Source organism: Eptesicus fuscus, chromosome 19 (genome assembly GCF_027574615.1).
Source record: "Eptesicus fuscus isolate TK198812 chromosome 19, DD_ASM_mEF_20220401, whole genome shotgun sequence".
NCBI classification, from domain to species: domain Eukaryota; kingdom Metazoa; phylum Chordata; class Mammalia; order Chiroptera; family Vespertilionidae; genus Eptesicus; species Eptesicus fuscus.
In genome coordinates this window covers 54,162,136-54,449,441 of record NC_072491.1, presented here as the reverse complement: position 1 = coordinate 54,449,441, position 287,306 = coordinate 54,162,136, and the positions used below count along the sequence as shown (strand labels likewise).

General features: G+C 51.9%; 1 protein-coding gene and 1 long non-coding RNA gene across 3 annotated transcripts; one reads left to right on the top strand and one right to left on the bottom strand.

The window, feature by feature from the left end:
- Positions 1-11,448: 11,448 nt before the first annotated feature.
- Positions 11,449-22,227, bottom strand: LOC129147242 (uncharacterized). 2 transcript variants are annotated; one of them, XR_008554607.1, is made up of 4 exons: positions 22,064-22,227; positions 19,166-19,314; positions 18,503-18,690; positions 11,449-11,839 (listed from the first exon to the last, which is right to left on the bottom strand). It is a non-coding gene; the product is annotated as an uncharacterized LOC129147242 (long non-coding RNA). The 2 variants fall into 2 exon arrangements; XR_008554608.1 differs by lacking the exon at positions 22,064-22,227 and adding an exon at positions 20,990-21,056.
- Positions 22,228-101,761: 79,534 nt separating this feature from the next.
- MMP16 (matrix metallopeptidase 16) lies at positions 101,762-265,896 on the top strand. Its single transcript, XM_008158863.3, has 10 exons — positions 101,762-102,124; positions 195,885-196,033; positions 202,272-202,394; positions 206,041-206,345; positions 226,113-226,274; positions 239,456-239,667; positions 250,498-250,636; positions 257,349-257,499; positions 260,285-260,400; positions 265,542-265,896. Exons 1-10 carry the CDS (start codon positions 101,993-101,995, stop codon positions 265,874-265,876), a joined length of 1,824 nt encoding a protein of 607 aa, XP_008157085.1. The 5' UTR covers positions 101,762-101,992; the 3' UTR covers positions 265,877-265,896.
- The last annotated feature ends 21,410 nt before the right edge of the window (positions 265,897-287,306 follow it).

The following is a 287,306-nucleotide window of genomic DNA, read 5'->3' as shown; positions in this document are numbered from 1 at the left end:
AACAAAATCACAACAGGACTTCCCTATAATAATTACTTTAAATGTAAACGGGTTAAAAACCCCAATAAAAAACCATTGAGCAGAATGGTTAATGCAAGAAGGACCACTATGTGCTGTGTCCACAGAGACTCACTGTGACACATGCAGGTGCAAGTGGCTTTACTCAGACACAATAGATTTTAAGTCAAAAACTGCCACATCGGATAAAGAATAAAACTGGATAAAGATTAAAAGATCAATTCATAAGGAATAAATAACAATTATAAACATATAGACCCAACATCAGAGCACCTAGATATATACAGCAATTATTAACAGAACTGAAAGTAGGGAAAAAAACAGCAATACAATAATGATAGGAAACTTCAATGACCCACTTCAAACATGGATGGAACATATAGAGTGAAAATCAGTAAGGAATCAGGACCTAAATAATACAATAGACAAAATGAATATAACAAATAAATACAAATTATTTCACCCAACAACAAAATATATATTTTTCACAACCACACACAGAACATTCTCCAGAATAGATCAGATGTTAGGTCATAAAACAAGTCTTAAGAAATTTAAGAGGATTGGAATCATACCAAGTACTTTTTTCTATCATAATGTTATGAGACTAGAAATCTAGAACAGAGTGAAAATTAGAAAATACACAAAGATGTGAAAATTTAACTTCTAGACAAAAGATGGGTCAAATGAAAATGACTACACATACCAAAAATTATGGGCTGCAGCAAAAGCAGTACCAAGAAGGGAATTTATACTAATAAATGTCAATATTAAAATAAAGAGAGATCCCAAATAAATAATATAATTTTACTAGTAAACATTAAAGAACTGAAAAAAACACACTCACATATACCAAATAAGCTGAAAGTAATCAGAAGAAAGGAATAATAAAAATTAGAGCAGTAATAAATGAAATAGAGACCAGGAAAAAATTAAGGAGAAAACCACAAATAAAACCAAGATTTGCTAGTTTTGAAAAGGTAAGTAAATTGATAAACATTTAGCTGGACTAAGAAAAAGAGGGATACAACTGAATAACATCCTATATAATAAAAGAGTAATATGCAAATTGACCATACCTCTGCTACACCACAAGCCACGCCCACCAGCCAATCAGGAGTGAGTATGCAAATTAACCCAACCAAGATGGCTGCAGCCATGGAGAGAGCAGGAAGCTTGGGTTTCCCCAGCAATGCAGGAAGCCAAGCTTTCTGCCTGCCCTGGCCTGCCTGGCCTCCACTTAAGGCTACAAAGTTTCAATTATAGAAGATAAATAAATCCCAACAAAAATGGCAGCAGCCACGGAGCTGGAGAGAGCAGGAGGCTTGAGTTGCCCCTGGTGATGGAGGAAGCCAAGTTTCCCCAGCCCTGGCAGGCCCAGGCCTCTGCTTAAGGCTACAAAGTTTTAATGATAGAAGATAAATAAATCCCAACAAAAATGGCTGTGGCCACAGAGCAAGCAGGAGGCTTGGCTCCGCTCCAGGCAACAAAATTTCAATTACAGAAGATAAATAAATCCCAGATACCAGGGCCTCTGCTTGGGCCGCCAGGGGGCATGGCCAGCCTACAAACCACCACAGGCCCCTCTCCCAGGCTGCCCCACACCCCAAGGGAACCCCCACCCTGATCTGGGACACCCTTCAGGGCAAACCAGCCGGCCCCCACCCTTGCACCAGGCCTCTATCCTATCTAATAAAAGAATAATATGCAAATTGACCATCACTCCAACACACAAGATGGCTGCCCCCATGTGGTCAAAGATGACTGCCCCCATGTGCACACAAGATGGCTGCCACAAGATGGCCAGCAGGGGAGGGCAGTTGTGGGTGATCAGGCCAGCAGTGGAGGGCAGTTGGGAGGGACCAGGCCTCCAAGGGAGGGCAGTTGGGGGCGATCAAGCCTGCAGGGGAGGTCAGTTAGGGGTGACCAGGCCAGCAGAGGAAGGAAGTCGGGGGTGACTGTCCCTGCAGGGAAGGGGAGTTGAGGGGGACCAGGCCTGCAGGGGAGGGCAGTTAGGGGCAAACAAGCTTTCAGGGGAGGGCAGTTAGGGGTGACCAGGCCTGCAGGGGAGGGCAGTTAGGGGCAAACAGGCTGGCAGGGGAGCAGTTAGGCATCAATCAGGCTGGCAGGGGCGTGGTTAGGGGGTGATCAGGCTGGCAGGCAGAAGTGGTTAGGGGCAATCAGGAAGGCAGGCAGACAAGCAGTTGGGAGCCATCAGTCCTGGATTGTGAGAGGGATGTCCGACTGCCTGTTTAGGCCCAATCCTACCTGAATCAGGCCTAAACAGGCAGTCAGACATCCCTCGAGGGGTCCCAGATTGGAGAGGGTGCAGGCTGGGCTGAGGGTCACCACCCCATGCATGAATTTTGTGCACTGGGCCTCTAGTCAGAAATAAAAGACCTGGCATTGCAACTGATGCCACAGGAGTAAACAGCATTACACGAGACTGTTAGGAAAATTGCACACCAACAACTTGGGGCCAACACTCAACCCAGGACACACCGGCTTTCACCTCATGGAGACACTGCTTCTGCTCCCTCTGCTGGAACTTCATCCCCAAGACTGTTAAGAGCTCATTCCTTCACCTGGTGCAGGTCAACTTGAGACAGGAAACGTTTGGCAGATGGGGGCGGGACCATGGGGGAAGGAAGTGAGACCAGGAACCCAGCTGGGCGGAGGTACTAAGACACCCTGACTGGGAGGGGAAGAGGGGTGCGTGCCAGAGCCATGAACTTGGAAATATATGGGTACTGCTAAGACAGACAGTGTGCAGATAACCAATCCTAAGGCATACAGACCAATCCCGAGGATGTTGCTAAGGCAGAATTCTTTGAAAAGACCAATCAGAAGCCAGCAAAGCTGCCTCCACTCCTAAATTAAAAGGTGTGCGCTTCCTTTCACTATCTCCTCCCCAGGACGCAATGGGCTCCTGACATTTGTTCCTGGGGCAGCCTGTCCCTGCGCCCCGTGGCTTATGGCCGTGCGGCCCCACACATGGACTAATAGGCTCTGATTAGCTGGGACACGAAGTGCTCGGACTGTCACAGGAAAGGGGGCTCCGGACTGCTGCTCCCGGCCCAGCCGCACCTTCTCCCAGTGAACGGTGGTTCCTGAATCGTTTTTGTCCGCGACTTCATTCTGTGATTTCACAAGACAGGAACTCAGACACCAACACCCACATTTTGGTTTCAAGCTCCCACGTGACCTCCCCTGGGGAAGGTCCCACAACGTCCTACTTAGTGCAACATCCTCCCAGCTCACTGACAGAGGAGCCCCACCCCACCCCACCCCACCCCCCGTGTGGTTTTTCTGCCCAACACTGATTGTCATGGGACGTATTATACTTTCATTTTTCTGTCTTTATTCACAGAAATATAAGTTCTCCGGGGCAGGGATTGTTATCTGTTGTTCAACATTTCATTTCTAGCACCTAGAAAAGAAACTAGACTGCACATAGGTGTTGTTTGATAATTAATTTTGTGTGGATTAAGAAATAGAAGCATTGGAAATCTTTTGTCAGATCAAGATGCTGATGTCCATGAAACTGGGTTTTCACCCCATTTGCAGTGAGTGATGGTGCTGGTTGTGCGGATGGCTCAATGATAATGAGTGTGCTTGATTTATAAGGGCTTCTAGCCCAGAAATCATGACTCAAGTGAAAGCCAGAATCCAGGAAAAATAATCATACAAGGTCTGAGTCACTTCTGTTGATTCAGAAATCAGTGATGAGAGGAGAGAGATGAGTCTGTGCTGGAAGCTGAGACCCAGGGCACAGCCTGGAGTGTAAGAGAGGTGCAGCTGTGCCCGAGTCATCGCAGGACAGCGCGTTGCCCTCACTGAGGGGATGAGGAGGGGTGCGAAGCTGCTGGAAGGGCGGGTGCCTCTGGCTGAGCAGGCGAGGCGCTGTGCCTGTGGGCAGCCTGCAGTGTGCCCCCGCAGCGCTGTGGCCAGGGCAGGAGCCTGGAGCCCTGCATTGCAGGAAGAAGACCTGCCAAGTACTTTGAGGTGCAGCGGGGATGGTGGGGTCAGGAGCAAAAACAAACCCTCTCACGAGCGCCGAAGACCTGGACGAGCCTGCTGTCCTCCCCTCACGGTCCCCGCAGCGGGTCCCCATGGGTCTCATTGGAAGCTGGCTCATTCGTCCAGGCCTCACAGCTTGTAGGGTCAGGACGCTGAGCTTCGGAGCCCAGGCCACGCAGGAGAAGGCTGAGCTCGGTGCCGGACAGCCACACCCACCATTTAGCACGCGGTCCCGCCTTGGGCTCCTTGCATTGACGTGACCGTGGACCTGGTGCCCACGGGACAGTGACTGCTCCAAGCGACTCCCGGGGCCTGTGCAGGAGAGAGGGTCCGGATCGCGCTCCGAGGCTGCAGGCGCGGTGCCCTCAGCACGTGCGGTTGCGTTAGGCTTCATCAGGGCGTTCACCCTGGGCTGCCCGGTGAGGAGCCGGGCGGGTGTTGGCGCAGAACTGCTGTCTGGGCGGTTCTCAGTGGGGGCCTCAGCGAAGGACAGGCAGCTGGCACTGTGGTTCCTGAACACTGTTCACGTGTATCATGCATCTCTCACACGCACATGCACATGCACACACACTGAAACGCACACGCACACGGAGTGCAGGCCCACACTTGAATGTCGCAGCAAAGACAGTCTAGGGCGCCACCCGTCAGAGCACAGGGACCCCACCCCACCCCCAGTGGATCGGACAGCACTCAGTCAGCATCACTGTGCCTGGGGCACAGGCCAGAGGGGATCAGAGGGGGCCGGAACCCAGCTGGGGCTTTCCTCCCAAAGTGGCGGGGGCCAGGGATTCAGTGAATTTCCTGTAGAGCGTGCCATGCTTTTGAAAGGCATTAAATTCTAATAATTACAATCAGGATAATTAACAAAAATTGTAAGTGACATAAAATCTCCTTGTGACAAATAGTATCATCATGTCTGCTTTCAAATGATAAGGTCATGTTTTAACTGAAAGCCATAGCACCTCCTAGCGCCTCTGTCCGAGAGGCTCGCCGCAGAGGCGGGCGTGACGGCGTGGCGGTGCCTGTTTTACAGCTGCCCTTGATCAACACGGGTCTGAACGGCACAGCCACTTGGACTGGCATTTTTTCAACAAACACTGTGAACGTACTTCTCTTGCTTGAAGCTAATCCCCCCTGCCTTCCTCGAGTGCTCCGGGGCTTGTGAAAGGACGATCTTATTATTTAACCCACATCCCCAGGTGGCTTGGACTGTCTGGTCCAACGTCTCAGGAACCATTGCTGGCCCTGCTGTCACGGCCGGCGGCGGGCAGGGTCCCAGGCGGGGTCCGCAGTGTCCACAGAGGCCGGGCTGGTGCCGAGGCTGCGTCTGAGCCAGCAAAGGTTTGGGTCTTCCCAGGACAGTGCTTGCCCGTGGCTTTGAGCATCGTTTATGACTAAGAACCCAGGTCCCCTGGAGATTGGGACCCACCCCACGTGGTTGGTCCATTCCTGTGCTGTTCAAACCCACCAGAGTCTGTGTCCAGGATCTCCCACTAAGAACCCAACGATACAAGCACCAGTTGGCACCTGTTGTGATTTTCCTCAGTTCTGCTCCAGGCATGGAAAAGGCTACCTTGTCCTTGGGTTGATGAGGGTTAGGAACAGAAAAAATCAGAAGAGCGGTCAGACGAGGAGGAAACTGAGGAAGGTGGAGAGACGGGAGGCCCAGCAGGAAAGTGGAACAAGTTCCGAGGGAGCCGAGGTGCGCGGTTCCCCGAGATAAGGAACCCCGAGAGGCAGAGCTGAGGCAATGCTGATGGCATCGGGACCAGGAAAGGGAAGGGCAGGCCCCGGCCAGGCAGCGCTAACCCGGCGGCCAGGGAGCCCGGAGGGCGCGGTGCGGGGCCCAGTAGGACGGGCAGGTGCGGGTTTCAGGCCTGGAAGGGAGCCGCGGGAGTCGGTGGTGCTGAGGAGGGAGAGGCGGCCGTGCTGAAAGGGCTGGGCATCCACGTGAAATACACGTTTACCCTGCGATGGAGGAGCACAGGCCTGGGAGCAGCAGCAAGGAGGACACTGCCCCTCCCTGGACAGCGCAGCCAGGTCCCCACTCACCCTCCCCTGCGCCCCGGGTTACACTCGTCCAGGCACCGCTGTCCAGGGCAGCGCAGGAAGCATCGCCGTGGGGACCAGAAGAGCCAGAGCAATTCAGAACGAAGCAGACCGTGACAGCCAGAGGCTGGGGTGGGGCGCGTTTCTGGAGGTTCATAAAAATAGCATTTGCCTAATTTTTATTTTGACAAAAATTTGGGGGAGACAGTTACCCATTTAAAAGTCTTGCGTCTGTCCTGGTAGGATAGTAAAGGTTAGCCCTGTGATTGTAGAATGTTTAGGGGCTCGGTGGTCATTTAGGGAAATGATGCCGGGTCACGGGGGCGTTAGCATCCTGGCAGATGAGTGCGGGGCCCTGGGGGCCTGGTGAGTGCCAGTGAGTGAGTCAGAGGGACGCCCTGGGGTCCAGGGGAGCCCGGAGCCGGGAGGGAGCCATCTCCGCCGCCCGCCCAGGAGCCTCACAGGCACAGAAAGTGCCGGCGCTGTGGCAGGTGCGAAGCTTTGCTATGGCAGACGCGTTTCTTTGATTTCTAAGGAGGATGAACAGTATTTCTTTAGAAAATCAATTGCCCGTTTGTGTCCTCTGATTATTTTTCGTATGTTTAGGAGAGTTAACCCTTTACCTTCACATATAGTCTAGTTGTTTTTTTCCAAGTTTATTTTCTTCATTTATGCAACTTGGTAAGTGATAGTAGCATTAAGTTTCCCTGTAATGCTTCCTGTTTTTAAATTTTTTATTGTGTTATTTCATAGGCTTTGTCTACTCTGAGATCAAACAATCATTGGTATTCCTGTTGTCTTAAGGTATGATTTGTTACAAGCATTTCAAAATCTAGAAATGATGCTGGTACGTGGCGTGAGGTACTGTTTAAACTTATTTATGTGTTTATTTCATCGCTTCCAAGCATCTGCAGGACACTGCCCCCCAGGCCTCCCCTGCGCTGAGAGGATGGGTCTCCGGCTGCTTCCCACGCGCCGGGGCCTGTCCCTCCTGCATCAGCGCCCAGTGCTTCCTTCTCTCAGCTCGATGTTAATTTTGATATTTGGAGGAGCATGTTTAGGATTTAGTTATTCTCATTTTTACTTTATTCTAGAAAAACATTTAAAAATCACTTTGCTAATTAAAATGTAGTTTTATTTTTATTGCAATTGCATTCAAAATTAAAACTAGATAGAAGATGACTTCTTAGAGTTATTAAATCTTCTCTTTGAGAAATGTAAATAAATGCAGAAATATACCAAGTCCCCATTAATTCCAGTCAACTCAATTTTTAAATCTCTGTAGACACGCGGCATTCCTTACCTGATATCAAGTGCCATCTTGCCTGTCTGTCAGATCGTCTAAACTGTTCTGGGTAGCATCAGGAGGAAGCCGTCGGTGTCCCTTTCACCCAATGCTTGTAGCAGTCCGCGTATTTCCCAGTGATTCTCTACTTAAACACATGATTTTCTCTACTCAAACTTACATAATTTTAATTTTTGTTGATAACCTCCCAGCCCCTCGTGTGCCTGTTACCTCAGGTGCCTTAGTCGCCGTGCAGAAGGCTCGGCCCGACGGGCTTCCTCAGTGCCCTCTCCTGGCGCGAGGCCCAGCTGGTGTGGGGGAGAATCACGTCCTCCGCAGCCTTCTTAGGTCTCCCAGGGCCTGCGTGTCAGACGAGCCAAGGAGATTAACCCGAGAAACACAAACCCGAGCCTAGCAGCCGGTGGCCGCTGCACACGGGGGAGCTCCCGGGATGAGGAATGCAGTGGGGTGAGAACTTGGGCTGAGAGAGCGTCTTAGACTAAAAGAAAAGGGGTTTGGATGCCTCTGGGTGGGGCGGTGGCTGTGGGGAGGGGACCTGAGACCTGGAAAGGTGGGGGGCAGGGGCTGTTCAGGAAGGCTGGCCATAGATTTACAGTAAGCCATGCCTCCCCACTGGGAACAGTGGTCCTGGAGGGGGAGACACCTGTGCTGACGTAAAGGTTGAGTAAGTTTCCTTCACAAACGGGAAACTGGGTCCTTTTCAGACCCTTTCCTGCTGGTTCTCATGGCCTTCTGCTCAAAATACTCCACAAGCCAGAGGCATACTTTGGGGTGTCATATTCTAGTACCCCTCACTAGCTATTGTTTTGAAATAAATATTTCTAATTGAATGGACTTTTCAGTTTTACTGGTGCCTTTTTCCTGTTTTGCTCGGGAATTTTGCTCTAGCTCAGAGAAGTGTTGAGTTGATCACCTGCCTTCTTGGCGTCTGGTGAGGGCCTCTGGTGTTCTATCCCATCTCTGACCACATCATCATGTTCTTACTGCTCACGTTCACAGCGTATTTAGGAATTACACGTCTAAAGATAGCCCTCTGAATGTCTTGCACGTATTTAGGTCAAAACCTACATGAAGACCTGTGTTCCCATCAGGAATTTCCTTGGTCCCTGTCTAATTAGTCACCAGGTAGCTCAAGGTTTCCTACCCAGCAATGTAGCCACCAGCTTGGATTCTGAAAGGCACAACTCCAGGTAGGAGTGTTCCCACCCAGAGCTGCCTTCAGACGAGAGGTGCCCAAGGGGCAGGACGGAGGTGCTTTTGAAAGGGCTGTTTTCTCCCGTGCAGACACCAGACACGTTTGCCAGCTGTGTGCATTTCTCAGTTCAGAACAATGTCGACATCCATTTAAAAATGTTCTCTTTGTTCTGTACTGCAGGTAACAAAGCACAGCTAAGGAAAATGTATTTTACTCAAATGCTATGAAACATACTGATATCTCTTCTTAAAAAGTCCCTCTACATTTATCAGGGTGTTTTTTTCTGAAATATTCTTACTATGAAATATCATAGATCATTTATCCTTAAAATTCTAACCACACTTGTGTTCTCACTCTTCCTTTTTAATTGGAGACCCAAGCCTACCTTAAACATCATTCACTGCTGGTGAGAGTTAAAATGGTGCAAGGATTCTGGGATGCACTGATAAGGCATACTACAAAAGCCATAAAAATTCTACATTCTTTTAAACCCTATAATTCCAGTCTAAGAAAACTATCTTAATATAATATTGTAAACTTATATAAAATAGATGTGTATCAAAGTAATATTTATAATAGTAAAGCAATGGGAGCAATCTGAACTTCAAATGAGATTAAATAAATAAATAAATAAATAAATAAAGGTATCCATACAATGGAAGTTAATGTTGTCAGTAAAAATTATGTACTAAATAAAAATTGATTGACGCAGATATACTGAAAGAAAAGTATGCCTTAAAGAGACATGCTGACATTTTTATTTAGTGGTGATGGCATTTTTATTTTAAATAAACTATAGTGGTGATGGCATTTTTATTTTAAATAAACTATCTTCACTGCCCTGGCATTGTCTTTGCAAAAGTCACGCCAGGAATTCTCCTTCCTCAACTCTCTAAAGTCTGTTTCTACAGCACAGACCACTGCTGGTGATTCTGCCCCTCACAGCCTGTTTCCAGCATGAAGTTTATGGTTTTCATAAACAGACCATCTCTGACTCCTGTGTGCTAAGCTGATTAAGAAATAAAACTCCGCAGAGGCTTCGGAATTGCCCAAACTGCCTCGCACGTGGGGCAAGCACCCTCTCAGCGCTCAGCAGGCCCTTCTCAGCCCTGCCCACCCCAACGCCCAAACCGCTGCCACTCAGGAGCCTGCGCAGGGCTTTCCTCACAACAAAATATGTGACAGGATTGACCTGACTTGCAAAATACAGGGCCCGATAAGTGATTAACTTGGAAATGTTCACAAAGCACTTAATACCGGCCGATCGGCAAGCCGGCCAGGGCCTGATAGCTTGGATGACCCTGTGATCCCAGGCCTCGCAGCTTCTGTGGCTGTCAGAGCTGAGCACAGAACCTCAGAGCGGCTCTCACAGGACACAGCACGCTTCCCTCCACTGAAACGGGTGCTGTTAAAATCAAAGGAACAAATGCGTGTTCCGCTAGTCACGATGCTAAACGAGAACCATTGTTATCAGACACTCAGTCCGATAATAAGTGACATGATGTGTCCGTGAAGGGTAAGTGTGCCGTGGGTGCGAATGGAAGAGTAAAAGCCATTCACATGGTCATTCTTTCCTTCCCGTCTTCGGACTTCTGTTTGTTCAGCCGAGGCGATGGCTGCGTGTGCAGGACCCCGGGTGGGGAAGACAGGCTGAGAGCGCCGGCGACGGCGCGATGCTGTGGCACCCGTGACCGCCATCCTGCACCAGGTCCCGCTCTGTGCTCACATCGGGCCCGTGGCTCCTTCACATTGTCATTTCCCTGGTTTCTCCAGTCATCCAACCCCTCAGTCCCGCGCCCCTGAGACCTTCCTGGTAAGATTGGGAGGAGGCCCATTGCCAAGTTCAGTCCATGTCCAGGGACCCACATCAGGGGGTCTCGGCCGCTCTTCACCATTGAACTGCCTCCCTGGTTTCCTCCCATTTCCAGGCCCTTCATCTCAGTGGTGATGAGAACACCCCTCCATTAGCTAGTGCCTCTCCCCTCCCCCCCAGGATTCTTTCTCCGCCTTCTTTCCTCCCTCATGTCACCCCTGGGAAATCCCCACCTACTATGCCAACCACAGACCAGTAAGTTCCAAATCCTTGTCTGTCCTTCTCTCAGCCCCAGAATCCCAAATCTGACTAGATTTGCGCATGTTGTGAATGCTCACAGCAAAGACACAAAGGCAACTTTTCAATATTAACTTAGACCATTAGAAATATACATATTATCTATGTTTGAGAAGTTAGCAGTCAGATATGCAGTAAGAAGAAGTTAAAAGTAGACATGAGGAGAAGACATGAAGCACTGTGATTTAACAGATGACGCCCACGAGGCTGCACCCAGTTCCTAGAATCTCCTTAAGCTCCTTGCAGCTTTCTGAAGTTTCCGTAAGGACATTGCTATTTCAAAGGCTGGTTTGATATCAGTTTTGTTTATTGAATAACATGCAACATTAGCATAAAAGCAGGAAATTTATAAAGAGTGGATTTAAGACTGATGATTAAGCTTAAGAACCCCCATGATAGCCAAGAAGAGAGATTCGCCCGAGGCCTGATATTCTCCATCCATTCTGACAGCCTATTCTGTCTCAGGTTTGTTTGTTCGTTTGTTAATCCTCACCAGAAGATACTTTTTCCAGTGCTTTTAGGAGAGGGATGAAGGGAGAGAGGGAGAGCGGGAGGGAGGGAGGGAGGGAGGGAGGGAGGGAGGGAGGGAGGGAGGGAGAGAAACAGACACATCCACTGGTTGCCTCCAGCACACACCCGACTGGGGGTGGGGAGCGAACCCAAGACTCTTCAGTGCATGGGACCACACTCTAACCACTGAGACACCGGCCAGGGCTCAGTTTCTTTTGTCAGCATTTTAAAGCATTCCTTTTTTTTTTTTTTTTACAATATTTACATATTCTATCTACTACTCCCCAGAGATATGACCTTGATCTATCTCTCAGCCTTTTTCTGCCTGTTACCTCATTGGTAAGTGAGGACAATAATGTCAACTGTGTCATATGGTTATGCTGAATAGCAAATGAATTATTTGCTACACAAATTATTTCTAGCCTAATTATTACCATTATTATATCTCAGCAGATGCACCAACTACACTTTGTAATCTGTTATCTGCAAGCCCAGCCGCGGTTTGTTCCCGTCGTCCATCTCCCCCTGCGCGTGCACCGAAGCCCCATCAGCACAGGGGCGCAGGCCGCCCCCCAGAGGAGGGCGCAGCAGGAAGATGGCTGAGCAAATAGAGTGCCAGGAGGAGGAGAATCTGGAAAATACAAAATAAATAATGAAGAGAGACATTAAAAAGGATTCTGGGAAGAAGTGAGGAATGTTAAAAAAGTGGCTAAGAATTTTGAACATATGAATATTTAGAGTCCCTAGGCAAAAAAAAAAAAAAAAGGCTTATTAAACACTCCTGTGGTGTCAGCTGGAGGGAGGACCTCTGTGTTCAGAAGTTTTAATTCCAGGAGCTCCACCTGGTACTGAGGGTGAGGTTGGGATAACCCCTCCTACTTACTGCGGGGGTGGGGGAGAGGAGTGGGGGAGGCAGGGGAGGGGGGAGGAAGAGTGGGAGGACGGGGGTGGGGGGGTGGGCAGGGGATCATTTAAATACACCCCAGTGTTCTCTGCAGTGATGAAGACTGCCCCCAAGGGTGAGAGGAGCCTGAGAGACCTTGGATTTCTTAGCCTCCCCACCCTGCCCCAGCCCCTGGGGCCTCCCCATCCCCCTGGAGGAGACGCTGGTACTGGTGAAGATCAGGGCCTGGGATTACCAGACAGGTAGGAAATAGAACATCCCCCACCCAGCCTCACCACCATCTCCCCAGGCTCCTGTGTGGTAACAGGGGATTAAAGCTAAAAGAAAATGCAAGACCCAGACAAAAGCCACAGGACAACAGAAATGAGGACAAGGGAGGACGTTTTAGCCTCTGTGGCTACAGCTGCAGCACATGGTCAGCACAGCCCGGCTCCTGGGCAGATAAACGCAAATCCTCGCGCTGAACCCCCGCTCACTCAGCCTCTGCGTCCTGTTCCACCCGAGGCCACCAGCCCGGTTCTCCCTCCCTGGAAACCAGGGCCCTGCCAGGGGCACTGGGGTTCATCTACACCCAGCACATCAAGCTCACAGGCTACCACGGGCCAAACAAACAAGGTGTAAGTTTATGTGGGCTGCCAGCAAACAAAAGCTCAATTTTCATAGAAACGTAGGTTTGTTTCGATAGAGACATGCTGAACACAAAGGGCTGAAATAAGTGAGTAACCGTTAACATAAAATAATAGAACATTTCAATAAAAATTAATATTTTTCTTGAATATTAACTTACCAGACATGGAATAACTGCACAAATTAATAAGCATAACCCAAATAAACCTATTTTTCTTGTTCTCCGAAAGCAAAGTATTTCCTGTTGTGCACACCAAACAAGTCAGTCCAAGACTAATGATGTGGCCATCAGCTGCTAAAATATTCACTGCTGGTGTTAGTGGAGAGAAATGGTGCGCCTGCGTGTAAGGCGCATAAGGGAAATGAATGCAACACGATGATAGTAATCAGTCATTAGTGAATGTTGTAGCTCGTTATTAATAACTAGAGGCCCAGTGCACGGATTAGTGCACAGGTTGGGTCCCTTGGCCTGGCCTTCGATCAAGGCCTATGGGGGCGGGGGCTGGCCAGCTGGGAGGTTGGCTGGCCAGGGGAGGGGCCTCGGGAGGTTGACTGTGGAGTGCACCTACCACCAGGGGGCAGCTCCTGCATTGAATATCTGCCCCCTGGTGGTCAGTGCGCATCATAGCAACTGGTCGACCGGTTGTTCGGGTGGTTCAGTCTTAATGGTCAATTAGACTTTTATATATTTATATATAACAGGATATTGTAAAAATTAAGTATAAATTTTTTATTAAAACATTTCTTACATACGTTATATTGGCTGCGCTGCAAAAGTATTCATTGTGGGCTGCATGCGGCCTGTGGGCCGCAAGTTTGACATGCTTGATCTACACTGTCCCCGTGCATCCTGCTGCTTCCAGGTTTAGTGATTAAGGATAAAGCTACTGAAAACATTCAGGTGCAGTTTTTGGACGTAAGCTGTCCACTCAGGTATGTAAATGACTGAGCTGTGGGTAAAACTGTATCTTCTTTATGAGAAATGGCCAGGCTGCCTCCCAGAGCAGCGACCAGCGTGAGTCCACCCGTGAGGGTCCTGGGCCCCAGCCCCATGGGCACTCCTGGGGAGCTGAGTCTGAGTGCAGCCATTCTGACAGGTGTGTGAGGGATCGCGTCTGCTTACACCTGTAACTCCCTGATGACTGAGATGCTGAGCTTGCCCCATGCTCTTGGCCACCTGCATAGCCTATGCGTAAGCTTTCTCTCCCATCTTTTGCCCATTTTCTAGTCAGGCTGTTTGCTCACTGTGGAGTTTTAACAATTCTTTGAATGTGTTGAATCCATGTCACACGTATGTTTTGTATTTTTCCCCCCAGTCTGTGGTTTGTCTTTTTCATTTTCTTACAGTGTCTTTTATGAGCAGAAATTTTAAATTTTAATGAAACCTAAATTTCTTTCCTTCATTAGTTTTACTTGGGATATTATGCCTAAAAAGTCAATGCCAAGTGTAAGACTACCTACATTTTCTCCTAGACTTTCTCCTAGACCAGTGGTCGGCAAACTGCGGCTCACAAGCCACATGCGGCTCTTTGGCCCCTTGAGTGTTCTAAAGCCACTTCTTCAAAATAGACTCGCCCAGGCAGAAAACTGACTTCTGCGCATGGGCCACGAAGTTTCAATTGCACTGTACGTGCGCGCCAGCATGTGGTATTTTGTGGAAGAGCCAAACTCAAGGGGCCAAAGAGCCACATGTGGCTCGCGAGCCGCGGTTTGCCGACCATTGTCCTAGATTTATAGTTTTATCTTTAACATGTAGGTCTATGATCCATCCTGACTTGTTTGTGTAAGGTACAATTTCTACTAGGTACATTTTTTTATATGGACATTCATTTGTCCAACACCATTTCTTGGAAAGACTATCTTTTTACTATACTTTTGCTCTGTCAAAAACCTATATATTTTGACTATACTTGAGTGGTTCTATTTCTGGACTCTCTATTCTGTCTACTCTTGCACCAATACCACACTGACGGGATATGGTAGACTTCTAGTAAGTCTTGAAGTTGGATGTGTATGTCTACCTTGCTCCAAATTTTCTGGGAAAGTATGTGTGAACCTCGTATAGATGTGAAAATTTTTAATTATTTGAACTCAATTATATTGATAGAAACACAAGAAACGATTCAATTTTGTCTCAATAATCAAACTTAGTAATGAACCAATTTGAACTGTATTATAGTAATCAACAAAAGCTTTCTATTCTCAGAATTGCCCTTTTATTTTCAGAAAGGAAAGGGATAGGCCTGGCCCCAGCCCAGCTGGGTCAACATGGACCCCATTCGACTTCCTCGCCAGAACAAACTCCGGAGTATCACAGGCGGAACAGCCGAGCTGGTTCCGATGGTAAGACCACGGGCCCGCCTTCCAGTACAGTCTGCGTTTCAGCGTTGGGTATTCAGAACGTGATACTGAACTTAACTGTGAAGAGGAGCATCCTTTATGCCGAGTTAGTAGAGGGAGTCCCCTGTTTACTAAACGTCTTGCTAATCGGGCACTGGTGAAATGCAGATATGGCGCTCATTTTTGGTAACTTAACCATTTAGAACTTTTTACAACTTGTGTTAAGCAAAACCTACCTTTTTGAAAGGTGTTTTCTAGTTTACCTAATCAAGTTAGGCTATGAAATAACGTTTATTTTATACAGTGACTAAATGTGCCCTAATAATAAAGGGAGAACTTGGTTGTATAACTTTGATGTGTTACATTCATTACATAAAATAAATCTTCTCCCAGCATGTCACCATAACCCAGCGTAAGTAACATAAAAGTAGTATCTAAAAGTACTTATCTTTACTATTTGGATTCTTTCTTCATAAATAACATTATCTGACCTAATACAACTGCTTGTCCACAACTAGCCATGCACAAAATCCATGCTAAACAGTGTGTGAATTAAATTTCACTCCACAACCAAACTCATTTTCTGCTAAGGTACAAATGGACTTCACAATCCAGAAAACTAGAAATAGTGTTTAAATTATGTATAATCAGCTTTAGAATTCTCACAAGACTCTACTTTCAGAACCGAGCAATGACAGAAAGTTACCTTTCTAAAACAGCACTTTGTGCTTGTAAAGCTCCGCCTGGACAGGGGCTTCCTGGTTTTCAGGTTGCTGTGCCGTGTTATGGGTGGAAGTGGGGGTCCTGGGGCGCCACGGGGGAAATAATTCCTGAGGCCCCCGGGAGAAGGAGGTTTCGTGGAAAGCTTTATCGATGATGGAAAAGTAGGGGTTCCCCTCTAGGTCCCAGCTCCGCCCACCCTGCCATGGAAGCGTCCAGCTTGCCTTCAGAGCTTGCGCTCCGTGTGACAGCCCGGCCCGGCATCTGCCCGCTGGCCGTGCCCAGCTGCAGCCATCGCCGGTGGGCCCGAGGGGCCTGGGCCAGGTGGTTGTGCAGGGCACCGGCTGTGGAGAGGGACCACAGGAGCGCATGGCAAACGGGCAGGACTTTGTGAGCTCTCAGGGTGCCACCTCCTAGCCACCCCATTGTTCCCCTGGCTGGGCTGCAGGCAAGCACTTTCCACACATCACCCCGACTTCACTGCGCAGGCGCCCATCTCCCCATCCCCAGCGTCCGCCTGGAGTGGACAGGTGGTTCTGGGGGCACGAAGCTGTCACTTCCTGGTGACGCTGCCAGGGGACCGTGGCTTCCCCTCGCTCTCCGTCCTTACTGATGTTATAAACTGGCTGACGATGAGGGTAACAGTCACACCTGAGTTTCTTCCTGGGGCCCTTCTCTGAAACATCGTACGATCGTCCTGCTTACTTCCTTACGGCATGTGTGATGATGTATCATTGAAAAGTTGAACTCACGTCATAAATCTCAGGTAACGTCAGCCTCACAGTTACTTGGTTTTGCTGCAGTTGTAAAGGGTTGTAAAGGTGGTACTCGCCCGGCAGCTCCAGCACCCCTCGTCAGGGAGCCTGCACTCGCACCCTTCACCCTCCTCTGTGTTTCATGCTCTCTTCATCCCAAAAAAGGAATCCTGTCGCTGATGAATGAGCTCAGCTAGCTGCCTGCATCCAATTGTGTTCAGTTTCTCCCTCGTGAGTACATGGAGGCTTTGAGTTGATTTTGTGAGTCGCTTTTTCAGAGGTTCCTTTCTGATCTCGGTCTTGTCTGGGTCCACGTGGAGCTAATTATCTGTCCTCCAGCCACAGCTGTAAACACCTTCACACGCTGTGTCACCGATGGAAACTAAGTCTCAAGTTCTTCCATTAGCTATTTTTCTTCCTAAATTAAACATGTATAGTGTGTCCCAACAGTAGTTATTAAAACCTAGGCACATTTTAAAAATAATATAATGAATTCAAAAGCACTGACACACTTCAGCTAAATAAAAACACATTTCAATGATGGGAAATCTATCACAATAAGGACAGCAGCCCCTGGTAGCATCCGTAGACCTCAGTATCTTCCCCTCATGTCTTCCTACGCACGCACGTCCAAAAGTACTTGGATGGTAGTAATTTATTACATTATTTCGTCTCCATGATGCATAGTTAAGTATTACACATGAATTTCTTCTCAGTATTATATCCCAAACAGAATAACCCTTCATAGGTCACCCTGTGGTTAAACCACCATGAGTGTCACAAGCCACTGCCACAGGTTTGTTGTTTTGGGGGCTGGGGAAGGGCAGAGGTAGCCCGAGTGTCCTGTGCCCCAACGTCTCAGTCGTGAGGAAATAAAGCTGCACGGCTTCCTGGAGACCATCGGAAAGGAGGACTTTAAAACAGGTGTACAGAGTGACAGTTCTTATTTCTCCTCACTACACAATGCAATCCAGTTTTTTGCCCAATTAATGGCATCTAGATTTGGACTCTCAGTTGCAGAGTTTGAAATGCAGGGAGGTCATATTGATGAGGCGGCCTAGGAACCACCCCAACACCAGCAGGGCTCGTGACCAATCATGTCTGATGTAAGCCTAAGGAGACTTGAAAACATGAGCATCCCTGTTCTTCCTCACACACATACACACACACATGCACACACACACACACATGCACACATGCACACACATGCACACACATGCACACACATACACACATGCATACACACATACATATACACATAAACACATACACACACACAGAAACCAGACTACATCACAAGAGTATTGTTAAATTATTGGTCTCCTCCTACTCTATGTCTTTCTCTTCCCTTCTAAGTCTCCAAAACCAATAAAGTTAGATTCTGGTCAATACTGCTCCAGTATTGACTCATCCGTAGCATGCTTATTGAGCAATTATAAATGCCAACTATGTCTGCTGTTGGCAATTTTAAGTCTGTTTCAGGCACTGAACTTGTTTCTAAGCATATACATGGGCTTAACCGGAATTTCATCCTGAGGGGATCTGTGGTCTCTAATGGGTAAGATGAGCATTTACACTAACTGTAAGAGGAACATAAATACTGTCCCACCGGGAGAGGTCTGTGCGGAACTAAACACCTTGGGAAACAGGAATAGACTTTCAGAGGACTCACACCCACTCTGGGCCTGGAAGAAGGACGAGGGACCTTCAGGTAGACAAGGACGGGGACGGAGAGGCTGGCAGGGGTGGATGCTGGGGAAGGAGGAAGCGCCAGTGGGTGTGCAGAAGCCCCGTGGCCGGACCACGACAAGGCCAGCAGGGCTAACGCGCTGCTCCCCACGGGGACACGTCCTTCTTCGTCGTGTTCCTACATTTGTTAACCGGATCCTATAAAGAAGCACTTCCATTCTCTGCAGGTGTTTATGACACAGTCACTCCTGGCATTTACTTTATTCTGTGCTTAACCCACTCCGGCCTCAGATGTGGCCATCGCAGCCTCTTCTCAGGCTTGTCCCTCTGCCGTCTCTTCTCTGTGTTTTCCGCTCCTCTTCTCTTTCTGGCCCGTGAGATGGCCCAGCCTCATGCTCTTCCTGCTCCCCAACAACGAGCCAGCCATCTCTGCAGGAACGCTGGTGCCTGTCCCGGGGAGAACGCTGTTCAGACCCAGGCCTTGGCACGTCCAAGGAGGGCCTTTGCTCCCAGGCCTCTCAGAGTCTGCACTTAGCACTTTCCAAACGAGACACCTTTCTCTCTTGTCTCGCTGACTGACGCATCGCCCTAGCTAGGACCTTCCGAACAATGCAGAGGAGAAGCAGTGAGCAGTGATTCTCAACCAGGGGTAGTTTAGCCCAACTCCAGCGGGTGCTTGAAAACCTAGGGATGCTTTTGGTGGACACGCACGGGGGAGTCGGGGGACAGCCACCATTTAGTGGACACGGGCTGGAGAGCCTGCTGAGCCTCCTCCTCCAGGACAGCCCTCGAGACAAGGAATGATCTAACCCCAAACGCCAGGGCCTGCTGAGCCTGAGGGACCTGTCCTATAGGAAAAACATTTTCTCAAAACCCAGGGACAGCCACAAACCAAAGCTCACCCCAAAGCCTCCAGACTTACCCCAAAGTAGATCCTACTTTATCAAGGTGATCATGCCCCAGCTCGGGTCTGCTGGGACTCTCTCAGCCTTCTGAGATGGAAGAAAGCGATAGCGTGTCTTACACCCACACCTCACATCCAGCCCAGCGAGGCAGGCGCCGGCAAGGAATCTGATAACCAAGAAGAAAAGTGAGCAGATTAGAGGAAAACCCACAGGTGTTCAAAGCAGGGCGGAAGGATACAAGAAATTTAAAAGAGAAACAATTGATATGTTTAAAAAAAACCGGAAAAGATAGGTCATGATGGACAACCAATAGATTTGGAATCCAATGGAATTTTTGAAAAAGAACAATAGAAAATTTAAAATTAGGAGCCCAGTGGATAGATTTAGCAGCATATTGGAAAAAACAAAACATAAGACCATTTATAACCTTGAAACACAGGCCAAGAGGAATTATCCAAAGCACAGAATTGGGAAAAAAAACAAACAAGAAATAACATGAACGACACGTGGGACACAGTCAAAGAAGAAACATGGACTGAAGAGCCCAGGGAGAGTGAAGAGGGAAATGTGACCAGAAACCTGTGAGGAGACAATGGCCATTTTACGTCGAATAAGAGCAAAGTCTTAACTCTCAGGGCTCACCCAGCAGCCGTGGGGGGGCCAGCGACTGGCCCTGCACGAAGGGGACCCGCCAGGCCACCTGTGCGCCAGGAACATGCCCCCGCTGGACTCTGACACGAGAGTGAACATGAGGGAAAGTCAGACAAACACTGCTCTGTTTTATCTGCATAATTCAGGAGGCAAACGGCGGGGAATGCGTCAGAACCGGGGAGAACAGAATTCAGCCGCACGTGCATGAGGATGATTACAGTGAGGGCGGGAGTCAGCTCACTGCGGAACCACAGACGCTTCCGTCTTTCTGGTCCTGAGAGGACCTCAGGCTTGTTTTCTCCGTCAGAAAACCCGCCTCTGCATCAACACCGAAGCCTCGGGGACTATATTAGTCCAACATCACGACTCCCCCAGGCGCTCTGAGGGCCCCCAGCCCCCATGGCGCTGCCTCCCGGGCCGGAGGGACACGCATTTCCAGCTGAAGAGGAGCAGCTGCGGGTCCGGGACCAGCGAGGTGGCGCTGAGTCCTGGGTCGGAGGGAAGAGGGCCCCGGGAGAGGCCAGGCGCCCGGCCTCGCATTCCCTGGGTTTTAGTGAAAACCCCTCAGAGCCAGCCGCCGGCAGAAGGGCAGCCCAGGTGTGTGGGTGCCTGAAGCGGCGGGACCTGCGGAGGGGTGAGGCACAGGGCCTCCCCATGCTCTCACCAAGCCATCAGGCGGGGTTCCTAGAGGCCTTCAAGCTCAGGGCCAGCCCTCCGCGGGGTGGGGGCGCAGGGAAGGGCTGTCCGGACGGCGCGGGTGCTGCTCCCTCCCAGGTCTCCGCTGCTCCCCTCCCGTCGGTGTGGGTTTCACATGGGGTCCCTCCGTGTTCTAACATCAAAGGGCAGCCACGGGTCGTTATTTTTACCCCCAGCTTCGCTGGCCTTGACCAGGGCCCCAAGTTCAGGCTGCCTCGGCCGCATCCAGGGCGAGCAGCTGGCAGCAGGTGGTGCAGGTGCAGGCGGCGTGCTGGTGCGGGAGCTCAGGAGGGACAGGGAATCCGAGCCCCGCGACCCCCTCCCCCCCTCCCCCTCTTCCCCGCCCCCACCCCGGGCAGCTTTCAGGGTAGCCCCACCCTGAGCGCGTTCCTGGGCAGGTGCCTGGGCGGGAAGTTCGGGGAGGAGACAAGGCTGCTGACTCCCCTGACGCCCCTCCGCGGCGCCTGCGCAGGATCAGCGGCTCATCACCGCACCCTGACGCGGGCCAGGGAGGACGCTGTCAGCGCAGGTCAAGTCCAAGGAAAGCAGGCCCTTCAGCGGCCGTGGTCTCAGGAGCGCTTCTCAGCGCTGGCGCCTGAGCTGCACCCTCACCCTGCGAGACGCTGGCACCTGGGATGTGGTGAAACGCCCCAGGACCCCCAAACAAACGTTACTCACCTGTGCACAACCATACGGTGGTCCAGGAGCTCAGAGCTTGGAGGGGGCTCAGGGGACACTGTGCCCACCTCTGCCCAATGGGCCTGTCCCGTCCTGCCATTGCGCATTGCGGCCCGTGTTCCGGGGCACAAAGTGCCACTGGGGCAGGCACCGCAGCCTCTCCCTCTCTGTGGCCTGTGGCGTGCACGGGCAGGGACACGGGCAGGGGCACGGGCAGGGGCACAGGCAGGGGCAGGGGCAGGGACAGGGGCAGGCTCAGGGGCAGGGGCAGGGGCACGGGCAGGGGCAGGGACAGGGGCAGGGGCAGGGACAGGGGCAGGCTCAGGGGCAGGGGCACGGGCAGGGGCACGGGCAGGGGCAGGGACAGGGGCAGGGGCACAGGCAGAGGCAGGGGCAGGGGCAGGGGCATGCTCAGGGGCAGGGGCAGGGGCAGGGGCAGGGGCAGGGGCGCAGGCACAGGCAGGGGCAGGGGCAGGGGCAGGGGCAGGGGCAGGGGCAGGGGCAGGGGCACGGGCAGGGGCCAAGCGGGGAGCCCAGGCTGCGGGCGCCTGGCAGCCCTCCAGCACCCACAGAGGCTCCAGCAGACTGCCCTCCCCCACCCCCCCGGCCGGAGGGCCCTGTGGCACAGCTCCCGCCCTGGCCCCCAGGGCAGCTCAGGGGCCTGCAGGTCCTCATCCCCAGAGACGCCCTGGCCGCTGCTGAGCAAGCTGGGGTTTCAGAGGAATGATGGATGCAGCTGAGAGAAGAGAGGTGAAGGAAAACAGTTGAAGGAGTCAGAGTTTTTCCCAAGGAGGTGAGGGAGGAGCGATGGATACACGCCACGTTTAAAGAGAAATCGTCTTACTAGAGAAGCACATAAGAGGCCTAAGGAGGGGAAAGACTATACCTACCGGAGGTGCTAAAACGGAAACAGAAGCAGAAAATGCCCAGAAAGGCAGCCAGTCATCAGATAATTTTGTTAAAAAATGAGGTGACAGCAGCTGATGCTACTGAGCTGCTCCGGAGGGCGGGCGGGGGTCAGACACCAGGCTGCTGAGCGCCGGCGCCCGCTGACGGCGGCTCCGCGCCGGGCTGCTCTGGAGCTCTGGCCTCACCACCAGGAAGGAAACGGGCGTGACAGAGGCAGCATTTCCAATGGGAGGAGCCTCTGTGGGGGAGTGTGTGCTGTACTTCCTGGCCCAGGCCGGAGGCAGCTGCCTGGGTGTGAGCTCAGGGTGGGGGTGAGGCGTTCTCTCCTGCTCTCTGCCGCCCTCTGCAGGTTCCAGGGACACTTTCTGTCCTGAGGCCCCTCGCACCCTGAGCCGCGAAAAGGAAGATTTCCCCAAACAACATTTCAAAAGCAAGTCACAGCTGTGTCCCTACACCAGGACAGGGACAGGGACGCTCGCCTTGGCCCCGGAGACGGCGCGCTGCTGCTCTCTGGGCGCGCCCGCGCCTGAGGTCCTCGCCCACTGCCTCTCCCCACTGCCCGCCCCGTCCGGGGTGTGTCTGGGGCTGGGAACACTGACTCTGATTCACACTTTTTGCTTCTCAAAGTTACTTTGGTTGTAAAAATCAAAATGCTTCCTTTCTGTTTCTTTCTTTGCTTATTTCCACTGAGAACACATCTTAACACATTAAAAGTTGTTATCATTTTATTTGGAAAAATTTCAAAGATAAATAAAATCATGCATTGCTTTACTATTTAATTTTGAAAAAGTTTGCATTAATTAATTTTTTTATTGTTGGCAGTATTACAGATGTACCCCAACCCCCCCTTTCTCCCTTCCACCCAGCCTCCACCCCCCCCCCCCCCCAAGCTTCACCACACTATCGTCTGTGTCCCTGGGCTATGCATAGATGCATACTGGTTCTTTGGTTAATCTCTCCCTGAAATAATTTATAATACTCAGTGTTAAAATAGCATGGAAAAATATAAAATCTCATACACATTGGGGGAACACTGGGAGTTCAAGAATTGGAGAAATAATTGGGCACATATGTCCCGCTGAAGAATTCTTCCCTTCGATTTGAAATGCTGCCTTTCTCCTGGGCTAAATTCTGCCCACACATAAGCTTTGACTCCTTGCCATTCAAAAGGCTCCTCGATGTTACACAAATTGAGAAGAAAGCACCTGGGAGAACGGCAGCTGTGACTACACGTCCCGCACCAGGCACTGGGGGTAGACGGAACACCGACAGACCGTTGTGGCACTGTGCGCTGAAAACGTCAACAAGCAAGGCAGGCGTGGAGAGCCAAGAAAAGTGGAGGACTCGGCCTCTCTTAATTATTCGCTCAGAGTTAGCCACCTAAAGACAACCACAATTTTGCTCTCAAGAAAAAAAGGAAAATGGGATTCCTGTCCTCTTTCCTGTGAAGGGGACTGATGAGGACCAGGCGCACCTGCCCTGGGCCCTGAGCACGGACGCGGAGCAGCGGTCCTCCGGCACCGGCCAGCAGACCGCAGCCGCCCTCCAGATGAGGTGAGGCCGGGGTGTGGGGGGAAGGGACCGGGCAGGCTCTGAAAGCCCAGGAGGCCAGGGACAACAGTCTCGGGACAGAGTGTGGAGGGAAAGGCGAGCTGCAGGCCCCTGGGTGTCCAGCTGAACTCCGACCAGAGCACGTGGCCACGGCAGGGGCAGCAGAAGGAGCGCCCGGGGCAGAAACGCCTTTCCCACCAGGTGAGTGGAAACGCGCGACTGAGTGGGGTTCATGAGTGGTTGTGTAGCAGGTGAAAATCAGTCAGTGTGTTCATCACCTCAGCAAACAAAACAAGGAACATCACATGACAATCTAGATATATGTGGCGAGCCTGTTTGATAAAGTGCAGCTCCAGTCCTAATTTTTAAAAAACTCTCAGTAAATAGGGAATCAAGTGGAATTTCCTCAACGTGGTAAACAGCACCCAAAAAAGTGACATCTGCTCACACAGATGCTCTTCCACGTTGTCCTGAAGGGCCAGCCCACTGAGCGGAGCAAGAAAAGTAAAGAAGGGCGCCGCGTTGGAAATAAGGAAGTAGAAGTGCCTGTACTCACGATGACATCATCTTCCGTGCAGAGGGTCTGATGGGATGCAGTTGTCTGTCCATTTGTTTTTGTGGGAAAGACCAGCTAATTCTAACATTGGAGTTGCTCATGACCTGTAATATTCTAAAATTCCTTGGGAAATGGGAATAATTTGGGGGATCACCTCGACCTGGTTTAGATGTCTGTTACAGTCACTGTGACCACGAAGGGCGGTACTGGAAAAACAGAGAAACCGATTAATGGGAGAGAATCAAGCGTCCAGAAACAGACCCGCTCTGGTGAGGCAGCCAACTCCGCAGCATGGCCAAGGCGGGCCGAGGGGAAGGACGTCTTCAGTGAAGTCTGCACGTGCACCTGCATTGGAACAATGACAGCAAGAATATATTAAAAGAAAGTGTGGAACCCTGCCTTGCACCATAAACAAAATCCACTCAAATGAGCCGTACTCTACAAGTAAGTCTAGAACAGTGATGGGCAACCTTGTGAGCTTGGTGAGTCAAACTTCGCCAAAAAACGGAGCATAACTCGGGTAGTGTGTCCCTTTGAGGAAAAAACATTATTTCCCGATATTTATAGTTTAAATAACATAAATGTTTCATCCTCGGCATGCGGCCGCCTTAGCGGCCGCGTGTCATCAGAAATGGCACTGACACGCGTGTCAGAGGTTCGCCATCACTAGTCTAGAATTTCAAATATTTCAAAAGAAAATCCTGGAGAAAATCTCTGTGACCTCAGTCTAAGCAAAGCTTTGTTAGGAAAAATACCAAATGCATGTTCCATTAAAAACGGTAAGCTGGACTTCATCAGAATGAAAACCTACAGCTCTTCAAACAACAGAGACAAAATTCACATGACAAACTGGGAGAAAATACTTGGAAATCACATACCTGGTCAAAAACTTTTACCAGAACATACAAGGAATTATCAAAATTCGACAGTAACCAAACAACAACCCAATTTTTAAAATGGGAAAATATTTAACAGGCACCTCACCAAAGAGGACGTACAGACAGTGAGGGAGTACGCATGAAGAGATTCTCATCATTGCCAGTCACCAGGGAAATGCGACTTAAAACCACAAGGACACAGCCACCAGCTGCCAGGATTAATACCTTTAAAGAAACGGAACGTAACACTTTTCCAATGATGTGAAGAATCTAATATTCTTATTCACACCAGTAGCAATGAAAATGGTACAACCACTTTAGAAAACAGGCAATATTTTAGAAGTTAATCATACAGCTACCATATGACCTGTCCATTCTTCTCACTGGTATTTACCCAACAAAAATGAGAGATTATACGCACACAAAGACTGGACTTGAGTATTTATAACAGGCCCAAAGTGGTACGGTTGGGGTGTCCATCACCTGGTGACAGGATCCGCGTGCTACCTCCATACACTGGAATACTACCCAGCAGTGGAAAGCGGTGGTGAGGGAAATAGCATGGCTAATCTAAAATGACTGTGTGAGGCAAAGGAAGGCCAAAAGGGACACATTGTATGAATCTGGCCAAAGAAATGTCTCTGAACGCCAACTATTTCCTGTGTCAGAAAGCAGGTGGGTGGTTTCAGGAAAGAGGGCGGCCGAGGGGCGGGCTTATCCAGAGGCTCCTGGAAGCTCCCGGAAGAGGTGGCGGTGTTCACCCTTGTGGTGATGGTTTCGGGGGTGCATTCATGTCACAGTTATTCACTTGTGCTCTATAAGCATCTGAAGTCCGTAGCATGCTAATTATACATACATAAACGCTATTACAAACAACAACCTGGACTCCATATATCACACATTGCCTCTGCCCCATCCTGGCTCAGAGAAACTGTTTTTCATAGGAAGCTTCATGTTATCAAATCACATTAAATCAGTATGTTATGGTATAATTTCATAACACAAAAGGGTACCAATGATCATCATTTTGGGAGTGAGGAATAAATGAGGGTACAAAGGAAAAAACAGAAGGAAAGCTGCTATTAAAACTGGGATTTGAGTGCAGCAAGAAGAACTAAAAATGAATTTTACTATTTGAGAAATTGTGCCTTTTGGCTTTATAATCGAATATGCATAATTCTGGGAGGAAAAGACGAAATGAGGCGTGGGAGATAAGGAAACCAGATTCCAGCCTGGAGGTGACAACAATTAATTGCTCAACATTAAGCCCATTAACTTTATCCCCCCATAAATCAAATTAAATCTTGTGTTCAGAGAACTTTGTTTGGGGTGGGGTTCCTATTCTAAGACTCCGTGACCTTGTGGCTTGAATAGAATTGGTGGTGGCTGGGAGTTCAAGAATAGTTCCGAGGCCCTCCACACGGCATTGCGCCCCGCCAACGTAACTGCATGACTTTATGACCAGGGTGCTGACAGAACGTGCTGGCTCACTATAATGAAGAGTGGTTTCTCTTAGCACGCCCAACTAGGAAGGAAATACACGCTGTGAAAGACGATCCATTCCAGTTGCTCTAACTTGTGACTAGGAACTCGTTCATTGAGCATCACACTCCTAATTCATCAGCTCAACTTGGTCGTAATAAATGTGTATTCACATGTGTGAAAGGAAAATAACCATTTCCACTTGTGATAAATATTGTGAAACATGCATTTACCTTGAAGCAGATCTCTATCATGTTTGTAATTCTGGAATGCTGCTATGAAATGGAATGAAGCATGGATTCTGTGCTTTGAAAAGAACACATGGAACGCTAACAGAAGCTTCCCAGGTTCTTCTGTCTGAGCCAGGTTAACCAGAGGAAGTGGCCATGTGTACCTGCACCTGTGCACAGAGGCGCCCTCCGCCGGAGCGGTGCTGAGGCGGCAGGGAGCTGAGGGATGTGGGACTTTGGGAGCTGAGGGTGAGGCCAGGAGCCGGCTGCGTTCCTGAGGTGAGGAAGCAGGTGTGGCCTGCCCTGTAGGGAGCCATGAAGAGTTCTGTCTGGTGACAACTCTCATGATCGACAAGGCCCCAGTTTAACTGCGTTAGGGGAGTGGTACAGGCTTCTCAGGAGCCCACAGGGTCTCGATTGCCTTTGGCTCCAAATAGCCCACACCCACACGGAGAGGCGGTCTGGGAGCCCGCTCGGACCCTTCGTGTTGTTTCTTTCGCCAGGAATGACTGTTGCGAAAGCAGGTGTCAACCCATGGAAGCTTCTCTTTACTGAGCTTCTCTCAGCATTGTGTGGATCATGCTGAAACACCTAAGTCTGATGTAGGAGACGATTCCTTTTTATGAGCCTCAAAAAGAAAAAGTCTTCAGAATGAGACCACATTTCAGCAGTTCAAAGGTAACCACTGCAGCCCTGGCAATGGTTAGAGCATCAGCTCCCGGAACAAGGGGTCTTGGGTTCGAATCCCGGTCAAGGGCACTTACCTGGGTTGCAGGTTCAATCCCAAGCCCCGGTCTGGATGCATGTGGGAGGCAACCAATCGATGTGTCTCTCTCACATCAATGTTTCTCTCTCCTTCCCTCCCTTCCTCTCCCTCTCCCTCCCTTTCACTCTTAAAAAAAGAAGTGAAAAAATACCCTCCTGTGAGGATACAACAGAAAAAGTAACCATGCAGGTGGGCTGTGCACCGCGTGCACTCTGACAGGCCTGCAGACCAAATGCTGGACATTCAAGTACCTTCACAGTCTGCGGGCGGCAGGGGGGCGGGCACGCCTGTGTGGGCTGCAGGAGCCAACGAAGGAAGCCCCCGCCCGTTCCCTAGGGGCTCCCTCAGAGCTGCCCTGAAAGGGAAGGCATCCAAAGCGCTTCGCTGAGCCGGCACCAGCAGCCCACCCCTCCCCCAGCCTCACAGGCGCTGGCCACACAGCAGAAATAAAGGGGACCTGAGGGGAAGGGGGAGCCCAGGAGGGACAGCAGGAAGGAAGACCAAAGGGAACAGGAAGGAAGAGGGGTCCCGGCGTTAAAGGACGTCATCTCCTGCTGCAGACAAACATTTTTGAAATGTGATTCAATAATGATCATTTCATTTTACAATATCCAGCTCTGTTTTCCTACTGATAATTATGCTAATTTTATAGATAAGACAGCCCCTAAGGTTTTCATAGCAAGAAACCTAAATGAAATATTTTATATAAGCATTGCCAAATGCAGTTGGAGAATTGTGGGAACCACGCCAGGTCCCTGGATAGTCAAGGCCGGTGGGAGCACAGAGACCTTATTATCAATTCACCAAAATGACCAAAGGCCGCCCTGGGCATGCGCCTAAACGGGATGTTCAGGACTCTGAGCCTGGGAATCCTCATCAGGCCAAGATACCATGAGCGGGTGCCAGGGCACACGGCACACTGTGCCCTCCTGGAGCCAGTGTGATGGACGTCACTGTGGGCACGAAGCCTTCTTCGTCTAAATGGTGTAAGCGTAGGTACTGACCACCGGGTTGGCTGGAGTCAGCTGGAGTGAGAGAAGCCTGCGGAGAGAGCAGCTGGGCAGGAGAGACAGGAGACGCTGCTGAGCCGAGCTGAGGCACTGATTCTGGGGCAGCGAGCGGCTGCTCAGCGGAAGCTGTGGTGCAGGGGCGGATGCTGCTTTATGGGGAAGAGGTCTGCTCGCCAGCCGGTGTCCACTGCCCGCCTGTGCGGACTTTGCTGTGAGGACTGTCTTGTCTGATGGCCATGTGCCCACTGGCCTCGGCAATGAAGACTCATTCTGACTAGCGTGCACCCACAGCCTCTCCGTCCCCCCTCCGCCTGCCAGGCCCTCGCCAGCCCTGCCCAGCCCCGCGCCCGGCAGCCAGCAGGTCGGTGCGGGCCTGCTGCTGGCTCCAACGAGCTTCCCGGGAACGGGCTCAGGCAGCGCTGACCGTAACCGCCTGGCCAGCGCCTGGCCACTCCGCCCGCCTCGCTGCGGCTGTCCCGAGCCTCGCAGACGCTTGCAGCTGTGGGAGCAGAAGGAGCTGCCCAGTTAGTCACCGCGTTCACTTAGCCGCTCTGGCCAACGGCTTAGAAGATGGGGGAGATGATGGGTTAGAATTTAACTTTAACTTTTTCTGGATTTTTAGTATCAGACCACCTTTTCCTTCGGAGCTAAAGATACTGTGTCCCTCAACTGTCTCAGCAGCATCGTTCCACACGCATGTGCCGTGTTACCTACGTACTGAAAGCGGGTAACATACAAACAAGACCGTGGGCGTCACACCCGCGGAGCAGTCATTGCCATAAACTCGAAGACGGCCGACTCGTCCCTGGGAGCGTGTTCTATAACCTCCATGAGCCTAGACGAGGGCCCAGAGGAAGCGACGCCCACCGGTTCTTCATGCCCACGCGAGGGCCTGCCGCCCGGCGCCAGCGCTGTGCCCCGCACACTTCGGTGACACGACCGTCCCGCAGGGCGCTGCAGGGTCCTCCCGCCGTGCAGCCCCAGCAGCTCCTGCCCGAGCAGCTCCAGAGCGTGGCTGTCACGCGTGCAGTGGGTCTGCGTGGGGTCCAAGGCGTCCCCCGCCCCGCGGGGACTTAGTGAAAGGAGGATGCGCAGTGGCAGCCCGAGCCTCGCTCTCCTGGGGCACCCCCTCCTGGACCCCACGGGAGGGCGTGTAAAGCGGACCTTGTGGCGTGGTTCTCCATTCCACTCGTGGCATGTTTCCTGGACTTTGGAGGAGGCCTGTGGCGGCTGGTCCCACCCCAAGAAAGGGTGCCTCCTCCTGCGCAGCTCCCCTCCCTCTGCTGAGCATCGGGTGAGACCGGACGCCCGTGGTCTGCGCGGGGCTCCGGTGGCCTGCGGAGCGGAAACCACTTCTCAGGCGTGAAGCCCGCCTCCCGCAAGCAGGGGCCTCCCAGGCCACTCGGGACAGGACGGGGCGCCGCCTCCCAGGCTGCCGGCCGCACAGATACACACAGCCAGACCCAGGTTAATTAACTCATTCACACTTTATCTGATCCTCTCCTAACTCACCAATCGCAGTGGAACCACTTCTTCCAGGAGAAAACCCCACGCTTTCCGTTTATAAATAATGTTAGCAGACAGCTGTGGCCGGCACGCATGCTGACACATGATGCCTTTCATAGCCACCAACGGGGCAGGGAGGGCCAGGCCGCTCAGCCTCCTTGTGCCTGGGAGTCCTTCCTGACCCGACCCTGACCCTGACCTGACCCTGACCTGACCCTGACCTCACCAAGGACACCACCTCCTCAGAGCAAGAAAGACCGGCTGTTTCAGAAGACGCATGGTCGCCTCTCTGACCCAGCGGCTGTAGAGTCTCGCTGCACCTGAGACAGCAGGTGCCTGGGGCTGCCGACAGCAGGAAGCAGCTGCAGCGCGCACACCGGGCCGTCAGGGGCTTTGCTCATTTACACCACTGGAACAATGAACTGGAAGAGAGAGCTAAAGGCAGGAGGTATCGCCACAGAATTCATTTAACGTCTAGTAATGACCCCAACAGCAACAATAAGAACACTTAGCAATGACGCGGTGCTCCGTGCATGCCAGCAGCTGTTTATTCCAAGAGCCTCATAAATGCTTACTTCATCGCAGCAATGTCTGGCGGCAGCTGCTCTGTCTGCTGCAGATAGAGACCCTGGTCCAGGGGGTGAGGCCCCACGCCTCACAGGAGCTGCGCTGGGACCAACTCCGCCCGGCCGACCCCGTCCTGGGCCTGTATCACCGGCATTGCCCGCACCAGGCGGCCAGTGAGGGCAGTGCCATCCACACACCACCTCAGCCCCCACACCCAGGCAAGTAACCAAAACTAAGAATGAGGAAGATGCTTGGACCAAACCACGAACCACGACAAGTGTCCTTCATGCTCTGTGCACTTTGGGTCAGACAAGGACAACAGAGAAGTCTCGGACACTATAGACGTGGACTTGGGACACTGCGGTCTCCCCACGATCCCCGCACCCCACTGCAGGGCAGGGTTCATGGTACTCTGCTGTGGGCTGGGGACCTGGGCAGCACAGGGCGCCCCCGGGAGACCGCCCCGTGGGGACCAGCAGAGGCAGAGGCTGCCGGCCAGAGGCTGCACCCCGCAGCCCCAGCTCCTCCCCGAAGCCAGTGAGAGGCAGGAGCACCGCGGGATAAAGCCCGGGTGCGAGGCAGCTTTGGGGAGGGACAGAACCCAGGTGGGCCTCGTGCAGGGGGAGAGGGTGGAGATCCCTGCGAACCCTGATCCGGTTGGAGCGTCAGGGGTCAGGGACACCCTCATTAGGAGGAGGGGCCTCTGGGCGGGGTGGGGGAAGGAGGACACAGGAGCTGTGCTTTGACTTGAGCACGAAGCCTGAGTGGACGTGGTGAGCAGGTGTTTTATGTTTTAGTTTACAGGCGATGAGGCCTGAGCACTGGAGTTATTCGCTCGGAAACCATGTGAAGATGAGCGGAATAAAGGTGCTCAGGGGGGAAGGACGCGGAAGGCGGCTGAGCAGTAAGTCAGCCCAGCGGGAGCTGCCCCCACGGCCAGCACCAGGGAAGCCACCCTTTACTGTTTAAGCTCAGGTCACTGGACAGAGACGAGGGGCAGTGGCTGATGTGGGTATGCACCCTGGCCGGGCCTCCACCGCCAGAAGCAGCCGCGCTGTGCCCCAATAATCTCATTGATGACACTGACATTTGAATTGCATATTATTTTCATACCATACTGTCCTTTCAATTACCCCCCAACCATACAAATACAAAAAAAACTTAATTCACAGACATGTGGAATCAGCTGCTGGGCCCGACTGCCTGTGGGCCACCGTTTGCCAGCCTTCTCTGAATAACGGCTCTAGGCCGCCCTTCAGGGCCTCCTTACCCTGCCCCCGGACCGAGTCCCAGCCACACCACTTCCTGCTGTGTTAGCCCTCCAGTCTTCTCTACACCCAGACTCCCTGCCTCGTTCTTACTGAGGCTGAGAATCCCCTCCCTCCGAGCTTGCCTTTATCCCTCTACAATATGACCTCTTTGTAACCGTGTTTCTTATTTTCCCTCTAAAGTAGCTTTTAACTCACCCCAACATCCTTTCTTCATGGCACTAGCACTGCAAGAAATGTCCAGGCACACAGCAGTGTGTCAATAAAAGAATGACAGCCGTTCTCCCTGTCCCACGTAAAACAATGGGAACATGGGATCTTAGAAATCCAAGTGGCACAGCTTGCTACATATAAGTGCTATGGCATGATCGTCCTTCACACATTGGTAATGTTAATGTAGTTTAAGGAAAAGAAAGTAATTTACAAGCATCCGGGTGAAGGGGAAAGCCACATACAACAGAGAATGTAACCATTCCAAGTTGGTCTCAATCACTGCAACTTTCAGGATGAGAATAGCCGTGCAGTGATGTTAGATGCTGAGAGGGGATGTGAGAACCAAGATGGCAGCCTAGGTGAACACGGTACTCACTTCCTCCCACAACCACATCAAAATTTCAACCAAAACACAGAACAACCACCATCCAGAACCACCTGAAAGCTGGCTGAAGGGAGTCCTACAACTACAGAAGTAAATAAGAAAGCACATTGAGGCTGGTAGGAGGGGTGGAGGCACAGATAGGGCTGAATCGGCACCCCATGTGCTGTTGTGTGTTTTTTTAATCAGGAGGGAGGCAATCTCTATGGAGACCACCTGTGAGGAGTTAGCAGTCCCAGCCCCACACCAGACCCCCAGCCCAGGGTTCCAGAGCTGGAAAGTTAAGTCCCCATAACTTTGGGCTGTAAAAACCAGTGGGGATTGTGGCTAAGGGACACAGAGGCAGCCGGAGAGAGAGCAAGATACTGAAAACCTATTTGAAGAAATAATGACAGAAAACTTTCCCTACCTGGTGAAAGAAATAGACTTTCAAGTCCAGGAGGCACAGAGAGTCCCAAACAAGAGAAACCCAAAGAGGCCCACACTAAGACACATCATAATTAAAATGCAAAGGGTAAAGACAGAGAGAGAATCTTAAAAGCAGCAAGAGAAAAGCAGTTAGTTACCTACAAGGGAGTGCCCATACAACTGTCAGCTGATTTCTCAACAGAAACTTTGCAGGCGAGAAGGAAGTGGCAAGAAATAGTCAAAGTGATGAATAGCAAGAACCTACAACCAAGATTACTCTACCAAGCAAAGCTATCATTTAGAATTGAAGGTCAGATAAAGAGCTTCACAGACAAGAAAAAGCTAAAGGAGTTCATCACCACCAAACCAGTATTATATGAAATGCTGAAGGGTTTTCTTTAAGAAGAGGAAGAGGAGGATGAGGAAGAGGAAGAAGAGGAGAAGGAGAAGGGGGAGGAGGAGGAACAAAAAATATGTACAATAAAATGGCAATAAATACATAGCTATTGATAATTGAATCTAAAAATCAAAATAAAGGAACAAGAAATCTAATGAACAAAATAAACTGGTGAGTAAAATAGAATCAGAGGCATGGAAACAGAACAGACTGACAAATCTCAGAGGGATGAGGGTGGGGCAGGAAGAGATTAAAAACAGAGCTTACCTATAGACACAGACAGTAGGTAGTGAAGGGGCAGGGCAGGAACTGACTAGAGTGGGCAAGAGGGAAGAGGGAACATCTGTAATACTCAACAATAAAGATTTAAAATTGAAAATTAAAAAAAAAAAGATTCGGAGAGGCAGGAAGCTGATCTCGAGGGGTTGTTCAGGAGCAAGGAGCCTTCAGGGAGAAGACGAGGCTCCTGTTGCGTCCACTCATCATGGCGGATTTTGCTGAGGACTGGCGACCCCACCCAGCGCCTGCCTCACAAAGCAGCACAGTCACTTCAAGACAAGAGGGCAACAGAGCCTCATTTTAAACTCTGCCCTTACAAATCAAAGGTGCAGCTATGAATTTATCACCCTTGAATCATATTTCCAAAGATGTATAACTGGGAAAATGTATCTGGTTTCACTCCAAGTCTTCTGTGGAAAGAGGAAAATCTCTTCAGAAAAGTGGCCCCTTCCCAGTCACTTCCGTGTGCACCGCAGACACCTCCGATATCGGTGCACTTCTAGAGGAGTCCACTTCTGTGGGTAAAATGAATGCCAATCTCAGGTCAGGAGGGAAGACTAGGCCTCCTGGAGTTCAACATGCACGGATTTCCAGGTGGCCGAGGCTCCGGGCTGCTGGGTTGGGTGTGCCTGGTGGAGTGCCTCTAGCCAGGTGATTCCCTCCACAGCCTCCCCTCTGGCAGTTGCTGCATTGTAATCCTAAGGACTTTTGGGTCTTGACACCAGCCTAGCATTTTCTGTGTTTTTGTCAGGTTTGGCATCAGGTATGTGACTTCCCAAACACACTGGGAAATGATCACTCCTCTCTATTTTCTGGGAGAGTTTGTGTGCATTTGGAATTATTTTTTCCTTAAAGGTTTGAAGGAATTTAAACTTGTCAACTTGACTGTTGACAAGTTTAACTACTTTGATGGATACATGCCTGGTTGTTATCCTGCATCTACTAGGGTTCAGGAATCTGAAGAAGGGGCTGCGAGTAAATTAATAAAGAGACTAGACACAAAATATGAATTTGGAAGGCATTTTGGGGGGGAGCCAGGGGAGGTTTAGCTTTAGTAACTAAGTTCTCTGAATCTCTGGACCTCTAGCTTTTTATTCACACATTTTGCCCTTTAGCAAAGCAGATATACATATCAAAGGTAAGGTTTGGTAAACAGTAAGATGATCAGGTTGGGGAACTGCCTTCAGCTGTCTGGCAGCAGGCAATAATACATGCAGATTTTCAGCCCAGCTAAAAGAGCCCATTCAACCTTTTCAGGACTTCTCGCATTTATTATGACCCTGCTGGAATTAGCCTCCAGCGGATACAGGGCTATTCTGATTTTTTATTTCTTGTATGGCCTTTAGAGTAAGTTATGTATGTTAAATAATTTGTCCATTTCATCCAAGTTATTGGGTTTGCTGTCATATTACTGTTACCAGTTATTATTTTGATGTCTATAGTAGCTGTGGCAATAGCTGGTCCGTTATTTCACATATTGGTAATTAGCAAACTCTCTCTTACCTCTCTCCTCCCCTCTCTTTCTCCCTCCCTCAATCTCTCTCTCTCTCTCTCTCTCTCTCTCTCTCTCTCTCTGTCTCTCTCTCTCTCTTCATCTTGGAATATCCTGGTGATTGCCAGAAGAAAGGGGGTGGGGGAAGTAGAAGAGGATAAAAGGGGATAAATGGTGATGGAAATAGACTGAACTTGGGTGGTGAACACACAATCTAATATGCAGATGATGTAATGTAGAATTGTACACCTGAAACCTATATAATTTTATTAACCAATGTCACCCCAATACATTCAACAAAAATCTATGATGATAAAAGTATAATATGCTAATTAGACCAGACAGCCGAATGACCTTCTGGATGTCCTTCTGGATGAAGCCACCACGATGGGGGCCAAGGCAGAGGCAGTTAGGGGAGATCAGGCAGGCTGGCAGACAAGCGGTTAAGAGCCAGTGGTCCCGGATTAGAAGAGGGATGTCCGACTGCCGGTTTAGGCCCAAACTGGCAGTTGGACATCTCCCGAGGGGTACGAGATTGCCAGAGGGTGCAGGCTGGGCTGAGGGACCCCCCCCCCATCTCCTGTGCACAAATTTTATGCACCGGGCCTCTAGTATACTATAAAACATCACCTGATAAAATTTTGAACTATTTTCTAGAATTCTAAGTATTTGTGTCCCAGACTTCTCTATACTGCACACATTTTTCATTCTTACATCTAGACTTTAATTTGTGGAGTGACTAGTCTCAGCCAGCAGTTTTCTTAAACATATTGAGGACCCCCACAAGCTTGTGTTTCTTTGAGCTGCACTGGTTGACACCATAGTAATAAAACTAAAATTGTGGGATTTTTAAAGCCCAGTTGAATGCAAGGCCGCATACTGTTAGCAGAATAGCTGTGGACACGGGGCCTCCAGAGGAGCCCATGGGCACACCTGAGAGGAGGACAGGAAGTAGAACATTGGGTTTTGGTGGAAACATTAATTGCATTTAGTGAAAGTCATCTTCCTCCGGTGGATCTGAGGGGTCAGAGGTCCCAGCGGGCACCGGGAGCCCGGCCAGGCCACAGGTTCTGAGGGCCCCCTGGGCAGCAGCCTGTCTGCTTCCTGCACGTGGACGGCCGTCCTCGCTCGTCCTGTGTGTCCGTGTGTCAGCCCCGGGCGGTCTGGAGGGCTGGACGCCGGCCCGGTCGGGAGGCAGCCGGGCACTGCGCACCCGCTCCTGGGGGCACCGCGCCCGGCCTCTCAGCGGAACGCGAGGACCGCACCCACCGCGGGTCTCCGGGACGGAGAGCGCTGCGCCGCACGGCTCACCGCCAGGGACGGACTGCGGGGCGGGCCGGCAGGGGGTTCTGCTCCGTGTGGGCTCGGAAGGAGCCGGTTCCGGCGGGAAGAGCGGCTCCGGCTGCAGGTGGAGGCCCGGGTGAGGCTGGAGCGTCGCGCAGCGCCTGACCGGGAGGGGGCGCTCACACACACACGCAGTCACACATGGTATCACATGCACACCACACGCGACACACGTAACACACATACACACATAGCTCACACGGACATACTATCCACCACACATACAGCACGGCACACACACACCCGCAGACACACCACACACACTCATACCACATACATACTCACATCACATACACATCACAAATACAGCCCTCACACACACACACACACACACACACATACACACACCACACACACACACACCACACACGTAGCATACATACTCACATCACATAGACATCACAAATACAGCCCTCTCTCACACACATGCACACACACACACCACACATTCATACCACATACATACTCACATCACATACACATCACAAATACAGCCCTCACACACACACACACACACACACACACATACACACACCACACACACACACCACACACATGCACACCACACACGTAGCATACATACTCACATCACATACACATCACAAATACAGCCCTCTCTCACACACATGCACACACACACACCACACATTCATACCACATACATACTCACATCACATACACATCACAAATACAGCCCTCACACACACACACACACACACACACACATACACACACCACACACACACACCACACACATGCACACCACACACGTAGCATACATACTCACATCACATACACATCACAAATACAGCCCTCTCTCACACACATACACACACACACACATACACACACACACACACATACACCACACACCACACACGTAGCATACATACTCACATCACAAACACACACACACACACACACTCATACCACATACATACTCACATCACAAATACAGCCCTCACACACACACACCCTCACACACACACGTGCACACCATACACACCCACACACGTCTCCCGCCCCCCGCACCCCACCCCACCCCACTCCTGCGGAAGGAGGAACCCGGAGCCACAGTCCTGGAAGCAGACAGCCCCAGGTCAGGTCAGGGCAGCCTGAGAGCGCCCGTCCCAGGGGCCTCGGGGCCATGACCGTGTGCACGGGGGCTGCTCGGTGGAGCAGAGGCAGAAAGGACATCGGAATGGAGGGCGGCTTTCCTCAACGCCGTGTCCCAGTCCTGGTCCTGACCCGGGCACTCAGGTCACACCCACAGGGCGCCGCCACAGAACCGGGTGGGCACGGACCGGCCACGGCCACCGTTCTGAGACGCACTCGGCCCGGAGCGTGCCGTTCTCCGATGGGCGGCTTGGTGATGTTTGCCTGCTGACAGGGGGGAATCTCAGGCAATCTGAGGAAAAGCCCAAGTGCGGTGCTGTTCCTGGGAGAGAAGTTCCATGGAGGGCGCCTTGCAAGGCCAGTGAGGGAGAGAGGACTTCATTCCCCTCTTGGATCTGAGTTTCCTTCCTGTGGCCCCAGGGCCTCCCTTCCTGAGCACAGAGCCCCCTGCAGGCCCTGTGGGGGGGGGGGGGGGGGGGGAGGGGGGGAGGGGATGGTGTCTGTGAGGGGGAGGGAGGCGTCTGGTCTGTGAGGGGGAGGGAGGCGTCTGTGAGGGGGAGGGAGGCGTGTGTGAGGGGGAGGGAGGCATCTGGTCTGTGAGGGGGAGGGAGGCGTCTGTGAGGGGGAGGGAGGAGTCTGTGAGGGGGAGGCAGGTGTCCTTTGCCATCTTATCTGTCCTGCATCAGAGACCAGGGCCAGTTCATGCTAAATGACTAAGTGATAGGTAAATGTTTGGACTTGGAAGTATTTCAGTGGAGACGGAAGTTAATATGTCCGGGGGATAACAAAAATGCATGCTGCGTGTTTGTAGAATGTGTTAGGTCTTACAGATCTTTGGACTGAGTCTAGATATAATATGGAATCTAACAGGCATCATTAAAGAGTTTTAAGAAAGAATTCCCCAGCCCTAACCGGTTTGGCTCAGTGGATGGAGCGTCGGCCTGCAGACTCAAAGGTCCCAGGTTGATTCCGGTCAAGGGCATGTACCTTGGTTGCAGGCACATCCCCAGTAGGAGGTGTGCAGGAGGCAGCTGATCGATGTTTCTCTCTCATCGATGTTTCTAACTCTCTATCTCTCTCCCTTCCTCTCTGTAAAAAATCAATATAATATATTTTAAAAAATAAGGAAGGAAGGAAGGAAGGAAGGAAGAAATCCCTGAGCACAGGGACCCCGGGCCTTACTCCGGGTTGGCTCAGGCATGCCTATGGCTTCAGGCCTCGCTCTGCCCTGCCTCCTGGCCTGCAGGGTGCACTGCAGGGAAGAGCCCTCTGGGCTGGGTTTCACCCAACCTGTGTGTCCCCTCAGCCAGAGCCGGGCCTCAGGCGGAGAGCTGCTGGCTAAGGCGTCCCCACGGTGGCCAATTTGGCTCCAGCTAAATTCTGCTAAAACCAGTTGCCAGAAGCCAGTGTCCCAAATGCACAACACTCCCAACCACCAGTAAGCCGGGGGAGGGAGGAGCTGAGTAGACCTCACAGCGTCTGGGAACTGCAGCAGCTTCTTTCTTCTGTGTCCCCGCGTGTGCATTTGTGCTTAGGACAGTGCCAGCCATGGGAACAGAGTCAAATGGAATAGCTAATAACACACATGTTCTTCGTGTGGTAAATGAAATCTGAGCAGGTTCGGGTTTCTGAAATTGGCATGAGGAAGCATGAAATCTTGACGCGTCTCAATCTGAATTTCAACAAAACGAGAGCCCTCACCTCTTGCCTTGTGTGTCCACGTCCCCCACTCAACATAATTTTAGGAGAGACCTAATCGGGCACGTTGTGACGCAGTGTTAAATACTCTAAGTTCCCTGGCCGGTGCTCAGTTGGTTGGAGTGTGGTCCCATACAGCAAAGGGTGCAGGTTCGATTCCCAGTCAGGGCACATACCTAAGTTGTGGGTTTGATCCCCAGTTGGGGTACAATCAATGTTTCTCTCTCTCTCTCCCCATTATTCTCTCTCTAAAAAATACCATAATGTGCTAAATCTCAAACTAATAATTATGCAGAAAAGTAGTAAGAAAGCTTACCGTATTTTCCGGCGTATAAGACGACTTTTTAACCCAGGAAAATCTTATACGCCCAGTTGTCTTATACGCCGGAAAATATGGGTAATAAACATGTCCTCAGTTGAGGATTAAAAAAATAAAAGATAAAAATGTTTAAAAGCTTTCTGCAATGTCTTTGGCACATACAAGGGCAATGTTTCCCCTATGACACAGGAGAGTGCACTCTTTTAGCTGCAGTCTCATTCTAATTTAGCACAGGAGGCCTAGACGTGCCAACAATTTTGGGAAGAGCGGGGAGTGTGGAAGTGGGTGGGCTGAGGCCATAAAACCAATTGGGAGTTTAATGTCGTCTTCTGAGAAGCAGCAAGGGCTGAGAAGGTGGTAGCAGTGACTGTGGAGGAGGGCATGGCAGGAGTGGAGTGAAGGGGCGTCTGGATTCCTGGACTGTTTCTTGGAGGGTGTGGCTACATTCTTAGAATAAAGGAGGAGGACGAGCATGTGTGAGGAATGCATGGCGCGACTTTGATTGCTGAGTGAGATATCCATCTCTTCCGAAGCTACGCATTGGTCCCCTGCTCTCTGTCAGGCACTGGGGTGGAGCAAGGGGAGAGTCTGTGAAAAACACGGGTCCCTGCGCTCTGAAGTGCGTGGGCTGCCTCCATGTCAATGCCCAGCCTACAGCTGTATGAAGAAGGCTGGGCCCTGGGGCACAGGACACAGATTAGGTTGGAAAAGTTATTCAGAGGTATTTTTGTATAGATGAGAGCAAGCAGAGGGAATACGTGCTAAAAGATCAAACCCTGGGCACACCAGTATACGGAAGACTAGGGAAAATAACAACACATGGAAATGACACATAGCCAGTTATTTAAAGTCATAAGTTAAATTTCCTTTCTGAGACAATCCACTACAATAGAGGTTTTGAATAAGTACCTGTGGTTCATTTTCCTCGGTGACTGAGAGGCACTGAATCGAATAAAACCCGGTCCTCGATTTGTGGTGCTCTCACGATTGGCCCGGGGCAGCTTCTGACACGTATTTGTTTGTTGGCTGGTTTTAAGGAAAATCTAATGACAAAACTGAGAACATGGTGATCTCTCTGTCGTTATGTCATCCCTCCACTCTCTGTGCCCTCCTACTTCTGACAAGCATGACTTCGGATTCTGTGTTCATAGTTTTATCTATGTATTCCTGGAGAGTATAGATGTAATGTAAAAATTTTAAAACGTATTATTTTAATCACTTCTAAATTTAGAAATGTAAATGTGTACATCATTTTAGCTGTTCTCAATGTTTAAAAGGGATATTTTTATGTAATCTTCTAGCGACCTTTTATTGTTGTTTGGGGCCATGTTTTCAATTGCTCTTGGACAGATACCTCAGGTAGATGTACTGGGTCACAGAGTAGATACATGTCTAACTATGAGAGGTTGCCAGAGGGTGGAAATATTTAGAATGAGCTTGTAAATTTTTACAAATAAGCCAACAAAGACTTTGACTGGGATTACATTGAGATTAACAATGTGGAGAGATTTGACATCTTAATACTATTGACTCATCTAATCCATGAATATGGTATAGCTCTCTATTTATAAGAGATCTTTAATACCTCCAATAATGTTTCATGTTTTCCAGGGTAAGGTTTTGCACAAGTCTTTAAAAATTATTTATAAATATTTGGTTTTAAATATTATTGTAAATAGTAATTTTTGAAACATATTTTCTAATTATTTTTAACTAATATAGGAAAATATACTGATTTTTGTATGCTGATCTGGTATACTGATATTACAATACATTCACTTATCAGTTGTAGTGATTTTTGCAGGGAAGATTCACGGAGATTTTCTCTTTACACAACCATATAATTTGTAAATAAAGCTTTAATTTTTTCTTTCCAAACTTTATGATGCATCTGGCTTGCCTTTGTGCACTAGCTAAACCCTCCAGAACAATGTAGAATAGAAATACAGATGTTTTTCACCTTGTTTCCAATCATAGAGGGAAAACATGAAATATTTCACCATTAATTATAAAATCACACTCAGATTTGGATATCATAGCTGTGCTGGCCATATAAAATGAATCGAGAAGTCTTTTTTTACCCTATTTTCTGAAAATGTAAGGTCAGTATAATTTCTTAAATGTTTAATAGAGTTTCTATAAAGTTATGTAGGCTTAGATATTTCTTTGTGAAAATTTTTAAGTTGCTTTCAATTTTTTAAATCAGTGGTGGTTTACTACTATTTTCTACTTCTTGTTCTAAATCACATATTTCAACTAGTATTGGGGTGAACAAAAGTAGGTTTCCAGTTGTTCTTATGGGAAAATATATAAGAATAAATAATAACATAAGGATAAACTCTATTTCACGTTCTCATAACTGTAAACCCACTTTTGTCCCACCCTGTATATATTTTTTTCAGTTCCATATTTCAGATTGGAAATTTCTTCCCTTAGTTTTTAGTATGTTTTGCAGCTGATTCTAAATTCTTGTTTTATGCTTTAATATTTACACTTCTGATATGATCTATAACACTTTTCTCTGTTGACAGAATGATCTCCATTCAATGTTTGCTGTTGTTGTCTGACATTCTTGTTTGTTTTGGCTCAGGGGCTCATCGCTCCCCTGGCGTGTCAGCCACTCCACTAGGGCTGCAGAGCAGCCAAGGTTGGCCTGACTGGACCCCGAACAGTCCGTGATGGACCCTGGGGGTGTCACATGCTCAATGTACTTGGCTCTGGGAAGCCAGTCAGAGTTATGACTGGTCAGAGGAGTGCCTGGGCTAAGGCGTCATGCTTTCTGCCATCGCTGCTGTACCTCCTCTGCCCCAGAATTAGCAGACACAACCCTGGCGCTTGGGGGGCCAGGGGCCAAGGGAAGCGCCCACGTGAGTTAACACAGAATCACTGTTTCCTCATGGCCTCTCAGCACTGTCCTGCCGCTGCCCCCAGGCCCCCAGGCAGGAGCGGGGTGCTGCCCCCGGGCCCCCAGGCAGGAGCGGGGTGCTGCCCCCGGGCCCCCAGGCAGGAGCGGGGTGCTGCCCCGGCAGCGGCTGCTGAGAACAGGACGGACATCCACGCGTCCGCGCCGGGGGTCTCCTGCCTCTGCCCAGGCCTCTGTCCACAAACAAAGTCCCAGGCCGCCAGCCAAGCCTTTCTGGATTTTCTGTCCTGATTTTCAAGATAAAACTTTGGCCGAGGAGCCAGTCTGGGCACCATTTTATAAAGTGGAATCTCTGATTGGAATTTGGATATGGAACACATAAAGAAAATTCTTATCTTGGGTCATGTGTACTTGACCTTACACACTGGAAACATTCAGACACCACTGATAGATGAACACCGATGAAGTAAGTGACCTGTTAAAAAGATTAATTTTTGTCAGCAGAAACTGCCAGAATAATCTGGCAATAAAAATGATTTTGTGCGTTCTGATAGGTCACTGGCTCTAAATCATCGTTTACAGAGAGAGCTTCCTCCGAGCTGGAGTGGAAGAGAGTCGGGCTCTCCTCTGAAACGTGAGTTCCAGGAGCAGGCTTCGGAGCAGCTCAGGGCGGGCGGAGGCCCGGGCGGCTCCTCGGTGAGCTGCCGCCTGAGCGGAGAAGAAAGTGAGCGGGCAGCTGTCCTGACACGACAGGTAAAATGCCAATCCCACGGGCACCGACGCCACTGCCAACCCGTGCCTGAGGTAGCGTGTGTCTCCCGGACTTGCCGGACAGAGTGTGGGAACCCACGGACCTCACGCCTCGCAGCCGAGTCATGCCTTCACACGTGTCCAGCCCTTCCTGCTGGGCCCCAAGTGCAAGCCCTTGGCATCCCTCCTGCAAAGCCCTGGACCTGGAATTCTAGATTTTCACATTTGCAAATCATACTTTCCAAGGAAAAATGTTTCCCTGATTCCTTTGAGATTTTCATGGTTTCAAATGGTCCAATGCTCTGCTCATTCCTCTTGACCCTCCTCCGGCTGCTCCCGGGGCCCTGGGGTGCTGTCACTCCCTACCGCTGTCCCTTCCGCATCACCAGGAGCCAGTCTGCGTGGCAGTGGTCACAGCCTCTGGCGGTCTTGCAGATTCCCGCCAGCTCGGTCTGTAGGCGATGAGCGAGGGAACCGCCAAGCCGCAGGTGGGGTGTCCGTACCTAGGGTGGTCCTTTCCGGCTTCATGCATCAGGGACACTTCTCTCCAAGCAGTGTCCGCACAGCTGCAGAAATCCCCGGGGCTGCAGTGGGAGAAACCACCCACCGTAGCAGCCAGCTGCATCCGTTCCCCCCCACACTTCCTCCATCATCCGAGGACCCAGGGCAGGGTGCTTCCCCCAAACCCCAGGCTCGCAGATGGCTGTGTGGGTATCCAGTGCACAGCAGGCGCCCCTCTGGTGGAGGGATTTGGGAGAAAGGCGCAGTAACTCATGACCCATTGCCGTCCTCCCAGGACACCCCTTCTGAGCCACACATGGTTCCAAGTAGCTAAGGCTGGATGATCAGTTTCTGTGTCACATCTGTAACAACCACCTTCAGGAGTGAAGAATTATTCTAACCAACCTGTTACTTATGCATCTATCGACAAACGTGATTTCATTAGGCTCTACAATGATGGTTACAGAACAGGACTAAAAAATCTTAAGTGGTATTTATGAATTCACCAAATTCTCAACATATGAGCACCTGATATCACATTTTTGTAGATTACTGGCAGGAAAGGCAAAATGGCATCAAGCAAAGATAAGAACTTGGTATTTGAAATGCTATTGCTATCCCTGAGTCTGAAAGGAGAATTGTAGGGGAGCTTGTACAAGACCCTGCCTCGCGCGGCCTGGGTCCGCCATGGCTAAAAGGACAGTCGTCGGTCAGTGTTAGGGTCGAAGTGCCACCATTATGTTGAGACCTGTGTTATGATATGTCTATCCCGGGTTATTCACATCAAATCTCTGATTACAGGGGCCCATATAGTAGGTAGTTGGGGGAGCTGAGACTCTTAAAATCATACCATCCACTTAGTCACTTTCTCCCCCAGGGAATAAATTATAAACAAAATTCTGTAGAACTAAATAATATTCTTTTTCTTATAAAACATGACAGTGAAACATGAAAACAGGGAGAGATACCTGCATTGGACAGATCTGTGTTTGTCATATGCATGCGAATCCTTTTTAACGGCTGCTTCAACTCGGAGAAATCCCTTAATCAGGCTAAGCCTCAGTTTCCTCATCTGTACAATGGAGGTGACACCACAGATGTCACACTACCTGAGAATCACAGGGTGGGGCCCTGCATCCCGCAGACGTGCGCAGGCCACCTTCACGCACTTCCCCTAGGTTACAGGAGGGAAAGCTTCTGCTGCTTTCAGACATGCGCTTTACCCAGCTTAGTGTCCAGGAGTGCTATTTCCCAGGATTCCCCATTTTCACCTGAAGGGGCAGCCTATCAGGGAAACTATTATCTCATCCCAGCAGCCTGTTTCCGGCTGCCATGCTGCTCCCCACGGGCCGGCTCTCCACCTTGGCCTGTGACAGTGCTGCTGGCTGCAGGCCGCTGCACCACCGGCCCGGCGGCGGCAGGCAGGCAATTCTGCAGACGCCGAGCTGTCGCCAGGTGGGCTCACTCAGCAGCAGTACCAATTGCTTTTACATAAAATTGAATTTGCATGATGAGTGCTTGGCAGTTGAGAACAGCCAAGGTTGGCCTGACTGAACCCCAAATAGTTCCGGGATGGACACTGGGCGTGTCACATGTTCCAATGTACTTGGCTCTGGGAAGCCACAGTCAGCCGCTATGACTGGTCAGAGGAGTCCCTGGGCTAAGGCTTCATGCTTCAGTCATGTCATTCCCACCACACCCGGAGCTTCCAAGAAGGAATTTCAGAGGCAGGAACTCAACAGGAAGCATTTGGATGTGACTGGGCGGCAGCCATGTGCCCGAGAGGCTGTGGCAGTGAGTATGTTAGAGGTCCTTCTCCCTCATGTTTGTCCTTTTAAACTACGTTCTTCCTCTAATGTGACAAGAGACACTCTGATCCTGAAAGCACAGGAATGCAGACAAACACACCAAGTTCACAGGCTAATTCAACACCAAGTCTACGAATAAGGCTGAGTCGTCTTCACAGGAAACACAGCGCTGCTTCCTCGAGGCCGTGGAGGCTGTGGCTGCCGTGGGAAACCTCAGGGCAGCCTGGAGAGCGGAGGAAAAGAGGAATCATTACCCCCTGTTGTTTGACGGAAGGAGGGCGAACAAGTGATGGACAGTGATAGTCCCTGACCTGACAGGGCCACTTCCAGGTCAGGGACTAATTTCAGATGGGTCGTTCACAAGACCCATGGTTGGTTTTGGCAGTCAAGCCTGTCAAATGTACTTTTTATGTTTTATTATTATTTTTTTAATTTCTTTATTGTTACAAGCGCCACCTTTTACCCCTATCGATCACTCCCCAGCTGCTCCCACCTCCCAGCACATGCCCTCACCCTCCTACTGTCTGTGTCGATTGGTTATGCTCATATGCATGCATACAAGTCCTCTGGTTGATCTCTCACCCCCATCCCCCACCTTTCCTCATAGGTCGGACAGTCTGTTCCATGCTTCTATGACTCTGGTTCTATTTTTGTTCACAAGTTTATGTTGTTCATTATATTCCACAAATGAGTGAGATCATGTGATATTTATCTTTCTTCAACTGGCTTATTTCACTCATCATAATGCTCTCCAGTTCCATCCATGCTGTTGCAAATGGTAAGAGTTCCTTCTTTTTTATAGCAGCATAGTATTCCATTGTGTAGATGTACCATGGTTTTCTAATCCACCCATCTGCTGATGGGCACTTAGGCTGTTTCCAAATCTTAGCTATTGTAAATTGTACCGCTATGAACATAGGGGTGCATATATCCTTTCTGATTGGTGTTTCTGTTTTCTTGGGATATATTCCTAGAAGTGGGACTACTGGGTCAAATGGGAGTTCCATTTTTTTTTTTTTTTTTTAGGAAGCTCCATACTGTTTTTCACAGTGGCTGCACCAGTCTGCATTCCCACCAGCAGTGCACGAGGGTTCCTTTTTCTCTGCATCCTCGCCAGCACTTGTTTGTTGGTTTGTTGATGATAGCCATTCTGACAGGTGTGAGATGGTACCTCATTGTCATTTTGATTTGCATATCTCTGATGATTAGTGACTTTGGGCATCTATATATATAAAGAGCCAGGGTTGTAACATCCACAACAACCGGAAGCTCTACCAAACGCCAAGCTGCACATGCAGCAGGCAAACGGGCTGAACTGCTGACCTCTCGGAGAGTGGCAGCGGTGGCAGCGGAAACTGGAGAGGCCTGGATAGAGAAGCAGTGTGATCAGATCCTGTTTCTCTCTCCTAGCCTCAGCAGCAGCCAAGCCTCTCCCTCTCTCCCAGAGGTCAGCAGTTCAGCCCACTTGCCAGCAGCCTGGACTGAACACCAGGCTGTGTGCACAGCAGGCAAGTGAGCTGATCAGCAGTGGCAGTGGCTGCTGGCGAGGCTGGGAGAGAGAAGCAGGGTGATCAGAGAAGCAGGGTGATCAGACCCTGCTTCTCTCTCCCAGCCTCACCAGCAGCCAAGCCTCTCTCTCTCCCAGAGGTCAGCAGTTCAGCCCACTCACCAGCAGCCTGGGATGGCTGCTGATGATCCCCGCCTCTACGATCAGGCCCAGAGATAGGCCCAGAGATGCTGACTGGCATAGAAACTGACCAATCAGAACCAAATCTGGGTGAACTGTGAGGAGCTAATGGCTGCCTAGCAAATGGAGCTACAAAGATATTGCTAAGACATATGTCTGATATTTTGCTGCCCATGGATTCTTCTAAGATTTTTATGGTTTCCTATCTTACGTTTAAGTTCTTTATCCATTTTGAGTTTATTTTTGTGTATGGTATAAGTTGGTGGTCTAGTTTTTATGCATCTATCTGTCCAGTTTTCCCAACACCATTTTTTGAAGAGACTGTCTTGACTCCATGGTATGCTCTTGCCTCCTTTGTCAAATATTAATTGAGCATAATGGATTGGTTTGATTTCTGGGTTCTCTTTTCTGTTCCATTGGTCTATATGTCTGTTCTTGTGCCAGTACCAGGAAGTTTTGAGAACAGTGGCTTTGTAATATAGCTTGATATCTGGTATTGAGATCCGTCCTACGTTTCTCTTCTTTCTCAGGATTGCTGCAGCTATTTGAGGTCTTTTTTTATTCCAGATGAATTTTGGAGAGTTCATTCTAGGTCTGTGAAATGTGCTGTTGGTATTTTAATGGGGATTGCATTGAATATATAGATTGCTTTGGGTAGTATGGACATTTTAATGATGTTGATTCTTCCAATTCAGGACACGGTATATTCTTCCATTTGTATATGTCTTCCTCTATCTCTTTTTTTTAAGTCCTGTAACTTTCTGAGTATAGATTCTTTACCTCCTTGGTTAAGTTTATTCCTAGGTATCTTAATTTTTTTGTTGCAATGATAACAGGGTTTTTTTTTTTTTTTTTAGTTTATCTCTCTGTGAGTTCATTATTGGTGTATAAAAAAGCCATAGATTTCTGGGTGTTAATTTTGTATCCTGGTACATTGCCGAATTCATTTATTAAGTCTAGTAGTTTTTTTGATGGAGTCTTTAGGTTTTTCTATGTACAATATCATGTCATATGTGAATAATTACAGTTTTAATTCTTTACCAATTTGGATGCATTTTATTTCTTCTTTTCTAATCACTGTGGCTAGCCCTTCCAGTACTATGTCGAAAAGGAGTGGTGACAGTGAGCATCTCTTTCTTGTTCCTGTTCTTAGGGGAAATGGTTTTAGTTTTTGCCCATTGAGTATGATGTTGGCTGTGGGTTTGTCATATATGGCTTTTATTATGGTGTGGTATCATCTTTCCATTCCCACTTTGCTGAGAGTTTTTATCAGGAAAGGGTGTTGGACTTTATCAAATGACTTTTCTGCATCAATTTATATGATTATGTGATTTTTGTCTCTCAATTTGTTTATGTGATGTATCACATTTATTGCTTTGTGGATATTGTACCAGCCTTGCATCCCTGAAATAAGTGCCACTTGGTCATGGTGTATGATCTTTCTGATGTACTGCTGGATCAGATTTGCTAGAATTTTGTTGAGGATTTTAGCATCCATGTTCATTAGGAATATTCACCTGTAATTCTCTTTCTTTGTAGTATATTTATCTGGTTTTGGGATTAGGGTAATCCTGGCTTCATTGAAAGAGCTCAGAAGTGTTCCTTCCTCTTGGAATTTTTGGAATAGTCTAAAAATGAATGATAGGTTTTAGTTCTTTGAATGTTTGGTAAAACTCCCCTGTGAAGCCATCAGGACCAGGGCTTTTGTTTGCTGAAAGTTTTTTTATTACTGTTTCAATTTCATCAGTAGTTATCGGCCTATTCAGGTTTTTTATTCTTCCTGATTGAGTTTTGGAAGGTCGTGTTTTTCTAGGAATATGTCCATTTCTTCGAGGTTGACCAAATTGTTGGAATAGAGTTGCTCATAGTATTTTTTATTTTTTTTTACAATCCTTTGTATATCTGTGGGGTCAGTTGTAACTTCAACTCTTTCATTTCTGGTTTTGTTTATTTGGTGAGCCTGGCTAGAGGTTCATCAATCTTTTTTATACTTTCAAAGAACCAGCTCTTGGTTTCATTGATCTTTTGTATTGCTATTTTGGTCTCTATGTCATTTATTTCCACTCTGATATTCATTATTTCCTTCCTTCTGCTTACTCTGGGCTTTTCTTGTTGCTCTCTTTCTAATTCTTTAAGTTGCAGGGTTAGATAATTTATTACCGATTTTTCTTGTTTTTTTGAGGTAAGCCTGTAGAGCTATGAACTTCCCTCTCAGGACTGCTTTCACTGTGTCCCATAGATTTTGGGTTGTTGTGTTTTATTGTCATTTGCTTCCAGGATGCTCTTTATTTCTTCTTTGATCTCATTGGTAACCCAATCATCTACACTAATAAAAGAGAAAGATGCACATTGACTGTACCTTCGTGACACCCACCAGCCAATCAGGAGTTATTATGCAAATTAACCCAACAAATATGGTGGGCTAATTTGCATACACAGGCACCAAGCGGCCGGGGGCAGGGTGGGATGCTTGTGTTGTCACCAGGGCGATGATGCTGGCGTTCCACATTGCCCCAGCCGCTCTGGGCCTCTGGACAGCATGGGAAGGCAGAAAGGCAGTTCTGGGCTGGAGTGAAGGCAGAAAGGCGACTCTGGGCCTAGAGCAAAGGCAGAAAGATGGCTCTGGCCAGAGCAACGGCAATGCCAGAAGCCAGGGGAAGGAAGGCCCATTCTTGCATGAATCTTCATGCATCGGGCATCTAGTTGTTTAATAGCATGCTATTTAGCCTCCAAGTGTTTGATTTTTTATCATTGTTTTTATTGTAGTTGATTTCTAATTTTATGCCATTGTGATCTGAGAAGGTGCTTGATATGGCTTCTATCTTCTTGAATTTGAAGAGACTTTGCCTGTGTCCTAATATGTGGTCTATCTTTGAAAATGCCTCATGGGCACTTGAGAAGAATGTATATTCTGTAGCTTCAGGGTGAAATGTTCTAAAGATGTTAATTAAGTCCATCTAATCTAGTGAGTCATTTAGGATTGCTGTTTCTTTGCTCATTTTTTGTCTAGAGGGTTTATCCAGAGGCGTCAATGGGGTATTAAGTCCTCTCAGTCTCTCCTTTGATATCTTCCAGAAGGTTTTTGTGTATTTGGGTGCTCCTATATTGTGTGCATATTTTTTTTTTTTACCAGAGTTATATCCTCTTGTTGAATTGCTCTCTTTAGTATTATGAATTGTCCCATTTTATCTCTTGTTATGGCCTTCACTTTGAGGTCTATTTGTCAGATATAAGTATTGCTACCCCAGCTTTTTTCTCATTTCCATTTGCCTAAAAAATATTTTTTTTCTAGTCCTTCACTATCAGTCTGTGTGAGTTGATAGTTCTGAGGTGGGTCTCTTGTAGACAACAAATATATGGGTCATATTTTCTTATCCATTCAGCTACTCTATGTCTTTTGATTGGAGTATTTAATCCATTTACATTTAAAGTTATTATTGATAGGTACTTGTTTGTCGCCATATTTATTCTTTATGTGTGTATTCCTTCTTCCCTTTCTATTTCTTCTTTTTACAGCAGTCCCTTTAGCATTTCTTGCATTGCTGACTTGGTGTTAACCCTTAGCCCTTTTTTGTCTTTGAAGCTCCTGATTTCACCTTCAATTTTGAATGATAGCTTTCATGGTATAGTATTCTTGGATTCAGTCCCTTGCTTTAATTTGTATATTTCCTTCCATTCCCTTCTGGCCCAATGTGTTTCTGTTGAGAAATCAGTTGATATTCTAATGGGAGATCTCTTGTAGATAACTTTCTGTCTCTCTCTGGCATCCTTTAAGATTCTTTGTCATTAATGTTTGCCAATTTAATTATGATGTGTCTTGGTGTCGGTCTTTTTGGGTTTATCTTGTTTGGGACTCCATGTGCTTCTTGGACTTGTATGGCTCTTTTCTTCCCAACATCAGGGAAGTTTTCTGTGATTCTTTCTTCAAACAGGTTTTCTATTCCTTGTTCCACTTCCTCTCCTTCTGGCACCCCTATTATGTGGATGTTTTATTTCATGTTATCCCAAAGCTCCCTTAGGCTCTCCTCCTGCTTTTTAAGTTTTCTTTCCAGTTGCTGCTATGCTTGGGTGGTTTTTTTCTACCTTGTCTTCTAACTCACTGATGCGGTCCTCAGCTTCTTCTAGTCTACTGTTGAAACTTTCCATTGTGTTCTTTATTGTGGCTATGTCATTCATCATTTCCTCTTGATTCTTCATTTCCCCCTTGATCTTACATATGTTGTTGAATTTGCTTTCCATCCTTTTCAGTGTCCTTATAACCATTGCTCTGAATCCTTTCTCTGACAAATTGCTTGCCTCCATTTCATTTATTTCCTTTTCTGGTGATTCCTCCATTTCTTTCAAATAGGGGTTGTTTCTTTGTCTCCCCATTTTTGCTGTTCTTTTGTGATTATTTCTATGTATTAGAGCAAACTGCTATGCCACCCAGGTTTTTTGAGATTGTCTTATGTAGTAGATGTTTTGTGAGACCTAGTGGTGCAATCGCTCTGGTCTTCTGGGCTAGATAATCTAGGTATGCCCCTTACTTGGGATATTTGGGTTCTTTTGGTGTAGTTGTATCTTGAGTGTTATTGTCCCATTCATGGATGGAGTCTCCTCTCAAGGTATCTAATTATGTGGCTCGCTCTCTATGACATTGACCAAACAGCACAAAATATAATTTGATAAGACATGACACAAAACACAAATATATTCATGATACTGATAACCCCAGTATAAGTGACCACCAGATAAACAAGAATTAGGGGAGAAAAAAAGAGAGCAAAAATGATATTAAGGAATGAAAAAATGGTAAGAGAGAAAAGAAAAAGAATAAAAAGAAGAAAAAGAAATGAAATATATATATATACACATATATATGGAGAAAACACCACAGAACAAACAGATAAACCAAAAAGTGCAAACAACAAACACCCAGAAAAGAGGGTGGGGGCAGAATCTGTAAAGTCAGAGCTGTTGTACAGAAAGCAAGGTAGTAATTGAATGAATATGGGGAGGACCTCGGTTCAGTATAGAGGAGGTAGAAAGTGGATGAGTGGATAAGAAGAAAAGAAAGAGAAGGGGAAAAATAAAAGATAAAATAAAAAAATAAGATAAAATAACATTTAAAAAATAGAAAGAAAAAATAATGCAAAAAAAAAAAAAACAAACAGAAACACAAAGAAAATAAAGAGACAAAATTTTTAATAAAAATAAAAAAGTGAAGTGTCATTGGTTTCAGCCAAGTTTTAATGCCCTATGGGGGCTGGTTTAAGCTCCCACTCTTCCGTACTATATACCACTTCTCAGTTTCCTGTTAGGTAGTCAGCACTGTGTTGAAGTTCCAAGCTGTCCACCACTCCTCTGTTTGTGTCTGTCTCTACCTCTTTGACTGCTAGCAGGCAGGATCAATCTGCTCACTAAGCCTGTCTGCCTGCTGTCAATCTTTTTTTTTTTTTTAAATATATTTTATTGATTTTTTTACAGAGAGGAAGAGAGAGGGATAGAGAGTTAGAAACATCGATGAGAGAGAAACATCGATCAACTGCCTCTTGCACACCCCTTACTGGGGATGTTCCCGCAACCAAGGTACATGCCCTTGACCGGAATCAAACCTGGGACCCTTGAGTCCGCAGGCCGACGCTCTATCCACTGAGCCAAACCGGTTTTGGCCCTGCTGTCAATCTTAATCTCTCAAGCAGCTGTTTCTGACAGGGCTATAGTTAGGGAGGTTGCTGTATCACTGAAAGGCCTCTCTTCAACCCAGTCCCTGAGGGCTCTTAGGGGCTATTTAGATTTTTTGTGTCCTTTGTAACACTCAGGGTGTAGTCTGGGTGTGGTTGTATTGGTTGTCTGGAAACTGCTGGGAGGGGCTGGCTCTTTGGGAGAAAATGGCTGCTTAGGTCCAGAGTGTCAGGAATGTTCCAGTGCCAGACTCCTAGTCACCTCTCCCTGACCTGTTCTTCTCCACAGTCTCTCCCCAGACAGCCACAGGTGAGTGTTTGTATTTGAAAGGTCCTATGAACTGGGTTTAGCGAATAAAAGCAAATACCAAAAATGGAAACAACTGCACCACTGCTAGTTACTCTCTCCCTGGCACCCCTCTGGGCTTAGCCTCTTGAGGCTGTGGACTTAGATCTAGAATCCCCTGCCACCAGCAGCTCTGTGGACTTCCTTTCAGTTGGATGTTACACCTGTCCTCAGGGAACACGGACTTGGTGCTGTGTGGCTTCCTTCTGACCCTCACAGTTTGGAGGTCTCACAGTTCTCTCCAGCCCAGATCCCCGATCCTACCATTCTCCAGGAGTCCTCTGCCCTTCCCACCTGCGAATTGTCTCATCAGCTGTTCTACTTCACCAATTCTGGGAGATTGTTATTAGATTTAGATGCTCCTTCTATCTGCTCCAAGATAAGGCTTGGGACATGTCTATCTTATTTGGCCACTATTTTGTGTCTCCTCTGTAATTTTTATTTTAAAGTTTTTTTTTGTTTGTACAGAATTTAACCTGCATTCTAAAAGGCTGACAGCAACATCTTTATTAGAATAATATTTACCCCATTTTCCTATAACTCTTTCCAGCAAATGGAGAGCTCAAGTGTTAACATTTAGATCAGTAAATTTACATAAATTAAAATATAAGGCTTTAACTAATTTACTAAGTCACTCTTTACAACCCAAACATTTGTGTGTGTGTGTGTGTGTGTGTGTGTGTGTGTGTGTTTGTTTTTTGTTTTTTGGGGTTTTTTGTTGTTGTTTTTTCTTTTTTTGTGTTTTTTTTTTTGTTTGTTTGTTTTTTGCATCTACTACTTATATTATAAAACAGGGAATTGGTTTCATGAGACCAGAAAACATATTGCCTATATCCCATTGTTTAAAAGAGTTGAAGGTATTCTAATAAGTGTGTGTTGAACTTATTGATCTTACAATTTATTTCTGTTAGAAATGGTGGGAAATCGCATTCCTTAAATTTACATATGTCAAGAGTTATTTTATTAAATCAGGACTGTTATGTATGGTCATTGTTTAGGTTTAATGTTCAGAAAAAAATAAATGCTTTCTTTTTAAGTTAAATTTTCTAGTGTTTATTTGTGTGTGTGTGTGTTTTGTCTAAATAGATAATTGCTGTGTATTTTTTTCTTTATAAAAATCCTCATACTTTGCATACTGATTGTAGTCAATAAGGTAAAAAGCCCTAATTTTATTCATTGTGTTTTTTTAATTTGTTAATATCCATGATTTATTCTTAGCATAAGTGTCACAGCATACTTCTAAATTAATGCTGACTCTGCTTATTCTACAACATATTGCATGGGTTTTCCAAACTTCCTTAAAAATTAGTCTAATAAAATTGATTAAGTTACAATGCTACAATCTATTGAAACACCTCGCTGAAACATAATTCTTACATTAATTTCATATTATTACATTAACTCTGATTAGCTGAATAGCTGAGGGACAGAGTATCCTATCTAATAAAAGAGTAATATGCAAATTGACCATCACTCAAACACATAAGGTGGCTGCCCCCATGTGTACACAAGATGACCAGCAGGGGAGGGACCAGGCCTGCAAGGGAAGGCAGTGGGGGGGAACCAGACCTGCAGGGGAGGGCAGTTAGGGGTGACCAGGCTTGCAGGGGAGGGCAGTTAGGCATCAATCAGGCTGTTAGGGGAGTGGTTAGGGGGTGATCAGGCTGGCAGGCAGAAGCAATTAGGGGCAATCAGGAAGGCAGGCAGGTGAGCAGTAGGGAGCCAGCAGTCCTGGATGTGAGAGGGATGTCTGACTGCCCGTTTAGGTCTGATCCTACTGGGATCGGGCCTAAATGGGCAGTCGGACATCCCTTGAGGGGACCCAGAGTGGAGAGGGTGCAGGCTGGGCTGAGGGACACCCCCCCCCCATGCACGAATTTCGTGCACCGGGCCTCTAGTAGAACATAAGCCAGGAAAAACACGTACACTGATTTTAATTTGTTATTACAATTTATTCTTAAATTATAGTCTAGTTCCTGCTTTTAGGCAATACTTTTAAATGAACTAAAAATAATCCATCTCTTTATTTCTTAGTGCCTTGAATACTTTTTCCTCCCTATATGTCATTAACCATACTATAGGATAATAGTAAAATTGTAGAAGATAGGATAATTAAACTGAGTGCACATTGACACCGAGCATGTATTTTAAAGGTATGTTATTACTGATGGAGACAATTGTCTTCTTTGAAGATGAGCCCTTCAGCACAGTCTCATCATCACACAGATGGTGAAAGGTAGTGAAGTCAGACTTACAGATTCAGCAGCTGAAGGTGTGGGTCTCAGGCCATCCATGGTCCTGCCCCAGGGCAAGGAGGAGGCAGAGTGATTACACCAAAGCTGGGCAGCGAGAGGCTTTCCGGAGGAGCTGGCGCCACTGCCTGGTCTGTTCCCTAGAAGGGATGGGCGTGCCTCCTTGTTACCAGGACTCCCCCCCATCAGGCAGGAGGCGCTGGTCAGTGAATCTGACCTGGGGCCCTGCTGGGTGGAGGGACAGTGCCCTGCAGGCTTCAGCTGAGGGAAGTAGTTACCCTGCCTGGGTGCCAGGCCCTTCCTCTTGAAGTCTCCTCATGTCTGCATCCCTTCAGCAATGGCCCCCACTTGTTTGCCAGGGTCTGTCTTATTCTCCAGACTTCGCTGAGGGTGTTGGGGGCTAGCTTTGTCCGGGAGGTGTGCCCACTGCTGTGAGCGCATGTGCAATATAAACCCCTGCAGACGGAGTGGGCCATGTACATGCATGACCACAAACTCATGAGTAAGGCGTGTGGGGCTGGCACTGCGAACTCACCTGAGACTCCCACAGAGTGCCCCCCATGTGGAGGAAGCCATCCTGTGTACTGGACACACTGCAGCCTCCTCACAGAGCCCGGCCGCCCCCGCCACTGCAGCCGGGGGCCTCGGGCCACACTCACCACCTGGGCCGCTGCTCCCACTCACGCCTGGGACTCACCAAGCAGGGGCTGGGACCCCCGCCCATGTGCCCATACCAGCCCTTCCCCCATAGCAACCCCTTCCCCCGTACCAGCCCCTTCCCCCGTACCAGTCCTTCCCCTGTACCAGGCCCTCCCCCATACCAGCCCCTGCCGCATGGGTCACCCCTAGGGCAGTTCCAAGACAGCAGGCCACGGTGAGGCCCATCACTTAGTAAGTGACTCGCTAGCCTACACTGCACTCACCGGGACGGCGCGGTACACCCAGGTGTGGGCCTGCCCCAGCTGTGCTTCAGGGGGCAGGCAGCCTGTGTTTCTAAGAGCTTCCAGGTGATGCCCGGGGACCATCGCTTCATATTTGTCAACTAGAGGCCTGGTGCACGAAATTTGTGCACGGAGTGGGGGGTGTCCCTCAGCCCAGCCTGCACCCTCTCCAATCTGGGACCCTTCAAGGGATGTCTCATCCCCGCGGTGGGATTGGGCCTAAACAGGCATTCGGACATCCCTCTCACAATCCAGGACTGCTGGCTCCCAACTGCTCTGCCTGCCTGCCTTCCTGATTGCCCCTAACCGCTTCTGCCTGCCAGCCTGATCACCCCCTTACCACTCCACTGCCAGCCTGATTGATGTCTAACTGCTCCCCTGCCAGCCTGTTTGCTCCCAACTTCCCTCCTCTGCCGGCCTGGTCACCCCTAACTGCCATCCCCTGCAGGGTTGATTGCCTCCAACTGCCCTCCCTTACAGGCCTGGTGCCTCTCAACTGCCCTCCCTTGCAGGTCTGGGGCCTCCCAACTGCCCTACCCTGCTGGCCATCTTGTAGTGGCCATCTTGTGTCCACATGGGGGCAGGATCTTTGACCACATGGGCGCAGCCATATTGTGTGTTGGATTGATGGTCAATCTGCATATTACTCTTTTATTAGATAGGAGGATAGAGGCCTGGTGCATGGGTGGGGGCCAGCTGGTTTGCCCTGAAGGGTGTCCTGGATCAGGGTGGGGTTCCCTTGGGATGTGGAGTGGCCTGGGCGAGGGGCCTGTGGTGGTTTGCAGGCCAGCCATGCCCTGCAACCCAAACAGAGGCCCTGGTATCTGGAATTTATTTACCTTCTACAATTGAAACTTTGTAGCCTGGAGTGGAGCCAAGCCTCCTGCTCCATCCGTGGCTGCCTCCATTTCTGTTTGGATTTGTTTACCTTCTATAATTGAAACTTTGTATCCTTGAGTGGAGGCCTGGGCCCGCCAGAGTGAGTAGAAAGCTTGGCTTCTTCTGTTGCTGGGGAAACCCAAGCCTCCTTTCTGGTAGCCATCTTGGCTGGGGTTAATTTGCATACTCACCCTGATTGGCTTGTGGGTGTGGCTTGGCTGGTGGGCATGGATTATGTAGCGGAGTGATGGTTAATTTGCATATTACTCTTTTATTAGAGAGGATGGTGTCAATATTTTTAATTTAATGTTATAAATTTTTATGGTGTTGCTATTTTAAATTAGTTCTTATTTGAGTCGGGCTACAGTTACAAACTTGTATAAATTATGAATGATCTACACAAGCCTATTCTTCCCTAAGCTCAGATATATTTTAGTGCCTGTGTTTTCAAAATGTAAGGATTTTTTCAAGAATGTATATATTTCATTATAGTATTACTATTTGTATCAGGAGAATGATGTATTAAAGTATGTTTTAAAAAAAACAACACACAGTCTGTCTTGTGAATGATGAGTAGGCATATGGCAATGAAAGACGTAATTTTATTTCTAGCTCTGTGAGAGGAAAATGATTAATTCAGGGAATGTCAACACCAGCTACAATGATTGTAGCAGTACCTTTCGCTTGCCATTCAAAAACAAAAACTGCAACACAGCAACGCTCTCATCAAACAGAAGTAGGGTTGTGATCACTTTGAAAAACAAGGAGACTGAACAATTTTAAGGATTTCCCCCTCTTATTATTACCTTGTTTTATGTACAATGTATTTATAGTCATGGCACCATAACTGTCTTTGAAACTGTATTCTGAGAATCTAACATCGGCAGACAGAGTGAAACTAGTTCTGTGCATGTGCATGTCCTCACCTTCTCTGACGTTGGCTTTGTGGATGGGTGGCCTTCCATGGAAGCTGAATCACTGGCATGGGAACACACACTGCATTCATGTCTCAGCTCGCTTTCTTTTTTAACTTGTTGTGCAACCCTCTTTCCGTCTGCTCGGGCTGCTGTACTACAATGCCACAGACTGGGTGGCATATAAACAACAACATTTATTTCTAAAAGCTCCAAAGGCTGAAATCCAAGGCCAGAGTGCCCATACGGTGGGGCGAGGGCCTCCCTCCAGGTTGGAGACATCGCATTGTGTCCTCGCTGTGGAAGAGGAGAAGTAAATCTGGCAACCTTCTTATAAGGGCACTAATCCCACTCAGCAAGGCTCCACCCTCTAAATTACTGGAATTCACCAGGAAGTTGTGTTTTGTGAAATGAATAAAATAGTCCCTTTTGTCTTGGTTATATCATTAGCCTACAATCGGCATGGGCACATTGATCATGCAGGATTTTGTTTTCTTTTTGTGAAGGTAGTTGGACTGGGCAGTTACAAAGGGGCTGAGATGAGATCTTCATTATATCCTACTAGGGGCCCAGTGCACGAATTCGTGCACCTTGAAAGGAACTGTGGACCACAAGGCTGTGGTGGGCACAGGGGCGGGTCTCGGCCCATCCTCTGTGCCCCCGCCCAGCCCTTCCCACCATGGCCCCTAGTCCCATCTCTGCCCGCAGCCCCACTCCTGCCACCGCCACTCCCATGTGCTGATGGCGCCAGCCCTGCTCGCACCCACTGATGGCACTGAGTGATTGGGGCCAGAGCCAGCAGTGGGTGTGAGTGGGGCCGACACTGTCAGAGGGTTCGAGAGGCAGCTGCTGCCCTCACCACCCCTCAGGGGCAGGGGGAGGTAGAGAAGCCCTCAGGGGTGATCAGGGCTGGCGGCTGCCGCTCGCACCTGCTGACGGCGCTGAGTGATCAGGACTGGTGTCAGGCACTGGCAGCGGGTGTGAGCAGTGGCTCTGGCGCCAGCTGTGGGTGCAAGTGGAGCCAGTGCCAGCAGCAGGTGAGAGTGGGGCCAGCACTGGCAGCAGGTGTGAGTGCCAGGCAGGACCATGGCACACAGGAGCAAAGAATTTTTAGTAACCACCAGAGGCTCACCCTGATGACAGCAACCAGCGCCCCGCCTTGGTCTGGCACCCCTGATCACCTGCTCCACCATCCTGCCACGGCCAAGACCCACCATGTTCCCCACGCACCCCTGGTGGTCAGCGCACATCATAGTGACTGGTCATTTGGTGTTTTGCCATTCGATTTAATTGCATATTAGGGTTTTATATATATATAGACTAGAGGCCCAGTGCATGATTGAATCATGCACGTGTAGGGTCCCCTACACGCTTTCGCTTTCGATCGCAGTGGAGCTGGGTGCCTGTCAGCTGGTGCACCAGGCCTTTCAGAAGCCTCCGGCCCGGCAGAGGCTTCCGAAAGGCCTGGTGCCAGAGCAGACAGGCACCCAGCTCCCCCGCTTTTGATGGTCTGTGGCGGTATGTGAGCTCGCTGCCCCAGAGGCCCCTTCTGTTCCGCAGCACAGCCATGGTGCAGACGCTGAGCTCGCGTCGCTGACGCGAGCTCAGCATCCTGCCGGCCCAATCGGCTACCCCAGCCACCCTGAGTCCTGCCCCCTGCGCCTCCCTCTGGCCCAATCCTGGGCGTAGCGGAGTGATAGTAATTTACATATTACCATTTTATTAGGAAGGATAGAGGCCTGGTACAGGGGTGGGGGCCAGCTGGTTTGCCCTGAAGGGTGTCCCTGATCAGTGTGGGGTTCCCTTGGGGCGTGGGGCGGCCTGAGCAAGAGGCCTGTGGTGGTTTGCAGGCCGGCCACACCTCCTGGCAACCCAAGCGGAGGCCCTGGTATCTGGAATTTATTTTCCTTCTACAATTGAAACTTTGTAGCCTGGAGTGAAGCCAAGCCTGGGGCTCCCTCTGCTGTGGCAGCCATTTCTGTTGGGGTTATAATGGAAACTTTGTTGCCTTAAGCGGGTGGTCCCAGCCAGGGTGTGCGGAAAGCTTTGCTTCCCCTGTTGCCAGTGGCAACCCTGGCCTGCTCTCTCAAGCTCCATTCTGACACCATTTCTGTTTGAATTTGTTTACCTTCTATAATTGAAACTTTGTAGCTTGAGTGGAGGCTTAGGCCTGCAATGGCTGGCAGATAGCTTATTTCCCTCTGTTGCCTGGGAAACCTTGCTCTCTGTGGCTGTAGCCATCTTGGATGGGTTAATTTGCATACTCGCTCTGATTGGATGGTGGGTGTGGCTTGTGGGCGTGTCAGATGTATGGTCAATTTGCATATTTGTCTATTATTAGGTAGGATACTGATCTTATGTGTTTATCTCCTGTGAGGATGAGCTCGAAAAGTATGAAATTTCTCTTTATGTAATATTAGATAACTTAATTTTCTGAGAATTATTAGAATGAACAATTTAGAGCTTGTTTATGTGGTGCCCAGGAGGGTCAAATGCAGGATCATCTATACTAATAAAAGGGTAATATGCTAATTAGACTGGGTCAACCAGACATCTTCCGGATGTCTTCTGAGGCAGAGGCGGTTAGGGGTGATCAGGCTGGCCAGGGAGCAAGCAGTTAGGGGCATGATCAGGCCAGCGTGGGGAAGCAAGCAGTTGGGGGGTAATCAGGCCAGCAGAGGAGAGCAGTTGGGGGCGATCAGGCTGGCAAGCAGAGGCGGTTAGGAGTGATCAGGCAGAAAGGCAGGTGAGTGGTTAGGAGCCAGTGATCCCAGATTGTGAGAGGGATGGGCCTAAACCAGCAGTCAGGCATCCCCTGAGGGGTCCCAGATTGGAGAGGGTGCAGGCCAGGCTGAGGGACACTGCCCTCCATGCATGAATTTTGTGCACCAGACCTCTAGTTCTAAATAATTAAACATTTCAGAAACTTATTACATAAGAATATAAATGTGACTCTTTGTATGCACCAAATTACAAAGCTATTAATATATTTCTCTGTTTTCTTTGTTGGAGTTGCTGGACTTAGTTTTGTAATGCAGTGCAAGAATCATTTGCATGTACAACAAAAGGGAAAAATAACCCTCCAGACTTAAATGTCATTACTGTTGGCACGAAGAGATGAATCGGACAGGGCGCATCTGACAAAGCCCAAGCCTGGGACCTGTGAGCTGTATGTGTGTCACCATTCAGTCAGGTCCCAGCAATGCACCTGGGATCCAGGTGCCCTCAGCCTATTGCCATGCAGTCTCCTTGGGGCTGAAGGGGAAGTCATTGCAGCACCTGTGTCCAATCTTGAGTGTCAGATGAGATCAAAGGTACTTCAGAGTTAAATGGGAGATGAACATACTCTGAGGGTCACGTCCTTTTCAGTTACTCGGCTAGATTTCCTTTATGCAGAAATTAGTAACCACGTCAGTTTATGGAAACAGAAAAATTAATCTGTGTTTGAACAAATTAGGGATTCTCCAAAATTGAGTATCTTCTTTCTGCATCGTAAGAAACCCAGGAGCCTTGGGACTGTGCTCACAGTGAGAAGATTTTCTGTCGATGTTCTAGGTCGAGCATTATATCTAAAACTGTGCCTTCTCTGAGCAGAGGCCAGCCAGATGTCAGATGTCAGACCTGGAATTTCACCTTACAGAGAAGTGATGAAGTTGTACCATATTGTCCTTGTAGCCTGAAACAATGAATCATAACCGTTTTCCTTTTTTGACAAAGGTCACATGGGCTGAGACAAATTGCTTAGGATTGATGGTTTCATGTGACCCTAGAACACATTTGAGCACTTGAAGATGATCAAATAATGGCAATCCTCACTGTACAAATTGATTTTCACATGTTGGCACATAAACTAGTTACTCTATGATTACTCAGTTTTTATATTACTACTAGAGGCCCAGTGCATGAATTTGTGCATGGGTGTGGTCCCTCGGCTTGGTCAGCAATCAGAGCCAATTGGGGTGGCAGGACAGCCGGCCAGGGGAAGGGACTGTGGGAGGTTGGCCGGTGGGGACCCCTCCCAATTGGGGCCGATCAGAGGGGCCAGCCACCCTGGGGGAGGGAACGCAGGAGGTTAGCCAGCCGTCCCCCCCGATCGGGGTCAGCCAGCCAGCAAGGGGCGGGGGGGGGGGGCTGGCCAGCCCATAAAAGGTTGGCAGGCTGGGGGGAGGGACCACAGGAGGTTGGCCAGCCAGCCCCCCGATCGCGGCCAATGTGGGGGCCGGCTGGGGGGAGGGACCACAGGAGATTTGTCGGCCTGCCACGAGAGGTTGGCTGGCCACGGGAGGTTGGCTATGGGAGCGCACTGACTACCAGCGGGCAGCTCCTGCATTGAGTGTCTGCCCCCTGGTGGTGAGTGTGCATCATAGCAACAGGTTGATCGGTCATTTTGTCGCTTAGGCTTTTATATATATAGATTGAGTATTAGTATTGCTTACAAAAGCTTTCGGAAGATGGCAAAGATGATGGCGTCAGCTGGATCTATACATGACAAATACCCATAGACTTCAGTGATACTCCTGCACCTCTTTTGGACTCCTGGGTTTGCTGTTGCTTTTCCGTTCATAATAGCTCTTTTAAAACGTCTCACTGGAAGATCACCAAGGCTTGGTCTGTGGATATTTGCTAATCTTTCTCCAATGCTCTCCTAAGGTCTGCGTAGATGATGTGGATACTTTTATCTCAATGTCTCTCTGCTGGCATCCCATCCCACATCTAGTAAATTCCTTCTGTATCTTAGTATGTTGATACTTCCTCATTATCTCACACTCAAAATGCTTGAGGTGAACCTATTTGTGTCTCCTCACGACCTGCTGTCTCCTGTGTCTCTGTTTGTCCCAGCCCCTCGCACCTGGAACATCGCATACATTTTAGTAGTCTAATGGCCCAGCTAAGCCTTTACTTACATTTTGTTTAAAAGGTGCTTTGGGTTCTGCCAAACATGGGACTATCTCTTTATCTGGGCCAGATTATATGTCTGTTTCCTTAATGAAATGAAAAATTCAGTAGCCCACACAGCAGAGCACATGCCCTTTAATCTTTAATCCCAATCACGTCCGAGTCTATGAATGCCTGGGCCTTACCCCGCCCCTCAGCCCTCAGCCCTCAGCCTCTGCCTGAGGGGTGGTTCTGGCCGCAGAGCTAGAACAGCTTCTTCCGTGACAGAGCAGACCAGAGGAGGCCTAAGATGTCTTGCTGTGACTCTGCCTAGAGTGGAATATTACAGTGACACCCACTTCTACTTGTTTTGCTTTGTAGAGATGAAAGATGCCCTCCCCAATCTATTCTGGGGACTCACACAGCCAGAGATAAAGGCAGGCTAGCTAAACAAAGGGCTGAGGGGCCGTTGCTCATTCATCATAGAGACTCGCAGGGAAAAGCCTCAGAGATGTCTGGTTCCTTTCTTAAAGAAAAGACAATCCTTATTATCTATAAACTAGTGGCCCAGTGCACAAAATTCGTGAATGGTGGGAGGTGTCCCTCAGCCTGGCCTGCACCCTCTCTAATCTGGGACCCCTCGAAGGATGTCCTACTGCCAGTTTACAGGGATCCTGCCTAAACCGGCAGTCAGACATCCTTCTCGCAATCCGGGACTGCTGGCTCCTAATTGCTCACCTGCCTGCTTGCCTGATTGCCCCTAACCACTCTGCCTGCTGGCCTGCTCACCCCCAACTGCCCCCTGCCACCAGCCTGCTGGCTTCCAAATGCTCCCCCCGCCAGCCTGATCACCCCAACTGCCCCTTGTGCCAGTGTGCTCGCCCCCAACTGCTCCCCCTGCTGGTCTGCTCACCCCCAACTGCCCCCACTTTTCCTCCCCACTGGCCTCCTCACCCCAACTGCCCCCCTGCTGGTCTGCTTACCCCCAATGGCCCCGCCCCCCATTAGTCGGATCACCCACAACTGCCCTCCCCTCTTGGCCTCTAACCACCTCTACCTTGGCCCCGCCACCATGGCTTTGTCCAGAAGAACGTCTGGAAGGTCTCCCAGTCTAATTAGCATATTACCCTTTTATTAGTATAAATAGAGGCCTGGTGCATGGGTGGGGGCCAGCTGGTTTTCCCTGAAGGGTTTCCCGGATCAGGGTGGGGGATGCCTTGGGGCAGGGGGCAGCCTGGGCGAGGGGCCTGTTTTCAGGCCAGCCATGCCCCATGGGGTGAGGGTCCCCACTGGGGTGCCTGGCCAGCCTGGGTGAGGGGCTGAGGGCTGTTTGCAGGGTAAGGGGCTGAGAGCCATTTTCAGGCTGGCCACAGCCCCTTCATGATGGGGATCCCTGCTGGGGTGCCTGGGTGAGGGGCTGATGGCTGTTTGCAGGCTGGCCAAGCCCCCCAGTGGGGACCCTCACCCCATGAGGGTGTGGCCAGCTCGGGTAAGGGGCTGAGGGCCATTTTCAGGCTGGCCATGCTCCCCGGTGACCCAGGATCCCAGCTCCTCCCTTTTTTTTTTTTTTTCTTTTTTTTCAGCACCTCTTTGAGCAGAAGCCAGGGCCAGCTGGAAGCAGGTATCTGGGATTTATTTATCTTCTACAATTGAAACTTGGTAGCCTTGAGCGGAGGCCAGGGCCGGCTAGAAGCCTGGGTTCCTCCCTCACTGGGGGCAACCCAAGCCTCCTGCTTGCTCCAGCTCCATAGCCGCCACCATCTTTGTTGGGTTAATTTGCATGCTTGCTCCTGATTGGCTGGTGGGTGTAGAGGAGGTAAGGTCAATTTGCATCTTTCTCTAGGTATCCTTTATTCCTATGTTAAAAAAATTTTAACTGGCCAGTGTCTGAGGTTTCAGACTTCTTTAGAATATTTTTCAAAATGTCTTCTGTTAAATGTGTGGCCGTGTTTCCCCTCCTGCCCACTCTGATTGCTCCTGCGTCTGGAATCTTGCCGTCTCCAAACCTTCTCACTGCTCCCTCTACATTCACGTTTTTCAGTCGTACTTTAACGGCATCACTTCTAGCCTCAAAAGCCTTCATTACCTGCCATCTTCCTACATCTTAGACGGCTAGGCAGGGCCCTCTCCATCATGACCCCATCCTTGAAATCTTACTTGTATTTTCCTAAACTCTCAGCTAACTCTTACTAATGTAGCCAATTCTCTTTCCCTTCTAGAACGTTGCCCATGGTTTTGCTCCCCTTGGGATTTGCTGCCGCCATCCTTCACAGTAACCAGAGTCTATCTTTCAGGACTCACCCTCCATGCTGCCGCCCCACAAGGACCACACACACCCTTCCTCCCTCAAAGGCCATCGCTCTTACATCTCATTTTACCCCTTAAGTGAAGTGCTTCTACTATCCTCTAAGCTGTGGGACAACAGGAAACGTGTTTTATATTTTCTGATATGATGAACACAGCATATTTGTTTGCAGGCTAATATTCTTTATTAGTTAATCAGAATTTTTAAAAATTACAAATGGCTTTCCTCAGGAATGGAAAATAACAGCACATTTTTTCCTTCTGTGTTTACTATATATTACTTTATAATACAGTAACATGCAAATTGACCGCACCTCCGCTATGCCCATGATTGGACCTGCGAGAGGCAGGGGGCGGGACTCCGGGTGCCTATATGGCCGTTGAGAAAACCAAGATGGCGGCCGCCAAATCCTCTTAGTTCCCCGGGTCCTGGGGAGCGATGGCAACCCTAGAGGGGCGTGGTAGGGAAAAGCCAGAAGCCTCCCTGGGTCCCCGGCTGGATTGAGATGGGGGGGCGTGGCCGGGAACGGCCAGCAGCCTCCCCGGGGTCCAGGGCTGCATCGCGACCCGGGGGGCGTGGCCGGGCACGGCCAGCAGCCTCCCCGGGGTCCAGGGCTGCATCGTGACCCGGGGGGCGTGGCCGGGCACGGCCAGCAGCCTCCCGGGGGTCCCGGGACCCATCGCGACCCGGGGGGGCGTGGCCGGCACGGCCAGCAGCCTCCCCGGGGTCCATGGCTGCATCGCGACCCGGGGGGGCGTGGCCGGGAACGGCCAGCAGCCTCCCGGGGGTCCCGGGACCCATCGCGACCCGGGGGGGCGTGGCCGGGCTCGGCCAGCAGCCTCCCCGGGGTCCATGGCTGCATTGCGACCCGGGGGGGCGTGGCCAGGCACGGCCAGCAGCCTCCCGGGGCGGGGTCCCCGGCGATCGCCACCCTCGCCTAAATGGCTGGTGCTGAGAGGGATCAATGGGGCCAATGGAAGGAGCAGGTGGTAGTTGACCACGGAGGCCATCTGCAGCAGCTGGATGCAGAGTTCGGGTCCACGTTCTCCAGGTTGGCCTCCATGGGGCCCGTGTTGCACCCATTGTAGCCGAGTGGGCATGCTGGCATAGTAGCCCCAGCATGAGGCCAGCTTCCCAAGCCAGGCTGCGGAGGGAGGGAGGGCCTCTGGGCTGGGAGCACTCCCCCACCCCAGTGGACAGGGCACAGAGCAAGCAGCAGAGAGCTACTAGGGGTGGTGGGTGTGGTGGCCTGGCTTCCAAGAGGCTGGCTTCAGCTGCTGTGGCCTGCGCTGAGGTGGCTGGTGGTGGGGGCAACTGCGTGGGCGCATCCGTGGCTGGGGCACTGGGAGACATGGGACTGCAGCCCAGAAAGCGAGGCTCAGGAGGACCTGGTCACCGACCCCCGGCATTGAAGCCGCCTCCTACAAGATGGATCCTAGCCTAGGTGTGTGGGAAGCAGGTTCAGGAACCTCTCCCTTTGCGGCGCCAGAGCCCAGGCCTGCCAGCGCCCCAGAGGAGACCCCCACCAGGATCGGGGGCTTGACCGGTCTCTAAACCAGGGTGGCCATTAGCCCAGGCCTGCCAGCACCCCAGAGGAGACCCCCAACAGGATCGGGGGCGTGACCGGCCTCCAAACCGCCAGTGACCCTAACCCAGGCCTGCCAGCGCCCCAGAGGAGATCCCCACCAGGATCGGGGGCATGACCAGCCTCTAAACCGCCCTCAGCCCTAGACCAGGCCTGCCAGCACCCCAGAGGAGACCCCTGCCAGGATTGGGGTCATGGCCAGCCTTCAAACTGTGGTGGCCCCTAGCCCAAGGAGGCCTCCTGGCCGAGGACGCCTGAGTCTGTTCTTGACCTAGGGCCGGGCTCTCCCCGCAAGGGACTCAGAAGCCACCAGAGTCTAACTGCCAGTCTCTGGGAGTGCATCCACTGTCCACCAAAAAGTAGGGCCATCAAACCATTCAGTCGCAGTGCAGGCACAGGTCCATGGCTGACGGGGTGGAGGCCAGACCAAAACAAAACAGCAGAAACACCCTGCCCACCTGGGCGGGTACTGCTGTAGTCCACGTGGCCTGGGCAGTGTAGAAAGCGCTACCTTCTCCCAGGTCCTGTGCTGGCACCGCCGCCTCGCTCACCCTCAAGCCGCCCTGAGTCCTGACAGCAAAGTGTGTGGGGCATTCTGCAGGAGTTGTACCGTTCTGAGTGCTTTTGCCCAAAGACACACTTTGGGATGAATTCAGAGCCACATCTCATTTCCCATGAGATTGGAAGAACCATGTGAAAGGATTTTGACAAAAGCTTTCCACATCTCTGTTTATTCTTTTGAATCCATAAAATGACCTTAAAAAAAGCATCCGGGCCACCTAAGAAAGAATGCACTTTCTGGCCAGAGCACGCAGGATTCTTTTGCCCAACAGGTTAAAGGGAGCAGAGCTGGCCCAGTGGGAATGGCCCTGGTGCCCTATGAGGAGACCGGGGGAATGGGGTTGCCGAAATTCCATAAGCCTCTTGCCACCTTCTCCTTTGCAAACCACACCATCCAGATCCACCAGGAGTGGAGGCAACTGGGAATCACAGCCGTGATTTGGGACATGGTGAGCAAATCTTGAGGGGCCTCTGAAAACATCTGCAACTGATTATAAGACTGGTCTTTATTTAAAAAGAAATAAAAGAACAGCTTTGTTGAGATATAACCCATATACTGTACATGTCACCTAAAGTGTACAATGAACTGGTTTTTTAAAGTAAATTCAGAGTGGTACAACCATCACCATGCTCAATTTTTAAATATCTTCATGACCCATCCCCTCCAAAAAAAACTTCTACCCATTGGAATCACTTTCCTGATCATCTTCCCCAAAATAGATTGCACTTTAAAGGTGGGTAAAGGAAAGTTGAGGGAAGTTAAAACACTGCACAAAGGATATTGTAAGATGACAAAGCCCAAAGTGAAGATGATGTGTTTTCTTTAAAAAAATATATATTTTTAAAATTTCAGAAAGGGAGAGGGAGAGAGAGATAGAAACATCAATGATAAGAATCACTGATCAACCGAAACCGGTTTGGCTCAGTGGATAGAGCGTCGGTCTGTGGACTGGAAGGTCCCAGGTTCGATTCCGGTTAAGGGCATGTACATTGGTTGCTGGCACATATCCCGGTGGGGGGTGTGCAGGAAGCAGCTGGTCGATGTTTCTCTCTCATCGATGTTTCTAGCTCTCTATCCCTCTCCCTTCCTCTCTGTGAAAAATCAATAAAATATATTTAAAAAAAAAAAAGAATCACTGATCAGCTGCCGCCCCAGGCCCCCTACTGGGGATTGAGCCCGAAACCCAGGCATGTGTGCCCCTGATCAGAATCAAACCTGGACTCTTCAGTCCACAGGCCGATGCTCTCTCCATTAAGCCAAACTGACCAGGGCCATGTGTTTTCTTCAAGTTCTGCGTGGTTGTAATGGTCCCCAAATCTATACTAATAAAAGGGTAATATGCTAATTAGAGTGGTTGTCTTCCGGACATCTTTCCAGACAAAGCTGCAGTGGCTACAAAGGCCAAGGCTCAGGCAGCCATAACCAGCTGCAGTGGCAGCAGCATTGGGGTTATGGGGGTGGTGCCTCCAGAGGGAGGCCAGACGGGGGGCCAAGGCACAGGCAGTTTGGGGTGATCAGGCTGATAGGGGAGTGCAAGGTAGGGGCAATCAGGCTGGCAGGAGATCAAGGTAGGGGCGAGCAGGCAGGCAGGCAGTGAGGTTAGGGACAATCAGGCAGGCAGGCAGGTGAGTGGTTAGGAGCCAGTGGTTCCGGATTGTGAGAGGGATGTCCAACTGCTGGAAGTTGGACATCCCCTGAGGGGTCCCAGATTGAAGAGGGTGCAGATTGGGCTGAGGGGCACATCCCCTCACCCCCCCAGTGCACGAATTTCGTGCACCGGGCCTCTAGTAATTTTATAACTAACACAAAAAAACAGCAAGAGGAAAGGGAGTTATTTATAACCTGTAATAAGGTATCTTTTAAAAAAGCATTTTTATTGACTTCAGAGAGGAAGGGAGAGAGATATGGAAACATCAATGATGAGAGAGAATCATTGATCGGCTGCCTCCTGCATGCCCCACACTGGGGATCAAGCCCACAACCTGGGCCTGTGCCCTGACCGGGAATCAAACCATGACCTCCTGATTCATAGGTCAAAGCTCAACCCCTGAGCCATGCTGGCTGGGCATAAGATACCTTTTTAATGAACAGCTTATGAAGATATTTACATCCTCCCCTGTAACCCAGCTTGATTTGCTCTCTGAGTGGGTGTTCATTCGAAGACAGTCACAAACAGTACGACGGCATTGTTCTCTTCCTACGGGCCCCACCTTTGTCTCCCTCCCTCTGAAGCATATTTCACACCTTTGCTGCGAGCTGACCAGGATGGTTTGTCCTGCTTTGACCATCAATGTGGGAAGGAGGCTACCTGCATTTGACCAGGGTCCTAAATGGGCAATATTTAGAGTTCCCTTTACTGTCAACCATAAAAGATTTTGAACTTTTATTATGAACTCTTTTTTATTTTATGGAATAATCCTATATAATAAAAGCCTAATATGCTAAGTGTCCAACTGTTCATTCGACCATTCGACCAGTTGCTATGACATGTACTGACCACCAGGAGGCAGACACTCCGACCAGTAGGTTAGCTTGCTGCAGGGGTCCAGCCGATCGGGACTGGGCGAGATGGGCTGGACAGGCCCTGGAGCCTTCCTGCGGTCCCTCCCCAGCCCCGATCATGCACGGGTCGGGTCCCTCAGCCTGGCCTGTGCCCTCTCGCAATCCAGGACCCCTCTGGAAATGTCAGAGAGTCAGTTTTGGCCCGATCCCCGCAGGCCAGGCTGAGGGACCCCACAAATCCGTGCACGGGGCCTCTAGTAAAATATAAACATTGATAACTTTTTTAAAAGTAAACACCTAAAATAACAACCTCAATCTAAATCATTCCCACAGTCACTGTATCTTTATTTTATCGATCAGCCACGAGGTGTTCTAGTTGGTCAAATAAAGGCAATGACAGAAAATATGAATGTGACCAAATAAAGGGGCAATACCCATTATCCGACTGTAAAGGCACCCACACTTGCAAGATTAAGTGGGAAGACCAGCAGTGCGCTAGCCTTGAGGCTCACAGGCCATTTCTGAGCTGATGTGGTTCATAAGACTTCATGGCAACTGTTTATAAAGCAAGTGTGTGATTTTATGAGAGAAGTGATGGCTTGAAGGGTTGATGCTAGTGTTCCTGCTGCAGCTAATAGAATATCTTTGATGTCGTATGTACCATGAGGATATTTGCAAGAATGCTTGATATATTGTTTTTCATTTAAGTGACTTTATGTCAAAAGACTCCACATTTCCAGATTAGTTATTTCCTATGCGGCAAATGTTATTAAATGCCTACAATGTGTGGATTCCCAATGGGTAGTGTAAGTGATACACTGTTTGTCCAAGAGGGGTCCCCTTCGCCCCTGCCACGGAGCACTGCCTGGTGCCCATGCACAGGTGTGGCCTCCCACGGCTTCTGAAAGGAGATCTGAGATCTGAGTTAGAATTAGGAATATGCCTTTCGGGAAGATGATTCCCGTGCGCCCTGAAGTTTGAGGGTTATCGGGTCAGTGATGAAGCAGGAGTCACTAGAAGCCCACCTTCTGGACTGGAGTCCCGTTTCATCGGTAAGCATGCCACTGCTCCTGAGCGGCCCGCTCCGCGCTGCAGTCGGGGCACGATTCCTCTCGGGAAGCAGGAAACACAGCCCTGTTGTTTGTATGAGGAGAAGGGGCGGCACCGACCTCTGAACAGAGTTCCTGGGGCTTTTTGAAACAGGAGGCCCTGATGTGCGTTAATTAGTGAGAGTCTAGGGCTAAGCTCAATGTACAGTATTCTTCAGTCTGGGTTTTCAGACCTAGTGGAATTCAGTAAGTGGAAACTCTTCTCTGAATGAGGAGGGTGGCTGAGGCCTGCACAGCGGGGGCTGAAAACCAAAGGCGGGTCAGATGCTGTCGGAACAGTTTCATAAAAGAAAAAGACGGACCGGCGAGGGGGGGACTATTCCTGGGCTCCGTCCGGCTCTCTGCCTCCTGCTCGTGGGCTTCTGGCAGCCTCCTTCTCCGGATGACGTGCTTCCTTCGTGTTAGAGGCCGCTGGCCCGTCACAGTGACCCGGCAGCGATGGGTTTGGACCACGCTCATCTTTCAAAGAAACACACACACACATCCTGAGATTTTAAGTTTACCATAATCACAGAGCTACTATTTTTCTCAGAAATCATGCTCTGTCTTTCTTAGTTTATTTTCCCCCTCACAATTTCCCCTCAGTTATCTTTCTGCCAAGGTTTGCAAAGAATCAGGAGCTGTCCACCGAGTCCAGTGAGGAGTAAGTGGAGCGAGGGCTTCCCGTCCTGAGCCGCAGTTCAGAGCCCGGGGTCGGATGGTGCCGGGGGTACGGAAACACACGCAGCCATGACTCGGGAAGCCAAGGGCGCACTTCAGATAGGGACCCATGCCAGGAACAGAGCGAGGCCAGGCGGAATCCTGTGAAGTGATGGGTGAGCTTCTTTACAAGAGTCAGGAAAAGGGTCTGGGTGTCGGCACCTGCCCCGGGCACGGGTTCCTGGAAGCAGTCGGTCATGTCACAGGCGGCAGGGGAATTTCAGGCACAGTAAGCCCTCACCGGAGCAGGCTTGTCCTTTGTGAAGAAAACCAGAGCGGTGGTTCCAGGATTGGTCCCAGAGGAAGCCAGGCCACCCAATAAGGCGTTTTCTAATATTTTATCCTCACACCGTACATGCTTATTGATTTAGAGAGAGGGGGAGAAAGGGAGAAACATGGACCCACTGCCTCCCAAACTCGCCCCGACCGGGGACTGAACCCATAACCTATGGTATGTGCCCTGACCGGGAATCGAACCTGCAACCTTTTGGTGCACGGGATGATGCTCCAACCAACTGAGCCACACAGGCCAGGACAGGAGCTTTCCATTTTCATCCAAGGATAAGCCTGAGCCAGCGGAGCATGTGGGCAGTGGAGTGATGAGATCTGATTCATGCTTTTGAAAGAAGCGCCTGGCCGCTCTGTGCCTGGTGGACAAGATGAAGCAGGAATGGAGGGAAACTGCTAGGGCACAATTGCAACAGGTGAAGGGTGCTGTGTGCTGGGGCTTGGAATTTGGTTTGTCAGGGAAGTTGTTTGATCATCTAGGCCAGTGATGGGCAACCTTTTGAGCTTGGTGTGTCAAACTTCGCCAAAAAACTGAGCATAACTCGGGTAGTGTGTCACTTTGAGGAAAAAACTAACTCCAAGACTCTAGTCACACATGTTTCATCCTCAGGAGCAGCAAATGTTTCATCCTCGGCATGCTGCCGCGTGTCATCAGAAATGGCTACACGTGACAGTGCTGACACGCGTGTCATAGATTCGCCATCACTGAAAGGGTTTTGCATTTACCGAACAATTGAATTTGTCATGTGAGAGGAAGGGAGGGGTCAATGATGATCAAGATTTGGGGAATAAACAGATGGATTAGTTCGTTTATTGGATGGCACATTTACTGGGGGGAGGAAGGTTGAAAACGCAGTTTTGACCATTGTAAATCTGCAGAGTTTGTACCTCAGTGAGTTCCAGGAAAGGGTAAATTTGAGTGCCATCTGTGCATGGGTTGGAGCTAAAGCCCGGAGACCCCATGCGGTGGCCTCGCTGGACAGTGCGCTGGACAGGGAGCGAGAAGCGTGCAGCGCTGAGATGTCCAAGGTCTGGTGGGGAGGAGCCACCAAGGAGAAGAGGTGAACGAGGCAGGAAGGAGATCCAGCGTCTTGTGTTCCTAGAAAGCACTGTGCCTTCTGTCAAATGCTGCGGAAAGGCCCAGCAGCAGTGAATGGACCCCGCCCCGGGGCTGTGTGACCTGGCAAAGCGCTTTTTCATCGCAGTGGGAGAGTGGACGGGAAGTTAGGAAGGGAAGGGACGCCAACAGTCCAAACTCCCTCATGGGAGTTCTGCGTGAACCAGGAACAGGGGAAGGGGCGTGGCCAGAGGAAGGAGGCTTCCTGGTGACTTCCCATCAGCCTCCCATTAAGCCTGTCGCATGCCAAGTGGACCAATCCAGCCGAGAGAGGAAGAGCACTTGCTGGTGCAGGAGAGAAAAACATGATCACAGAAGCAATATTCTCAAGAAACATCCACGGAGGGGGACTCAGGATGCCGGCGGAGAGCCTGGCCCTGCGTGGGAGCCGGCTTCCCGGGCTGCAGCAGGCAGGTCGGAGGGGCAGCCCAGGCAGGTCGGCTGCAGAACAAGGCCGGTCAGTAACAAAGGGCAGGGGACAGGGAAGGAAGAGTTTACGATCAAAAAGCGCCCACAACAACCTCTGTTTTTGTTGCATGATATCCATGTTGACGGTATTTTAACCACAGATGCGGGCAAGGCTGCCTGCTTGCCTTGTCCGGTGAGATGTGATGCTTCGCCCCGTCCTGGTCCCGGGGGCGAGCGGCTCGCACAGACTGATACCCTGGCATTTGCTCCGACACCGCTGACATCGCAGCCACGGATTCCCCGTTTCCTAAAGCTGTGATGTCAGCGATGCCCTTCCTCACGGAGCTCCTTCTGTGTTAAGGCATGTGCTGGGTTCAGGGATGTAGGGTGTTTGTGTGTCAATACATGACAGTTACTTGTCCTGGGAGGAGACTGATCTGTTCTGGCTGAAAGCAGACCGCGCTGGGAGAGAGGGCCGGAGCGCCGGGTACATCCTGGTCTCAACACAGGCGGAGCCAGGCCGCACCCAGAGTCCCAAAGGTCCGACTGGGGAGCATTTCTGAGCCCCTGCTTCCTGTTGCTCCCCTAAAGACAGGCTGATTGCTCTGTGTCCCGAAGGCGGTGCCAGGACCAAGACCCTCGTGGAGCCGCGCAGCGCTGTGCTGTCGCCTTTCAGCTCAGGCCTGCCAAATGCTGCCTGCTTTTTACTTACCGTGCCATCATTTAACGTTTTAAATAAAAGTCCTTTAAACTCTACAAACGTATATGTGGGCTTTTCTTAAAGGAAAGAGACCAAAGAAATCACAGGTGAGAAGGGCTCCCAGCGGCCCTGGCAGAGCCGGAGCTCAGCCTGCCACACCGGGCCCTGGCTCCCCCCGCCCCGGGCTGCGCTCTGGCCTCCGTGAGAGGAGACACGCCTGGTGCCGGGCCTGTCGCTCCGGGTCCAGCTGTCACCAGGTGCCCGAGCACGGACGTCCCACACTGCCTGTCCCGCTGGCTTTTCCCATTTTGGGGGGGGGGGGGGACCTTTTCAGGGGACCTTTTCCCGGGAGCAGGGGGGCCCGCAGAAACGCGCCGAGGCCGTGGAAGTAAACGAAGGCGGACACAGGACCGGCTCTCCCAGAGCAGCCCTCGGTCTCCCGGGAAGCAGCGCCCCCTCAGGGACACACCAGGGCCTCGATTCATTGGCGGCTCATCATCTTGGCGGATGACAGGCCCTCGTGCTTCCCGAGAGGCGGCTTTACGAAGGCGTCTCTCTTCTCTTGAGCGCTGCCGTGTGAAGGGTCCCGACTGATCAGCAAGAGCCTGTCCAGAGAAAGGGGGCTGTGTCTTTCCCGTCTCCTAAGCCCCGGCAGATGCGCCCTGAGCTTCCGAACTTGCCCACGTGTGAGCCATTCCGGGGGTGGGAGCTGTCACAGGCCGGGGGCCGCAAGCCCAGAACATCGTGCCCGTCACTGTAGCGAGAGCTTGGCGTGACCTGCGGCGGGAGCTCGGGCTGACCCGCCTTGGTGTGGCTGTGCCTGCAGTGCCCCGGCTGTGACTCCGGTGTGTCCCGGCTGTGGCTCTGGTGTGTCCCGGCTGTGGCTCTGGTGTGTCCAGGCTGTGGCTCTGGTGTGTCCCGGCTGTGGCTCTGGTGTGTCCCGGCTGTGGCTCTGGTGTGTCCAGGCTGTGGCTCTGGTGTGTCCCGGCTGTGGCTCTGGTGTGTCCCGGCTGTGGCTCCGGTGTGTCCAGGCTGTGGCTCTGGTGTGTCCAGGCTGTAGCTCTGGTGTGTCCAGGCTGTAGCTCTGGTGTGTCCCGGCTGTGGCTCTGGAGTGTCCAGGCTGTGGCTGTGGTGTGTCCAGACTGTGGCTCTGGTGTGTCCCGACTGTGGCTGTGGTGTGTCCCCGCTGTGGCTCTGGTGTGTCCCAGCTGTGGCTCTGGTGTGTCCCCGCTGTGGCTCTGGTGTGTCCCGGCTGTGGCTGTGGTGTGTCCCGGCTGTGGCTCTGGTGTGTCCCGGCTGTGGCTCTGGTGTGTCCCGGCTGTGGCTCTGGTGTGTCCCGGCTGTGGCTCTGGTGTGTCCCGGCTGTGGCTCTGGTGTGTCCCGGCTGTGGCTCTGGTGTGTCCCGGCTGTGACTCCGGTGTGTCCAGACTGTGGCTCCGGTGTGTCCTGGCTGTGGCTCCGGTGTGTCCCGGCTGTGGCTCCGGTGTGTCCCGGCTGTGGCTCTGGTGTGTCCCCGGCTGTGGCTCTGGTGTGTCCAGGCTGTGGCTCTGGTGTGTCCCGGCTGTGGCTCTGGTGTGTCCTGGCTGTGGCTCCGGTGTGTCCCGGCTATGGCTCCGGTGTGTCCAGGCTGTGGCTCTGGTGTGTCCCCGCTGTGGCTCTGGTGTGTCCCCGGCTGTGGCTCTGGTGTGTCCCGGCTGTGGCTCTGGTGTGCCCCGGCTGTGGCTCTGGAGTGTCCCGGCTGTGGCTCTGGTGTGTCCCCGGCTGTGGCTCTGGTGTGTCCCGGCTGAGGCTCTGGTGTGCCCCGGCTGTGGCTCTGGTGTGTCCCGGCTGTGGCTCTGGTGTGCCCCGGCTGTGGCTCTGGTGTGTCCCGGCTGTGGCTCTGGTGTGTCCCGGCTGTGGCTGTGGTGTGCCCCGGCTGTGGCTCTGGTGTGTCCAGGCTGTGGCTCTGGTGTGTCCCGGCTGTGGCTCTGGTGTGCCCCGGCTGTGGCTCTGGTGTGTCCAGGCTGTGGCTCTGGTGTGTCCAGGCTGTGGCTCTGGTGTGTCCAGGCTGTGGCTGTGCCTCTGACCAGGTGACGCTCCAACCGCCTCTTGGCCGGGAAGCCCAGCACCTGGTGGCGGGGCACGCTCATCTGTTGAGATTTTGACCAAACTCTTGTTAGATGGTGGGTGGGTACCCAAATTAAAGAAATGCTGTTTTTAAGGTTTTCGGCTTTTTTCATACATTGTTTTTATTCTATCAATCAGCAAAAATCATTAAAAAATAGTAAAAGTTGTGAAATTCAATGAAAAATGTTGACACCATTTGGAAATGAAGTCTTTTCTGGAACTTAGCATATGAACAGGTATTTGGGGACCGGGAAAAGTCTCTTTCAGTGATTTTTTAAATCATGTGCTTTTGAAGGTCCTATTTCAGAATGTCTTTACTAATTTGACGGAAGGAAAGGAGCCCCTTGCTGCGAGCGGATGTGGTCGGACCTGCCGTCCCTGTGTGCAGAGCGGTGCGGTGGACAGGGCCCTGGATTGGCGGGGCACCCAGGCGGCTCCCCAGGATCCAGGCAGCTCCGCTTACCCAGGCCCTCCTGCGGCGTTGACACTGCGGCGTCCTCCTGGGCCTCCCCGCCTGGAGAGCAGCTGAAGGCCTCTGTCCACAGCCAGCTGGGCTGGGAAGCGCAGGGCGCCTCCTCCCAGAGCCCAGCCAGGCCTCGCCCGCTGCTGCTTCATTAGCAAGCGGCGCTCACGTTCTCTCATCTCCCAGAAGCAGGCAGCGACTGGATCCCTCCGGTTCCTGGGAGCGGACATCCCTTCCCTCGGTCTAAGGAATCTACGGGGCGGAGATGACTTTGGAGGCACAGGGAGGATCAGAACATTTCACGTCGGAAGTTCCAGCCCAGGAAGCCCCTGCGCCCAACGGTCCTCACCCTCGAAGGCTGTGCTCCAGGAGATAAACTCTGACTCTGGAAAACTGCGGGATAGCGACCCGCGTGTGCTGTCGGGGCACACCCACTGGGGCCCGCACAGCGGGGAGCACACGCAGGGCCTGGCCGTCAGCCTGAGCCGGCGCGGGGCGGCCCAGCAGCACAGCGGGCCGCGATGCCCGGGGCGGCCCATCGGTGGGCACGCGCCCCGGGGGCCGTTCGTGCATCCGCGCCGGCAGCAGCGGCTGTGCCAATGGGCACCCGCCGTCTGGGAGCAGAAGCGGAAGTGGAGTCAATCCAGGCGCCGTGGTCTGAGGGAGGGACCGGGAGGCGCTGACTCCAGCCATCTGAGGAGGCCCGTCCAGGATGGAAACATCGCTGACAGGTCGCCTGGCTCGGAGGGCCTATGATTACAACTTTAACCCGTCCTAATATTTGTCCACTTAAGTCAGCTATAGGCGTTGGGCTGAAAGCCAGCTTTTACATTAGGGAGCAGTACTTTTCAAAGGGTTTGGCTGGAAATGGTAGCCCAGTGCTTTATGTATTTGGATGAAAGAAGGAAATACAGAAGGGAAAGAGGAGAGGGTGCATGATTCGGCAGGTTAGCCTTCCCTCAAAAGGCGATGCTGCAGGCCACTGGCCATTCTCTGGATTCCATAAACCCTTCTGTGGGTGAGGCCTGTCCGGTCCTTGGTTCGTTGGTTCATTCATTGAGCAAACGTGTGTCATGAGCTCCCTGTGCACCTGTCAGGGACGGCCCCGGAGCACGGCCGCCAGGGTTCTGCTGTGGGAAGGAGTCTGTGCAGCAGGTGCAAAGAGCCACGTGGCTGCGGGCGGGTGCTGCGTCTGCTTGGGTCAGAACAGGCAGCAAAGCGGCGGCTCAGCGGCACGCAGCCGCCCCACTGAGGGGTCCTCAGTCCTGCAGGTCGCTCTGGCTCTGGCAGTGCCTCCCGCTGCCACATTACAATCTCGCCATCCAGTTTCCAGGGAGGACGGGACCCATTCCCACAGGCGCCTCTCCCAGGCCTTCTTCCCGTCACTGAACAGTGGACGTCTCTCCCGGGACGGAGGGTGCTCCTGCACACGCTGCCTCCTCTCTGGCTTTGCCTCGCTGGTTAGTTCTCTCTTCCTGCACCATTAACACCCACCCACCGTCTACTATCCATCCGTCTCGATTATCTATCTACTCATATATCTGCCATCTGTCTCTACCTCTCGTGGATGAGTTCCATACTCCATCGCCCCTGCTTCTAACAGGTGCTCTGTCGTGGCTCACACATAAAGTTACAATAGTTTGAAGTCAGACTGAGAAAAGCTAGCAACGCTGGTCAGGTACCCAGGCAAGTGGCCCCCTGTCCCCGGCCCCCTGGAACATTCAAGGCAGAAGGTTCACATAATAAGATGAAATGTCTTTCATTGTATAATCAAAGAAACAAGCAAATATACAAAACTCTCCTTTACCCCGTGCGCCCATTCAGTTCCTTTCTGGTACCCTTTATGTCAAAAATTCTTACAATAATTTTCTACAGTTGCTTTTTCTGACCACTTCCTTGTCTATCATTCACTCTTTAAAATACTCCCGTCACCTGTGCTCTCGGAGATCGCCATCGTCACAGATCAACAGGCCTCGGGCACCCTCTGCTTCTCCCTCGGAAGCTCCTTCCTTGAACCATTTCCCCGTCACTTTCATGACTGAGTTCGGAATGACTGGCTTTCCCCTGAGGTTCCTCATTTTATTATTTCTCCATCTCTGCTGCCAGCTCCATCGCCTCCATCTGACCCCAGTACAGTGCTGTCCCCTCTTCTCCTCCCTCCTCCTCCTCCTCTCTCCTCAGGCCATCTCGCCCAGCCATGTGGGTTCATATCTATACATATAAAAGCCTAAGCAACCGTTACGACTGAATGACCGGAATGACCTGAGCAACTGGTTGACCAGTCACTATGCTGCACACTGACCACCAGGGGGCAGCCTCTCAGTGCAGGAACTTCCCCTGGTGGTCAGTGCGCTCCCACAGGGGGAGCACCACTCAGCCAGAAGCCAGGCTCATGGCTGGCAAGTGCAGCTGCAGTGGCAGGAGCCTCTCCCGACTCTGCGGCAGTGCTACTGAGCAGAGACGGCAAGCGCAGTGGGCCGGATGAGTGTGAGCAGTATAGCCCCCGGCCCCCACTCGGCTCCTCCCTGGCCGCCTGCCACTTGGCACACCGCTACATCCCTTGGGGGATGTCCCACTGCTGGTTTAGGGCCAATCCCAGCAGTGGGGCATCCTCCAAGGGGTCCCGGATTATGAGAGGGCGCAGGTCAGACTGTGGGACCACCCCCCCACCCCCAGGCACAAATCCATGCACCAGGCCTTTAGTGTGCTAATAAAACAATTACATTCTCAGTGTGGCCTTCTTGTCTTGGCATTTGCATGTGAATGATTTACTGGCATGTTCAAGTTAATGAATCCAAAGCTAAATTATTTCCCATTTCATAAAAATCTCACAACACAGTTTTGTACTAAACAACTCAAGAGTCATCTGGATTCTTCTTTTTTCTTTCCTCCCATCATCGATGTATCAGTAATCTCAGTGGCTCCCTTTCACACCCAAATAGCACTGATTCTCTTTCTCTTCTGCTGCCATATCTGCTCGGGCCACAGTCTCATGCCTGAATCGTTCTTATTAGCTCCTGACATTCTTCCTTCCACCGTCTTTCCTCTCCAGCCTTTCTTTTCAAAACAGCAAAATGATATCCCTACAACATGAATCAAACTATTCCATACCCTGAATAAGGCATTTCAGAGAACATGCAATCCACACTCCCTGTGGTGACAATGCTCTGAATAACGTGGCCTCGGCCTTCCGCTCTAAACTCTGCTTAGTGACAACCTGCTCACTCGCATTCTCCTGGACTCTCTGTCATTTGTTTCTGCTGCACAAAGGCCTTTGCTGATGAGATCCTTTTGCCTATAATATTCTACCCACATCCTCTTTGTAAAATTGACTCTTGCTTACCTTTAATGCTGGACTGACCATCAAATCTAGAGTTAGTCCCTTTGGGCATTCCTTCTCAAGAGATACTGTTTTTTCTCTTTCTGTGACTTATAAAAAATTTTAATTATATTGTAACTAGTTGTATACTTACCAATTGTCATAGCTATTAGAATGTAAATATTATAAGGTTAAAGACCATTTTGTTCTGTTCATAAAAATATAGCAAAGTTCTCCACCATGGTAGGCGTTCCATACAGACATGCAGAATGCATTTCCATTCCACGGTGCAGGCTGAGCTGTGCCTCCCTTTATCTCTTCTTTCTCAAGACCCCATTGCGAACACGGAGGGATGAGAACATGAAGATATTCCCTACTGAACACATTTCAAAAGCAAATTTCTGGATTAGCAAGAGCAGAGGAAGCCGCAGTACAGAAGGTACACTAACGCACCTGCAGTCAGGAAGCCAGCCACACCCGGCGACGGGGGGGACACGCACTACAGGTGTGCGTGTGGGCCGCTGACTCACCACTCCTCCCGCTGCAGCCTGTGTGCACAAAGAAGGGCTCTCAGCCGATGCCTAAGCCGAAGTGAAGTAAACATATCAGAGCCTTATTCTCTATTGAAATGATAGAAACGATTTGTAAAACTAAAGCTGATATGCTGAATTTTATCAAACCGGATTAAAGTTTATTCTTTTTAGCATTTACTAGTAGGAGTTTTCCAAGGTGACGGATAGGACCTCATCCTATGGACTTAAAACAAAAGCTAGTTGACAAGATACCTAAGCACTTTACTGCTTTAACTTAAATAAGAATAGATAATGAAACATCACTCAACAATTAACACAAAAGGGGAAAAACAAGGCAAGAAAATGGGAATATTCCAGAGGAATAAAAAATATATCAGGAAATATTAACTAAATATTAAGCAACACCCACATTTGCATTCTTGGAGTGACTAATTATAATTATTAGTCACAGAAAGAGTTCTAAAAAATTAGAAATAGAACTGCAAATTTGAAAAATAAAAATGGAAAAAATAAAGATAATTTAAGGGACTTTCCAAACATGTAGAAAAACATCCAAAAAGCTGGGAAGTATAATTTTTAAAAGAGGATAAAATAGACATTCAGGATTGTTATAGTACCAGGAGCCCAGCGCAGGATTCGAAATCACACTGCGCCTCCCACCCTCAAGTCGCCAGTCCAGCCCTGCCTCCTTCTCCAGCCCTTGAAGCAGCCACGGCCGCTGCTGATCAGGCCGTCCCCCAGTGCAGGCGTGCAGAGGCCCCTGCCGCCCCGCCCCCGATGCTGCACGCGCAACCTCCTCCTGTCCGGTCAACCTGTTTTGGCGTCCCAGTTAATTAGCATATTTCTCTCTCTCTCTTTCTCTCTCTCTCTCTATATATCTATATATATATCTCCTATATTTGACTACTTAACAGAGAGGTAGAAATTTGCTGAGACTGGAAGCCAAAGTTGTATCATAGGAAGAACATAGAGCTGACATAAATGAAGTGGAGACTCATATCTAGATCTATGATCATGAAATGCCAATATTCAAGTTATTTCAAAGTTGTAAAATATTCCAGATTGAAAATAAATTATAATAAGATGTCCATTAATAAATGAGCACCTGAATGGATGCACATTTTTTAGTTACACTGAAAATAAGAGGTGTGGAGGAAAACCCTAAGTAACAAATAATAATAATGATAATAACAGTAAGTTTCAGTCTTGGTTTCTATACCCAGTCAAAGGTCATCAAATATGTGGACAAAACAAAGACATTTTCAGACCCATGGATGTTATCTCCCATGAACTAAGAAAAATTACAAGGTGTGATAGAACGGATATTAAAATACTTGAAAAATCCAAAAGAAAGGGTCAAAGTGCAGAATTAGAAACAAGAGAGAGAACAATCAGAACGTGCATGAAAAAATAAGATCACAGTCCAAATGAGAATAAGCTGACCTCAGTTTTTTTGGGGGGTGTGGGGGGCGTAATCTTTTGCTTAACCTTTTGCACTCGGATGTCGAGTGTGACTAGACACGGTTAGCATCGAGATTAAAATTACTCTTTGAATGTATCAATAATTTGAAATATAAAAAAATCCAAATAAATAAGTTTGTATGAAAAGAAACTCCAGTTTTTTATTCTACTGCCACGCTTCGTAAAATCTGGGGTATTTAAAAATTAAATCCCGAGTAGAATAAAGGAATCGAGAAAAAAGCAAGCAAGTGCAAAGGGTTAATGGAGGTTGAAATGTAGTGTTTAGTGCTACATATAATAATATTTAACATATTTCATCTAAAAAATGGTTTTTCACACAAATAAGTACTGTGAAATACTGGTATAAATTCACAAACTTAAAATTTATCACTTGGAAGTCATTTACAGAGTTATCTTAGATTCTTCTCTTGATGTTCACCTTTTACTATATCATTATCTATATATATAAAAGCCTAAGTGACCTTTACAACGGAACAACCAGAACGACTGGTCGACCAGTAGCTATGATGCGCACTGACCACCAGAGAGCAAATGCTCAACGCAGGAGCTGCCCCCTGGTGGTCAGTGTGCTTCCACAGGGGGAGCACGGCTCAGCCAGAAGCCGGGCTCATGGCTGTTGAGTGCAGCTGTGACAGCGGGAGCCTCCCCCAACTCCTCGGCAGCAGTACCCAGCAGCGGCAGCAGGCGCAGTGGGCTGGGATGACCCCAGTTCTGGCTCCTCCCTGGCCTCCTGCTGCTTGGCGCACTGCAGGAGGATGTCTGACTGCCGGTTTATGCCTAATCCCCACAGGCCAGCCTAAACCGGCAGTTGGACATCCCTCTCGAAATCTGGGACCCTTCGGGGCCTAAATGAGCATTTGGACATTCCCCAAGGGGTCCCAGATTGTGAGAGGGTACAGGCTGAGCTGAGGGACACCCCACCGAGTGCACAAATTTCGTGCATGCGGCCTCTAGTATTGTATATTAATCAGTCCTATTTGAAGGTTAGGTGTACAGTTAAATTGATTTTGAAATATGATTTTTTTTTTTACATTTGCATCAAGGTCCAAAAGCCACAGCTGGACCTGTGGTTTGGGCTCCGGAGACAGAACCGGTACCTGTGCCTGGGAGTGGCGAGCTCCCTTCTCGCTGTACCTCTGACAGCACGGGGGCGGCTGAAGCAGCCTGCCTGTGCTCGCGACGCCAACTGTAGTTACGGAAATGACTGTGTGGCAGCACCGGCTCCACACGCAAGCAATAGGCTACCTTCTAATGAATTCATTAGAAGTGGTATCATGTCTATAATTAAAAGTAGTTGAGGCAATTATTTTCATTCAAAAATTTGAATTGGTTTTGGTCCTGTGCTCAAAAAAATCCAGGTGAAATTTTACCCCTGCTAAGCCATTATTAAACCTGTGAATTTGGGCAGGTCTGAATTCTATCTCTATTTTTATATCTAGCTTCCATTTCTGACACGAGTTGACATGACTGACAGTAGTTAGGTCCCTAAGAGCAAACGGAGCTGGTGTTTACAAAGACACAATCATGGAGGTCAAAGGTGATCCACGAAGTCCCTGCACGGGCAGGACAATAAAGGTCCATAGGTTCTACCTGCATTACATTTCGCAGGTTTTGTAACTTGTCCTATTTTTCCTTTTTCTGCTGCGCACCTCTCATCGCCATCCTCAGATTCCACTTCCTGTTCCCTGGCCTCCTCTGAGAGGATTCTTGCCGTCCACAGAGACTTCCCCTAGGTTGACTCTAATCACTCAAACCTGGCTCCGCGTCCTCAGATGAACAGCATCCAGCAGTATCTGCATCACCTCCTGACTCATCAAACCAATGGCTGCTGTTTTTTAAAGTAACTATTGCTCTTTTCCCAGTGTTCAGGTCTTTGAGCAATTGCTCTCGCCGGGAGCCGGGAGCCTTGGCTGGGTTTATTTTGGGGGTGCCTTTGTGTGGCCGCCACAAACACCATGTAGTTAATTCACCAGTAAGTGGGTTTTGTTGGCTGGTTTACAAATGAGCCACTCAGAACCTTACTTGATGCCAGCCTCACTTTCCGTTTTTTAAAGACATTCTGCCGTTATTAGACACCCTTTCCAATGTGCTAGTTTCTCTGTCACTTGCTTATGAGTCGGGGAGAGTGGCAGTGATGCTGACGTGGGCACCAGTGCAGATGGTGTTCACCTGCGGAGTTGCAAGTGGTCGCTGTCCCCAGCTCCATCGCAAGTACCTGCTGGCCCTCCGCCTGGGAGCCACACAGGCCACGGCCACCTTGATTCTTACCTGACAGGACCAGAGTGTCCTCAATAAACAGTGACGCGCCACAGTCCCCAGACCTGCGTGGCCGGACAGGTGGTCAGGGCATCAGGGCCACTGGCAGCCACAAATAATTTGTAAAATGTTAACTCTTTAAAGATGGGATATAGGGAAAAACTAATGAGCTAACATTTGAGAAAAAAAATGTTTTTAAATATAAAATTTCTTCATTCTCTCTCTCCCTCCCTTCCTCCCTCCTTTCCTCCCTCCCTCCTTCTCTCCCTCCCTCCTTCTCTCCTTCCCTGTGTATATCTTTCTCAGGTAATTACTGTAGTTCAAAGGGACACACTGCTTTCCAACCTGATTCAATTATCATTTATAAAAGCATAATAATAGTGAATTTTAGGACATTTCACACCATTAAAGCATTTTCACTGAACAATTGCTGTTAAATTCATAAAATGTATTGATCACTTTGTTTTAAGTGTCTTAACCTGTTTTTCTTGCTTCATACTTTATTCAGAGTCAGAGATGCAGGGTGATTGCTGACATTTGGGGACCCAGAGGCCGCCCAGACTGGACAGCAATTCATTTTGCGATAATCCCTATCCCTCCCCACACACTTCCCGTGGGCGCTCGTGGGTTGCCTGTGCGGAGCTCAGCTCCTGCCCCAGGTTCCCTGACTGCAGGCCTGGCCCCCATAACCCTGACTGCACAGGGACCCGCCTTCTTCCCACCTGAGCCCCCTCCGACACCCTGACCACACCCGCGTGCCCCAGCCAAGCGCTCCGAGCCTGGGACCGAGGGGGGAGCAGCAGCCTGGGGGGAGGGCCTGGGGGGAGCAGCGGCCTGTGGGGAGCTGCGGCCTGGGGGGAGCGGCGGCCTGGGGGGAGCAGCGGCCTGGGGGGAGCAGCGGCCTGGGGGGAGCAGCGGCCTGGGGGGAGCAGCGGCCTGGGGGGAGCAGCGGCCTGTGGGGAGCAGCGGCCTGGGGGGAGGTGCGGCCTGGGGGGAGCAGCGGCCTGGGGGGAGGTGCGGCCTGGGGGGAGGTGCGGCCTGGGGGGAGCGGCGGCCTGGGGGGAGCAGCGGCCTGGGGGGAGGTGCGGCCTGGGGGGAGCAGCGGCCTGGGGGGAGGTGCGGCCTGGGGGGAGCAGCGGCCTGGCCTGGGGGGAGCAGCGGCCTGGGGGGAGGTGCGGCCTGGGGGGAGCAGCGGCCTGGGGGGAGGTGCGGCCTGTGGGGAGCAGCGGCCTGGGGGGAGCAGCGGCCTGGGGGGAGGTGCGGCCTGGCCTGGGGGGAGCAGCGGCCTGGGGGGAGCAGCGGCCTGGGGGAGCAGCGGCCTGTGGGGAGCAGCGGCCTGGGGGGAGCAGGGGCCTGGCCTGGGGGGAGCTGCGGCCTGAGGGGAGTAGCGGCCTGGCCTGGGGGGAGCAGCGGCCTGGCCTGGGGGGAGCTGCGGCCTGGGGGGAGCAGCGGCCTGGGGGGAGCAGCGGCCTGGGGGGAGGTGCGGCCTGGCCTGGGGGGAGCAGCGGCCTGGCCTGGGGGAGCAGCGGCCTGGCCTGTGGGGAGCAGCGGCCTGGCCTGGGGGAGCAGCGGCCTGGGGGGAGCAGCGGCCTGGGGGGAGCAGCGGCCTGGGGGGAGCTGCGGCCTGGGGGGAGCAGCGGCCTGGCCTGGGGGGAGCAGCAGCCTGGGGGGAGCAGCGGCCTGGCCTGGGGGGAGCAGCGGCCTGGGGGGAGCTGCGGCCTGGGGGGAGCAGCGGCCTGGGGGGAGCAGCAGCCCTGCTGGTAGTTGCCCCCCGGCTCCCCCTGTGATTTAAGGCAGAGAACGGAGCCCTTTCCTGCAGGTGGCGGACGTGCTGCTGAGGCCACGACGCCCCCAGCCCCTCAGCATCTCGCCATCCCCCCCCCCCCCCCCCCCCCCCCGGAGCCCTGCGGCGGCTAGGGCGGGGGAAAGGGGGAGCGGTTCACACCCGCAGCCGTGCGGCGGGAGCCTGGCGGCGGGGTGAAGACGGCTGGGCCGTCCCCTCGGCGTCTGGGAACTGGCTGGACGTGGCAGCGTGGGGCGCGGGCGGGGACCTGGCGGGCGGGGACCTGGCGGGCGGGGGCATCGCGGGCGGGGGCATCGCGGGGCGGGGACCAGCAGGCATGGGCTCGTCCACCGCCCCGAGGGCGCTGAGCCGGGCTGTGCCCAGGCGGAGAGCCAGCTGCGGGCGGCAGGGAGCCGCGGGTTTGTGCCGGGGCGGGTGGCCATCGCAGGGTCGGCTTCCTCCCTTTAGGTCCGGCGCCGGCTGGCGGGCTGCGTCTGGGACAGGAGTGGCTGGAGGTGACACACATCGGCCAGTGCCCCCACGCTGCTGCTCCGGCGGCCCGGGGCCTCGGGGCGGGTCCTGGGGGCCCTGCGACAGAGGCCCCTCCTGCGAGGCGGCGGGCACCCCTGGGGTGACTCGCCCGCGGGGAGGACGGCGCGGTTCACCAGGCGGCCTGCCCGCGCCGCCCGCACCCACAGCCCCACTCCTGTCCTGTCGGCAGACGCGGCTTTGCCTTTGCGCCTGTTGCACAGCCCCACGCACAGACAGCCCCACACACAGACAGCCCCACGCACAGACAGCCCCACGCACACAGCCCCACACACACAGCCCCACGCAGACAGCCCCACACACAGACAGCCCCACGCAGACAGCCCCACACACAGACAGCCCCACGCACAGACAGCCCCACACACAGACAGCCCCACGCACAGACAGCCCCACACACAGACAGCCCCACACACAGACAGCCCCACGCACAGACAGCCCCACGCACAGACAGCCCCACGCGCAGACAGCCCCACGCAGACAGCCCCACACGCAGACAGCCCCACGCGCAGACAGCCCCACGCACAGACAGCCCCACGCACAGACAGCCCCATGCACAGACAGCCCCACACACAGACAGCCCCCCACACAGACAGCCCCACACACAGACAGCCCCACGCACACAGCCCCACGCAGACAGCCCCACACACAGACAGCCCCACGCACACAGCCCCACGCAGACAGCCCCACGCAGACAGCCCCACACACAGACAGCCCCACACAGACAGCCCCACGCAGACAGCCCCACGCAGACAGCCCCACACACAGACAGCCCCACGCACACAGCCCCACGCAGACAGCCCCACGCAGACAGCCCCACACACAGACAGCCCCACTCAGACAGCCCCACTCAGACAGCCCCACGCAGACAGCCCCACGCACTGACAGCCCCACACACAGACAGCCCCACTCAGACAGCCCCACACGCAGACAGCCCCACGCACAGACAGCCCCACGCAGATAGCCCCACGCAGACAGCCCCACGCACAGACAGCCCCACGCAGACAGCCCCACACAGACAGCCCCACGCACAGACAGCCCCACGCACAGACAGCCCCACACACAGACAGCCCCACACACACACAGCCCCACGCACAGACAGCCCCACGCAGACAGCCCCACACACAGACAGCCCCACACACAGACAGCCCCACACACAGACAGCCCCACGCAGACAGCCCCACGCACACACAGCCCCACGCAGACACCCCTGGCATCAGGGTCCTAAGCCGCCGTCACAGGGCTCTAGAAGTCCTCCTCCTCGACTGTGCCATCCCGGACTCTCAGGAGGGTCCTGGGGAGATGACTCTCCAGGCAGTTCCTACAGTTCGTTCTGGTCCTCACTTCCCTTCTTCCCGTTAGTTTCCCTCTTCTTCTGTCACCCGGTCACTGTTGTTGTTATTTTAATCGGAGAACCATCTCTTGATGCTCTGGACCCCAATCCGGTCCCCGGTGCCACTCTGTGCGGTCCTGTGTGCCCGTTGCCTGTGCTTCGCACCTGCTTGGAGCTAAGCCGGTGTTTGCTGTGAGCGGGACTCCCTCCCGCACTGCGCTCAGCGCCGCTTCTGGGCAGACTGAGCCGCGGCTGCTGGGAAAGGGGTGACATTTTAGCTGATGGATTTGGAGGGTGCCTTGGACTTTGAAAGGTTAGACGTTTTAAATCAAAGCCCAGGGTTATTTTTTAACTTCATTCATTAAAGTTGCAGATATAAACAATCGGAGGTCAGATGTGATTTCTGAACTGAGCTCACGTAAAGCGTATAAAATCAACATGAAATGTAATCAGGTGGGAAGAGAGAACATTTTGCATAAATACAGACAAGACGGGCTCGGCATTGCGCCAAGACCTAGGAAAGGGTGGAGGCTCCGTGGACAGCAAGTCGGTGGCTACTGCTGTCCTTCCAGAGGAGGAAGAGGCGGCGCGGCAGGTGCGTGGCCGGGGCATGCGCACTCCTCCCAGGGTGCTCCCCGGAGAATGATAAATAACTAGCATTAAACTGAAAAAATCCAGGTAGTGTTCATAACCAATATTTGAATTATGTTTTCAATGTCAAAGCATATTTGAAAATTAGTTGAAGTGCTTGGATTGATTTTATTTGATAAATTACGTTTAATTTGTTAAATTTTAAGTGCCAGTATAAAAGTAACCCAAACTACAAGTCGTGTGATACACAGGTAATGGCTGTGTGGTCTTGGTGATGCTTACGAATTGTAGCATTAATTTGTGTGAAATGGTCAACAGTTCATCATTTTGTACATTTTGCATTCAATTCTTTCCAAATTGCCCAGAATTCCACAATTTCAGGCTCAATAGCCGTTTCCTCACCATGTAAAGCTAAATTTCCTTTGTTTTGCTAAAATTTAGTGACTGATTTGTTGTATTTCTTAAATGGAAATATTTCAATTGTGCATTCGTTTCTGTCAGCTTTATTGAGCTGTGATTGGTCACAAAGAAGTGCGCGTCACCTGCTCAGGGTTCATATCCAACCACCCAGATTTCCCTCGAATCTCTTCGTCCACCACTCACTCCTCAGAATTTCCAAACAAAACAATTCTGTGTTTCCCCTGGAAGGAGGTCAGGAGAAGGGCGTTCGCTCACCTTCCCATGAGCGGGCTCTAAAGCGAAGGCATTGGGTTGGCTCTCCATGGCTCACCTCTCATCTCCTCGGGATGCGCCCTCCGGAACAGTGAAACCCATTGTTTGACATGATCCCTGCGGGAAGTGAAGCAACGTGGGCCTCAGTTGTGAGGCCTGGAGGCGAATCCTGCCCCTGTACTTGCTGTGTGACTGTGGGAAAAGCCCACACCCTCTCTCATACCATGGAAAGTCTCAGACTTAGGACAAGGCAGGCTTGTATTTTGGGTGGTTACTTGAACTGAAAATGGTTTTGCCATCGCCTTCCTACTTCCTCCCCTGGAGGTGCTGCAGATCAGTCCGTGGCGCCGTGGCTGAAATGGCCAAGGATGCCAGGCTGGCTTCAGAGCAAGGAGGGCCGGCCCAGCTGTTCTGCCTTCACAGAGCCCAGCACGGTCCGGATGGTCCCGGTGGCGTCCGCTCCTCTCCCAGGCATTCTCAGCTGTGCAGTCGCCTGCCGCAGGGCGTGGCGCCTTTCCTCGGGCAGGAAGTCAGGCAGTGTCTGAGTGTTAAGCATGATCCTCTCCTGACACGGTGCTTGCTTACTTCAGGTGCTTGGTGGTCACAGGTCACTTTTGCAGAGCCAGAGGCATGTGTCAGTTTCCTCTCCTGTTCCTCTCACTGTCCTCCCTCCCTCCCTCCCTCCCTTTCTCCCTCCCTCCCTCTCTCCTTCCTTCCCTCCCTCCAGCCCAGTCTTTCTTCCTCCCCACCATCCTATATAATAAAACCCTAATATGCAAATCAACCAAATGGTGGAATGACCGGTCGCTATGATGCACACTGACCACCAGGGGGCAGATGTTCAATGGTGGAGCTTCCCCCTGGTGGTCAGTGTGCTCCCACAGGGGGAGCGCCGCTCAGCCAGAAGCCGGGCTCATGGCTGGCGAGCACAGCAGTGGTGGAGGGAGCCTCTCTCGCCTCCACGGCCGTGCTAAGGAGCAGCGAGCAGTAAGGAGCAGCGAGCAGGCAGGCGGTAAGGAGCTAGGGGTCCTGGACTGCGAGAGGGATGTCTACCCATGGGGAGCAGGTCTAAGCTGGCAGATGGACATCTCCTGAAGGGTGCAGGCTGGGCTGAGGGACCCCCCTGAGTGCATGAATTTCGTGCACTGGGCCTCTATTTCTCCTATAATTCTGTTTGTCTCTCTTTCTTCTTCCTGTAAGAAGGCTGAAGTTTGACTTCCAGGAACTGAGAAGAAACTATCTCATATATGTCATATATACATATACATAGTTTATTTATTTATGTATTTATTTATCTGCACCTGAAGGTATTTTTCCATTGATTTTTAGGGAGAGTGGAAGAGCGAGTCAAAGACAGAGAGAAACATCGATGTGAGAGAAACACATTGATTGGTTGCCTCCTGCACATGCCCCAACCAGGGCCCAGCCAGGAGGAGCCTGTAACTGAGGTAAGTGCCCTGGACCAGAATCAAACCCGGGACCCTTTGCCGACACTCTATCCACTGAGCCAAACGGGCTAGGGCCATACATATGGTAGTTTATATGTACGTGTAGTTTGGAGTAGTTTTAACTGACTGTGTGTACATATTTATACCCTAAGAAGAAATGCCATATAAAATGCAAGATACCCAGTCAATTTGAATTTCAGATAAACAACAGATAATTCTTTAGTGTATGTCCCAAATACTGGGATATACTTACACTAAAAATTATCTGAAATTCAAATTGAACTGAGTCCTGTATTTTATTGACTGAAACTGCAATTTTCACTGAAGTAATATTTACAGGCCTGTCTGATAAATGTGTTTTTTTTCCAGTCAAAGAATGTTAAAAATCATTTTATAATTTTGAAAGTGAAAACTTTCAGTTGTCCACCAGGAGACATGAATAACATTTACATCAAGAAAATTAGGAAGCGCCAAATTTAACTTGACAAAATTCTTGTTGATGTACATGGTACTAGTCACCAGGAAACTACCTGTTTTCACTTTTATAATAATTGAGTATTATAATAAATAGTCTAGTATTATTCATTATAACTTACCTCTAATATATTTTATTGGAATTAAAAACACAGATATTTACTAACAAATAGGTGAGTAGCCACCTTATATTAAATCAATATACTGAATTATTGTAAAACATTTAGAAATTCTGTTGATTTCCTGGAGCAACTGATAATACAAAAGAAAAACCAAATGCAAGAAGTTTGCAGTGAGAAGCAGAGGCTGAATCTGAAGCGAATGAGTGGGGAATGGGAAACAAAATGTGCTTTTTCCCCTCTTTCCATAAACGTATGTCCTATGGTAGAAGGATTTCACCGGCTGCCAACACGAAAGCCATTTACATAGACGCCGTCGTGAAGTGATGTGCGTCAGAAAGAAAAGTGGGTGTATGTGTCACTGTGTCTCCTCAATGCAAAAAACCACAAAATTCAAACCAAAAAGCATGCTCAGGCTCCAAGCCTCCTCTCCTCAGGCCCGCTACGATGACCCCTAGTGGTGAAGCCAAGCAAGGAACATGCGGCGCAGACACCCAGACAGGCAGGAGGAGCTGGGAACCCACTGGCTCAGGCATGTGGACGCTCCCTTGCGTCACTCTGGCCTCTGCAGTCAATCCCTGGGAACTGAAAATCTTTGACTTAGTACAGCCAGGACGTGAAACTTGCTAAACTAGCAAAAAAAGTTAGGTTAAATTACATTTATATCCAGTCCAATGCTTTAAACTCCGACTTCTTAGCCAGGCAGGTACTGATTATGACTTTTGAGTTAACGTGAACTTAAGCATCCACAGGTCTGAGAATGCAGGGCACTTCAGAAATGACCTGATTCAAATTCTTCACGTCAGAAGCAGAGTATTTGGAGCAAAGAAAGGTTGCCCGGCCTGGGTTTCCTGACACACGGCCATCTTGGTGCAGTTTCCAGTGTCCGCGCTGGTCCCTGCTGCGGCCACAGTGTGTGCTAGGTGAGGGCCCAGGAGGGCTCTGTGGCTGTGAGCCACGACTCCTTCCTGAGGGGAGGTGTTGGTCTTATTCTCTGCAGAATATATTCCTATCCTCTGAGGCAGGAGATAAGGTCCCGCATTCTTATTAATGTTAAGGTACAGCTAAATGCATATATCAATGACAAATAAAACTTGGATAATTTGAAAAAGTGAATTTAATAACCTTAAGGCAGTATGTTATAATAACAGAGATCAAGAAATATCACTATATAATACTCTAAAAATATAGATTTCATTTGCACAGGGAACATTTTACACTAAATTTTAGTATGGAATTTTAGCGAGAGCTCATAAATATTTAAATAATTATGATATAATAATGAGATTTTTAAGTTTAAAAACTTGATGGCATCGTAGAGAGGATTCAAAACCTGTATAGGAAACTGAACTAATATCTGCAAAACCCCAGAAACTTTGAGATTCATCATTTCATGGTGTTTATAACAATTTATGTATTATTTTGTTTAAAATAAGCAGATTTCAAATATATTTTTCTACTCCTGGTCGGTATCCCAAATCATGAACTTTTATGTTTTTAATTTCACTTTTAAATGGAAATATTTGGATGACTCTGCTGATAAGGTAATATATATATACTGGAGGCCCGATGCAAGAAATTCATGCATGGGGGGGAGCGGTCCCCTCAGCCCAGCCTGCACCCTCTCCAATCAGAACCCTCAGGGGATATTCGACTGCCATTTTAGGCCCAAATCCAGGGATCAGGCCTAAACTGGCAGTCGGACATCCCTCTCACGATCCTGGACTGCTGGCTCCTAATCGCTCACCTGCCTGCCTGCCTGGTTGCCCCCAACTGCCCCCACCCCCGCCGGCCTGGTCGCCCTTCACGGCCTCCCCACCAACCTGGTCACCCCACACAGCTTGCTGTTCAGTCTTTTGGTCGCCCCTCACTAACCCCCCTAACGGCCTGGTTGCCCCAGGCAGCCTGCCTGCTTGTTCAGTCATTTGGTTGTCCCTCACTAAACCCCCTGCTGGCCTGGTCATAGGCAGCCATCTTGTGAGGGCATGACAGTCAATTTGCATATTACCTCTTATTATATAGGATATACTAGAGGCGCAGTGCACGAAAATTCGTTCACTGGTGTGGGTCCCTCAGCCCGGCCTGCCCCCTCTCACAGTCCAGGAGCCCTCAGGGGATGTCCTACTGATGGCTTAGGCTGGCTCCCCACTAAGCCACAGTCTGGCCTCCCTCTGCGGGAGGTGACCAGGCTGATCATGGGAAGGTGCTGCCCCGATAACCCCGCTGCTGCTGCCATTGCTGAACACCATGGCTGCCGGCCCTCCTTGGCCCTCACAGCTGCTGCAGCATTATCTGGAAGGACATCCGGAAGACATCTGGTCTATCTGGTCTAATTAGCTTATTACCCTTTTATTAGTATAGATATCAGTCCTGGCCTGGCCAGGTGGCTCAGTTGGTTGGAGCAACATCCAATATACCAAAAGGTTTGGGGTTCGATTCCCAGTCAGGGCACATACCTAGGTTGCAGGTTTGATCCCCAGTCGGGTTATGTGTGGGAGGCAACTGATTGATGTTTCTCTCTCTCTCTCTCTCTCTCTCTCTCTCTCAATTAATGAAAACATATTCTCAGGTGAGGATTAAAAAACAATTCAGAAATGATTTTAGCTATGTAAACTATACAATTGGACGTTATGAGCAAGTTGGTAAAACTCTCACAGGCCATATGCCCTTGGATGCTCCACTGACTATTTCTTCGTAAGACTCCCCCTGGATGTCTTGGAAAAGTCACTGCATGGCTGCTCATTAGGAAAAGTTAGAAGGAACTTTTTCATTGGGCGGGAGCATGGGATGAGGCATCCCTGCCCTTGTCACTCAATGAGGTGCTTCTATAAATTTTGGATTAACATTTAAGAGTCCTCAGGGTTCTATGAAGTTTGCTGTCAATGTGATAAACGAAAATTAAGCAACATTCCATGTAAACAATATCCAGCTAACTTCATTATCTTATTTTCCAAAATAAAAGAGGAGTCTGAGTAATACTCTTTAAAAGTAGGAAATAAATGTTATCTTTAAAATAGCTGCACTAAGAATTTTTAAAAGTAATTAAAATGGGTGAACACAGATGTAGCTTTGATGGGGATAAATTAGTTTCAAAAGCATAATCACGTGTGGACTCCTGCTCGGGGCCTTGCTGTGGCAGCACGAGGGCCGCCCCTGGCTGGTACCTGCTCTGCCATGGAAACGGCGAGCGGTCTCGCCCAGGCCCCGCTCGGGACTGCGATGCGGCCTCACTCAGAAGCACAGGAAGCTGCCTGCGGTGAGGAAAACCGTGGAGGATTTTTCTAATTCATCTTTTAGACTCTAACTTGGATCCATTTTGATCTTACGGAGAATAGCCACATATTTTACTGAAAAGGTTAATGACGACAGCGTCCAGTTATGATTTGCTGAATTGACTTACGCTCTGATCGTCCTACTTACACCTGATGATGCAGACAGAAATCCTGTAAATCTCGGCTCATTTAACATGACCATGGCTACTTTTTTGGAAATAAATTCTTATGTCTCCAGATTTCCAGACCCTGATTGCTTTGTACTTTACAGTGAGCGGGTCCTTTATGTCTGACCTTGTGATGCCATAAACACACAGCTATCCCAGGAAGCAGAACCAGATAACTCAATGACATTGGAAAGACAGTGGCTGCCACTAACATGTTTGATAGGAAAGTGACTTTCTTGGGGATTTTATAACTGTGCGTGAATATTAAGTTCCTTAATAAGAAGAAGCAGCATAGGAACGATCCTACCTTTCCTGCATGAAGGAGATGAAAGCCACGGGAGGCTAACCCACTGCAGAACGAGGGAGCTCAAGACACTGCCTTTCTCACCCGCCATCGCTTCTCTCCTGGAATTACAGCCACAAGGACACTGAATCCGCTACATGGTTGTTCTTATATGTAGGAAAAGGGTTTTCAACTTAGACGTTCAGTTTCTCATTAGTTCAGATTCCAATTCAGTGCTTCTAATTTAATATAAAATATTCACTTCTCTATTATACACTTTATTGTGATTTCATGGCTTTTATAAGTGCTGATCTAATTTCCTCCTGTTTTCACTTCCTTTTCTTTGCCGCTGAACTGATGAGAAGCACGTTGGACATACGATGGAATTGTTCAAAGGGACTAATTGTATTTTGATCACAATGTGAGGCTGTGGCTCTTCGGCTCTTTCTTCTGCTAAGAAATGCACACCTTCTCCTTTCTGTCGATGCCGGTGTAACTCCCGGCACTTGCTGCTCTCCAACCCAGGCTGTGAGGAATGTCCGCGCAGTGTCTCCATGCTGAGCACGTTAACACTGGCCTTCCTTTTTCTTAACGTCCTTTGTTAACCAGCCTGGTGAGTCTCTGCCCGGACGTGCTGTATGTATAGCGTGCAATAGTCACACGCTTTCATAATCCCTATGTCCCTTAGTATTTAAACACTTACAGAATGTGCCCAACATAATAGCTCCTTTAATCTTCACAGCTACCTAGAGAGCATGACATCCCTTTCCCAGAGGAAGAAATGACATTTAGGGACTAGCTGACCTTCCTGCCGCTGTGCGGGGCCTCGGGGACCCAACCCCTCTTCTCCGCCCGGCCACCTGTATCCTTGCTCGTCCTAGGTTGCCTCGCGCTGACGCGCTGACCCAGAACCAGGTGACCATCTGGACCGCCCACCCAGGGACTGACATGACCTGGTCCCAGCGCAGTGAGCGGCCCCCAGTGGGCTGTTCCTGATGCCTCCGGGCGTGTCTACCCAGTCAGTTCACCGCGCACTTCTCTCATGAGACAGCCATTGGCGGCACGGCTCCTACCAAATGCCTGACTCCCTGAGCCTCCTGAGCCTCCATCCCTCCCCTGAAGTTTGAATTCCGAAGAGGAGACGGAGGCTCAATGAAGAACTCAAAGAAGAGAACTTGAGAAATTTCCGGCTTATCAATGCTAAGTCCACGCCGAGGCTGCTTTGTAGACAGTGAGAGGGCGGCTCCGGGGAGTAACTGCAGACGGAACCGTGTGCGTGCACAGCGCCCGGGAGGCCGCGGTGGCTCCTCAGGCCTTGGCCAGGGACTGCGAGGCGCTGTGCGGGAGAGGGATGCACCCAGGGGTTGGTGGAAACGTGGACCCAGATTGAAACATAGGTCCGGGTCAAAACGGAGGGCCACCCCAGCTAGAGAAAGGGGACAAGCTTGGTTGGGATACGTTGAGTTTAGGGGAGAGGGATGACATGAATTCTAGACCATGGGATTGAGTTTAAGACTAGAGATGTGGAAATTACCAAAGCAGAGCAACAGATAGAACTTACCAGAGGGTGAGGGAGCGAGAGCAGAGCAGTGAGCCTTACCTCGCAGAGCGGGGGGACCCTGGGAACAGGTCCCGAGCGCGATGCAGAGCCCTTGGAGGGCACCGACAGGGCCCCCCTACCTGACAGGGTGAGGCTGCGTGCCCACAGTCCTCCTCTCCTCTCACGCGCTGGCCTCAGGCTCCCCGGCCACCTGACCTCCGGCCCCACGATGCGGAGACTGGAGGCGCTGGAGCCACTTCTGTTCACTCACTTTGCTAAAACCTTTCTCTGTGTTTTTCCCGCCAGCTCTTCGTTTATGTTGATGGTAACTTCAAGTTGATGGCAACAAGTTTAAAGCCCAAGACTTCATTCTCTGTCTGGGACCCTAAACAAGCGGATGTGGTGGGTGGTAACCTGCTGCGCGGTCCCCATCTTCCTGCTCAGTGCTTGGCCTGTCACAGCCGGTGGGTGTCCGGGGGAGCAATGGTGGACAAGGAAATGAGCAGAAAGTCAAATATGTGAGTGACACTCAGATCTGGAGGTGCAGAGTGTCAGTCCAGGCAGGACACCAGCGTAGGCACCTTCGTCAAGGGTGGCGATGACGGCCCCCTTCCGCCTCTCACCTGTGTGTGGGGCCCGGTCCCGGGGAGCCAGGGAGTCAGCATTCCTGACCAGACCCCCCGGGAGCGCCCCTTACCCGCAGGCTGCAGGTGGCTGTCCACTGGGCGCAGCCCCTGCTCTGTGCAGGCCCGCGAGATGCCCGCGGCTCCGGCTGTTCCGCTGTGCGCCCACTGTCCAACGCCGCAAGCTCCAGTGGCGCCAGCAGGGGACGAGGCCCCAATGGACGTGGTGGAGGAAGAACGTTTATGTGGCTTCCAAGCTGTGGCCTCATTCCCAAGGTTCTGTTATTACAAAGTCTGGTCCAGTGACAACTGTAATGTTATCTCCCTCCAAAGTTAAGTCGTCACAATCCCTCCACTTCCTGACATGCCGCTCACCCGGAACTCTGCGTCACCATTCGCTTTGCAAGTTGTGAGGAGAAAGGGGGAGAGCACACCGGGCAGAGCTCAGAGCTGAGAGGAGAGAGTCCATTGGCCTCTGCAGGGAGCGTGACGTCTACCTGGTACCTGACTGTGCTGGGCCACGAGTCCTTCGCGAAGCCCACACCACTGAGACCAAGAATAGGAACTTCCCAATTCTGCCCCTAAAAGACAAGACGGACTAACCACCCAGAGCTGGATGACGAAGGCAGGGGGTGTCTGTGCACAGGTACCGGCCGAGTCCGGGGGGCGGGTTGCATCAGGCTGACTGGACTAGCCCAGATGGAAGGTCTACAAAGACAGCAGATATGACAGGAAGTGAAACACGGGAGAGCTTCTAGAAGGCGCTCTTTCCGGAGTTGGCAAATACACAACAAAGGGGGTCCCGAGTCTTTGGTCTTCTCCCGAGAATCCTTGTAGGGCCAGCACGGCACACTCACAGGCTGACACGGGCCAAACGAACAAGGTGGACGTGCGTGTGGCCGCGAACAAACAAAAGCTCCATTTTCCTAGAAACGCAGGCTTATTTCATAGAGACATGCTGAACACAAAGGGCTGAAATACATGAGTAATCATTCACATAAAATAACAGAACATTTTAATAAAAATTAATATTTTTATTGAACATTAACTTACTAGACACTGAATAACAGCACAAATTAATAAGCATATGCAAATAAACCTATTTTTCTTGTTGTCTGAAAGCGAAATATTCCCTGTTGTGCACACCAAACAAGTCAGTCCAAGACTAAGGACGTGGCCATCGGCTGCTAACATATTCGCTGCTGGTGTTAGTGGAGAGAAATGGCGTGTAAGGGAAATGAATGCAACACGATGATAGCTATCAGTCATTAGCGAATGTTGTAGTTTGTTATTAATGATTATGTATAACAGGATATTGTAAAATTTAAGTTATGAAATTTTTATTAAAACATTTCTTACATGACGTTATATTGGCTGGGCCGCAGAAATATTCATTGTGGGCCGCGTGCGGCCTGTGAGCCGCAAGTTAGACATGCGTGCTGTAGGGTGAAGTCGCAGGCCTGAAGTGGCACAGTGGACTCTGCGCAGCTGTGCACCTGTGCCCTCGTCCTGGCTGTCCACACCTTGGTCTCCAGTGCTGGCAGCGCATCTGTGTGGTCCAGGCGCAGCTGGTGTGTCTACCCCCCCATCGCGCACGGACCTGGAACCGCTGGGGGGTTTCCACTCTCTTCGACACCCCCTGAGAACGCCGCTTCCTCCCAGGACCTCGGAGCCACCACTCCCTCCTCTGACTCTTGCACACATAATTACCCGATCCTTACCACATGGCATGCGTCTCTCTCGGAATTTTATTTCTGTTAGTATTTCTAGAACCTTGAACTATTATTGACACAGTCATTGCTCACTAAATGCAGACGAGTGAATTTAATAATGTTTGTAAAAAATTACCGTTATTACTCTCCACTAATTTGAGATTATTTCTTGAACTTAGGATTCCCTACTTTCATTTCCTTCAGGGAGGCTCCTGCAAAGCACAGGCCCCCCAGGACCCCTCGGGGTGCAGGCCCTTTCACTGCTCTCACTCCCGCGTTCCCGGGCCGGGCTATGCATAATGTGGACGCTAACCTTCCTTGGACACGAGCCCTGTCTCAGGTGGTTATCAGCCCTCGTTTGCCTATTTGATCAGTGATTCCTGGCAAGCCCCTCCCGGTATCCCTCCTCCACAGCACTCCTCCAGGCCTCTGGCAGCCTCTGTTCTGGGCTGGAATGAGGGGGCTCTGACTGACAGGCTGCGCTGGGAAGCCCACACCTTGCACTCACTTCCGGTCACGTCTCCTGCCGTCGCTCACTCAGCACCAGGCTGTTCCCCGTCGGCATCGCCTGTCCATCCGGCTGCCTCCCTCCGCCCCAGCCCGCGGTTAGGAAGAGCTGAGCTCTCTGCACTCTCCGGCATTCCGCACAATGTGTACCTTCCTGTCTCTTCCCTCATTTTGCAGTGTGCGAGGTGAATGTATTTTTTTTGTATCTCTTCCCCCTCATTTCACACCTTGTAGATTCTCCATTGATTGACGAATGCTCCGCCCACACTTTACTCTATGTACACAGGGCAGCATGTATGTAACGTCTCTGTAACTGCCGTGTTTCCAGTGTTGCCCTCTAATTGTCGCTTTTCTGTGAGTTGTCTTAACCTGAGGGCTGTAAACTTCAAAGCAGAACGGGGTGTCTCGGTGGGCAGTCACTGGAGTGGAATGCACTGCCCTCGGAATGGGAAAGCGGGCCGGAGTCCTGCCCATCCGTGAAAAACGCCACCACGGAGATGAACGGAAGGTTACCGCGTGGAAGCTGAATGTACCATGCAGTGCGGGGGGAGTCAGGGCTTCTCTTGTCCACAGGACCCGCCTGCAGAGCGGACTCCCCGGAGAGGCGACCCTGGAGGCTGGGTCAAACTGGGGGGTCACAGCTCCCACAGATCTTAAAGCCTTAGCAGCAAAGTCCCATTCCTCAGCTTTCGTATTTCTTTTTAGGATATAAATTATTACCTTGCAATGCAATTTCTGGAGGTGTTTTTCAGCGTTTTCCATCTGCGTACGAGCCTGCCCTCTTGCAGTTCTAATGGGCTTCACTGCTGGCCCTGACAGGCCCAGGCCTTCTCTGTCCACCTCACCTGGTCCCTGCTGCTCCGGAGCCACTCGATTCGCCACCGCCTTCCTCCCAGCGCCCGCCTCCGCCTCCGCTCTGCCGCTGCCAAAGCGAAGCACCCTTGCGGGCCTGGCCCCAAACACGCGCCTGCCGCCTCCCCTCCACAACTCCAGCCAACCCTCACCTGCCCGGGCTGCTGAGCTGCGGGTCCCAGGCCTCTCACTGCTGCGGCTCCAGGCCTATTGGCAGCCCCTGAAGTTCCGCCCACCCTGATGGAGGACTTCCCACCCAGGACAGCCGCTCTCCCCGCCCCGCGCTGCCCGTGGCAGCCCTTCCCCCAGAACCCCTAAGGGAGGTCCCCCTCCCCCCCACCCCCCCCCCCGCAGCATCAGTCCCTCCCCACTCGGCAATGCCTCCTCCCGCGACAGCCCCGGCTGCGGTCGGCATTCAGGCCGCCCCGCCCGCCCAGCGCGCCCCGCCCCTTTCCCGAGGGGAGCACCTAGGACCACTCCTGGATCCCAGGGCGCAGGTGTGTTCTCCCCACCGGACGCGCCTCAGAAAGTGAGCATTTTCTCCCGTCTCTGTGTTCCAGCCCCTGCCCCCAGCCCTGTGCCCATCCCTGGAGTCCGGGGGCCGGGTGTGGCGATGTTGGAGGGGATTCCGGGGGACAACAGGCCACAGGCTCGATCGTTAGACCCCACAAAAGTTTGGACGCGACGACTTGCCTATCCTGCATCCCAAACTTGATCCCACCTTCTGGCCGCTGGATGGGGGACGCGGTGGCCTCCAGGACTAGGCAGGGCTGCTCCCCCTCGCGCCTGAGCTCCCAGGCAGGATGGGCGCCCGCTTCTAAGGGCTGGGCGCGCTGGGCGAGGGACCGGCCTGCCGGCGGGGTAGGGATGGAGGTCGGTTCCAGAGCACCTCCCTCCCCGCGTACCTGCCCCCCCCCCGCCCGCCCTGTCGCCTCCAAGGCGCGTGCAGTGGAGGCTGCCCCCAGCATCTCCTTAGACGCGCGTGCTCGGCCGTGGGCGTCTTACTGTGCCTGTGTGTGTGTGTGTGTGTGTGTGTGCGCGCGCGCACAGATGTGTGTGTGTGTGTGTGTGTGTGCGCGCGCGCGCGCACAGATGTGGGTGTGTGTTCAGCTGTGTGTGTGCGCGCGCGCCTGCGCCTGGCTGTGTGTGAGCCGCCGTGCAGATTTGTGTGTGTGTCGGTGTGTGAGATGTGCGTGCTCGCGTGCGTGCGGCTGTATGTGTGCCAGCGCGAGGCAGTGTGCGCGCGCGTCCCCGCCCGCCGGCGCCGCGGACCCGCGGGAAGACAGGGGGCGGAGCTATGCAGATGGGTGAACGTTCCGGGGGACGCGCGCCGCGGCGGCCCTTCCGCAGGAGCCCAGCCGGAGGCGGCGGGGCCGGGCGCACGCGGGGCAGGCGCGGGCGGGACGCGGCGCGGGGCCGGGCCGGGCAGGGCACTCGGCGGCGATGGTGACCGCGGGCCGCCGCTGACCTGCCTGCGTGGCTCGGGCTGCCGAGCGCGGCCCAGCCCGGCGGCGGCCGAGAACCTGCGGACTCTTCCCACCGGGACTTCGGACAGGAAACGGAGGGAAAGGGGCCGCGCCGGGAGCTCGCGCGTCCCTGGAGCGCGGTCCACTATGATCCTCCTCGCCCTGGGCGCTGGAAGGCGGCTGGACGTCCTGCATCCCTCGGGGGCGGTTTTCTTGCAAACCTTGCTTTGGATTTTATGTGCTGCCGTCTGCGGAGCGGAGCAGTATTTCAATGTGGAGGTAAGGACCGGGCGGCCGCCCTCCCCGGCTGGGCCGCTCCTGACACGCTGGAGTCCCTGGGTCCTGGCCGCCCAGAGCCGCCGGGTCTGCACGGCGTCCCCTCGGCCAGACAGACCTCGTTGCGCTTTTCCTTCTCGGTGATGGATTCGCGCAGACCGAGTCCGTTATCCCCGCGGCACAAAGGATGCTTTGAGCGGTGCGTCCCGCTGCCACGGGAGAGGCTGTCGCGGGCTCAGCGAGGCAGCTCAGCCCCAGCTCAGGGTGAACCAGCTGCTCAGGAGCCGGGACCCAGGAGCCAGGACTGGCGTCTGGCATCCCCGCTGCCTGGGCATTGTTCCGGGAAGGGAACCTTTCCGGGGCCAGTCTAACAAAGGAGGTTAGCACAGGCTCCGAGGGCAGGGGGACACTTGCCCTGTGTAATTGCGCTGCTTTGTGACAAAACGCTTGACCAGACAGAGGCGTTTTCCATTTAGACCCGAGTTAATGCCGGGGCCGGAGCTGAGACTCCGAGGACGTGGCACGGGCCCTTTTTGTGTGTCCTCCTCCCCTCCCCCGCCCTGAACATCGGCGCGGCCCAATGGAATAGTTCTGAGGTGTGATTTAATTTGATTTCACACTCCTCTGGCAAAACAAGGGGGTTGTCCACTGTCCTGGGCTTTGCCTGGACCGCTCTGGAAACAGACACAAAGCCGAAGGGAAGGTAGGGGCAAGGACTCTGACCTCTGCCGAGGTGGCCTGCTGGCACCATGGCACCGCCGCCCGCTGGTAGCTGGTAGCTGGTAGCTGGTGTCCGCTGGGCGCCATGGGCTCACCGTGCACAGGATGGAGAAGCAGCAAGAGGGTCTCACAGAAAATGCTCCGGTTCAGTGGGTCTCTGTCTTCTGACATCTCAGAAGAACGAGGAGTAAGTCTGAAGGATCCTGGCATGTTTGTTTTTTATGTTGTTGAGCCTTCATAGCTCACGGCCACTTTGTTGGGCGTGTGTTTGCACAATAGCAGGACCTGTTGCACAGTGTTTGAACAGCTTCCCTGAGCAGACTGACGTGCAAAGTGTCCGGGTCCAGGGGCGAGGGCGCGTGCTGCCGTTGCTTCCTCTGTTTCTGGAAAGCATGCTCAGGGCTGTGCAGTAAGTGGGTGGTAGAGAAACAGTATTTGAAAAAGTAGCAACTATTATCGAATGAGTGAAAGAAGTTTACAGATGTTAAGGATGATGATATTATGCAAAAACCCCAACTTGAAAACCAAGGAGGTTTAACCCTCTGAAAAATACCACTTTGTTTTTCTGGATCGGAAGAGAGATGGAAAGTGCTGAGTGTCAGACTGTTCGTGATGGCAAATTCGAATTTATGGGATTACAGGCCACGGATGGAGGCTCATGGCAAAATTTCAGCCAGGAGGCCATGACTGAGGAGGATGGAGTGAGTTCACAGGCTGCGGAGGAAGGTGGCAGGCTGTGAGGTGCAGTCCTGTAAACAGCTGGTGCTGGGGGGACGGTGGGACCCGGGGGTCTGTGGCCAGGGAGGCCTGCCGGCTTGGAAAAGGCTGAGATTGGTTCGCAGACATCCTTGGGGGTAGCATCAGTGTTTTCACGATGAACAATTTCCCTTTGAGGCTAACCATTCAGAGTTGGAATCCCTCAGTCAGTGCAGGTATTATCATGCAAGAAAAAGTTATGCTTTTACAAAAATATTTTAAAATTTCCATTATATCTTCTCTTTTTTCAAGATATATGGAGGAATGGTTTAATGGAAAATATAGGTATTTTCCCATTTTTAGAGCTTTTAAGTTATTCCATCCGCATTTATTGTATTATGCAAAGATTTAATTATTGAAAGGTCAGAGGCGAGTGTCTTCTGAGAACTTAAAAAGCTCTTCTAATGGCGATTGGTGATGATCTAGAGATTGTCTTCCATGATGTGTGTTTCCGAGCAGTTTTCCTGGTTTAGGATAGTGAAGGGCAACCGCGCCCTCTGCCGTCCTGAGTGTGGCTGGTCAGGTCACCCCCGGAGACTGGCAGGCGGAGGGGCTCCAGAGGGATGGTCTGCCCTCTGCCCGGGCACTTGTGGCAGGAAACCCTGATGGGACACAGGCCCTTGCGTCTTCAGAGCGGGCACAGCTGGCGGCCTCCTGCTCCAGGGCGAAGCGGGGCCAGGCTTCCTGTGGGAGACGGTCACGGGGGCTGCGTGAACAGGTGGTGTCCTCAGCGTGGAGCTCAGCACCGCGTCCTGGGGCGCCCAGGCTGCAGGTGGAGGAGCCCGGAGACGCCTCGCTGCTGGCCTCTGAGACTGCAGCGCTCTCTCCCTCGCCAGCGTCCCCAGGCGGAGCCCCGTCCTAAGTTGAGGTGTAGTCTCTGTTTTTCTCCTGGAGGTGGGTGGGTGGTGGAGGGTTCATGCTAACTCTTTCCCGTCTGATTTCTGAGAGCACAGACCCTGGAAATTGTCAGTCTCAGAGCCAGAGGCGTGTGTCACGGGCGGGAGAGAGCCTGGCGTGGAGAGGGCAGTGCACACTGTTTGGTTGTTTTTGTTTTTAAGAAGCAAAAGGGGATGCGTGCAGCTGAGGCGGGTCCGCAGGGGCCACGCAGCTTGCCCCTGGGCGTGGCGTCGGGCCAGCCCGTGCCATCTTCTCAGGGCGCGTGCTCAGAGGTTGGCCTGAGTCGGGTCCACGTCGGGTGGGCCGCTCGGAGGACTTCGCGGGGCACCGGAGGTGTCGCTGGCGTGACCAGGGCAGCGCTGCGGTCACGGGGGACGGCAGCGGCGCGCAGTCGGACGTCGGCTCCGAAAGGTCATTTTGTCGCCAGAATACCTTCCTGGTCCTCGTGGACTCCGCGATCCGGTTGCTTTGTTGTGGTTTGTACGCGGCGAACGCTCTTGTGGTGAGATTTGAAGAGTTCATGATGCTACTAACTTTCATCAGCTTGACAGTTTATCAAATGTAAAATGAATGAGCAACATTTTTATTGTTTTTAAAACAGTAGCACACATTTCTAATGAGGAAATTATTTGAAGCCAATTTAATGTAAAATCAAAACATAATTGCCTGGTGCACTTATCAAGGCATAGGAAGATGAGTATTTTATTGTGACAAAAACCTTAATAAAGGAAAAAGGACTTTGTTGTTTTTAACTAAAGAGAGAAGAGAGGTTCTGGATTTCAAAAGGGTGTTTTGTGCCCAATGCTGTGAATCGGGTGCAGCTCTCCTGCGCTTTCCCCGCAGGCGCTCCTGACCGGCCTCAGTGTCACTCCTCTGCCGTGGGCCCGCCCCGCCGGGCCGGCCTCTGCTGGGCAGCTCTGCCGCGTGGAGACAGGCAGGGAAGCAGAGAGAACTCCGTGTTGGCCACTTGTTCCGTGTCGGCTGTCTCCTCCTCATGTCAGTGGTCAGCGTTATTTGGCGTGGGAGGATGGTGTCCCCGTGGCTGGTTGGCCTCCTGGAGCAGGGACACTCACCGCGCCCCCCGTGCCTGGGCCAGGGCGGACAGCAGGGCTGGTCCATGAAGGTTCCGGCTGCTGCAGGCTCCAGCTGCACCGGCACCCCGGGCCCTCAGCATGTCAGAGGCCAGGCACGGCCAGGAGGCCCGGGCCCTCCGCCCTCCTGCTGCTCCGCGGGTCCCACTCTGCCTGCCAGGACCCCGGTGGGGACATGCAGGAGGCCCTGCAGGTCAGCCCATGCCAGCCAGGCGGGCTGCCTCCCGCCCCTGAGGAGCTCACAGCCAAGAACCAGCCCCGCCCGCCTGGCTGCGCCCGCTGGGCTCCCTCTCAGCCTCTCCCCTGTCACGGAGGTTAGGGCTGGGCTCAGTAACAGCTTTTCTCTTTTTTCTCAATCTCTGGAGTCAGGTTGAAAACAACAAATCCAAAGTTTCTACTTGTTCTTGCTCATGCTCTCTCAGGTCATTAACAAGGAAATTGTAATTCACTTACTTATTGGTGTAGGTCTTCGCTCAAGTTGGATTGATCAATTATTTTATATACATTTTTTTCACAGCCTACTCCAAGTGTTTTCAGAATATTTGATAAATGACCAATTGCAATGACTTCAGAACCAAAAAGGAGCCATTAAACATTTGAATAATTAGTTAAATTTATCCAGTGTCAGATGAGTAAAATTTCTTTTTTATGCTTCTTCAGGAATTTCTGATCCTTCAGTATGTAGATTTCAAATTGAGGAAGTAATTTTTCATGTTACTGCCCATCACAAAATGTTTAAGTGTCTGTGAATGAGTGGTAGCCATTGCATTTCTTATTGTGGGCGAGGGTGGGGATTAAGAGCACAATTTTGGCACACATTGCTGGGTTCTCCTCTCAGCCCTTCAACTTACAAGTACATTATTAAGTCAACAACGGACAATTCAAACTCTGTGGGCCTCAGTCTGCACATCTACGAAATGGATCCTCACAGTATCTACCTCCTAAGGTTGCTTTTATGATTAAATGACTATATTTATATCACATTAAATAGATGGGTGGATGGACAGAGAGATACACAGGTGCATAAAAAATAGATGATAGATAACATGCCTTCACATGATTAAACACAGTACTTTTTCATTATCATTATCATTAATAAAAAATAAATGTTGATTCAAAGGTAACTGGCATGAGAGTATTTAATTACACAAAAGTCTATCAGGTTAGGACATGCCACCTGGTTTAGGAAGATTTTCTTTTCATGCTTTTTTTATTTTTGAAAAGTGTAATCTACTGGAAGTCAACCAAGCCAGCACCAGTACATTTTCTTCCCATGGGTTTTTCTTAGACAGTCTGGATCAGCAACGTGATTTTCACATTTTGTCTTGTCATCTGCTACTATCATAGAATGTTAAGTTCAGCTCACACCTTCTTTTGCAGGATTGAGTTTGCTGAAATCTGTTCATTTTCCCTAAAACCGTGGAAGATAAATAGGCCTTTATGAGGTGAAGGCTTGTTTATTTTAACTGGCTCAAGGCCCACATGCCTCCGATCCACAGAGTAGGGTTCCATGTGTTACTTAGAGCTCTGGATTAGACCCCAAATCCAGAACATAAGAGTCTTTTTATTTTCAATCGGTAGAGGAAGGAGGCGGCTGAGCAAATAGGTATTAACGTCTTTTCTTATTGTGGAGAAGTGCAGGGGTTAAGAGCACAATTTGACAATGAATTTGTTTGAAAACACAACACACTTGACCATGTCCCCTTGGAATAGACGGTACTAAGCAGTGTGGCGTCCGGGTCGGACCCAGGACAGAGTGTGGGCCTAACCTCGGTTCTGGGCTCACATAGCTTTGATCTTGGACAGTCATTTCGTCATTGCTTCTATCTGCAAACATGAGGACTCAGCTAAGCCGTCCCGGGGGCCATTCCAAATTTGAAATTCTGTTCTATTTAGCCTCTGGGCTGTAATTTACATAGTGAAAGGGGGAAATACACCCATTTACTCTGTAAGTTTTGGGGCAACTGGATCACAGAGGTGGGTGTTGAGATGTATTTCTGAAATGCACGTAGTGACGTACAGACTGTTTGGCTTCCAGCTAAGGTTTGTCATCGTCCGTGGTGACATGTGCTTCGTGTTGGAAATAATCCTGGCCTTCTGAGGATCAAAACACTGACAGCAAATTATATGTAATTTTACAATCAGTTTTTGGCTGAGGTAGGCAACTTAAAAAATTTAATGTTAAAAACATGGTTTGATATTAGTTTGAAAAATATACACCATTTCCAAGTGGAACTTCAATCATAAAAAGGCAAATTGGAATAAGAGCAAGACCTGCTTTTGGTGGTGGGGGCACGGGATATGGAGGGTCTTGAAATTCAAATCCATCTGCCTGCCTGTCTCCATCGCCAGCGAAACGTGGCATTTCTCGGCGATGCAGCGCTTGCCCCAATGTCCCTGCTGCCCTTGTGGAGGGTGATTTTGGCACATGGCTCTTGGAGGGTTATTTCTGTTCTTTACAACACTTTTGATTTTGAATGTGAAAAATCAGATTGCATTTGTTTTATAAAATGTGCAGCTGATGTGAACAGCAGAAATACTTCATGCTACAAGGATAAAATGCTAAGTAACAATATGTGGGACGCCTACTTTTCTTTTGCCTTCCTTTGCCTTTTTCCTGGGACAGTTATTTATAGATTTTCCTGAAACCATATGTGACCGCCCCCCACCCACCCCCCGCCGGCAGTCAGCTCTGAATGGGCGCTCTCTGTCTGCGTGTTTCACCGCGACCGTTTGGCACGCGCATCCCTGGGTTTGGATCCGAGGACTGTCTCCACGAGCCACACACCGGGAGCCTAGCCAAGAGTCTGAGCCACGCCACCTTCCATGAAGTCAGCGGTGTTCAGCAGTGTGCATGGCACTCGGGTGTGCAGCAGGAAATTTAAAAATTTTAATTTATTGATTTGAGAGAGAAACATCGATCTGTTGCTCCACTCCTTTATGCATTCATTGGTTGAATCTTGTATGTGCGCTGACCAGGGATTGAACCCACACCTTGGCATATCGGGACCACAGTGCTCTAACCACCTGTGCGACCTAACCAGGGCAAGAATTTTTAAGACATGCAGTACCTGACTATTTAGTCACGGGCACTGATCTCTTTTCCCTTAGCTTGTCAGATAAAAAATGACAACAGCCAACACAACAATAGCCATAAGTGTGAATGAATCAAAATTACACCTACTTTTTTGTCTGATCGGCAAAAAATATAGTATTTGGTGTGCTGCAATATTTTAGTAATTAGCTTGTGCCCTTTTGATGAAAAAGGTTGAAAAAACCTGCAGTAAGTGACCTGAGGTGTGGAATATAAAGGAAGGCTAGGGGGCGCTCGTGAGCTGTGCACGCTGCCAGTGAAGTGGAAGGACCTGGTTTAAAGTCAAGGACATGGGGGCAATCAGAGTCTTGAAGTGAATCCTAGCCAATCACAGAGCTTAAGAAAATCAGGCACCGCTGGCTCATGATTGAAGATGTGAGCTGGGTTTCCTGAGAGCCATCAACAGCTCTGATTGCATATTTGATGAACTGGGAGGAAATTAGCATTTCTTGGGCAAGACCCTGTGAGGAAGACTGTAGCCGCCCGCCAGGCCCCCGCCTTGGGTGTGGTCAGCACCATACACGATAGTGATGAGTCTCCTGAATTCTGTTTCAGCTACAAGGATGATTCGGTCACTGGGCTTCCAGTTAATACAGGTGGGAGACACTTAATTGATCCAGCCTTTTAGATTGTGTATAGCAAAATCCCATTTCTACAGCGTTTGAGACTAAAGTTATGTCCTTCATGTTTACCATACCACTCTATTGAATAAATATTTTTTAACAAAAGCAGATTTTAAAACATAGGCTTTACCTATTTCTCTTTTTAAAATATATATAAGAAATGAGCCACAAAAACGGGGAGCAGTGTTTTTCTTCTTTAACGGGAACCTTGCTGATTGTTATGATTTGATGGAGGTCAGGGCCTGAGAAGAGGCCGTGACGATGCAGTGGGGGTGCCCGCCTTACGATACTGTCACCCCTAGCACCACCCTGTTCTGTTAGTGCTTTTAAACCTAGGTGGTTCCGGGGAGCAGGGTGAGTGAGGTGAGCCACATCCCCGCGGACACACACTCTTAGCAGAGGTGGTCTCAGAGTGAGGTTCGCTGACAGACACCCCTCGCCCTCTGCAGGGAGCGGGGTTGCAGGGCAGGTTCTTTGTGCCTCAGTTAAGGCAGCGCTGCCCCTTCTAGGGAAGCTGGGTGTGGGCTGGAACGTGATCTCCTGCCCCCGACTTCCGCACTCAGAGCCGTGAGGTGTCCGTGGGCACTTTTCCCACGGGAACTTTCCACGCTGGACTCTCCCCCACGTGTTAACAGATCCCATTGCTGGAGGGATTAGTCCTTGGGCTGGTGTGAGGCTCTGAGGTCCCTGGCTCCTTTGTCTTCACACCATTGCCTGCGGCTCCTGCTCACGGTCCCACTGCCTCTCCCTTGGGCTCAGTCCCACTGCAGACACGGCGTAGAAAGCGGGTGGCTGTCACCTGCAGCCCCCCACTTCCACTCCCTCCTTCATTGGGAATAAAGTAGAATAGACTCATTACTCCCAGAACCCAATGTGTGCGCAATGATTTCCATGAAATTGAGGTCAAAACCACGGAAATCCCCTCCGAGGTACAGAAAACACTCGTGTGGAGGATGGGGCTGTGAATATTGCAACGACTCGGTCCTAGAGCCGGGGGCAGCCCCTGCCCAGGTTCAGTGACGTCCGTGTTTGCTCCGTGGAGATCCAAACAGCTTCCTCCGCAGCCTCCGCTGGTTCTGACCTTTCACACGTGGGTTGTGACCTCTGTGGCTTGTGAGTGGCACGGGTTGAAGGGCACAGTGGGACGGTGACAGCACCTCCTGGAGGCAGACGGGAGACCTCCTCCAGGGATGACCGCTGGACAGAAACGTTACGTGCCGGCACTGTTGTCTATTAGGGTCCAAACGACCCTCGAAATGGGAGCACCTGGAATTGACCTCGACCGCCAGCTCGGTGCCAGTAGAGACCACGGTAATCAGCAGCCGCATGTGCTGCGTGCCTCAGAGAGAACCGTTTACAGCTCGCGCCGTCGGTGGGCCAGCCCTGCTGTTTCTCTGAATCTGAGGCGCAGAGACGTGAGGAATGGAGGCCTCTGGGAGCAGCTCAGCATCACCGCCGCGGGGGCTGCACAGCCCCTCCCACCCGAGTCCAGGTGAGAGTCAAATCCGGGCCCCAGAGGCAGAGCGCTCGGGCTCCCTCCTGCCGTTCCGTTGCACGTGGGAAAGGGCGGCCACTGCACGGTGGCCTTGCTGCTCTGCCCTGCCCGGCTTGCCTGGTAACAGCCGAGTAGGCGCTGTGGGGTCAGCTGTGATTCTGAATCAACTGTTGGCTGATCACGATAGTTTAGTGATGTTTCACTCACTAGAAAAATTGGTAATCCAGGTGGGATTACATAGGCTATTGAATCTTGAGTTACATAGACTGTTGAATTACATATACTATTATGTCATCTTGAATTACATGTTATTCACTCACAAGCATCACTCCTTCATTCAAAAACTGAGACACGGAAGATACTGAAAAAGACTCAAATTGAACTTTTAAGACATCAAAACTACAGTATGTGAGATTTAAGATGCACTGGAAATTTAAGCAGATTTCACATTACTAAAGGAAAAAAGAGTGGACTTGAAGTCAGCAGTGGAAGTTATTCAGAGTGAAACAGAGAAAAAGGGACATTTAAAAAGTGAACAAATCATCAGTGATGCCTGGGACGGCTTTATGTGGCCGATGATGTGTAGCTGGAGTCCCTGCCAGGAGATGCAGGGAGAGTATTTGAAGGTAAAATGAACAAAGCTTTTCCTAATTTGGTGGAAAATACATAAACTCATGTATCCAAGAAGCTCAATGGTTCTCAAGCACAAGATTCATGAATAAAATGACACCATAGTCAGATTGGTCAGCTGAAGGACAAGGAGAAAATATTGAGAGAGAGAGAGAGAGAGAGAGAGAGAGAGAGGGACTTTACATATAGAGGATTAAAAAATCCGACAGATTTCTTGTCAGAAATAATGCAAACAAGAAGACACCAGAGGAACATCTTGAAAATGCCAAAAGAAAAAAATAACTGTCAACTTGGTATTTTATACTCAGTGAAAGTATCTTTCAAAAATAAAGGAAAAGTAAAGACTTTTTCAGGCTCACAGAAGCTGAAAGCTTTCATGCCCAGTCATAGGCAGGACATGAAATGTTAAATGCAAAACCTGGAGACAGCCGAGGGCCACCACCAGCACACAGCGACCCCAGCAGCGTCAGCTTCGTCAGGGTACATGGCACAGCATGAATGAATCTCAGAATCACTGCAAGTGGGTGAGCCAGGCCACAAGGGCATGTCCTTGAGATTCCATATATATGAAACGAGAGGCCCAGTGCACGAATTCACGCACCAGTGGGGTCCCTTGGCCTGGTCTGCGGGATCGGGCCGAAATCGGCTCTCCGACATCCCCCGAGGGGGTCCCAGATTTTGAGAGGGTGCAGGCCAGGCCAAGGGACCTCATGAGTGCAGTACACGATTGGAGCCAGGGAGGGACGCGGGAGGTTGGCCAGCTGGGGAGGGACCGCAGGAGGGCTCCAGGGCTTGTCCGGCCCATCTCACTCAGTCCCCATTGGCTGGACCCCAGCAGCGAGCTAACCTACCGGTTGGAGCATCTGCCCCTGGTGGTCAGTGCATGTCATAGCGACTGGTTGACCAATCGACTGTCTGCCCCCTGGTGATCATAGCATGTTATAGTAAGTGGTTGAGTGGCCTTAGCATATCATTAGCATGTTACACTTTCATTTGTTGAACAGACAACCAGACAACTGGACACTTAGCATATTAGGCTTTTATTATATAGGACTAGAGGCCCAGTGCATGAAAATTCATGCACTGGAGGGGGCGTCCCTCAGCCCGGCCTGCCCCCTCTCACAGTCTGGGAGCCCTCAGGGGCGGGAGGTGACCTGGTGATCAGGGGAAGGTGACGCCCCATCACACCTCTGCTGCTGCCACTGCCGGCAGCACAAGCCTCGGCCGTCCCTGGTTACTTGAGCCTCGGGCAGCCCTGGGTGGCTGGGGGGGCTGAGGGCAGGTCCAACCATGTGCCTGCCACCGCTCCCTCCCTCTCCCCCCTGGCTGGTCTGAAAAGACTGGGGAGTAAAGTAGAATAGACTCATTACTCCCAGGGACTGAGGGGACTGGGTGCTGCTATCTTGTGGCTATGGGCACTGCCATCTTTATGATGGTGTGACAGTCAATTTGCATATCGCCTCTTTATTAGATAGGATGATGGTAAACCAACGCTAATCTATAGCAAGAAGAGCAGGTCAGGCTGGCCTGCGATGGAGCAGGCAGGAGTGAAGGGCGGCAGTGGCTGGAGACTGGCTGTGGGTGGGGATGGTCTCAGTGTGCCTGCTGAAGCTTATCAATAGTGCGTTGAGAATGCCTTCCTGCTCTCAGCTCAGAGTACCCGACCTGAGGAACCGCTGCGGACAAGGACTGGAGGGGGAGCTGGTGGAGGAGGGAGAGAAGTCACAACCTGCCTACTCAGTGTTGGGCGGATAGGGCGTGGCACTGCACATCTTCCTCTGGAATTCTCCTCGGGGCTGTGCTGTGGCCTGGCACCTACCACGCCTGCTGGAGACCACTGCAGCGTGTCTCTCCAGCTCCCCTCCCTTCGCGCAGCTCTCGCTGCATTCCCGCCCTCCCTGACATGTCCTTCTTGTGTATCCAGGGCCAAGCATTTCCTCCCATCCCCCAAGTGTCTGGCACTGCCCACCACTGGGTGTTCATGTTGGGAGAGTGGGCACCATGCCCCGCTTCCAGTCTCCCTTTCTGTAGGGTGCATCCGCAACGTGTCCATGCGTGTGTCCTGCGCTGCACCTCTCCCGAGCCTCGGCCTCGGCCTCCCTGTCACACCCACTGGGCTCAGACTCCTCCCCTTTCCAGCCTCTGCTCCCTGGGACGCAGCCTGGGTCTCCTCCGACTAAGGCCCCGCGCAGGCCTGAAATTCCTGGTAGTACAGAGTGTGCTCTGTGGTTTACATCCATGTCTGTGTATAGTACTATATTTAAATCTGGGGAACTCTCTAAATATTTATTTAGAAATTCATTTAAAAATAATAATAATTATCTTAATGTAGATAACATTTTTATGAAAAATAAATATTATTAAAAACATTAAGAAGAAGACATTGGCCTAGCCAGTTTTTCTCAGTGGTTAGAGCATTGGCCCTGGGGCTAAGGGTCTTGGGTTCGACTCCCGGTCAAGGGAACATGCCTCAGTTGCAGGTTTGATCCACAGCCCTTGCATGCCGGAGGCAGCTAGTCCATGTGTCTCTTACTATCAACGTTTCTCTCTTTTTCTCTCCCCCCTCCTCCCTCCCTTCTATTCTTTCAAGATCAATGGAAAAAATATCCTTGGGAGAGGATTAAAAAAAAAGACATTGTTTTACATTTTTCAAATATTTTAAATGTCAGGCTTAAAAAAGATAGCTCAATTCTCATATTTGTTTCTGCATTCACACTTGAATATCATAAACCATAGAGCCTCTGTCAGTTGCAGGCAAATGAGAGAGAGAATTCAACATTGGTATCTTATAATAGCTTTAACCTAGGCGATGCTCAGAGGGCTCTGGGATCCCTGGAGGGTCCTGGACCAAACTGTGAGAAGCAGGGTTCTAGCAGCCACACTGTTTTTGCCATTTTCTCCTGAATATACCAAGGCCCATCCCCCGAGAGTCCTCCTCCAGCTCCAGCTTTCATTTCTGCCCCCTTCTCCCTCCCTTGGGCCCAGCCAACAGCTGGCCTCAGGCCCGCCCTCACCCAGTGGGGAGCCCAGGAAGCCTCTGTAATAACCTTCTCTGCTCTCCTTCAAGGCTCCTGCACAATCCTGGTCACAGGGCACTTGCTCTGGCCTCCCAGCACATCTGGCGCTCGGGACAAGCAGCTTGCTCTTGGCCTTCCTGGGGACACCCACTAACGCCTCGTTCGCGGCCAAGACTCCACGCAGGACGCTCAGCCAGGCATCAACTTCTTTTGAGTCTCCATGCCTCTCAGTTTTTTGTTTGCTTTTAATATATTTTTATTGATTTCAGAGGAGAAGGGACAGGGCGAGAGAGATAGAAACATCAATGATGAGAGAGAATCATGGATCGGCTGCCTCCTGCACGCCCCACACTGGGGATCGAGCCCACAACACAGTATGGGAATCGATCCGTGACCTCCTGGTTCATAGGTTGATACTCAATCACTGAGCCACGCCAGCCAGGCGGCTTTAAAAAGATGTTTTTATTGATTTTGAGAGAGAGAGGACGGGAGAGAGAGATAGAAGCACCATCCATCAGCTGCTGCCTGCACCCCCTACTGGGGATCGAGCGGGAAACACTGGTGTGTGCCCCGACTGGGTCAAGCCTGTGCCTCTTGGTTCCCGGGTCTCGCTCCACTGCTGAGCTACACAGGCCGGCACGCCTCTCCCTTTTGATCTTCTGGAGCCACGGAGTCCAAAGTCGCATCAGCCGGGGAGAAATGGAAGGGATTTAATTAATGCGTGTTCTCTCTGCCTGGAGCGTACGGTTACATTTGGTATCCTGTGTTAGAGAACATTGAATGTGTGCACACATGATCTGTTGTAGAAGGTTTGTGCTATAGGCTCACACCTGTGTCTCTGTCGACCACGACGTTATGCTGGGACAGCGTCCAGGTGGCCCGGGCCCGCGGAAAGGAGCAGCCGGGGCGCGGAGAGGGCGTTACCATTGCCGTGCACAGCGGGAGTTCTGGTTTGCTCTTTGCTTCAGTTACTCTATTAAAATCATTTAACTTCTAATCATCAGAAGTTGCATTATCTTCATGATGAACGGTTAGCTAGTGAGTATCGTGGACTTGTGGGGTTTTCTAGGCCCCTTCTGCATGCTCCCTCAGTGCTTCTGTGGAAATACCCACTTTCTGTTTTCCTTCACGGAGGCAGCATCGATGTGGATACCTGGCTGGGAAGGAAGACTCTTGTACAATTGGTCACTTCCTCAGAGGCGTGTATCGGAACGCCTCGGGAAAATAGCCTTCAAGTTCAATAGCTTCACTTGAAGTTCTTACTGTTAATAAGCGGCAAGGCCCCAGTTTGCAGGAGGAAGCCAGACCACCTTCCTTGCATTTCACTGGGCCTCCTCACTCACCTCCACGCCTCTGGGGGCACGTAGATGATGAAAACGTTGAGACGCTGTCCACCTTGCACCCCGGGCGTATATAACCCTACGAGTGAATAGTCACCGAATGCTTTCGATTTCTTCTAAGTAATTTCTGTTTAAATCGGATCGTGGTGAGCGGTGGCAAGCACAGCCTGGGGGACCTGGGAGGGGCTGGCTCAGGTGTGAAGCTGGGTGGGGTCTCTGGCCCCGCCTGCTCTGCGGACCTGCAGGCGGGGACAGGGAGGACACTGGGCTTTCTGTCTGTGGCTGAAAAGGCAGGCGGCCAGCGAGGCCCTGAGAGCAGACAGCCCCCACCCCCCTGTGTTTCAGGGAAAGTGAGTCTCTATTACGCATGGCGGAACAGTGCGCCTGCGGGTGAGGGCCATCATCTGCCCAAGCGTGTAGGTTTCATTCTTTTTAAATGGTTTTCTTCTTGTTACTTGAGTTACTCCCAGAAATCTTCTAGACGGATACACGCACACACGTTCTCTCTCTCTCTCTCCTCTCTCTCTCTCTCTCTCTCTCTCTCTCATCTCTATCTCTCTCATCTCTATCTCTATCTCATCTCTATCTCTATCTCTATCTCTATCTCTTTCTCACTCAAAATTCACTTCTTCCTTCTGTGGAAACACATTACTTAAAGTGTTCTATACATTTCTTAACACTGTGTTCTGGAGAACTTTCCATGGAAAAATAGGACATGCACGACGGCCTTACACTGCCATGGCAACTTACGACTTACGTGGGGATTTATTCAACTGCAGCCTAATTGCTGAACACGAGTTGTTCCCGAGGCTGTTTCTGTGACAAACAGCAATGCCGTCCGCTTGCCTAAGCATGTGTGAGCCTGGCTGACGATGTTCCTGGAAGTGGGAGTGCTGGATTAAGGGCTGTTTTTATTTATAATTCTGGGGGAGTCTGCCAAATTACTGCCCCCCAAATATGTCAATTTAATATTTGCCCTTGGTGCTTGAGTGTGGTTGATTCCGCACCCTCCTGGTACTTTTCATTTGTTTTCTAACATGATGAGTGAAACACTAATTTTATACAAATTCCAAGTAATGTCAATATGTGGCATTCTCACAATATTTTAATACATGTCGCTTTATTGCAAGAACTTCCTTTTCCTGTCTATTTTGTTTTCTCTTTCTTCCTGACTTATAATAGTTTTATTATGTGTTAACAAAATTGACCCATTTTTTGTCATGCATAATAAAAGGACTTATTGATGTATTTTGATTTGGCTAATTCTTTTTTCTCAGATTAGTCATTTACAGTTTCAATTTTCTATTATGCTTTCAAAAATCCCCAGCATTTCAAAACTGTTTCTAAAATAATTTATTTCTCTCTTCCCTTTTTTTAACTTAAATCTTTGATTTATATAAAATGCTTCCAGTACAGCCCCTGGCATTGGAATCCACTAATTTCCCCCAAACTGACAACCAGGAGCCTCCTCGTCCATGCCCAGCACCCCTGCCTCCGCCCATGAGGCCTTGTTAGAATCAACAGTGTGAAGTGGCTCAGACAACTGACTTCCTCTGATGGACCCGAGCAGGGAAGGGCAGCTGGTGGCTCAGCTCAGCCGGGCAGCCCAGCTGACGCATCTCACGTGCCGTGGACACTCCTTGGCCTTGGCAACAGCACCGAGAGGAAAACTTGATGCATATGCTCCTCTGAGGAGACGGGAGAGGGGTGTGCACAGAGGAGGAGGGACAGGGGTGTGCACAGAGGAGGAGGGACAGGGGTGTGCACAGAGGAGGAGGGACAGGGGTGTGCACAGAGGAGAGGGGACAGGGGTGTGCACAGAGGAGGAGGGACAGGGGTGTGCACAGAGGTGAGGGGACAGGGGTGTGCACAGAGGAGGAGGGACAGGGGTGTGCACAGAGGAGAGGGGACAGGGGTGTGCACAGAGGAGGAGGGACAGGGGTGTGCACAGAGGAGGAGGGACAGGGGTGTGCACAGAGGAGGAGGGACAGGGGTGTGCACAGAGGAGGAGGGACAGGGGTGTGCACAGAGGAGGAGGGACAGGGGTGTGCACAGAGGAGGAGGGACGGGTGTGCACAGAGGAGGAGGGACAGGGGTGTGCACAGAGGAGGAGGGACAGGGGTGTGCACAGAGGAGGAGGGACAGGGGTGTGCACAGAGGAGGAGGGACAGGGGTGTGCACAGAGGTGAGGGGACAGGGGTGTGCACAGAGGAGGAGGGACAGGGGTGTGCACAGAGGAGGAGGGACAGGGGTGTGCACAGAGGAGGAGGGACGGGTGTGCACAGAGGAGGAGGGACAGGGGTGTGCACAGAGGAGGAGGGACAGGGGTGTGCACAGAGGAGGAGGGACAGGGGTGTGCACAGAGGTGAGGGGACAGGGGTGTGCACAGAGGAGGAGGGACAGGGGTGTGCACAGAGGAGGAGGGACAGGGGTGTGCACAGAGGAGGAGGGACAGGGGTGTGCACAGAGGAGGCGGGACGGGTGTGCACAGAGGAGGAGGGACAGGGGTGTGCACAGAGGAGGAGGGACAGGGGTGTGCACAGAGGAGAGGGGACAGGGGTGTGCACAGAGGTGAGTGGACAGGGGTGTGCACAGAGGAGGAGGGACAGGGGTGTGCACAGAGGAGGAGGGACAGGAGTGTGCACAGAGGTGAGGGGACAGAGGTGTGCACAGAGGAGGAGGGACAGGAGTGTGCACAGAGGAGGAGGGACAGGAGTGTGCACAGAGGAGGCGGGACGGGTGTGCACAGAGGAGGAGGGACAGTGGTGTGCACAGAGGTGAGGGGACAGGGGTGTGCACAGAGGAGGAGGGACAGGGGTGTGCACAGAGGAGAGGGGACAGGAGTGTGCACAGAGGAGGAGGGACAGGGGTGTGCACAGAGGAGGCGGGACAGGGGTGTGCACAGAGGAGGAGGGACGGGTGTGCACAGAGGAGGAGGGACAGTGGTGTGCACAGAGGAGAGGGGACAGGGGTGTGCACAGAGGTAAGGGGACAGGGGTGTGCACAGAGGAGGAGGGACAGGGGTGTGCACAGAGGAGGAGGGACAGAGGTGTGCACAGAGGTGAGGGGACAGGGGTGTTCACAGAGGAGGAGGGACAGAGGTGTGCACAGAGGAGGAGGGACAGGGGTGTGGACAGAGGAGGCGGGACGGGTGTGCACAGAGGAGGAGGGACAGGGGTGTGCACAGAGGAGGAGGGACAGGGGTGTGCACAGAGGAGGAGGGACAGGGGTGTGCACAGAGGAGAGGGGACAGGGGTGTGCACAGAGGAGAGGGGACAGAGGTGTGCACAGAGGAGGAGGGACAGGGGTGTGCACAGAGGTGAGGGGACAGGGGTGTGCACAGAGGAGGAGGGACAGGGGTGTGCACAGAGGTGAGGGGACAGGGGTGTGCACAGAGGAGGAGGGACAGGGGTGTGCATAGAGGTGAGGGGACAGGGGTGTGCACAGAGGAGGAGGGACAGGGGTGTGCACAGAGGAGGAGGGACAGGGGTGTGCACAGAGGAGGAGGGACAGGGGTGTGCACAGAGGAGAGGGGACAGGGGTGTGCACAGAGGAGAGGGGACAGGGGTGTGCACAGAGGAGGAGGGACAGGGGTGTGCACAGAGGTGAGGGGACAGGGGTGTGCACAGAGGAGGAGGGACAGGGGTGTGCACAGAGGTGAGGGGACAGGGGTGTGCACAGAGGAGGAGGGACAGGTGTGTGCATAGAGGTGAGGGGACAGGGGTGTGCACAGAGGAGGAGGGACAGGGGTGTGCACAGAGGTGAGGGGACAGGGGTGTGCACAGAGGAGGAGGGACAGGGGTGTGCACAGAGGAGGAGGGACAGGGGTGTGCACAGAGGAGGAGGGACAGAGGTGTGCACAGAGGTGAGGGGACAGGGGTGTGCACAGAGGAGGAGGGACAGGGGTGTGCACAGAGGAGAGGGGACAGGGGTGTGCACAGAGGAGGAGGGACAGGGGTGTGCACAGAAGAGGAGGGACAGGGGTGTGCACAGAGGAGGAGGGACAGGGGTGTGCACAGAGGTGAGGGGACAGGGGTGTGCACAGAGGAGGAGGGACAGGGGTGTGCACAGAGGAGGAGGGACAGGGGTGTGCACAGAGGTGAGGGGACAGGGGTGTGCACAGAGGAGGAGGGACAGGGGTGTGCACAGAGGAGGAGGGACAGGGGTGTGCACAGAGGAGGAGGGACAGGAGTGTGCACAGAGGAGGAGGGACGGGTGTGCACAGAGGAGGAGGGACAGGGGTGTGCACTGAGGAAAAGCGGAGACGGCTTTGCACAGAGGAGGAGCTGGGACAGGAGGACCAGGTGTTTTCTGAGGCAGGTTGTCACCTGCGTGCGGACTGTGTCATTAGTGGAGTCTCATGGAGAAGGGGTGAGACTCGTCTCCTAGCACAGACTCCTGGGCAGCGGCGGGCGGAGACGGGAGTAGATGGGGCGGAATCGGAGCCTGCGCTAAGACACAGCCAGGAGCTTAAGGAGGGTCCAAGCAGTCTTGGGCTGACACTCAAGGTTTGTACTCAAGAGGTGGCAAATGAGCAACTTCTTTTCCCCCGGACATTTCTTCGCCTGATTTTATTCGAGATGTTCCTGTGCCTAATTCTTCCTCCCTTCCTCTAGCTCAGTGCTCTGAGGGGAGGCGCCTGGGCCCTGGCTGGGACTTGCCTTCACATCAGGGATCACAGAAGGTTCCGGTGGCTCCACGCAGAGCCAGGCCTCGTGGTGAGAGGAGGCGGTGTGGGAACCAGGCGTCCGTGGGGTGCCCGCTCCACAGAGACTGCCCCGAGCTCCTGGTTGCCGCTGGACTCTTGCCTGCCGTTGATCAGAACGCCTTGAGAAACAGTTCCAAGTTTCAGCCATTTGATCGGAGATGCACGGATTCATTATTTATGTATTTCCTCAAAGCCATGAGTGGAGCAAAAGGACAGAGAAAATACTCGGACGTTGCCACACGCCTTCTAAAGGCAGAGGCTGACAAATTGATTTTGTCTCCGGCAGTTTCCTTGCGGATGCGGTGACGCTCCGCCCGCCCCGGCCGGCGGCCCTGCAGTGCGGCCAGCTGTCCGCAGCCACGGGCCTGCAGGTCACACCCCACACGGCCTCCGGGGCACCGGCTGCCGCAGCCCTGCGTGCAGAGCGGGCTCCCGAGGCAGGCGGGCCAGCATGTGTGTGCATGGGTTGAAAGAGAGCATTCTGAGTGATTTGGGAAATAAATCCGCTTTTCATATACATCTTCAGATTTTCATCTTATTTTTAAGCTTCGTAGCAAATAAGAGTGGCATTCAAAAGAGATTAGCGTCTTCCTGCTTCCAGAAAATGTGAACGGCAGAACCCGCCCCGGCTCCCGCTCTGCTCGCTGGTCCTTAGCGAAGTGACTGCAATCATAAAGCAGAGAGGAGGCTGGGGTGCGGGGTCACGGGCCAGCGAGGCGGAGCCAGGCCTTCCCTCAGCCCGCACGCACCCGCACCCCGGGAAGGAGCTTTGCTCTGAGTTCTTGGCTGGAGCCCAGGGAGAGGTGACCCTCGCCCTTGGTCGGCCGTGGTTTAGGAGGAAGGGTGGTGGTGTTTTTACGGCGAGGCAGCGCGAAGGGCTTGTTAAAATCAATGCCTCACACCAGGCGAAGTGAAGCGGCTGGGGGTGCCTCCTTCCACGTGACCCCTCCCGCTCCCTCTCTCCTGCCTGGAAACAGCCCTGTGTGTCTCCTTTCCCGGCAGCCCTGCTGTGAGACCTGCGCTCCGGACGGAGGCCATGTCATTGGTGGAGGAAGTCACTGCGATTTCAGGCTCATAAGAGATCAAGCCCTGCCTTGCCGGCCGCTCAGTGGTTAGAGTATCGCCCCATGTACCGAAGGGTCACAGGTTCGCTTCCCAGTCAGGGCACCTACCCAGGTCGCTGGTTCCAGCCCAGGTGGGTCACGGCACGTGTATGAGGCAACTGACTGATGTTTCTCTCTGTCTTCCGTCCTCTCTCTGGAGTCAATGAAAAGCACGTCCTTGGGTAAGGATAAAGCAGACAAATGCAAGCAGCAGCCCTTCCTCCGTCTCGGGGGTGCTGAGGGTCCTGTTCACACTCGCCCTCCCCCTCCCCTTCATCCCCCCGCCCCCGCCCGTCTCTCTGCTCTCTGATGAGAGCTGGGGCTGAATCTGTACCGAGGCCTGATGACGACTGGACACTGTGTGCCGAGAGGATGCTGACGGTAGGCTTGCAGGGACGAGCGCTGAGCAAGTGACTTCCCACCCGCGGTCGCGATGGACTGGCTCCTTGTTTCCGTGTGACGTGCGGTGGCTGCTCCGGTGGGCAGATGGGCCTCTTCTCCGGGAGCCAGGGCCACATGCTGGGCATCGGCTTCCCCGCGGCCTCCCTGGAGAAGCGCGATGCCGGGTGTGTGCCCTGCGCTGGGGTGCGCTGGGCGGCGCTGGGCAGACAGGAGGCAGCACAGGGTGGCGTGTGCCTGCTCTGAGGTTCGCAGCCTCCCTGGCGGACTCGGGGAGTCGTGAGGAGGGCTCCTGCCTGTTCCAAGAACTCTGACTGACAGTTTTGTCACATTCGAGGATACCTGGCCGTCCGTCCATATTGTCATAAATCGCCTCGGACTGACTCACTGGGCCCAGTAGTGAGCGTTCAGGTCTCAGGCTCGAGGCGGTCTCGGGTCCCCGCTGTGTTGTTCGACAGGGACTGTGGGGTGTGGGGTCCCTCGGGGCGCCCCTGGCAGCGGAGGAGGGTGGTGGTCAGGTCCCGCTCCCCGCCCTCCCTCCTGGCTTGTTCCCCAGGAGGATCCGGCCGGAGGGCGGAGGGCCGGGCAGGGGTTTGCTTTAACGGAGGGTTTGGAGTTGGCAGGACCTCCATTGTCTGCCTCTCGGGGTCACGGGGACACAAACGGATAAACACGCCTGAAGCCCGAGTCAGCCGGTTGCTTCCTGAACTGAGGCCGCGGAGCGGGCCTGACCCTGTGCAGCAGGCTGGCTGCAGACCGGCCGGTGCTGGGCCGGGGCTGGTGGCCAGGCCGGCGGTCCCCGAGGGAGCTCCCGGGGACCCCTTTTCTCCATGGAAGCTGTCCCTGCTCTACCGCCCCCAGACTCTGTGACTTCAAAAGCTTAAGCTTAAAAAGAAAAAAGCATTGTGTTTGTGTTGAGCAAATTTCAGCCTAGACACACAGTGTTAGAAATGAGCAAAGACAATTCTACCTATAAGCTGTCCATGTTTAGAAAGCCCAGAGGCCTAGATGGTGCTCAGTGGTTAGAGCATCGGCCCGTGGACTGAAGGGTCACGGGTTTGATTCCGGTCAAGGGCACGTATCTCGGTTGCAGGCTCCGTCCTGGCCCAGTTGGGGTGAGTGTGGGAGGCAACCAATCCATGTGTCTCTCTCCCCTGGATGTTTCTCTTTCTGTGTCTCTCCCTGCCCTTCCACTCTTTCTAAGAAACCAATCAATGGAAAAATGCCTTTGGGGGAGAATTAACAAAAAAAATAAAAATAAAAAAAATCCAGCAGATCCCTTTAAAATGAGTTATAACCAGGCATTGAAATTCATTTGATTTTCTAACCGTGCGCTCCCACGGTGTGTGTGAAGTGAGGTGAGCGGTGGGCCGCGCCGCTCCCTTCCTCCTCCTCCTCTCTTGCCCACAGGCCTTTGCTTCCCGCACGGCTGAGCCTGAGCGTGCTGAGGTCGCCTGCCTGCCATGGGCATGTGTGTGCGGTTGAGTATTTTTCCCAGCACACGGCACCCGGCAGGGAAGGGGGCCGCACGCCCGCCTTTGGGTCCCCATTTCTGGCTGTCACTTGCTGTGCCTGGAGCTGTGGGTCTTGGGGTGCCCACCCGCCGAGGGCTGCGGACAGTCCGAGCCCTGGACTCCTTGTGCAAGTGGGGTCCAGGCTCCTGGTACCTCAGTGCTGCCATCAGGCTGTGGGGACTTTAGGCGCAGTCTTCTGGGACTGGGACCTGGGCAGGGGAGGGACTGGGACCTGGGCAGGGACAGGGGAGGGACTGGGACCTGGGCAGGGACAGGGGAGGGACTGGGACCTGGGCAGGGACAGGGGAGGGACTGGGACCTGGGCAGGGGAGGGACTGGGACCTGGGCAGGGACAGGGGAGGGACTGAGACCTGGGCAGGGGAGGGACTGGGACCTGGGCAGGGGAGGGACTGAGACCTGGGCAGGGGAGGGACTGGGACCTGGGCAGGGACAGGGGAGGGACTGGGACCTGGGCAGGGCCTGGCCAGGTTGCGCTTCCATTTCTCCCCTAAACGGAGGTCCGGCTGATGGGCCTGAGTCTCTGCTTCACCTCTCGTCCCTGTCACCTTGGCAATCCCAGAGGCTATGTGTTCGCCTCCCAGGCTGCACCTGGCGGGGTGGGCCCTCCCTGGTGTGGGGCGGGGACAGAAAGGTGCGGCCCCAGAGCTCCCCGGATGTGTGGTGTCTGCCTGTCCTAAGGCGGAGCTCGCGCGGCCTCCCACCACCGCGTGGCCCCTGTGCCTCTGTGCGCCATCCCCTCCTCCTCCTCCTCCTTGCGCAGAGGCCTTTGCTGGCACAAGGCCTGAGGTCGCCTGCGTGCGGAGGACTGTGTGTGGTGGAGTATTTCCCCAGGTGTCTGCATGGACTCGGCCTCTCTGCTTGGGAAACAGCGGTGTTTACGGAGCAGGTCGCCGGTCGCCAGGCCAGGGCTGCGTCTGGGCAGTATCGTGTTCACTGTGAACCCTGGGGCGCAGGAGGGATCGTCCCCGCACCCTTAGACAGAGGGAAAGCAGGCGCGGAGCCGTCGGGAGACGTGCCAGCCAGCACGGGTGAGAGCGAGGACTCCGAACCACCTTCCCGTAGACTCAGCCCCTCCGGAAGCCAGAGACCCCCCACAGCCCTCGCACGGCGCCTTAAGGTGTGCGGTCTTCAGGGGAGTCTCTGAGACAGAGGCCGTTGGCTCTGAGGGCCCCAGGCGTGTGTCCCCCTCTCACCCACCTGCTCCACCCGCTTTGGCCTCAGATGGGGGTGCGGCTGCATGCCGTGTCCGCGTGGGGGTGTGGCTCAGCCGTAGTTTCCCCCTGAGCTTCGGAGAACCTGCACTCTGGGTTCAGGCACAGCAACCACGTGTTGGGTTAGTGATGAAGCACGCCTGCCAACTCCGAGGAGACACGGAAGCCAGAGCGCTGCGGGCAGCATGTGCCCTCTGGGGGTGAGTCACGCCTGTGAGCGGGCGGGGTGGCTCCCAGGTCCTTCACGCCACATCCCAACGCACGCCTGGCACCTTGTAAGATGGATGGGGGACTGCACACTGAGCCTTTGAAAGTAGGAATAGAACCTTAAGTTGACTTGCCTCCCCATCATTGCTGACAGTAAAAATATTAAATCCTGCCCAAACACATACACACACAGACACACGTACATATATGTACACATGGATGTACACACATGCATACACATGCACACACAGGGCTTATTCACCAGCTCGTGAGCCTTGCGGTGTAGATCCCTGCTCCAAACGTTGACTGCGGGAGTGTCATGCGAGCCGGGCGCACTGTGTGTAGGAGCACACGTGCGCACACGGCTGTGACTGTAAGGTTTCCGCCGTTCATGCAACGTTGGCAGTTACAGAAGCTCCAGCTTGAAGTCGGTCAAGAAAGCAGCATGTTCCTGTGTCAGGGCCGTGCGCTGCTCGGTGACTCTTGGCCTATTTCTGCCGTGTTCTAGCAGGATCTTCAGATCCTATTGGCTCCTCCTGTCTGTCTGCTTATTAGATTAGAGCGTGCCTAGGAGAGGGTCTGACAGAGCTGCCCGTCCAACATGGGCAAGTGGGGTTTGCAGTCACGCAGGTGCTTCCCGTGAAGAGCGGAGAGCTGGGCAGGGGCTGGCTGTGTCATAGACATTGGGATAGTAGTGCCTCTCTCATAAGGTTCTGAGGGTGAAGTGAGATTTGAAAAGATACAGCATACACTTAGAAGTATTTCTGGTCTACCTTTGCTATTAGTTCTTCAAGTTCAAAGGAAGTGGGTGATGGTCGCTTTTAGAAAGTAACGTATCAGAACTTACACTCGCTCTTCCGAAGGGCAGTGACTGGGTGGGTTCGCTGCAGTGATGGGTCTGACTGCCGGGTTCCCCTCCGTTCACGGCTCCTTCACACTTGCATGCCATCCCCTGCGAGTGAGAGCTGCTGTCCCTGGTGTTAAACCGATAGAGTCACATGTAGATCAAACTAACGGAGGTTTATGGGCCCTTGTTAATTGTTAATTTACAAATGCAGATTCTTAGTAAGCAAAAAGTGTTCCTGACCCTGACCCTGACCCTGACCTGACCCTGACCTGTGCACATCTGATGGTGGTGGAGAACTCGACGACCTTCCGGACTTCCCCGTCAGGCTCCCGGAGGCCAGGGAGGGAAACGTGCCTGGTTCCCGCACATGACGGCCTGTTTTGTGAAGACTGAGGCACCTTCTCTGTCATGCAGACTTACGTTTCCAATCATGCGCTTTCTGTTATGTATTTCACTTTTGCTTTTTAAACAACTGTTTCCCTAACCGACAATTGGGGACATAACAACCAGTATTATTTCAACCCGCTTTGAGGAGGGTGGTAGTTGCCCCCCGGGCGAGGGTGCCTCCCAGGTCCTGGGTGGGGAGGGGGGACACTGGCCTGCGGTGGCCTGGAGCCCGGGCGGGGTTCCTGGGTGAGCATCTTCTGGGTCTTCTGTTCAGAGCCCGAGGCTCCATCACCCCCATCAGCTAAGAGTTAAAGCTGTTCGGCCCTGGCTGGTTTGGCTCAGTGGATGGAGCGTCGGCCTGCAGACTCAAGGGTACCAGGTTTGATTCAGGAAGGGGCATGTGCCTTGGTTGTGGGCGCATCCTCAGGGGGGTGTGCAGGGGCAGCTGATCGATGTTTCTAACTCTCTATCCCTCTGCCTTCCTCTCTGTAGGAAAATCAATAAAATATATTTAAAAAGAGTTAAAGCTGTTTGCACTTGAACTGACATGAAACATGAGTAGCAGGTAAATTGAAAGAGGGTGAAGGATTTTGGCTGACTTCTAATTTACAAATTAACTCCTTATTAAATGCTGGTTTTTTAACAAAGCGGGTAACACTTCTTCCTTAATGGCTTGTTGCTCTCAAGGTTCTATTTTCAGGAGGCCGTGTACAGGGTGCAACTATTTTCTATTTTCTTGTTTTTTATAAAAAGGTATTGATTGGTTTTAGAGAGGGGGAGAAGGGGAGAGAGAAACATAGACTTGTTCCACTTATTCATGTGCCATTGGTTGCTTCTTGTATGTGTCCTGACCAGGGATCGAACCCAAAACCTTGGTGTGCTGGGATGGCGCTCTGACCACCTGAGAGCTTAGAAAGATGGAGATTGCCAAGAGGTGGTCTGTGTTCCTGGGGCCTTGGCTTTATCCTTGTCCTCCCTCTCAGATCGCCCGCTCCCTGCCCAACTGCACGGCTCTGCCCATTGCCCCCCTCCCCCCGCCCCGTCTGCAGGGCGGCCCGCCCTCTCCTCACCTACATCCGATAGTCTGCTTCCTTGTCTGCCTCTCTCCTAGACCTGAGAGGGCGGTATTTTCCCCCGGAGATGGTATCTAGTAACTAGTTGTTGAATGAAAGGAGAAGCGTGTGTGACTAAAGGAATCAGAGAATAGTGACTGAAAACCACATCTTCATGCTCATCTCAGGAATTTCCTAGAACGGAAGTCCCGGAACTGAATTCCTGGAACGTGGAGCGGCGTCGGAGGGGCATTTCCCTCATTGCTTCCCTGAGGGGTGGCGCCCAGTTCTCTCCAAAGGAGCACGTGGAAGTTTCCGCTCACCTCGCCCTCCTCGGCACCGTCCAAGTGGAGAGCATGTGTGCCCGCTCTGGGGCCGGAAACAGTGGCCTCCTGGCTTGACTGCAGCGTGGCTGCTATGAAGACGCGAGCCCTGGGGGGGACGGCCGCCGCTGGGGCCTGCGCACCCCGGGGCGCTCAGCCCGCCCTCTGTGTGCGGCTCGGTCTCGGGTGGTCCCAGCATCGCCTGCCACCTTGGTGCCGACAGCCTGCTGTCCAGGTCCAGCACCTGAGCTCGCCTCTCCACAGAGACCCCGGGCCCGGCCGGTGCGCGCCGGTTCCCACAAACAACCGCGTGGAAGCACGTGCTCCGTGGAATCGGAGACGCCCATCGCCAGGAGATGCCCATCGCCAGGAGACGCCCATCGCCAGGAGACGCCCATCGCCAGGAGACGCCCATCGCCAGGAGACGCCCATCGCCAGGAGACGCCCATCGCCAGGAGACGCCCATCGCCAGGAGACACCCATCGCCAGCAGACGCCCATCGCCTTGGCAGGCTCGCAGGGACGGGTCGCTTGCCTTCGCTCCAGCCTCTGCATGTGTGATGTTTATAACATACGTGGTCACGCGGGGTCACCGGCAGACTGTGCGGCGAGCATGCGGGCTGTGCGTGGTGCTGGTCGAGGCCGAGCTGCCTGGTCCTGCGGGAGCTCCGCACGAGACCTGTCCGTGGGGTTGAGGGCTGCACGTGTGCGCGTGGGCATGTTTGACGTGCGCATATCATCGCTCGTTCGGGGACGTAGCCAGACTGGAACTTGAGCCACCCGGGAGTTAATGATCCCCTTTCACTGACTGCTTAGATGACCTGGGAGCTCACGGGACTGCTTAGCCATAGCTTCTTTCCCTGCGAAGCAGGACTCACAGGGACCCATCTCAGACTCGTTTTGTGATAGTCACGCAGAAACGCCTGGTCCCCCACGCTGTGGGCCCCTGCCGGACACACAGACGCGCCCCACAACCTCGGCTCTGGCGTGGACACGGCGGTGAGCTGCTCAGCACATGTTCGTTGAAGATGCTGCTGTTTGTGTCCCCGCCATGGTCCTTGTTCCGCAGCGGCCTGACCCGTGTGCGGGCCGGTGGGCAACGGCCCCACGGGGTGGTCTGTCCCTGCGCTGCGTCAGGACTGGGAAGCAGGGGATACGGATGCACTTACCCGGAGAGAAACGAGGGTGCACCTCGGCAGAAGAAGCAAGGGGGCTGGGCCGGCCACAGCAGGCTTCTCCGAACACGTGGCCTGTGACCGGCTTCTAAAGATGGGCGGGAGCCGTCTGTTGAACTATGAGGAGGGTTGAGCTCCAGGCCCCTGGACTAGGCACAGTGGGTGGGAGGGGAGGGCAGGTGGGGGGACCGTGCTGGAGCTCAGGGGCCTGCAGGGGAGGGAGTGCGGCAAGTGCAGGCGGGGCAGGCTGGCTTGTCAGGCTCCCTGGCTGGGCTCTGGCTGGGCCCCGGCAGCAGAGAAAGCCCTGGGTGCCCAGGGTGCAGGGACGGGGTTTCCCTGCAGATGGAGAAAGGGGCGCAGTGAATCAGGCGGGTGTGGGTGAGCCCCGTGTCTGCTCCTGTGGGACCCCGGGCGGGGCTGGCTAAGGCCCTGGCACTGACACTGAAGAGAAGAGGGACATTCAGGATGTGAAATCCACAAGTATTTGCTGAAAGACTCACCCACAAATGCTTTCGGGCCCTGTGGTTCATTGATCCATTCACAAGCAGCCCTGCTGGCCGTGCACGGAGCCGGGCTGGGCCCCCCTGAGTCCGGCCTCGGCCCCGCGTCACAGCTGAGTGACAGTGACAGTCCCTGAGGCCAGGAGCCTTCGTAGACGAGCTCAGAGGAAACCTCAGCGGACCGAGCTGGCCTCGGACAGCGAGTGGAAGGCATTGTGGGAAGTGACGCGCACACAGCGTGGAGCACTTGGTTGCGCGTTTGTTTGAAAGCCGCTGGGAAAGCTCTGGAGGCCGCGTTGGGGGGGTGTTCGTGGCGGTGGCTACGTGTGAGGTGTACTGTGTACGGATTCACCACGTTACCAGCACGGAGAAGCCTGGGAAGGAGCCGGGTGGGGGGGGACATGGACAGTAAGGATATGACTGTAAGTTTTTATCTCCGGGTGAGACTGGAAGAGGGGGACCCCCATGGTGCGGGGTGTTGCTGACTTCCATGGAGGGAGACAGGAGGCCTTGGGGACCGCGTCTCTGGATTGCAGGGTCCGCAGCCGCGGGAAGTGAATGGAGAGGCGGAGACGGTGCTTGTGCGCTGGACTTACCGAGCCGCCGGCAGACAGGGCAGTAAGAAGCGGCCGAGACCGGCCGCAGGAGGGTGAGCCGGGGGGCGCGTGGACGGAGGGACAGGGCCGGCGCCAGGCCCGGCGGCAGAGCGAGGCGATGGCACGCAGGTGCCGCCTCCGGCTGAGCGGGAATTAGACTGGGGAGGCGGTGTTGGCAGAGAAAATAAAAACACAAAACAAGCAACAGCACAGCTGCCCCCTCAGGAGGAGGAGGGGGGAGCCCTGGTGTCCATGGCTGGTGGGTGGAGTGGCTTTCCGAGCATGGACACGAGCTGCTGGCGGGAGAGCGGCCGGGCCAGGAAGCCCTGCCCTGCGCTACGCCCGCCTCACGTGGGCGCCCTCAGATGCACCACCATCCTCCCGCACGCAGTCCATCTGCGCCGCCTTCTCCTGGGAGCGGAGGCCCTGGTGGTTGTGCGGGAAGGAGCACAGGGTGGGTCAGCACACCCGTTGGGGGCTCCCAGGCCCAGACCTTAACTTCACTCTGACGCTGGGTGTCCTCACTGCAGAGGGACGGGTCCCTGTCTGCGTCCCGGGAGGCTGCCGTCTCCGCCGCAGCGTGGCCTTTAGTACAAGGAGCAGCAGCAGCTGCGTCCCAGGACTGACCCCGGCTGCGCGGGAGCAACGTGGGGTGGGTGCTGTCAGGGGAACGCCAGGACACGTGCTCAGGAGGCCATTTCCGAAGGTGAGCAGTCATTTTCCAGGAAAATAGGGTTTCCTCTGTCGACAGAGAAGCCGGGACAGAGCTGGGCAAACACGGGTCGGGGGCGCCGGCTGCCTCCCCATGACAGGTGCGGGCGGGGCTCCTGTGTGTGTGTGTGTGTGTGTAGGGCCAGGTCTTGGGGCCCTGGGCTGGGTAAGGCACTGCTGTCCGGCCCCCGGGTCACAGCCGTGGCCCCAGGTGAGGCTGTGACCTGTGGCTCAGGCCTGCGTCCTGCTTTGGCTCTGACCGCGGCCTTGGCGTCTGGGTGCGGGTCCCAGGCAGCCACGGTCCTGTCCTCTATTACCGCCGCGCTGTGGGGCCACTTGGAGGGCGACCGCCTTCCTCTGACCGTCCAGGGCCGTTGGCTCTTCTCCGACCTGTGACGTGCGCTCTGGAACCTCGTGGGCATTTCCAAAACGCCAGTGCCAGGTGCTCCTCACATCGCTCCAGCATCCGGGTCGGAGCAGGCAGGTCCCGTGTCCAAATCCCTTCGTGCTCCCAGGGGGTCAGTCCCGAGCACCTGGAAGCATCTCAAGTTGCCCTGGAGCCTCGGCCGTTTCTGAGGTAGAACCGGGTGCACCCAGCAGCCTCTGCAGGGCTTCGGGCAGGGGGGCCCTCGGGACTTCACGCTTCGCTCAGCGGCAGCCACTGAGGTCGTCCCAGCACTGACGTGGTGAGGTGCCCGGCTCGCAGGACCTGACACATCCCTGGCGATGGGTGTGCCCCGGGCATCCTTCACAGGTGCCAGCTCAAATTTCAGGTCCTAGTCCTGGGGCCCAGGTGGCCGGGGGTCAGGTGAATGGGACAGGACAGCGGACCGTGGGCATCAGGCCCTCATCTGCTCTGGGGACGGTTGGACACTGTAATGCCGGAGGAGGAACAGTCTCCAGGGGTCAGGGGTGACCGGGCCCTTTCTGGACCTTGTTCCCTAGTGTGCTTAGCACTTGGCCTGCTCGTGCAGGGTTGGGGCGCATGTAACCTGGTGTGGCTTTGGGACGGAAGAACAGCTAGCTGCTGCCTGCTGCAGGTGCGCCCCCGTCAGCTCTTCCGCACGAAGGTGCTCAGTGCCTCTGGGATTCAGGGCCGTCTGCTGGGGCCGGGGAAGGTCACCTTCAAGGAGCGCCAGCACGCGTCGGCCGCTGTGACTGCCTGCGGCGCAGGGGAGGCACCCGCTTTGTGTCGGTTCTCCACGGACCGGAGGCCTTTCTGAGGGTGCAGGGCGGGCTGCCACCAGCCGTTCCTGCAGCTGCTGGTAGGTGTGCAGAGCTCCCTGCTCATCACGGCCCCAGCCAGCGGGCCGTCGCCAGCCACAAACCGTTCCATCCATCTCCGTCCAAGGGCCGCCGGCTGTGGAGCCTGCTCCTGGGCTACAGCGCAGCACCTGGTGGCCCTGGGGTTCGCGTGCTGAAGGGCTCCATTGTAGGCGGGTGAGCGTTGACTTTCAGGATAACCACAGCACCTGCCCCGCCCACGATTCCTTGGAGAGAAAACCACGCCCAGCCCTCTCTCTGGAAGACACTGGGAATCTAGATTAGCATCTTCCTAACCTTGAATGAATGTCAGTCCCCAGCAGGGCGGGTGGGGCGGCAGCTCCGAGGCCCTGGGGCTCCTCTGCCTGCCTGAGCAACCCAAGGACTTGAAGGAGGGACCCTAAGCACAGGGACAGGTTAACTAGGTGGGGAGATCCCCAGAGCGATGGGTGCTGAGCTACGGGCTTGTGCTCATGTGCAGAAATCCGGCTGTTTGAAATGGGAGTGAGAAGTTCAAGTGTAGGAGTTGAACATGTTTCGTTTCACTCTGGTGGCTTAAGACCAGCTGGTTGTGTGTACTGCATCTGCTCTTGGCCTGAGGCGGGGACAGTTCACTCCTCTCTGTGTGGGTCCTTCGATGGTCTCACGTTTCTGATATTCAACACACACACACATAAAATACTTCACGGGGAAACATCTTACCAAGTGAAAAAACGTTTAGCTAACAATAAAGATAACTCATCCAGCTTAGTGTTTTAGGATTGGGTGTATGAGATCTCTACATCCAGCGGAATTGTTATTTAATGTTCTTTTCTTCACACACGGGAGCAGGACGAATGAAACTTGACCTGACCTTGGATTACTTGAACAGATGGGGGCGATCCGCGGCCTCCGGGCTGTCCCATCTGTGACGTGGAGATGAAGGGCGTTGTCGTCAGTGACCTCGAACACCCGCCAGGCGCAGCCCTGGCTCCTCCTCCTTGTACTCAGAGGAGCTCCTGCCCCGGGCCGAGCGGAGCCCACAAGCCCGCGGCTGGGGCTGGGAAGAGACACTGAGTGGCCGTCCCTCCACGTCCCTCCCTCATCACAGACCTCCCGCAGGCGCTCACCCCCGGGGGTCCTGTTCCCCACGCTCCAAGCCATGTCCATTCCGCGGGCTTTTCCTGTAAAGTTGACCCTGTCCGAGGTCAACCCACCGGGAGTCTGTATGCGCACCGAAGTTAGAGGGCATCGCGTACAGAGGGGCTCGTAGGTGTCGGCAGTGTTGGTGACGCGATGATGAGGGGTCCGATGGCGACGAGGACTGTGATGCTGGTGACGCTTCGTGCCGGGCTGTCTTATTCTCACTCAGTCGTGCCCATTGGCTTGCAGACCAACATTCCCTGTATTCTCTCCTTGTCCCCACCACACCCTCCCCTCTGTCTCCCACACTCACCCCTGCCCGGGGTCCGCTCACCCCCATCTCACAGCCTCGCTTTGGGAAGAGTCCCGGCACTCACATCTCGCAGCCTCTGTATTTTTCTCACTTGATTCCTGCGTTCAAGAAGCTCCTCTGTCTGGGTCTCTGGCTCAGCCTGTCCTGGCTCCTCCCTCCTCCCTCAGGCTCCTTCTCTCTCCGTCTTGTGAGTATCAAGAACCTTGGATAATGACCCTCCTCTTCACTATGGAGTTTCTTCCTGGGAGAAAACAGCTGTGTGCCTTATGGAGTTTTATTTGCTATTAAATTATTAATGGGAGGCATCTGATTTGAAGATGCCAATTGACAGTTCCTAGTATTTGTAAGCACTCAGCAATGGGTTTATAGGGAATCTTCTATAATAAATGGCTAATATGCAAATTGTCCCCTCGGGAGTTTGACAGACCGGGAGTTCGACCACTCACTATGACTTATGCTGACCACCAGGGGGTGGCACGGAATGAAGGAAGGCCCCGCTGGGCCCTGATCGCTAGCCAGACCGAGGGACCCTACCTGTGCATGAATTTTGTGCACTGGGCCTCCAGTTTTAAATATCTGAATCAGAAAAAAGTATTTCACCGGGAAAACCTCTTAGAATTCTTAAAATGCTCACAAGAACTTATAATTGATTCAACCATTCTAATTAGGAATGTCATGTTCGTAGAGACCATTTGTGTAATTTACTCGATTGGCGTGTGGAGTGGTGCTGTCCCGCAGAATGTAAGCATCTCTCTGTGCAAGACGAGGCCGAGCAAACCCCTGCTATTCCTGTGGGTCCAGGGGCTCAGGGCCCGCCTCTCATCAGAGCTTCCTCCCGCGGAGCCCTGCCCAGCAAGCAGGTGCCTTCCACCGAGCTGAGCCCAGGAGCCTCGCTGCAGTTCCACTCCCTTTCATTTGTCTAAACCGATGGGACCCTGGGAGGTGGACGCTCAGTCTCTGGGGAAGCAATCATGAGGTTGCGCAGTCTAAGCTTCTGTCCGTGTCCCGGCAGGTTTGCTTTCAGTGACCTCAGCCCTTCCTGTGTGTCACTTCTGCTCCAGTTTCACGGGTGATCCGGGCACCCTGGCCTGAGATCCTACGTTCTCACCTGCCACCCTCTCCAACGCGGTTTCGCCATGGCTGCTTTCCTATTCCTCGTGACAACGTGGATGCCCACCACGGTCCTGTGAACACATGTCCCTGCAAATCAGTCCATTCATTATAGATCATATTACACTACATTCATCATGCTCTATCCCAGAACACAATGTGCCTGGGTTTACACATGACTGCAGTGCGTTCTGTTCTGTCTCGGGGTTCAAGTCTCTCTTAGTCACCTTGGGCTTTTCCACCAGAAACACGGCAGAATTCAAGGCATTTGCTCACGCTCATGTTTCAGCCTGAGCTTTACCCCTTCTTTTTATTTCCGTACTCTGTGGGGCTGCAAGGCACGTTCTCCTTGTCAAGGGTCAGAGATTCTGAGGGACCATGGTGAAGACCTTGATGATGAGAATGAGGACGTGATGATGCTGGTGAGAATGAGGACGTGATGATGCTGGTGAGAATGAGGACGTGATGCTGGTGAGAATGAGGATGTGATGATGCTGGTGAGAATGATGACGTGATGCTGGTGAGAACGAGGATGTGATGATGCTGGTGAGACTGAGGATGTGATGATGCTGGTGAGAATGAGGACGTGATGATGCTGGTGAGACTGAGGACGTGATGATGCTGGTGAGAATGAGGACGTGATGCTGGTGAGACTGAGGATGTGATGATGCTGGTGAGAATGAGGACGTGATGCTGGTGAGACTGAGGATGTGATGATGCTGGTGAGAATGAGGACGTGATGCTGGTGAGACTGAGGATGTGATGATGCTGGTGAGAATGAGGACGTGATGCTGGTGAGACTGAGGACGTGATGATGCTGGTGAGAATGAGGACATGATGCTGGTGAGAATGAGGATGTGATGATGCTGGTGAGAATGAGGACGTGATGCTGGTGAGACTGAGGACGTGATGATGCTGGTGAGAATGAGGATGTGATGATGCTGGTGAGAATGATGACGTGATGCTGGTGAGAACGAGGATGTGATGATGCTGGTGAGACTGAGGATGTGATGATGCTGGTGAGAATGAGGACGTGATGATGCTGGTGAGACTGAGGATGTGATGATGCTGGTGAGAATGAGGACGTGATGCTGGTGAGACTGAGGACGTGATGATGCTGGTGAGAATGAGGACGTGATGCTGGTGAGACTGAGGACGTGATGATGCTGGTGAGAATGAGGACGTGATGATGCTGGTGAGACTGAGGACGTGATGATGCTGGTGAGAATGAGGACGTGATGATGCTGGTGAGAATGAGGACGTGATGATGCTGGTGAGAATGAGGACGTGATGATGCTGGTGAGACTGAGGATGTGATGATGCTGGTGAGAATGAGGACGTGATGCTGGTGAGAATGAGGACGTGATGATGCTGGTGAGAATGAGGACGTGATGATGCTGGTGAGAATGAGGATGTGATGATGCTGGTGAGAATGAGGTGATGCTGGTGAGAATGAGGATGTGATGCTGGTGAGAATGAGGATGTGATGCTGGTGAGAATGAGGATGTGATGATGCTGGTAAGAATGAGGACGTGATGATGCTGGTGAGAATGAGGATGTGATGATGCTGGTGAGAATGAGGACGTGATGCTGGTGAGAATGATGATGATGCTCAAATATGACAACCTTGATGATGACAGTGACCATGAAACTACTCGTGTGGCACCAGCAGTGTACACACACACACACACACACACACACACACAGAGTTCAGAGTTTACTGTATGCCCTTCAATTTCCATGGGAGCTCTGTGAAGTAGGTATTGCTTCTATTCCATCGATGGACAAATGAGAGCTTAAGTGGCCCGTGGATCACAGACCAAGTGCTCCAATCCAGACCCTAATGCAACATGGAGACACAAAGTTTACATATTTATACTTATTTTTCTGTTATCTGGCTGCCCCTCTTACCACTTCACCTTTTTAAAATCCTCACCCAAGGATATGTTTATTGATTTTAGAGAGAGGGATAGATAGATAGATAGATAGATATATAGATCAATAGATAGATATAAAGATAGATAGGTAGATAGAGATGGAGAGATAAACCTCGATATGAGACAGAATGAAACCTGGACCCTGACTGGGAATCAAACCCGTAACCTTTCGGGATTCCAGACAGTGCTCCAACCAACAGCCACCGGCCAGGACACGGCTTCACTTTTAAGTAAGTTTTTTTTGTGTGTGTGTCTGGGACTCTCAATTCTGAGGTCTTTTCCGATTCAGCCATTGTATCTGCGGACACTGTGCCTACAGGGTCGTACTAACACTTTCATCAGGAACGGTGAGCATCGCTCTTCCAGAACTCTGCCCTGACTGATGATGCCTCGCGCAGAAATAATGTTCTTTCTGGATTTCTCTTGTAAGCGCTTCACCCACACATTTTTATTTTAGTCACAGTCAGATCTAGAGAAGTTCCTGTATTTTCTTCCATAATCCAGGTTATGGGAGGACATGTGAAGTACATCAAGTGTCAGGCATCATCAGTGTTCTTCCTTGGAAAACTGGCATTCTAATGGGCCGTAAGTAGCTCAGGTTTCTCGTATTTTCTCTTCTCTGTCCGTTTTTAAATCCACAATTTACTACTTATTTCTTCTCTCTGGTCTGATAGTCTTGGTACACTCCCCCATGGGAGAGTGTGCTTTTCCTCATTGGTTTTACGTTAAGCTCTCTTGGGATTTAAACTGTCCTAAGTACAAGTCCAGGATGCCTTGTTTCCTTGTGTTCACACAGATACTAAACGCCAGGGGCTGCGCCAGGTCCCGGGTGGATGGAGGTGAGCAAGGACCATGTGCCCCTGGTCATCTTTCCATAGCTGCTTGGTGTCTGGACTTGTTTGGGTTCTGATTCAAGTAAGCCAGCTCTTTGTGGATGCTCTGGGGGATGGCAATCAATTCTGCAAAAAGAACCATGTTTGATGGACGTTAGAGGAGAGACCAGCAATGCCGGAGGCACAGAATAGAGTGTCGCTTGCTCAGGGTTTAGGGAACATTTGGGAGGAGATGACAGTTGGCCCCATATCAGGGACACGATAGGAGGTTCCTCTGATGTTTTTTGTGCCAAAGACTTTTAGCAGCTTCGGCCCGACAGCTGCTCACTGCTCACTGCGGCGCTTCTCCGACGCTCCATGTGCTTACACACAGACGTGTAGTAGGTGACTCCAAGTATCCAGGGAGAGGCTGTTACTGTTTTTGTGAACTATACACGAACTCTCAATCAATGCTCTTCTTTTGCTTCCAATTTCCGTAGCTCGCTCTGTGGTTTGCAGGGGAACACGATGCCTAGGCCCGTTCTCCGAGTCCCGCCGGTCGCCAGGCCTCCCTCCTCCTGGTGTTTACGGAAGTGGTCTGACCCGTTTCGGAGGAAGTTCCAACAGGAGTTGCTCTAAACTCAGCAGCAGTGTTGAGGTTTTGACTACAAGACTTGGGCTGCTCTTCACTTTCCCGTGGGAGAGAACGGCCTGTTGACGATAGTGCAGTGCATGCGCCCAGCAGCATTGACGCCTCGCGTGGGAACACGAGCCCGTCCATTTATCCCGTAAGCACGGCGGGAGAGGTGCCTGTGCTGGATTCTAACTAGAAAAAGGAAACAGGACATAAAGACGTTTTATGCCTGCGCCTAAGACAGTTATCCTACTGTCAGTGAACGCGTGAAACAGACACGCATTTTAAAAGAATGCCATGACACGAGCCTCTCCTACGTGTGGGTTTTCTTTGAATTCCACGTAAACAGGGTTCTCTTTCAGTGGGACTGATATGGCGTTCACTGGATAGTGGGACTGGGGGGGAGGGGTCGCTCCAGGAGCTGTGTCAGGGGCCAGGGGCCATAGTAGCTGGGACGCTGACTATTCGCAGGGATTGGTTGGGACAGTGGGAGATGTGAAGTGGGTTCAGGACGTTGAGTGCTGTGACAGCCAGCTGCATGGCCCTTAAGTTACTTGTAACCTCACAGTTTGCCTTGTGGGTAAATATCATAATGTATGTACCGTTCGTCTTCCATCTGTAGATGGTTGCATGGCCCATCTATCTATGTTCATATGGTATATATGGAATATATAGTATATACATGGTGTACATATGGTATATATCATGTGTATATGAATGTGTATCTATTTCTATATATGATAATTAGAGTCCATATCTGGTATATACACTGAGTGGCCAGATTATTATGATCTCTGAACGCATAATAATCTGGCCACTCAGTGTGTATACTATGTAATAAAAGGCTAATATGCAAATTGTCCCCTCAACCAGGAGTTCGACCAGCAGACAGACCGGCTAACCACCCATGTCCCCTCCCCTGGCCAGGCTGCCTGGACCCCACCCATGCACGAATTCATGCACCGGGCCTCCATACACTGAGTGGCCAGATTATTATGCATTCAGAGATCATAATAATCTGGCCACTCAGTGTATATATGTTGTATATGGTATGTATATGAATGTGTATATGTTTTTACATATGATAGCTATAGTTCATACATGGTATTACATGGCATGTGTATGTGTCTACATCTGCATGAAACCTGACTGAGGGAAGGGCTTTGCATGCTTCTCTAGCCTTAGAGATGGCTGATGCTGGCAAGTCCCTTTGCCTGATGGCTTTCTGCCCAGTGGCCTGGAGAGTCTGAACTGAGAAGTGAGGCAAGTGGCAGGGTGGGCTGCACCCTGATGGCCAGGTGGGGCGTGTGGCTGGGCCAGGTGAGGCAGCACCCTGAGCGGCCAGGTGGGGCAGTGTGCCCTGAGCGGCCAGGTGGGGCAGTGTGCCCTGAGCGGCCAGGTGGGGCAGTGTGCCCTGAGCGGCCAGGTGGGGCAGTGTGCCCTGAGCGGCCAGGTGGGGCAGCGTGCCCTGAGCGGCCAGGTGGGGCAGCGTGCCCTGAGCGGCCAGGTGGGGCGTGTGGCTGGGCCAGGTGGGGCAGCACCCTGAGCGGCCAGGTGGGGCAGTGTGCCCTGAGCGGCCAGGTGGGGCAGCGTGCCCTGAGCGGCCAGGTGGGGCAGCACCCTGAGCGGCCAGGTGGGGCAGCGTGCCCTGAGCGGCCAGGTGGGGCGTGTGGCTGGGCCAGGTGAGGCAGCGTGCCCTGAGCGGCCAGGTGGGGCAGTGTGGCCTGAGCGGCCAGGGGGAGCAGTGTGCCCTGAGCGGCCAGGTGGGGCAGCGTGCTCTGAGCGGCCAGGTGGGGCAGTGTGCCCTGAGCGGCCAGGTGGGGCAGTGTGCCCTGAGCGGCCAGGTGAGGCAGCGTGCCCTGAGCGGCCAGGTGAGGCAGCGTGCCCTGAGCGGCCAGGTGAGGCAGTGTGCCCTGAGCGGCCAGGTGAGGCAGTGTGCCCTGAGCGGCCAGGTGGGGCAGTGTGCCCTGAGCGGCCAGGTGGGGCAGCGTGCCCTGAGCGGCCAGGTGAGGCAGCGTGCCCTGAGCGGCCAGGTGGGGCAGTGTGCCCTGAGCGGCCAGGTGGGGCAGTGTGCCCTGAGCGGCCAGGTGAGGCAGCGTGCCCTGAGCGGCCAGGTGGGGCAGTGTGCCCTGAGCGGCCAGGTGAGGCAGCGTGCCCTGAGCGGCCAGGTGGGGCAGCGTGCCCTGAGCGGCCAGGTGGGGCAGCGTGCCCTGAGCGGCCAGGTGGGGCAGCGTGCTCTGAGCGGCCAGGTGGGGCAGCGTGCCCTGAGCGGCCAGGTGGGGCAGCGTGCTCTGAGCGGCCAGGTGGGGCAGTGTGCCCTGAGCGGCCAGGTGGGGCAGCGTGCCCTGAGCGGCCAGGTGAGGCAGCGTGCCCTGAGCGGCCAGGTGGGGCAGCGTGCCCTGAGCGGCCAGGTGGGGCAGTGTGCCCTGAGTGGCCAGGTGGGGCAGTGTGCCCTGAGCGGCCAGGTGAGGCAGTGTGCCCTGAGCGGCCAGGTGGGGCAGTGTGCCCTGAGCGGCCAGGTGGGGCAGTGTGCCCTGAGCGGCCAGGTGAGGCAGCGTGCCCTGAGCGGCCAGGTGAGGCAGCGTGCCCTGAGCGGCCAGGTGAGGTAGTGTGCCCTGAGCGGCCAGGTGGGGCAGTGTGCCCTGAGCGGCCAGGTGGGGCAGTGTGCCCTGAGCGGCCAGGTGGGGCAGTGTGGCTGGGCCAGGTGTCCTCTTGGGAAACTTGGGTGAGCAAGGCAGGGCCTGCCAGGGAGCTGGTCCGGGCCAGCCTGCCCGTCAGCCTGTTCTCTCCCCCAAATTATCTCATCATAATCAGTGCCTTCATGTTGCACAGTAATAGTTCATGGAATCAACCTCCGTTGTTAACGTGGCTGAATCTGAGTGGTCGGGAACTTCCTTTTTCTGTGATAAATCCGATAAGGTGATGATCTCTGTGCAGCTCACCTTTCCGCAGTTCTGGCCCTTAGTCGGGATTGGAGGGCCTGTGTTCTACAGCTGCTCCTGCTGTAGACGGTGGCAGTGCGGCTGTCTGTCAGCATTCAGGGCCCTCGTGGCGCACGAGCTGTGCTGCTGGCAGCGGACATCGGCCCTTTGTGTCTAACCCCGTCCGCGGAGCTGGGGTACTCAGTGTGCTGTGCTCTCTTGGAGGCATTCCGATTTCTACCTGACCCTGTTTTTCCTAAAACGCTAACCTGGGCTGGGAAGACGCTGCCAGCTGTCTGTGCAGATACTCAGGTAGCATCTGCCCTCGGGTCCCTCGGGTCCTGGCTCTGGAGTTAAAGAGACAGGGTTGAGTGACAGCTCAGCTGCTAGACAAGGCCCCAGCTTCTGCGTCAGGGTCCACCTTCTGCATCTGTAACGGGATGACGGGCAGTGGGAGGGGGGGCAGGGGCCGTGTGCCTCCGCACGCAGACCCACTGGAATTCTTTAGGCTTTACGATGCTTCCACAATTAGCATGTTCTGGACGGAGGTGGAACCCCAGATCATGGCTTTGCAACTTAAGTAAGTGAAACGGAACTCAGTCAGTATTTTCATTTTTATTTCATTTCTTCCAGTGGTGGTTCTCTGTTTTTTTGCAGTATCTGTTTGTGTACCAGGCTTCCTCTCTATAAAAAGAAATGACAACATCTTTAGTTGTTGAGCCGGGAGAATAGTCAGGGAGGAAAATATTTTCAGCTATAAGCCTTTTCTCTTCCCTCTCGTGTGTAAGCACCTGTTTAGCACGGTGCCCCAGGAGCGTGGACTCGAAGGATGACATTTTGTTCAGAAGGTACCCTTTTCCCGCACAGGGCTTAGTGAGTCTTGCTCTTCTCAGTGATCCCTTTGTTTTAGGACAGAGGCCTACAGAGGCAGGCGCTTAGGAAAGGACGGGAGGCTCAGGGTGAGTGGCAGGCAGGGCCTGGTGTGGGTTAGAAGGAATGGGTACACCTCGCAGCCACTCCCTGGAAACTCACTCTGCTAAGCTATTCATCATTTTGAAATTGAAAAGCTATTTTAGCTTCTGATGTTAAGTGTAGGCTCTGCCCGAAGTAGGAGGTTCATTTTCACCGTCTTTCATCTGGAAGGCAGGCAGGGAGGGAACTCAGCTCACCTGCAGAGGTGTTAGCCTGGAGCCAGGTCTGAGCCGCCAGGCTCCTCCACAGCGGCCTTGCTCTGCACGGTGCCTCCGTTGGGGACCAGCAGAGATGGCTCGTCCGCAGGAGCTCATGTGCTAGTGGAATTCCTGGCAGCGAATTCAAAATAAAATTAGAGCAGGCTTCACAGTTCCGGAGATAAGCCCCATATATGGCAGACATAGAGAGGGTGTGTGCCCATCTAGAAAGATTCTGGGCGTGATGGGTGCAGGAAATACAGGGTGGGCAAACACATGTTTGCAGTTGTTTTTTGGAAAACGATAAGGTAATCTCTATATATAAAAGCCAAGCGACCGGAATGACCAGAATGACTGGTCGCTATGATGCCCACTGCGGCTGGCCAACTGGCCCGATGGGGGTGGGGCAGGCCGACTGGACCCCACCTGTGCATGAATTCGTGCTCCTGCACTGGGCCTCTAGTTAATAAATAATAATGCAAGAATAAACTCTCTATTTTGCATACACACAACTTTTGCCCCCTTCTCTCTATGCCTACGCCAGTCAAGAGTAGTCACCACGGACATCCGGCTTTTCACTCGTGTGTGTTTGTTTCCCTGTTAACTGTGGGTTTGCACATACGTCCCATCTCTGCTGCTTCGAGGCTGGAGGGTGCCCCTCCCTTCCTCCTGGTCACGTGTCCGGGGTCAGGCCCATGGCCTGCGCCTCAACGTGTACATGGCATCTTCCCATGGCTTAAGCAGTCCCGGAAGGCCCAGGACTATGGTGGGTGGGTGTTGAATGACTGGATTAACTGGATCAAGTGAAACAGAATCAAATTCAGCCTTAATCAGTGTTCCAAGAAGAGCTATTAAATGCAAAGTGACAACCAGTGTGAAAGTTAAGAAAGCCAAGTTATTGAATTGGAAGTCAGAGCCGAGGGAGGAGTCCCAGTGGAACCGTAAGGAACCTGTGGTTCTTATTTTGAAAGTGTTTGTGCTGTTCGCTCCGAGTGGCTGAAGCAGGTGCTGAAAGGAAGGGGCTAAGCAGCGCTGGCGATGGGACCAGCAGAGACGGCCCGTCCGCGGGAGCTCCCAGCAGGAAAAGCAGGGCCTGAAATGGTGACATTCGTGTTTCGGCTCCGGAGCTAGCACATCAGGGACCCTGAGTCGGAGTGAGCACGGCTGCCTTTCTGATGTGTGTGTGAAACATGTGTGTGCATGTGTGTATGTGCATGTGTGTGAAGAAGGCGAGATGATGGCAAGTACAGTGACATATACAGTTTGTCTTTCTTCTCAGAAAAAAACATCCAATTGGCCTTACAAGAAACTCTCCTGCTTCTCAGAGTGTGAGTTTGTCCTTAGTCCCAGACGGGATGCCGGGAGCACAGCTGCACGCGGGGAGAGCGGGCCTGGTGCAGAGGCGTGGTCTGCCCTCGGGTGCAGCACAGCCTGCCTGGGTGGGCACAGGGACCCCGGTGGTGCCCGAGGAGCCAGGAGATGCCTTCCAGGGTCCAACAAGAGCGCTCACAGCTCTTTGTGACAGGCACGTTCACACTGTGTGAGTTCCTCAGCATCCTGTCCCTGCGCCACGCTGCGCCGTCCACAGGAGGAAGCTCCTCAGCTGGCGGACCGTCACTTCCTCTGTGGCTCCGATGGTCACTTCCTCTGTGGCTCCGATGGTCACTTCCTCTGTGGCTGGGACGGTCACTTCCTCTGTGGCTCCGATGGTCACTTCCTCTGTGGCTGGGACGGTCACTTCCTCTGTGGCTAGACAGTCACTTCCTCTGTGGCTGGATGGTCACTTCCTCTGTGGCTCCAATCGTCACTTCCTCTGTGGCTAGACAGTCACTTCCTCTGTGGCTGGGACGGTCACTTCCTCTGTGGCTGGATGGTCACTTCCTCTGTGGCTCCAATCGTCACTTCCTCTGTGGCTAGACAGTCACTTCCTCTGTGGCTGGGACGGTCACTTCCTCTGTGGCTGGGATGGTCACTTCCTCTGTGGCTGGATGGTTACTTCCTCTGTGGCTGGGACGGTCACTTCCTCTGTGGCTAGATGGTCACTTCCTCTGTGGCTGGGACGGTCACTTCCTCTGTGGCTGGATGGTCACTTCCTCTGTGGCTGGGATGGTCACTTCCTCTGTGGCTGGATGGTCACTTCCTCTGTGGCTGGGACGGTCACTTCCTCTGTAGCTAGACAGTCACTTCCTCTGTGGCTCCAACGGTCACTTCCTCTGTGGCTAGACAGTCACTTCCTCTGTGGCTCCAACGGTCACTTTCTCTGTGGCTAGACAGTCACGTCCTCTGTGGCTGGATGGTCACTTCCTCTGTGGCTCCGATGGTCACTTCCTCTGTGGCTCCAATGGTCACTTCCTCTGTGGCTCCAATGGTCACTTCCTCTGTGGCTCCAATCGTCACTTCCTCTGTGGCTGGGACGGTCACTTCCTCTGTGGCTGGATGGTCACTTCCTCTGTGGCTGGATGGTCACTTCCTCTGTGGCTCCAACGGTCACTTCCTCTGTCGCTGGATGGTCACTTCCTCTGTGGCTCCAGCGGTCACTTCCTCTGTGGCTGGATGGTCACTTCCTCTGTGGCTGGATGTGATCAGACGTGGCTGCATCAGGCCTGCGCTGGTGACTGGTCTCGGGCATCTCCCCCCCAGGAAGGCCTTTGTGTGGGAACATAGTCCACAAAGAGGGTTTCATGTGGGGTGTTCATGGAGCCACCTCTGGATTTTCGGAAGAGACGCACCTGGTCCTCACGGTGCCGACATCAGCCAGGAGGGGGAGCTGCTCCTCCAGCTGCGTTCCCAGCTGCTCCTGCCTCAGGCAGGGAGGCCCGGTGGGGAGGGAGGCGGCCTGGTGGGGAGGCAGGCGGCCCGGTGGGGAGGGAGGCGGCCCGGTGGGGAGGCAGGCGGCCCGGTGGGGAGGGAGGCGGCCCGGTGGGGAGGCAGGCGGCCCAGTGGGGAGGCAGGCGGCCCGGTGGGGAGGCAGGCGGCCCGGTGGGGAGGGAGGCGGCCCGGTGGGGAGGCAGGCGGCCCGGTGGGGAGGCAGGCGGCCCGGTGGGGAGGGAGGCGGCCCGATGGTGAGGCAGGGAGGCCCGGTGGAGAGGGAGACGGCCCGGTGGGGAGGTAGGCGGCCCGGTGGAGAAGGAGGCGGCCCGGTGGGGAGGCAGGCGGCCCGGTGGGGAGGCAGGCGGCCCGGTGGGGAGGCAAGGAGGCCTGGTGGGGAGGCAGGGAGGCCCGGTGGGGAGGGAGGCGGCCCGGTGGGGAAGGGGGTGGCCCGGTGGGGAGGCAGGCGGCCCGGTGGGGAGGGAGGCGGCCCGGTGGGGAGGCGGGAGGCCCGGTGGAGAGGGAGACGGCCCGGTGGGGAGGGAGGCGGCCCGGTGGGGAGGCAGGCGGCCCGGTGGGGTGGGAGGCCGCCAGGTGGAGAGGGAGGCGGCCAGGTGGGGTGGGAGGCGGCCCGGTGGGGAAGGGGGTGGCCTGGTGGGGAGGCGGGCGGCCCGGTGGGGAGGAAGGTGGCCCGGTGGGGAGGGAGGCACCTGTGAGTCTGGTGGCTTCAGTGCCAGGCCTGATGTAGTGGATTTGAGCCGGGTTTGCTAACAGCGCGGACTCTGTCAGAGTGGACACCCCTCCAGTGCAGCCAGCACCGCCATGCCCGCACCCATGCCCGCAGGCTCTCCCAGAGGGTCCCAGCTGCTCTCACAGGCCCGTTCGAGGGTCGGACTGAATATTGTTTACTATTTAAGGGCAGACTTGGCTGATTCAGTCAGCCCCACCTCCTCTGACCTTCTCACAGCCTAACATTGTGCCGGGAAGCGGAAAGCACGTGCAGGAACCCGCCCCTTCAGAGCTGCGCCCTCAGCTTTGCTCTGTGCTGAGACCCCGCAGCCGGTCTCACGTTGTTGGCACCAGCAGGACCCGTGGGGCCTGAGCCAGACCGACTCTCAGAGCCCCACGTTCTGGCGCCTTTCACCGTTCACTGAGTTTCCGCAAACCCGGACGCTGCGCCGCCTGCCCACGCTCCACCAGCCCTGGGATGGAAGATGCTGAGCCGCGCCCGGGGGTGCCCGAGCTGGGGGCTCGCCGAAGGGGCTGTTTTTGAAGGATGGGTAAGTGACAAGGACTCCTTGCTTGACCAGACTTTAATCAGACTTCGGGCCCGTCTGTCACTTCCTCGTGAAATCCAGTTATAGCAAGAGCCCCGCTGAGTCAGGTGGGCAAAGGCCCCCTCGCTTCGTTTCTGATCAGGTCCCGCTTCCTCATTACCTGCCAGGCGATCCTTGTCCCCGGCCTGTCTGCCGTCAGAGTCCTGCTGGGTCAGCCCTGATGCCCCACGCGTGGGCTTCTCCCCTGTCCCCTGCATAGCACCTGCCTTCCCTGCTCCCCTCCGGACACGGGCCCCAGGCTGGCCCGCACTCCGCCCAGACCGCCCGCTTCTGCAGCCTTAGTGCTTTACCCCGGCCGGTGCTCTGCGCGGACCAGGCGCGCAGGCGGGTGTGAGAGGCTGGGCCCCAGCAGCGGGGGCCGGGGTGTGAGAGGCTGGGCCCCAGCACGGGGGCCGGGGTGTGAGAGGCTGGGCCCCAGCACGGGGGCCGGGGTGTGAGAGGCTGGGACCCAGCAGCGGGGGCCGGGGTGTGAGAGGCTGGGCCCCAGCAGCGGGGCCGGGGTGTGAGAGGCTGGGACCCAGCAGCGGGGCCGGGGTGTGAGAGGCTGGGCTCGGGCCGTGGCCTCTGGTGCAGTGGCCGATGTTTAGAATGTGACCAAGGGCACAGGAAGGTCGGCTTAGGCTCAGGAGCCAGTGCGTCAGGGTCTGAATGACTTCCTGGGGTGGGAAAGAGGCCACCACCCCCTCCTGACGAGACTTTATTTAAAAGAGAAAACCAAGCCCGAGGTCACATGACCACGTATTTCGACCACTTGATGTTGGAGGTTGTTATGGAAAATACATTTGACCACTTGTTTTAATTTGGAAAGAAAGAACATTAGCCCACTTACTATTTAGCTGGAAAGATAGACTTCTATCAGGCTAATTGTAAATTAATAAAATTGTTTTTACAAATACAAACATACTCTGTCTTTGTTGAAGAAAACGATGCAAGCATTTCCCCCTTATTTTTTTTTAACTATTTAGACAGTTATTTGGCTTAGAAACTGCAGGAGAGACCTGAGGAAGAACCCTGGGTGAAATATTTCCGAGGAAGTGTGCTAGCTGCCGACAGGAGACAGCCGACTTCCTGGGCCAGGGACACGGTGCGCAGATGCACGAGAAGCGGGGACCACCTGGGGGCGCAGCCAGGCGGAGAGCGGAGTGCCCTGGGGGCCAGTGAGAAGCTGGGCAGGAGAGAGGGAAGCCACCTCCCCAGCGGGCCCTGCGCCAGCGGCAGCCCAGCCGGTGCGTGAGCGGTGGCCCGGCCCGCAGGAAGGCCGCAGCGGCTCCGGCAAACCGCGGGCCTCTCCCCGCCCCGGCGGGCAGGGCCGCGGGCTCGGTGTTCGCGCCCAGGCGCACACCCCACAGCTGACGCTCCTGGTGCTCTCGTCCTTTGGCAACTAAAGATCTACTTCTGACTCCAAGATGCGTCCAGTGCGCTCACGATGCACGCTGTTCCGGGCAGCTGTCAGGTCAGGAACACGGAGCTTCAAGGCTGGACAGTCCTCGACTGGTTCACGCCTCACTTCTCCGGGGCACCAGGCAGCGAGGGCCCAGCGGAGCCCGCTCCCTGGCTGTAGCGGGGTGTGTGTGTGTGTGTGTGTGTATGTGAATTCCTCCCCCTGTTTTATAAATAAAAGCTGTGTTTGGAGTGGATTTGGGTTTACAGAAACGCTGTGATGATACCCAGCGACGTCCCTGTTGCGTGTCCTTCGCACCTAAGGCCCACGTGTCAGGACTGGGCCCGAGACTGACCGCTGTTGGCGCCGGCGCCGCAGCTCTTGCAGTTTCCTGGGCTGTGCCTGGCCCGCTTCCTGCTCGGGCACCCCCAGGACACCGAGCCCACTAGCTGTCTCCTCTCCTGGGGCTCCTCCCTGCTATGCTGACGGCGTCTCGGGCTTTTCTTGAGTTTGAGGACTGACAGCTTCGAGGCATCTCGGCAGGTGCTTTTATGGACTTTGCCTCATGTTTGTCTCAGGATGAGACTGGGTTACGGGACTGAAGAGCCACCCCCCAACTCCCCTCTCCCGAGAAGCCCCAGGTTCATCACGTTACGCAGCAGCCCTCACTGTCCACGGGGTCATCGCGGGCTGAGCTGGGTCCCACTGTGGCTCTGGGAGACCCCGCTCACACTGTGCGTGGGGAAGGAGCCGCTGAGCAGCGAGGGCCAGGCTCTGCCCCGGAAAATGCCAACTAGGCATTGTGACAACTCAATGTGTGTGGAGCTAACTGTACATAAAGGGCTTGGAAAGCCATGCAGTGCTGTTTAAACACATGTTATCAGGGATAATCATAGTAAGAAGACTGTGGGATGCAAGCTGGTGTGCATTTAACCAGCCCCTCCGCGAGTCACAGACAGTGGTGTTATAAAGTGCAGGGAGCAGATGCGAGAAAAAAAATAGACTTTTAATTAGCGAAGCAGCCGCCTTCCTGAGGCGTCCCTGTTGGAATTCCCGCTCCCGCTCTGAGCAGAATCTGAGCGGGTCCCCAGGGCTGCGCATCGGTCAGCCAGATCTGTGGCTCAGCCAACGCTGCTCTGGTCAGACGAATCAAGGGACCTAATTTGCATTATCCTTTTATAGCCAAGCTTTTACAGACACCCCTTTACCATCCATTAACTTTTCAGTGTGAACCAGGGAAAGATGGAGCTTAGATGGAGCTTAGGCAGCCCACTGGGCTGTTCTAAGTGCCCTGGATAGGAACAAAGGGTGCGGAACCAGAGGCAGCTCGCGGGCAGGGAGACGTGAGCTGGCACCGTGGCCTCCCGCCCGTGGCCCTGGAAACCATGCTCAGGTTCACGCAGCAGAAACCACACCAAACCGTATAGGAAAAGCCTCGTTGGTAATTCAATGCTATTTAAGAAAAGCGGGGAAATAAAATTGCCCAAACAGTACTGGTTCCTGATATACTTTGGGGGGAAATGTGGCGACTGGAAAACACCAATGAAAGTCAGAACTGCAGGCTGTCAACGCCTAGAAGGGGCGTTGGCTGAGGCAGCCCTTGTGCTCACAGACATCGTGGGAATGGCAAACAAGAGCAAAGCCCAGGTTTGTGCCCCTTCCTTGTTTTCCCTGGAAACACAGATGGTAAACCACCAGCACGGCAGGTACCGCCCCAGAGCCTGGCACACACAGCGACGGGCCGGGTGGGGAACGCAGCCAGTGGCACTGAGGCCGCTGAGAGCGCCTCTGTCCACAATGACATCCTGTGTGGTCCTGGGAAGGAGCAAGAGGAGGTGTGAAGACAGATGTGCTGTGTGACTTTGAACAAGTCACCTCGCCACTCTGTGCCTGTGGGCGTGTTTCTGAGTGACCAGGACAGGTGGGCGCTCAGTAGACAATCGATCATGGGCGTTTATGTTTGATTCTGACCTCTGGTTTAAAGGAGGTTTAAAATGCTTGGCTCCTATTTTGAGGAAATGAATATAAGAATGCTGGGTTTCTCAGGCCGGAGCATACAGCACGGGGAGTGTGGCTGGAGTCCCTCATCGGTTGTGTTGCTTTGACTGGGCTCGCTGTTCAGACTGGAGAGTCTGAGCAGAATTGTAAGTTCATTCACTTGTCGTTAGGCCCTTAAGATGTTTGGGAGTGCAAATTAAAAACAGAAACATCTATAATACTTTCAACAATAAAGATAGGTTAAAAATAAAGATAATTTAAAAAAAAGAATAGTGGAAGTCAGAAAAAAAATTCTGACAGACAATGTGAAGTGTGATTTACGTCCCTGCAATTCTGTTAAATTTTGTAAAATTTTCTCCTTTTCTCCTTTAAGAAGCAGAAAAAGCCCTCGCCAGTTTGGCTCAGTAGATAGAGCATCGGCCTGCTGACTGAAGGTCCCAGGGTCGATTCCAGTCAAGGGCACATGCCTAGGTTGCAAGCTCGATCCCCAGTGGGGGGCGTGCAGGAGATAGCCAATCAATGATTCTCTCTCATTGTTCATTTTCTGTCTATCTCTCTCCCTCTCCCTTCCTCTCTGAAATCAGTAAAAATATATATTTTTTAAAAAGAAGCAGAAAAACACTTGTTTCTGAAAATTTCTTAGTAAAAATGATATTAAAGTTCTTTTCTACCTAAATCTTGAAATTATATTTTGTAACTTTATTGATTCTTTTTGTTGAACACATAGAATACCTGTTTCTTTGTTGTTGTTGTTGTTGTTTTTTGAGGAGCTGGAAAAACAGTTCAAAGGGGAAGCAAGTGAAATGCATTTGTATTTGAAAGCTGAGTGTAGAAATGAAAATCTCTCTATTACCTGTCCTGAGGGGAAAGGAACATCCTGCCAGAAATAGCATGGGGGGTGGGGGGGCGGGCAGTGCACCCTGGGAGAGTCACAGCTGTCAGCATGGGGAGCAGTGCACCCTGGGAGAGTCACAGCTGTCAGCATGGGGAGCAGTGCACCCTGGGAGAGTCACAGCTGTCAGCATGGGGAGCAGTGCACCCTGGGAGAGTCACAGCTGTCAGCATGGGGAGCAGTGCACCCTGGGAGAGTCATAGCTGTCAGCATGGGGAGCAGTGCACCCTGGGAGAGTCACAGCTGTCAGCATGGGGAGCAGTGCACCCTGGGAGTGTCACAGGTGTCAGGGCCCAGGCTGGGAGACAGGTAGAGTGCTCCAGAAACCACACCCAGGTGATTTTGCAGGCTTCTTGGGAAAAATCAGGGGCCTCTGATTGGCACTCTAACATGCTTTGTGTGGATTTAAGAGGTGACATATTTCTCCATGTACCTCCCACCGTCGGGCCTCAGGGGTGGCTGGGGATCGCAGAGGCTCTGACCGTGCCACACCACAGCCGGGCACCAGCCGGGCCCTGCGAGGCCTTCCCCAGGGGCGGGAGGTTATCCCAAGGGAAAATACAGGTGCTTGTCACTGATCACGTGGTTCAGAGTGACATCAGTGGTATCACCTTTAAACGTGCATTGCTTTTAATGCAGGAAAGGAAAAGAACTTTGTATGTTCCCGATCGCAGCACTTGAATAGAAGAATTGTTTCGTGTGCCTTCCCTGGCTGGCATTGTGTCAGGTGCTGGGAGTTAAAGCTAAGAGAGACATGCACAGCCTATTTTTAAAATATATTTTTATTGATTTCAGAGAGAAAGGGAGAGGGAGAGATAGAAACATCAATGATGAGAGAGAATCACTGATCAGCTGCCTCCTGCATGCCTCCTACTGGGGATCGAGCCCGCAACCCGGACATGTGCCCTGACCGGGAATGGAACCATCACCTCCTGGTTCATAGGTCAATGCTCAGCCACACAGGCCAGAAAGTTTTAAATTTTTTTTTTTATTGGTATGAGAGAGAGAGAGGGAGAGAGAGGGAGACTCTCACTACTTTTATTATTCAGTCCATGTACACACGTGTGTCATCATGGAGGGAGCCTGTCATTGATGTGACTGCTTTAACCCCCAGTGTCTGCTGCTGTGGATCTTCAGTCCCCTCCCTCGCTCACGCCGAAGCCATGTGTGTGGCTCAGGTTTATGCACTCCCTGCGCTAGAAGTCAGCCGGGGACGGGACAGAGCACAGCCCCGGGGGCACGTCCTGTCTGTGGGGCGGGGGACGGCGTGGGCACCACTCAAAACCCAGGAGTCTGTGCTGTGGGGCGGCGGCCAGTGCGGGGGAGGCGCTGCGCGGTGGGCAGGTTGTCCTGGGAGCAGACGCGGAGGGGATTCAGTGATTTGGAGGAGCCCTCTGCAGGGCTCCCAGGAAAGCACCTCCTCCCTGCCCAGGGCGTCTCGGCACGGGAGTCACCGCCACTCCACTCCCTTGTGCTTCAGTGTCGCGTCTCCTGCCCGGCTCTGACTGGGGGAGCCTGGGGTCGTCTCCCAAACCCCACAAACCTGCCTCGCCCCTGGGCGCTGGCGGACCAGTCGGGGAGCGCTGGGCGGGCCCCGTGCGCTGGTGGTGGTTTTCCGCCGCTCGTTTGAAGTGGCCTCGTGGGCATGACCGGCCCGCAGGACGCTGCGTGAGAGGGCAGTTTGGTCGTTGCTGGTGCGTGCACTCACAGTTTCATGAATAAGTGCTGTCCCCCCCCATGCCCCCCAAAGCAGCCAGACCTGCTTCCTGCCCGATGGGTCCCCTGTGACTGAGTTTCCTATGAGCAGAGTGGTCCTGCATGCACGGCTCTGGGTCCGGCTTTTCCACTCAGCACACCATCTGGATTTGTCCGTGTGGCACGTATCAGCTCCTCCTTCCTTTTCACGACTGAGCAGGGTTCCATCAGAGAGGCGACAGAGGGTTCTCCCTGTTGGTGGGTTTACACAGGGTTTTGAGCATTTGCCACTTACCCCCCGCAGAAATGTTAGTCAGAATAGTCTGCACACATTGGGGAAGGGATCCCCAGATTAGGAGGTTGCACATACAGAAATGAGGGGGGGTACTTGTTCTCGATGTTTGCGTATTGTGACAGGTCTGGAAATCGGGGTGACACTGGCACACGTGTGGTGGCAAGGACGACGCCCGGGCGCGTGTTCCCGGTAGAGCCCCCCTCGCCGTCTTGTTTAAAGGTGGCGGTGACTGCCCTGTCCTTGCCTTCTGCGCTGGAGATCCGCTAAAGCCTCAAACCGTGGCTGACGCCTCGCGGGAGAGTGGGAAGGGACAGGATGCGTCACTGTCTCTCGTGGAAGAGCCCAGTCCGAGCAGCGTGTCCTTTTCCAGGAGAACGCAGATACAGGGCTCTGACCGGGCACCGGTGTCGTTCTGTTCATCATTTCCCCTCACCCCTTCCTGCTCTTGTCCCGTCGTAGCCAGACATGCGGCGATGGGGGATGAGGACAGGATGTACCTGGTTTCCTTCGTGTGGAGTCTCATCGCCTCAACGTGTCTGTCTGGGCAGCTGCTCTCTCGGGTGCCATGTCTGTCTCTCTGCCAGCTTCTCCCTGGGTGAGCAGAGAACCAGTGGGCAGAGGCCGAAGCAGGAGTCTCCACTGCACGTCCCCATTCGCTGCCCATTTAGAAAACACCGCTCTGCCGGGCTGTCCCAGTGCGAGGAGGAGAGGACGTCGCCTACAGAAGAACGTCAGACTTTTCATATGTGTGCTACCTATGTATCTACATACACATATTCATACACTGTGTGTGTACGTAGGCGTGCATATGTAATACATGATATACATATATAGGGTCCGTTTTTGAATGACAAGACAACTGACTTATAAAATCTTACTTTATTGCGAAGAGAATACCAGTGGCATCTCCAGCGTCGGGGCCTGCGCCTCTCTCTCCAGGCCTGTCCCCATGCCAGCTTATCCCGCTGCAGGCAAGGCCACAGCCACGGCCACACAGGGCTCACACGCCCAAGCCACGTGCTAACGTGGCTGCTGTGGGAGAGAGGCAGCCAGGCCAGCTCGGGGGACGCCTGCGCTCTCCCTGTGTTGGCCCGCTGCCCTGTGACCCGTGCTGCTGAGCTCTCGGCTGTTTCCGGGGAAGGACGTTGCTCAGTAACCACAGAGCTGACATACGTGTGGGGCCTGAGTGCTTTCTCTGCAGATGAACACACTTAGGCAACCTCGGCCTTGTCTGTGGGCCGGGCTCTGTAAGGGCCGGCCTATCCGTTGGGAACACCCTCTGTGACGCGGGCGTCTGCGACGAGGAGGGCTCACAGGCATGCGGTCTGCTCCCTGTGCAGTAAGAGGAGTGCGTGACTCTTGGGAACCTTTTGGCTAGTCCTGGGGGTCTGGGGAGGTCTCCCTCGGAGCCCGGCATCACAGGCATTTTCCCGACCTGGAGTGGCTTTCTGTGTCTGTGGCTGCGTGCGGGGATGGAGGGGTGCAGCACGGGCTCTTACACAGTCACTGTGACATCTGAGATGGAGCTTCACGGGTGTTCACTTCGGCGTTACGGCTCTGTCAAGGTAAACGTGTGGAGGTGGGAGCCCGCCCTCCTGCCCGTGTGAACCGGATGCTGAGGCAGAGCCTCCTCCCTCCCGTCCCTCTTCCATGGTTTGAGGTCCGGGCATGATCGTGGACCCAGAAGGTTAAAGTGTCCTACTCTGGAAGCAGCAGCAGCAGTTCATGGTAGAATCTTGACTGTTTTCTTAGATCTTAGATGCAGCAATGACTCCAAGTATAGCATTTTTAAGATTAAAATCTAAAAACATATATCACATTATAACATTTGGGGGAAAGATTTCTGAGTGGACACATCCTAACACAGGACGTGTTTCACTTAAACCTATCATCCATCTATCTATCTATCTATCTATCTATCTATCTATCTATCTATCATCTATCTATCTATCTATCTATCTATCTATCTATCTATCTATCTATATCTATAAAAGCCTAAGCAACCGGAATGACCAAATGACTGGAACAACCGGTCGCTATGACATGCACTGACCACCAGGAGGCAGATGCTTAATGCAGGAGCTGCCCCCTGGCGGTCAGTGTGCTCCCACAGCCAACCTCCCCCTACTGGCCAACCTCCTGTGGTCCCTCCCCCTGGCCAGCAGGCCCTGATCACCTGATCCGGGTTGGGACGGGGAACTGGGGGTGGGTGGTGGTGGACACGGTGGCGAGGGAAGGAGGAGGGGGCGAGGCGGGGAACCATGTGGTGGTGGGGTGCTGATGGTGGTGGTGGCAGCGGCGGCGTCTGGCATCCATTCCTTCCACGCCCAGCCTAGTGACCATCGCCTCCTCTCCTGACCCCACCGGGGCCTTCAGGCCCTGGGCTGGGATGGAAACCGGAGGTGGGTGGTTACAAATATTTCTCTCTTTTCTATGACCAGCATAGCTAGAGAGAGGACAGTAGTCCTGAGTAGGGGCAATGGGGGATTGAGAAAATGAAAGAGACAGACACAAAGACAGTAGGGAAAGCTGTCCTCTGATGGAGAGACAGTGACCCAGAGCCGATACAGGATGTTTATTTTATACAGTAAGATACCAGGAAGTTTTACTAAAGTTTAAGATAAAGAAAATATGTGCATTCTTGTGGCTTCTTTGTAATCATCACTTCTGGGTGGGCCCGGATAATTGTGTTTGTTCCTGGTGCCTGGCTGAATTTAGATAAAGAAATCCACCCCCTGGCGCCTGAGCTAAAGGTCAGACTGACAACATACCTGCCTCTGGCAAGGTATGTTTCCAGGGCATGGCTCTGCCAGGCGCCACTGGATTCAGATGACAATCAGCTCAGGGGCCTTTCCCAGGTGCTCTCTACAGGTTGTGGTGGATGCAGCCCCTTTTCTAGGGAGGCCGAGGGCTGGCTCCCTCCTGGGGCTGGGAGTCCATGGCCAACCTCCCTTGTCCCTTCCCCCCACCTTCCCCCCAGCTGGCAGGTCCGGATCATCCCAGCTCCAATTGACCTGGCCCCGATTGGCCCTGATCGCCGGCCAGGCTTAGGGACCCCACCCATGCACAAATTTCGTGCACTGGGCATCTAGTTTTTAAAGACGTTAGAATCACTTTGGTGACTTGGATGCGTTTAGGGATGGAGGAGAGGGAACCTGCTGGTTGTTTGCCCAGGTGATATTTCATCTGCGTGAGACTAGGGGCCCTGCTGGTCCCTGGTGGTCACAAGCCTCCATGGCTCTCCTGAGTGTTTGCTGGGAGAGAGCTTCGAGACTTAGATGTGACCTGGGTCCTGGAGGTTTGCTTTCTGCATCACTGAACATTCATTTTTTAATACCAAACTAACACCTTCCTGGGTGGACCCCATGCTTCTGCCTGCGGATGCCAGGGAAGGAGAGCAGGATAAGCTTGGGCTCTGCCTTCCGCTGGTCCAGGATTACATTTATAACCCTGGTCCAGGGCAGTGCCGCTGGGACTTGCCCACTGACGACAAAGGTGATAATTGATGCCTGGCTGGGCGAGCCCTGGCTCAGCGTGCAGGAGGACAGACCTGTTCTTTGGTGTATCTGCTCAGCCTTTCTGGTCTATTGATTCCGTTTTCTCTTCTCAAATCCATGATGGGTACAAAGAAGGACCAAAAGGGGAGTTTTATTCCTGGTTTCAAGATGACATCGTAGATGTTTCAAGCAAAATATCTAAATAATGTTTATTGAGCCCCTGACAAATATATCGCCCACCTCAATTTAGCAATATTTTGCAGGTGGAGGTGTTTTTTAAAAGTTATTTTTAATGATTTTAGAGAGAGAGGAAGGTGGAGAGAGAGATAAACATCGATGTGAGAGCAAAACATCCATCAGCAGCCTCCTGCACACGCCCTACATATTTTTTCTTGATATTTTTTTATTAACATTTAACATAGCATTTTATTATGGCTTTTATAAAAATCATTTTAATGGCTATAATGTTTTATTGACAAACTATCAGTATTTAATCAATGTAATTGATTATATTTAGTTATTTTGATATGTCTATTAAGATAATTTTTCACTATCTCTTTAATCAGCTTACTGTAGTTTTCTGAGTAAAGACTTTTACCTCCTTGGTTAAGTTTATTCCTAAGTATCTTAATTTTTTTGTTGCAATGATAAATGGGATCTTATTTTATTTCTTTTATTTATTTATTTATTTATTTAGTTTCTCTTTCTGATAACTCATTGGTGTATAAAATGACATTGATTTCTGGATGTTAACTTTGTATCCTGCTACACTGCGAAATTCATTTATTAAATCTATCAGTTTTGGGTGGAGTCTTTAGGGTTTTCTATATACAATATCAGGTCACCTGCAAATAATGACAGTTTTACGTCCCCCTTTCCAATTTCGATGCCTTTTATGTTTTCTTCTTGTCTGATCGTTGTGGCTAGGACTTCCAGTACTATGATGAATAAGAGTGATGAAAGCGGACATCCCTGTCTTGTTCCTGTTCTTAGGGGAAATGAGTTTAGTTTTGCCCATTGAGTATGATGTGGGCTGTAGGTTTGTCATATATGGCCTTTATCATGTTGAGGTATGACCCCTCTATTCCCACTTTGTTGAGAGTTTTTATCAAAAACGGGTGTTGGATTTTGTCGAATGCTTTTTCTGTGTCTATTGATATGATCATGTGATATTTGTTTTTTAATCTGTTTATGTGATGTATCATGTTTATTGATTTGCGAATATTATACCAGCCTTGCATCCATGGAATAAATCCCACTTGGTCATGATGTATGATTTTTTTAATATATTGCTGGATCCAATGTGATAATATTTTGTTGAGGATTTTAGCAACTATTACAGGGATATTAGCCTGTAATTCTCTTTCTTTGTAGTGTCTGTATCTGGTTTTGGAATTAGGATCATGCTGGCCTCATAGAAAGAGCTTGGAGCTTGGAAGTTTTCCTTCTACTTGGATTTTTTGGGAATAGTTTGAGGAGGATAGGTGTTAGTTCTTTGAATGTTTGGTAAAACTCCCCTGTGAAGCCATCTGGACCTGGGTTTTTGTTTCCTGGGGTTTTTTGTTGGTTTGTTTTTTTATTACTGCTTCTATTTCATCAGTTGTTATTGGCCTATTCAGGCTTTCTGATTCTTCCTGATTCAGTTTTGTGAGATTGTATTTTTCTAGGCATTTTTCCATTTCATCCACATTGTCCAGCTTGTTGGCATATATTTGCTCATAGTATTTTCTTATAATCCTTTGTATTTCTGTGGTGTCAGTGGTTACTTCACCGCTTTCGTTTCTGATTTTATTTATTTGGGTTCTCTGTCTTTGTTTCTGATGAGTCTGGCTTAAAATATCTATACTACCCAAAGCAATCCTTAGATTTAATGCAAAATGCAAATGGCATATTTCACAGATCTAGAATAAATACTCAAAAAATGTATATGGAACCAAAAAAGACCCTGAATAGCTACAGCAATCTTGAGAAAGAAAAACAAAGTTGGAGGGATCTCAATGCCAGATATCAAGCTGTATTACAAAGTCACTGTACTCAAAACAGCCTAGTACGGGCACAAGAACAGCATATAGGCCAGTGGAACAGGACAGAGAACCCAGAAATCGACCCAAGCCATTACGCTCAATTAATATTTGACAAAGGAGGCAAGAACATACCATGGAGTCAAGACAGTCTCTTCAATAAATGGTGTTGGGAAAATTACACAGATACATGCAAACAAAATACAACTAAACCACCAACTTACACCATACACAAGAATAAACTCAAAATGGATAAAAGACTTAAATGTAAGTCAGGAAACCGTAAAGATCCTGCAAGAAACAATAGGCAGCAAAATCGCAGACATCTTTCATAGCAATATGTTCTCCAATATATCTCCTAGGACAAAGGAAACTAAGGAGAAAATAAAAAATGGGACTATATCAAAATAAAAAGCATCTACACAGCTAAAGAGACCATCTACAAAATGAAAAGGGAGCCCGCTGTATGGGAGAACATATTTGGCAAAGATACATCTGATAAAGGCTTAATATCCAAAATGTATAAGGAACCCATACAACTTAGCAATAGGAATACAAAAAATCCAATTAAGAAGTGAAGAAAGAACCTAAATAGACACTTCTCCAAAGAGGACATACAGATGGCTAAGGGACATAAGAAAAAATGCTCAAAGTCACTGATCATCAGAGAGATGCAAATTAAAACGACAATGAGGTATCACCTCCCACCTGTCAGAATGGCTACCATCAACAACCACAAATGACCAGTGTTGGCGAGGATGTGGAGAAAAGGGAACCCTAGTACACTGCTGGTGGGAATGCAGACTGGTACAGCCATTATGAAAAACATAATTTTTTCTCAAAAAATTAAATATGGAACTGCCATTTGACCCAATGATCCTGCTTCTAGAAACATATCCTAGAAACCCAAAACACCTATCAGAAAGAATATATGTACCTTTATAGCAACACAACATACAATAGCTAAAATCTGGAAACAGCCCAAGTCCCCATCAATAGATGAGTGGATAAAAAGTCTGTGTACACTTATACCATGGAATGCTAAGCAGTTGTAAAAAAGAAGGATCTCTTACCCCTTGAGACAGCAAGGAGGGACCTGGAGAGTATCATGCTAAGTGAAATGAGCCTTCAGAACAAGACAAGCATGACATGATCTCACTCATATTTGGAATCTAATGAACAAAATAAACTGATGAACAAAATAAATCCAGAGACAAAGAAGCATGAAACAGTGTGGAATCTCAGAGGGAAGGTGGCGGGGGAGGAAGGGTAATCAACCAAAGAACTTGTATGCATATATGTATGCATGACCCATGGAGACAGACAATAGGGTGGTGAAGGCCTGGGGCGGGGGTTGGGGGTGAGCTAGAAGAGGTCAATGGGGAAAAGAGGCATATGTAATACTTTCAACAACAAAGATTTTTAAAAAGATAATTTTTCAGAAAAATGTTTGCACAAATGCATCTTCCTGGTTTCTCATTATTTATTCATAACCCTTTCCTAGAAGTGCACACAGGTCGTGACCTTGGCGCCTCCTGCAGGCCTGTTCCCGAGGGTGTGGCCGCTCATCCCTCCGCAGTGAGGAGGGGTCTGGAGCTAGTCCTCGCTGGTTAGCACCGAGGAAGCTAAGATCATTGCTAAGTTTATAAGGGAAAACAGTATTTGGTTTTAATTGCATTTATTTGATGAATCCTGTTTGAGTATTTTCATGTTCATTAGTCATTGGTATTGCTTCTAGGAATTTTCTGTTTGTAGTCTTTGCCAACTTCAGAAGTGTGGCTTAAAAAATTGGGTTTCATTTGCTGTTAAAGATTGTAAGCTGTGGCATGTGAAAGTCACGTTAAGAAACAATATGACGATTTTTGAAGTTCTCACATGTTTTAGGGAGTTTGCACTTGAAAGTAAATAAAATAGATGGTGGAACTCAGATGTGAAGGGTCTCTTTGTGAAGCAGTTGCCAGCCCTGGAGCAGTCAATTTTATTCAGTAGATATTCGTACCTGTCATACCTGTGAGCCAGGGTAGGAAATACAACCAGCTTTCAACGAAGAAAGAGCAGAGCCTGGAGAAGCCTCCTGGGGGCCAGGCTGAGGACGGGGCTGCACAGGGAGCCTCCAGGGCTGAGTGGCAGGCCCCTGAGCTGCCAGGTGTCTGCCAGGTGTGGTTACGGGGTTATCTTGGCTCTGTAAAATTTCTTTATATTTATCTTTGTAATTTTCTACACCTCTTTCTGGTTTGAGAGATTTAATTTTGATGTTGTAAAAATATATCACTACAAGAGGCCCAATGCATGAAATTCATGCATGGTGGGGGGGGGGGGTGTCCCCTTAGCCCAGCCTGCACCCTCTCCAATCTGGGACCCCACAGGGATGTCCGACTGCCAGTTTAGGCTCTATCCCCAGGACAGCCTTCTCACAACCTGGGACTGCTGGCTCCTAACTGCTCACCTGCCTGTCTGTCTGCCTGATTGCCCCTAACTGCCCCCCTCCCTGCCAGCCTGATCAACCCCAACTGCTCCCCCGTGCCAGCCTGGTCACCCCTAACTGCCCTTCTCTTGCTGGCCTGGTTGCCCCCAACTGCCCCCCTCTACCAGCCTGGTCACCCCTAACTGCCCCCTCTCCTGCTGGCCTGTTCGCCCCCAACTGCCCCCCTCTGCCAGCCTGGTCACCCCTAACTGCCCCCCACCCCCCTGCTGTCCTGGTCGCCCCCAACTGCCCCCTGTCGCCCCTGCCCCTGGTCGCTCCTCACTGCCCCCCCGCCCCGCACCAGCCCGATTGCCCTCAGTTGCACCCCCGCCGGCCTGGTTGCTGCTCGGTCATTTGGTCGTCCCTCACTAACCCTCCTGCCGGCCTGGTTGCCCCACCAGCCTGCTGTTTGGTTGTTACTGTGAGGGCGTCCTGACCAATTTGCATATTACCCTTTTATTAGTATAGATTTCTGTGGTCATTTTCTGTTTCTTTTAAGCATGAAAATTCCAGTTCCATCCCTGTTAAGATAGTAAATAACTGAAGTAACCATTACTTCACAAAAATGTGGTTTGATGTTTCGTCTATGACCTTTTAAATCTCTTGGAATTAATTATGGTATATGTGTATTGTAAGGATTTAAAATATTTCCCCCAAGAGTTAACCAATTGTCTAAAAGCAAAGATACTTAACTGCCTTTGAGAGAAAAACTGACCTGGCAGATCAAACTAACAACCATTCATTTTCATTTTCTTATCCATCCATTTTGTGGGATGTTTTACTTACAAAAGGAAGTTGACTGATTTGTTTATTCTCTCTAGATTAGCTTTGTGCATTTGTAGGTAGGAGGGAGGAACAGGTAAACTGGATATTGGATCCCTGGTTGTTTTAGTGTTCTTAAATATTTTCACCGTTTTTTAAAAATGAACTAGAAATCACAGCAGGCTGTGTCTCCCTTGCTGAGGTGCTAGTTTCCGGAAGCCGGTTTTTCTGAGGGTCCCATGGGGCCTGGGGTGGACACAGTGCCCTCAGGGCCGAGCCTACACCTGGGACGTAAGTGGAGACTTGCCGAATGGCTGGGAGCCCCAGCAAGAGGGTCACGGGGTGGGGCGGAGAGGGAGCCCAGGAGCTATGGGGAAAGGAGTTCCCGTGGAAGAGGTTGGGAGCGAGCGACTTGACCTGCGTGAGAACGGCAGGGACAGGCCATGGGACGAAGACATGGTATCAGGAAGGCAAGCACGAGCGCCCCTCGATGGAGCCACGGGGCGGAGCTCGGAGACCTGGTCGGGGAGCCTCGGAGCGAGGCTGCGGCTGGGCACAGCGGGCTCGGAAGCACGTGTACCCGGCAGGCTCTCCCCGGACTGGCTCGTAGGTACATGCTGTGAGGCAGCTGAAGGACAGACACATCAGGAACTAGTTCTAAATTATGTGGAAGAGTATTACATTTTAATGTATAAGCAAATGGGGGACACAGAAGTAGGGAGATAAACAAGAAATGGACACACGGTCCAATCTTTCTAACAACCTAGTAAATAAAACTGGAAAAATAAGAAGCGTTTTTTCCTCAGTGTTGGCAGAAACAACCGTGGCTCAGTGTCAGCAGTGTGGGAAGCGACTGATCCAAACAGGTCACGGGAGACGTGAGCGCGGGCGGCGTGGCGGGTGGCACCGACCTGACCCTGCCCAAACGCGTCGGCCCACCTGAGCATTTCCAGAACTCTCCACAGGAGAAAGCTCAGAACGCTTCTGCCTCTCCTGTTGTTTACAGTGACTAGTCTGATCCACCAGCGTCCCCAGCAGGGGTGGCGGTTTCACTGATGGGAGATCATGCCTGGAATCCAGGCCCACCATGCCCTTCACGCTTTAAAGGAGTGATGGTATAGGAAGGTGTTCATGATATAACACTGAAGGGCAGGAGCAGTTTATATGCAACATGAGCCCCATGCACAACCGTGTGTGCATGTGAGTGTGTGTGTGTAGGGGGGAGGGATGTGACGTGTGTGTTTGTATCTGCAGCGTGGCATGGATGGTGGAGGGTGTGTTTGTGGGTTGGGTAATTGCGTGATACTGAGAGTTGTGTGTGTTTGAGGTGTGCATGGGTCTGTGGATATGTGTCTGTGTTTATGGGTGTTTCCATGTGCCAACAAATGCCCATGGATGTCACCATGGGAGCCACATGGAGCTGACCCTCTGGCCACAGCTGGACAGGCAGGGTTAATGTCCTCATTTACATTTTTTCTCCAATACATGCATTTTCATGTGTTTGTGTATTCAAATATTTCATCACACTTAGAGAAAGATGGTAACAATTTTTAAAAATTATTTTCAGTAATTATAAAGAAGTATCTCTAAGGATTATACATAACTCCCAATTCCAAAAAATTAAACTTAATTTAGATGAAATGATAAACCAGATGAATTTTAAGAGCAGAAAATGGACAATTAATCATTTGTATACGTTTTTCCTGTATGAGGGAGACATTTCATGGGAAGTGTTGATTTGAATTGAATAACGTTAGTGTGAGCTATTCTGTTTTCTCTCTCGGTGCATTTTTATTCACTGTAAACAGATACAACTTGTGATGGATGTTTCCACATAAAAGCTAGTTAAGTCATAAATTATATGGGTGCAGCATGCAGTTTTGGTGTGAAAGAAATCCTTTATGCCTCCGTGTGAAATGAATGAAAGTGTTTCAGATATTTAAACAGGCTCTGCTTGTTGGTAAGTGATTTGAAGTGTTGATCGGGATTTTTTTAACACCTCGCTCAGGAAATGGCAGAAAATATCAGAGGTTCTTCTAATCCTTTAGGCCGGGGACCAGCTCACCTTGTATCCTGAGACATTAGTGGGAATTGCGGAAAAACACATAAATTAAAGATTGTATGGTCAAGTCAGGTTGGGAAACGCTCTCTTGTTGATTTTCAGTTCTTATTGGATCTCTGAGGTCCTTCAGAAAGAAACCTGCTTAGCTTTGCTTACTTCAGCATTTGCTACATAAAGCTATGGAATTATTTCTGCTTTTCATGGACGGTCCATGAGCATGTCACGAACATAGAGTTCTATAATTTGGGCAAGTATGTGCTTAATTCTCTAGTTCAAGCACGGGATTTATTTTCAGATTGAAATAGTTGTTTTCCATGGTTAATTCATTCAGACCATCCTAAAAATAAGAACAAAATAAGGTAGTCAATAGTAGTTTGGGATGAAATCATCAGAATTTACTTTTCAGCCTGGCTGCGTGGCTGACCCCATGAACCAGGTGGTCACAGTTTGATTCCTGGTCAGGGCGCATGCCAGGGTTGTGGGCTCCATCCCCAGTAGAGGATGTGCAGGAGGCAGCCAATGGATGATTCTCTCTCCTCATCATTGTTTCTGTCTCTCCCTCCTTCTCTTCCTTTCTCTGAAATCAATAAAAACATTTTAAAATTTTTATTTTTCAGCACTCGATGTACAAAGGCCATAGTTGATGATTTGCATAAATCACCTAAATAATCCTCGTGCAAACATGTGCAAACTAGGAAAAGGTAACTGTTGTTGGAGACACATTAACCAAAGAAACGTGTTTACAGTATTTGTAGCTATTTTATTGCCCTAGTTTGAGATGATGGAGAATATCCTAGTCAGAGACGTGACTCATTAGAGCGCACCCCGAATTCTCCATTGGATTCTGGGAGAACGGCCAGGCGAGAGTGACCTCAGCTCACCTAAGCCCCCGATGCCCAGGGAGGCAGACCAGTGTCCTCATGGTTAAGAGCCGCCCCTAGGGACCCGCGACAACTCCGCCATCGCCAGTTGTGAGGTTCAGTGTTCAGATCCTAACAGTGCCTCCCTCCCCCGGCTGCTGGGAGCTGGGGCGCTCACCCCGTCCTGCTGGTCCCTGGCCCCAAGAGCACGTTCTCCCAGGCCCCGGCCCCGCGCCATGCAGCTTCGGCCTGCGGCCTCTGCCCCCTCAGCCTGTGTCTCCAGGTGCACACCTCACACGGCCTTCCTGTGGAGCTGCTTCTGGTGGTCTCGGAATTAAATCCTCCGTCTCCTTTTTATGTGGAAATAAAAGATTTTTTAAAAAGTCTTTCACTAGCACTTGATTGCACACTCCTTGAAGGGACGCTCCACATCATGTCACCTGCATACGTGTTTCCTGCACCAAGTCAGGCAGGCGGGTGGGGGGGGGCAGCTTGGGGCCATCCACAGGGGGATGGGGGCGGGGGGGGGAAGGGCCTGCCCGTGTTGTGGTCACTCTGTCCTGGGAACGAAATGTTACTCAGACATGGATAATACATTCACCAACTATTTTATCACAACAAGATATTTTTTTTTAATTTTTATTTTTTAAATACATTTTTATTGACTTCAGAGAAGAAAGGAGAGGGAGAGAGATAGAAACATGTTATGAGACAGAAGCATGGATGGCTGCCTCCTGCACACCCCCTAGTGGGGATTGAGCCTGCAACCTGGGCGTGTGCCTTTGACTGGAATCGAACCCGGGACCCTTCAGTCCGCAGGCCAATGCTCTATCCACTGAGCCAAACCAGCTAGGGCAAAGCAAGATCTGTATTTAAAATGAAGCAAGAGCACGCTGTTTTCTCTAAAATAAATACAAATAAACAAGTCTTTAAACAATGGATGTCTGTAATACAACAAGCCAAAACCTCCTCCAGCCTTGATGGGAGAAATATGTAATCTGATTTGTGCTTTTTAAAATCCGGATGTGTTTCTAGGCCTCTGATTAGCTCTAAGGCAGGTCACAGTGGGTGGCCGCGTCAAAAACAGTAAGACCACCCCTTCCTCACTCTCTTCTGGGCTTTGTAACCAGTGTCAGGACACGGCCACTCCCCTCCCTTTGTTTAACGTGGTCTGTCACTCCGCACTCTCCTTTTGGGCACATCCTTTCATCTTCTGCACTGATCATACTTTATTGTACTTGACAGTCATTTTTTATTTTATTTTCCAAGGAATTTTACTTTTCTTGAGTGTGTATGTGTGAATTCTCTTCTCTTAAGGATATTAATTATGCGGGGTTTGTTTTTAACGTTTTCCTCGTGTCTGCTTTTCTGTGATTTTTTAATGTTGTGTGGTTTCCTCTGTGTGACTCTCGGTTGGGGGTTCTCTCGGGGTGCCGGCAGCCTTTACCTGCATCCCGGTGTGAGAGGGCTGCTCTGAGGCGTGCTGGATTCCTGGTCTGGCTCCCGCGGGGCCTCGTGCAGACTGTCCTGGAGCCCCTGGGCGCCCGCTCCGCTTCCCGGAGGTTCGGTTTCTACTGAGATGTGTTCCTTCCCGGAGGCCGCCTGGCTGCGGGGCCCAGGGCCCAGGGCCAGAGCGTCTGCAGTCTGTGTGCACTGCACGGGGCTCCCCGCACAGGCCACTGCGGAGGCGGGCCTAGTGCTGCACCCCAGCCTCTGCGTGTCCCCCTCCCCGCAGCCCGAGCCGCTGGGTCACATTACCAGACCTGCCCTCCGCTGGGTGCAGAGCCCCCTGGTGCACAGTGGGCTCAGTCCTCAGGGGTCACTGTCTTCTAACGTGGTCGTTCCAGGAGGCCCCACACGCGGGCATGTACCTGGACCTGCCACGTGCACCCAGAAACCTTCAAAAGCCCTTGGTACCGAGGCCACAGCATCCTCACGTCCTTGGAGAGAATTGTGCTCGAGGGCCTAGCACGTCCTGGCCTGGTCGCCTCCACCTTGTTGGACTGTGCCCAGCTCTCAGGCCGGTCTGATGCCCCCGCCACATACCCCATTCCTCACCCCAGTCCTCACCCCGACTCATCACCCCCAGTCCTCACCCCAGTCCTCACACCCAGTCCTCACTCCCACTCATCACCCCCCAGTCCTCACCCCCACTCATCACCCCCCAGTCCTCACCCCCACTCATCACCCCCCAGTCCTCACCCCCACTCATCACCCCCCAGTCCTCACCCCCACTCATCACCCCCCAGTCCTCACCCCCACTCATCACCCCCCAGTCCTCACCCCCACTCATCACCCCCAGTCCTCACCCCCACTCATCACCCCCCAGTCCTCACCCCCACTCATCACCCCCGAGTCCTCACCCCCACTCATCACCCCCCAGTCCTCCCCCCAGTCCTCCCCCCAGTCCTCACCCCAGTCCTCCCCCCAGTCCTCACCCCAGTCCTCCCCCCAGTCCTCCCCCCAGTCCTCACCCCCAGTCCTCACCCCAGTCCTCACCCCCAGTCCTCCCCCCAGTCCTCACCCCCAGTCCTCCCCCCAGTCCTCACCCCAGTCCTCACCCCAGTCCTCACCCCAGTCCTCATCCCAGTCCTCACCCCAGTCCTCACCCCCACTCATCATCCCCCAGTCCTCCCCCCAGTCCTCACCCCAGTCCTCACCCCTAGTCCTCACCCCCAGTCCTCACCCCAGTCCTCACCCCAGTCCTCACCCCAGTCCTCCCCCAGTCCTCACCCCCAGTCCTCACCCCCACTCATCATCCCCCAGTCCTCATCCCCAGTCCTCACCCCAGTCCTCCCCCCCAGTCCTCACCCCAGTCCTCACCCTCAGTCCTCACCCCAGTCCTCACCCCCAGTCCTCACCCTCAGTCCTCACCCCCAGTCCTCACCCCAGTCCTCACCCCAGTCCTCACCCCCAGTCCTCCCCCCAGTCCTCTCCCCCAGTCCTCACCCCCAGTCCTCACCCCAGTCCTCACCCCCAGTCCTCACCCCAGTCCTCACCCCAGTCCTCACCCCAGTCCTCACCCCCAGTCCTCACCACAGTCCTCACCCCAGTCCTCACCCCCAGTCCTCCCCCCAGTCCTCACCCCAGTCCTCACCCCCAGTCCTCACCCCAGTCCTCACCCCCAGTCCTCTCCCTCAGTCCTCACCCCCACTCATCATCCCCCAGTCCTCACCCCCAGTCCTCACCCCAGTCCTCCCCCCAGTCCTCACCCCCAGTCCTCCCCCCAGTCCTCACCCCAGTCCTCACCCCAGTCCTCCCCCCAGTCCTACACATGTGTCCTCTTCCTGCTGAGGCTGAGCCCCTCCCGGTCCTCACTTCCTGCCCCTCCCCCAGCTCTCATCACCGTGCAGTGCTCCACAAATTTACCTTTTTGTGGTCGCACTTGTTACTTGTGATAACCCGTCTCACTTCACAAGAGGAGAGCTCCCTCACACCCCAGGGTCCTCTCTCCAAAGCGCCCAAGGAGCTGGGCGCACTGGGCGCCCCTGGAGGGAAGGGAAACCCCGCAGAAACAGGTGGGACCTGGACCAGGGCCTGGGGCGAGATGGGGGGCCCAGCTACTTCCCCTACTGGAAGGTCTCCTGTTCGTGCAGGAAGCTGCTCTAGTTGGTCCTCTGGGTGCGCCGGGTGAGGGTTCGGATGCTGAGTCCAGTGCTCTGTGCTGTCTTCACGCGTCTGGGAGGCTTGCTCCTGAAGAGCGTCCCGCCACAGCAGCTGGGCGGTGGGTCTGGCGTGGAGCCGCGGGCTTTTCCACTTTTCAGCTTTGATCTGAGGCCGAGCTGGACAGGTGAGCTGGACAGGTGAGCTGGACAGGTGAGCTGGACAGGTGAGCTGGGCAGGTGAGGTGGGCAGGTGAGGTGGGCAGGTGAAGTGGGCAGGTGAGCTGGACAGGTGAGCTGGACAGGTGAGCTGGGCAGGTGAGCTGGACAGGTGAGCTGGGCAGGTGAGGTGGACAGATGAGGTGGGCAGGTGAGCTGGACAGGTGAGAGGGACAGATGAGGTGGACAGATGAGGTGGGCAGGTGAGCTGGACAGGTGAGCTGGACAGGTGAGGTGGACAGATGAGGTGGACAGGTGAGCTGGACAGGTGAGCTCGACAGGTGAGGTGGACAGGTGAGGTGGGCAGGTGAGATAGGTGAGGTGGACAGGTGAGGTGGGCAGGTGAGCTGGACAGGTGAGGTCGACAGGTGAGGTCGACAGGTGAGGTAGGCAGGTGAGATAGGTGAGCTGGACAGGTGAGGTGGACAGGTGAGCTGGACAGGTGAGGTGGGCAGGTGAGGTGGGCAGGTGAGGTCGACAGGTGAGGTGGGCAGGTGAGGTAGACAGGTGAGGTGGATAGGTGAGCTGGACAGGTGAGGTGGGCAGGTGAGCTGGACAGGTGAGGTGGGCAGGTGAGGTGGGCAGGTGAGGTGGGCAGGTGAGCTGGACAGGTGAGGTGGGCAGGTGAGCTGGACAGGTGAGCTGGACAGGTGAGCTGGACAGGTGAGGTGGACAGGTGAGCTGGACAGGTGAGGTGGACAGGTGAGCTGGACAGGTGAGGTGGACAGGTGAGCTGGACAGGTGAGGTGGACAGGTGAGGTGGACAGGTGAGGTGGACAGGTGAGGTGGGCAGGTGAGCTGGACAGGTGAGGTGGGCAGGTGAGCTGGACAGGTGAGCTGGACAGGTGAGGTGGACAGGTGAGGTGGACAGGTGAGGTGGACAGGTGAGCTGGACAGGTGAGGTGGACAGGTGAGCTGGGCAGGTGAGGTGGACAGGTGAGCTGGACAGGTGAGGTGGATGGGTGAGCTGGACAGGTGAGCTGGACAGGTGAGGTGGACAGCTGAGGTGGGTCCGAGGTGGGTGCAGTCAGCCAGCCGTGGGCAGGTCAAGTGGTTGAGAGAGACAGGAAGAGCGCGTGGAGAGGACCTCCGCATGTGAGTCTGGTTGATGGCGCTGGTGTTTGCTCACCTGCATGAACAGGTGGCCGCCGTCCAGTCTGCCTGCTCTGGGGCCAGAGAGCAGTGAGGAAGGCTCAGCCGAACCAGGTGCCAGGCGATGTCTGGGTGAGAGCTGGAAGGGATGCGCTCTGCAGGAGGCTCGCCTGGAGTTACCGAGGGCTTCGGCGGAGGCACCGCGTGGAGACTTCCCTGTCATCACCGTCCTTGACCCCTGGAAACCACAGCGCCAGGCACCGGGCAGCACCGAGGCTCAGCCGTGCTTCCTGCGGAAGCTCGTGGGAAAGGAGCGTCTGGGATTGGGACCAGAACACGCCCTGTCAGCAGGCCACGCTCCGTCTCCTGTGCGTGGAGGGGGTGCAGGCGCGTCGCTGCTAGGCCTCGGCCCGGGATGTTAGACTCATAATCCAGGCGCATCTGCCCTGGCGGCATCTGAGGCCCGCTCCGCTCCCCGGAGGCCAGGGCTGTCCGTTGGGTGGAATACGTTTCCGTGAGCAGCCCTGACTATTGAAAGAGGCGAATGTTGTCGAGCGCACACCAATGTCGCCATGCACGGCTCCCCAGAGCCTTCTCCCATCCCCAAGCTGGAGTCGCGGGTGCACCTTCCAGTTTCAGTTGGCAAAATAACGCGTTAGACACAGGCCCGACATGAGAGTCAGCGTGGAAGGCTGTGCCCTCGTGGGGCCCGGCTTCGTGGTCTCGTGACCTCGCTGTGGACACGGGGCTCCTTGCCTAACCGGGACCAGCCCCGTCCCCGACGTGCTCACAGGGCCTTGTTCTGGGCTGGCTTTGGGGCAACGTGGGCAGCACGTTATACCAAGGAGAATCGTGTTTAACCAGACACCCTCTGAATTCTCACATTTTTCTGGGTCTTTTTAAATCATAATCATAGCAAAGTTGAATAGTGCCCAAATGGAATCTTCCGTGTGCCCTCTACCCACAAATCCCACTCAAAAGGAGTGAACATTTTAAATGATTTCTTACGTAAACACAGCAATTTTCTGAGCATGCACAAACTGCCATGCAGGTGTGTCTGTGACTGTGTTTGTAGTGGGTGAGTGTCTGTGACTGTGTGAGTCTCTGTGTATGTGAGTGTGTGTTAATGTATGTGTGTGTGAGTGTGTGAGACTGTGTAAATATGAATGTGTGTGTGTGAATGTGTAAATATGAATGTGTGTGTGAGTGTGTGTGAGTCTCTGTGTGATTGTGTGTTAATGTGAGTCTGTGTGTGTGTTAATGTATGTGTGTGTGAGTGTTTGAATGTATGTGTGAGTGTGAGAATGTGTGTAAATATGAATGTGTGTGTGTGTATGTGAATGTGTATGAATATGTGTGTGCGTGTGTGAATGTGTGTGAGAGTGTGTGTGTGAGTGTGTGTGAATGTGTGAGAATGTGTGTAAATGTGAATGTGTGTGTGAGTGTGTGTGAATGTGTATGAATATGTGTGTGCGTGTGTGAGAGTGTGTGTGTGTGTGTGAATGTGTGAGTGTGAGAATGTGTGTAAATATGAATGTGTGTGTGAGAGTGTGTGTGTGTGAATGTGAGTGTGTGAATGTGTGTGTGTGTGTGAGTGTGTGAGTGTGTGTGAATGTGTGAGTGTGAGAATGTGTGTAAATATGAATGTGTGTGTGAGAGTGTGTGTATGTGAATGTGAGAATGTGTGTAAATATGAATGTGTGTGTGAGAGTGTGTGTATGTGTGTGTGTGTGAATGTATGTGTGTGTGTGAATGTATGTGTGTGTGTGAATGTGAGTGTGTGAATGTGTGTGTGTGTGTGAATGTGAGTGTGTGAATGTGAGTATGTGTGTGTGAATGTGTGTGAATGTGTATGTGTGTGAGTGTGAGTGTGAGTGACTGAGTGTCTTCCTAATCAGTGGTTTGCCTTCACCTTTCCTGCCTGGCTCTTGGTCACAAGGATGGCTCTCCCCCAGCGTCGCTGTCCTGCCTCTATTTCCCAGCACCTGCTCCACGCGGAGCTGCTCTGTGTGCGCGGCCCCTCCCTCGCGGTCCCTCAGGCCAGAGGGGACACAGACCCGTCGGAACCTAAGAGAGAGCAGGTTAGGAGATGGCCTTAGCGCCATCAGACGGCCGTGCAGATGCGCAGATGGGAGACGCACTTGCTGGGGGCGATGGGAGGGGAGCGCCCGGGACCAGGGGAGGAAGCAGGGACTCGGGGGCAGCGCCTCCTCCACTCGGAACCGCTTGGGGGCTGAGCACTCAGCTCCTCTGGTTCCTCCTTCTCTGGGGGAGCTGCCTGCAGGCGGATTCTTGGCTGTTAGAAAACACGGTTACCAGCATTTTTACCCAATCTCCTTTGCCTGTGTGCGAGAATTTCCTAAGGTATACTCCCTCAAATAACTCTGCAGGGCCACAGGGTGTTTCCGTCTATTTTCATATATTTCTAATTGTTTCCAACACATTGCGTAAATGTACGTTCCCGTCAGCGGTGTGCAGAGGGCCTGTTGTTGGATAGCTTGCCGATCCCTGGTGATGCCGGGTTTCAGGGTTTTTCCTCAGTGCGATCGATTGGTCTTGATGGATGTGAACAGAAATACCCCCTCAAATTCAACGAGGCTCTGGCTCCTGCGTCCTGGCGTCCGCGTCACATCTTCTGTGCGGCCTTCTTCCGGGGCCCCCTGGCTGCGGTGTGTCATTCTCTCTCTCTCTCTCTTCTCTCTCTCTCTCTCTCTCTCTCTCCCCCCCCCCCCCCGCCCCCCCGGCCTCTCCTCCCCCTCTGTCCCACCTTTGCCCTCAGAGAGCAGGGCGCTTGCCATTTTGTTCATCGTGCCGTGTGGGTATTCACGATGCCAGGAGCAGAGACAGGTGCCTGCCTGGCTCCCGTCGAGCAGGGAGGGCGACGCTGACTCAGTCCGTGTGTGTCAGCCACACTTGATCCTGCAGGAGAGCTGATCCGTGGGTTTGTGGACTTACGGAAGGTAGCAGTTTATAAAGATAAAGTAAGTGCAGCTAGGGAGAGGTTCCGAGAAGGAAAGGAAAAACAAACATCAGTGCTGGGCGGACTCTGAGCTAAGCTCCCAAGTATTCTGCTAAACCGCCAGGCGAGACGGCTGGGAGGGCCCAGAGAAGCAGGGCTCAGGCAGATATGGGTGCAGCTGTGAGGGCCCGGGCCCAGAGGGCAGCCCCAGAGGCTGGTGGGACGCCATCGAGCTCACACCCCGCCGAGGAGCAGCTCTTGTTCTGTGTGTTTCTTCTTAGAGGGTGTGGAGAGCGTAGATACTTTGAGTGTAACAAAAATGTACATTTAGTTAGATTGCCCTGGGTTCTTCAGGTGTTTGGGAATATGAGCATGTTCTGTAAATAACTCACTTCTATGAGCCGTGTTGTGTGTCCCGATGCTAGGCTCTGTGGGAGGGACATGGCATCGAATCCTCACCGCAGCCCTATAGCTGTGACACGATCACCTCTCCGCACAGGTGTGCACCGGACACCAAGGCTGTGGCTGCTTGAGCTCGTAGTGAGGGACTGAGGGACTGAGGCCGGCAAGGAGCCTGGCCCCCGCTGAGGCACAGTCCAGCAGCGTGTTCTGTGGCCGAAGACAGACGGTCCAGACCACGCCCAGGGAGCTCGCAGGTGCCTGGAGGGGAGTTTGCAGACGAGGAGGTGCCGCCATCTGGAGTTTATTAAATGCAAGGATCCGGGCTTTTAAGGCAGTTCAGGAAGGAGTGATAGCAATCAGTGCCTTGAGCAGGAAGGTTAAAAAAAAGGAAGTGATATTTTGGGATAATTAATCTCTGGTACTAAGGAGGACAAATCTAAATGGAACGAGCAGAGCCAGAAGGGAATGGGGCGGTGAGGAAAGGGATGGGATTCCAGTAGGCGTGAAGGAGCCCCTGCCCCCAGAGGTGACCTTGAGGGTGGCGAGGGGGCAGGGAGCCTTTTTATAAATGCCAGGGAGTTCACTGTTTTCAGATGCTTGTAAAGGCACATTCTTGCTCTGTGGCCATCGCCAGAGCTCTGCCAGGTGAGGCGTGGTCCCTCTCCAGGTGCCCACACAAGATACCTCTGGTTTCTCCAAGGGCTTGGCCTCAGAATCCTGGATGGCAATGCATGGCTGCTTCTGTGTCCACTGGCCGGCATTCTGCCCACAGAACAGTGGCACACGCTCCCATAGGATGGTGTTCACACGCCCCCATAGGACGGTGCTCACACGCCCCCATAGGACGGTGCTCACACGCCCCCGTAGGACGGTGCTCACACGCTCCCGTAGGACGGTGTTCACACGCCCCCATAGGACGGTGGCACACGCTCCCATAGGACGGTGCTCACACGCTCCCGTAGGACAGTGGCACACGCTCCCATAGGACGGTGCTCACACGCTCCCATAGGACGGTGCTCACACGCTCCCATAGGACAGTGGCACACGCTCCCATAGGACGGTGCTCACACGCTCCCATAGGACGGTGTTCACACGCTCACATAGGACAGTGCTCACACGCTCCCTTAGGACGGTGCTCACACGCTCCCATAGGACGGTGGCACACGCTCCCATAGGACGGTGCTCACACGCTCCCATAGGACAGTGGCACACGCTCCCATAGGACAGTGGCACACGCTCCCATAGGACAGTGCTCACACGCTCCCATAGGACAGTGGCACACGCTCCCATAGGACAGTGGCACACGCTCCCATAGGACAGTGGCACACGCTCCCATAGGACAGTGGCACACGCTCCCATAGGACGGTGTTCACACGCTCCCATAGGACGGTGCTCACACGCTCCCATAGGACGGTGCTCACACGCTCCCATAGGACAGTGGCACACGCTCCCATAGGACAGTGTTCACACGCTCCCATAGGACGGTGTTCACACGCTCCCATAGGACGGTGCTCACACGCTCCCATAGGACAGTGCTCACACGCTCCCATAGGACAGTGTTCACACGCTCCCATAGGACGGTGCTCACACGCTCCCATAGGACGGTGCTCACACGCTCCCATAGGACAGTGTTCACACGCTCACATAGGACGGTGCTCACACGCTCCCATAGGACAGTGGCACACGCTCCCGTAGGACAGTGCTCACACGCTCCCATAGGACGGTGCTCACACGCTCCCATAGGACAGTGCTCACACGCTCCCATAGGACAGTGCTCACACGCTCCCATAGGACGGTGCTCACACGCTCCCATAGGACGGTGCTCACACGCTCACTTAGGACGGTGCTCACACGCTCCCATAGGACGGTGGCACACGCTCCCATAGGACGGTGCTCACACGCTCCCGTAGGACGGTGCTCACACGCTCCCATAGGACAGTGGCACACGCTCCCGTAGGACAGTGCTCACACGCTCCCATAGGACGGTGCTCACACGCTCCCATAGGACGGTGCTCACACGCTCCCGTAGGACAGTGCTCACACGCTCCCATAGGACAGTGTTCACACGCTCCCATAGGACAGTGCTCACACGCTCCCATAGGACGGTGTTCACACGCTCCCATAGGACAGTGCTCACACGCTCCCTTAGGACGGTGCTCACACGCTCCCATAGGACGGTGGCACACGCTCCCTTAGGACGGTGCTCACACGCTCCCGTAGGACAGTGGCACACGCTCCCATAGGACAGTGGCACACGCTCCCATAGGACAGTGCTCACACGCTCCCATAGGACAGTGGCACACGCTCCCATAGGACAGTGGCACACGCTCCCATAGGACAGTGGCACACGCTCCCATAGGACAGTGGCACACGCTCCCATAGGACGGTGCTCACACGCTCCCATAGGACGGTGCTCACACGCTCCCATAGGACGGTGCTCACACGCTCCCATAGGACAGTGGCACACGCTCCCATAGGACGGTGCTCACACGCTCCCATAGGACGGTGCTCACACGCTCCCATAGGACGGTGCTCACACGCTCCCATAGGACAGTGCTCACACGCTCCCATAGGACAGTGTTCACACGCTCCCATAGGACAGTGCTCACACGCTCCCATAGGACGGTGCTCACACGCTCCCATAGGACAGTGTTCACACGCTCCCATAGGACGGTGCTCACACGCTCCCGTAGGACAGTGCTCACACGCTCCCATAGGACGGTGCTCACACGCTCCCATAGGACGGTGCTCCCACAGGACGGTGCTCACACGCTCCCATAGGACGGTGCTCACACGCTCCCACAGGACGGTGCTCACACGCTCCCATAGGACGGTGCTCACACGCTCCCATAGGACGGTGCTCACACGCTCCCATAGGACGGTGCTCACACGCTCCCATAGGACGGTGCTCACACGCTCCCATAGGACAGTGGCACACGCTCCCATAGGACGGTGCTCACACGCTCCCGTAGGACGGTGCTCACACGCTTCCATAGGACGGTGCTCACACGCTCCCATAGGACAGTGCTCACACGCTCCCATAGGACAGTGTTCACACGCTCCCATAGGACAGTGCTCACACGCTCCATAGGACGGTGCTCACACGCTCCCATAGGACGGTGCTCACACGCTCCCGTAGGACGGTGCTCACACGCTCCCGTAGGACGGTGCTCACACGCTCCCATAGGACGGTGCTCACACGCTCCCATAGGACGGTGCTCACACGCTCCCATAGGACGGTGCTCACACGCTCCCATAGGACGGTGCTCACACGCTCCCATAGGACGGTGCTCACACGCTCCCATAGGACGGTGTTCACACGCTCCCATAGGACGGTGCTCACACGCTCCCATAGGACGGTGCTCACACGCTCCCATAGGACGGTGCTCACAAGCTCCCATAGGACGGTGCTCACACGCTCCCATAGGACGGTGCTCACACGCTCCCATAGGACGGTGCTCACACGCTCCCATAGGACGGTGCTCACACGCTCCCATAGGACGGTGCTCACACGCTCCCATAGGACGGTGCTCACAAGCTCCCATAGGACGGTGCTCACACGCTCCCATAGGACGGTGTTCACACGCTCCCATAGGACAGTGTTCACACGCTCACATAGGACAGTGCTCACACGCTCCCGTAGGACGGTGCTCACACGCTCCCATAGGACGGTGCTCACACGCTCCCGTAGGACAGTGCTCACACGCTCACATAGGACAGTGTTCACACGCTCCAATAGGACGGTGCTCACACGCTCCCGTAGGACAGTGTTCACACGCTCCCATAGGACGGTGCTCACACGCTCCCATAGGACAGTGGCACACGCTCCCATAGGACGGTGGCACACGCTCCCATAGGACGGTGCTCACACGCTCCCATAGGACGGTGCTCACACGCTCCCGTAGGACGGTGCTCACACGCTCCCGTAGGACGGTGCTCACACGCTCCCGTAGGACGGTGCTCACACGCTCCCGTAGGACGGTGCTCACACGCTCCCGTAGGACGGTGCTCACACGCTCCCGTAGGACGGTGCTCACACGCTCCCGTAGGACGGTGCTCACACGCTCCCGTAGGACGGTGCTCACACGCTCCCGTAGGACGGTGTTCACACGCTCCCGTAGGACGGTGCTCACACGCTCCCGTAGGACGGTGCTCACACGCTCACATAGGACGGTGCTCACACGCTCACATAGGACAGTGGCACACGCTCCCATAGGACAGTGGCACACGCTCCCATAGGACAGTGGCACATGCTCCCATGGTCAAGCAAAGTAATAGTAATGGTAACAATACCAGCAGCCACAACATGCTGACAGCTGACAGCGCTGTGTCTGCCTCTGTTCAGTTCCTCATGAATCCCCAGGTGACTTCCGGACTGGCGTCTGTTCCCAGCTGCTCCCTGGTGTTCGTGTCCCTTCACGTCATTACGGCATCGCAGCCAGACGATACTCTCCCCACACAAACCCATCTGTCACTCAGAGGCGTTCCCGTCACTGTCACACTGCACAGGTGAGGCTCTGCCCCTTACTGCGTGAGCCTGTCACCCACCTCTTTCCTGGACTCTCACAGGAGAGCGGAGGCGAGGGGGGCTCCCCCACCTCCCCCACGGCTTCCCTGAAAGCTTAGAGCTCTTGCCTGCTGGGCCCGTTGCCTAGGAAACAGCCTGCCCCAAAGCCCAGTGGTCCACACAGCCACAGAGTTGGTTCTGCTCACAACGCTGTAACCTGGGCCTGGCTCAGCCAGGGCAGCTGTGTCCCGGCTCTGCTCAAGGCTGGGAGCCGCGGTCGCCTGAGTGCCGGTCCGTTAGCTGGGCCTTTAGTGAGACTGTCAGCGGGGACACCTGGTGTGGCCTCCCCGTGTGGCCTGGGCTCTGTGTAACACGGTGCCGGGATGGTGGCTGGCACTCTCCTCATGTAGCCTCCGCTGATGGCAGCGTCACGCTTATCATTTCTCATGACCAAAGGCAAGTCCTGGCTCAGCCGTGACCCGGGGGAGAGGCACTAGACGCCTTCATTTGACGGGGCGACGTCATGGAATTTGTCCCCGTTTTCACCTGCCCCTGCTCTGGGCCTGTGTGCCTGCCGTCGCGCTCCTGTCTACGAGATCCCGTCTTTTTTCTTTCATTTCAAATTTCAGGTTAGCTTGAAATCAGTGCCTGTGTCTTCTTATTCTCTAAATCTGCGTGAGGCCTTTGGTGAGGTGTGGCCACACTCGGGCCCTCAGCCGAGGGGACGTTTGTAAAACATTTGTCCTCCCGGCCGCCCTCAGTCCGGCTCCCGCACACTAAGCGCTTCTGTGTCCTCACATGTGACCCAGGCCTGGCCCCCACTGCACACAGTAGGTTTTCAGTCCGTCTTGGTGGCATCGCAGGAGAGGTTTCCGTTTAGGAAAGCCCTCCTTCCCTGGAGATCTGAGCTACTTCTCTAACCTGTGAGGGACTTTAGCTTCCACTCGTGAACTCTACAGCCTGTACGTTTGTAAGGCAGGTCACCGTATCCTGAGAAAAGATTTTCACTTTACGAGCATTTAATCTTTGGCACACCTTAATTATGACGACATTAAACTCTCTCATCATGCTGTTCCCCTAAAAACAGGTTCCTGTTTCCAGCTGCATTCCCTCTGGCAGAGGAGGCTCTCAGGGTCTAAAGCACATCCTGCCTGGAGAGCGCAGCTGGGCCGCAGCACGCGCGCTGAGAGCGGTTCCCTTTCCTCCGCTGCCCACTGTCCCCTCCGGAGCTCCGGCCAGAGCTTCGTCCCATCCCCCTCCTGCCTCCCTTCAGAGTTACCGCCAAGTTTAGTTCTGTGGAGCCTCCGTAGGCTCCTGTTTCTTGTCCTTTGGGGGGGATGGAGCGTCTGGGCAAGGCCTCCCTGTGTCCGGAGGCAGCGCTGCCGGAGGAGAGTGGAGCCTGTGGGCTCCAGCCCCTTCCGCGCTGCGCTGCCCACTCCTGCGGGTCCTGGTGCTTCTGGGAGAAGGGGAGATGGCCAGCCTGGCCGGTTCTGTGTGGTCATGGATCTTGTTTGTTCAGTCTGCTGGCCCTTCTGCCCGGGATGAGCTGGCGCTGTGAGCAGGACACAGATTCCTGCCTGGGATGGCTGTGCACGTGGCCCTTAACCTGGCAGAACCCGGAACCCGGGCAGGGGCTCAGAGCAGTGTCCTGGTGCCCTCAGCGTGAGGATGGGGCCCTGTTAGTCTCTGGAGACTCCTGTCCCTGGATGCCCCCTGGCTCTGCCTGAGGAGAGTGCAATCCGTACCCTTGCCCGTGAGACGAGGCCTGCACCAGCCTCCAGCCTGTTGGGAGACCCGGAGCGCACGTGCCGGAGGCTAACGGGGTGCCTGGTGATTCAGGTGAGCGCCTGGGAGTAGAACGGCACTGCTTTCCCGGAAAGTGGTTTCAAGCGGAGAGATCGAGTCCTGTGGCTTTGTCCCCAGGCGTCGGGTGGGGGGTGAATTGGCGATGGCACAGGTGCCCACGCTCTATGTGTGGTCACTCCTGGTCCTGAATGCCCCAGAGTCACCAGGGGCCTGCCTGCTACTCACCCTGCAAAGTGTGCCACGCCTGGGATTTCTCCCCCTCATGGCCGGGGCTCCCAGCAGGGGTGGGGGGAGGCTCGTGTGTGAGTGGGTGGGGCATGGGGTAAGCAGGGCGTGCTGGTGTGGTCCCACCTGGCCGGCTATGCTTCCCCCATGTCCCCACTCACCAGCCCTGGGCAGTCCATCGTCTGCTTCAGAAGCTGTGCCCACAGGGCGCTGGGGGTTGTGTCTGCCGCTGAACGAGACAGAAAGGTAGAGGCCAAACGTGGACAAATGAAGCTCCGTGGAGTGACGCGAGAGCTGCAAGGCTGCGGCACGTGCAGGCCGGGGCTTCTCAGAAGAAGTCTGACTTGAATGTGAAGGATGAGGAGGACGGTGTGTGTGTATTTCGCACCGAGGAGAAGTGAATGCAGTGCCCCCAACAGGAAAGTCTCGCTTGTTCTGCGAGAAAAGACCAGGTGCCTGCGATGTCAGGAGAGGGCACTGTGAACAGAAGTTCAGGACTCGCCAGCGACTTGCGTGGAGTGGAGGCCGCAGTGAGGAGCCTGCATTCATGAGTCAGGACGCAGATCTGGTGCACTGCATGCTGGTGAACTGCTGAAGGGATACAACCCCATGGGTGATATTCCTCCATCTACATTTTTAAAAGACAACTCAATCCACTTCACTCCCATTTGAATTTCTATTCTCAGAAGCAGAAAATAAGTGTTGGTGAGAACATGGGGAACCGGACCCCTGTGTGTTCCCGGGGAGACTGTCACATGGAGCAGCCTCTGTTCCTAAACAATTGCACATGGAGCGACCACGGAGTCTGACAGCTCCCCTTCCAGACCGGAGCCGCAGAGAATGAAGCGCAGGGATCACAGAGACAGTGTTTACGATGGACTCTTCACGAGAACTGAAAGATGGGACAGCCCACGTGTCCGTGGACAGATCCACGGTACACACAATGTGGTCAGTACATAAGAGGAACATTGTTCAGCATTAACATTACATGCTACATGCTGTAACACGGATGAACCTTGAAAATGCCCTTAATGGGATGGGCCAGACATGGGAGGATGCACGCTGTATGATTCCACGTGCATGAGGTACCTGGAGTAGCCACATTCCTAGACAGAAGGTAGAGTGGAGCTTGCCACGGGCTGGGGAGCGAGGTCACGGGATGGAATCAAAGTTTGGAAAGATGAAGAAGTTCTGGAAGTGGGTAGGGGTGTCAGATGCATAGTGTGAATGTAAAGACCATGAAGTAAACGCCAACCACTTAAAAATGGTTAAAAGTCTAGGTTTCATATACAGTAGGTCCTCGGGTTACGTTGGAGATCCGTTCCTAGGTGCGACGTAACAATTTTCGCCGTCAGTCGGAACCCACCTACATAAGCACCTTCACATGGAGCAGACACAGCAGTAATGAAGTGAAACAGTAAGAAAGATTTAAAAGGAAGATAACAATTCCTGACCTTTACTGGTGGTAAATAAATAATAAAAAACATAAAGCACTTATGTACATATGTCGAAATGACAGAACTTTTTTTTTTTTTATAAATAAATGGGAGATGGCGACATGACCATGAAACGACATGCGTACCCGAGGACTGGCTGTACAGTCAAACTTTAGCTCTTGAACACCTCAAACAATTCGATTCTCACCCAAAAAATGTCTCCGTTGTCGGACAAAACTTCAGTTCTCGATCTGACTGCCCTTCGATGCTGATCAGTCACGCGTGAGGAGGGAGAGGAGATGAGGGCCGACGCGTAGACTTTCGTGTGAACAGCAGTTAGCAGGCCGTGTGGGGCAGGTCGAGGGACGGGGTTGGTTGGCCTGTCCTTAGCAAGTCGATGGCATTTTAGGGATTAACTGTGGACGAGATGGGCAAGGGGGTGCAGGCACAGGTGATGGGCAGCATCAGAAGATTCACACCTCCTGTGCACGACTGACCTGTGCGAAGGAGGCGGGGTCTCTGGCGCGGCTGCGGCCTGTGCTAACCCACAGACGGCTGTGCCCACGCGGGAAGTCTCCTAGCGTGCAAATAAGGATGTTATAGGAGCCCAGGCAGGGGACCTGGGTTGGTTACAGTGTGGTCCCGATACACCAAGGTTCCATCCCGGGTCAGGACACATAAGGAATCAGCCAGTGGATCAGAAATAAGGGAAACAACAAATCCATGTCTCTCTCTCCTTCCCTCCCACTCTCTCTCTCTCTCTCAAGTCAATACATTCTTTAAAGAGAAAGGAAAAGCATATTATTGGAGGTGTGAGGATTTTTGCATGGGCATTTGACAAGCGCCGGAACCTGGAGTTGGTGTCACACCCGAAACATACGTGTCACCACAGCCCTGGTCCTTTCATGGCATGAAACGGAAGTCAGTTCCTGTCGGTGAGCTTCTCCCTGTGAGATGGGATCCGGGTCTCCTGGGCCTCCAGGACTCTCACGGGCAGCCCGCACCGCACAGCGAGCCGCAGGGGTCCCGAGGGCAGGAAGCCTCATTGCTCCTCCTCCACGCTGCGCCCAGAGCCCAGTGGGGAACGGCCGACCTGTGGGCCCTATGAGGCCCGAGAAATCATTGGGGCTGGCCCTGCCAAGGCAACCACAGGCAGGACTCGAAATCCAATAAATTTAGGCGCTTTCTCATAGCAACGTAAGTTTATGTAAGTGAATTAGAGTAAGCGAATGATGTCATCGATATCCACACGGCCTTGGCAGAAAGCAGGTCCCCACCCTGCCTCTCAGTCTTTCATCAACCGCTCTGGGTTCTGTTCTGCCCTTTGGGAAGCAGAGCGGGCAATGCGTCAGGAGCAGACTTGCTAAGGATTAAAGGTGACTGTGAATCCTGGTGGCGGGCAGCCAGGGCGGGCTCGGTGGCCCTGTGACCGGGAGCAGACTCCAGGCAGAGGGACAGGGATGCCCACGGAGTCGGGGACGCTCGGGAGCATTCTCGGGAATTTGTTCCCGAGGACCTGAGACGCTGCCACAGTCCCTACAGAGAGGAAGAGCGTGGTCACAGTCGGGACAGAGCAGAGAGAGTGACTGTCCGCTCGTCCCCTGGGGCCGTGCGTGGGTCCCGGGAGAGTGATGGTTTCGGGCAGCGGCTTTCTTTTTAAAAGGACAGCGGTTGCCTTCCATGAGATCAGCTACCACCACACCTGTGATATCCCACCTCCAAAACTTATTTTTAACCTCCCCCCTCTTTTCCTCGTAATTACAGTATATTCAGAAACAAATGAAATAAGCATGAACAAATGAAATAGTGTATGTTCTAAAACATGATCAAAATAGAAGTAGTAAGATGGGCTAGAAAGGACATAAAATTAGAAATGATTTCAGTATTTTACTTACTAATCATATTTATGTTTTGCTCTCATTAGAACATATCACTAATCCTGCTTTTTCTTGGCGAGTTCTATAACTGAATATGCCTCTTTATTTTGAAGATGCTGACTCAACAGCTTGAAATACAGCAATTTCAAAATCCATTTATTTCTAATCTTCTTAAAAATTGCCACAGCACAGGATACATGCCGCAAGGGGGCAAATCATGTTGCTGGCTGGCTGCACGTGTGCGCCTCAGGCAGAATCCTGTCCCTTGGTTAGGCAGGATTTTAGTAAAATTCCGATGGTAAATTTCCATCTTCCCTGATGCCTGTCAATTGGTCCTAAAGATACATCAGAAGATGTAGCATTTTCCTATTTAAAATAAAAGTTTGTATTGATTTTTAGAGAAAGAGGAAGGAAGAGGGAGAGACAGATAGAAACATCAATGAGAAAGAAACATTGATCTGCTGCCTCCTGCACGCCCCCTATTGGGGATGGAGCCCACAACCGGGAATCAAACAGTGACCTCCTGGTTCATGGGTCAACACTCAACCACTGAGCCACACCGCTGGGCACATTTCTTTCTATTTTTAACCAATGGGCTTCAAACCCACTGTAATTATTCTTTGGCCGGGTTATTTTGTAGGTGGAAAACTCTGTTACTGGGAATTTAAAATAGGAAATTATGAGAGTTTTCATAGATGATGCATTTTTATCTCTTTGAGTAGAAAGTCATGTGATAAGGGAAACATTTCCAAACATGGTCTTTACACTGTCTCGGCCTTTCTCTCCAAGCAGTGTCTTTGTCCCCTGCTCAGACACCCCTTCCCCGGGTGGACTCCGTGTCCTCTGAGACCGCGCCCCAGCAGCCGCCCGGAAGCGCAGCTCTGCAGCAGCCCGCCCCCGGCCACGGACAGCACTTTGTTTTCCTGTAACAGAAATGCAGAATTTTACTTTGTCAACTTTTAAAGCACCTTGTCATGAGAGAACTCAGAAGTATCTGTATGGTACCAAGTATGTTCTTGTCATTCCCCATCATATCACAAAGGATTGTAGCATTTCTACGGTTTCAGATCATATAACCGAGCCCAGCCAGTGTGGCTCAGGTGACTGAATGGCCCGTGCACCAAGTGGTCACGGTTCCCCTCCCAGTGGGGCGCATGCCCAGGTTGTGGGTTCAATCCCTAGCTGGGGGGCGGGGGAGAGGTGTTCAGGAGGCAGCCTATGGATGTTGGTCTCTCATTGCTATTTCTATCTCCCTCTGCTTTCCTCTCTCTCTCTCAAAAATCAGTTAAAAAACATTTTTAAAAATTTTATAAATTCATTTAATCTGTTTCGGAAACTAGCCTTACGTTGTGATGTGCTGGGGTCGGATACCTCATGCAGGTGACGCTCCAGACCCTCCATCCTGGGGACCTGCCTCCTCCCTCAGGACACGGCGGGACATGCATTCTGTCCCAGCGAGGGCGGAGGAACCACCTGCACTTGGATAAAGTGAGCCTTGCTCCCCACTTTGTGGGCGGTGCTAGTGCCAGGATGTGTGGCTGCAGAGGACGGGAACCCCGAATCCTGTGCCCACATCGCCGGATAAAGTGAGCCTCAGTGAGGGTCCCTCCTCGGTGTGGCTGTGGGTGAGGCACTCTGCCCCCACCGCAGCGCGAGTCACAGGATCCCCTCCTGACTTGGGCTCTAACTTGTGCCTTTAGAAAATCACAGGCTGGCTGTGAGGCTGTTCCTGCTTCCACGGTGAGGCGACGGGGAAACCTGGGCCGTGCGGGTGAGCCCTGTCAGAAGCCATCTGTTCGGTAGTCATTTCTGCCCACCTGAGGCCCTGCAGACGGCGGATGCTGTGCACGCTTCGCTGCTGTTTATTATTGATTGAGTTTTCTCTTTCGGGTGTTTTGGGTCTTGTTTTAAAGTGTGTGTGTGGTCCGCGGGACGCGCGCACCGCGCACCGGACGGAAGCCCGGGCGCCCTCTCCGTGCACCTCCCTGCGGCGCTAGACTTCAGTAGAGTTGACTGATTTCAAGGGATTAAGAAGTATAAATTGGGGGGACGCCGCGGCGGCGACGTCCGGAACGCGGCGATGGCGGTGCCTGGAGCTCGGCGGCCGCCCAGCGCCCGTCCCAGCCTTGTGGCCCTCGCGCGCCTGGTTCCGCGGGACGCGCGCACCGCGCACTGGATGGAGGCCCGGGCGCCCTTTGCATGCACCTCCCAGCGGCGCTAGACTTCAGTAGAGTTGACTGAAATGAAGGGATTAAGAGGTACAGATTGGGAAGTATGAAAAAGATGGCGGCGGAGGTTAGGGGCTGTTCTGTTGCCTCGCACCCAGCGAAATCGGAGGGGATGAGGTGTGGAGGTGCGTGGGTCTGGCTGGTGGCGGGGGAGAGGGGCTTTTGTTCCAAACCTAGGGGAGATTGGCTCTCCATCACCCTGAAACCCATCTTCTGGCGAACCCCGGGAGACCCAGATGCCTGCGGGGAGAGGCGGGACTCTTGCGGAGGTGCGCCCAGCAATCAGTGTTTGCTGCGCTGGAGTGCGGAACGAGGGGACTTAGATACGTGGAAGGCAGAAGGACCAGACTCACAGCCATCTTGGCTCGCCGCACCATGGCCTGTGGGCACCCTGAGACCCCGCCCCGCCCTGGGACCCGCCCCGCACGTTTTGAAGACCTGCCCCGCAAATCTTGCAGGCACACCTGCGCCCCAAGCAACGGCTTATGCATGTGGGTGGCCTGCCCTCTGGCAGCGGACCAGATGATCTGCTGTTCTAGTCGGACTGCTCCAGGGCCACTCAGACAGGAGGAAGAAACTACAGTTTTTGCTGTAACCCTTGCTGAGTGCCTAAGGCAGTAGCTGATCTACACCCCATTGGAGACCCAGAAACGAGGGCATCTGGTGGTCTGTGGGAGATGACACCAGATTTCAACCACGTGCATAAGGGACACATTCAACGGGAATATTCAGTGAGCGCCAAAGCTTTGCTGCACCAAGACCCGGCCCATAAACGTGTCTCCTACACAGCAACTCTTCCTTTATAGACAAAGAGAGCCCCCCCAGTGACACCAACAACAATCAAGACTTAACTATACAAAGGAGGACCAAGATGGAGGCATAGGGCGGAAGCCTGATTGTTGCCTACCACAACAACTTTGAGACTACGACAAGAGAGCAGAGCAGACACCATCCAAGACCACCATAGGGCTGGCTGAGTAGATGCTCTACAACTAGAATAAAAGAGGGGTATGTGGGATGATGCTGATGCCGGTGACCCAAAGACCACACTTTAAGAACTACGGCTCAGGCGACACAAAAGAACTAAGGCTAAGGCGATACAACAGCGGCCTGGAACGTGCTCGGCGCAGATCCCCCGGCGGTCTCCGGCTGAGGGGACGGCTCCACTGGCAGCCAAGCACGGACAGACGAACCCCTATGAGACATGGGGTGGGAGACTCCGCGCTTGCTGACCTCTGAGTCCGTCAAGAATCTCAACGCCCCGGAAGCGGCCAGGTGCGCATGCTCGGCGACCAGCCACCGATGCAGACCCAAGGGCCGACGCAGCGACGCCAGACTGGCCCACCGCCATGCACCGGGTGCACCGGAGCTTCGCCGAGCCGCCGCCCGACGAGTTCTGAAGCAGCCATACTGGAGCTCTGGAAGGATGGCCAGGGGAATTGCTGAGGGGGGATTGACCGGCAGGAATTGGGATCGGGAAGACGGGGCCCCGCTGAGACCCGGGTGCGGGCGGGGTTGCGCGCCTCTGGGCTCGGGTGTGGTCACACGCCTCTGGGTATAAGTGAGGCCTCACGTCCCTGGGTCTAGGTGAGGCCACATGCCCCTGGGTCCAGGTGAGGCCGGACTCCGGGTCCGGGTGAGGCCAAGTGCCCCTGGATCCGGATGACGCTGGATCCCGTGCCCGGGCGAGGCCAAGCGCCCCTGGGTCTGGGAGAGCCCACACACCCCTGGGTCCAGGCGAGACCATGTGTCCCTGGATCCGGGTGAGGCCGCGTGCACCTAGGCCCGGGTGAGCCCAAGTGGCCCTGGGTCTGGGAGAGGCTAAGCGTCCCTGGGTCCGGGTGAGACCATGTGTCCCTGGATCTGGGTGAGGCCTCGTGCACCTAGGCCCGGGTGAGCCCAAGTGGCCCTGGGTCTGGGAGTGGCCAAACGTTCCTGGGTCTGGGTGAGACCGTGTGTCCCTGGATCCGGGTGAGGCCTCGTGCACCTAGGCCCGGGTGAGCCCAAGTGGCCCTGGGTCGGGGAGAGGCCAAGCGTCCCTGGGTCCGGGTGAGACCATGCGTCCCTGGACCCGGGTGAGGCCTCGTGCACCTAGGCTCGGGTGAGCCCAAGTGGCCCTGGGTCTGGGAGAGGCCAAGCGTCCCTGGGTCCGGGTGAGACCAGGTGTCCCAGGATCCGGGTGAGGCCTCGTGCACCTAGGCCCGGGTGAGCCCAAGTGGCCCTGGGTCTGGGAGAGGCCAAGCATCCCTGGGTCCGGGTGAGACCATGCGTCCCTGGATCCGGATGAGGCCTCGTGCACCTAGGCCCGGGTGAGCCCAAGTGGCCCTGGGTCTGGGAGAGGCCAAGCGTCCCTGGGTCCGGGTGAGACCATGTGTCCCTGGATCCGGATGAGGCCTCGTGCACCTAGGCCCGGGTGAGGCCACGTGCCCCTGGGTCTGGGAGAGGCTAAGCGTCCCTGGGTCCGGGTGAGACCATGTGTCCCTGGATCTGGGTGAGGCCTCGTGCACCTAGGCCCGGGTGAGACCAAGTGGCCCTGGGTCTGGGAGTGGCCAAACGTTCCTGGGTCTGGGTGAGACCGTGTGTCCCTGGATCCGGGTGAGGCCTCGTGCACCTAGGCCCGGGTGAGCCCAAGTGGCCCTGGGTCGGGGAGAGGCCAAGCATCCCTGGGTCCGGGTGAGACCATGCGTCCCTGGATCCGGGTGAGGCCTCGTGCACCTAGGCCCGGGTGAGCCCAAGTGGCCCTGGGTCTGGGAGAGGCCAAGCATCCCTGGGTCCGGGTGAGACCATGTGTCCCAGGATCCGGGTGAGGCCTCGTGCACCTAGGCCCGGGTGAGCCCAAGTGGCCCTGGGTCTGGGAGAGGCCAAGCGTCCCTGGGTCCGGGTGAGACCATGCGTCCCTGGATCCGGATGAGGCCTCGTGCACCTAGGCCCGGGTGAGCCCAAGTGGCCCTGGGTCTGGGAGAGGCCAAGCGTCCCTGGGTCCGGGTGAGACCATGTGTCCCTGGATCCGGATGAGGCCTCGTGCACCTAGGCCCGGGTGAGGCCACGTGCCCCTGGGTCTGGGAGAGGCTAAGCGTCCCTGGGTCCGGGTGAGACCATGTGTCCCTGGATCTGGGTGAGGCCTCGTGCACCTAGGCCCGGGTGAGCCCAAGTGGCCCTGGGTCTGGGAGTGGCCAAACGTTCCTGGGTCTGGGTGAGACCGTGTGTCCCTGGATCCGGGTGAGGCCTCGTGCACCTAGGCCCGGGTGAGCCCAAGTGGCCCTGGGTCGGGGAGAGGCCAAGCGTCCCTGGGTCCGGGTGAGACCTTGCGTCCCTGGATCCGGGTGAGGCCTCGTGCACCTAGGCCCGGGTGAGCCCAAGTGGCCCTGGGTCTGGGAGAGGCCAAGCATCCCTGGGTCCGGGTGAGACCATGTGTCCCAGGATCCGGGTGAGGCCTCGTGCACCTAGGCCCGGGTGAGCCCAAGTGGCCCTGGGTCTGGGAGAGGCCAAGCGTCCCTGGGTCCGGGTGAGACCATGCGTCCCTGGATCCGGACGAGGCCTCGTGCACCTAGGCCCGGGTGAGCCCAAGTGGCCCTGGGTCTGGGAGAGGCCAAGCGTCCCTGGGTCCGGGTGAGACCATGTGTCCCTGGATCCGGATGAGGCCTCGTGCACCTAGGCCCGGGTGAGGCCACGTGCCCCTGGGTCTGGGAGAGGCTAAGCGTCCCTGGGTCCGGGTGAGACCAGGTGTCCCTGGATCTGGGTGAGGCCTCGTGCACCTAGGCCCGGGTGAGCCCAAGTGGCCCTGGGTCTGGGAGAGGCCAAGCGTCCCTGGGTACGGGTGAAGCCAGATCCTGGGTCCGGGTGAGGCCGTGCGCCCCTGGATCCATCCGGGTGAGGCTGGGTCCCAGGCCCTGGTGAGAACACGCGCCCCTTGGGTATGGGTGAGGCCACGTGCCCCTTATTCTGGGTGACGCCGTGCCCCTGGGTTCGGCCGAGACCAAACCAGAGGGAGTCGGACCTCCGTTACCACCATTTGTCCACCATCCAGAGCTGAGGGGTCAGTGCTGACATGTACACATAAGGAACTACTGGACATCGAAATTGGGTCTCAAAAGAACTGTTGGTCCAGGGGGAAGCTCACTACAGATTGATTCATTTGCCTGTCAGCATAAATATTATTGCTCGTCTCACATTCAGTTCTTATTAGTATATATCTAGTGACATATGATCTCGTTCATCTAGAGGAAATGATGAACAGCATAGACTGAGGAACAAGAACAGAACCAGAAGCAAGGAGGCATCGATCGGACTATCGGGCCTCAGAGGGAGGATAGAAGAGGGTAGGGGGAGGGAGGGGGAGGGGGAGAGTTCAACCAAAGGACCTGTATGCATGCATATAAGCCTATCCAACGGTTAAGTTCAACAGGGGATTGGGGCATGCGTGGGGAGAGGGGTGGGATGGGAATGGGGGGATGAGGACAAATATGTGACACCTTAATCAATAAAGAAATTAAAAAAAAATAAATAAATAAAGTGTGTGTGTGTACGTGCGCATGTGCTTCTGTATGCACAGCTTTGTACACGTGCATGGTTGCACATGTGTGTATGTGTTTGTGCACTGTGTGTACAAATGTGCTTGTGCATGCACATGTGTGTGTGCACGTGTGTTCACACTACATATCCATCCTGAAAGGTCTCACTCACACTTAGGATAGACCAGTGCAGACAGATCCGGAGACTGTGCCATAACCTCTGCCCGTTTCCCGCACAATGACTTACAAATGACGGGGCCCACGGGGGCTGCTGAAGTTCGTCTGTCTGTCGCTACAGCTCGGTCTTTCCAGTTCGAGGGTTTTGCTTCCCCCGCTGCTCAGTACAAAGTGCAGTTCACCCAGAGGCAGATGGACAGCCTGTGCCGGGCCGTTGTCCCCTAGCCTCTTACTTCCTGCCCAAACAGAGAACCCCGTGTGAAGGTGAGAAGCAGGGTCATTCTGATCATGCCAGCTCTTCCTTTTCTCCACATCCTGCCCGCGTGGCAGGGGCTCCACTCAGGGGCGTGTTCAGAGAGCTACTTTTTGTTTTCCCACTGTTACATGTCATTTAAGAAGCCATTTGAATACACATTAGAATTCTAATGGAATTGATCTCTACTGCAGTCATGCCCTGATTCATTCATGGTGGGGATGGGGTGGTGAGCTAGAGCCATTTACTTTTTTGAATGAACAGAAAGGCTAATTTCTGCCTCATCAGCTTAGCCTATGAATGTTCTATTTCACCCATTCTGAATGACTACTCCCACATAAGTTTAATGTTTTGGTTAATGGGTAGTTATAATTTATATTTATAGCCACTTTTAAACTGGAAAATTCAGGCCCTAAATCCTGCCATTCTTTATAATCAGTGACTATATTGTACTTCAGGGAGAAATGTCCTTAAGCTTTTGCTAACTTTGCTGGTGATACAACAAAATAGAGGGTGATTTCTTTTTAGTTGTTAATCTAAGAACAGAATTTAACAAATATGTTTAGAAATTTTATACCAAAAATGGAAAATAACTTTATGACATTGAGAACTTAGCTATTGGAATGCATTCTTTCAGTTGCATTTCATCAAGAAAGTTAGTTAATTATATCAGAATATTAGTTAATATAGATTTAAACATTTTTTTTAGTAAACATTAAAATTTCACATGAAGTTGATGATTTTAAAAAATCTTGTCCCCAAATAATAGAAAATACGTACCTATGTAAATGAAAGTAGCTGTCACTGAGTCGGTGCTACATAAAGGGATTTGCCCTTTTCCCCCACGCCGAGCCCTCTCATTGGGTCACGTGGTCACTGGGTGCATGACCTGTGCATTGGCCACGCCACGCATTCCTGGAAATGAGTTCGACCTGAGACACTGGCTCAGTCACAAAGAGGCACCGTGGTCTGCAAAGTGCTTTTCCAGATGAAATAAAATTACAAGCCCTTCCTCCCTTTTCTTTTCCTCCAATAAGTCCATCATCTCGATGGGCAAAAACTACAACCATGTCCCTTAAGATTGGGAACAAGACAGGGATGCCCACTTTCACCACTCTTACTCACCATAGCACTAGAAGCCCTGGCCACACAGAAGTAATAAAAGGCAAACACATTGGAAAGAAGTAAAACTGTCATTATTTGCAGATGACATGATACTGTATATAGTAAAACCCTAAAGATTCCACCAAGAAACTATCATTTCTAAAATGCATTCATTTCTGCCCTAATAAATTCATTACTGTAATCATATAATCTTTTCTTTTGGAACGATGTCTACACATCATTTTAGGATGTTTTCTCTCTGTGCTGCCGGGTCCTGCATTGGGACTCACCTGGTAAAGAATGGTGTGGTTTTATTTTATCTTGAGGCGTTGATAAACTCACTAGGTTCAGCTATGGGAGGAGAAGTTACCTCTCTGGCCCTTAATACTGGCCTGAGAGACTAAATAAGAACATATATCTAAACGTTCTCTGCCTGCATTTGCCATTAGTCATGGGGACTCCTTGTTTTTGTTATAAGCATCTTCCAGGACATTAACCCAATATGTGAGTGTGGATTGCTGAGTGAATTAATATAGACTTTCACAATATGGCTACATGAAATATTAGTGATATAAAGACATTCTTTCTGAATGGACTTACTGAAGCCCTGGGTGCCTACCAGTCTGCATTTACTGGTATACTATAACGGAAACCCAGTTCAGTGCCTGTCGCAGTGAGAGCCAAACTTGTGCTGCAGGTGCTGGTGAGAAGGAAAGTGGTTTATTCAAGGGCCAGCCACCTGAGAAGATTGTGTGCCGTCCTCCCAAAGCCAATCTCAGCATCTCAGTGCGGGCAGAGGTTTTTACAGGAGGGAGAGGGACAGCAGTCATCGAGGGAGGGGTCGCAAGTTCTCTGTTTGCAGACCAGCATAGTCTATTTGAAAGGGATCTTGAAACTGGTCAAGTGATGTCTGGTGTGCATCATCCTGGTCTTTGTCATCCTGCTTTTATGTCATCTTGGCTCTTCAGTTGAAGGACAGCAAATCTTCCAGAGCTGGGATGACTAAGGTTGCAGTCTGTATCTTTTGAAGTTAGTCCCTAGGATTCTTATACAAATATGTTGTTTATCTTCAAGTTACATATTAGGCAGAGTCAGCATTTACAAAAACAGTATCAAAAGAATGGCGGTGGGTTACAATCCCCAGTGTTGCAATTCTGTGATCTAATGAAGGCAGTATCTGTCAGTCCAGAATTTCATATTCGTCGTCTTTTTGTTGTGTGGAAAGTCTTCTTGCCCTGCAGAGCACAGCTCTCTCCCATTGATTCCTGTATTTGGATGATAACTGAGTGCAGGAAGTGTGTTTTGTCTACAGGGTGTCTGAATGTGTTAATGCAGGGGTGAAATTCAGGGTTAGATTTTGCTGCTGCAATTGAGGTTCTGTAGGTGGTTGTTCCAGTGAAGATGAGATAAGCTAAGTCTGGACAGTGAAAGGAGTCAAGTTGTGCCTCAAGGAAACTTGTTTTCCTCTTAGTTTGTTTTCAGCGCTCTCAAATGCACATGTCCATCCCTTGAGCAAAATACAGCAAAGCAAAGAAACCAAACCAAAACAAGTTTGCCAGATTTGTCATGCTTCCCCTTTTTCTTTTGGAACTTGGGGAATTTCCAAGAAGTAGGTGACTCTTTACCCTCCATGTTTTGTCTTTCCTCGCAACGCTGGCCACTCAGGTCTCACCTGCATTTTCAGTCTTGCCTCATTCTAAGGACAGATCTTAACTCAATCAGAAGCAACTTCAGGAACTCAGAACAGTTATGAGCACAACATATGACATACCGAGCAAGAATTATGATCATGCATTTATGTATTCTCAATCCTCCCATGAGCCCTACAAATTTGATGTCATTTTTCCCAAATTCAAATGAAAGGAAATTATTTCTCAACTATCCACTATGTTTATTTTGAGAACTTTGAAAAAATACCAAAGGGACAAACAATCTCAGGAGACAAATTTGGTATCTCCAATTGTCCCAGAGAAGCAATATTTTAAAACAATGCTGAAAACTGGGATATATTTCAAATAACCGTGTGTGTGGATGGATGTCCATGGTAGAGTCTTTAAGGGGGTGGGGGGAAGGTTACCTTCAAATATTAGTTTGTAGATTTAATTTATTTTTTTATCAATAAGATATTATAAGTTTGCAATTTAGTAGTAAAAGATGCTAGGTAGAGGGGAGAAAGTTGGGGGGATGATGGGGGACATCTATAACACTGTCAACAATAAAAACTAAATTTACAAGAGAGGGAGAAGGAAACGTCTTCCTCTTTGTAATTTCCCAGACTGCCTCTGGTTCACTGCTGCAGAGCGATGAACTGGCGGCTACCTACTGTGCTGTGCTTATGCAACCAGAGGGCTTTGTTCCACAGAAACAGAATGAGGTTCTGACCCCAAAGTCTCCTGTTCTTCTGTGGTGACTACAGACCAGTGTGTGTACCTGACCTTCATTCACTGGTAATCGGGAGTCAGTATTCATGAAGCGTGGTGCATGCAGCCGCCGTGGTTTCCTACCAGTGACAATGAGTGTACATCCAGCTTGTGTCTGGCTGGTTTTATGTCACCTTGCTGACCCACTTCGTGTTCTCAGGAGCATGAACATCTCATTATTTAGGGGTATTTGGTCCCGATCTTTTTTCTGTCAGACCAGAGATGTTCAGAGGTTCAATAACGGAGTGTAAGACGAAAGCAAACCCAAGAGAAGGGCCTCCTTGGTGAATAAAAGATCACGGAAGCAAGTGTCGGTTTCCATCTGCAGTCCGTATTGGTGTTATGTGTGCGAACAAGCACTGTGGGGCAGGTCCCACTGCACTCGCTGCAGGTGGGACTGACCTGGAGTAGGGTTGTCTGGGGAAGTTTCAGCATCAATAAGGAAGGTCATGGAGAGCTCGCTGGCTTCACACTCTCACCTGATGCCAAGGTAATCATGTAGGAGTCGCCACTGTCTTGTGGGAAGAGTTATTACATTTCCTAATGGCCGTCTTTTCAGTCCTCTCTTACCATCTATGTATTTACTTCACTTACAGTTTACATTCAGTCTGTTTTACATGAGTTTCAGGTGGACAGCGTAGTGTAAGGCGATCACATACTTTGCAGTCTTCCCCCGGTATTCCCAGTGCCCACCTGACGTACATATTATATGGTTATACTCCCCACGCTGCCCTTGACCTGTAACTGCTTCTTGTGCTTCTTAATCCCTTCGCCTTCTTGTATGCAGCCCCCAAGCCCTCCCCTCTGGCAGCCTGGAGTCTGGTGTGTCATTTCTTGATGATGTTAGAGAAGGTGTCTTGATTAACAAATAACAGTGACATTAAGAATGGTCAACTCAAGGTGACCCATAACCTTAATGACATTGACCTGTTTGTTGGCCATGAAACAAACTTTCACCATAAAATGGGTCTCATAGCTCACCTGATATTTTCCAATTAAAAAGAATTGCTCACTTCTCACTCATATGGAAAAATAGCTTTTCATGCTAAATGACATAAAAAGAGAACTTTGAGAAAATCAAAATTCTTTTTCAAAATTACTTATTTTTGAAAGTTTTACATATATCCTCTTAATCCCTCATTGTCCTCTCCCAGTCCCCCCACCTCCCAACCCAGGCCTTCAACCCCCCTATTGTCTGTGTCCATTGGTTATGCTTATATGCATACAAGTTCTTTAGTTGATCTCTTACCTGCACCTCCTTGCCCCCGCCCATCCTCCCCTGCCTTCCCTCTGAGGCTTGACAGTCTGTTGGATGCTTCTATGTCTCTGGATCTATTTTTGTTTATGCTGTTCATTATATTCCACAAATTCATTTTTTATTATTCTAATTCATTTGTTTTAAAGGCTAAGGTATAAATCTAATATTTTTTAGAACATGCTATTTGCTGATTATATACTTAAAACTTATGTATTTTATGGTCTTTCCAGTGGTATATAAATCACAGGATTTATTACTAATGGTTTTCCCTTGACTCATAAATGTTGTTGCCAGTAGCTTGGCACCCACGAGTAACCTAGCAACAAGTCAGCTCTCCAGCAAACAACGTGTTGCAAATAAGAGAGTTCAAATTCAGGGTATTAGCGCATGTGTACTACCTAATCGAGCGGGGTCTTCTGACGCGGGGAGCTGCGTGGCAGTCGCGTTGAGTGAGTTTCCTCGTAGATAGCACACTGACTGCATTCAGAAAGCAGGGCACCTGCTTCAGACCACACCTGTGACAGGTACCGGAGAGCAGGTGAGGCGTGTGCAGGTGTCACGCCCAGCGGGCGAGTTTACGGGGTGCGTTTCCGCTGTAACCCTTCTGCTTTCGGAATGAACGCTGCTCGTTTTCAAGGCGTTGTGCTTATAGTTTTGCACTTTCGGGGAACAATTTCTTGAAAATATCACAAAATATTCCTCCTCATAGTTGTTTCACATGTGAAGACGTTCACATATTTAATATCAGTTTCCTTTAGTGGAATCGGCTTCTGCGACGGCTGTTGATGTTCTCCGAGTGGGAAGCTCCCTGTCTCGGCTGCAAGGCCACATGGAAGAGGTCAGGCTCTGGGGAAGCCCTGGCTTCCTGGGGCCATCACTGAAGGACAGTGCCCTCGGGGGGTGGGCGCCGCAGCCGCAGCACCTGCTGGCTGTGCCCTGGGCTCTGGACCCACCTCTCAGGCCCACAGGCTGCTGCTGCGCTTCCAGAAATCCGAGAGTCCCGGGAAGCCTGAGATAGGGACTGCACGGGGGATCTGCCCTGAACATAGGACTGTGCACTTGAAACAAATCACAGAACGTAAAACCAGGAAGCGCCCGCTCTCTGCTGACGACCCCCCTCCCCCAGAAACGCTGGGTTTTAAAAATCTAACCTTAAGTGACTCTGACTTGCTGCTGTAGGCCCCACCGGGATGGGAGCGCAAGCTGCCATCTCCCCCCCAGGGACTCCCAGGCGGCTCTTAGCTGGCAAAGAGGAGAATAAACCCCAGGAGACCCTTAGAGGGAGGGCCATTCCCCAAGGTCATCTGATGGTCTGTACTGGGAAAGCCGCCCGCCCACGTTATTTGGATTGCAGCGACTTGCCTGAAACGTGAAAGATAACTCCCTGCGTGAGAAACAGTCACCCATCCTTGACGACAGCTCGCAGCCGTGGGGTGCACCTTTTGTCCCCAGGATGTGGGGCCGGCACCCTGTGGCCTCCCGGTGAGCATCTCAGCCGGGTGCTCAGGACGCGGCCAGCGTTGGTGCAGGTGCCCGTTCACTTCTCCTGCCAGCCGGTGCCGGGGGCATCGCGCAGCAACGTGCCACCCTGTATTGGGGAGGCTGAGTCCCAGAGGGCAGGAGTGATCTTATCTATGATTTTAGCCTTATCAACAGTCTGAATGCAACAAATGAGCCGTCTTCTTTTTTCAGTTAACGTTTGTAGGTATGTTAGAAATACCTGTAACCACCACCGAGATTACATTTCAGTACCAGACCACAGAATGTACGTTAAAAAGGCATAGACGCCCCCAAATCGCTGAAAAGAGGTAAAACCCTAAATGGCAGATGCCGTTGTAAAGGAAGTGATGCTTAGAGGTCCACGCGGACGCACTCACTGGTGGTGACGTTGATCCCAAAGGAGCTGCTTGTCTTGCAGGTGTGGCTGCAGAAGTACGGCTACCTGCCCCCGACGGAGCCGCGGCTGGCGGTGCTGCGCTCGGCCGAGGCCATGCAGTCGGCCCTCGCGGCCATGCAGCAGTTCTACGGCATCAACATGACGGGCAAGGTGGACAGGAACACCATCGAGTAAGTCACGCGCACGTTCTCGGGGCCCCTGAGCCAGACCACCTCTTCGGAGAACCTGAATGACCCCGGTGACCTCCAGTGGGGTCGCTTGTTTGGGAACTTAACTTTGGAATTGAACCCATTTAAACTCAGTCCTGTGAGATGTCCAAGTTGCTCAGCTGACGTTAGGGACACATTTTCAAAATAGGAAAGAGACTGTGACGGGGGTGGGGAGACTCAGGTGGGCCCAGTTTCAGCCACGGCAAGAGGGATGTCAGTGACCTGTTGGCGGGCGTGCGGCTGGGCGGGCATAGGGGCACATCTGCTCCCTGCTGAGCCGTGGCCCAGCGGCCACTTGAAATTGACCAAATTGGAACATTGACCCCACGGGAGAGGGGCAGCTGTCCCAATGAGGGCCCCTAGGGGAGAGGGCAGCAGAGAGCCAGTCTTCAGCCCACTAACCTCCCACAGGGACAATCGCCCCCATGTGTTAAGTCAAGGAGGGGTTTCCCTGAAAATTCTCTGGAACAATGTCTGTCATCTCACCGACTGAGGCAGCACTCATTCACACGGAGTTACTCACCGGCCGCCTCCCCCGGCGTGTCCTCCGTGAAGGGGCAGAGGCAGCTCGGGACCTCAGCTCTCTCCTCAGGCCCGGAGGGCACGGGCGCCTGGACGTTCCCAGCGTCATGAAGGCGGTGGCTTTGGAGCGCAGAGGGGAGAGACTCCTTCCTTCCTGGAGCCCCTGTGTGTTTTGAGTTCTTGGCACAAAGTAAAGCTCTCTCGTCACACACTGTGATCGTCACCCGTCCCACAGGGGGGAGACGGGCGCACTCTTCTCTCTGCTTTTTCCGATACAGAACCACCAGCGCCACAGCGGCCCCGGGCTACCCGACAGAGCGCATCCCTGCGGACTGCAGTTATAGGCCTGAAGTCACGCCTCTGTGAAATGTCTTAGGATGCACTTGCAGATGCTATAAACTTTCATTTAATTTTAGACTCTTGGCAAGATCACTTGCTTTTAAATTAAATAATCACGCCCTCCTTCGGCAGGCGGATGTTAGTCCGTTCAGTCTGTAATCCTTGGGCACTTAAAAGCAGTGATTCCCGTTGTGGTCACCTCTGTATCGTGCTGAAGAAATGAGCCATTTTCACGCCACAGAAGAAGGTGTTACCTTAAATGGCGTACTATATCGCTTTTATGTTAATCAGCATTGGTGTTTGAAAGATAGTAATAAATATATATATGAAAATGAGCTCATTGTTATATATGTCAACGGTTCTTTCAGATGATGGGTTTCTCAGCTAATTTGGGGAGAAAGCTCACTTAAGTTTCTTAATAAATGGAACCATTTATGTTATGAAGAAAAAGGATATAGTTAGCAAGGAGAGAAAGACACGGCACAGCAATAATGAACATGAGTGTAATATGTTTTTACAATGTTAATAGGAGATATTTCTGAATTTTAGTTTATTTTTTATGTGTCAGTGTTATGCATTGAAGTTTGGTGGGATATCATGTTCAAGGTGACTTCCCCCTCCCACTCCCCCTCCCACACACGTCCGCGCCCGTTTCTGTTCTTTCCTGGGCTGTTTGTCACCGTAGGGAGACCATGGGCTGTCCGGCATGCAGAGTCTGCACCCTTGTCACAGGTATCACAGGATTTATCAAAATGAGATTTTGTTGCACAATAATTTCCTGTTGACCTAGAAATGGCTGCAGCAGCCAGACTCCCCCAAGTGACCGTGACACACTTACAGGAGTAGGCACTGACCCGCGTTCATCCACGGAGCCTCCTAACCACTGGCTGTGCTCCACCGCCTTCAAGAGCTTTAAAAATGCACGAGCAACCTGCCTGGCCACGGCACGAAGAGTGTTTTAAATGTTGCAGTCCTGAAAAGCCGGGAGACCAATTTACCTCAGAGGCTACTCGCTGTCAGAATGCCCTCTGATCGTACTGTTGGGATTTACATCTTTCAGTAAACAATGCCCACTGATATCTCCGTGCCACAGCGGGTGGTGTCAATACTGGTGACGTTAAGGTGGAACATTCTCCACCTGACCAACCCTCACTAAGGCTTCTTTGCTGGAAGTTTCCAGCTGGTGTTAGATCAGGCCTGTCCCGAGCTTCATTCTTGCACGTCAGCATCTGCTGAGCTAGTCTACGTAAGCGAGGTCCGCGGGAACCTGCTGGACAGCGGGCAGGCCAGCACGTGCAGCGGCTGCCCACTGGGGTCCTGAGCCCCCGCCTCACAGCGGCGACACACGGTGGCCCTGGGCACGGGTGGCCCTGGGCCGGGCCTGCAGGCTCCCTGGCCTGATGCCCAGGCCAGACAGACACACAGGTTGGAACCCACAGAACAGCCCTGCTGTGTCAGGTGGCAGCTCCGCCTAAGGGAGCTGCCTGGTGAAGTGTGTGGGGTTCTCAGCGGGAACAGGGAGGAGACGGTGATCCCGACACGGCTGCTGCACTACACGGGGAGGCCGGGCTGCGGGCCTGTGTGGCCTGGGGAAGCGGGGGGGCACGGGGCCCAGGTAAGGAGGCCTGCGTCTGCGTCCTTCCACAGGGCGTTTCATGGCCAAACAGGAGGAGGCTGGCGTAGCGGAGAGGAGAGGCACCTGGGAGGGGGGGATGGGGGCCGGCAGCAGAGGCCGAGCTGTGGTTCCTGGATGTGGGACAGAGCAGGGCAGTGGGACCTGCAAGTCCGTCCGGTCCAGGCATTGGGGGGTGCTCTGATTTGGGGCTGAGATTAGGCATCAGAGCAGTTGGTGCAAGTTTGGGGCAGGAGAAACACCAGTGTGTTTTACTACATGTAAAATAACACAGGATGGCAGGTGTCTGGATGGAGACCGAGTCAGCGTGCTGGGAGCCTTGTTTATCGGGCCTGCCTGGCCTACGGTGTGTGAGCTCAGCGAGGGCAGCTGGCCTTGCTTCTCGTCTACCCTCACAGGAGTCACTGCCTCTCAGCGTGTTGTAGATGCTCAGAAGTACTGTAGGATGGATGGATCAGGATGAGTCAATAAGGGAACAAGCACTTGGAACATAAGACAAAATTATATGCACAAGCCGAAGAACTCTGCGGAGTCCAGCAGAGGTTCCCACCAGCCGGGGCCTGCCGGGCCGAGGCCTGCCCGAGAGGGGCTGCTCGAGGAACTGCCTCGCATGCGTGTGGCCGTAAGGAAGCGAGGGCAGTGGAGTTAAACCATTTCAGTCACTGACTCGCCTTTCAGTTTTTTGGATGATTAATGTAATTCCAGAGAATGTATTTTCATGGAACATACATTTGATTCTGATGACAACTAATTCCATCTTGTCAAATTTTATCCCACTACCCATTTCAAAATTATTTCTCCTCTTACAGCATTTTCTTAAATATGTTCCTCAGCTAGCTATGTGACCGCATGCATTCTGCTTTAAGTACATCTGTGCATGTTTAATAACTTGATATTATTTATTAATTCAGTACTTTCCATGCAGTAGGTAAGGATAAGCACTTGCCTGAGGAGGATTGTAATTTGCTGATGTGATTAACGAAACACCCGCATATAAAAGCCACTGCCCTCATCCTCTGCCCGCCACTGGTACCTGGTGTTGGCGTCTGGGTCCAGACCGTGGTCTTGCTCGTGTGACGAAGAGGAATGACTCCTCAGGCCCCTCCTCACTGGCTGTGGCTTCACGCCGGGGCTCCCACAGGCCTGCAGAGCCCGCCCAGTGCGGCACAGGCCGGAGCCCTCCGAGGCCCGGGAGGCCGGGTGACGGTAGGGTGGGGCCCCGCCTCCGCTCAGTTCAGTTCATCCAGTTTCGAGGCCCACAGCCTGCGAGGAATAAGTACTTTCAAGACATCTCCTTGGGTTTGGAGATGTGGATAAACACCCGGTGGTTCTCCGAAGCAGCTGTCCCCTCGGGGAGGGGGAGGTGCGTCAGGTCAGACAGGCCGCGGCCACGTTCCTGCCGGGCTCAGGGAAGGGGGCCGTCCGCTGCCTGGAAAAGCGAGTCCTGGTTTCGCTGCTGCAAGAGCGTGTCTGTTTGTAAAGCTGATTTTTCCACATCGCATGTAAGCTATGTCATTTGTGCCCACAGACGGCATCGCTGACAGCCTCTCCACAGGCAGCTGCGTCCCTTCCACGAGTATAGACATTGTTCAGTATTTGGTGAAATACAGCAAATGTTGATTCTTTTTATTTTTTTTCCCACCACCATTGATCCCCTCTGTGCCCTCTTCCGCCTCCACGCCCCCAGCCGCAGCCGCATGCTGCTGTCCATGCCCGGGGCTCTCTCTCTCTGATTCTTTCCCGATCTCCCCTTTCGGAAGCCTGTTGGACCATAAAGACTCTGCTCCAGCTTTGTAATCATTAAATTAAATGGGGTCATGAGCAATGGAGCCATTTTATGAGTCACTAAGGAAAAAGTTCTAAAAGTCATGAAAACCTTTCTGTTTGGAGAAGAAGCAAGAACACATAGAAAACAGCAGTAGTCAGTGAGTCTCCAGGAAAGCAACTGCCTGTACCTGTGAGATGTTCAAAGTTTATAAACCAAACACAGCATTTCATTGTTGTAGTATAAACACAATAAACCTTATTTGTGTGGTGCTAACCTCATATTCAGGAAAAACTATTATTTGAGCATTGAATGTGGTTATCATATGGCTCTTACTTGGGAATCCTACCTAATAATAGACAAATATACAAATTGACCATACCTCCGCTACACCCAAGCCACGCCTACCAGCCAATCAGGGCGAGTATGCAAATAAACTGAACCAAGATGGCTACAGCCACAGAGAGCAAGGTTTCCCAGGCAACAGAGGGAAACAAGCTTCCCGCCTGCCCTTGACAGGCCTAAGCCTCCACTCAAGCTACAAAGTTTCAATTATAGAAGGTAAACAAATTCAAACAGAATGGCGGCAGCCATGGAGCTGGAGAGACCAGGCCAGGGTTGCCTGCGGTAACGGAGAAAGCAAAGCTTTCCGCACACCCTGGCCGGGCTCAGGCCTCTGCTTAAGGCTACACAGTTTCAATTATAGAAGGTGAATTAACTCAAACAGAAATGGCTGCCGGTGGAGCATGCAGGAGGCTTGGCTCCACTCCAGGCTACAAAGTTTCAATTGTAGAAGGTAAATAAATTCCAGATACCAGTGCCTCCGCTTGGGTTGCCGGGGGGGGGGGGGGCGCTGGCCTGCAAACCACCACAGGCCCCTCTCCCAGGCTGCCCCATTCCCCAAGGGAACCCCCACCCTTATCCGGGACACCCTTCAGGGCAAACCAGCCGGCCCCCACTCCTGCACCAGGCCTCTATCCTATTTAATAAAAGAGTAATATACAGATTGACCATCACTCCAACACACAATATGTCTGCCCCCATGTGGTCAAAGATCCTGCCCCCATGTGGACACAAGATGGCCAGCAGGGGAGGGCAGTTGGGAGGCACCCAGCCTGCAAGGGAGGGAAGTTAGAGGCGATCAACCCTGCAGGGGAGGGCAGTTAGGGGTGACCGGGCCGGCAGAGGAGGGAAGTTGGGGGCAAACAGGCTGGCAGGGGAGCAATTAGGCATCAATCAGGCTGGCAGTGGAGTGGTTAGGGGGTGATCAGGCTGGCAGGCAGAAGCGGTTAGGGGCAATCAGGAAGGCAGGCAGGCAAGTAGTTGGGAGCCAGCAGTCCTGGATTGTGAGAGGGATAACCAACTGCCCATTTAGGCCCGATCCCACTGGGATCGGGCCTAAATGGGCAGTCGGACATCCCTCGAGGGGTCCCAAATTGGAGAGGGTACAGGCTGGGCTGAGGGACACTTGTGCACGAATTTCGTGCACCGGGCCTCTAGTTAGGATAATAAAGTGAAAAGAAGAAAAGGTGGTGATGGCAAATGTTATTAAACAAGTTCTCTGTGTGTAAGTAAGGCGGACAAGAGTAGCGCACACCCTCTTAGCTGCTGGAATTTAAGGTCACATCATAGATTTTAAACATTGTTGAAGGTTAGAGCTGGAGGAGATCTTACTGAGAATATCTTTTTGAAGTCTCATTTTAAGACACTCAGTCTACCACTGGCTCAAAGTAAATTAGAGAGAGAAAAGTATCTGAAAGCTGAGTTGTAAGCTGGTGAATCTTGATCACTTGTGCTTTCTGCTTAGATTCAAACTGAAAGGAAGTGGGCGGGTTTCTGCTTTGGTTTCCCGGTCTTCTCGTTCCGCCATAGATGGCTTCCCCCGGTCTCTGGAGGTTAGCGTGCGGCGCCAGTCACTAACGGAGGCCTGCTTCTTGCAGCTGGATGAAGAGGCCCCGGTGTGGGGTGCCTGACCAGACGAGAGGCAGCTCCAGATTCAGCGTCCGCCGGAAGCGCTACGCGCTCACGGGCCAGAAGTGGCAGCACAAGCACATCACCTACAGGTACGAGCCCCGGCCAAGTCCCGTTCCCGCGTCACAGCGACTCGGTTACATATCGGTGGCACATGCCGACTACAGGTGACCTGTTGTGAACAATGATCAGAAAGCCAAGATGGAGAGAGACGGCTTGCCCGTGGGGCCAGTGGCTCTGTGGTGAACCGCACCTCCCGCTCCCCGAAGGCACAGCCGTGTTCTGAGGGGCTGTCGATGCCTTCCCGGACACATGGCGTTCTTCAACTAGAGCTCATAATCCCAAAGACCCTAAGTAACCACACAGGTAATTGCCATGTAAACAAAATGTCTTTGAACAGCTAACTGACTTGTAATGTCCGTGTGAGGGTAAAGCTATGGTCACATTGCAGTTCCTCTGTAGGAAGCCACCTGACTGTCTACGAGGCTGCACGGTCGCCTCCTCCCAGCAGTGATGAGAGTCCTGGGGCTCACCCACCCGCAGGGCGCTGTGGGGTGTTCCTGTAACACTCCAGGAGGCGTGCAGTGGTTCCGCACTGTTTCAGCGTGCAGCTCCTAATGACATCCTCTTCATGTACTTGTTGGCCAGCTTTACGCCTTCTCTGGTGAGGGGCCTGTCATATCTTCGGACAGGAGATGAAGTGTCAGTGAGCCTGACCTCGATGAGGCGGAGCTGACTGCTGGGTTCCGTTCCCTGCGCCCTCCTCTGCTTTCCGTCTGCAGGGCTGCCAGCTATTGAGGCAGGCCATTCCAGTCTCCAACGGAGACAGTGCATTTGTCTAGTTATATTCTTGCAATTCTATCAGCTTTTGCCTCATGTACTTGGCTGTTCTGTGGCTAGGCACATAAACATTAAGTTTTGCTGTGTCTTCTTGAAAATCCGACACCTTTATCATTATGCAGCACACTCTATCCCTGGTAATTTTCCTTGCTCTGCAGTCAGTTTTGCCTGCAATTAATGTAGTTGTTACAGTTTTATTTTGATTAGTGTAGTGTGGTGTATGTTCATCCCTGTACTTTTAATCTTATAGTGTCTTCATATTTAAGGTTGGTTTCTTATTGGCAGCATGTCATTGCTGTTAGCTTCTTAATCCTCTCTCTCTTTTCCTTGTTATATAGTGACCATTCACATTTCACGTGATTATCGATATAGTTGAATTAGTATCTGCTGTATTTATAACTCCCTGCTGCCTACTGCTGCTGTTCTTTGGTGTTCTTTTGTCTTCCCTTTTTCTGCCTTCTATGCTTTTAATGAACATCTTATCATTTCCATTTTCTATTACGTATCAGGATGCTCTTTAAACTTATTTCAGTGTTGTCCTGCCGTGTGGCTCCGTTGGTTGGAGCTTCGTCCTGTACACCAAAAGGCTGCCTCCTGTCCCTTCTTCCCCGGGAGCTCAGTGCTAGGCACATGTGGCTCCTTTGCCACTGAAATCACCCTCATCATGGACTCACCTGGCCTCCTCAGCCCTCACCACCGTGTCTGTAATTGTCTAATTCTGTTGTTCTCTTTATTGTTTCTCATCACGGAAATGTAGAAGTTCTGAAGGAGCCTGCTTCCAGCTCTGCCTCTTGTCCAGAGAAGGGACACTGGGCTACAGGTTAGATAAACAGCCGGGTCATCGCGGGGTCACATGTCCACAGGCAGTGAGCAGGAGGCAGGACACCCCCGGGCGTGCATCCTTTCAGATGTGTCGCAAGCTTTGCCTAAGCACGGGGCGCTGCCATGCCGCAGTGCGGGAGGAGATGGAAGACGACCGGGAAAGTGAACCTAGAGGAAAGGCGACGTTTCCGCATGAACCCGTGTGCCTTCAGCCCTCACGCAGGAGATTCGGGGTAGCAAGCTGACGAAGGTTGGCGGCCCCCTTCCGAAAGGAGTTTAGAACATCGCACAGAATGGGCTAAAGCAAAAAAAAAAAAAAAGTAAACAAGATCAAATAAACCCGCAGTGAAATGCTGCCCCTCTCCCTGAGGGCACGAGCTCGTTCGCGCCACCATCCTTCGGCTCAGGTGGGCAGCACGGCGACTCCCTTGGCACTCACCTTCTCTCACCGCCGTGTCTGACCATTAGTGCATCTTGGCAGGGGGTCCCCGCAGTATGTCCCAAATCCACGCATTTCTCAATGTCCCCACCGGGCCCCGGCCCGAAGCCTGCGGCCTCTCAGCTCAGGTTTTGCGGAGTCCCCGTGGTGACCTGCTTCCACGCTTCCTGCCGTGAACATGTTCCTTTCCCCAGGATGACCGCACTGTCTGTGTAGCCTGGAGTCCAGTGTCACTTCTCCGCTCACAAGCTCCACGCTCTAGGCGTTCCCCTCTCATCTGGAGCAAAAGCCAGGCCCATAGGCCCTGCCTTGTCTTCATGCTGTCCCTTCTGGCCCCTGGCCCGACACCGCCCGCTGCTGGCCAGGCTGCGTGTCACTGTTCTGCTTGCTGTTCCTTGAACTCACCCAGGCCCAGCTGTCTCCACCTTGGTCTTCACTTGTCATCGTTCCTCCCGGGAACTCCCTGCCTACTCTTTTCCATGTGGTTTCCTTCTTCATTTCTGGGCATAGTTACAATAGGGTTAAAAATATAGTCTGCATATAATTTTTCCACTGGGAAATATATCTGAACTATTTTTCCATGTTGCCAAATGCCTTAAAAAGACAAAACTAATTTTAAGTTCTGTATATATTATGACATGCAATGGAGACACCATCATTTAACTATTGCTCCATTATCATAAATCATTTAGATCCCACTTCTTTTATTATTGCATTGCAATATATGTTAACTTGAATATTATATCCTCCTTCATATATTAAGATAGTTCCTTAGTGAGATTTCATGGGTTCGTGGCTGTAAGATTGTTGGATGAAGGGGTCTGAGATTTAGTTATGCTTCTTGTGGAAGTTACTCATTGCTTTCCACAAAATGATACAAACTTATACTACAACAATATAAAATATGTGTACGTATATTTATTTCATTCATGTTCTATTTAGAAAAATATAAAAAAAAACTGAGAAAAGAGAAATATCTGATTAGTGCAAAGTAAATTGAGAAAATATTTATAATTGTTATCTTTGTTATTAGCATCAAGACAAATAAACTAATTAGATAATGCCCAAGTTACTTCTTTAAATTTATGTAATTGTTGAATATTTGTAATTAAAAGCTGTTCACTCACATTGCCTATTTTAGCTAGAACAGATTATGTATATAGTAAGAAAATAATAGAACATCAGAAACAGTAATTAATTGACCTTTTCTTTTAAAACTGAGAAGTAACTGTCTGCAGCACTGGTGGCCACCGGTGTGCAGAGGCCTGGCGAGGTGGCGCGGCCCCCCGCGCTGTGCCCTGGAGCCATCGCACCGGGAAGATGCTGGGATTTTCTTTCAGCTCAGAGGGGCGGCACCTCCCCACCCTCGGCAGCGCCTCCCAGCGGGTCCTGGAGGCCCAGCACCTGCGGGTCCAGGAGCCCTGCCGCCCCACACTCTGCAGGGACCCCCCACTCCAGCTGGGGTGGAGGATGCTGGGCCGAGAACCAGACGGCCTGTGTAGTGAGCTCCAGCTATGGAAGCATGGATTTTAGGTCATTGCTCCTCTTTGTTATTTTACTCACTGAATAGATCAAAATCTCTAAGTCAGACCATTTGGAACGAAGCCACGGGCATTCTTCTTTTCTCTACATTTCAGTATAAAGAACGTAACTCCGAAAGTGGGGGACCCTGAGACACGCAGAGCTATCCGCCGTGCCTTCGACGTGTGGCAGAACGTGACTCCCCTGACATTCGAAGAAGTGCCCTACAGTGAGTTAGAAAACGGCAAGCGAGACGTGGATATAACCATCATTTTTGCGTCTGGTTTCCATGGAGACAGCTCTCCCTTTGATGGAGAGGGAGGGTTTCTGGCACATGCCTACTTCCCTGGACCAGGAATCGGGGGAGACACTCATTTTGACTCCGATGAGCCATGGACACTAGGAAATCCGAATCACGATGGTAAGCACATCATTCTTCTCATAGCAAACACCTCTCTCATTTTTAGCTTTGGAATGCCCAAGTAGTTCACAGACTTAAGGTGTTGATTCTAAATATAGTTTTTAAAATTATAAGACAATGTATGAGGCTCTTCATAACCTTTAGAATAAGCATTTTTATGGGCCGCTAGGTAACGGCGGTTCTCCAGGTGGTCTTCCGACGGAAGACGAGCGGCCTGGCTTTGCGCAGTGTCCCTTAGAAGACTTCCCAGGACTCGAGTCCTGGGCGCGCCACGCAGCCTCGCTTCCCCACACTCCATTCCAGTGTTTCTACTCGACACTGAACCCTGATTGACATGGGTTGTGTGGCGCCTCCCTGTTATTTTCTTTCCTGTCTTCATCTTTCTACTCTGTAAATCTTGCCCCTTTCTTCTCATACCCATTTCCTTTGGTCTCCCAATGTAATACAACTACAAAAGTTATTATTTTGTATTATATCCTTCTTTATTTTTATGAAAAACCACTTTCTTGCCAATTTATTTTGACACATCTATCAGTTTTCTAATCTTATAATTAGTCGGATATGCCAAAATAATGTAAAAATAAAAACCTCAATGCTAAAAGAACAGTTACTTCAAATATAGAAGCATGGGTTTTTTCCTAGACAACAATCCACCTTCTATTTGATGTTTAAAAAAACATTCACGGAATTTGAAGACCCTGAGGTTACAAGGTTCCAAAGCAGCCATGTCTCCAGTCCCTGCGAACAAGAATGGCATCTTTTGTTTCCCCCCACATGGTAGGATGCTGTTGAAAATACAAGCGTGCGTTGTTTTCATAACAACTAACCAGCTAGTAACACTCTTACTTTCTCTTCGATGAGGTAAGCCCAGCCGTCACACCAAGGGTTGCTAGTTCATTAGAGGTTTAGTTAGCTGGTTAATACCATGAGCTTTTAGAACATGCAGTATTCAAACACTGTATAGGACTATAGGATGGATTAGGTTGAGTTAAATTTAAAATAACGTCAAATTCCAAAGAAAGAACATGTAATAACTTCATGTTTTACCCCCAAAATATCTAGTATTACTCAAAATCATGTTTTGAATTATTGTCAGTTGGAGTATTGGCGATAATATGAAATTATGGCTTCGTTGTTAAGAACTGGTTGGAGACGAATGACGAAGTTGGTGGGAAACGCCACTGCAGTAGAATGAAAAGCAAGAACTTGGGCTCAGACTGCCCGGCGTTTGATCCCGGCTCCCTGGCGCGGGCCCAGGAGCCTGCCCGGGCGCCGGCTCTCTGCGTCTGTGTCCGGCGTGCTCGTCGGGCCTGCGCGACCTCTTCTGAGCAGCTAGCGATGCAGCCCGCAATGTGGGAGCTGGCCTGAGGGATTAGGCACTTAAACTGGGTTTACTTTATTTTTATCAAAACCCCACAAGCATTCTAATGGACTGGTTCAGATGTCTTCAATTGTTAAAATTATTTTACAGAATGGAAGGAATGTTTGCGTTCTGACTGTCTGAGAAAAACAGCAGTTACATTAGAGTTCTGCTGAGACCGTCAAAACTGCATGTGCCTCCGAGGGAGAGACTTTCTTCAAAAATTCTGAACAGAGAAAATTGTGTTTCATTCCAATAAAGCTGTTACGGTGGAAGTGGTGTTTTTGAGGTGCCACTGGAATAAACATTTCCAGAGGCCCCACCGGCGGAGGAGGTGTGGGTGAAAGCTTTATTTTTGTGGAATTATACCCCTGGGCTTCCAAAGTCCCGTTTCTCTTCATCCAGTCCCGGAAGAAGCGTAGCTGGGGCTTCGGTCCAGCCAGTGTCCAGGTTCCCTTCCAGGTTGAGCTGGATCCAGTCAGCGTCCGGCTAGTTAGTCATTGGTCCACTGTGGGACCACAGGGCCTCGGGCCACATGGGAGAATGCAGGGCCCTCCCCAAGCAACAAGAGTCCCAAGGGTCTCAAAAGCGCAAGAGATGGAATTCCTTTGCTTAGGGGATTCAGTGTCCCAGATTTCCCAGCACTTGTTGTGGCCACGCCCAGTCTGGCCATCCACCTCTGTCCCCAGGTGTGGTAGACAGGCAAGTACCTTCCCCAGTCCCCCAGCTTTCCTGGGCAGGAGCCCCCCTTCCCTTTGGGGTCCCTGGGGAGTGTAAAGGTGTAGCTTTCTGATGCAGCTGCCCAAATGGCTTGCCTCTAACATCTGGCCTTCCCTTTGCTTCTTTCCTGTCATTAATGACTCCTTGTCATAACGGAGCCAGACTAAGCACAGCTACCTGCATCTGTAGCTCTGAAGTTGTGTTAATTTGGCTTTGTGGCCTCATAAATTTAAAATTATTTTTAAAATCTTCTCTGAAAGAGATGGTGCCTATCAAAGACCCCTATGTTCTTTTAAAATACTGAAATAAGAAAGCTGCAGAAATCCTTTAGGTGTATCCTTTCTCAGCAGGTTTCTCAGGCATCAGCCGATGTTTTTGAAAAAAGGAAGTTTTAAGAAAAAAATCTGTGGGGACAGAGATGCCATAGGAAACGGGACTGTTGGCACCGAGCTGCGTGGGATCGGTGCTCCGAGCTCGTGTGCTCTGTGTGACGGGGTGTCCCCAGGAGTGCCCGTGTGGGAGGGAGTTCCGAAGCTCGAGCTGAGGTGTCCGGCGCAGCCAGTGGCTGCTGACTCAGAGTCCATGTTAACACATTCCGTTGCCTCTGAGCTTATACTGCCCAAGTATAACAAATTTTGTAAGTAGGCCTATTATTGAAATCCTAAACAAAACAATTACTTAATATTTAGCATTATAATTTGGAGAAAAATATTGCTTTACTGGTCAAATAGGAATATTTTTTTTCCTGTGAGTTTAAAGGAAATGCCTTTGCAAAATAATAGCGTTTCACATTGTAGGATTAGGGGGAAGTTAACTGACTGTTCAAGATGCAGTCCCATCGAGATTGATGCTAATTGGGATTCCAGCCTTCACCTGACACCAGCATGGCAGGAAGGGTGGGTCTGGGGAGTACCGGCTGTTTATCAGAGGGCCGCCTCTGGCTCAGCGTGGGTGCGGGGGAGTGTGGGAGCGTCAGTGTCTGTCTACGCGGATCCCAGCTCTGAGATTGTCTTTGACCACGAAAACAGGAGGCACGATTCCGACGTCTTCATTGATAAGCGTCTCCTCGTGTAGTCCCCGTGCTCCTGGCTTACTTCCCTGGAACGCAGTTTTCTCTCCTGTCACCGCGGCTAAGCACTTGTCTTAGAAAGCAGAGCAGCCGCAATTTAGCAGAAAAGCCAACGGGAGAGCCTCTGGGTAAGTGCAGGCTCGTTTCCACAGCATATTGTTCAGCTAAAGACAGCAGTTTGAGTCCCATCAACCTCAAACGAGATAAACAGTGTCTTAAGCTGCCGGTAACTCTTCATTCATTGCTATCCCCCTTACCATCAGTTTGCTCATAGTCATGATACCTTTTGAAAACCCAACCTAAAGCCCATTAAGTAAATTATGCAATTGTTACATTAAAAACCCTATATAATAAAGAGGTAATATGCAAATTGACCATAACACCCTCACAAGATGGCTGCCTAAGACCAGGCCGGCAGGGGGGTTAGTGAGGGACGACCAAAAACTGAACAAACATGCTGTGTGGGGCGACCATGCTGGCAGGGGGGGCAGTAAAGGGTGACCAGGCTGGCGGGGGGGGCAGTAAGGGGTGACCATGCTGGCGGGGGGGGCAGTAAGGGGTGACCAGGCTGGCGGGGGGGCAGTAAGGGGTGACCAGGCTGGCGGGGGGGCAGTAAAGGGTGACCAGGCTGGCGGGGGGGCAGTAAGGGGTGACCAGACTGGCAGGGGGGGCAGTAAGGGGTGACCAGGCTGGCAGGGGGGGCAGTAATGGGTGACCATGCTGGCGGGGGGGGCAGTAAGGGGTGACCAGGCTGGCGGGGGGGGCAGTAAAGGGTGACCAGGCTGGCGGGGGGGGGCAGTAAAGGGTGACCAGGCTGGCAGGGGGGGCAATAAGGGGTGACCAGGCTGGCAGGGGGGGCAGTAAGGGGTGACCATGCTGGCGGGGGGGCAGTAAGGGGTGACCAGGCTGGCGGGGGGGGGGCAGTAAAGGGTGACCAGGCTGGTGGGGGGGGCAGTAAAGGGTGACCAGGCTGGCGGGGGGGCAGTAAGGGGTGACCAGGCTGGCAGGGGGGGCAGTAAGGGGTGACCAGGCTGGCGGGGGGGGGCAGTAAGGGGTGACCAGGCTGGCGGGGGGGGGCAGTAAAGGGTGACCAGGCTGGCAGGGGGGGCAGTTAGGGGCATGTAGGCAGGTGAGCTATTAGGAGCCAGTGGTGCAGGATTGTGAGAGGGATGTCCCCCGAGGGGTCCCGGATTTGAGAGGGTGCAGGCTGGGCTGAGGGGGACCTCCCCCCGTGCACGAATTTCGTGCACCGGGCCTCTAGTAAATAAATAAACACACACACAGTCCTACTAAAAATGCCTTTTCTAAAAGAGTTTTTTTTTTTTTTTTAATCTTTCATGGAGTGGATAAGCAAAGCAGGCACAGTAAATCCCAGCAGGAAATGTTGCTGTGATGTGATTTTTGAAAAGTATCCATTGCCTGAATGTGAGATGGAAATTTTACCTCTGGCGAAATGTTAAGATTCCTTCTGCGAGTCATTATCATATTGTTTCCTTGGTGACAGTATGAAGTTTAAAGGGCGCTATCCATGTAAACAGGCTTGTCACAAAGCCCCTTCCCAATCAGACAGGCATCTTCCCCATCCTAGGACCTCATGGGTAATTCTCAGCAGAAGCCTCCCTATGGAAATGACATAGAGCTGTGGCAGAGAAGCGTCTAGAGGCAGATCTGATTTTACTGTGTTGCAGTTCTAGCGACAAAAAGAATGCATGCCTTTGGCTGTGTTTGTTGTCAGAAAAGTCCCTGCCAAAGACGTGCTCTGATGGTGTCTGTTTAAACACAAGGAAAAGAGAAACGATGATCTGGATTTCCTCTGAGCTGTCAAAGCCCGAGAACCTACTACCTCGGTGTGAGGGTTACGTTTACTTGTGACTGGGCTGGGCTAAGGGACACCCTGGAACCTGGTAAATACCTCTGGGTGTGTCTGTGTGGGTTTCTGGGAGAGATTCGCATTTGAATCAGGAGATGGAATAAAGAAGATTGACCCTGGCCAATGAGGGGGCATCAGCCTGCCAGCGGGGCCCCGTTGAAACTCAAGAGAGAGGACAGGAGTGTCACCTCTCTTCTTTTTTCTTTTTTTATTGATTGATTGAGAGAGAGAGAGAGAGAGAGAGAGGGATCTATTTGTCGTTCCACTTATGCATTCATTGGTTGATTGCATAAATAACCAGGGATAGAATCGGCAACCTTTTGGTGCACAGGACGATGTTCTAACTGACTGAGCCACCGGGCCAGGGCTGAAACTTTATTTTCAAAGTTGCCACAGTGTCCCTCCTCCCCAGCTGGTGAGACCTGTCAGCAGGAGCAGCCCTGTGCAGCCCACGTGGACTGCAGCTGCCAGCTATCGACACCCCGGAGAACAGGAGGCTGGGCCTCAGGACGGCCCCGCACTGTGAGCCCTGTGGTTCCAGAGGCGTGTCCTGGCCGGAAGTGGGCCTGAGAGCATGGCCCCTTAGCCTGCACTCCACGTTTTTCATTGAAAGGTCATTTGACCAGACGCAAGAGAAAAGGAGGCAAGTCCAGAGACCAGAAAAAGCATCACTGCTGGTTGTCGTCACCTCATTCGAAGCTGTGAAAGGAGAAAACAGTAAAATGCAAATAGCATGAGGGCCCAGATGTAATGGGGCATTTAGTATGTCCCCGGTGCGATGTGAATTCATTTTATGTATTTAACTCATGTGTTACAACAGACTTATAAAGCAGAAAGTACAATTACTTTCATTTCGCAAGGAAATTGAGGCCCCAAAAGGTTGGTGACTTGCCCAAGTTTACCTAGTTAGCAACAATAACAGCAAATGAAGCCATTACGGATCCTAAAGAGTCAGGGAAATGGAATATTACTTTCATTTTCAGGAGAAAAGTGTATCGTTGAAAATATCTTCTCAAGTGAACCAAGGAAACAATATTGGAAACAACTCAGAATGCCTGTAAAGACTCGCTGGGAGCAGGAAAAGAAAGGACATTATACTCTAAAACCAGGCCCTGTCGTGTGGAAAGAAAGCTGGGTAAGCGTTTTCAGGAGAGCACGAGAAGGTAAAATGACGTGAAGTTCAAGACTATGTACAGAAGGCACAGGGATCAACCCAACTTATGAATTATGGGTTCTCCTGAAGGAGAGAGCGGAGAATGGAAAAATTAAAGTGACAGAGATAAGCCACCATAGAAGAGCAAAAATGCCTTGTTCTAAATTCAGACCAGTAGAATGCAGTTCAAAAGAGTCATTGCATTCATTGTAAAATTAATACAATCAGATTCATAAATAAATATTGACACATGCTGGTTGTCATGTGCCCTGAGTTGGCTCTGACTCCTGGGGACCCTGGGAATGGTGAATGGGTGAGCTGGTAGATGAGACAGGTTAGGAAAGATAAAGATCAAGGATGACTCTTCACCTACAGCCACACAGAAAACTACCAAACAACACAGATGCCAGGAGACAGTGCAATATTTTGAAATGCTAAGAGAAAATAACTAGAATTACCAGACAAAACTATAATTCAAGGATTAGGATAAAAAGAATAAAAAATGAGAAAACTGACCATTTGTTTAACATGCATAAGAGGCTTTCTAAGAAGAGTAGTACAGGATGAGAAGGAGCCTATAAGAAGAATCTTCGATGAAAGGAAGAATTTTGATCAAAGAAATTAATAAATATTCTATCTACTAGTAGCCCTGCGCATGAATCCATGCGCCAGTAGCTCCCTGTGGGGCCTGGTCACTCTGCGCCCACTGCCCAGAGGCTCTCCACGGGCCAGAGGCCCATCCGCGACCGGGTGTGGAACGCTTGCCTCGTCATCAAGGCAAGGACGCAAGCGTTCCACGCTCCAGCCTGGCCAGAGGTATATCTGCAGCCGGCGTGAAACGGTTTCCTCGTCACTGCAGTAATGAAGCAAGCATTCTGCCAGGCCGCTCACGCTAGGACTGGGGGACTCCTGCGGGGCTGAGAAGACTGGGTGCCGCCATCTTGTGGCTATGGGCACTGCCATCTTTGTGATGGAGTGACAGTTAATTTTACCCTTTTATTAGATAGGATAAGATAATAATGCGTAATCTGTGCAGTTAAAAAGAGACAGAAGCTCATTGTACAGTGATAGCAGGTAAACCAGGGAAGGAACGGACAGCATTACATTATTCTTAAAGTCTTATATTGTTCAGCAGTAAGGTTAAGGAATAAATCTCAGATGTTTTTAAGTGGACGTAGTCAATCTTTAAGGATAACCAATAAAAAATACGTTTTAAGGAGAGTATAAATTTAAAATGTCAATAAAGGAAAAATAATGGTATAAAACAGAACAAGTTAAAAAATCAGAATAAAATAATTTTAAAATTCCAAATAGATCATTAACCTCCATGAATGTAAATAGACTGAACAGGCCAGTTCCAAAGCAAAGTTCCTAAATCAATAAAAACAAAATCCCACATACACATCCCCATCACAGCGAGTGTCGCTGAGGCTCAAGGTCAGAGGAGCTGGCGCATGTGCGCACCCTGGGGGACGAGGAGGCAGAGCCCAGGATTCGCGGTTTTCATTTCTGACACATTGGTAGTCTGACCAGAGTCTTTTCACACTGGCATTGTTTCCAACAGCAAAGGAAGCAGAACCACCCACAGGTCCGTGTTAGGAGGCTAATGTGCACTGATTGTTTATAGGAAAACACGGAATGCTGAATGGCAGGACAACGTATCACAACTGCTACCAGCAACAACATAAACCATTCTGAGAGAAAGATGGTGAATAAGAAAAATTACAGGAGACAAGACACCATGATTCCATTTGGTCTGAGGTTCAAAAACTAGGGCAATGGAAGATATAGGCACAGAAACGCGCTCTCGCAGCCAGGGGGAGGGTCACAGCTGCAGGGTAATGACCAGCCCTCAGGAGGCGGGAGCATGGGCTAGGGACCAGCGGAGAAGGAGATGGGCAAGGGGACGGGGGTTCCCAAAGTGAGATGATTTTTAGGACTGTGTTAGTATTATGCTTCATAATTTGCATAGATGCAAGGAATGTCGTCTTCCATGTATCAAAAAGCACATAACTAGTGTCCATCCTCAGAAATGGGTCTTGCAAAGAGTACAGAAGCCCAAAATACTATTTGATCTTAATCAAATCTTACCCGTCAGGAAGTTTCCATGCAAAAAACAAAAAGGCATGTGAATTAAGAATTGAAGGAAAAGTATAACTTTGGCCAAGTGACATAGGAAGAGGGGAATGTTAAAGCGACCATGGAGATGTCAGCCTGTGAACACACGAGGACATGCTCGTCGGGGACAGGGCTCTGGACCTCAGCACTAGCCACCAGGCGGTAGGCTCTGCCGGGGGCAGCCCCCCGTCTCTGAAGCCTCTATCCAGGCTATGAGGTATTTAACTTTGATGACTTTTCAAACGGTATATCCACACTTTTGTCTTTTCAGAGTTTAAAATTTTCTCTATTAAAGTATGCAAATGTGTTCTTTAATTTATTCAAACACTGAATGTGGTTTAGCAGGCAGCATTTTATCCCTTTTCTTCTTCAAAGTTTTTGATGTGAAATAATTGGTTTTCTGAGTTCTTGCAGGCAGCAGTGCCTTATCAAAATGTTAGGAAATGCACTCAGTAAGGTTATTAAGCCTTTTGAATAATATATAAAACTAGAGGCTCAGTGCACGAATTCGTGCATGGGTGGGGTCCGGCAGGCCTGCCCTGATGGGGGCTGATCGGCTGGGCCAGTGCCGGGGAGGGGCTGCAGGAGGTTAGGAGGGGGCATTCGGGGTCCCAATCGGGCCAGTTGTCCACCACAGTACATGTCATAGCAACTGACCGTTCCAGTAGTTCCACTCATTCCTCTTGTTCCATTGTTCCAATCACTTGGCTTTTATAAATATAGACTAGAGGCCTGGTGCATGAAATTTGTGCATGGGGAGGTCCCCTCAGCCCAGCCTGCACCTCTCCAATCCGGGACTCCTCAAGGGATGTCTGACTGCCGGTTTAGGCCCAATCCCCGGGATCGGGCCTAAACTGGCAGTCGGACATCCCTCTCACAATCCTGGACCAATGGCTCCTAATCACTCACCTGCCTGCCTGCCTGGTAGCCCCTAACTGCCCCCCGCTGCCGGCCAGGTTGCCCCCAACTACCCGCTCCCTGCTGGCCTGTTTGCCCCCAACTGCCCCCTCTCTGCTGGCCTGTTTGCCCCCAACTGTGCCCCCCTGCTGGCCTGGTCACCCCTAACTTCCCCCTCGCTGCTGGCTTGGTTGCCCCCAACAGCCCCCCCTGCTGGCCTGGTTGCCCCCAATGCCCCCCCGCCCCCGCCGGCCTGGTCACCCCACACAGCCTGCTGTTCAGTCGTTTGGTCGCCCCTCACTAACCCCCCTGCCAACCTGGTCGCCCCACGCAGCCTGCTTCTTCAGTTGTTTGGTCATCCCTCAATAACCCCCCTGCTGGCCTGGTCATAGGCAGCCATCTTGTGAGGGTGTGAGGGTTAATTTGCATATTACCTCTTTATTATATAGGCTACTATAAAGAACTTCATTATATTTCAGTATCTTACCACAAAAATCAAGTCAGTGGAATTATATTCACAGCAACAGTGGCAACCAGATTAACTTTATCTTCCTGGTTTCTGTAATTGAATAAATTACAGTTTGAGTCCAACTAAGGCACGTGTTGGCGTCGGTGCTTTTAATGGGTGTCCACACACTCAGGCACGGTCCCTTCATAGCCGTGTGATTCCTTCCTAGTGGCTGTGGGGCACTGAATTAACTGCTTCTAATGAGCAGAATGTGGCGGTGATGTTGGGTCGTACACAGAACTCATGATGGATCTCTCTCTCTCTCTCTCTCTTTCTCTCTCTCTCATCTTTCCTCCTCACTATATTTGCCTTAGAGCCCCGTCACTCTGTTCTGTAGAAGCCCAGGCCACATGGAGAGCCAGGAGCAGGGACTTCTCTAGTAACCAGCACGCGTTTGCCCCCGAGCCTCGCTGGAAGGGCACTCTGGCCTCAGGCCTCCCGGAGGCACACCCCAGCCTCCAAAGAGACGCCTCGCTCAGCCCCTGGTAGCAGTGAATAACTAGAATGTCATTCTTGAAGTTTTTTACAAAAAACAACTACAAAAATGTATTTTAGGGCTTTCAAGTATTGACACTCACTCTTATGGACATAGAAAATCTTTCGTTTTCTACTTTTTGAAAACTAAGGATGTGTGGCTGACTTCGGGGAATGTGCAGAAGTCTGCCTGCAGAGCTGGAGGTGGGCTGTGTAAGAGCAGTCGCTGCTAGGAAATCAAGAAGCCAAGCAGCATGGCCGGGGGAGGCTGTGGAAGGTCTGGGTGCTTCTGGGAAACAGTCCCTGAAGAAGTGCTTGCACAGGAAGTGATGGGCTGGGACAAAGGGTCACTCCTGTCAGTCACTGAGTGGGGCTGCAGGGCCATGACCGGGGCACTGCCCTGTGGCGGCCGGAAGGGAAGGAAGGGAAGCGGAGGGCATGCCTGCAGCTGTGTGGCAGGGGTTCGCAGGACCGTGGCCGAGGGCAGGCCATGAGCCGGGTGGGAAGGGAGAGCTGCAGGGAAGGTGGCTCTGGCGGCGGTGGCGGGGGGGAGCCTGGTTATGGAGGGCAGTTTGTAGCAGGTGACCGACTGTCCTTAGTAGGGACCCCTTTGGGGTGTCGCGGTGGTGAGGTTTCACACGCCCCAGGTAAGCCAATGGCAGGTGTCCTCGGCGGACATGGTTGGGCTCCTGGGAGACTTGGTCATGTGATGGCTTTGCTCCCGGCTGGACGTGCGGTGGACGGTAAACTCTTCCTATTTGCCGTGAAAGCGCATGGAAGTAACCACTCCTGCGCAAAGGCCGGAGGGTGTGGTGGCCTTAGGAGTCAGCACTGGTCTCCGCCTCGGTGTGGGCGATGACGCTTACTCCAGAGAAGTTTTTTTTGGGGGGTGGGGGTGGGGGGTAGTAATTCATGGAGGGTCATATTCAGCACAGAAACGGGACTTCGAGTTCAAACAGACCGAAATCCCGAGGTGCTGTGCCACTTCCCGGCTCGTCAAGTTTCTCCAGACCTTTGTTTCTTCGGCTGCTGTTTGGGGGTGACCACGCCACCTCAAGGGGTCACTGTGAGAACTGCCTTCTGGGCCGGGTGGTACCCAAGGTGCTCACTTCTCTCCCCTCTTTAAAAAGAGGCCTTCTCCTGGCAGCGGGCTCAGTTGGCGGGCGCTGTCCTGTGCACCGAAAGGCTGCGGGTGGTTCCCAGGAGGGCACATGCCTCGGTGATGGTTCCACTCCCAGTCAGGGTGCACCCGGAGGCAACCGACCGATGTCTCTCTCTCCCTTCCTCTCTCTCAACATCAATGGAAACATATCCTCCGGTGAGGATTGAAATTGAGGTTGCGTTACCGAAAAGTTGGATAAATCATGGCCAGGTAAAAGCATTCCTATTGCTAAAAAGGAAATTTTCTGGTTCTTTCACTCTTACTCCCTAGCGGCAGACGGAGAAGACACGGAAGAGGCTTAGTGACGCCCAGCCTTTTGCAGGACCCAACAGGCGTGTGTTCCCAATAGGCCGCGGCCGCCGGCACCCTCCGGCACCCTCCGGCACCCTCCGGCACCCTCCGGCTGGCTGTGGGTGCCGCGTGCCTGTGCTGTAAGCCCTCCCGACTGCACGAAGACGGGGTGTTGCTGCAATGTCCTGAGAGCCCTCCCCGTGGCGGACGGCACGGTAGATCACCAGGGCTGTGACTCTACGTGTTTAATCCCTTCCCCTTCCCCCTCCCCTCTGACAGGCGTCCATCTGTTCTCCACCTGTGAGTCTGTTCTAGTTTGTTCGTGAGTTTATCTTGCTCTTTAGATGAGAATCAGGAACTTTGAAGAATGGAAGTGGCAGTGGCTGAGGCCTGGACACCGGGTTGTCGCAGGCGCCTCTGATTATGGGGGCGAGCGCGGACTTAGTCCACGTGTGCAGGAGATGCGATGCCCGGCCACGTGTTACCCGTTACGTTTGTGTTCGTCAGTGAAATGGGTGTCTCTGTCCCAGCTGCAGAGGGAGGGAGGGGGGCTCCGTCCCCGGAGCGCGGGAGCACAGCACAGACTGACCCCCAACAGGTGGCGTGGCCCTGGCCAGCCGCGTCTCAGCCCCGGCTCAGCAGGAGGGGCAGCCCTGCGAACTGGCCCAGTGCGGTGAGCCACGGCCATGCGTGGTTTTGCTTCGCAAGACTTTCCTGCATTTGCGAAGACATGAGACGTGCCTGGCTCGCTGAAAAACGACTTCCTGTCAAACCAGAGCCTGAGGGAAGCGGCCGGTTCTCTGGTGTGGATCCGGAGCTTTCCCGGGTGCCCCTTCCTTGCGTGCAGGCCTGGCTGAGCACTGTGCTGACTTACATGAGTGCTTGTGAATTAAAACTGTGAATGCCCCATGGTGGCATACCTTTGAAAAACGTAATGATTTTTGGAAGACCTATTAGACGGGTATTTGATTTCCTTATATTTTAAATGCCAGAAAATGTCAAGATATTAGTAAGGAAATGAGAAATTCAGCTCAGGTTGGCAGTGAGCTGAGGGGGCTGGGGCGCCAGAGGACTGAGGGGAGAGAAAGCAGACACGGCGTCGGCGGGGCGCTGAGAGGCCGGCGTTTGAGCAGGCTATGGGATAACACCTTTAGGATTACTCACAACAGATTTAATCTCACCCGAGGACATGCTTCGGGAGAGGAAGGGAGAGAGCGAAACGTTACTGGTTGCCTTCTCTGCGCTCCCGACCAGGCATCAAACCACAGCCCAGGTACCTGCCCTGACCCGGGATGGAACGGGCAGCCCTCAGCACGTCGGACAATGTTCCAACGACTGAGCCACTCGGCCGGGCTGCACCGTCCTTTCCTAATACTTGGGGTGTGTGTGCTCCCAGGGAACAGCGTGTGGACATGCGTGGATGGGCGAAGGAACATTGGATGAACGTAGACGTAATTATGACAGGAAAGTGGTGGTGAATGCGTGATCGTTCATTGGACGCTGTGGGGGTTCTGAGACGGGAGCACACCGAGACCCGGAGATCAGAGACGCCGTGAGCTCCCAGCCCGGCCGGGCGGCAGCGCCTCCTGTGGGAGCCGGAGGCGGACCCTGGCCTGGGTGCCCCCGGGTCAGCGCGTGCAGAACCGCGGCCGGGGCGGGCGTGGGCTGGCGCTCTTTAATTCTCTAAAGCTCATCATGCGACAGCAGCTTTTGTTTCTAGTGGAATTCGAACCACAGGGCGGTGCTTCATTGACAGTGCTCCTTTAGACCCCGTGCAGGGTCAATTAGGATTGCCCGGCTTCTGAAGAATGATGATGCCTGGAGCTCTCCGCGGCCAGTGCTTCCCATTGACAGTGCGGTGGCAAGCCCCGTGGGCTCCGTCCGATCTGTCAGTGCCGTGGCCTCACCTTCCCTAGGCGAGCAGGACCCGGCCGAGCACCGGCTGGACCGGAGGGGGCAGGTCCCCGAAACGAAGGGCCGGCTGCGGTGACCTGTTTCACCCGTTGGTCTCCTGCGGTTCCCTGATTGGTCCAAACATGCAGACCGTGTGTGGCTGAGAGACTGTGGTCCGGTGAGAACGGGCGCGCTCTCACAGAGCCCCGGGCCCACACGCACCCGCCGGGGCAGCGCGTCCTGAGGCCGGCCCAGGGCCAGGCTCCGCGCACCTGCTCGCTGGGGCAGGAGCGGGGCGCACAGGCTGGAGGCTGGGCAGGTGAAGAGAGAAACAAGATGTCACCCCGGCACAGGCCCCTGGGACTCCGACCCAAAGCAGCAGGAGCGCCCTCAGGTGTTTGGGAGCCAGCACTGAGCTCAGGTGTCACCGGGCTCGTCCTGGTCCCGGGAGCCACGGCTGTGCTTGGGTCCCCGGCGGGTCCGCTTGGAGCGCCTGGTGGAGGCCGGCCCTGACCTTGAGCCCACGGGAGCAGCTGCCAGCCACACTCCCTGACGGCCTGGTGGGCCGCTCTGCCCTAATGTCTTGTGATGTCAGATGTGTGTCTTAGCAAAGGCATCCGGTTTGAAACCCAGAGGTGCTCATGCTGGAGTCTGTGTTCTGTATCCGGCATCTGAAAACGCCGGTCCCTCCTTTTCTCCCGCCGCCTTCTCAGCTGCGCAGGCCTGTGGACACGCCGGAGGTCTGCTCCCCATGTTGCACGCATGCACACACGCCTCGTGCCCCACCTTCCTAAGTGCCCCTCCTTCCTCGTGTGTGTATCTCCACCTGTGACTGTGTGACCTCAGTAGCCACGTTGCATTTGTTTCTTTTTTCTTTTTTTTTCCAATTTTTTTATTAAGGTTTTATATATGCATTTGTTTCTTATTCAGAGTAGCATCTTTAGAAAAAAATTCTTGTTTTCCTGTAATTGCAGTCCCGTGCCTTTAAAAATACATATTTTTATTGATTTCAGAGAGGAGGGTAGAAGGAGAGAGAGAGAGAGAGAGAGAGATCAATGATGAGAGAGAATCATTGATCGGCTACCTCTTACACAACCCCCCACTGGGGATCAAGCCCGAAACCCAGGCATGTGCCCTGACCAAAATCAAACCGTGACCTCCTGGTTCATAGGTCGATGCTCAACCACTGAGCCGCCAGTCCTGTGCCTTTTCATTTTCCCCTGCCTGACCTTTGACCTCCCGATCTTTGTAACTCCTCCACAATAGTCCATGAAAGCGAACCAGTTCTCATCCCCCCAGGCATTTCCTCTGGACCATGTCCCCTTTGTTACCTGTGACCACAGGTACTTGCTCACACTTGTCAGGCACCGTAGTTCCGTTATCTGAAGCCATGCGGGTAGCTGCCTCTTTGGTCTCCCGCATCCTTCTTTTCCATCCCAGTCCTCTGCAGGGGGCGGAGAGTCCTGGGTGGGGGGAGGGGGAGGCTGGCGAAGGGCACACATTCCGCTGTGGGACGGGAGGCGTGAGGCCCCGGCGAAGAGTCCATGGCGGCCTGACCACACTGCGGGGTAAGTGAAACGTCGTGAGAGTAGAAACGAGGTTCTCACGGAAGTGGATGTGTGAGGCGACGGGCGTGTGCATTTGCTCCGTGAAGGGACCCTTTCGAAGCACACGTGCATTAAATGGCCACTCTGCGTTTTTAAGATGGCAGCTCATTGTCAGGTGCACCTCAGAAGCTGGGGTGTGCGGCCCGGCTCAGGGGGAAATCGAATTCTACCTGCACTCTCAATTCTGAGGAACCGCCCTCCGCAGGAACTACCCGCTCATGCCTCGTGGGGACTGACCCTCGCTCTGTGCGGGGCAGGTCTGAATGCGCACTCTGCCCTTGGTAACAGCGCAACATCTCGGTCTCTAAAGAACTCGACGTAGGTTGGGAGATTTGCCAAAGAAGGTGCAGTCCGCGCTCACACTGAGAGGAGGCGCAGCGGGAGGCGCGGTGGCCATCGCGGGCGGGCCGTGCACCGGGAGGCTCCGCAGAGGGGGACGTTGGCGCATCTCATCGCCTGCTCCACCTGCCTCCCGCACACCGGAAGGGGGTGCCCCCAGGAAGACAGCTCAGAGACCTGCACACTGAACCAGCACATGCCCTGTGCTGGAGAGACGCTGCACAGGACAGAGGTGGAGGTGACGCTGGGAGGAGGCCGGCAGGAGGAGGCGGTCACGGTCGCGCGCTGAGGCTTGTGGACTCACCTGGCGGGCAGCGGGAGCGCAGCCCTCACCCTAGTCCCCACACCCTTTCAGGGCCCCCTCTCGGGGTGCTCATCTGGAGCTGGCCCCTCGGTCACGGGCATCCTCACCCGGAGCCCCTGGCATTGCTCTAACCAACCTCGGCCCCCAGTCTGCTCTGACGGCCGCGCAGCGTCTTTCCGCTCCCGCCCTTGCTCCGTGACTGCACGTGTTCCGGGCCACATCAGGGTGTGGGAGCTGATCTAGACTGAGGTCATCACCTTGCCTCGGCCCACAGAGTCCGCGCTTCTGCCTTATGGGACGGAAATGCCCCGGCGAGTCAGTCACACCCTCACCTGCCTGCAGCCCTTGCTGTCCTCTCCCGCTCCTGTTCACCTTGACACCAAAACTGTGCAGTCATCGCCCAACGTCGCGGGCTGAGGCTGGGGAGACACTCCGTACAGCGACACCATCTGCCTTCAGTCCCTGGGCAGCCATGCGGCTGACAGCTCTCCGCAGACCCCGAGCCCCTGGGCGCCAGCCTGTTGGCATGCCCCCTCCTCTCTCCTGCCCCCCATCGTCTGCTCTCAGCCCGTGACCTTCTGCCTCAGCACGTGAAGCCTCAGAGTCTTTCTTAAGGCCCACGGGCTCCCACACCCGCAGCCCTGTGCTTGCAGCTGCCCTCCTTCCCTGTGCAGGGGCGAGCTGCCGTCAGCCAGTTAGATGGTTTATTAATATTCGTAACAGGAAGAGAGCAAAAGGGGAGCTGGGGCAGGACGCGAAGTCCAGCGAGCTGGGAGGGCGCTCCTGTCTGTCTAACTTGGAAGAAGAATGGGCTGCAGAGGGGCAGGCAGGGCTCAGGGGAAGCCCCGGGCAGGGCGCCCGCCCGGGGAAGTGCTCTCTGCTCCTGCTCCCCGCACTCGCTCTGTGGCCTGCACTCACCTGCGCCTCCACAGCCCTGAGGCTTAGCAGCTGCACGGCCAGGGCCCCGGGGGGGCCCGCACTTGATGCCCGCAGCAGGGAGCACAGCTGAGCCAGCATGCGGGGCTGGACGGCTTTCACATGGACAGACTGAGGCCGTGGCCTCATCCCGGCCCAGCCCCGGACGGCTGGACTCTTCATGGCGAGACGGCGCATGGGGCGTTGGACGGCGGGCCGAGTCCATGGAAACGAAGAGCACTCACCCTCTGAGAGACACGGGAAGTGGCTTTCCTTGCATCTCCCAGAATTCCACTGCACGGCATCTCGGACTGAACACTCATGGGATGAGCTGCTGGTGATGCTGCCCATGCTCACCTCCACCAAACAAGCCAACATGCACACACACGCGCACACACACACATGCACATGCACACACATGCGCGCACACACACATGCACACACACGTGTGCACACACGCACACACATGTGCACGGGAGCAGCTCGCCAGGGCCATTTCCGTTTTCTCTCCTCACACCTGCACTCTTCTCTAAGCAGCACTGTCTTCGTCCTTTCTAAATACACCCAGGAAGTCACTGCTTCCCTCGGCCTCCGCCGCTCCTGCTTCAGGCCAGGTCGCCTGTATCTTGGCACCGACTTCCCAGGTTGGCACACACTGCTCCTGGTTCCCAAGGGAACACGCAGGGTCCTGGTCACTGTCCGTCCCAGCGGGTCCCTGCTTTGCTCAGAGCGTGCAGGGACCCAACCTCAGACTGGAAGCCACCCGTCACCATTGTCCAAAGTTCTGCGTGTCCTGGCTGCAGGTGCCCTCCGGCTTCCCCGCCTCTGCCTGTCTCCCATTACCATGTCACTGTGTAACACCTGTACGTATCCCCTTACCATGTCACTGTGTAACACCTGTACGTATCCCCTCATCATGTCACTGTGTAACACCTGTACGTATCCCCTTACCATGTCACTGTGTAACACCTGTACATATCCCCTTACCATGTCACTGTGTAACACCTGTACGTATCCCCTTACCATGTCACTGTGTAACACCTGTACGTCTCCCCTCATCATGTCACTGTGTAACACCTGTACGTCTCCCCTCATCATGTCACTGTGTAACACCTGTACGTCTCCCCTTATCATGTCACTGTGTAACACCTGTACGTCTCCCCTTACCATGTCACTGTGTAACACCTGTACGTATCCCCTTACCATGTCACTGTGTAACACCTGTACATATCCCCTTACCATGTCCTGTGTAACACCTGTACATCTCCCCTCATCATGTCACTGTGTAACACCTGTACGTCTCCCCTCATCATGTCACTGTGTAACACCTGTACGTCTCCCCTCATCATGTCACTGTGTAACACCTGTACGTATCCCCTTACCATGTCACTGTGTAACACCTGTACGTCTCCCCTCATCATGTCACTGTGTAACACCTGTACGTCTCCCCTCATCATGTCACTGTGTAACACCTGTACGTCTCCCCTCACCATGTCACTGTGTAACACCTGTACGTCTCCCCTCATCATGTCACTGTGTAACACCTGTACGTCTCCCCTTACCATGTCACCGTGTAACACCTGTACGTCTCCCCTCATCATGTCACCGTGTAACACCTGTACGTCTCCCCTCATCATGTCACTGTGTAACACCTGTACGTCTCCCCTCATCATGTCACTGTGTAACACCTGTACGTCTCCCCTCATCATGTCACTGTGTAACACCTGTACGTCTCCCCGCATCATGTCACTGTGTAACACCTGTATGTCTTACTTTTCTATCTTGTTTTTTTCCAGTCTCCCCCATTAGAATGTAACTTCTGTTAGGCTGGGTATTGTTGCATGACGTGTTCTCACCTGTGTCATCTGGGCCTAGAGCTGTGCCTGCAGAGTGTAGGCATGCAGTGAACAGTGAGGAGGCCATGGACCAGGGATGGGTGAACCCCACAGGCTGCTCCGTGGAGTCTGTGTGCCCTCAGCACTGAAGCTGGGCTGAGATGTGCTCTGAATTCAAAGGATGGAATCAGCTCGTCTATGAATTGATTAGAATTTGTAGTTATAGAGCAAATGTAGTTACCATGACTGTGAGGCTACACAACTGAGTCCCACATTCTAGGTCAGTAAGGTAAATAAGTGTTCCTATAACAGCCTGAGTTCTCATAGGAATATACTCAGTAATATTGTGCTAACTCCGTATGGTACCACGTGGGTACTAGACTTAGTGGCTTATCACTTAGTAAATTATATGTCAGTTTACTGTGCTGTACACCTGAAACTAATGTAATAGTATATGTCAACTGGAACAGAAGTTTTTTTTAATTTTAAAAAATAATGTAAGCAGAAAAAATCTGTATATATAATAGAGAAATATGCTAATTAACAGGATGCCGTAACGGGTCGACTGGACAGGAGGAGGTTGCGTGTGCAGCGTCGGGGACAGGGTGGCCCGGCCTCCACGTGCCTGCACTGGGGGACGGCCTGATCAGCAGCAGCAGCCGCGGCTGCTTCAAGGGCCGGAGAAGGAGGCAGGGCTAGATGGCGACTCGAGGGTGGGTGGTGCCGTGCGATTTTGAATGCGATGCAGGAGCGCTGGACTCCTAGGATATAAATAATGACCCGAGTTCTAGGTGCAGCTCCATAAACACAGGGTGAGTGGGCACACGGCAGCCGGCAGCCTGTCCCCAGGCCGTCCTCACTCCTCTGCTGCCGTGGGCGTGGCTGCCCACTGGCACGTGTGGCAGTTAGAACCGCCTCCAGGGCCTCACAAAGGGCTCCTGCATCGCAGGCTGTCCAAGCAGACAGCAGACGGACCTCTGTGCGCAGGAGCGGCCATTTCTGATGCTGCTGCTCGTGCCTCAGCTCTCCTTCCTTGTCCATCCCTTCCCGCGTCTACATGCATGTGGCGTCCGGCGCGCCTCCCCACCCACCCCACCCCGTGTGACGTAGCACAGGCAGGACATCCAGGGGGAAGCAGGTTGAAGTCCGGATGCCCCGTTTCTCTCGGGTGCAGCGTGGAGGACTCCGAGCTGTCCGGCTCGGCCCGGCTCTGGGTGCGCCTCACAGTCAGCCTTGTCTTCTCGCCGCACAGGAAACGACCTGTTCCTCGTGGCCGTGCACGAGCTGGGCCACGCGCTGGGCCTGGAGCACTCCAACGACCCCACGGCCATCATGGCCCCGTTCTACCAGTACATGGAGACCGACAGCTTCCAGCTCCCCAGCGACGACCTGCAGGGCATCCAGAAGATCTACGGTGGGTACCGCTGCCTCTGCGCTGTTGTTTCTGACGTGTAGACTTTAGAGAGAGGAAGGAGGACGTAGAGAGAGACCAGCTCCTTGCTCCCCTCACTGACGCGTCCTTTGGTTGCTTCTGCCTGGAGATCGAACCTGCTTCCGTGGACTATCAGGGTGATGTTCTAACCAACCCAGCTACCTGGCAGGACTTTTATACATTTTAAGAAACTAATTTATTTGAGTTACTTTTTGAAGTATAAAAATTGGTTGTATTTTTAAAACCACTGCTTCTGTTTGCTTAACCCTGCAGAGGAGTCCAGAAATTCCTGCTGTGCCTGCTCCTTTGAAATAGGTGCTCTCAGTACATTGGAGAGGGAAATGCTAGGGAAACAGTCTTACCTATTGGCAAAAGTCTTCAATCCATCAAGTTTTGTTGGCAGTAATCCAAGATGCCTGGATAGACAGATTATGAGGAATTCTTAAACACGGATAAGAGTTTCTCACTGACTTTTGTTGAGACCTGTAGTTATAGTAAAGCGCTGATAACATTTAGTGTTTAAGTTCAGGTAAAAATATGTGATAAATGACTATAACCAATAAAAACGGTGAGAAATACAAGATTTTCCTCCAACATACCTGAGGCTTTGGTGCAGACTCACAGGTCGTCTCTCGGGTTACGATGCTGCTGTTAGATATTTCATAGACAGATCACCTTTGAAGTTGCAGAAAATACCCTTGCTGGTTGGACATAATGAAATTACCTCATAGGCCTATAATTAATTACTAAGAATGAAAGTTAATGAACAGGGGCGTCCAAGTTAACACATGGCTACGCTGACGCACATGTAATCCTAAGTGAATGTCTAGTGCAGTGCAGTCGCTTTTGTTTATGGGGCTCAGTCTAGAGTGCAGAATAAGATGAAGGGAAAAGGACTGTTACACATGTCGACTATCACCCCAACTCCCGCACCGGAGCCTTGGCCTGGGAGGATGTTGCTGCCACAGGGCTGTTAAGTTCTTGGCACTCATCGTGCAGACAGAGGATGTGCTGTGCTAAACTGGCGCATGCGCCTCCCGTTTCCACTGCTCGCCACGGGCTGTGCAGGCGTAACGCCCAGTGCCCAGGAGACGCTGCCTGCAGTTTTTAAGTGGCGTCATTTCAGTTCATTAATCTTGTGTGCATTCGTTAGTTCGTCCACTGCAATTCTCTGGTAGGCATTCTCACCGGGTTGAAACAGATTTGAAAAACACAGGTCCACTTGTGTGGCTCTTGATTTTTGGGGAGACTCACAAGGTGATGTTTCTGGGACACTGGACATGCTGAGTATCCAAGGGAACTAGCAGGTCCTTCTTGGGGCCGAGTCAGGGGTCTGGACAGAAGGTCTGCAGATTATGCAAGCAGGTCATTGCTTCTTTCTCCCCTTTTTTTAATCTTGGAATACTCTTCATTTATTTATTTATTTTTAAAATCTTCATTGTTCAAAGTATTACATATGTCCCCCTTTCCCCCCATTCACACCCTCCAGCCCGCCCATGCACCCTGTCCCAGGCTCTCATCACCTAACTGTCCGTGTCCATGGGTTATGCATATATACATATAAGGTCTTTGGCTAATTACCTTCCACCCACCCACCCTCCCCCACCTTCCTTCTGAGTGTCCACAGTCTTTTCCAGGCTTCCATGTCTCTGGATCCTCTCTGTTCATCAGTTTATTTTGCTAATTAGATTTCATATCTGAGTGAGATCATGTGATCTTACCTAGCATGATACTCTCTAGGTCCATCCATGCTCCAGAGGGTAAGAGATCCTTCCTTTTCACTGCTGCATAGTATTCCAGGGTGTACTAATAAATGTACCACAACTTTTTCATCCACTCATCTACTGATGGGCACTTTTCAGATCTTAAATTGTGCTGCTACGAACATAGGGGTGCATACATTCTTTCTGATTGGTGTTTTAGGTTTCTTAGGATATATTCCTGGAAGTGGGAACACTGGGTCAAATGACAGTTCCATATTTAATTTTTTGAGAAAACTCCATACTGTTTTCCACAGTGGCTGCACCAGTCTGCATTCCCACCAGCAGTGCACAAGGGTTCTCTTTTCTCCACATCCTCGCCAGCACTTGTCATTTGTTGATTTGTTGATGGTGGTCATTCTGACAGATGTGAGATGATACCTTATTGTCATTTTAATTTGCATCTCTTAGATGATTAGTGACTTTGAGCATTTTTTCTTATGTCCTTTGGCCATCCATATATCCACTTTGGAGAAGTGTCTATTTAGGTCCTTTGCCCATTTTTTAATTGGATTGTTTGTCTTCCTTTTGTTAAGTTGTATGAGTTCCTTATATAGTTTGGGTATTAACCCTTTATCAGGTGTATCACTGCCAAATATGTTCTCCCATGCAGTGGGCTCCCTTTTCACTTTGTTGATGGTTTCTTTTGCTGTGCAGAAGCTTTTTATTTTGATGTAGTCCTATTTGTTTATTTCCTCCTTAGTTTCCTTTGCCCTAGGAGATGTAACCATAAACATATTGTTACGAGTGATGTCCTAGATTTGCTGCCTATGGATTCTTCTAAGATTTTTATGGTTTCTCAACTTACATTTAAGTCCTTTATCCATTTTGAGTTTATTCTTGTGTATGGTGTAAGTTGGTGGCCTAGTTTCATTTTTATTTTATTTTTTTGCATTATCTGTCCAATTTTCCCAACACCATTTATTAAAGAGACTGTCTTGACTCCATTGTATGCTCTTGCCTCCTTTCTTAAATATTAATTGAGTGTAATGGCTTGGGTGGATTTCTGGGGCCTCTGTTCTGTTCCATTGATCTATATGCCTAATCTTGAGCCATTACCAGGCTGTTTTGATTAAGTGGCTTGGTAGTATAACTTGAAATCAGGTGTTGTAATTTCTCCAACTTTGTTTTTCTTTCTCAGCTGCATTGCTGCAGCTATACAGGGTCTTTTATGATTCCATATAAATTTCTGGAGTATTTGTTTTAAATCTGTGAAATATGCTGTTGGTACTTTGATAGGGATTGCATTGAATCTGTAGATTGCTTTGGGTAGTATGGACATTTTCATGATGTGGATTCTACCAATCCATGAACACGGTATATTCTTTCACTTGTTTATGTCATCTTCTATCTCTCTTTTCAATGTCCTATAGTTTTCTGAGTACAAGTCTTTTGCCTCCTTGGTTAAGTTTATTCCTCGGTATCTTATTATTTTTGTTGCAATGGAAAATGGGATTGTTTGTTTAGTTTCTCTTTCTGAGAATTCATTATTGGTGTATAAAAACGCTATTGATTTTTGGGTGTTGATTTTGTATCCTGCTACATTGCCAAATTTATTTATTAAATCTAGTTGTTTTTTGGTGGAGTCTTTAGGTTTTTCTCTGTACAATATCATGTCATCTGCAAATAATGAGAGATTTGCTTACTCCTTTCCAATTTGCATGCCTTTTATTTCTTCTTCTTGTCTGATTGCTGTGGCTGGGACTTCCAGTACTATGTCGAATAAGAGTGATGAAAGCGGACATCCCTGTCTTGTTCTTTTTCTTAGGGGAAATGGTTGTAGTTTTTGCCCATTGAGTATAATGTTGGCTGTAGGTTTGTCATATATGGCCTTTATTATGTTGAGTATGCTCCCTCTATTCCCACTTCGCTAAGGGATTTTATAAAAAATGGATGTTGGATTTTGTTGAATGCTTTTTCTGCATCTATTGATATGCTCATGTGGTTTTTGTCTTTCAGTTTGTTTATGTGATGTATCACATTTATTGATTTATAAATATTGTACCAGCCTTGCATCCCTAGAATAAATCCCACTTGGTCATGGTGGACTTTTTAATATATTGCTGGATCTGATTTGCTAATATTTTGTTGAGGATTTTAGCACCTATATTCATCAGGTATATTGGTCTGTAATTCTCTTTCTTTGTAGTGTCTTTATCTGGTTTTGGAATTAGGATAATGTTGGTCTCATAAAAGAGCTTTGAAGTATTCCCTCCTCTTGGACTTTTTGGAATAGTTTGAGGAGTATAGGTGTTAATTCTTCTTTGAATGTTTGGTAAAACTCTCCAGTGAAGCCATCTAATCCAGGGCTTTTGTTTACTGGGAGTTTTTATTTTTTATTATTATTACTGCTTCAATTTCATCAGTAGTTATTGGCCTATTCAGGTTTTCTGATTCTTCCTGATTCAGTTTGGAACATTGTATTTTTCAAGGAATTTTTCCATTTCATCTATGTTGTCCAGCTTGTTGGCGTATGGTTGTTCATAGGATTTTCTTACAATCCTTTGTATTTCTGTGGTGTCAGTGGTTACTTCTCCACTTTCATTGATTTTATTTATTTGGGTCCTCTCTCTTTGTTTTTTGATGAGTCTGGCTAATGGTTCATCAATCTTGTTTATCCTTTCAAAGAACCAGCTCTTGGTTTCACTGATTTTTTGTTTTGTTTTGTTTGTCTCTATGTCATTTATTTCTGCTCTAATCTTTATTATTTCCTTCCTTCTACTTGCTCTGGGCTTTTCTTGTTGTTCTCTTTCTAGTTCTTTAAGTTGTAGGGTTAAATAGTTTATTATTAATTTTCTTGTTTTTTTAAGGTAGGCCTCTAGTGCTATGAACTTCCCTTTTGGGACTGCTTTTGCTATGTCCCATAGATTTTGGGTTGTTGTGTGTTCATTTTCATTTATTTGTAGGAAGTTTTTTTATTTATTTCTTGATCTCATTGGTAACCCATTCATTGTTTAATAACATGCTATTTAGCTTCCAGGTGTTTGAATGTTTTGGGTGTTTTTACTGTAGTTGATTTCTAATTTCATTACACTGTGATCTCTCTAGATGCTTGACAAGATTTCAATCTTCTTGAACTTGTAGAGACTTATTTTATGTCCTAACATGTGGTCTATCTTGGTGAATGACCCATGTGCACTTGAGAAGGATGTATATTCTGCAGCTTTGGGGTGAAATGTTCTATAAATTTCAATTAAACACATTTGATCCTGGTGTGTCCTTTAGGGTCACTGTTTCCTTGTTAATTTTTTTGTCAAGAAGATCTATCCAGTGAAGTCAGAACGGTGTTAAAATTCCCTATTATGACTGGAATGTTGTCTATATCTTTCTCAAAGGCCCCTAGAAGTATTTTTTATATATTGAGGTGCTCCTATATTGGGTGCATATATGTTTACCAAGGTTATATCCTCTTGTTGGATTGATTCATTTAGTATGATGTAGTGACTTTGTTGTCTCTTGTGATGGCCTTCCTTTTGAAGTCTCTTTTGTCAGATAAGAGTATTGCTATACCAGCCTTTTATTTTATTTTCCCTTTGCATGAAAAATTTTTTCCCATCCCTTCACTCTCATTCTGTGTGAGTGTTTTGTTATGAGGTGGGTCTCTTGTAGATAGCATATAGTTGGGTCATGTTTCCATATACATTCAGCTACCCTATGCCTTTTGATTGGAGTATTTAATCCATTTACATTTAAGGTTATTATTGATAGTACTTATTTATTGCTATTTTAATTCTTTTTTTTTCTTTTCTTCTTTCTTGCCTTTTTAATTCTGTATGCCTAGTTTTCTCTCTCTCTTTCTTCTCATTACAGCATTCCCTTTACCATTTCTTGTAATGCTGGCTTGGTTGTGATTTGTGATAAACTACTTTAGCTTTTTTTTTGGTCTGGGAAGCTCTTTATTTGACTATTCATTTTGAATAGTAGCCTTGCTGGATATAGTAATCTTGGTTTCAGATCCTTGCTTTCCATTTTCCTGAGTACTTCATGTTTCTGGCCTGTAGAGTTTCTGATGAGAAATCAGGTGTCAGCCTTATGGGAGCTCCTTTGTAGGTAACAGTTTGCTTTACTCTTGCTGCCTTTAAGATTCTCTTTGTCTTTAATTTTTGGCATTTTACTTATGATGTGTCTGGGCGTGGGCCTGTTTGGATTCTTCTTGCTTGGGACTCTCTGTGCCTCCTGAACTTGTGTGACTTTTTCCTTCACCAGGTTAAGGAAGCTTTCTGCCATTATTTCTTCAAACACATTCTCTATCCTTTTCTGCATCACCTGGCACACCTGCTATGCAGATATTGTTACATTTCACATTGCCCCACAATTCCCTTGAGCTGTCCACCTGTTTTTTTAATTGTTATTTTCTTTCTTTTTGGTTCTCTGATTGAGTGATTTTTGCTACCCTGTTTTCAAATTCACTGTCTTCAAATTCACTGATCCAATCCTCAGCTTCCCCTAATCTGCTGTGTATTCCTTCCAACATGTTCTTTATTTTGCCATCTCATTCTTTATTTCTGTTTTCATAGCTACTATATATTTTCTCATGCTGTTGAACATCTTACCATCATTATTCTGAACTCTACATCAGATAAATTTCCTATCTCACTTCATTTATGTCTTCTTCTGGAGAGTTCTCTTGGTCTTGCATTTGGAGGTTATTTCTTTGTCTCCTCATTTTGGATGCCTGTTTGGGTTTGTGACTATTAGGTAGATGTGCTACACCTTTCAAGCTCTAGTTAGGACAGTGTCAATCGCTGTTTCTTTTTTTTTTTTGCTCCCCACCCCCCTCCCGCGCCTGTTTCTTTTTTTTTTTTTTTTAATATATTTGTATTTATTTCAGAGAGGAAGGGAAGGGAGGGGAAGAGAGAGATAGACACATCAATGATGAGAGAGAATCATTGATCAGCTGCTGCTTCCCACATGCCCCCTACTGGGAATTGAGCCTGCAACCTGGGCATGCACCCTTGACCAGAATCACACCTGGGACCTTCCAGTCCACAGACCAACACTCTATCCACTGAGCCAAACCTGCTAGGGCTCAATTGCTGTTTCTGACAAAGACTCAAAGTCTTCAGAGACCGCCTCCTCTTGCAGATTGATTGAATTTAGTCTGGAATAGCCCTCAGGCAATTGTCCACAGGTGTGAGAGTTTTTCCCATCAGGGTGGGGCACTTGGTTCTGCTTGGAGGCAAATTTTTATTCTCAGTCTCTTAATGGGCCTTAGCACCTCCACACCATGGGACAAGGTGTTTTCCAAGGTGGGTAACCTGTCTTCCCCCAGGCAAAACTGCCTAGGTAGCAATTGTCTGCATGAGAAAGATGACCTCCACAGTGTGAGGGAATGACTCAGCATCTGAAACCAAGGTGTCTGCCTTCTGAGGTTTAATCCCAGAGCCTCCAATACTGGCTTCTGCTCGCACAGCTCCAGTGCACTCTGCCTTCCTTCTGCTGAAGCACAAGGTGGGTGGCTCCACAGGGAATTTTATACATTGGCCCTTTAAGAGGGTGCCTGCATTAATAGCCATCTCTTCCTGGCAGACTACAACCCTGCTGCTTTTTACAGCCAGATGTTATGTGCATACCCTTCTCAGTTCTGGTGCTCTCTCATGGGGAGCCCAGCTTGGGGATTAGTCCCAGAGTTCTCAGTGGCACCCCCACAGCTGAGATATCCCTCTGGAACTTCAGTTGCTGTCTGTGGGCCCCTGGCTAGCCCTTTCGTGCCTCCGCCCCTCCTACCAGTCTCTATGTGGTCTCCACTTTCCAGCCTTGAGTATCAGGGTTCTCTCCAGGGAGTCTTCAGTTGATTATTCAGGGAGTTTTCCTATATTTAGTTGTAATTCCATTTTTGTCCTGGGAGCATGTCTGTGCAGCATCCACTTACTCCACTGCCATTTTTTTAAAATATAGTTTTATTGATTTTAGAGAGGAAGGGAGAGGGCAAGAGAGAGATAGAAACATCACTGATGATGAGATAGGACGATGGTGGCTGGCAGAATGACAATGACGGAGGAGTGTGAGTGAGTGAGGGAGTGAAAGGGGAGTGTGGTGTGTGTGTGTGTGTGTGTGTGTGTGTGTGTGTGTGAGTGATGGACAGTTAGATCCTGCAGGACGTTCAGGGGCTGGAAGACCAGGCTCTCCTAGATGGAGGGCCTCTGCTACTGCTGAAATCACTGCCAGGGTGGCCGGCTTGACAGAAACCATGCCATCTTAAAGGGGAGAGCTGCTGTGACTAGGAGCCCAGCCTCACCACCACCCAGACTAGCCTCAGACACCATCCTGGGCCCTACAGGCACTCTGGCCAAAGACCTGCTACCTCAGCTGTAGACCCACAGACACCAGAATTCCAGCCTCCCTGGATGCGGGCTCCTGTGGGTCCTGGAGTACACTCGTCTCCCACCAGTCCATCGTGTATTTCCCAAGCATCCTACTGGTGACTCTTGAACTGTGTCCTTTCCCGCCAAGCCTGCAGTGTTGCCCTTGGCCCCCACGGTCCCTCTGGTGAGTTTCTGCCTGAGTTTCTTATCTCTAAGATCAAGTAGTCAGCTCCTGCCCTGTGAGTTTCACAAGCAAGCCTCTGTCTGCATTCCCTGCCCACCAAGACCAAGGTGTCAGCCCAGCTTTGCACATCCAGCCAGCAAACTTTGGACCAGTGTTAGCAAGAATGGGAAGACAAAAAACAACCCCCAAATTCAAGAAGTTTGAAATCATATCAAGCATCTTCTCAGACCACAATGGCGTAATATTAGAAATCAACTACAATAAAAACAATAAAAAAATTCAAGCACTTGGAGGCTAAATATCGTGCTATTAAACAATGATTGGGTTACCAAAGAGATAAAAGAAGAAATTAAAAACGTCCTGTAAACAAATGACAATGAAAACACAACATTCCAAAATCTTTGGGACACAATGAAAGCAGTCCTGAGAGGGAAGTTCATAGCACTACAGGACTATCTCAAAAACAAGAAAAACTTGTTTACCTAACCCTACAACTTAAAGAATTAGAAAGAGAGCAGCAAGAAAAGCCCAGAGTGAACAGAAGGAAGGAAATAATAAAGATCAGAGAGGAAATAAATGACATAGAGACCAAAAAAATTTTTATATATATATATGTGTGTGTATATATATATATATATATATATATATATATATATATATATATGTATATATAAAAGATCAATGAAACCAAGAGCTGGTTCTTTGATAGGATAGACAAGAATGATGAATTTCTAGCCAAGCTCACCAAGAAGTAAAGAGAGAGGACCCAAATAAACAAAATCAGAAATGAAAGAGACGAAATAACCACAGATCCCACAGAAATACAAAGGATTGTTAAAAAAAATACGATGAACAACTCTATTTCAACAAACTGGACAACCTAGAAGAAATGGACATATTCCTAGAAATATATGACCTTCCAAAATTCAATCAGGAATAATAAAAAAATCTGAATAGGCCAATAACTATGGAGGAAATTGAAGCAGTCATCAAAAAACTTCCAGCAGCCCTAACCGGTTTAGCTCAGTGGATAGAGCATTGGCCTGTGAACTGAAAGGTCCCAGATTCGATTCCAGTCAAGGTCATGTACCTTAGTTGCGGGCACATCCTCAGTAGGAGGTGTGCAGGAGGCAGCTGATCGATGTTTCTCTCTCATTGATGTTTTTAACTCTATCCCTCTCCCATACCCTCTGTAAAAAATCAATAAAATATATATATATTTTTAAAAAACTTCCAGCAAACAAAAGCCCTGGGCCAGATGGCTTCATAGAGGAGTTTTACCTAACATTCAAAGAAGAACCAAAACCTATCCTTCTCAGACTATTCCAAAAAACTCAAGTGGAAGGAACTCTTCCAAGCTCTTTCTATGAAGCCAGCATTACCCTAATACCAAAACCAGATAAAGACACTACAAAGAAAAGACAATTATAGGCCAATATCTCTGATGAACATAGATGCTAAAATCCTCAACAAAATCCTAGCAAATTGGATCCAGCAATATATTAGAAAGATCATACACCATGACCAAGTGGGACTTATTCTGGGGATGCAACGATGATACAGTATCCGCAAATCAATAAACGTGATACATCACATAAATAAACTGAGAAATAAAAATCACATAGTCATATCAATTGATGCAAAAAAAGCATTTGACAAAATCCAACACCCTTTCTTGATAAAAACCCTCAGTAAAGTGGGAATAGAGGGGTCATACTTCAACATAATAAAAGCCTTATATAACAAACCTACAGGCAACATCATACTTAATGGACAAAATCTAAAACAATTTCCCCTAAGAACAAGATCAAGATAAGGTTGCCCACTCTCACCACTCCTGTTGGACATAGTACTGGAAGTGCTAGCCATAGCAATTAGACAAGAAGAAGAAATAAAGGGCATCCAAATTGGAAAAGAAGAAGTAAAACTGTAATTATTTACAGATGACATGATACTGTACATAAAAAACCCTAAAGACTTCATAAAAAAAAAAAACTATTAGACTTAATAAATTAATTCAGCATTGTAGCAGGATACAAAATTAACACCCAGAAATCTATGGCTTTTTTTATACATCAATAATGAGCTTACAGAAAGAGAACTTTAAAAAAGCAATCCCATTTACCATTGCAACAAAAAAATTAAGATACCTAGGAATAAACTTAACTAAGGAGGTAAAATACCTGTACTCAGAAAACTATAGGAAGTTTTAAAAAAAGATATAAGAGGACATAAACAAATGGAAGAATATACAATGTTCATGGATTAGAAGAATCAACATTAAAATGCCCATACTACCCAAAGCAATCTGTAGATGCAATGCAATCCACATTAAAATACCAGCAGCATATTTCATAGACCTAGAACAAACTCTCCAAAAATTCATCTAGAATAAAAAAAGACCCTGAATAGCTGCAGCAATCCTGAGAAAGAAGAACAAAGTTAGAAGGATCACAATACCAGATATCAAGCTGTATTACCAAGCCACGGTTCTCAAAACTGCCTGGTACTGGCACAAGAACAGACATATATAGACCACTGGAACAGAACAGAGAACCCAGAATTCGACCCAAGCCATTATGCTTAATTAATATTTGACAAAGGAGGCAAGATCATACAATGGAGTCAAGACAGTCTCTTCAATAAATGGTGTTGGGAAAACTGGACAGATACATGCAAAAAAACGACCACCAACTTACACCATACACAAAAATAAACTCAAAATGGATAAAGGACTTAAACGTAAGACAGGAAACCTTAGAGCAAACCACAGGCAGCAAAATATCAGACATTTGTTGTAGCAATATCTTTACCCACACAGCTCCTAGGGCAATGGAAATCAAGGAGAACATAAACAAATGGGACTACATCAAAATAAATGCTGCACAGCAAAAGAAACCATCAACAAAACGACAAGAAAACCCACTGCATGGGAGAACATATTTGCCAATGTTATCTCAGCTAAGGCTTTAATCTCCAAAATTTACAGGGAACTCAAAGAACTTAACAAAAGGAAGATAAAAAAACCCAATCAAAAAATGGGCAAAGGATCTAAATAGATACTTTCTGAAAGAGGACATAAGGAAGGCCAAGAGACATATGAAAACATGCTCTAAGTCGCTAATCATCTGAGAGATGCAAATCAAAATGACAATGAGGTACCGTCTCACACCTGTCAGAATGGCTATCATCAACAAATCAACAAAGGACAAGTTCTGGCGAGGATGTGGAGAAAAAGGAACCCTCTTGCACTGCTGGTGGGAATGCAGACTGGTGCAGCCACTGTGGAGAACAGTATGGAGTTTCCTCAAAAAAGTAAAAATGGAACTCCCATTTGACCCAGTGATCCCACTTCTAGGAATATATCCCAAGAAACTAGGAACACCAATCAGAAAGGATATATGCACCCCTATGTTCATAGCAGCACAATTTACAATGGCTAAGATTTGGAAACAGCCTAAGTGCCCATCTGCAGACGAATGGATTAATAAACTGGTACATCTACACAATGGAATACTACGCTGCTGTAAAAAGAAGGAACTCTTACCATTTGCAACAGCATGGATGGGTCTGGAGAGCATTATGCTGAGTGAAATAAGCCAATTAGAGAAAGATAAATATCACATGATCTCACTCATTTGTGGAATATAATGAACAACTTAAACCGATGAACAAAAATAGCACAGAGACACAGAAGCATGGAATAGACCGTCCAACCTCAGAGGGAAGGCAGGGGGTGAGGGTAAGAGATCAACCAAAGGACTTGTATGAGCTTTACACAGTCACAAGTGTCACTAGGGTGTGAGGGCATTTGCTGGGGGGTGGGAGTGGCAGGAGAGAGGTCAATGGAGGAAAAAAATACTATCGTAATAGTTATGTATGGGCCAGGGGGGTACTTGAAATATTAGGGGCTCCACTCTGTAAAGTATATGATTGTCTAACCACTATGTTGTGAACCTGAAACTAATACAGGATAATATTGAATGTGAACTATAATGGGGGAAAAAAGATGGAAAATTGTATGTTATGTTTTTCATCATAATAATAATAATAAAAAAAGAAACATCAATGATGAGAGAGAATCATTGATCGGCTGCCTCCTGCACACCCTCTACTGGCAGTTGGGCCTGCAACCCAGGCATGTGCCCTTGACCAGAATCGAATCTGGGACCCTTCAGTCTGCAGACCGATGCTCTATCCACTGAGCCAAACCAGCTAGGGCTCCATTTTTAATCTCCCGTCACTGTTTCTTTGTAGAAACACAAATCCCTTGAGGAATGATGATTTGCATCCGCACCGAGTTACCTGTGTGAACTTGGCTTGCTCAGAGCCTCCCTTTAGAACCCCTCCTGCACTGGTGTTGGCGGCGCCTTAATCAGAGGGAGTTCCGGTTCTGTGTTCACATGAAGCTGTTCTAGCAGTTGGTCCAGGCATTTCCTGACAAGAGGATGATGAGTCGGGAAAAGGTTGTAAACTGTAACTGGAGACATGGGACTAACTCGTTAATGTTAACTTTTAGAAATATTCGCTTAGAGACTTTGTCCCTCGAAATCCAGGACAAACGGTGGCACTCACATACATGTGAGGTTCCAGTATTCACTGTCATTTATTTATTATTTATGCACTACCTACTTCCAAAAGGGATTTGAAAGCAGCTTTTCCACAGAGATCTGTGGCAAAGCTCTAAACACTGTCATGAAAAATTAACGAGGAAAGCCTGGCTCTCTGGGCCCGGAGGGAGCATGTGCACCCGGTTTCTGAGCAACGCCCAGGGGTGTTGGCTCAGACGTTTGCTTCTCGGAAATGCACGATGTAGAGGCCTCTTGCCTGTGCCTCTGCGGACGGCGGGCTCTCGGGGCACGAAGTTCAGATCCCCGGCTTTAAATGAGCCAGTGCTGTCCCCTGTTCCCTCAGGTCCGCCGGACAAGACCCCTCCACCGACCAGGCCTCTGCCCACAGCGCCCCCGCACCGCTCCGTGCCCCCGGCCGACCCCCGCAGGAACGACAGGCCCAAGCCGCCCCGGCCGCCCACCGGCAGGCCTGCCTACCCCGGGGCCAAGCCCAGCATCTGCGAAGGCAACTTCAACACGCTGGCCGTTCTCCGCCGGGAGATGTTTGTGTTCAAGGTAGGAGCTGGGTTTCTCATTTCAAGGGCAGCTCCAGGGCCCACGGAGTTGCTTTGGAAAATCAGTTCTCATGCATTCTAAGGCCACCTTCCCAGACCGCTCACAACCCAAAGGTTCAGAAAAGCGTCTTAAAAATCTAAAGGCACCCACGGGCGTCAGTGTCCAGCAGAGACACGGCACCGGTCCATTGCCGGGCGCAATTACGACGGCGCCGAGGTGCTGGGGCTGAGGGTTAGGGAGTGCCGCCCTGGGAACAGATCGCCAGCCGGGGCACACCCGGCGAGGAGCTGCCCCAGGTCCCGGGAGGCCCCCTGTGGCCTGTCTGGAGGAGCTCCCGGTCCTCGCGTCCAGGAGAGTGCTCACCTGGTCCTGGGCCGCGGAGCTGATGGCTCTCCAGGAGACCGCCCTCTCACTTCACACACACCTGCTGGTCTCAGGCATCTGTACTCACCTAATTCACAGTATTTTTTTAAAGGTTAGAAGCTAAAACAGATTTTACGTTTTGATAAGTGTGCTTTTTAAGGCCATCGGTTCTCAGACAATCACACTAATACACACTGTATTAAGGGAAGTCACGTAATATTGAAAAGCGAAAATAGAATAATACTGAAAAGTCATTTTCTCCCTCAATATTTGTAAACTGATCTTAAAGACTAATGAAAAATATGTTTTATGTTAGCATTAGAGTATTAAAATAGCCACATTTTACCAATAGCATCCATTCAAAAATCAAGTAACGTGCCCTCATCTTTGGTGCTCAGAGATCAATAAATAATGAAATATTTTCCTGCTTACACAGGGTTTCCTATCTGCCTGGGGCTGTACGTAAAAACACAGATTTCATGTAATGTTTATAGACAAAGCGCTCTGCTCGCTTCCCTGGGTGCCAGGACGTGATTCGATCGACTGTGCACCAGGCCCGCCCCCCAGGGGCAGATTCCCGAGTTCTGTGAGGCCCTGCAACGCTCAGGCAGCTGTCTCCCACCCACTGTCACCAGATCGATAGATCACGATGCAGGGAGTCCGATAAAAAGCTTATGAGACCATTTCTGTTCTTTCTACACGTCGCCAGATGACAAGCGAAGGGTTTTTCTCCCACCGCTTTGCTGCCTTTTAACTCCTGTCTTTATCCTGTGGCGTCGTAGGGATGCCACCAATGTGTCCACCTTACCGTGACGGGAAACTGAGTCTGGCTCCTTGAGTCCCTGTGTGCCTGTCAGACCGTGCTCTCAGGGAGACGCGGGTCTTCATGTCTGGTGGTCATTTTCGCCGACTCCCTGCTCTGCACCCTGGGGGCTCAGTGAGCCCTTGACTGACCTGACGAGGTGCTGGTCCAGGGTCCGGTGAACGGAAGGTCCCTGGGCCACCTCTCGGGGAGCACGCAGGAGCCGCTCTTTCCATGAGCAAGACAGGTGTATGAGAATCACCCGTGTTTTAAAGCTTCTCGAAACCCCGTTACCTTCATCAAAGCTGCAGCAGCGGTCGCCAGCCTTTCGGACCTCATGGACATCTGTGGCCGCGGACCACCGGTTGGCGACCGCTGCTCGACAGGAAGGAGCTTCTCGACTCTCAGAAGTTAACTTCTGGTTTTCACTGGCCTCTGCTTTTTTCTAAGAATTACTTCTGTTGAAGATAACCTCTGGCAGGCATTCCATTCTTTTACGCTCCACCTGCTTGATGGATTTCTCGCGTCATTTCATAATTCCTGAGCTCATCGCCCGGTTCACTCGAGCAGCGGCATGTGCCGGCATGTCCCGGGCGCCGTGGCTGTGCCGCTCGGTGTGGCCCCGTCGGGAGCTCGTGCTGCAGGAGGGAGGCAGCGTGAGCTTCAGTTCCTGGAGGAGCAGGAGGAGCAGGTCGCACTGGCCCGAGAAGCTGCAGAGAAAAGGCTACGCCGAGAGTCTAATTCCCCGGGCGCGTTAGAGATTAGCATTTGGTGCACTGAGAAGTCCATGTATTGAGGGAGAAGAGAAATATGTTGATGGCAGTACAAAGTAATAAATGATATAACTCAGAAATGTGGAAGATTTGATCAAAGTGAAGAGAGCGTGACTGGGTGAGACCTGCTCCTAGCTCACAGCACCGTGGACTCTGGGTCATTCACATGTGCCCGGGTGTATGCTGGGCATTTTAATCTCAAAAACTTAGAGGAAAACTGCAAGATGGATGCTGGTCTCTGTCTTACAAATGAGAAAACGGAGACTCAGGAAAGCTGTCCCCTGTCCCTGTGACCAGGTTTGTAAGCAGTAGTGAACACAGCTCTCCTGATTCCAAACTGTGTTTTTCACACTCAGGTTCACCACTGAGAAGAGTTAAGGACAGTTTCCAAAGCAAGGGGGACTTCAGAGTCTGCTTTAGCTAGTGAGCATGCAGGAGAGCTGCACTGAGCGCCTGGGGGCCGAGGGCCCTGGCCACGCGGTGCAGACAGACACGTCTGGTTTACAGCGTGGATGGTCCCACGTCCACTGAGGACGGGAACGCCTGCCCAGGTCTGAGCCCCGGGTTCTGTTTGCCTTTGTCGCTGACTCTGGTCTGACTGCCCACTGGTACCCACACAGGCCCGACGACCTTGACCTCGAATGAGTCTCATCCCCCCCAAAACCTGGTCTTCCTGCTGGACCCCAGGGCCGCCCTGCTCCCCTGCCTTCCGCAGACGCAGCCTGACTGCTCACAGTTTGCTCCTGACTCAGGGCCCTTAATATTTTAGGATGTCCCACTATTGGATGTCACTCTTTCTCAGGTAGCTTGATTTTTCACTTTTTTTCACTCTAAATGCTCAGCGCAGATCAGAAGCCCATTATCTCCTCAGCCTGGTCCCTCCAGTGTTGGATGAGAAAACCCAAACATGGGACTTCATTAAAAGAAGTTCCAACCTCGCTCTCCTCCATGTGTATAGTATTTACTGAAACTGTATTCAGGAAAAAAGATACATCACCTTCTTAATCTGCCCTGTAGAAGGACAGAGCTTTTACTGAGAATTAATGGTGGTTGCTAAGCCACATCCCACCTGGAACAGTGTGTGCATTTCCTGGCTACACTACAGACTCATGAAGCACAGGTCTTCATGGTCAGAACATGAAGCAAAGACCATCTAAATCCTGGAACTGAAGCTCACAGAAGCTGATGTCAGAGCTGGCCCCTTGGGTGCCCTCAGCCATCAACTCCCCATTCAGAATCCTGAAGTCCCTTAGGACAGAGATAACCTTTATGTTGAATGCTGAAACTTTTCATGTAACTGGTTAAGATATCTTTATTGTGTATATCAACCTCACCCCCTACTAATCCAATAAACAAAAGATAAACAGAAGATCAAAAACACATTATAGGATTAGAATTCTGAATAAGTATCTATCGATTGGATATTGTGAACCATTCCGTAAGTTAGAGTTTGTGAAAATAATTCATTATGGATATATGCCTTATTTCAGTCTTTCTAAGAAAAAAAAAAAATCAATATTAAAACACAGGAAAATTTATTTTGATATAATTATGGTGACAAAGGTAAAGAAGTCATTCTGAAGAATCCACATTTGTTATTCATAGAATGAGAGCAGAATAGAAACATGCTCCCTTATCTGGTCTTCCTTCTTATCAGTGAACTAGAGGCCCGGTGCATGAAAATTCATGCACTGGAAGGGGGTCCCTCAGCCTGGCCTGCCCCCTCTCACAGTCCAGGAGCCCTCAGGGGTGGGAGGTGACCTGGCGATCAGGGGAAGGCGACGCCCCCATCACACCTCTGCTGCTGCCACTGCCAGCTGCGCAAGCCTCAGCCGGCCCTGGTTACCTGAGCCTCGGGCGACCCTGGGCAGCTGGGCAGCCAATATCTGAGGCTTGTCTGTGCCTCGGGCCGGCCCTGGGTGTCTGGGAAGCTGACATCTGAGGCTTGCCTGTGCCTCGGGCCAGCCCTGGGTGTCTGGGAAGCTGACATCTGAGGCTTGCCTGTGCCTCGGGCTGGCCCTGGGTGTCTGGGAAGCTGACATCTGAGGCTTGCCTGTGCCTCAGGCTGGCCCTGGGTGGCTGGGGGCCTGAGGGGACTTGGGGACTCCGGAGGCAGGTGCATAGAGCGGCCAGATGTGCCTGGGGGGGGGGGGGGGGCGGCTGTGCCGCATGCCTGCTGCCCCGGTGGGGCTGAGGGGACTGGGTGCCACCATCCTGTGGCTGTGGGCGCCGCCATCTTTGAGGGCAGGGCAGTCAATTAGCATAGTCCCTCCTTATTGGCTGTGGGTGCCACCATCTTTGTGAGGGGTGACAGTCAATTAGCATATTCCCTCTTTATTAGATGGGTTTGGTTTTCTTGTTGCAGTGGAGCTGCTGTGCTGTGTGCCTGGCCCAGCACTAGGCTGGTTTCTGCTGTGCTTCCCTCCTCTCGGCAGCAGTGGGGGGCACGCATCTGGACTGAGGGTGTGGTTTCAGTTGTTGTTTTTTGTTTGTTAATTACATGCTTGACATTGAAATCAGTGCTCGCTGTGATATGAAGAACTGGCTTCACCCAGAGGTGGTCTGGCCTGTGCCTTGGCTAGTGGCCTCCAGGTCACGCCTGAGAGGCGGCTGTGTGGCAGGAGGCTCACCAGGCAGTGGGGGCCTGGCATGTGCCCTGCGTGTGCCCTGCGTGTGCCTTGTCAGTGACCTGGATGCTGAGTCCCACCACGTGGGCAGGCAGTCAGTCAAACATCGCTAGGAAATAAAGCCCCAATAAAACTCTGGAGGCTCGGGTGTGAGTCCTGGTTGGCATACCTGTGGGTATTGTCACCATTGATGCCAGGACAGACTGCGCCGAGGGCATGGAGCTCCTCAGATGTTCCTTTGTAAATCCCTGTGGCTGGTTTGATCTGCATCCTCTTCTTGTGAGAAACTGTAACCCTAAGGATAATAGCTTTCATTGTGGTTTTGGGGTCTTTCAGATCCCAGAGTGGTGCTGGGGACCCTAGACTGCCGCTGGTCTGCAGGGCCTTCCCTCGAATGCTGCCGCCGGGCCTCCTGGCCGTGGTGAGACAGCTGGGGAGTGGGCGCAGCCCGGGCTGTGCCTTCACCGCACAGTTTGGCTAATTGTGGGGATTTGACAATATCCAAATCCCAAAAATGTCTTAAGATCAGTGAGAGCTGCACATTTCTTAGTTTAAATCTTCTTTCTTTTTTTTTAATTAAACAGCTTCTAATGTATGATGGGATGATCCTTGAGCTTGAACATGGCTGTCACCCTGCGCCTGCTGCCTGACAGCTGCCTGTAACTCACTCACCTTCAGAGGAACGGGCAGGGTCTTCTGCTCCCGTGGTTTGAAGAGAGTATTTGAGTAGCATGGGTCCTCATAGGAAGTGATGCTTGGCAAGTTATTTACTGAGGATCAATATCAAACAGATTCTGATTTGACTTAAAGATAAGGTTTTTTGTTTTTTTTTTCTTTCCAGTAGTAAAAATTTAAACTAAAATTATACAACATTTTCCCGGTCCCAGTACATCAAGACTCATATCAGGAAGTTAAAAGAGCAGATGTTTCAACAGAGGTCACCAAAGGGGCCCTGGAGGTGACCCCAAGTCCTGCAGCGGCCGTGAGGGAGACTGCCCTGTGTCCGGCAGAGGGGGATCCCCCAGCCCCGTGGGGGTGGGGAGCTGCCAGGTGTCACCTCAGGAGCTGGAACCCTCACTGCAGGGCCGTGGCCTCAAGTCTCAGAGACCGCGGTGAGATGGCCGCAGGTGAGCATGGTGAAGGCAGCCGCTCGCAGTGCTGGTTAAGTTAGGGTTCATCATGTTATGATGGTTTCTATGTTTCCAATGATGATGGGTAAGTCTGGCTGGAAAATTTAACAAGTAAGACTGCTCTCCCAGGCTCCCTAGGAAGGTGGTACCGTCAGGAAGGGGGCGTGGCTCCCTAGGAAGGTGACACCGGCAGGAAGGGGGCGTGGCTGCCAGGTGAGGGCCTGTGTGGGGTGGTCCCTCGGCCCCCGGGCCTGCAGGAGGGCCTGTCCTCCTGACTGGGCCGGGCTGTCTGTGGACAGAACCTCAGTCCACAGCCAGTTGTATACCCATGGCCTCCGACAAAGGACCGGGAGCTTCGACTTCTTGTTGAACTCGTTCTATTTATGTTGTGTATTTTGGAAAAAGCAAAAGACAGTGGTCCTCTAAGGAAACGAGAAAGCAGAAAATAAATGTTCAATTTCGTTCAAAATACCATTTCAAATGACACTTGAATTTGAAATACCAACATGCTGGTTCCATTTTAATACACTGTGGCCACGTATGGCTTTTTTTCAGTTATTTTATTGATAACTTAATGTATTAAACATTTCTCCCACAAACCCCCATTGGATCTAGGGACACAACCCCTAATCAACTCGTTAAACTTTCTTCACTGAAACGTATAACTAGTCCCAATAACAGGGGGAAGTCTCTAAAAACCCTCATGTCCCTTCAGGTCAGGTTCTCTCCAAATAAGCTTGTTCCAGACTCAGGAAACAACTTCCACTTCAAGTTGTCGGAATTTTAGAATTGTGGATGCGAGCGACCGACCTGTGCAATAGATACTGCACAGCGATGTAAATAAGCAGCGTTTTGGCTATTTTTCCCAGGGGCGTTATTTCAGGAAAGCATTACTTAGTGTTTCAGAATCTTGTGAGGTTCAAATAAGAAGTTGTCTGCCTGAAATAGGACAGTTACTGGCTTTTAAATCCCAGGCCTTGTCACTCATTGGCAGGGCCTGGCTGATGCCCAGCTTCGGGAGCTGGAAAGCGGGTCGTTGTTAACGGACTCGGTTCTAGATCACCGAGATTCGGGAAGCCCCTGGGGTCCCAGCAGGACCTCCATGGCGGTATTCAAGGAGGCACTTTCCGGGACGCTCCTGGGTTCCGTAGCCTCGTTGGGGAGCAGGCATAGAGCCACCGCAAGGTCTGCGCTCAGGTGTGAAGGGCATTTCGTGAGCGAGACTCTGCTTAGGAGCAACGCCCACTAATTCATCCGATGGCTTTCTGCGCTGACCTTTCACATACCAGCAAAGAGGACGGGTGCTCCCGGGAGTTTTCTAGGTGTTAGCATATTTGGAAACATGTCAACTCCCCCACTTTCCCAACTTCATGCTGAAAGGAAAGAGGGTGAGGGTGAGCCCCGAGGCCACAGGCACAGACACGGAAGCCGAGGCTGCACTCAGAGCCAGACCAGGCCCGTCTGCCCGCCGCCGCTGCGTGGTTTTGACTTTTGTGTCCAGCGGCAAAAAGAAATAAAAGAAAAAAGTTCTTGGGACATTGCAGTCTGTAGCTAATAAAAGGGTAATATGCTAATTAGACTGGGGGAGGGGGGGATGGAGCATTTGAACCTGCCCAGCCATAAAGGCCCTGAAAGAGGTCTCTTCTGCTGTGAGAGACACTATGGGGATAATTGCAAAGTGTCAACAATTTTTTGTGTTGTTTCCTTAACTTTTTTTTTTTTTTAACTTTGTGTCACATTTCATTTGTAAAAAGGATGCAAAGAATAACAAAAATGTGGCTATAAAAGGAAACTGAAGCCTGTGGGGCATAATCGCTCTGTGCACTGGGAGGCTGGGAGGGCGGGAGGTGGCCGAGCCGCGGGGCCTGGTGCCTGCTCAGGGCCCGGCTGCCGTAGGTCAGGCTGCAAAGGACTCAGTTCCCAAACTACCGTCACAAGGACTGGCAGACGCAGCACTGCGATGACATTGGTCAGTTCCGGTGCGGCAGCGTTCCCACGGAGGAAGAGGGCTTGTTGTGCCGAGGAAATGTCTGGGATGAGCTGCGGGAGCCGAAGGCGCCTCTGGAGCAGGTGCAGGCTTCAGGGTCCCTTAGAGCCTCGAGGCTTGACAGCTCGGTGCTCGGGGGCCTTGGCCGCGGTCCCCGAGTTTCGGACCAGGCTGTTCCCAGCTCAGGGCTGACATGCCCTGGAGAAACTGCCGTGTACCCCCTCCGCTAGACAGCGCCCCACTTCCGACACTTTCACGTGCAGATGTCTTTAGGGTGTTGAGGACCTGAGCTCACCCGCGCTTGGCATCCTTCAGTAGATTTGAATTTGTCCCCCGTGTCCCCAAGAGACGCCACCGTCTCTCGAGTGGGTCCCTGCCACGGACCCGACGGCCAGCCTCACCTCGCGCTGACACGGTGCCTCCTGAAGGTCAGCTACGGTACAGTCTGTCGCTTTGGGTGACTAATGTCAGAAATAAAGTTGGAGACGAAAAATGACCAAGACCAATGTTTCACTTGAACAAGTGCCCTTATATTCCACCGTGATGCCTTTAGTGGCCGTTTCCCGCCCAACACCCTGAGGCCCTGGTAACCCCCGGTTGTGGCAGCAGCCTCCTGACCCCGAACCCCTCCCTCAGGAACCCCAGCTCCTGCTGAGGAATTGCTGGGGCTTCTCGGCCAGCCCACCTCCTGTCAGGAGCGAACCTCTGGTCCCGCAGGCCCTCGCCTCCTTGGTTGCCCAGTCCCTGTGTGTCCCTGGCCCTTCCCCATGGCCCGCCTCTGCTCCGGCCTCGGCCGCTCCGAGCTGCAGGCGCAGAGGGTGCTGACTCGGCTTCTCTGCCTGTCTCACTGCCCCGGGCTCTCGCCCCGTTTCCTCAGCCCCGTGGGCACGTCTGGGGGAACGAATATGACCAAAGAGGAAGCTGAAAGCAGTGCTCCATCGCGCCACTGAACCTGACTCTGCCTGTGTCACGTGATTCTCCGCTGTCCACCAGCCACAGCATGACCCCGTCATGGCGCATCGGCCCGGGACACCACGGGACGCCCTGGGACAAACGGCAGGTCACCAGAGGGCGGGGCTTCCCGGCAATGTCCTGCCGCGGTGACGCCTGTGCTGAGTGTTTAAGGAAATGGAGGAAGAGAGGGGAGGATGAGCAGAGGGCGGTCACTGAGGGGTGGTGTCCTGCAGAGGGCAGGGCTCGGGGCACACGGCCTGGAAGGTTCCTGTGGGAACGGCCCTGCACCCGGCCACAGAGCCGTGGCTCCCGGTCCCTCGCCGGCTCTTCCTCTCTGTCTGGGGCTCGGCGCCGGCCAGGGCTGCCTGGGGTATGTCCCAATGGCACAGGGGCTCCAGCCCCTGCGAGGCAGGGAGTATAAGCAAATATTCAGCGAACAACAGGTCAGTGAAGAAAATAAAACATGATGAATTTATAGAAAAAGATCGAGGAGACTACTTGGATTCAATGTTTACAAAGTTAAGTTGGATACACTGCCCTGGGTACATCGAGTCAAAGAGCCTACACTTTATCCAGCAGGGACTTAGTTTTTATTGTAAATGACACATTTTTCTTTGGGTCAAAAACAAAGGGATGGGCCCTGGCGGGTATTGCTCAGTGGATATGGCGTTGGCTTGAGGACTGAAGGGTCCCAGATTCAATTCTGGTCAAGGGCACAGGCCCAGGTTGCAGGCTCGCTCCCCAGTGGGGGGCGTGCAGGAGGCAGTCAATCAATGATTCTTTCTCATCGCTGATGTTTCTCTTTCTTCCTCTCCCTTCCTCTCTGAAATCAATAAAAATATATACATAAAACACAAAGGGATGGGAATTTTTGGTAGGTGAGCTAAGGACTCCGCGGTCTCCCATCAGGACCGTCACTGAACGGGGACCCACTTTATTGTTTTAACATCCATCACCACACACAGTTACAGTTAATTGGTCTTTTTCTTTTCTGTTGAATTTACTGGGGTGTCATCCTATATAATAAAAGCCTAATATGCAAATTGTCTCCTCGACTGGGAGTTCAACCAGGAGCTCGACCAGGGGATGGGGACAGAGGTGGTGGTAGCAGGCAGCCGGCAGAAGGGAGGCCCCCCAGCCAGCAGTGACGGTAGGCAGCCAGGGGAAGGGAGACGCCCCGGCCGGCAGCCGGCAGCCACTAGGGACCCTACCCATGCATGAATTTCATGCACTGGGCCTCTAGTTGGTTAATAAGATTACGTAGTTTCCAGGGGTACAATTCGATATAAATCCTCTGCATATTGTATTGTGTGTTCACCACCCCCTTTACCCGCTCCCCCTCCCCAACCCCTTTCCGTCTGGCAGGTCATGACCACACTGTCTGCATCTGTGAGTTTTGCTTCTCTTTCCTGCTTAATCCCCTCACCCTTTCATCCAGCCCCCCAGCCTCCCTCCCCTCTGCCCGCTGTGAGTCTGTTCTCCGTATCTCTGAGTCTGTTTCTATTTTGTTTGTTAGTTTATTGTTCATTAGAGACATAAATGTTAGACTCACAGCCATAAAACTCTCAGACATTTCTCGTAACCATATTTTTTTCTGATATGTCTCCTTGGGAAGAGAAACAACAGGACAAGTAAGCAGATGGGAGCACATCTCGCTGACATGTGTTTGCCCGGCCTGGAAGCCATCAGCAAACGGCCCTCTACAGGGCACTGTGGGGGCAAGTGGATGGGTGGGCAGTGACCAAGACTGGGGGCCGCTCTCATGATTCTCAAGATCACTTTGTTCAATCTCCGTGACCTTGTAGCTTATCGGCCCCAGCAGGACGCATTGGAGGGTGACAGAGGACTCCATGACACCTCAGGGAGGATGGGTGCAGGTGGGGCAGGCGGCATCCCCGCCCCAGTGGTGCTCAGCGCCCCTACCTGCCTCCGACTGAGAAGCTGGTTCCCTCCACCTGGCAGGACCTGGGCTGCACCCCTCCCCCCGGGGGGGCCCTGGGTGTAACCTTGGTGCCGGGATGAGTGCTTCTACGTTACCTTTGGAGCCCCTGTGGGTCAGCGCTGGGAGGCACCCAGGAGCCCCCAGGGTGGTGGGGGCAGGTGTCTTGCTGCTCTGGGTGTGTGCGAGGCGGCGGCCTCGGTGCTGGCCCGGCGGGCCCAGGTGACGCGGACGCCTCCTGTGCTTGGCTTGCAGGACCAGTGGTTCTGGCGGGTGAGGAACAACAGGGTCATGGACGGGTACCCCATGCAGATCACTTACTTCTGGCGCGGCCTGCCTCCGGGGATCGACGCGGTGTACGAAAACAATGAGGGCAACTTCGTCTTCTTCAAAGGTGAGGCGTGCCCCGTCCTGCTCCACTGTACGGGGTCAAGGTGCAGGGCCCTGTCGCCCTCAGAGAGGTGACCCGGCAATCCTGCTGGGTGGGAGGAACCACTTAGGATTCCTAGAAACACAAATGAAGTGAAATTTTAATACTTTCATTTATGTTTTTCCATGTGGTATCCCATGTAGAAGTCAAATTTGTAGGCTTTTTAGATTTTGCTTAAAAGCACCAAAAAAAGTAAAATGGATGAATGAATGAATGATTTAAAAGCCATTTTTTCTGCCCTGGTCAGTGGTTCAGTGGTTAGAGCATCAACCGGCACGCAGAAGGGCCTCAGGTTCAGTTCTGGTCAAGAGTATGTACCTGGGTTGCAGGTTCAATCCCACGTGTGGGAGGCAACCAACTGATGTGTCTCTGTAACATCCATGCTTCTCTCTCTCTCTTCCCCTCTCCCTTCCCTCCCTCCCACTCGCTCTAAAATAAATGGAAAAATGCCCAGCCCATGTGGCTCAGTGATTGAGCATCAACCCATGCACCAAGAGGTCCCCAATTTGATTCCCAGTCATGGCAGGGGCCGAGTTTTGGGGCTCAATCCCCAGGATTGGGGGGGGAGGGTGTGCAGGAGGCAGCCAATTGATGTCTCTCTCATCAATGTTTCTATCTCCCTTCTCTCTCTCTCTCAAATCAATAAAAACGTTTAAAAGGAAAAAATCCTACTTTAAAAACAATGGAAGAAATACCCTCCAGTGAGGATTAACAACAACAACAACAAACCAACCAACAAAAAGCCGCTACACAAGCAACACCCACCACTCAGGTCAACAGCAAAGAATACATCCCACAGGACAGAGCAATCTCCTAGCTTATTACAAACTATCCTATATAATAAAGAGGTGATATACAAACTGACCGTCACACCCTCACACAAGATGGCCGCTCCCATGTGGTCACGAGATGGCCAGCAGGGGAGGGCAGTTGGGGGGGACCAGGCCTGCAGGGGAGGGCAGTTAGGGGTGACCAGGCCACAAGGGAGGGCAGTTGGGGGGAACCAGGCCTACAGGGGAGGGCAGTTAGGGGTGACCAGGCAGGCAGGGGAGGGCAGTTAGGCACGACCGGGTTTCTTCATGAAATAAGGGGTTTGGGTTTCTTTTTAAAAGATTTTTTGGGTCGCTTGCTGTTTTATGCAATGAAATCTATTTCACTTCTCAAACTTTGCTTGATTTAGTAGTCAGTTTATGTTAAACTAGAGGCCCAGTGCATGAAATTCGTGCACTGAGGGTGAGGGGGTGTCCCTCAGCCCAGCCTGCACCCTCTCCAATCTGGGACCCCTTGAGAGATGTCCAACTGCCCGTTTGGGTCTAATCCCACCGGGCAGTCAGACATCCCTCTCACAATCCAGGACTGCTAGCTCCTAACTGCTCGCCTGCCTGCCAGCCTGACCACTCCCTAACCATTCCCCTGCCAGCCTGATCAATGCCTAAATGCTCCCCTGCTGGCCCAGTCACCCTCAACTGCCCTCCCCTGCAGGCCTGGTTGTCCCCAACTGCCCTCTCCTGCAGGCCTGGGACCCCCCAACTGCCCTCCCCTGCTGGCCTGGTCACCCCTAACTGCCCTCCCCTGCCAGCCATCTTGTGGTGGCCATCTTGCAAACACATGGGGGTGGCCATCTTGTGTGAGGGTGTGATGGTCAACTTGCATATTACATCTTTATTATATAAGATACTTTACAATAAACTAGGACATCACTCATAAAAGATTCACTCTGTCCTGTGGGATGTATTTGCTGTTGACCTGAGTGGTGGGTGTTGCTTGTGTAGCGGCTCAGGGCCTGCATGCAGGGGTGAGCTCAGAGGACTGGCCTGCCATCGCCAGCACTTGCTCTGCTGAGAACAATAACACTCAGGTCTGTAGGGCCGGGCAGAGCCTGGCTGAGCCGCCGTGGGCTGTGCACAGCTTGGACTGAGCCAACCCCAGGAGCCAGGTCCAAACTGATGGGACTGCTGTGTTGCCAGGACCCAGAGGACAGAAATGAGCTTAAACAGACCAAGAAAAGAGTTCTGAACAGCAGCAGCAGCAGCTAGTCAGTATCCTCAGGGCCAGCGTGTGTAGTGAGGGCGGGGAACGAAATGTAGCCTTTGGGGACACTGGGGTTAAGTGAGCCTGAACTTCCAGGCAAAGGCAAGAGTCCTTACAATTTATTCTGTCTTTGCAGACTCTCCCTTAAGGAATGGGGGATGGTCCGGCCTCAGCTGTGAGGACATGCAGGGTCCAGCCTCGGCTGTAAGGACAGGGAGCTGCAGTCAGACACAGTTTCACACGCTGACTGGCCCTGTGAAGTGGCCGAGTTACTTGCTCCCTGTGCCTCGGTTTCTCCATTGGGAACCTAGTTGGCATTCTTCTCCAGGGATCAGTTGGAGCATCAGCTGGGACGTGTGCCTGCATGGTGCCTGTTTGGCTCATGAGTGCCCAGAAGCTCTGCCCTCCTGGCATCCAGGATGCTGTGTCCGTGATGGGGAGGCCCTCCCCCACTCTTATTTGTATCCTGAGCAGCAGGAGGAGGGGTACTCAGCCTGCTTCCTTGCTGGCGGCCGGCAGTGTCCCTGACCCTGTGCTGGCTCTCACGGCCTGTCCCCTTGATAAACATTTTTTAAACTCCATTTGACCCCTTTTCCATGTAGGAATAAGCACGTAATTTAAAAATTCTTTGTGGGATTCTTTGCTTAGTGTGTGCCGGTCCTTCAACTGCACTGGAGTGAGCACCTTGAGTATTTCCGTCATTTTGTCCACAGCTCCCTCAGTGACGGGCTGTACTAGGCTCTTAGTGGACAGATACCAGATGGGTGAGTGGGTGGATGGATGGATGGATGGATGGATGGATAGATGATGGGTGGATGGATAATGGATGGATGGATGATGGATGACTGGGTGGATGGATGGGCAGCTGGATAGATGAGTGGGTGGGTGGGTGGGTGGGTGGGTGGATGGATGGTGGATAGATGGGTGGGTGGATAGATGGATAATGGATGGATGAATGGATGGATGGATGATGGATGGATGGTGGATGGATGGATAGATGATGGATGGATGGATGGATGGATGGATGGATGATGGATGAATGGATGGATGGATGATGGATAGATAGATGATGGGTAGATGGATGTATGATGGATGAATGGATGGATGGATGGATGATAGATGGATGGTGGATGGATGGATAGATGGATGAATGGGTGGGTGGATGGATGGTGGATGGACGGGTGGGTGGGTGGATGGATGGTGGATGGATGGTTTGGGTGCGTGGATAGATGGTGGATGGATGGGTGGGTGAATGGATCTCACTAAATAATTACTAGAGTACATAATCTGTAATGTCCTCTCCAGCCCCAAACAATAAGCAAGGCTGTTTGTATTATTTATAACTTATCTGTCTTTAATCAGACCTGGCCTTTTCCTCTACTTTCTGCCCAGTACAGTGTTCCTAGGAGCAGCTTGTTCCACTTGCTCCTGACTATGGCAGCTCCTATGAATTCAGGAAATGCCTCCACCTGCCAAGGAGGCGATATTTCCCTAGAGAACCAGACTGTTCAGTGGCAAGGTGCTACAATCCACCGCTCCTGTGTTTAAAAAAGGAAAATAGTTGAGTATGAATCTCGAATACTCAAAACCTAAATAATAGAAATGAAGTCACTGCAACTTTGTAGTGCGAAAACCTTTCCTCATTAAGATGCAGAAGGAACTGCCTAACTGTATGTCCTTAGTAAAGACTGGAGAGTTAAATCTGTAACTCGTAATCATCATTGAGTTGTTTTCTTGAGTTCTGTGCCACAAATATGCAGGCAAGGTGTTTATTTTCCTAATTTTGTGTATAATTAGCTGCTGGGATCTCATCTTGCCACCTGACAAATGCTTGCCTGATCACCCCCTAACCACTCCCCTACCAGCCTGATCAATGCCTAACTGCTCCCCTGCCAGCCTGATTGCCCCAAACTGCCCTCCCCTGCTGGCCTGATCACCCCTAACTGCCCTCCCCTCCTGGCCTGGTCACCCCTAACTGCCCTCCCCTGCTGGCCCAATTGCCTCTAACTGCCCTCCCCTGCAGGCCTGGTCCCCCCCAACTGCTCTCCCCTGCAGGCCTGTTCACCCCAACTGCCTTCCACTGCTGGCCCAGTCACCCTTAACTTCCCTCCCTTGCCAGCCTGGTCACCCCTAACTGCCCTCCCCTGCTAGCCCGATTGCCCATAACTGCTCTCCCCTGCTGGCCTGATTGCCCACAACTGCCCTCCTCTGCAGGCCTGGTCCCTCCCAACTGCCCTCCCCTGCTGGCCTGGTCCCCCCCATCTCCCCTTCCCTGCAGGCCTGGTTGCCCCTAACTACCCTCCCCTACAGGCCTCATCGCCCCCAACTGCCCTCTCCTGCAGGCCTGGTCACCCCTAACTGCCCTCCCCTGCAGGCCTGGTCACTCCTAACTGCCCTCCCCTGCAGGCCTGGTTGCCCCTAACTGCCCTCCCTTACAAGCCTGGTCACCCCTAACTGCCCTCCCCTGCTGGCCTGATCATCCACAACTGCCCTCCCCTGCCGATATCTGGTGGCAGCCAAATTTGACCACATGGGGGCGGCCATATTGTGTGTTGGAGTGATGGTTAATTTGCATATTACCTCTTTATTAGATAGGATATATAGGATAAGAATTTCCTGGTGGAACTGTCACCATCTCCTTTCTCACACCCTGGCAGCTCCTGCGATGCCTGGACAGCAGGCCGATGGAGCTTCTGTGTTCTTTTTCTCATGCTCTCACCCCAAGGGACCTCGTGCTCCCTGGTGGCAGCCGTGACGGGAAACATGTGGAGGTTCCTCAGAAAATTAAAATAGAACTGCCTTACACCCCGCTGTTCACTTATTTATCCAAAGACTGTGAAACACTAATGTGAAAAGACATATGCACCCCCAATGTTCATTGCGGCATTATTTACAACTAGAGGCCCGATGCACAAAATTCGTGCACGGGCTTTAGCCCCAGCCTCCGCCCACCGCCATGGCCAGGGGCCTCTGCCGCCTCTGCCGCAGCCCCTGCCCACTGTGGCTTTGTCCAGAAGGAAGGACGTCTGGTCTAATTAGCATATTACACTTTTATTATAGACTAGAGGCCCAGTGCATGATTTAATCATGCACCTGGTGCACCAGCTGGCTGTCTCTCCGCTGGTGCACCGGCCTTTCGAACGCCTCCGGCGCAGCCATGGCGCAGACGCTGAGCAGACACTGAGCTCGCAGTGCCAGTGGCGCCACGAGCTCAGCGTCCTGCTGGCCCAATCAGCTACCCCGGCCACCCTGAGTCCCGCCCCCTGCGCCTCCCGCTGGCCCAATCGTGGGCATAGCGGAGTGATGGTAATTTACATATTACCATTTTATTATGTAGGATAGCTAAGGTGTACATACAAGCAAACTAAGTGTCCAATGATTGATAAATGGATAAGTAAATGCTACTCAACTATAAAAAAAAGAATGAAATCTTACCATTTGCAGCAACACTGATGGTCCTAGAGTGCGTTATGCTCAGTGAAATAAGTCAGAGAGAGAAAAGCAAAACACTGTATTATTCCACATATGTGTGCAATCTACTACCCAAAACAGAAAAAGTAATAGACACAGAGCGCAGGCTGGTGGCTGCCAGAGTGGAGGAGGGTTGGGAGCTGGCTACTGTGTGAAGAGGATCAAGGAGTCCAAACCGCCAGTGACAAGCCAGAGCGTCCTGGGTGCCGGGCAGCACGTGACTGCATTCCCGGCCCTGCTGCACACGTGGACGGGGCTCCGACAGCAGATGTTAGGAGGGCTCATCACGAGAAGGAGGAAGTTGTAATGTAACTGGACTTACTGTGGGGTCATTTCCCAGTTTATACAAATGTGCAATCATTACACTGTACACTGACACTAATGTGAAGTGCCATGTCAAATAGACCTCAGGACAAAAACGGGATGAGGTGGAGAATGGCTGCCCTGGAGGCGCTGGCGATCAGATCAGGCAGCGGTGTTAGCAGCGTGCAGGGAAGGCAACGGTGGGTCACGGGAGCGGAGCCGCAGCGGCAGTGTGGGCAGCCTCAGGGGTAGGGCCTGCAGGCTGTGTTGTCTGTAGATCATTCCAAAGCAGCAGTAGACAGACCGCCGTTTGCCTTCTCTCTAGTACTTTGCATGCTCCGCAATTCTGAACAAAGGTGAGTTACTGTTCTCCCCTCAGGAGCCCCTCACACGGGGGAGGGGACTGCTAGACACGGCGGATGAGGTTGTAAGACTGCGGGATTATGGATGCTGATCATGAAGGAAAGGGGTTGGCCTCAAGGAAGTGTTTTCTCAGAGAAGCGCGTATAATGGGCTCAGCGTCTGAGGGCGGCAGGATGCGGGAAACGTAGCCTTGGACCGAGCAGGGCCTTGGGTCCCTAGGCGGAGCGTCCGTGATCCTTGGTTCAGAACGGTGGCATGGTGGCAAGCTGTAGGTCTTTCTTTGTTTCTTAGATTAGTCCACCATGCTGATTGGGTTCTTAAATAGTTATTCACTATATCCACCTTCAGAAATAACAGGGATGTTTCAGAAATAATGTCCGGGTTCCAGCTGTGAGCGCCGCGAAGCCGCCTGTGGATTTCACGGGCCCATTTGAATGCATTGCCAGCGGGGTGCTCTGACTTCTGACCTCGAATCAGCGTGTTGTGCGTCTGCGCTTACTTCCCACAGGTAACAAGTACTGGGTGTTCAAGGACACGACGCTGCAGCCAGGCTACCCTCACGACCTGGTCACTCTCGGGAGCGGGATCCCCCCTCACGGCATTGACTCGGCCATTTGGTGGGAGGACGTTGGGAAAACCTATTTCTTCAAGGGGAACAGGTCAGTACACACTCGCCGAGGGAGGCGCTCAGTGGTTAGCGAGGCTGGCGTCTCTAGCCTACTGCAGGCATGTCCTGTGGGTGAAAGAGCTGGTGTGAGGAGATCAATTATTGAAATCTGGAATCGAAATGTTTTTAACATATTTTACCGTAACAGGCGACATCAGTCTTCCTCTACCAAAGGAGATGTATTTATGCACTTAAACGTATGGCATGTGTCTGTTTCTCTTCTCTGTGGCCTCTCCGGCCGGGAGCTGTGGAGGCCGAGCGACCTTGCCTCCCCTGGCAGTGCGTTTTCTTATCATTTTACTTCCCTTGGGTCCAAAGTTCTTTTTAGCAAAAGCTTTCTTCCTTATGGTGCATATTTACAATATCACCAGTTTTAACATTTTACATATTTTATATATTTTTTGAGGGAAATATTGAGACATTGAGAATGTATTTGTCTTTACTTATTTCTGCTTCCCATTGGCATCTTTCTGTGTAAAAACTGGGCGGAGGGACAGGCTCGAGATCCTGGACATGTAATCGTGTTGCAAGCAGGGATCTCGTGACTGCTCCGAAGCACAGAGAGAGGAGCCGAAAGGGAGGCTGTGAGCTGCTCCTCCAGTTCAGAGGGAGGCCTCCCGCTCCTCGGTCCCACGTGCTGCGGGAACTCGTCCACAGGTCCCTGCCTGCCCGGTCCATCCTGAGCTACAGCTGGGCCCTCGGACACACGCTGATCCTCATAGATCCAGCTCTCGGATGCTGTGTCCCCAGCTCACCGCTCAGCATCTCCTCACCACTATGTCCAAGGCTCAATGGCCATACTTCACGCTAAGCTTAACCTTGGAGAAACTCAAGATGCTTCCAAAGAAGGCAGTAAAATATAGGTCCGCTTTGTTTCTATTATTGTGGGTTACACTAGCATCACACAGAAAAGCACGTTCATTTTTTTTTTTGTGGTGAGAACCTGGGACACACCTGTCCCCTGCGGGACTCGCGGCCTGCCCTGTCCCGGGGCCCTTCCTGGAGCCACCTTCCCTCCGGCCCCTCTGAAGGGCCAAGGTGCCCCCTCGCCTGCGGAGGCTGGCAGGAATCACAGCCCGTGGACAAAGGACCCCCCCACCACCATCCTGGCCCAGGAAATATCCAGAAAAGACCAGAAAAAAATTTTTTCATGGTTTTAGCCAAAACAGTTAGTTCCAAGTTCATGCACAAAGTGTGTGATTTCCCAAGCCTGTTGGTCAAACACTAGCTTTAGCCGAAGGTCAGAGGTGTTTAGAAATGGTTGTCAGGTGAATTGGGGGAACGTTCATTGCATGTAGGGGAAAGGGAGGACTTTACAACCAGCCAGGACTGGCTGCAACCGGCCTGTTGGTGTCCTCCTCCCAGCACTCTCCTCTCACACAGGAACAGTGGATCCATCTGAGGGGTGTGCTGTGATCACCACGTCATGCCTAGAACATTCCGTCTGCCCTGAAATAGGCGAGTTTACTGTTGATCCTTAGAACATCCCAGGCATCAGCTTGTGAGGCTGAGAACATAGGGGTCGGGGGCCCGTCCGCCCCTCTGATGCCGCAGTTCTGTGAGGCACTGGGCGTCGGAAAGTCCCGACTTTGCCTCTCTGTTTTCCTGTCCGTCCACCCTGAGGACTCGCAGAACTGCTCCCTGATGTGCACCAGGCCCTGAACTCAGACACCAGGGCCAGACTCAGGGCCTCCGCCCCTCCCCCAGAGCCCCGCCCGATGGCCCTGCAGGGCCCTGCTCTCCCTCCCGATGGCCAGGCCCCAAACCCCTGAGCTGCCCTCACCTTCCCTCACACGCGCATTCCATCCACCAGTTAGTGCGGGGCTGCAGGAAACAGTACTCCGTCCCCCCAGCTACCAACAGCCCCCGGCGCGCAGCTGGCCCCTGGGATGCCTGACGGCCTCGCCATGCGCTGCGGCTCCTCAGCTGTGAGGCCCGCAGCAGCCGGTCCCTGTGACAGGGAAGCCCGGCCAACGCCCCTCTGCTGGCCTGTGGCTCCGCCTCCCGGCAGGGCCCCGGCTTGGCGGGGCTGGAGGGTCTGTGATCGTGGATGCTGGCCCACACGCCAACCTCAGCCCCCTCTGCTACCTGCATCGTGGCTGCTGGGCACTGGGCACCAGGCGTGTTCCTGCCACGGAACTTTCCGCAGCTCCCGATGCCACCTGGAATGCCTTCCCCCAAAGCAACCCCTGCCGCTGCTCACTTCTCCCCGGCTCAGGCGTCAGCCGGTCACAGACGCTGTCTGTCCAGGCACTGGGAGGGGCTGACCCGCGTTCCTGGATAACGTCCTCTGCTTTAGCGCCTCACTAGCTCCTTGCACCTGCCGGCATCGCACGAGGACGCTGTCCCTCCCCCCACCTGTGTCTCCAGCACCCACAACACTGCCAGGCAGCAGCGGGCGCTCAGCTTTGCTGAAGGAATAAGTGGACCAAGATTCTGCTTGAGATCATTTCCCAAAACAATGTACTGCTGCCTAAGGAAGATTTTTTAAAAATGCATAGGTTGATGCTACCCTTTTGAATTGAAATGTAGTTTTTATTAACTGTAGCATGCTGACTGAATACACAATAGCATACCCAGTTTTCACAGACACAGGGGAGGAAACAGAATTCGTGCTTTGGTCTCGCTGTCTTCCCAGGGGTTAAGTCAGCTCTGAAATCGCTGCAGGGTCGGGGGGAGCGGGGGGGGGGGGGGGCAGGCAGCGAGGGGTGGCTGTCTGCTGCCCCTGCGCACGCCACCTTCTCCCCGACCTTGCGTGTTGTTTCTCGTCGTTGCAGGTATTGGAGGTACAGTGAAGAAATGAAGACCATGGACCCCGGCTACCCCAAGCCCATCACCGTCTGGAAGGGCATCCCCGACTCTCCGCAGGGAGCCTTCGTGCACAAGGAGAGCGGTAGGCACAGGGCAGCAGGCCCCGCGGGTGCGCAGCCATCGCTGGCGCCGTCACTAGGAAGCTGCATCGCATCACCATGTGTGTGAGCGTCCCTTCCTCGAGTTACGTTTCACGTTCTGCTCCAGATGTTTTCTTAACCTTAACTTATTTTAGTTTATACAAGAAAAAGGGAAGTTCTGTTTTAAAAGGGGGGTGTGGATACCTTTGAAGTAGAGACACCGATTTTTCTATTAAAGTCCGTGTGAAGATAATAACACACCCGTGGGCAGGAGCTGGTCACGGAGAAGGTAGGTGTCAGTGGCTGAAGCACAGGGCACGTTGAGGGTGTTACTTCCACGTGTGTCGTTAGCTGAGATCCTCAGCAGACCAGGGCCCTGCTCAGACGCCAGGCCTGATCGATTACCAATGCGCAGCGGCCAGAGTGGCCCCGCCCCTGGGCTCCCTCAGGGTTTGAGATTCAGTGGGTCCTGAGGGAAGCCAGCCAGGCCACGGGCAGTCCACGCCCCCTGATGCACATGTCACGCTGAGCACTTCTCTCCTCACCCAGGGACACTAACTAGGACTAAACGGCAGCAACAATAATTCAAAATAACGTCAAACACAGTGTCCCGGAACAAGGGGAGGGAAAGAAATAGCACCCCAAAGTAGCAGAAAGAAACACGCATCACGTGATTTACCGTAGGAAATAGGAGGGAATGGTTCCCTGTGGCCCAGAATACCAGGGAAAGTCTGTGCTTTCCCACAGAACAAATGCCCGTCGCCTGAAGAACAGAGCTGCCTTCCCCCCAAGCTAACTTCATACGGAGAAAAGCCGCTCCCTTATATTCCGGAGTTAATGTTTTCACTCAGCAAAGAATAACTAAAATACTGACACACACAGGCGTGTTGGGAAAATCACTGCTTACGAATGAGCGAAAACTGCAGGTGCACCCTCACACACCTGTGTCTCCTGGACCGGCCCGATCCGCCCCGTGGCATCGCTCAACAGCTCGCTTTTCATCTCTAGGGAAACCCTCCTGGAATACCCGCTTTTGAGGCCTGATCCTTGCACTCAGTGCCCATGCCCGTATCACCTCTGCAAGGCGGTCCCCGGTGACCGGTCCATAGATGTGCGTGCCGTCACCCTAGAGCCGCGCTCTGGCGGGGAGGGTCTGAACCCTGGTGCTGTCGGCGGCAATATCCGAATCGGGGAGCTCTCAGTCTCATCTCCCACAGCCGACTCCGTTCTCATTCTCTGCTCAGTCTCATGCTGTGGCTTCTTAGCTTAAACGTTGCTTCCACTGTGTTTGTATGAAAGAGCAGCTCAGATGATGCAGTCAACATGTTTGCATTTACACTCAGACCCCAAGTGCCTCCCTGTAAGTCAGCCCATGTGGTGGCACTCGTTAGCCCTGAAATCAGAGATGATACTGTTCCGAGCTTTTGTCTCCTCCACCCGCTCCTTCCCATGTAGCCTTTCTCCCTCGGAATTCTCTCCTAATGATAATTACTTTAAAGCCCTTAAAATTCAGCTATACATTTTTGAAGGCTGTTTTTTGCATTAAAGTGGACTGTGCCATCCTGTCATACATCCTGACATCAGTTCTGCACCTTGACCAAAGAAATAGGACCGCTTGACGCCACTTGCTGAGTGCCTGCCTGCAAACATCGATGGTGCTTATGGATTCATTTTCTCATTAACTGTCCAACACAAACACCTCTTTCCCTCATTTGTGGCGCGTAAGTGAGGACAGCATCGCAGCTGGCTGAAGTGACTTGTCACGATCATAGAAGCGGTGAGACGAAACCGGAACATCAGCCTCAAGAAGGTGCTCGGATCACGGTCTCCGGGGAGGAGGGAAAGTTGGCCCTCTTTCCCTCTGTCGCAGCCTCACGATGTGGCCGGTGTGGGGCCCGTGCTCGCTGTGTGGCCCTGAACACGCCAGGCTGTCAGGACGGGGCCTGAGCCATCCCTCCTGTCCCACCGGTAACCGTCTGATGCAGCAGTTTGCTTATTGTCCTCCTCGCTCTCCGCCGCAGAAATAACCGCAGCAATCCAAACGGCACTGGGCTCACGCAGAGCGGAGTGGGAGGACTGGGCCCTCGCCTTCCACAGGGTGTAAGCAACAGCGAGTTTTCTCCACTTGCCATTGTTTTAGTCACAGTTGACATTCAAGGATGTACCTTACGGAGGGACCCCTGCATAAGTCTGCACCCCGGCCCCGTGCATGCTTCGTGCAGCAGTGTTGACTGATCCTACGCCGCACTCTCCATCCCGGGAGACTTTGCTCATAGAGAATTGGAGTAACGACTCTGTTTACCCCCTTCAAGTTGCTCCCTGGTTGACTGCTGTAAAGCCCCACCTCCTGGCTACTCCACGTTCTCTCCTTAGACAGTGCAGTGTTTTGTTTTGTTTTAATTCCTCACCTGAGAACATGTTTTTATTGATTTTAGAGAGAATGGAAGGGAAAGAGAGAGAGAGAAACTTCAGTGTGAGAGAAGCACTGATGGCTGCCTCTGTAGAGGCCTGGCGGGGGTGGAGCCCGCTGCCTGGCTGTGCTCCCTGACAGGGAGGGGAGCCCACAGGCTTTTGAGGTGCAGAATGACACTCCAGCGCACTGCACCACCCTGGCCAGGGCTCTCGGAAATGGGCTGCTAAGGGTACTGCAAGATGCTGCTTTTAACAGTGCTGCGTTCACGTGGCCAATCGCAGCCACGCCTAGCCTGTGAATGTCCCAAACGTGACAATGTAGGTTAATTCTTCTGAAGTAGCTACTCTTAGTAAGTAAGCAGATTACCTCAAATCCACCCTCAAAAGGAAAAATGGGTACATAAACATTTTCTCAACCAACTGACATTTCACAAACGGGAAAACTCCTGAATCATTGACTGAGGTGAACTTGAGGTGTAACAGATTTCTGTTACAAAGACTTTGGGCTGCTTCTCAAGCACATTTTCCCCTCTAACTGCTACCGACTGGACTTCTTCTCTCTAACACATGTCTTCAGTAAACTACAGTTCGGCTTCTGTGTTTGGAGTGTGTTACGTAAAATTGGCCTCAGATCGGATAAACATGAAAATGGAAACTTCTGCATTTCCGTAGGATACCCAGTGGCTCCTAGTAATTGGAAGCTGTTGGCTTCCAGTTCATCAGAAAGCCGTGTGGAGGGTCCGTGGAATCCTAGACCTGGGTCCGGTCCTCGCAGGCCCGCCCCGTTGCTGCATCCGCTTGCTGAGTGGTTGCATTGGGGTCACAGCGTCATCGAAGAGCAGCTCCCGCAGACACATCTGGATTGACACTCGTGCTTTCGCTGGCGAGCTGTCCTGATGGAGAAACGCCCGTCGCCACGGAGGCAGCAGCACGCTCTCTGGCGTCGGCATTGAACAGAGCGACTTCCTCGGCGGAGGGCCCGCAGCAGCGGTGGCCGGGCCTGGTCTTCTGAGCCATGTCCAGAGTGTTCGGTCCGCTTGTCTGTCTCAGGGTGCTGTCTGTCACAGCCTGTGCTGTTTAGCCGAGGCGTGTTTGTTCAGAGACAGGCGCTCTGCCAAGGGCCCCGGTCTTAGAAAAAGCATTCGTGTTCAGGACTTGGGAGGCCTGAACTTTATCCCTGAGCCTCTTATCTTTGCCTGGAAAGTACAGGTAATTAGTTCCACTTGACAGAGTAGTTATAAGGGTTAAAGGTGTCATTTTTCTAGTTTTTTAGCACAGACTTCTTCCATAGTAAGTGCTCAATAACAGAGGAAAAAGAAACGCCATTAATGAGCATTAAGTCTAAAGTAGGCATACTGTTCAAAACACACAGCTCCTCGAGTATCGTTTTTAAGTAATTATGACATTAAAACATTTCTCTTGGCCTCTTGAATTTTATCTCAAAGCAAGAATTAAATGCAGCCCTGGCCGGTGTGGCTCAGTGGGTTGGGCGTCATCCCATACACGGAGAAGTTGCTGGTTGGATTCCCCATCTGGGCTCATGGCCAGGTTTCAGGCTCATCCCCAGTAGGGGACCATGCAGGAGGCAGCTGATGGATATTACTCTCTCACATTGATGTTTCTCTGTTCTTCCTTCCTCTCTCTTTAAAAAAAAAAAAAATCAATAAACTATTCTTAAAAATAAAAACACGAATTAAATCCAAGAAAGATAGTCACAAAGAAACTTGATTTGAAGGTGCTGTGGACAGGAAGAAAATCTGGACGTGTGCTAACAAAACCAACAGAAATTCAGAGGCAGTCCTCTGAGACACACATGTCTGTAGTCGAATTGCCACCCGCTGGGAAAGGCTATCTTCGCACCCTCATGGTCTGGAACATAGTCACATGCACTGCCAGACCCCAGGGCTCCCCATGCCACCTCCTCCCCATGAAATATATGTTAGTTATTAAAGATAGAATTGTAGATCTACCCATACTCCACATTTCTTTACTCTAAAAGGATTAATAATGGCTTTGGAAGTTCTGTAAAATATGTTAAGTGACATGAATTTAACAGAGGCGAAGTGGCTAAGAAAGTTATATAGTGAGGGCAAAAACAGGAGATGCAGTGGGGAGCCTAGAGCCAAAAATGAAGTCTGTCACCAAGCACTAGGATGCCTATGGTTTGTTAATATTTCTGGTTCCAATGAGGAAAGGCAGCCTTGTCTGGGAGGCCCAGATGGTGAGGAGTCCCCTGAGGGGTTTCCTGGAGGGGCCGCTCACCAGGGGTCCTGTCCAGCCACAGCCTGAGGCGGACAGAGCTTCAGGTTATCAGGTGCGGCCGCCTCTTCCATGAAGATGGATGTGGTCACGTGGGATGCCCTGTGCCCTCAGTCCCGTGAGCCTCCCTCCAGGGCAGACGTGTGGACGGGGTAGAGGTGCTTGGCCTGGTCTCTCTACACCCTTGGCAGCGAGCCCTGCTCCCGGGCTGAGCCTCCCGCTCCGAGTGCACAGTCCTGGGCACACGGGCCTGGGCACACGGTCCTGGGCACATGGCTCGTTGCTCCGTTCATGCATTCAGTGCCTGGTTCTTGTATGTGCCCTGACTGGGGATCGAACCACAACCTTGGCGAATCGGGACGGCGCTCTAACTACTGAGCCACCCAGCCAGGGCTTAGTCTGTTTGATTGTCTACACTCATCCGCTTCCACAAGTAAGTGTTTCCTCTGTGTGCTGTTTCCTCCCCACCCAGGCTTCACATATTTCTACAAAGGAAAGGAGTATTGGAAATTCAACAACCAGATACTCAAGGTGGAGCCCGGATACCCCAGATCCATCCTGAAGGACTTTATGGGCTGTGACGGACCCACAGACAGACACACAGAAGGACACAGCCCGCCCGACGACGTGGACATTGTCATCAAGCTGGACAACACGGCGGGCACGGTGCGGGCCGTGGCCATCGTCATCCCCTGCATCTTGGCGCTGTGCCTGCTGGTGCTGGCCTACACCGTGCTCCAGTTCAAGCGCAAAGGGACGCCGCGCCACATACTGTACTGCAAGCGCTCCATGCAGGAGTGGGTGTGACGGCCTGTGCCTGCGGTCACTGCGGATGCCAGACACGGCTGTGATGTGGCTCCTCGCTCAGAGCGGGCGGCGCGGCCTGGCCGGGGCTGACCTTGCACCACAGGCTGCTGGTCCTGCGCGGGCGGAATTCGGTCTCGGCGACGGTCCCCTGATGCAGGTCCCTGCGCCCGCGTCTTTGTCTTTCTTTGTTCTTCCTTCTAGGCCTTTCCTCTGCACGCTGGTGCCGGCACATCTTCAGGACGGAAACCGGGGGAGATTCTTCCTACGCGTGCGAACAGGATGCCCTTCCGCAGTCTGAGCCCATTCCTGGGGGAGAAAAGCAAATCGGAAAACTCACGCATTTTTGCTTTGCAACCAAGAAATCCGTAAGAGGTTGAGCTGAACTTGCAGGAGAGCATGAGACCAGAACAGCTTTGTCTCCAAAGAAGAGCGCTCCGACCCTCGGCGCCCGCGCCAGCCAGACGGGCCGGACGGCCATTTCCAGCCAGAATCTCCGCAATATAGTAACAGCCTTAACGACACCCCTTCCCGCCCACCCCGTCTCACAGCCCTCGCCCGTCCCCTCGTGCTCAGAGCCCCACTCAGACAGGGCTCGGATTGTGGGGAGTGTCCCAGACCCTCCAGCCACCTCGCCTTCGTCCTTGTGGGACCTCCCAGGCTGTTTTAGGCCATTGCCCTGGGCCCCCGGGTCTGTCAGGAAGATCATTCTAGCGAAGTGAGAAGCAGTGTGTGCTGAGGCGGCGGGAGGGACAGCTGTGCGCTAGCCGTCAGTGCGGAGCGCGAGCTTGGAGAACCGCCTGTCAGCTCCCTGCGCCGGCTGCTTTCTTGCTCGTTGATGAATCTGATCAACTAGGCTCTGGTGACGGCAGGTTCTGGAAGGTCAGCTGTTCAAAGCAGATGTTCTAACCCCATGTAATTTTTAAGTGACTTACAGTACCACGGACATGCATTCACGGCAGACGCAGACCATGTGACTGGCCAAAAGGTTTCCTGGCAAATAAAAAGGTATTTTATTATGTATCTTGTAAGAGTGAAACTTTATTTGAACAGCTGATGCTAACAGCCCAAGTCTTTTCTCCCTTTGGTCAGACATCGGGAGTTTCTGTTTTAAAATCCGCTGCCTGGAGTTTGCAGGGGACGCGCAGTGTGTGGGGCCCCGGGAGGGCGTTGCCACGCCGACTTGGGGATGAGGACGCCCTGCATGGCGCCGCAGTCCTCCCCGGGCTCCTGCGGCCTCCGGCGTCCTGCACCACGCACTGGCGATGTCACCAGCAGAGCCAGGACCCCCAAAGCCTCCCACTGCTGAGTGTCATGTGTCTAACCACAGTGGCGCCATTCCCGCGAGCGGAGCAGGTTCATGCCTTTGCTTGGAAGGCGGCCCTGGCAGGCCTCTTGCTGACCTCAGAGCCCGCTGCTCCAGGGGGGGCGGCCGCCGGCGGGGCTGCGGCGGAGAAGGTCAGAGGGGCACCCCTGGACTCCGGCACGGGGTTCGGGAAAGCCAGCCTCCGGGGGCGAGCTTTGTGACGGTGGACAGTGTGCCTTGGACTTGATTACTGACCTGTTGACTGTCGTTCACAATAACGTAAGCGTTGTCTGATGTAAAAAAGTCCTGGTCTATGTCTTTGCCCTTTGACCTTTAACTTGCAAACTGGCCTAAAAGGAAGGAAGTGAGGATGGCTCCCCAGGGAGGGTCAGTTCTCTCTCAGCCCAGGGAGGCGGAGCTGCTGCGCGTGGAGAGGCTGGCGGAGGGTCCAGTGTGTGGACGGACAATGGCTCTTACACTCGGGAAATGCCCTGGAGGTAGAAGTGACTTTTCGTTTCCCTTTAATATCCTTCCTTTCAAGTCTAAATTCATCGTTTAGTACAAATATAAAATAAGAGGTGGAAAAACAAACTTGAGAATACTTTAATGGCCAGTGTGGCTTTTATATAAAGCAGGAATTTTATACTAGTAAGGATTTCTCATTCATTTGCTAGTAACACCCACTTCCAGGTGGTTTTTAATAAGTGTAGGGATACAGTCTTATTTGGAAATGGGTGGTTTGGCTGCCTTGACTTCATACGTGTCCTGCATGTAGCATGAGGCATGGAGTGCCTTTCGGGTCCACGTTTCTGAGGGGGCTGGACCGTGGTGGCGTGCTGCAGGGCCGTGCGCTGTTATTTCTGATAACCTAGACGCACCCCGCGTCAGGCTGAGGAAAAGACCAGTTCAAACAGAGGAGTGGCCTCACCGCAGACGACAGGCTGAGCAGGTGGACTGAGGAGGTGTGGGAGGTGCTGTGTGCGGGCCAGCGCCCGCTGCGGGCCACTCTGCTTCTGCTGTAGCTGATGCTGGCGCTCCCAGGTTCACTCCACTCAGCTCGGAGGGCTGTCTGCACACCAAGCTCCGTCAGTGTGTAGACAGCGGGAGGCTCACTCCCTTCAGGCTTGGTGTCCAGGAAGAAGTGTGATGGGGAATTACACATACTGCTAAAGACTGAAATGAGGAACTATGTCATTTGAGGACGTGTGTGAATCATGGAGGAATTCCATTAACCTACATGGAAAATTGATTTTTTTTTTTTAATGAGAAAGAAACCGAAGAAGCAATCTTCTGCCTCTTTGCTCCTAGGTCACAATATCCTGGTTCCCCCTAAGACTAAGTGCATGAGGCTAGAAAATAATGATGCCTCGGGCGGGCGGGGGCGGGGGGCGGGGATACACACCTGGATTCTGGGACGGCACAGGCAAGTGTGGGTTCGTCCTCACCTCAACGTGAGCGGCGCGGAGGTGGGAGACACGGCGCGCACGTCTCTTCCCGGGACCTTCGCCTCTCCAGCTGCGCCGTCGGGGATAAGAGGGCCTGGAGCACCACGCAGGCGGAGCACGGATCCTGGTGTTCACTGCACGCTGCTGCGTGGGGGCTGACGCCTCTCCCACGGGGCGTGGGGAAAAGAAGCTCAACCCTAATGGCAGCGGCAGCGGCAGCGGGACTAAGTGACCGGCACATCAGGGGAGGGGTCCCATGGGTCAGCCATGCAGTGCGCCAGTTCAGTGCCAACAGACACACAGTCTGTTACATACTTTCCTCATCCCAACACTCGTGTATGAAAAGGCCATCCTAGGGTTTCCCAAGTTGAAATGAAGACACGCTCACAAGCACAACAAATGCTTCTCTTCTGGTTCATGATTTTTTATTACTTGTTACAAACAAGGTAATGTTCTTTACATAAATAACTACATAGTTTATAATGTTAGCCAAACGCTGCTGTTCTATATAATCTTAACAGGACTGAATGAAGAATTAAAACAGCCAATCGGTCTTTATCCTCCATAAGCGGTAAGTCCACGTCGGACCGGAGCGCCGCTGGCGAGCTGAGCCATGGCCCTGTCAGAGCGCAGTGTCTGCGGGCCGGGTCAGAGCAGGTGGGCGCGGTGCCCGTAGGGAGACACAGTGCCAGATCAGGTAGAGGAGTCTGTGAGGACATTTCTGTCATCGACCAGAGGGTGCGGCTTTCTGGATCAGATGTAATAAATTTCTAAGTAATAACTTGCAAAAATAATTACTAATAAAGGAAAAAGACCAACTTACTGAATTAAGCAAATAGAACTTTCTCTAGTCAGATGGCTTGTGAGCCTCTTCTCCTGACATGCAGTTTGTTTGTTTCATGGCTTATCTACTTGTTTCATCCCCTTTCTGTGTGTGATCTAAAAATGCGAGGACATTGCCCAACCTCCCGGGGAGTCCACACGTGGCTGATGTGTGGACTGGGTCCTAGGAGCAACATTCCAAAATATGACAGATGTCAAACAGAGACTTCTGTCTGACCAGAACTGTGACATCCAGGTGAGCGATCACCAATGGCTACATGTGCAGCTCAGCCAGCGGTGATCTCGGGAGAGGCGGTGAGAGAGCAGTGTGCGGATCTCACGTCTCCTTGCACCTCACGAGACAGACCTGCACGGCCGCAGCTCAGGCGGCAGAGCGGGGCCTCCATGCCATTGGTTCCACGCCGCCTGGGAGGAACCACAGCTACATCAGAAAAGTTTCATCAGATCTGCTCTAAAAACTAGAACTTTATATAATAAAGAGGCCTGGTCCACACCATACACATGAAACTGAAATATGGTGTTGATTAGACATCAGGGAAATGGAGGAGGAAAAATGAGTCTTTTGTAAAATATAGAAAGTACTATAGCACACACCTTAATACAACTGGAAATCTTATTTCCAAGGAAAACCTGCCAGAGAAAGTGCGGTTCCACTCTCTTCGCCCCAGAGATGGGCAGTGACCTGCCAACGTGCAGAATGAGCCACTGGGTAAGCACCCCTGACTCAGGCCGCCTTCCAGGCTGCAGCTGTCAGCACCCGTCAGTCACCTCCCCCGGAAGGACAGGCGCAGCCGGCGCCCCCAGAGAAGCCGTCCCCGGGGCGGAAATCTGCCTCCGCGACCCACAGACACCAAGCGCGTGGCCAGCGGCGGAGCTGCCGGAGCCTCCTGGCCTCCAGGCCGTGGCCGTGGCCGTGGCCTTCCCTGTGCCGCTCAGATCACCGCTCGTCTGTCTCCACGGCGTCATTTTGAAATGACGCTGGGTACTTCAGGTCAGATAATAACATCACTTGCAAATGTCTCCCAACATTTCACACATCTGTCTACTTTGAAGTTTACACCAACAGCACAGAAAGCTTAAGAACGAAGACTGAGTTGGAAATTCACAGAAATCGAAGGAAAAACCTTCCTGATATTGTAAAATTTCCTTCCATTTTCTGGTCGAGTTCCGAGGTGGCAGCCTTCGGTTTGGAAACACAGCTGTGCGCTTGTCCCGGAACACGAGCCGCGCAGATTTGTGAACATGACGGGACCACTCTGACACTGAGGCCTGGGGTCCCGGCGCTGTGCTCCGCGGGCCCCAGCGCCTGCCCTTGAAGGTGAGGACCAAGGTGGTCGCGGTGGGCGCATCATCAGTATAACGCGTTCCGTGGGGAGGAAGTCGCCTGAGAAGGTAGCGGAGGTTCCGTGCCTCTTCGGTCCAAAGGGCAGCATGTGCGCGCCCCTGTGCTGACTGCCCCAGGGAAGGGTGCCCTCGCCTTCACCGTGGCCTTAGTGCAAGGGCGCACGGGCCGTGGAGGACGAGACATGGTCAGCTGGAATGGCGCTGACCATGCCCCTGCCGTGTGTCTGCTGCAGAGCTGGGTTCTCCGCCTTAAGGAGGGGAAGAAAAGCAATAAAATAAAGAGGCAGATGAGACCCTTGTATCCTGTTCGGCGGCCACTCGGCGCCAGAGCAAGAGGTCATTAACCCTGACTTCACTTACGGAACCGGAGAGAGCAGGTAACGTGAATAAAATGATGGCCTTTTTGACCTATAAGATGCTTCTTGAGTATTTTATCCACTTGTTTTTCTCCACGAAACAATACCATTCGGAATAGAACATTTTGGTAGCGCTTGGTCCTCGTGACGGGCAGGCGGGATGCTGCATGGAGGGGTCCCAGATTGCAAGAGGGCACCTGCCAGGCTGAGGGACCCCACGGGTGCACGATCAGGGCAGGGAGGGACCTCAGGAGGGCTCCAGGGCGTGCTCATCCCGTCTCGTCCAGTCCCAATTGGCCGGACCCCAGCAGCAAGCTAACCTACTAGTACAGGTCAGAGCAGCTGCCCCCTGGTGGTCAGTGCGTTTCATAGCAACTGGTTGAACAGTTAAATGGTCGGACATTTAGCATATTAGGCTTTTATTATATAGGATTACATTTATATTAAAAAGAGAGGAAATGGAGGATGGGGTTGGGACAGCTTTGTGCTGTATAGCTGAAATGCTGTTATCAGCATTTCTTAAAAAACCTCTCTTTTCAGGGGTTCAACCAACTCGTCCATAAAAATTTGCTTCAGGCTTGAAAGATTGTTTTAGTTATGTAATTTTAAACAAATATATCTTGTTTTTATATTATAAGAGGGAAATAAATGGAGTTTACTAGGTCAATTTGGCAGTAATATGACTTTTTGACAACCTAAAATCTACTTATTACATAGTCTATTGATGTTTTTTTAAAAGAATCAATTATTGACATTGAGAAAATTGCCTGCCTCATGGGAGTAGCAATCTACCTTCAAGAGATTTTAACACTTGTATATCTGTATCACATTCTCTCGGTTCCATAGAGGACCACATGGTAATGATTGTGATTATCGCCATCCTATGGGCTATCAGGTAATATAGGTTTGGAATATATATAATATATTACTAGGTAGATTAAAGGGGGAAACTCCCATAAATTTAGTTTGTCAACTAAATGCTATATATATTTTAAGTATTGCACAGACATTTCTCCTTCAGAATGAGAATAAGCAAGCAGTTAAAAAGGAAGTTGTCTCCTGAATAAACAATACACATTTTATAGCATCTTAAGAAAGTCATTTTTCCATTCTCTATTGTGGTTATGGGAAGTTAAAAGAATTTAATGCATAAAATGAATGCTGACTTCATTTAAATAGCATAAAGCTGTGAAGCAGAGGGGAACACTGGGATATTTACTATTTAGGCCGTTACCTGTAGCTGTTTGACAACACTTGCCTTCATTTGAATCCCATGCTGTTTCAGTTATGGAGAGATTATCAAATCCAACTTGAAGCTTCTGCATTGCTCCCATCCCACTCAGCGTGACTCCATGGCGTTGTTGATAATGAGTAGGTTCCCCTGTGAAGGAAAATAAAGAAGGAACACATTTATTAATTGAGTGGGTTTCCAGGATTCGAGTTGCCAGTGGTTCTTGCTCACACAGGGTTCTATACATTTATACCATCTTAAATCTGGCATGTATGTGTGTTTTCTCAGATAGCTTTTGCTGACAAACCCAAAACTCATTTGTGTGCAAATATATAGCTAAATAAATGGTGCTAACATGTATTATGACTGTCAAATATAACCCGGCAATCTTGTGGTGCTTACATAATTTTTTCCATTGGTTTTATTGATCAATGCATTGAACAGTGTTTATTATTTACACGTCTTTATTGGTAAATCAAGACAGCATAGCACATTGTTAAATAAAATGTTGGCCAATCTGTGTAACAGCTCACCAACCTACCTCTCTAACTCCTTTCGTGTTGCCTCCTTAAAGGTCGAGGGTCCATGCTGTTACTCTCATCACCGCAGACCATTAACATGACTGGCCTTCTCCACACACACTTATGTTACAATGCTGTAACCCTCTGACTGCTGTGCGACCCTGACCACAAGCAGGTCACCAGCTGAAATCATCGACGGGGTTCCCGCCACAGCAATCCAAGTGTGAAAGGCTGTGCAGTGATGGGTTTTTGTATTTATTAATTTCTGTTTATTTTGTGTCTATTCAAGGAGGGATCTGGGCGGGGCATTTTGTCTGCTGTGCTTTACCCTCGGGAAGGGTTACATGGCTTTGCATACTGTGGCCTCTTCTGTAGTTACCACCCGTTCATGTGTTGTAATTAAACCACTGTTAATAAACAGGAGGACAGAGAATGGCTCCCAGATACTGTGGTCTCACTGGGTGAATGGCGTGCGTACATTTGTGATAAACGTTTAGGCTGTGATTTATAGAGGTCGCCTTTCCTATCTGTGTCTTCCTAATCAATAGGAAACAGAAAAGGAAAACTCTTGAGAAATTCAAGCCCAAATCTCCTGTGTGTTTGTCTGAATTGGCAACAGAAGAATCGTTTAACTACTAACTTGATGGCATGCGTGACCAGGGATGGGGGCAGGAAGCGGGTTCCTGTGAGCCTGCGATAAGTTGGGAGTGCATCACCACTTGAAAAGGACAGAGGTAACTCAGATGCGTGAGTGTAACTGATTGTTAAAGCCATGCATCATGGCCGGCTAGGTAAATTTAATGGAAGGGCCTACTTTTTATATCAAGCCTTTGTCCGCATCTCCTGTAAGGACACTTTCCCCTCGCATTCTCTGTAGGATAGGCTGTGGCCATGGAACCGCCTCGGAGAACAGAGAGGAAAACACTCCAACTTAACATTTTCATGTTCATCTTCTTAGAATACCAAGTAGTGGCGGATAGCCACGCGCCCAACCACGATTTCCTGATAATCAGAAGGATGGCTCAGGAGTCCCCCAGGTGCATCTAAGTTTTAGGAAGACTTCGGAATGGTATTGGGAAAGAAACAAAGTGAGCCTTACTTTCCCGGGCAAAGTCAGGGCACATCTGGGAACCAAGAAATGAATCTCATAAATGGCGAACCCCACAGAGGAGGAATTTGGGCAAAGGGCGATGGTCCCAGGGGACTGTCCAAAGCTGTGGATCAGAGGCCCAGGGAACTGTAGTGTGGAGTCTGCATCCAGGGTGAGACCCCAGGAGCTTGTAGATCCATCTCAGAGAGTTGAAAGGAAGACTCACAGATCAGCATATCAGAACCTATATGCTTAGCCAGCTAACTTAATATGATTCCAGAGGCTTTCAAACAGAAGATAACCTTTATTTTTATAAGGCTATTACAGATGTGAAACCGTCAATATCAGTCTGAATCCAAGAAATGAATATCCCTTGTTGTTGGTTGTGTGTGTGTGTGTGTGTGTGTGTGTGTGTGTGTGTGTGTTTATCAAAGAGGAAAAAATAAGTTAGAATTATCCATCTGAGCATCTTTTGTTCTTAGGTACTTGAGTTATTTATTTGATCTAAAAATATATGATGATATGACCCTCCTCGCATGACTTTTGCCACAGTCAGGGACCAAATTAGAACCACCTTCTATGTAGAAAAAAGAAAGCCCAGGTAGAGCTATTGAGACTAATAACACCCCAAGCACATGATGGACAATAAATGTGATGTTTTGAGGGGAGTGATAACGCTTGCCTATTGTAAGCCTTTTGCAGGGAGTATTTGAATGGTGTAGCTCCACACCAGTTCCATGTCCTCAGCCACCCTCCAGGGTGTCCTGGGCTGTCCCCCTCCTTCCTGTTTCCTGCACTCCTTGCCGCTCCTCTTGACTTGTTTCCTCAAATAGTATGTTTATTACTAAATCCAGCCTTTCTAACTTCCTGTCTTACTTGGCACAGGATTTGATGCCGATGGGGCCTCAGCCCTTCATGCTTTTTTGGACAGCCCACAGTGGGGGTCCTCCTCCCCTCCCCGTCCGCACCAGAGCTCATTCCGAACCCACCGCCCCGCAGCCCACAGTGAAACACTGGCTCCTGGACGTGACAGTTCAGCTCTTTCCCCTTCCACATGGAATTTCCTAAATAGTTGTTGAGAATTTAGGGAAGTTCCCTATATGTTCTTTACCTCCATCCTGGGATCACTGGTGCAAACCACATCTACAAACCAAGATCCCGCCTGACCTACCTGTGGTCTCAGCTCCTCCTTGAGTGCACCTCACCCCAGTCCCCTGGAGTTTCCTGGTGAGCACAGTGAGGTAGCCCTTCTGTCCCCCTCAGGCGGGTGACTCTGAACCAACCCAGGCTCTCCCCCGTCTGCCGAGAGAGCCTTCTTCGCACAAAGATATGCTCCCCTAAGTGATGGAAAGCCAAGAGAACCTTGAATTCAGAGACACAGAAGTTCCATCAAAAGGAAGAAAGAAGCAAAGGGGTCCTGCAAAGGGCTGGTGAGAGGTGCTTCCAAGGTTGCGACATGCACCTGCCCCAGAGACACCCAGACAGACTGAGGCTGTGACATGCACCTGCCCCAGAGACACCCAGACAGACTGAGGCTGTGACATGCACCTGCCCCAGAGACACCCAGACAGACTGAGGCTGTGACATGGACCTGCCCCAGAGACACCCAGACACACTGAGGCTGTGACATGGACCTGACCCAGAGACACCCAGACAGACTGAGGCTGTGACATGCACCTGCCCCAGAGACACCCAGACAGACTGAGGCTGTGACATGCACCAGCCACAGAGTCAGCAGGATGGCAGCATGCCCAAGGTGGCACCATCAGGACTGCCCTTCCCTGACTCAGGCTGTTGGGTGTTCTTCTCAAACCTAGGAAGCTACTGTGGGACATGCTCCTGAAAACTGCACAATAAATGAAGAATAATAGCACGTGAGGTCTGAGGAACAGAGCATCCATTTCTTCGGAAATCCAAAGAAATTTCCTGTTATGCTAGCAACGACAAATCCTAAGGTAAAAGCTCCGGAGAGCAACTAGTCCAAATAGAAGTAGAGTGGGTGACTCCTGTACAGGTGTGTGCCTGTGTGTGTACATGTACATGTGTGTCCATGTGTGCATGTTTGTGTGTGTGTATATGTACATGACTATGAGCACATCTGCATGTATGTGTGAGTATGCATGTGTGTGCACATGCCATTCCTACATGCACACAGAGTGAAACTAATAAATTACATGATGCGAATAACCTAGTGGGAATTCTCCTGGGAGGCTTTGGAAGGTGTAGGGAGACTTGGTAATAAATAAAATAAAAAGAAAGTGAGTCTAAAAGCAAGACAATTGTTCATTTAAGAAACTGCTTTGAAAATTTGTAAGAAAGGTCCACCTCAGCGCTCAGTCCTGAACACTGTTGTAGGCTTGACAGTGAACTCTTCAAGGGTGGGGAGGATAGAGAGGAAACCAAGTTGGAAATCAAGAGACGAGGCCTCAAATGGATTGATTTAAAGATAAAAGTATATGTATAGTTACAATTCCTAAGATGCTCAATTCCAGGAGGGGTGAGGGGAAGATTAGACAAAAATATCAATAGAGGTTTGGGAGCAGAGGACTGTGGGAAGGGAGAGGGTGGGCATGGTGATATTTTTTCATAGCATCATCCTATATAATAAAAGGCCAGGACCATAAGCGTAAAGACCAGAATGACCACTCGACCAGTCGCCATGAGGTGCATTGACTACCTTTCAGTTCCTTCCCCCCCCTCCCCACAGGCTCCAATCGCAGCATGGCGAACAGGGAACCACTGCGAATGGGGGTGGTTGTGTTTGGGTGGGTCCCGGGACTGTTGAGTGGCGACGGGCTGTGGTGAGTGTTTGGCGGTGAGCAGCGGTGAGCATCATGGGGTGGCGGCAGTGAGCACTGAGGAGCGTCGTAGGACGGGGCGAGTCGGGAGCATCGCGGGGCGGCGTGGGACGTTGTGGGGTGTCAGACATGGCCCTAATCACAGGCTAGGCCTAGGGACCCTACTCACACACAATTTCGTGCACTGGGCCTCCAGTTTTAGAATAATGTGTTCTAAACGATGTAACTGCATTAATCTGACCCTAGAAAGTCTACATTAAAGCACAAAAACAAGGGTCAGCATGCCCACATTTTCATGGACACAGGTGCTGACTGTCATTGTTTTGTCTCTGCCCTTGGGCAGTCCCCATACTCAGTGGGACACTGTTTTTCTTTCGCCCACTTCCTGCATGTTCCCCTGTGTCTCTGACCCCACGCACCCCTTACAGCGCCTGTGGCCCATCCTTCAGCAGAGAGAAAGGGGTCATGTGACTACTGGCCACTGCTTCCCTAGGACACTTGACCCGTTCCTTAGGGAGACGTTTGGTCAATCGTTTTGGCTGATAACAGCCTGGGAAAGAGAGGCCTTTGAATCTCACTGACTGTGAGCAATAGTCTTCAAAGGAAGGTCACGGTGAGAAACAGCAGAGTTACCCAGGGACAGATGCCAGCCACCTCCAGGTCATGCTCCCTCCCAGAAAGAGGGCGCATAGAAACAGGGAGGGCTGAGAGCTGGTAGAGAAGTATTTGTAAGGAATAAGAAAATACTTATAATATTGACATGTCACATGTCAAATTAATGGAGTTACAGTGAAATTATATTCTTTCCAAAAAAACATATGAAGCTGCTTCATTTGCCTAATCATTTGCTATTAATTGAATATCTATTACATTTCAAATATTAGCAACAACAGGGGATAGGATATAGCACCATGTAATATAACCTATAATGGAGTATGAGGAATATTATAGGATTACAGGTGCAACCAGATCATGAGAGAATTCGCATGGTAACTACCCGGGTTATCAGGAAAGACGTTATAAAGTAAAAAACAAAAGTAAAGGTTGACAATTGAACAGCAGAAAATGATTGTTTTAGGCAAAAGTGCAGCTTATAAAGAGGCGTGCGAGTGAGAGTGCACAGCACACTCGGGAAAACGAATTATTCCAGAACAGGAGCCCATGCACATGGAGGAGACTTGTGCAAGGCAAGTTCAAAGACACAGGCACAGGCGAGGTCGTGAAGGGACTTGATGTCTCCACCTTTGCCACCAGCCCACCTGTGATTCTGTGAGCGACCAGCCGCCCTTAGCCTTTGTTCTTGGCTCGTCAGGCAGGGCCGCTGTCCTGGGCAGGCACCCAAGGCCTTGACCAAGTTGGACGGGAGGACCAGGAATGCTCTGTCTGACCTGGTGAGAAGAGAATGGTGAAAACTCACCTATTTCACATGGGGACATAATCCATAGGCCCCGGCAGGCAGGGGAATAGCTCATCTCCCACACCCCCTGGAGTAGGAGTGCTGGAGGCCTGGTTTTAGAGGGTCTGGGGGCTGCTTGCACACGGCGAGGGGAAGACACAGGACCCAAGGCTCTGGGGCGAAGGCAACACTAATAGCACGTGAAAGCTTAAGGAAAGAAAACCATAAGTTAAATTCCTATTTGCTTGGCTTGGGCATTTGCTGAAAACCAAGGACTATGAATTTCTTCTTTTTGCAGCCACGGTTCTGAACGAGCCAGGAACTGGCCCTCTCTGACCCAGCACTGCTGGGTTTCAGTGTTCCACAGTTCACAGGTCCTTCGATCTCGGGAGTGAAGCTCTTTGGGCTGAGCAAGAGAAGAAATGCAGTCTTTGAAGTGAGAAGGTTATAGGCTCCGAGTCCCTGGTCCACTCGGAGCTTCGGTGTGCCTCCCCCCAATCTGATGTGGCTGCTTCTGCCTTGTGTGCAGACCCTGCGGTCCCTTCCTCAGTGGAGCTGCCTCGAGAAAGAGAAGCTAGTACAATTCTTGCCTCATTCTTAACGCATTAAATTGTCTCCAGGCCTAAAAACTACAGTCATATTCCAACACACCTGCAAAGGACATAATTACCATGTCAAACACTGGCGGAAACAGCTTCCATACCCAAGTTACAAAGTCTCGCCAGTTTCCATCACCCAGGCTCTGGGGACGGGGGAGCAGGGACCCCAAGCTGCTGCACCACAGGAGGAGCATGGTTTTAATGGGCTAATGTGCCAGCCTGGGCTCAACGACCAGATTCTGCAGCAAATGAGTGAGGTCGTGCAGTGAGCCTGCAGGAAAACAAATTGCAGTGGGCTGGGGAAGTTGGAGATGAGATACAAACATTCCTGGTAGAATGAGAAGAACCCAAACTTGTAGGGAGACAGAATGCAGGGCTCACCGCACCTGCTCCCAAGCCCGATGAGGCCAGGCCAGGCCCCTGCCGGGAGGTGGGGGTCCCCCACCGGAAAGAACCCTTTACTGCTTGTCTTCAAGAAGCAGGGGTGCCGGGGGAGGAGGGACAAGCAGGTGAAACAAGTTTCCAACACCCGACAAGGACTCTAACACCATTTCCATGATCAACTCCAAGAACAGGAAAGCTCAAGTCGCTATAATTAAGCCACAAAGGCAGGGGGGTGGGGGGGATAGTGACCGTGACGCCCTGGCATTCGGAGACAGGGAGTTCGTCATTAATGCCCGAGACCATTAACGCCTGTACCTGCGCGGTGCACCCATCCACACGTCCACCCTCGCAGCCACCCGAGGGCCCTGGGCAGACCTGAACCTGACTCAGACCTGAAGGTGCGGAGACTGGGCGTCTATGGACAGAAAAGCTGCCTCCAGGTGGCGCTGAGGAAAAGCCTCCAGCGTTACGGCAGCTGGGACTCTGCCTTCCCCTCCACCTTCCCCAAGCACCTGTGGCGTTGCTCAGCGTGATCTTGTTCGAGGGCGAGGTGGGACCAGACTTCCAGGGCACGTTGCTCTAACTCACTCTGAGGGACCTAAGCAGCACTCTGGCCTTGCATGGGTGTCTTATGGGGCAGGTAACCTTAGGGGCCCACAACCCCCTGGTGCTTCCCTACGGAGTTCACCTGGCGGGGCCTCTGTGCTGCTGGGCGCAGAGCGACATGATGAGTAGAATCCAGGGCCCGGGAACGACATGGGAAAATGAGGCCACTGTCAAAGACTCAAAACGTCAAGCTTGTTGAGCTGCCCCAGGCATGAACGCCAGGCTGGCCAGCCAGGCAGAGTGGGGAGGGCCTGGGAGCGGTGTGGATGTCGTGCTGGTTCACCAGGCGGGACTCGACGCATCAAAGGTGTTCTAGGCGTGGCTTCTGCCCCGAAATACACGGCGCAGCCCTGCCCCCTGACCTGCAGCACTGAGCCGGGGGGGGGGGGGGGTATGATTTGGAAATCCGTATCCGATTTAGTGGAGAATGTCACAGGCAGTGGCCTCCCCAGTGGGTCAGGTCCACCTTTGCTATGTGGCCTCCTGTGAGGCCAGATCCTCCTTATGGTTTAGTTTGAGGGGAAATGAACCATTATTACCCCACAGGGAGTCCTCCTCCCAGGACACGGAGGCCAGCCTGGTGACAGAACCGGCCCGCTGAGCTGGGCGAGGCGGGGCCAGCGGCCGGCGTGCGGATGCCTGTCACAGGACCTCTGCCCTGTCCACAGAAAGCTCTTCTTGCTTCGGGCGGGCAGAGCGTCCTCCGTGAGCTGACACTGCGGAGGGTCAGTGGCTGCACTTCGCCGACGCCACCATCAAGGAGGAGGCACGGGTCCCACCTTGGGACACGCCCCGTAACTGGCTTCCTGGACAGTCAAGGCTGCTGCTCAGCAGGGGCCCCCAGAAGAGGCGTTCGTCGCTGGCGCAAGGAGTTTGCTCTCGGCCATCGCTGCCCAGAGCATCTACTCACGTCCGCACTCGTCTTTGGCAGACTGGACAGAGCCGACTTCAGAGCTCCGGGCATGAAGCGCCTCTTATCAAGGGACTGTTCTCACCTTGCAAGGTCATTCCTGGCTTGCTGCTTGCCTCTGGGATGCTGGACCTTCAGCCACAGGCTGCTGGCACTTGCTGTGAGCTGAGTGAAGAGCTCACCGCGTCCCCGGGGGGCGCATGCCACGGGCTCCCTCCTGGTGAGGTCTCCAGGCACCCGGAGCGGACAGGTTGCAGGAAAGCGCAGTGCAGGTATCTGTGCGCCTGCCGGGCACCCCCTCAAGCTGCACAGCCGCCTGCGTCATGTCACCTGAGATGCTGAGTGGCTCCTCGAGCGGCCCTGGAGGAGAGCAGGCGGGAGAGACTCCTCTGGGCCGACTCCCCCCGCTGTGGCTGGACGGGTCTGGAGTGTCCACGGGAGGCACAGGCTCCACGTGAGTCTCACCGGAGGCCTGGGAGCCGCCGGATGGGACTGGAATCAGTCAGCAATGTGCCGAGGGCAGGCCCCCTTGTCTCCGTTCTTGGAATCAGGGCCATCACTTGTCACAGCAATGCTTTCCCACAGCGAGAGCCACCGTCTACTCAGCAATGGCGTTGCTCATGGTTCGAATTTTCTGGCTATAAAATATCAGGAGGCTTTCGATGTGAGAACTTTTTTTTTTTTTCTGAAAATATTAGCAATGTGACATTGTCAGCTGGCTTGTCAGTAGATAGTCAAGTATTTAAACTAGAAGCAAAGCTCCTGAAATGTTTGTCTAAGAAGCCTCTTTCACTGGGGGCAGGTGTGGTGAGGAGCCCAGCAAACCACTAAGTGAGCTGTGGGAACGGCAAGCCCCTGGTCCTTGGTCCAAAGCTCCTGAAATGACTGCGTTCCTGGCAGTTCTGTCCCAGGATTCCACAGGTGCCGGGCTGCGGGAATCAGTATGATGGCGAGGTTCCCACAGCTTAGTGGTTCCATTGGAAATCCATGTGAAGATGTGGACACGGTGTTACTAGGACAGTTCGTGAGCTGATAGGACTCTTTGGGGTAAATAGTTTCATCTCCTAGCTCCCGCGTTTCGGATATTGATTGTAGAGCGTCTGCCCTTAAACACGGCGCTGGGCGGCTTCTCCAGGGTGCTGACCACAGGGAACGTTTAAGGACGGGGCGGCCCACCTGGATCCCCGAGCCCCCTCCGCCTGCTGAATTCCTTCACAAATGCTTCAGCTATTCTTGGTGTCTGGCCAAGGTTTGGAAACAGCCTGGCCATTGCTGGGCAATTATTTCCTGAGAACATTCTTTGCTTAGCCAGCAGAGTTAACTGTCATTTCCCGTGCTGCCAAGCCAACACCGGGACGCGGACAGTGGGGAGGATGTGTCACTTGTCAGGTGCTTTTAACGTAATGGACAGGGTGTCAGAATGAAGAGGTGATGCCGAGTGTCTTCTCTCCTAAGTAAAAGGCTTTTTGTGGATTTGGCTCTAGAAATGCTCCCCTTTGAACTTGCTGTGGCTGTGAATTAGTCAGTCTCCTGACAGTGCTGTTCGACTTGCACCTCAGCCATGCCTTGGCTGCTCAGGAGGCGGCCCTCCTCAGGAGCATGCTCAGCTGCCCAGGTGAGTGTGTGCAGTCCCCCCATCAGTCACGGCCTCGCCTGCTCCCCTCCCTGGTGGTTCCTATGGAAACAGCACCCTGAGTGACGGGCGGGGCAGCCTCATCTGCCGTGACTTTCTAGTTTGTAACCTAATTGAGGGATGAGAAGTTCATTGTGTGCCATTGAGACCCGCTGCTGTTGTTGAAAAGGTCGCTGTTTTTGTCATCTCCTGTTTGCCACAAAGCACGTCCCGTGCTGCAGCTCCAACAGCTGGCCCCTCTCCAGCGGGCGAGTCCCTGCATCTGGGCCAATGGGCAAGGCTCTGGCTGGCCCGGCTCAGGTGGCAGCCTCCCGTCCCTGTACCAACCTCCTGCCTTCTAAGCTCTAGGCTTCTGGACTGGGCTCAGTTTCCAAGATCTCAGCTGTCAACCAACTGAGCTTAAAAGGCACAGCCGTGTCTCGGAGACGAGGTGGATCTCTGTGTGGGCCCGCATCCTTGACAATCATTCCACATTCACCCTCAGCCCTGAACACCTTTGTGGTAAAAAGACTTAAAGAGCCTGTTTTAAAACTCTAGCACTTCCTAAGAGCTTCCTACCTTTTAGACCAAGTGACTGACTTTTGTCCTGATGTAGTTGAGGCTATGGGTCATGCGTCCTCCCAGCCAGATGCTCTGCCCTTTCTTTCTTGCTGGAGTTTTGCAATTTAAAAACTCCGAGGCCACTTCAGTGATTACACTTATAAATTAAACGCTGCTGTGGTGTCACTGTTAATGAAATTAAATTATCATCTCCTCTGATCTTACTGTCTGCCCAGAACACACATATTCCTTCCTAAGGAAAAATAATGAGTGCATTCTGTGGAGGAACAGAATATTTTAAGCACCTAATTAAGGAAAAACTAGCCTGATCTCTAACTCTCACCCCCAGTCAGAACCAGCTCTTATTTTTAAAATTAAGTTCCTTAAAATAACTTAAAAATATCAATCAAAATGAAAAAAAGGAAACAAATTAGTATTTAAAAAGGATGACATTTTGTAAAATCATAATTACAGAAATAGAAACTAGTATAGCAGGAACTATTTTGGCTTACATTTTCACAGTGTCATTATCATACAGTATTGTAATTAATGTGAATAATAAAAGCTATTCATATTCCAATCACATGGACTGTCTAACAGTAAGGAGGCTCCATACTTTAGTGTCTGATACTGCAGATGTCAGGTCATTCTCTCCCTATTCCTCACTAAGGGTATACAGGAATTCCTTAAATTCTTCTTGATTTTGCTCTGTAAGTCTGAAATTACACTAAAACATAAAGGGAAGAAAGGAGAAAAGAGAGGGAGGAAAGGAAGGAAGAATGAATGGAGGAAGGAAGGGAGCAAGGAAGGGAGGGAGAGAGGGTTGGCGGAGGAAGGGAGGTTGCCATGGCCTTGAGGTAGAGGATCTCTCTTAGTTGGTGGTTTTCAGTATCTGAATGTCTGCAAAAAGGATGCATGTGTGGGACCCATATCACAACACCTGCGTTTATTCCCATGGGGCTAGTTACCAGGTTTGGGGTCTTTGCTGCTGTGCTATTCCTCACTTAGAATGCAAATAGCATGCAGGTGACCTCTTCAGTCTCCATGCAATGCCAATTGGACCCAGTGGTCTCTACTTACTATTTGCTACTCTCTTTATTGAATTGGAATGTCTTCTTGTTGCAATATAATGTCTCTTCATGTCTCAAGCAAAAGGTGAGGGTAGATTTCAGAGCTGAAATGGTTATGAAATATCTCCACCCACCACTCACTTAGCAACTGCTAATTTTGTGACCAGCTCTGTGTTGTGACTTGTACGTTGAAACAATAACTATTAATTTAAGAAGAAAATTGCTTTTCACTGTTGAGAAAATTAAGTGATGACTCTTTAAACATGATAACATGATGGGGATGTAATAGAACAAAACCCCCAATGGCCTCTGAAAGTCTAAATTGGAAAATGCATTCTCAGTGCAATTTTAATTAAAGTAATTGAATTTAAGCAGTTGAGATAAAGAAGGAATTGGGAGCCCTAAGCCTTAATTTATCACTGTGATAGGGCAGATTATGGAAACAGCATTTTACATATAGGTCTCTGTTGGTTTGAGCTACAGGAGCTCCATTAGATACATTGCTGTGAGGCACATTCCTGTCTTTCTTTCAGTTAATTGTCCTCTTGCCTAGTTGACTAAGTAAAGATTAGTGTTTATCATCTTCACAGCATTTTAGAAGCCTTAACAGCTGAGGTTAAATGGTCCCTTCTGAGGTGGGCAAGCCATTGCTTTCCCCTCATTTACAGCCAGGTGGAGAGACACCAAGATGCAAGGTCTCAGCATCCTAACAACAGGAGGAGTAGGTCAGGCATCTTACTTCCGCCCTGTCCTGAGCCACTTTCAGGACGTTCCGTCTATTGCTCATGGAGCATTTGAGGCCGTTTTCTAGTGGACTGGTAGGAAGCTTTGGAGAGAGGAACGAAGCTGAGAGCATTGTCTTCCAACAGCTCCAGGAAGGGGCTGCTTTGTGGGGGTGACTCATATCGGTCTCCTGCTGCCACTGCAGTGCCTAACACAACACAAAGGTGTTCTCATGCTGTCTCTTCCGGAGGCCAGATTCCTCGCATCAAGGTGTTGGCAGGCGGTTCCTCCTGGAGGCTAAGATGGGATTGGCCTCTTTGCTTTGGGTGCGTCTAGAAGCCACTGGCCTTCCTCGGCTCCTGGCCCTTCCCCACCTGTAGTGCCAGGCTCTTCACAGGGACACCTCTCTTCAGGCACGTGGACCCTACTGCCCTCTTATTATCATCTGGCCCATTGGGTCGTGTGGGATAATCTCCCTAATCTCAAAACCCTTGCCTGATCACATTAGCAAAGACCCCTTTGCTATATAAGGTAACATATTCCCAGGTGCAGGGAGAGGTGTGGGTGTCTTTGGGTGGCCACCTCTCAAAACATGTGTATGGAGCAAGATAACTGATGTCCACTCTCTCTTCCCTTTATGCTCTTTGGATGAAAGTTTCTGAGGTCCAGGAGTCACTGGAGATGGAAAGTGAACCGCAGGGACCCAGCTCCATTGGAATGGAGTGCTGGGGAACATCCCAGTGCATCCACTGTGGGGCTTACAGGTGGAAGGACATGGGTTCCAGCCCCATGTGGTGCTGGGTGAGCCCTTGTGGGGAGGGCTCATGTCTCTGCTGATGAGTGAGCACCTGTGAACCCAAAACAGCAGCCAGAAGGCACCATGATTACAGAAGCCAGAGGCGCCATGATGACATCAGCCAGAAGGCACCATGATGGCGTCAGCTCTTTAAATATCCTGCACCCGGTTCTTCAAGAGCATTTCATCCTCGGGCCTTGGAAACTTCCTCCAGACCTGCTACCGCAGCCTATCGAAGTCAGCGGATGGGCGGGTGTATCCAGAGGAGGAAAATGCAGCCTCCTCTCTCCTGCTTCCAGGACTAGTCCTGACTTGGCCATGCCTAATAGAAAGGCTGTTGGCCCGGCACACAGTCATCCCCTGAGCATCGATTTCCATGTCCCTGTAATGGACACATCATCGCTGATGCCCAGCATTCTGTGGACTTTTAGGAGATCATGCCTGAAGACCATCTGGCACATATTAATTGGCCAATAAGAAAACAAACCTGGAAACCTCAGGGTCATTCCTCTCATGGAACTCAATCCTCAAATCCCACTCTACTGTGCACAAGCCAGCTGAGGTCATATCAACAGATTCTCCCAGCAACCTTGCATGAATGCCAATGAATTAAAACATATCAGCTAATTCTATGAAAGAAAATGTGATCATTATAATTTATACTAGAGGCCCGGTGCACAAAATTCGTGCACTGAGGAGGGTGTCCCTCAGCCCAGCTTGCACCCTCTCTAATATGGGACCCCTCGGGGGATGTCCAATTGCAAGTTTAGGCCCAATTCCACAATCGGACCTAATCCTGCAGTTGGACATCCCTCTCACAATCAGGGACCACTGGGTCCTAACCACTCACCTACCTGCCTGATTGCCCCCTAACTGCTTCCTTGCTGGCCTGATTGCCCCCTAACTGCTCCTCTGTGGGCCTGATTGCCCCCAAATACCCTCCCCTGCTGGCCTGATCACCCCCAAGGCTTTTTTTTTTAAATATATTTTATTGAGTTTTTACAGAGAGGAAGAGAGAGGGATAGACAGTTAGAAACATCGATGATAGAGATACATCGATCAGCTGCCTCCTGCACACCTCCTACTGGGGATGTGCCTGCAACCAAGGTACATGCCCTTGACCGGAATCGAACCCGGGACCTTTGAGTCCGCAGGCCGATGCTCTATCCACTGAGCCAAACCGGTTTCGGCGCCAAGGCTTTTATTAGTATAGATATGACCCTGCACAGAAAATTTTACTAACCCTGCTTTACAATAAGGGCTTGACGATTGAATCATTAGGACCAGACACCAAGATTTCCTTTCTTTGAATAGTGGAGGGAATACTTATCTTGTCTTTAAGTTGCCTGGAAATTAAAATGAGATAATGACTTAGAAAAGTATAAAAGCACCATATAAAGACAACTGTCTTTTTAATGAAGTGGCAAAATGAAAAACACTTTTTAATCTCCCCTTCCTTCCTTTACAGCTTTTATTTAAACTTTGAAATTTATAAAAATTTCACTCCAATTTTCATTTCTTTACATTCAACATTATTTTGTATTGGTTTCAGGTTTTATATTAGTTACAGAATAGTGGTTAGACAATCATATACTTTACAAAGTGTTCCCCGATATTTCTAGTACCCACCTGGCATCATACCATCATTACAACACTACTGACTATATTCCCTATTTAAGTGACAATGGGTTCAGTCTTTCTTTTTGTGTTTCTTGTCCTTCCTTTTCTTTCTCACTTCTTCCCTCATTTTCTTTATATAGTATCTCAATTGGCCATCAAAGCTCAGTGAAGGCACTGGGACATGCTTCATCTATTTTATAGACCAGGAAACTGAGGCCAATT

Bases quoted from the DNA above. Each gene is read 5' to 3' on its own strand.
- MMP16 (XM_008158863.3), top strand. From the start codon at position 101,993: ATGATCCTCCTCGCCCTGGGCGCTGGAAGGCGGCTGGACGTCCTGCAT. The intron at 250,637-257,348 runs GTGAGGCGTGCC...TACTTCCCACAG, and splicing joins CAACTTCGTCTTCTTCAAAG to GTAACAAGTACTGGGTGTTC. The intron at 257,500-260,284 runs GTCAGTACACAC...TCGTCGTTGCAG, and splicing joins TATTTCTTCAAGGGGAACAG to GTATTGGAGGTACAGTGAAG.